Consider the following 216,129-nt stretch of genomic DNA (forward strand, 5'->3'; position numbering starts at 1 on the left):
TGTCTAATGAATGATGTGTTTTAAACCAGCCACACATCTTCCCACTTGTTCTGCCTTGACATGGTTTCACATGTTTTAAAACATTGTCAACCCTTTCCTAATAGACACAGGGACTGACAATATTGAATATGTTGGAGTTCTTCTGCTTCCTTAAAAGATGCTTGTGACAGTATAGTTCTTCTCTTTTAAACTTTGCTGCAACACTTTTGAGGTTTCTACTTGTGTTAATATTGCAGTCATGTCCCTACCGAGAAATTGTATTCACATACATTTCAATAGGCTGCAAATAATATTTTGGGCCCAATGTCAGTTGGTCCAGATCAGATCCTCTCCTTGATTAAGATAACTCACAACAGGCAGGAATCTTTTGGTTGCAATTGATAGGAGTTGCATGAGCTAATTTAGGCAAAGGGGGATTTTACTGTAAGGATTGGGGGTAACTTACATCTAAATTGTCTGAAAGAAGAGCAGGGGAGCAGCTGTGTCCCAAGGACAGCTGGAAACGGGGACAAGGCCACAGCTGGGACTCGGGCCCTCTGCCTCAGCCTCTCTGTGCATTCCCTTCATTCCCTTTTCCTGCAGATCAGATTTCTCCAGTGATGGGGTCCACAGCCTCGGGGCTCTGCCCGCCCCTATGGCGCTGCTCTGGGTGGAGGCCACCTCACACTCGCATCACATCATTTGGCGAGCAGAAGGCCCCTTTGTGAAAAGAAAAAGGCTCTCTTTTTCTGAGATGCAGTCCTCTAGCAGGGCCCACGTTTCGGTGGGCAGAAGCAGGTGAGATTTCAGCCTGATCTCTGCTCCTCGCCTGGGAGCCTTTGCCTGAGGACCCACCGAAGCCAGGGTCCCCACACGGCTCGAATTTCTCATAGCTTCTGTCCCTTTGTATGGGGTCTCATGCTTCCCTCGGTTCCCCATGAAATGCCCCCCACCTCCATTTGCCAAGTGCCCAGCAACTCAGGTCTTCACTTTCTCTTTCTCTTCCTAAGAAGGAGCCAACAGAGTGGCAGCCTGCTTTCCTCAACAAAGGGCTTACGTGAATTAAAAGGGATTATGCTTTGAAGGGGGAAATGAGCCTTTAATCACCCGGAGAAGGACACAGCAGCCCAAGCCAGAGGTGCCCTGAGCGCCATTTATGTCGGTCGCTGTCCCTCCACAGACGGAGGGCTCCGAGGGATCTCCTACTCGTGCGGCCCCCAAGCATGGGCTTTGTGAGACAGATCCAGCTCTTGCTCTGGAAGAACTGGACCCTGAGGAAAAGGCAAAAGGTAACAAGTGCAGTCTGCGATCTCAGAGTGAGGTGTGGAGAAAATCAGCAGGGTGGGGGTGGGGAAGGCAAGCTCTCTCACTGGGCTCCTTGCTATTTAGCTCTAAAGGAAAGGTTAGGTGGCTGCTCCGTGAACTGCTCCGACAAGTGTCCTTCGCAGGAAGACCTGTTTCTCTGTCCAGAGATGGACACTTTCCATTTGCAGCCCAGCACGGCCACAGTATATACTCTTCTTTCCCCCTCCTGCATGTGAACCTGTTGCCTGGCCCTCCCTTCCCCCCATCGCCTGGTTTTGAAACCCGCCAGTCCAGCCCACAAACCCTTGAGCATCCGAACGGTGCTGTGGGAAGATCCTAAGCCCCGAAGAACGAAGAACGGGTTCAAAGGAAAACAAAACTCTCAAAGAGCCTCCTAGACCAATAACACTGTGTTTCATTGATTCTGTGAGGTACACTGGCTTTCCACATTTTCACATTTCTGACATAGGTCTGCAGCTCGTATTCAGGTGACAGTTTAACTAGACATGTCTGTTTCTTTCTTTGTCCAAAAAAAACTACAATTGATGGTGTCTTAAATTCAGTGAGCTACAATAACTTATCAATCAGCAAGACGTTTGTTTAACTGAGTCCTTTCAGGGAGCAGAGATAATGGCTGGGCTGGACCAGGGATGTAAAAGCAAAAGGACACAGATTCTACCCTGGACTCATTTCTAGTCTGGCTGGGGAAACCTGAAGGGTTTTGAGACTAAGAGCAATAAATGTACCAAATACCCCCCGAGAAATTCCGGCAAGAGGCACAAGTGAGCAGAGGACCCCAAGAGGGTACATACAAATGCCAATGGTCTTCTAATTTTTTTCTGGAAAGGGGTGAAGAGTGAATATGTGACTATATGGAAACGTACAATTTGCTGCAGCCTTGCAGTCTTGCAAACACTAAATGACACCAAATGGCTAAAGATGCCGAAAGAAAAAAGGCGGGGAGAGAAGGAATGAGGGGTGAGTAGAGCTGAGATTAGACAGATAGGAGGCAGGCAAGGCTGGGAGATTTTTGGAAGGAGGACACGGAGGAAGATTGGCTGTGAGGATGAGGAGAATGGATTTGTTCAAAGCCTCGATTTGAGATGGGTTTATGCAGGCAGGAAAGGGTTTTCCTGGGCGTTGGAAAAAATGTTAGGGAAGAAGGGGGCCAAGGAGTGGAGCATCTGAAGGCCTGTGCTGGAGTGTCTCGGTCAGGGTTCAGTCAGAGAGAATCGGGAGAATAAAAAGGTGTTAGCTAAGTACAAGGCTAGTCACTGTGAAAGAGGACAAGGATCATGGAGGCAGCCATTGTAGGATGTGGCTTCCATCCCCAGAGTTGAGGGAACCAAGGGAAGAATATGGAACTCCTAGCACTTGGAAACACAGAGGAGATGTTGGTGGAAACATAACTCAGACCTGTGGGGGAGGGGCACAGTCAGGCTGCTGTTTGGGTCTCCCACCCAGACCCATGAAGAGGGACCCTGGCTACGTTTGGAGTGAAGGGACAATAGCTTAATAATTAGCCCAGAAAAGAGCAAATAGCAAAGGACATAATCAAACCATGTGCACAGATGGTTGGTCCTTTCTGCTGTGTGTCACTGGGACAGGACTTAGGGAGGCTACAGAGGGAAGCCAAGTCAGGACCCCCTCAGACATGGGAAACACTGCTGTCCTCAGGCTGCTTTCCTTGTCAAAGTTACTCTGATTTTCAAATTAGCGTTGAAGTTATTTGTCTCCCTCAGGAGCCAAGTGCGAACAGTCATCAGAGGCTCCATCCTTGCTTCCGAGAGCTTCCCTTCCTGAATGAAAATAGATAAAAGCTAAACAAGATTCACTATTAAGTTCATGTATTTATTAATGTGTCCCTTCAATCAACAAATACTTAATAATCACTAGACACTGTGCCAGGTCCTAGGTACCCAAGGGCAAACAAAACAAGCTTAGTCCTTGTCCGCATTGCGTTTAGAGTCTGTGAAATGCCAAGGAGAATCCAATCTGCAACTATTTCTTTCTCTCTTTCCCATAAGAAATTAAGATTCTCACTTAGTTCTACTCTCAATGTGCTCTTTGCAGCCCTCAAACAATATCCTTGGGGACTTTACCTGATGACATGATTCCATTTCTGTGGCAAGCATGTTGCTATCACAGAGAATGACCCTATTTTCAAAGACAGTGTTTAACTCAGAGGCCCTCACCGCCCCTGCTCCCTTTCCCTGGTGTTGGCCAATGTTCCCCGTTCAGGGACTCCGTCTTTCCCAGAGTGTGCTCCCAGGGGGAACACGTTGCCAGCCTCTCTATGGTGAGACAGGACTGCTCCAGCTGAGAACGCTGGCTAAGGGAAGCTCCCAGAACTAGACCTGGTCTAGGCTGACATTCATTTGATGCCATCCTGCTGGCTTGCAGTTTGAGATCTCTGTCTGGTGTGCCTCCGGCCAATTTGCCCACTGCCACTATATCCTGGGAATGACCAGGGTGTCTGAGAAAGATGGAAGCATCTTCCACAGCCCCCAGCAGTATGACAGCGGTCCGTGGCTCCTTCCCTAAGCTTTTGGTTCTTCTGGAAGGTTTTGCCTTAACAAAATGGTGACTCTCAAGAAAGTACAACACACCTAACCCGTAACTCAGCTCTTAGGTTTTTAACTTCTCAAACTTCCATGGTTTGGGGTATTCACTATTGTGAACAAGGGCAAAACAGATACCAAATTTCCCCATTCCTCTTCTCCCAGTCCCTGAGGGCGTAAGATGAAAATCTTTACATCTCTGCATTCCTCCTTCCTTTTTCTTTTCTTCCTCCATTAACACTTATTACTAAGTGTCTGGCACTGAACCATCACCTCAGGTCCATGAGAGAGCTCCTACTAGTGTCCCCGTGTGGACTGATGTGGTCAGTGAGGCTTCAGTGAAGGTTAGTGACCAATGGGCCCGGCAGACATGGCCATTACCCCCCACTGGGGTTGTGGAGACTACAAAGACGGGGTAACTGTCTAATCTATCATCCTAACCAGGGCCGTTTTGAAAGTAAAAGGAGGTACTAGGAACAATGGCACCAGGCCAAAACACATAACCTAACAACTGACCTGGCAAACTGGTCACCTCATACAGGAGACTGCTGAGTTAGACGTAGCCCCACTCTCAGGGAACTCGGAACCAGGTGGGAGCTTGGCAGTGGAGTAGAAGGAAGCACGGGGTGGAGGCCAAGATGAGCTCTGGGGGCTCAGAAGAGAAATGGGGTTTGGAGAGCATGAAAGACTGCCCAAGGAGTTCCACATAGGACGGGCTCTTCTAGTGACAGGAGCTCTCCCAACCGTGTCGGACAGATACCAACACGGTTGGGAGACACCCTGCCCGTATTTGCTGTGAGCCAGGCCCTGTGCCAGGGAGGGTTTATAAAGTTCGTTGGGTGTGCCTCCCTTCCCTGAAAGCTCCCAGTGTCGGGGCTCCCAGGTGTCATTCCCTTGTCCCAGCTTCAATGTTAGTGCAGGACGTTTGGGGAGGCCTGGGGACTCATGAGAGTAGGGGTCTATTATGTCCTGGAGAGCTGGTGCGGCTGCGGGCTCTGAGCTGGGGCCCAACATTAAGCGAGGGTGCAGGGAGGCTGGGCAGCCTGCTGCAAGCATGCCCAGGTCCTGGGTCTGCATTCATCCAGCCAAGAATCCTCACTGGGTTGTGGGTGCGGAAGGGAGAATTAAACAGCTCGCTTCAAGCCTCAGTTACCCACCTTTAAATTGGAAACAGATGAGGAGGGAAGGAAATCTAGCTGGCCGAGATTTAAAACAACAAGCACAACTCTACCCTTCCCAGCAACCCCTCCTCCCCCGTGTAGATGGAGTAGTAAAGATGGGGAGGGGAAGCCAAAAAAAAAAAAGAGAGAGAGAGAGAGAGAGAACAAGGAAATACCAGTTTGGGGGGAAAAAATTTCCATGGGCCCCTTCTGAGCCTTGGCTGGGTTTAATTAAAGTTACAGACATGTTTAAAGGGAAAGGGTGGGGGGAGTCAGAGCCACCCTGAAAACATGTTTTTAATTACGCTGTGGAATTTCTCCCTGGGGTATGCCTGCGCGCAGTTGAGCATCAAGGACAAGGATGCCGCTTCGGGGTGGGGCTGCAGAGCACGACTGGGGCGGGGGCCGCAGGGAGAGGTTGCTGTGAGGATCTGCCAGGCTGGAGAGTAACGGCCTGGCCCGTGGTCTTTGTGCAGGAGGGAGTGTGAAATGCAGCCCCTCCAAAACAAACCCTTGCAGGGTCAGAACAATAACACTGACCTCTCAACAAACGTTTGTCCAAGATTACCGAGACGACCTACCCCAGTGGGTCTCAGCCCCGGCTGCACGGCTGCACGTTGGAATTACCTGGAAAGTGTTAGAAACAAACAGAAAGCAACCTGTTGTCCCATGCCCAGAGAAACCCGGGTAATTGATGTGGGGCATGGCCTGAGCTCCCCCTGCCTGATTCCAGCCAGCAGCCGCCTGGGAGCTGCCTTCAGAGAAGGTGGTCAAGTGAGGAGCAGGCACTCGGGGCAGAAAACGGCAGCCCTAACTCAGAGATTCGGGGAAGGCGAACACCTGCAAGGTCCCACTCGTCCCGGGCCCGGGAACGAGAATTCTGATCTGGTCTGCCACTGAGGGGGGCTTCCAATCACAATGCCTTGCAAACACCAGATGCTTCAAAAATACAAGAACGAACGAGCGAGTAGAGGACAGTGTGTGTGACGAACATGGCGAAGGGGGTGGGGGTGCACCAGCTTGGGTTTGGGTGTTTTCTCCGTGGGCTCCTCCCCCGGTCCAACCCCGCACACAGGTGGAGCAGGGGACAGTGGGTGGTGAGTGTCTCGGGAAGCCCCCTGTTTCCAAACTGGCAAATGAGCAGTCTTGAATCCAGAAAGTGAGAAGGGGAGGAAAACTGAATGCAAGTGGGGGGCCGGCCTAAGACCTTGCCGGTCATTTTAATGATAACCCCCTCTTCTTCAGCCTGTACAGCGTGTCCATGACCTACAGCGTCCTCGCGGTCTTTGTGGGAAGTGTGGGTCAGGAATAAAGGGCTTGTGTTTACTGAACATTACCTTGTGCCAGATTCTGCTCTGGGAGGTGGTTCGGGTACCAGCCTCGTTTTACAGACGAGGTCCTGAGGCGTGGAGTGACTAGACAGGGCTACCCAAAGTCATACAGTTAATAGGGAGCAGAGCCGGATAAAACCCACAGGACTGACACAGTCAACTCTTAGGGGATACTGAAGGACAAAATAGTCTCATTTCACAGATAGGAAAACTGAGCCTGGGTGATGAAACAAGCCCTAAAGTGATTCTTAACCCAGATTTTCCCATTCCCAAACATCTGACATACCAGACTACTCCCAGACAGACATTGCTACATGGAAGGAAGCAGGCTGACTTGGGAGAAAGCCAAGGTTGCACACAATTGTCTTAAGGGGAAGAATCAGATGTGTGGAATCTGGACTGGTTGCCTCACTTCCTCTGTGAAGACAGCACGAACGACTTCCGGTTTCAGCGCTTGCTCCTATCCCTCACCCTGTGATCTTGCCAGACTTGCTCCCTGATCTTACTTGTGGACAGAAGGACCTGGGATGGAAGGCATGAGGCCAGTGTACAGAACTTGCCTCTGGGGGTGCGGTTTGTTAAATCAGTTGGTGACCTGAGCGTCACCTTCAGCTTTCCAAGGAGCCTCCTAGACCAGTCCTTCACAAAGGCTCACTCATGCCGTATTTATGGGGCACCTGCTGTGAAGCTGGCCCTGTGTCAGGGTGCTAGAATCACAGTAGTGACAGGGAGAGACATGGTTGCTGCCCTAAGGCAGCTCACAATCAGTGAGGGTTCCATTTTCAGGAAGGAGTGATGACCCTGATTTACGATGAGTGATAAGACAAGGGAAGTGCAGGGTGCTGTGGGAACAGCTGTGCTGGTCTGGTAAGGGTGAGAGAGTGTTAATAGTGAGATAGGGTCCCTGGGGAAGAGGCTCAGCCCCTCCTCCTCCTCTGATTTGCTGGCCCAGGGGGAACAGCCAGCATTCCAGTGGCTATCCAGGGTGCTTGGGGTCAGTCCCTGTAACACTGGATGGGATTGTCCCATACTGATGTTTCGCCATCTTACAGGAACATGTGTAGGGAGAGCCCTGAAAAGTGAGCGCCTTAAGGAAAATCTACCTCATGTATAATATATAATAATATTTTGGTGTGTTTCCTCTAACATATCTTCCCTAGACATATTTTGAAGAAAACATTGAGTAAAAAGTTACAACTGCTTAATCACCAGCTGCCCTAAACATTTTTTTGTTTTTTCTTCAATGCATTATCTCCCCTCCACCCCGCTGCCACTACTTTATGTTACAATTTGCAATAATTCTGTAGCCAGCAAACTCTACTAGTAGGAAAATAATAGGCATTTACTGAGTCCCTGCTATGGAGTCTACCACTTTGCTGAGCATTTATGTACATTTCTTTGAAAGAAATGACAAAGGGTTAAAGACTGCGCAAATGGCCCCTGGCTGGTCTAGGTATACTTAAGTCTCTCTCTTAGCCAGCGGCACAAGTTCTCCTTCAGATCTCAGGAGTTTCCTTCCTAGGGTTTCTGGAGTGGGGGTTGGGTAGAAGAACTATTTCATTCCCGTAATCACATCCCCTTCTCCCTGCCCTCCTGCACAATCCTCCCACACCTGCAACCCACGCCTTAGGAGCAACACCATGGAGTGTGGCCCCAACAACCGAGTGTTTCTTCCTTTGGAATCAAGGGTCCTTAAAACTCCTGAGTCGAACCTAATTTAAGTACTGGCTTTCAACCATAGGTCGTTATCAGCAGCTTCTGTCAGTACTGTAAAAACTGACCGCAGTATGCCCTGCTTTCTTCCTTTAAGCAACAAGAAATGGTGCAAGGAAAGATGTTGGTAAACTCTTATTGACTTTGCTACGGATCACAGTGTTCGGAGTCCTTGGCTCATTCATTCAGTGACCACGTATGCAAGGTCTAGTGGGAACTAGAAGAAGGCAGGGCAGTAAGGAAGGGCAGAAAGAGTACATGAGACAAGTGAGAGCTGGTGCCCTACAGAGCAGAAGCTTCTTTCAGGTGCACAGCAACATCGGAGGAGTACTGAAGAACACATCTCCATCCCTGACGAAAGTCCTTTGTCAAGGCAGTTTCCTGAAATAGAGTAGAACCCAGATGGACACAAAGTCTTGTGAGCCTAATGTATCAGGGTAGGGGTAGTAAAGGAAATGGGACAAGAGAAGGAAGGCTGGGGCGCTTGGGTGGCTCAGTCAGTTAAGTATCTGACTTGATTTTGGCTCAGATCATGATCTCGGGGTCATGCGATCAAGCCCTGTGTCAGGGCATGGAGCTCGCTTAAGATTCTCTTAGATTCTCTCTCTCCCTCTGTCTGTCCTCTCCCCCCTCCCCCTCCCACCCCCAGCACTCTCTCCCTCTTTCAGAAAGAAAGAAAGAAAGAATGAAAGAAAGAAAGGAAGAAAGAAAGAAAGAAAGAAAGAAAGAAAGAAAGGAAGAAAGAGAAAGAAAGAAAGAAAGAAAGAAAGAAAGAAAGAAAGAAAGAAAGAAAGAAAGAAAGAAAGAAAGAAAAGGAGAAAAGGAAGTCCTTTAGGAAATATACCACAACCAAGATCTATGGCACAGACACGTGCTGAGCTAAGTGTCCACTCTGGGTGTGTCTCCTGTAATTTCTTAGCATCACTGGTCTTTCTTTTTGTCTTGTTTTTCCAGATCCGCTTTGTGGTGGAACTTGCATGGCCTTTGTCTTTATTTCTGATCTTGATCTGGTTAAGGAACATCAACCCACTCTACAGCCAACATGAATGTAAGCATGAAGCGGGCAGAAGCAGGGAGCCCTGGCAAACCTTTCATTTAGAAAGGTCTTAGGGGTTTGGGGTGCCAGGATTGGATCTACTTATCTTCATTTCATGCCTCCAGTGCAGAAAACAGATTCATCGGCATGATACAAATGAACTTTTTAATCCTACATCTTTGCAAATACTTGTATGTGGTTACTGGAGAATTGTGAAATTAGTTTTTGTTTTTGTTGATTCTTTTTTTTTTTTTCTATACCTAAACTCTTACTTGTTTTAAACGGAGCATATTTTAAATGGGTTCCCTAGAATATTCTGGAGACCAATATAGGGAATTGATATATACAGTGCTAGACAAAAATGAGAAGGGGTAGTACACAGCCATGTGTAGTAACATATTATTTCTTGGATCCCAGAAGTATCCTGGGACCTGGGATGAGCCTGTGAATGCCTCTTTTAGTCTCTGCTCCTGGTTTCCAGTGAGGATGACATCTTCTCCCTCTAGGTAGCTGATGTGCAGACCTCAGAAACAATACGAAAATTCTCAGTGCCCTATTTTTACTCTTCTCCCTCTTGTTCATGAGTTTTAAGTCCCAAGTTCTGAATCAGTCTCCTGTCTATCAAACTTTTGCTTATTTACCTTGTTCCTCCTGCCCCCTCTTCTCCACAACCCATCATCCCCCCCACCCCCAATGCTAAAGGAGCCCATAACTTGCAACCTTCTTGTGTGCTTGGGGTATGTGCTCATAAAAACAGTTGTGGAAGGAGCAGGTGAACCTCACTTCCTAAAGCATCTGAGCAATGTTGTGGAGCCATCTTGAGCTAACATCCTTCCACCATACCCCCCTCTATTCCCCCTCTGTGCTGCCCTCCATGCCTCCATCAATTGTCCATCACCCCACTGCATGGGGAGCTTGAGAGGAGAGACCCTGTCTCTGGCACTGGGCACATGGCCTGGCATATATTAGATGCTCCTGCTTCTTAAATGTTGATGAATAAAAGAAAACCCCTGAGGGCTGGGCCCCTTCCTGCAGAGTCCCAGCAACTAGAAGCAGCATCCCGCATGGTTTCCATAAGTAACTCCTTGTCTTCATTTCCTGTCTTCAAGGCCATTTTCCCAACAAGGCGATGCCCTCAGCAGGAATGTTGCCGTGGCTCCAGGGGATATTCTGCAATGTGAACAATCCTTGTTTTCAAAGTCCCACCCCGGGAGAATCTCCTGGAACTGTGTCAAACTATAACAACTCCATGTAAGTATTGAGATGCCCCAAATCTTAGGATAGGGCTTGAGGGCATTGGTTCTAAACCTAGGGGTGGTTAAAGACCATTCCTAGAAGCTGATGAAAACCGATGGCCCCTCTTCTCCACAAAATGGAAACACACACACACACACACACACACACACACACACACACACAAAGCATTACATTGTGCATAAGATTCCTGGGTACTTGAGGACTCCAGGTTAATGATCTCTCCTCTGGGGTCTATTTTTAAGTCAAATCCCATAAGAAGAGAGTCTATCTTTGGAATTCCCTTTCACAGCAGGAGGTGAGAGGACATGATGTGAGCATGTCCTAGAGACAGAGGCTCAAGGATGTGCACAGGGTCATCCTTCACCCCCTGGGCTGATCTTGAGTTTACCTGAGGGACATCAACAAGGCTCGTTTGGGAGTGGGCTTCACTGTGCTTATATAAACACCAGGTCAGATGGAAACAAGACACTGGGTTACTCCAGTTTTGTTTTTGTTTTTGTTTTTTTTTTTTCCTTAAAGTAGCTCTGCATATAATTCCTCTGGGACAAACCTGCATTTGACTCAAGAAAAGGGACACTTGACAAGTCAGCCCCATGCTCAGAGGTAGCTTTCCCCACTGGGAGCAAACTATGATTGCTTTTACCCTATCATGGCAGAGTAGGGTAGTCCTGATAGAGACTTATGCCCTGTAAGCCTGTAATACGTATCTGTTTGCCAATCTTTGGAATATAAAAAGATGGAAGAGGGAGCATCTGTCTTCCTGAGACTGTCGGGAAGGTGACATTTTAGCTGGGAGTGCAGGGCTGCAAACACTTCCTGGAGGCTCTAACTTGCAATCTCTAACTTCAGCTTGAGTCCCCTCGAGGGGTTTGAGAAGGAACACTTCCCCATCCATAGAGATGGCGTGGGGTCGCCCAAAGGGATCAGGGAGCCTGAAAGACACCTCAGTGGGGGCTAGCTGGGGCTTTGGAAGGACTGGCACTAGTGGTGTCTAGAACCTGAGGGAGTTGGGGAAGGTCGGCTTCTGACTCCATCTGTACTCAGCATTAGAACCAGGAAATCCAGGTTTCACATTTCGCACCCTCATTATAGGGGAAATACTGGCTTATTCAAGGCTCTTTTGCCTGCAAGCACATTCCAACAAGCTGTAGCCCTAGAGGGAGATAGATGATATGGACACTAGATCTTCTTGCAAAGCCAGGGGAAGCCAGGCAGGCCTCAGGAGGAGTGAGACAGGAGCTGGATGGCCGCGGACCTGCTCTCTCCTCTCTGGGCCTGCAGGGTTCAGCCTCTGTCCCTTTGTCTGGACAACAGCTGTATTTACCTCTCTCCACGACCAATGTCCCAGCTTCTCAATGCCCATGCTGGCTCTGGTTGCCCAGTTTAGAGCACCTTGCCTTGGGCAACTGGAAGGACATCTTTCAATACCATTCAAATTCCTGGGAACAGAGACGATGGGTTCAACTTCATTTTCCTTGCCCGGTCAGCCATGGCAGAGGGCGTGTGAGTGTGTATGGGTGTGTGGGTGCCCACTTATAGGGAGGAACATGTGGATTAAGCATGACTGTTCATGCCTATGAATGGCTGGCATTCAAACTTCTCAGAGAAGTTTCAACCTCTGGGAAGAACCTCCAGTACCATCTTCGAATGTCATCCCGCTGAAGGCTTCTCTGGGCGGGAGAGACTTAGAGCATGGGGTTAGGAGGTGACTTGGCCCTGCTGAAGCTGGAAAACTGAACGAAATGCTCACCAGCCCTATTAGCCTGTTTGTACAATGAAGTTGAAAGAGCCTTTTCTCCTTTGGTCTTGGTGGTATTAAAAGGATACGTAATGTCATAGCTAGGGCAAGTATGTGGGGTCTCAAAAACCAGCAAGCAGTATTATTACTATTATGAAAATGACAATATCTTTGCTAATGAAGCTTTGTCTTTCTTACAGCTTGGCGAGGGTGTTTAGAGATTTTCAAGAACTCATCATGAAGGCACCAGAGAGGCAGAACCTTGGCCATGTTTGGAAGGAACTTCAAACCTTGTCTCAACTCATGGACACCCTCCGGACTCACCCCGAGAGAGTCGCGGGTATGCTGGGCTTGCGCCTTCTCATCCATCACTTGCCTCTCCCTTGCCTCACCTGTCAGAGAGACCAAAGGCACAGGAAAGAGAAGGAGATCTGGTGGGGAAAGATACTAGAGGTGGCAGGAAGGAAGGGCTCTAGAGGTGGCATGAAGCTCACCTTGGTGAGGACTCCTCTTTCTATCAGCTTAAGACTTAGGAAGTTGAGGAGGGCAGGAAAGTTCTTGTTCCAGGCAAGTCTAGACTCAGAAAGGAGAATGCTGGAGTGGTTGCACTCTGGGAAGGATGAGGCTAGGTTAATTCTGGAAGCAGGAGGAAAAGGGTAAAGGGAAAGTTGTGGGAGTATTTTCATGGAGCACTAGAGAGTGAGCTAACCAGGACTGCATGGAAGCAATGCCAAGTTAGGGGCCAGAGAGGTCAGAATGGGTATGTTTATCATGGTGTAAATATGCACGATCATTCCATTTCTTCCGGAGATATTCAGCCTCCCGGGCCCTGAGGCACAGCAGGTGTAGAGGAAGATGATACAGGGCTGGAGGTTTTAGAGAGATACTGAAGAAGGTCCAGGAGGCAAGGACTTGAGGGTGGTGACTGGAAAACAGGCATCGGGTCCAGGCTGCAAAAGGATGGATGGGGAAACCAGAAGTACTGAAATGGCCTGGGGAAGATCAGGGGACAAGGGAACAGAGGCCCCTGGGAGTTCCACAGTCCTGTTTAAGGACCAGTGTGCTGAGCAAGATGGGGGGCTTGATGACTGTGGTCAAAGAGTGAGCTCTGCAGATCCAGGATTTCAGAGGTAGGCAGGAGCAGGGAGAAGGAGCCCCTGGGTATGGCTGGGGTGGCTGAAGCAGGGCGGAAGTGAAGGTTGAGCTGATGAGAAGACCGAGGGACCAAGAAGCCAGGCTGTTGGGAAACTGTTTGTGTGGGCAGGTAGGGGAGATGGTTACCAGGGCAGGACTGTCACTTGGGCTCAGGAGCAGTGAGGGCTGGACGTGGCAGAGGCTTGGGCACGAGCTGGAAGCCTCCCCCCACTAACCCTCCACCATCCCCAGGAGGGCACATGAGCAACCGGGAGGGAGAAAGCCCCGCCAGAAATCTAGGGGTCTCTGCAGTCCTGCAGGGGAGACGTGACCACCAGTGGGGGAAGACTGTGAAGGCTTGCAGCTCAGAAGCAGTGAAGAGGTCCTGGGCAGGGGGGACTCTCGGGATGGGCAGCGGGGACTCTCAGGATGTCCTCAGAGGATGATGGGGATGAGCAAGAGGTCTACCAAAGGGACGGAGGGACTGGATAGAATGGTTCCTGTTCAGGGTTCTGAACAAGAGAAGTGGGAGAATGGTAGGAATCAGCCCTCCAGGGGTCCTCACCCACGCAGCTAGAGAGATGGATCGGAGCGGGTACCCATGCCGAGGGCTCCCAAAGCAGAGGTGGAAGGACAGAGAGAACATTGACCACACCTTGGGGAGGGTGGTGGAGGGATGTAGGGGGGGCTTCAAGAGAACAGAACAGTCGAGAGGGGCAATTATCCTTAGGAAAATATTATCCTCTTCCCATCTGACCACCTTTTCCATTCTCTCCCTATGGGAGCAATGAAGGACAGGAGTATGTTCAGAGAGCACGTTGAGATGACTTCATTACATTTTAATTCTCTCCAAAATAGTAACACCTGGACTTTAGGTAGTAATATTCTACAAACCAGATTATAAACATGACCTTCTTTGCTGCCCTGGATAAAAGAGTTTACTCAGCTCAAGCTGGAGGACCTTCTAAGGCGTGAGCACAAACAGAATTTTCGTAGTAAGAGAAACAGGGGAGAGGCAGCAACCAGAAAGCACTGTTTTCCAGGATTAAAGAAGCAGATGAGAATGTGGCCTGTCTAACCCCCGGAGTGATTGCCTACCTCATTCATCCTGTGGGATCTGGAATGAGGCAGACATTTCGTTTTGTTGTCTCATTGTCAGATGGAGTCCAGCTGGGAGGACATGTAAAGGAAATCATTTCAAACCACAATTTCTCTGTGGTCTTTACAGTGTGTATATGAGAACCAAAGTCACAGCTTCCCAACCTCAACACAGGACTAGTTTTGAATTGGCATACAGGTGGTTCCTTCTGCTGGCCTTCAGTCTGTGGGGGGAAGTTCTCTAAAGCAGAGCAGCTTCAGAGGTCTGGAGAGACAGGGTGGGAAAAGGTCAGCCAAGGCTCCCCAAAGGAATCTGGGGGCCGGAAACAAAGATTCCACAGCACCCCTGACCTTGGTGGCCATAAGAGGGGACAGAGGGCCATCCCCAAAGTCTCTGAAGGAATTCTAGGCCAGGCATCTAAGATTTCCCAAGTATCCACCATCAGGATGGCAGACTATTTCATGGTCCATCCCAGGGTCACTTGGGGACTTGCTCACTGTCAACACTGGAATCCTCAGCCCAAAGCCCAGTGGAGGGTAAAGCCTTGGAGAACGAGGTGGGCAGCTGTCATTGGTATGTGCTTTTGCCTGTCAGTTTCCAGTCACCTGGGAAAGTATGCCGATGGCTGACCCAGGTGGCCTTTTCTTTTCCTAGCAAACCTGTTGTACAGCATTCTCCCCAGGGGAGGATTAATGGTAAAACACCAGACGTGAAGCCCCCTCCCCTCTCAGCCCCAAGCAAGCACTGTGGTCTCTCAATCATCTTCAGACACCTTCTTCCCACGAGCCCCACACGTTCTCCTGGCTTCTCTCCCACCCCAACCCTCAGATCCCCTTGGCTCCGCGGGCCTCAGCGGCCCCCTCCCCCAACGTCTTCCCATGGAAGCAAACAAGAAGAACCACATTTTAAACAAAATTTATTTTTCTTTCTTCAGGCCCCCAGTTCACATTTCTCCCTCGGGAGTCTAGTGGAGCCTCTGTCTGGTATCAGCCACCTCTTACATCTTGGGCCCCACACTCTCACTACAGGGCGACCCCCACCCCTCTCTGTGGAACCACCACACTCCTGCCCCTTCCCCCCTAGGGCCACAGCAGCCCGGTCACCTGGGTGAGGGTGGGGGGAATGGCTTCCCTCCCCAGCAAGATATTCTTAGGCAAGGTCAGGCGAGTGAGTTAAAGAATAACGAATTGACAAACAGTCAAATGGGTTGCTGACTCTCAGGTCACAACCACAAGTATTTATTGGGTGCCCCCTGTCATTCCACAGGTGTTCGTCGAGGCCCTGGTTCCAGGTCAGGCTCTCATGCTGCGTGTCAGAGAGAGGTGTCCTCAAGGGCTTACCTCTGTCCGCCCAGCATTGCTAGTATGATGAGGGGTAAAATGAAGGCAGGGTCCTTAGCCCCCTCCTCTCCAGAGACTCGTGTGTGTTTGTGTGTGTGTGTGTGTGTGTGTGTGTGTGTGTGTGTCCAGGGTGCCACTGAGGCCAGTGTAGGACATGATGCTGACTATGAAGAAGTGATTGCGAGAAAGAAGAACGACCGAGCTGGGGTCCAGCGGAAGGAAGAAAGGGAGCTGGGTTTGGAAGATGACAAGACTTATGTTATCAGAAGAAGGGGAAGGCAAGAATAAAATAGAGCAGCCCCTTTCAGACCCCCTCCTGCTCCTGGGATCCCTCCTATATTCTGGTTTCCCAGAAGACTTTGGGCTTTTCCCGTGGGAGAGGTGGTAACACTGGCTGGTAGCACAACTCCCCAGAGTCTGTCGTGAAGTGGAGACTCAGGGCTTGTTGTCCCTGCCCTAGCTACATGGGCAGGTCCCTGGCTTGACCCACCCCCTTTGAGGAGGAAATGAGCAGCAACCTCTATCTGGACCAGGCCCTTCAGGGAAACACACAACCTGAAAACAAGGGAAGGCTGTCAAGCACTCAGGGGAGTAGGAAGGCCTCTTGGCTGCCTGGTGAGAGAGAGAATTTGGGGGAGAGAAGATGGGGTGCTGGGGTATTAGGAGCAGGAAGGAGCAGGAGCACTGGATAATTAGAGTTAGACAAAGGAGAACTAAGAGGTAAGTAGTCAGCCAGGCTCCTGGGGGAGTTGGGATGTACACATGGGCACTTTCATGAAACCCAGATGTTTTTCCTTAATGTTGAAATGATTTCCTAAGTATCTGGGCCTATAAGCATCTTTGCTGGCCAGCACCCCGTGAACTGTGGCAGTGGCCCACTTGAGGTGGAGTGTTGGCCCTGTAAGCAGGCAGCGGAGATGGGTATCCTGGGGGTGAAGCTCCTGGGAGGTGTCAAAATAGTAATACAATCAGAACAAGCATCTATGGAGGGGGCCCATGTTTTCAGGCCTGGGAGTTGGCCACTTCACAGTCCTTAGCCCAAGTCACCCTCATAATATCCCTGTGAGGTGTGCAAAGTACAGACACAAAGCATTCAATCACTTGCTGTGGGGTCACCTTAACAGCTAGGAGTCCTTTATGCCTCCTTATAAAAAATTTCTGCTTTTAGTATGTCCCGAGGAAAGCCAGGGAGAATGTGACTGGGACTGATCAAGGCACAAAATTATAAGTCCAGGCAATAGACCATCTCCTCTTTCCCTCCTAAAGCTTTTCTTGCCCCGAACAGGCCCCTTTCTCCTAGTCTATGTCAATACCCCAAGCTTAGAGTCTTAGCTGAGATGACAGAAATGCCAGGAAGAGCCCTTTACCCCACAACAATACAGTGTGGACACAGCATGTATGTCCTCTCATTCTACACTAGGCTTTTTCAACCTTAACACTAATGATATTTTGGACCAGATGGTTCTTTGTTTTGTAATGGGGAGGGAGTTATTCTGTCCATTGTGGATGTATTACCAGCATCCCTGGCCTCTACCCAGTAGCACCTCCCCAGTTGCAGCACCCAAAAATGTCTTCAGACATTGACAAATGTTCCCAAGGGAGACGAAATTACCCCACTGTACTTCCTCACCCCCATTTGGTTGAGAGTCGCTGTTCTAAACCAACTCTACAACACAGCTGATGACCCCTCCCCTGTCCTGAGCTAACTTCTTCCACTTTTTGTGCCTCCTCACTAAGTTTTGCCTGGCTGTGTCATCAGTAAATGCTGTGGCTGTGTTGGTGACAGCCTAGGGGCAAGAGTCCTGACCTCCAAGCTCCCATGGAACCCAAGAACAGAGCCTTCTGCTGAAAGCTGATTAGAAATGCTTCCAATATGTTCTACATGTTCTCCCCTTTTTTACTTATTCCCCATTTGACACGCTGTTCTTTCATTCATATACAGGAAGAGGGATACGAATTCGGGATGTCCTAAAAGATGAAGAAACACTGACACTATTTCTCACGAGAAACATTGGCCTGTCTGACTCAGTTGTCTACCTTCTGGTCAACTCCCAAGTTCGTCCAGAACAGGTAGGTGGATATCACTGATCCTTGGAGGGGAGGGGTGAGCCCTGAGCCTGAGAAAAAGCAGGGGAGACCTTGCTTTATTTTTCCTTCTTCCTTTCATGTTCAAGATCCATGATTTGTTCCAAATATTCAGAAAAATACCTGGGGGGGGGGTCACTTGAAATAACGAGCCTTCCTGGCATAGGATTATGAAGCAGCCCATCCTGGCAGCACTTCAAACAGCTTGGATTTGTATAACTGGAAAGAACCTCGGAGAACACGTGGCTCGGAATTCTCTTAGAACCGAGGAAACTGAGGTTTACTCACGTATTCATCAAATATTCAGGGACCTTCTAGGTACTAAAATACAGTGTGAACAACATAGGCAAACCCTTGACTCTGGGAGCTTACAGTCCTGCGGGAACAACAGGTGATCATCAAATAAGCAAAGATATGTACGGAGCATTTCCGGGTCAAGATAGGTGCTGAGAGGAAAATCTGGCAGGGCTGGGTGTTAGGGAGGGTCTAGGAGGCATGGGATGGGGGCAGACTGAAATGAGATGGTCAGGGAAGGCCTTCCTGCTGAGATGGTATCCTAGCCCACCTGCCTAAGCAGAAGGCAGCGGTGGGAAGCGCTGGGAGAGGAGAGTTTCAGGGTGAGAAATGGGCCGCGCGTGCGCAGTGTGTGAGTGCATGGAGCTGATCTTCCCCTGGCTACAGACCTCTGATTGCCTGCACGTTTTCTTCTCAGTGCCTGGCAAGCTCCTTCTTCTGTCCCCACTGCACTCTCTGACCCATGCCCCCCAAAATCTGCCTCATGCATTTCATAATCTCCTATATGTATCCAGAGTGTTTTTAAAAGCCCTAATACATGACTTTCCCCATCTGTGGAAGTTCTGGGCCTCAGAGGCTCCTGCCCAGCCTCCTGGGCATGCGGGTTTCTGGCGTGATGAACAAAGTGAGAATGCAAGATAAGCAGGGGCCCAATAGTGCAGACACCTCTCCCGCCTCTCCTGGCCAGGTCTGCACCTCCTCCAGACTCCAGAGGAGACTGAGACATAAACAGAGAATTTCAGGGCCTGTGTCAGTACTGAGATAAAAGTCTGCACACAGAGGAGGGAGGGGGTACCCCAGACGCCTGGGCAGGGCTGGCTCTGTCCAAAGGGGTTTTCAGGCTGGTCCCCTGCAGCGTGATGAAGAAACCCATACCTGCTTTTCTGGCTTCTTAGACTGTGAGGTTTTCCCTGAAACCACACGAGGGGAACTGAGGGTCAGCCCTGAGACAGTGTGTCAGAGCCTTTGAAGAGCAGGGCCTGCACTGCCCAGGCCCTTGAACTCAGACCTGGCTGCCCTGCTCCACTCTCCCTCCCACTCCCACCTGGGTGGGGGCAGGGCGGGGGATTGGTGGGCCAGCATCCACAGCTCATTCTCTGCTTTGCTTTCTCTTAGCTCATAAAACTCAAGTCCTGGAAATGCCTGTGATGACTTCCAGTTGGTAATAAAAGGGAGATGGAGATAAGGGCAGGAATTTAGGGGAAATTTCTTTCCAGCTCCTCACTGACAGGACATTTGGGTCTCTAGTTGCTGTGCTGTTGGCATCATAGCTGAGCCTTTCACGTGGGGGGAAGGGGCCAGTGTCACTGGCTGTGCTATTGTGTAGGGTTGCTCCCTCTGATTAGCTGGTGCTTCCCTGATTAGCAAATGTCAAAGCTTAAGAGGAAGCACAGAGCTCCTGCTGCTGGAAGAGGCTGGTCCTGTTGTCTCAGCTCCCTCGGGGCCCTATGCCTCCCTGCTTCTCAGCATGGTCGCCAGCTGCACCTGCCTCCCCATCTCTGTCTCAGGCCTCTATCCAGTTGTGCCACTCCTTATGAGCACCGTCCACCACCATTTTCCTCCACGATGGAGGGGGCTCACCTTTTTCAAGCCCGGCAGTTAGCCATTTCCATAGTGGCTTCCACTGTTAGCCACAGTAGCTGAGGAACTGAATTTTAAATTTTATTTAATGTTGATTAAACTTAAATAGCCATATGGGGCTTACAGCTCTCTGGTTAGTCTCAGCAAACATGGGATTTTGTTCTTCGTCAGGACTGCATGCCCCTCCGGGGTCCTCTCTGCCTGGTACCGGAGATCCCCTTCTCCCCATCTAGGAAATTGTTAGACGATGAGAGTGGAATAGTTGTTTGGCTCATCACTCACTCCACCCCCTAAGCCCAGCCTTGAAACTCCTGGACTTGCTTCAAGGCCCAGCTCAAGTGTTGCCTCCCTGGTGAAATCATTCATAAACCCTCCCTTCTTTGTTTTGCCCACTCCCACTTCCCTACTCAGCAAAGAGCTAATGGGTAGTGATGAAGCACAGCTCTGGGTTCAAATCTCAGCAAGGCCACACAGTTAACTGTGTGACCTTGAGCAAGTTAAACAACCACTCTGTGCCTCTGTGTCCTCATTTATAAAATGGCAACAGTAAAAGTGCCTATGATTGTTATGGGGGTCAAAAAAAATTAATATATGTAAAGCACAAAAACAGTGCCTGGCACACAGGAAACATTGGAAAAACACTGGCTGTTCTTAACACTCCCTCTTCTGTGCTCTGGTTTCACTATGTTCAATTTAGCACTTACCACTCTTAAATGCCTGCATGTCCAGCCAGACGGTAAGCAGCTTGGAAAGCAGAAAACTCACCTTCTTCTCTGTATCCCCTGTAACTGTTCTAGTCGTTGCAGAATGGGACTCAGTGAATAGGCATTGAATGAATGAGTCACTTTGGGAAAGAAGGAGCTGGGACCTTCATGATATTCCAGCTTTCCCACTAGCCTGCTGTGTAATTTCTCCTCCATCACTTTTCTCCCCTAGAATATTCGAGGTTTGGACAAAGTGAGCTCATTGATTCCCTCCACCTCAGAATGTTTTAGACGCCAAGATTAGGGTTGGGGCTGTGAAGCAATGTTTGGCCAAAACAGGAAAGCTCTATTGGAACGTGAGCTTGGTTACAGTCCCTGAGACTGATGGAGTCCACACCAACCCAGTGTCAGCCGTGACCTCATTTAGTGGGAGGTGGGGGTGGGGTCATCGGGGTCACCCTGAGAACTGTGTCATCGGAAGCCCTGGGGAGACTACAGAGGCCAGGGAAGGCCATGAACCTGTTCATGGTACTTGGGGGCTGGGAGTCCAAGACTCTAGGAGGCCAGTTACTATACTAGGTGGCCAAGGATCTCTGGCTAGGGTTGTGGCATCCTTGGTCTCTGAGGCCATCATGGGGACTGTGATTCAGTCCAAGAGTGATTGTCCACGAGCTCCACAGGAGCTAGAGGTTGTGCTAGCCAGCAGTTGGGTGTCACCCAATAAATACAGGATACCCACTTTGGTTGCATTTCAGATAAATGAATAATTTTTAGCATAAGTATGTCTAATTTGGACCCTATTTGGGACATACCTGTACTAAAAGCTGTTCATTGTTTATCTGAAATTTAAATTTAACTGGGTGTCCAGGATTTTTATTGGTTAAATCTGTTGAGAAAGTAGAATGGGGGCTGGTCATTTGCCATCACTCTAAATCCATTCTAGCCACTCCCTGTCCTTAGCCTCAGGGGGAAAGGTCCTGTTGGTACCTTAGCATTATGCTAAGAACAGAAGGTTCATATTTTAAGTGGCTCTCTGATGAAATGAGGCTAGGGAGTGTGTTAATTTGCTGTGACTGCTGTAAGAAACCACCACAAACTTAGTGGCTTAAAACAACACAAATGTATTCTCTATGGTTCTGGAGATCGGAAGTCTGAAAGTCCAGGTGTTGGCAGAGCTTCATTTCTTCCTGGGGGATCCAGAGGGAAATCCATTTCCAGTTTCCAGAGACTCTCCACGCTCTTTGGCTGGTGGCCTCCTTTCATCTTCAAGGCCCACAGTGGCCAATCAAGTCTTTCTCATGTCACATTACTTTGACAATTTTTCTTCTTACTTCCTCTTCCACCAGCTTTAAAACAAAACAAAAACCCCTTGTGATCACATTGGGCCCACCTAGATAATCCAAAATAACCTCTTCATCTTCAAGTTGACTGATTCGGACCCTCAATTTCATCTGCAATCCAAATTCCCCTTGCCCTCCAACATAATGCATTCATAGCATCTATGGGTTAGGATGTGGCCATCTTTGGGGTAGCTGGGATTCTCCTACCCAGGGAGGTTTCCAGTGTTGCTTCTCCTCCCTGCAGTTTGCTCATGGAGTCCCAGACCTGATGCTGAAGGACATCGCCTGCAGTGAGACTCTCCTGAGACGCTTCATAATCTTTAGCCAGCGCCATGGGGCACAGACAGTGCGTGACGCCATGTGCTCCCTCTCCCAGGGCACCCTGCAGTGGGTGGAAGACACTCTGTATGCCAACGTGGACTTCTTCAAGCTCTTCCGTGTGGTAAGGGAGGTATTTAGCTGCTTACCCCTTGGAAGGTAATTCTTGGGTGCAGGGCGATCTGGTGGCAGGTCATCGGGGACTCGTGAATTGACGGTCAGGAGGGCATGAGCCTGGTGTTCAAGACAGTTCTTGAGGAAGCTCCAGGCTCCAAAGACCCAAGGAATCTTTACCGATAATATTTTTAGAGCAGTGGCCCAGGCACCCAGGAGTCACTTTAGGTTCACCATTTGTTATGCAGTTGTGGCAGGTCTGAGGCCTTCCTAGTGCGGGGATAAATCCTCTCCACCGCCTCTAGCGGTGTGGAAAGGAGGAGGCCTGATTTGACTGCCTGTCCTACTATTTTCTAAGACAGTTGACCTTTGCTGGCCCCATCGCTCATCTATGTAACAAATACAATACTTTAGAGAATGGCAGGAAAAGAGACATGAAAAAAAAAAATAGATGCAGTCATTAAATAAATTTCAATACATTAGAGCTTCACACTCTGGGTCTGGTCTTGACCACAGAGGTTGCTGTTTCCGGGTAGAAAAGAATAACAGAAAATTTCATAGTTTCAAAAAGTTGGAATGCCCTCATCTAATTCAACCCTGTGTTCTAGAACTGCATCTTAGATACACTTCTTGGGACCTGATAATACTTCCTCTTTTGCTAGATGGGTGAGAGATTATTATAAAAAGGAGGTGAACAATAGCAGTTCTTAACGCTTCAGAGTGTATGAGCATCACAAGAGAAGCTGATAAAAGAGGCAAATTCCAAATTGCCATCTCTGGAGACCAATTCAGAAGGTCTGGGCTGGGCCCAGCATCTGCCCTGTTAACCTTAGGTGGTTCCAGTGGAGGTCATTGTAGGCCACGTTTTCAGAAACACTCAAAACTAAAATCCTTCAGAGAAAATGACATATGTAAAAATATACATATTGTTTCTATAATTATAAAATGTTTCTAGGATCCAATTGTTTTTTTCTTGTGCCATTTTAATTTCTGAAACTGTTATAGGGTATGTCAATCATGAGAACTTGGTTCAGGAATTTGTGTTTTGCCTTTTTATGGTTGCTCTCTCAAGTCCCAGAAAACCCACTCTCAGCTCATCTTAAAAAGAAAGTTGAAGGCTTTTAAAAACAACAACAAAACTAAAACAAGAGCCCTCAGTTTCTGGCAGAGTCCACACTTGATTCCTTTCAAAACGTGACTTGCCCTCGGAACATTCCTCCCCAACGTTCCCAGTTCATCAGGGTGGGTCTCCAGAATGGCAAGAGGAGTTAGTACTTACGTAAGCCATCACCCATGAGAGCCCAGGACCCCAGATGTAGGGAGAATAAAAAGGCCTGTGGTTCAAACATCTCTGTCCAAAATTCCAAAAGGAAGTCAATTTTATACGTACTGCTTGGTTTGTTTTCAGAATCATAAGCGTGAGTAAGGTAATAAAGGTCCCTTATGCTGGGCTGCTGAACAGCAGCAAAGCCAGGGACCAGTACCTGTGTTTGCAGAGGTGTTAATGTCCCTGGGTACCCAGGGTCATGCAATCACCTGGGCAATAGAAAAAAGGCAGGGTTACGCATCTCTTTTTGAAGTGCCTCAGCTGCTGGTGCCGGAAAATGTAGCCTTGGAGCATGGCCAGCCATACTGGGAAGACAGTTCTGGCTGTAGCAGGATCAAGGGAGACCTGGGCAAAACTTTCCATGAAGGGCTGGAACCAAGCTCAGATCACTGGCTTCAGAATGCTTATCACAGAAGAAAGACCAGAAAATCTTTCCTTCTACAAGTGCTAGAGTTCAGGAACCAGAGAACTTCGGCTGGTGGCCCTTACTGACCTGAGACACACCCCATGTGCTTGCTCACTGTTCATGAGTTCATGCCCTCAAACCTGAGCTGAGACTGAGGCTCCAACCATGACCCTACCACCTTCACTGAACTCTTAGCTTGAGAAAAGCAAAAAGGCCATGTCATGGCAGTTCGTGTTAGAAACACCCAACACCGATAACATTTGTGTGCTGGAGCAGTGGTTCCCAGCCTGGCTGCACACTGAACCACCTAAAGAGCTTTCAAAAACTACCAATGCCTGTCCCCAACCCCAGACATCTTGATTCCATGGGCCTTTAGTGTTTTGTAAAAGCTTCCCAGATCATTCTAATGTCCAGCCGGGTTGGATTCACTGACCTAGAACATAGGAGTTTGGTTCCCAGGTTGAGAATCACTGACCTAGAACATAGGAGGTTGATTTACAGTCTCAGTTTCCATATACCAAGCAAAATAATAATATCCCAAATGCCACCAAGACCTCAAAGCACTTTCATTTGATCACCCATGAGACCAAGGTGCTGTGGACCCATCCTCCCTGCCATTCTCTTAACAAAGAGTGTGTAGCCCCAGAGATAGCCTGGAGGGGAAAACCCAGCAGGACTACTGCTACCTACCCTCTTCTTGCTCCTGCTCGTCTCTGTGGGGAAAGACCAGACAAAGACAGGATACATGGAGCACAAGCAAAGAAGATGGCCACCCTTTCTGGTGCCCTTCAAATGTGCTTCTTCATTTGACAAGTTGACAGAGTGGCTAAACATTTTTTAAAAAAATTACTAATAAGGAAACCCAAAAGAAACTGCAGGCATGAAGACAGGATTTTGCTTTTATCACTCCTGTACCCATCTTATCCGCATTTTCAGAACAACCCTGAGGCACACAGAAAGGCTCACGGAAGATCCTCAGACCCTGGGAGAGGGACATTGAGAGGGACATCGGGGAAACAGCGGCAGCTCAGAGGCCAGGGGCGGGGGCCCCTCTGGACGAGACTGTTATTGCAGCTGGTTGGCGGGCAGCCACGCTTAGCTCCAGTACCGCGGAATGCGGTGTCTTCTGTTCTCCTGGACTGTTTCTCATATGCATGTATACCAGTGTGCAAATAAGGTTTTATTAAATGCCAGGGCAGTACTCATTAACAAAAAGGGGCAATGTCAGTAAGCTGGGGTGATGGCCCTGGGTCCCGCTGTGGAAGGAGCTGGGTCCCAGGTGGGTGGGAGTACAACCTCTAAACCTGGCCCTCAGAGCTGAGGGGATCCCAGAGGAGGGTTTGGCTGTTAGCACCACCTGGGGCCAGCTGTGTTTTCCCTCGGCCCCATGGAGATCAGAAGCCAGTGTTCTCATCCTCAAATAATCCCAGCACAGTCCCCTTGGCCTCACTCCACCCCACCCGTCCCCATACATACACTCACGCACACCCAGCGCACGTGCCTGCTGGGGCATGCGCACAGGCACGCAGCCGCGCACGCGCACTAGATGCGGGCGGGGGTGAGGGGGCAGGGGGTTTCTAGGTGGGCTGTCAGGTGCCTGGCTTTTTCTCTGAGGGGCTGTACGAACTCTTGGTCGGCGTGGCTGAGCTTGCCTTCACCTGTGGTTCCCTCGGACTTGACGCCCCCAGCTGGAAAACCCGCAGCGCAGCCCGGGGGCCCACGGTATCGGTATCATGTATCATGCCAGCCAACACTACCTGAAACATTTCACACCTCGTAAAAATGGTATGTCAGTTTCGGGTGAGGGGTTGGGATGTTTCCCATCTGATTTGGCCCAGGGCACGAAGGCCCCGCCCCCTCCCCCTCCTCCCTCTGTGGTCCTTCCTGTTTTCTCTCTGACTCTGGAGCACAGCTTTGAAATCTTGCTGAGAAGCAAATCTGTCCCTTCTGCTCTGAATGTTTATTTGTGGAAGTTCGGCAGGGGAACGGAGGCTGTGCCAAGACCTGCCACACTGCTGGGAAATCTGAGTTTCCCTCCCTTCCCCCTTCTCAGTGGATGTTGATAGAGGAAATTTGGCCTCACCGGCATTTTGGCCCCCGGTTTCCCCCCTTTACAATCGCTTCCAGTGTGGCATGATTCAGTTTTCTTTACTTGCCCTCAACCACTGTTCTGTCGCAGTTTTTACTTTTCGGACTTCATTTCATCTGTGTCTCTCTGACTGTAGGGTGGCTGAACATTGATTTGGGAGGGGCCACAGGACCCAGTCTTGGGGGCACTGACTACATGTGCCTTTCAATGTCCTGCTTTGTTCTTGGCTCTGCTCCCTAAATTGCTGAATTGTTGGGAATAAATGTGGGTGGACTGCTTGCTGCCCAGGGTGATCTGGCCATGGTTTCTCTTCTCTGGGATCTTTCATTGCAGTTTGTTAAATTCAACTTACCCATTTCAATTTTCGGATAATATTGCCATGTCATAATTCTCTGGAAAAGCCCCACATCTCCAGGAATTTATAATGAGGTCCCATTAATAGCTGAACCTCATGATCTCCTCTCCCTTCTGATTCTGAATCTTTGGGTTGTCAACTTTCTCCCACTTCTGTGTGAGGGTTTTGAGAGGGAAGAAGGAAAAGAGGGATACCCAGTGCCAGCAGTGTGAGGTGAGGGGTGGGGGTGGGGGCAGCAGGGCTGTTGAGTGGAAAATAAAATTAAGTCAGAAGATAGGTTTTTTGGGGCGCCTGGGTGGCTCAGTGGGTTGGGGCCTCTGCCTTTGGCTCAGGTCATGATCTCAGGGTCCTGGGATGGAGCCCCGAGTCAGGCTCTCTGCTCAGCAGGGGGCCTGCTTCCTCCTCTCTCTCTGCCTGCCTCTCTGCCTACTTGTGATCTCTGTCTGTCAAATAAGTAAAATCTTTAAAAAAAAAAAAGAAAAAGAAAGATAGGTTTTTTGTTTTTTTGAAAATTAGGAAGTCCACAACAAGTATATTTGATATAGAGCATTAGTATTTATTCTGCTTATATCTATGAAACTTTGTGTCTGTTTTAATCAAAATCTTCCCTGGGCGAATGAATTTCAGTAAAGAAAAAATAAAAAGGAAATAGGAAAGAGAAATATTAATATACATTAAATGGGCCTTAGACCTGTAGGCCTGATTGTCATTGGCCTGCTTTGATCTCTTCTGGGCTCCAGACACACAGGAGGCCACAGCTTATTTCATGATAGATTAGGTGTTGTTTTTATGAATTTAAAAAGAAAAAATATGGAGAAGCAAAATTAAAATGACTTCAGACAGGAAAAGACCCCTGTGAAGGCTGCTGTTTCAATAATGGTTCCTGGGTCCTGGCCTTTATTTAGCTGATAAAAGGTTGATAACCAATGTTTTGTGGATGGGGTTCTCTCCAGGGTGAACTGGTTTTGAGAAGGATTTGGTCTCTGATAGTTTGTAAGAACAGTACTTCTTCATCTTTTTATGAATTAGGATTACCTTTGAGAATCTGATAACAACTCTAAACCTTTTCTCTAAAGAAATATAAGTTTACACAAACATACAAAGTGTAGGGGCTCATGGAGCCTCTGAAGCCAGGCCCCAGTTAAGAACTTTTGTATTAAAATCTCTTTCCTGCCTACCATTAATATATACTCTTTCCTAAAGTCTCTCACTCAGGATAGCCACTGATTCTCCCTTAACTCCACTTATGAAGTAATCAGCTTCTCCCCATGAGCATGGAACCCAATGGTGAGAGGACCAGCTGGGCAGCCCGTTGGAGCATACAGAAATCTGGTGGTCAGGACACTGGGTTCTGGCTCTGTGTTGGCCTCTAACTTGCTGTCATTTAAGTGACCCTTGCTTACTTGCTTTACTTGCTATACTCCCCATCTGTAAAATCAAGTTAGCAAGATCTATGCTACCTGTCTCAGAAGATGATAGCAGAAATTCACATTAGAGAAGAGATGGAAAAGCACTTGGAAACAAAAAGCATTTTTGCTCTTACCAAAGCAAGAATGCAGCTGCTTTGCAGAGGCCCCATTGTTCCCTTGTCATTGCTACACTCCTGGAAATGTTCTTCTCAAACACTTAGGTGGGATGTTCTTCTTTCTCAGACCCCTCAGACTAGCATGAGTTCTGTCTCATGCATTGACCTTTTGGCTGCCCCTAGATTCCAAACTCTGTTCTGCTTTCATCAACCACAAATATCAGGACTGAAGTCACAGCAGAGAAAAAAAAAAGGCCTAGTTTCTTTTGAGCCAAAGAAAGTCCCATCACTTGTCTGTTCACATACTCCAGAGCCCACCCTCTCATCCAGATGCTCTGTCCCCTTCAGTCCTGGGAGACGACATGTCTCTGTGACCTCTCCTGGTAGAGACAGCTTGGCATTTCCCCCAATCCAAGTGATTTAGTCTGAATTCTCCATTCATGACGCATTTCCTGGTACTCAGGGTGTCCCCTCCTGGTTGCCCCCTCACCACTGAAGCCGGGCTTCCTCTCTTTTCATCTGATGCTTAACAACTGTCAGGTTGCAACAAACATACTTCAAATCCACATTCTCCCAGTTGCCTAGCAACAACTTCCCTCCTGGATAAATCTGGATTTCCTGTAGCAGCGGCCCAGGACTGAACACGGCAAGCCTGTACTGTCTGTCCACAGCATCGTCTAATTTTCAACTTGGTTTGGGTGCTTTTAAGACAGTAGTTCATCCTTCCATCAGCTCACAACGGCCATGTCATCCATGTACACACACTTTTAACCAAAGGCTACCCATTTATCCTTGTGTTAGGTACATCCTCAGCTTAGAAATAATACTGTTTTCTGGATGGTCTTCTTGAATCAGAGAAAGTAAAACACAAAAATTTCAACTCACAAAACATTCTTTTGTGTGCTGGCAGAATGGCATATGTTTGATTAATCTATTGGGTCTAGAGCATCATCAAATATTGCTCAAACAAGATTTTTTTTGTAGCTAACATGCTTTATTCTGCCCTAAGAAAAAAACATTACATAGTCCCATAGGACAGATATATTTCTTGTTCCTTGAGAACCCAAACGGAGATCTAGTATAGTTAGAATCTTCTTCATTGCCAGCTATGGCCTTCAGTCCGTTTCTTTGAGTATAGATCAAGGCCCAGGGACTCCCCTGCCCCCAAAGACCAACCATGGCTGATGGGAAATGATAGAGACACACCCTTCCCATGGCCTTATTTATATATCCAGTCTTTCTTCAGAGGCCTAATCAGACCTTTAAATTGGGTTGACAGGGCTCAGTCCAGTTGTGACATGGAAGGGTTACTTGTTATTCAGGAAATCAAGAGAATTTGTTGGCATAGGAAGCACTGGTGTGTGTGTGTGAGAGAGAGAGAGAGAGAGAGGTGATACTTGCCATTTTCGTCTATGACCTTTTTTCCAGAAATGTTTTTACATTTCCATTCAAATAAACTTAGAGTTTCTTCCGGTTCTTTTGGCAGGAACAATCCATGTGAATTTGAATAGATAATGGAGGAAGGAACTAAAGGAAGAGGAGAGCCCTGGGAAAGTTATTTTATAATTTATGGCAACATCTGTCAGATGGTTGGTGGCCAGATGTATATGGAGGGGTCCCTAGTCAGGCCAGGCACTGTTCTGAGATATAAGTGGTAACAGAGATGTGAATCCAAGACCCTCATCATTTACTATCTCCACCAGAAAAAGCCAGGAAAAGAATTGCAACTATGGTACCAAGCACATGGCTGTAGAGACATACCTCATGGGACCTAAAACCTCAATAGGCTCTGTCTTTTTCCTACTAGATTTTAGTTAAGTTACTCATTAATTAATATAACATACTTATTGAGCATCTACTTTGTACCATGCCCTGAAGACATAAAACAAAATAAAGCCCGTCTTTATGCTTACTGAGTTTACAATAGAGTGGAAAGACAGAAAATCATAGCAAACCAATACAAAAGTGATAAATGGATGCACTAAGAATTCTAGTAGGGGCCAGGAGGAGCACCTAACTCATGGGGAAGGCAGGCAAGAAGAGCATGGAGTGAGGGAAGGAAGGCTTTCTGGAGAAGCTGAGGTAGTTTTGGATGAGTTGACTCTGGCCTCTAGGGGTGGTGATGAGGATGAAGTGGAATGGGGTGAGTTGGCCGTTTTATTTATTTGGCTCTAAAGTAATGGGTGTAGTAGCTTTGCAGAGGCCTACAAGAATGTTTGAGACCTGAAAATTTAAAAAATTATGGCTCTGAAATACAAAGAAAATCTTTAAAACTGAAATCAATAAACATTACATTGAATGTTTTAGGAAGGTAACATTGTTCAACTTTATTGTTAAATTTAGTGTTCATAAAATTTGAAATTCAAAAAACTAGTTTATAGTTCAGGTTTTCCCACTTTGCAAACATTCCTAAGTATTTACAGTGATTACGGAGAAATCAGATCATTCATTAAATGAGTTACTCAAAGCCAAATAATTTCAAAAGCAAAATTAGAAGCCCTTAAAAATACATAGACATCTATCTATATTGATATGTAGATATAAGTACATATAGATATGACAGAGACACAGGTGCTTTTCAGTGTGTTGAATCTGATGCAGGACAGAGTTTTAAGACCAGCATGTGCCTAAAAGCTATGGAGGTAAAGGAAAGGAGATGGAGAGAAGATGCCCACTTAGTCAGAACACAGTCACAGATCATCTCCAGCTCAACACCATGTGAGGAAAACAGACAACAAACTCACAAAGAAAGGGAAGTAATTAAAAGCAATTGGAGCTGGTGACTAACTGATGTCCAATCTCTCTGGACACATGAATGTGACATGTCTTTATTTTCCATGCTCTGCGTTTCTAGCGCCTCTTAGGTCCCTTCCCATTATGTAGGACCTGGTGATTTTTTTCTCTGCACAGCTCTTAGGACTCCAGTCCTGATTCCAGCTTCCTCCAGTTTTTCAGATACCCCTTGGCTACCCTCTTTGCGGAAAGGGGGCTCATCCTGCCCCACACTCAGATCCAGAACCAGTTCCTAGGTCTCCAGGCTGGGGATTTTGCCAAGGGGATAGGGATGGGGAAGAATCAGTGATGACTTTCAGACTTTTAGCTTTGGTGACAGGGGAGAAGGTGATGCCGCAGCGGGAGAAGTGTGCACAGGACAGAAACTGGTTTGGGAAAGGTGACGTGATCAGTTTAGGATGAGCTGGACCAGGCAAAGGTCCAGCTGACACAGGGGGTTAGAGATAGATTTAGAAGTCACCAAAAAGGTAGCAGATTAAGTGATAAAGGAATTGAGACTATCCAGGCAGAGTATAAAGAGTGAGAGGAACAAGGCCATGGAGCCCCTCAGGAACCTCAGCGCTGAAGGAGAAGGTGGAGGCAGAAGAGCTCATGCGAAAAGCTGAGAAGGATCAGAGCAAACCAGACAAGAGCAGTGTCACCAAAATCAAGGGGTGGGAAGGACATAATCAAAAGTGTTGAGAGAAGCAGAGAGATCTGAAAAGACAAGCACCAAAAGTATCCATTAGACTTAAAAACTAGGAGGAAACTGGGAATTTCACTAGAATGCTAAAGTGTCTCCATGGAGCTGTGAGTGTGGAAGACGGGGATGTTGGTGAGAAATTGAAGTCACTGCACATGGACTGCTCTTCCAAGAAGTGTGGGAATAAAGGGTGGAGGAAGGCAGCTAGACTGCAGCTGCAGGGGAATAAGGCATCAGAAGTAATTCTTTATTTCACATGGGAGGATCTTGAACACATATATGTGATAATGGTGAAGGGAAAGCTGACGATACATCGGTGAGACTCTTGACGGTAAACTTCATAAAGGGAGGACTTTGTTTTCATCATTGCTATGCCCCCCAGCCACTGGCACACAGCGGACAGTCTTTACATATTTGTCAAGTGTTAATTATGTCATTTAGAAACTATAATTGGCTGCAACAGAATGCTGAAAAAGAATGGCTTTCCTATTCCTCCCAAAGCCAAGTCCTGTGGTGGGTCATTCAGGAGTGGTGTGGAGGCTCCACAGATTTTCTCAAGAACCCAGGCTCCTCTTCTTTTCCATCACTCGTCCCTAGCATGTGGTTGATATCTGGTGATCCTGAGATGTCTGCTCTACCTCCTCCAGCACATCAATGTTCCCGGCAGGCAGAGGGTCCTCCTTTAATAGGCCTTCTCCCAAATCCCCACTGTGTGACTTCTCCTGATATCTTATTAGTCAGGATTTTGTGATATTACCATCCCATGTACAACAGAGGCAGAGAAATGTCATTTTTCAGTCAGGCATTATTAGCAAAATTAGATAGACATACATATTAGGAAATGTAGAAGGAAGTCCAGCCTGATGGAAGAGAAGCAACAGAAAAGGTTAGAGGTGAAATCATGTATGTCCAGTGCTGGTACTGACCTTCTCTTCTGGAGGCAGTAGAGAGCCATGTAAGATCTTTGAGCAGGAGAGGTGACATGTTAGATTGGTCTGTTAGGTAACTCAGGCTACAGTGTGGGGAGTGCATTGGAACGGAGAAATCTAGAGACAAGGGACCAGCAAGAATGTTATTCTGATGAAAATGTTCTGGGAGAGAGGCAAGGAGAGCATGAGCAAAGGCAGTCCTAGTGAGGAAGAGAAAAAAGAGAGGAGAGAGTATTTATTTAGTATTCATTCATTCAGCTATTTATTTATTCTTACACGTAAAAAACCTCTTTTTTATTTTTAAATTTTTCTATTACAGATATAAGTATAAAAGAGAGAATAATGTAATGAACTCCCATGGATCCATCACACAGTCAGCTGTTTTCAACATTTGGCCATTATTGTTTAATATGCCCCTCACTTTTTTTCCCTAAAATCTTTTTTTTTTAAGATTTTATTTATTTATTTGACAGAAATCACAAGTAGGCAGAGAGGGAGACAGAGAGAGAGAGGAGGAGGAAACAGGCTCCCCACCGAGCAGAGGGCCCGACGTGGGGCCCGATCTCAGGACCCTGGGATCATGACCCGAGCCGAAGGCAGAGGCTCTAACCCACTGAGCCACCCAGGCGCCCCTCCCTAAAATCTTTTAAAGCAAATCACAGACAATATATTCTTTCACCCTTACATACTTTCTTATGTAAAACTTGCGTGTTTTAGCAAAACCACAATTCTGCCATCACACCCAACAAAATTAACAATAATTCCTTAATATTATCTAATACCCAGCCATGTTCACTTTCCTCTGATTGTTACAGCCGATTTGTTCAGATCAAAATAAAGTCCACACATGGCATTTTATTGCTGTATCTCTTAGATCTCCTTTCATCTCTACTAGATCTTATTGGAGTAGTCAGGAGGTGAATCACAGGAGTTGGTGATAACTTGCCACTGGCACACATTTCTACCTGCTGGCTTCCTCCCTACCTATGTTCTCAGCCCCACCCTCTCATGGAATTAAAGAAGGAATTAAAGTGCTTTGCCCAGCATTCCCTGAAACTATTTCCAAGGAGTTTGAAAAGAAATCCTGGGAAGACCAATGTCTAGGGCCAGTGTGAAGGTTAAGAAGAGAAGATGCTTCTCAATGGTGTAGTTGCAAGGGTGGTTTTGCTGCTACTTCCTCTGGCAAATTATTCTCCCATCTGCTTTGTGGCCCTCATAACAAAGCCTTTCGTTTTAACAGTTAGGAAATGAACCAGAAATGCTGACGTTCCGTGAAGTGTTCCTGTATTCATTCTTCAGTATCAGGGCCAGAGAGACTGCGAGAGCCCCTGCCCCTACAGCAGGGAGAAGGGAGGGCAGGACCACTGCTAGAAATGGGAGGCTGGACTGTTCAAAACCTAACTCCACCCGCTTCTCAGCTGGGCTGCAGCCTGGTAAGCCCACCCATCATTTAGGAGAACCACCCTGGCAAATAGAAAGCTGAGGCTTGTGGCTTGTGGGTTGTGGTCCACAATCCTTGAGTCAGAATTACACATCAATCTTGTGAAAAATGCAGAGCCCTTGCAGACATACTCAAGATGCACACTTGAGTTTGAAAACCACTATCTTAAAACTTAGAATTCTGCCCTAAAAGATGGAGGATCAGTGAGTCAATCAGTTTTGAAACTATCAAGAATGAAGTCATTCATTAAGGACTTGAACTTGGTTTCCAGAAAACAAGTTGTTCACATTGGGCTCAGGTTTGCAACCAGCAAACCTGTGGGCTTCCACGTTCCCTGTGTAGGTGGGAAGTGCTTGAATAGTTCTGTATTGTCTCAAGGGCCTGGGGTCAGCAGAACACTGCTGTCAACTGGATAATCTGCAAGAAACCTCTCTTCAAAGCTGCCAGAAGCAGCTTCAAAAGAAAGATGATATAACTAACCAAATCTTCCATATAAGAAAGTAGTGTTGAACAGAGGAAGAGCCACAACCTACCTGAAAAAGCCTCAGCGGAGCAAAGATGTGAACGGTGAGGAAGCCTGAGTATGTCTGCGGAGCCCAAGGTGCCAAGATGGGCACCTCACCACACAACACACAGCCTTCCTTTACAGTCCAGCAGCTGCGTTGGTTTCCTTCCTCCAGGAGGCTCGTTTGGTGTTGCTAAAGCAACAATCAGAATCACTTTGGCATATTTGATATCACTGTGAAATTATTTGTGATTGACTAGCTCAGCAGGGAGCTGAGCCTGGAATCAGACTTGGAATAAGAGCCTTTAATTTTCTCAATTAGATAAAACAGTCTGTTTTTGAAAGTAATCTAGCAGAAGAGATCCTGTGATCAGAAAAAAAAGGAGGTAATGTTTTTTCAAGCATAAAGGATATCAGATAGCTCCCATGTGTATATGTATAACTTAATACATGTATGTGTATACACACATGTACATTTTATATTTTTTCCCTATCAATTACAGCTTCCTACACTTTTAGACAGCAGTTCTCAAGGTATCAATCTGAGATCCTGGGGAAGAATATTTTCTGATATGTCGCCAAGAATTCAAGAGGTAAGTGGCCAAATGATACCAATGATAATGTAATATATAATGATAATATCTTTCCACCATTTTACCACACTTTCTATGTCAAACGATTTAATTGTACCTTGGACCTGTTCAAGGAGAAATACATTTGAACTTTCTGTCTAGCAGTTTCAAAGCACCTGTTCATACCCTGAATTATCTGTGCTCCTGGGTTGGAGGCAAAAGGAAAGGAACCATCCTTCTGATTTCACGCCTAGGAAGAAATGCCACCATGTCTTGTGTGGCAGAGTATGAGTGGACTTATACTGAATTGAGGTCTTTCCAGTATTGAAGTGGCCCATCCTATTATGCTCTTACAATCCACCTAAATCTATATTGCTAAGAGCAATAGCATTCACTTACAAGATGCTTACAGGCATCATTTTAAAGTGTCTTAAATATATTGACTCGACCCACCACACACACACACACACACATCCTGACATTTTTGTGTTGTTTTGTGAAGGATGTGCATGTTTCAGTTAACATCTGGTTGCACAAGCCTTTGCCTGTATAGAAATTGATTCTCCACTCGTAGATAAGAGGTGCTGGGGGCGTAATGATGAAGAGGCCGGTATGGCCACTTCCCTAGTGAAACATACAATCTAATGGGGAAGAGTAATGTGAAAGAAACAATTATCTTTAAGTGTGATGTGTATTATGAAAGGGAGACAAAAGGTGAAGCATAATTTTCCCCAAACATTCTCCCCTCCAAATCAGCTGATTTGGGCTTAGCCAATCTTGAAAATTGCGTTGTGGAATCTGTGTTCATAAAACTAAGTTCAGCCTGGGCAGAGTGTAAGTGCTGCTGTGCAGGGAAGTTAGAGAAGGGCCCATTGTACTGATGGCCACCTGCTCTAGTGGGAGTCTCTGTTTAACATTCTTTTCTTCATGAGCATTTAAGAAATTCTTATCAGTATAATAGAGTTGAAAATGATAGAGAATGTGAAAAAAGTCCCCAAAGCATATCAACACTCCTCTGTCTATGTGGGAGTTCCAAAATGTTTCTTGCCTGGCTAGATAGCAAGTGTAAGCGTTTGTGAACTAGGTTGTAGCAGATGGCTCCATTTATATTAACTGATACTAGACCATTTGACCCCAGAACAGCCCCTTCATCTCCAAGTGCTTTGCTTAAATGAACAACATAATAATGATAATAACCCCTTACAAGACTGTCATAAGACCTACTGTTGTCAAAGCAATTTGAGATTCCAAGTTTATTATTGAAGCCTAGACTGTGATTATAGGCATGACTCACAGTGTGGATCCTACACAGTACTCAAGAGTTTCAGAGGGCAAGTGTTGGCATGTGGACAAAGACAGGGATGACAGGTAAACATCACTTATTGAAGTAGGGGAACTGTTTTCAGTCTCACCTGACTGACTCCTAATGCTTTTTAAAATTCCCAAGTGCCTTTGAAAATTACTAATAAGTGTGTTTGAGGAATTAAAGTGGGACTGTTTTTATTTTGCATATTCCCCTAAAGGAAAGCCAGATGACATGTGGGTGCTGAGACCCTGGTGACTCTGGCAGTCCTCAACTTAGTTCTCAGCATTACAGATCTGCCTTCAAAGGATGAGTCCAGCAAGGGCCACGGGTACTCATATGGAGAGAAGACCACCAGCCTCTTCTTAGTCTGGTGCAGAATTTAAAGAGTTCTTTGCCTGAGTGGCTCAGATGCTTTTGGCTCAGGTCAAGATCCCAGGGTCCTGGGATCAAACCCTACCTTGGGGAGCCTGCTTCTCCCTCTCCTCCCTGGTGCTGCTATTCTCTTGCTATCTCTGTTTCTCTCTCTCCAATAAATAAATAAAATCTTTTTTAAAAAATTAAAATTAAAAAATAAAGCGTTCTTCCAAGAATGGAGACTTCATCTGTCCTGTATTTGCTTGGATCTTAACACACACAAACACACACTCACACACACAGAGGAACCACAAACCACACATTTCAAGGAAATGGAAGAACTCACATTTGGTAAAATTAAGCTAATAAAAAGATAATTCTCTAAATATAAGAAACTAAATTCTAAACGACTTGGCCAAAGAAATTTGCTGTGAACTTGCTTTTCTAGGGCAGAGCCATTCCTCCATCATTTCATTTCCCATTTTTTTCCCAGTATTCCCATCTTGATGGGGTAACAGAACCCAGGAACTGGCTTATAAAGAAATACTCCCTACATTTGTCCAAGGACACATTCCCAAGGAATTCAGATAAAGGGGACTACAAGGAAGATATTAAAATACGTTGGGATTCACTCTTTGATTTTATTTAAGGCTCATTCTAGGCTCATTTTAGGCCCTGAATAGATGGCAATAGGTTATTTCACAGCTGGATTAAGAACTACTGAGAATATGTGTGTTTTCTTTTAAATGTGGAAGTCAAATGCATATGTGGAGGTCTCCCCATACTTTGGAGCTCTGGCATCAGAGTGATGATGATTCTAGCTGCCTTAAAATAACCTGAAGTCTTTGCCTTGCTCTAGTTCATCCATCGACCAAGTGTTCAAGACTTGCTGTGGGTGGCCAGGTCTCTCATGCAGACTGGTGGTCCAGAGACCTTCACACAGCTGATGAGCATCCTGTCTGATCTCTTATGTGGCTACCCAGAGGGAGGAGGCTCTCGAGTGTTCTCCTTCAACTGGTATGAAGACAATAACTATAAGGCCTTCCTAGGGATTGACTCCACAAGGAAGGATCCTATCTATTCTTATGACAAAAGAACAAGTAAGTTTTCTGGGTCACATATATAAAACGGCATCTGTTGTGAGTGAAGCTGATGGTTTAACACTGATGGTTTAACACTTCCAGGGAAACCCAGTCCTGGAGTTAAATTGGTCTTGTTGAGGGACCTTGAGCAGAGAGGCTTCTGCTCCCAGAAAGTCCACTTCCCCTTGTAGGAAAGGGGCAGTGCTCATAAAGAATTCTGGATATGAGCCATGGAAAGAACTGAGACCCACTTGGAAAGGGAACAGAGGGGACATTTCTCACTGATCTGATTGAACTAGGGTTAAGTTCTAGAGGAAGGGAAGAAAGATAAATGAGGAGACAACCCAGAGTTGCAAGCAAAGCTCAGGTCAGAAGAACCCTGGCAAGTAAACACGGCTGTGGGATGTTTTTACAAACAGTGCAGTGAAAATCTCTGTGTTCTGTACTGAGTTACGTTCCAAATGGTAAGTCCTTGGCAAACCATCTTTCCTACCTTTTATTATTTGGGGAGGGAAGGCTTCTGTGGGGTAAAGGAAGGTGGGGTGGGAAAGAAATACAACTAGGTGAACTTTGAGTTAAAAATTAAAAAGAGGCAGCAAGGCATGCACCAAAAGTAGTTGGGCCCTAAGATAGCCCACATGACAAAGAAATTAAGCAGCTATGTGAAGGGAAATTATCGAGGCTGAAACTGAGATTCCAAGGGGAGGCCTTATTTGGCCTCTTGTCCCTTTCATGTGAGAATGGCATCCGCTCCTTGCAGTAATCCCAGGCAGGCTTCTTAGCCTCCTTCTAAAGCAGAATAAACCACAGGGCAAGCCCCGTTCTTTGTTTCTCTGATGAGGCCCTTATTGAGATGCACTGTGGCATTTTGTTACTTACTAATGATGAGCTTGTTATTGGTGGGTACAGCCTATTAATTCAGGTTATTTGTCAAATCCTCCAGCATAGAGTTGAATGAGACATGTGATTTAAACACACTAATGACTATGTTTAGCTCTGAGCAACAGGGGAGTTTCTGTAAAATCTGTCCCTTCTCTCCTGGCAGCTACCTTTTGTAATGCATTGATCCAGAGTCTGGAGTCAAACCCTCTCACCAAAATAGCCTGGAGGGCAGCAAAGCCTTTGTTGATGGGAAAAATCCTCTTTACTCCAGATTCTCCGGCAGCACGCAGAATACTGCAGAATGTAAGGTCCCAGCTGGTCTTGTCCTTTTTACCCTGGACCTCCCAGAAGAATGAGAGAGTGGGAGAGAGAGAGTGTGCTAGCGCATGCGCACGTGCGTGCTCCTGCTCACGGGCTCATAGGCTCCTGGTAGCAAGCCCTATGTTTGTGTTGTGCTTAATGGAGTCTTGGGTTCCTCCCCCATCCACATTCATCATTGGAATGCTTTGCGCCCCTGTCCCTGCCTCGGCCCTCCCTTCTCTACAAAACCTAAGATAAGGTTTTCTTCCCCAGCACCTGAATTTTATCCCTAATGGAAGGGCTCACAGTTCTCTGAAACTTGGCTATCCAGAAGAGACAAAGGCAGGAAGGGAGAAAGAGCATTTCCTTACAGGGTGTCCAAATCTGGTTTAAATGAGGCTCTGGGACAATGACGTCATCAGTATTACATGTGTCTCTGAGATATTAAGACACTAGATTCTGGCAGTGTGAAAGTTAGGAAACAGCAGATTGTTCTGGGAAATACCAGTAGACTAGAAAGTAAAGACACTCCTTGAAAAGACTTTCCCAAACACTGAGGGTTTGTGACAGGAGCAGGGAAGGCACAATCAAAACTGCTCTCTCACGTTTTTCCTCCTTGTTCTTGTCTCTATCTGTCTCTGTCTGGTTTTAGGCCAACTCAACTTTTGAAGAGCTGGAGCGCCTTGGGAAGTTGGTCAAAGCCTGGGAAGAAGTAGGCCCCCAGATCTGGTACTTCTTTGACAAGAGCACACAGATGACCATGATCAGAGTACGGATGGCAGGGGGAGGGGAGGAGAAGAGCCAAGAAAGTTCCATAAATTTCCTTTTCTCAGTAAAGGGTTGGTCTCCTGGAGTTGGATCAAAATTTAATAAGCAGGGGCCTAAGGCACTAGTTCTGGAGGCACCAAGTGGAGTCGCTGATTTTGGGTGGGAAATGTTCTTTGAATTCTGGGGGAAATGTAAAAACTGATCAATGGCTTCCTGCAGTTTCTTGCTTTTTTCAGTTCACTTGAGGGCCTCAGATTCAAAGGGACATCTCCCCAGGTGGCCAGCTCTGTAACTGCAGAAGTAGTTGAGTATGTCTGTCTGTTGTCATTTCCAGCTTTGCAAAGCCAGGAGATTAGAGTCCTATATAGCAGAGGTAATTAAAAGAGAAAAACCAAAAAACATTTAAAAAAAAAAAAAAGAAAAGAAAGCTTCCTATATTACCATTTTCCCTGTCCTTCTTCCCCAGCCCCAACATTTACATTTTCCTTCTAGAGAGAACTGTGTATTCAGGGGAAATGGGTTATAGATAGGCATGCCTTATCATGGAATAAAACCCACTCACTTTTTAGGGAGGCTTAACGTCTACCCCTTTTCATTAAAAGTTGGAAATGGCATGAAAACAAGACCAGAGATCCTGTGGTATTTCTAAATACTACAACTGTATTGCTTCCTCCCAAGGACACTCTGGAGAACCCAACAGTGAAAGGCTTTTTGAATAGTCAGCTTGGTGAGGAAGGTATCACTGTAGAAGCCATGCTGAACTTCCTGGATAGGGGTCCTCGAGAGAGCCAGGCCAGTGATGTGGCCAACCTCAACTGGAAGGATGTATTTAACATCACGGATCACACCCTGCGTCTGGCTAGCAGATACCTGGAGGTGAGGCATCTCCTTTTCCTCTGCTAATGAATCAAGAATTCTCACAGCTCCCAAACAAGGAGGATCCTGTTCCCTAATGGCTTATCCACATGTAAAACAGATCCCTTTCCACATCTCTGCAAACCCGCCCTCCATGGCTCCCGGACTCCTCCTGGGCTGGTCCCCCTCCCTTGTAGCCTGTGAAGTAGTTGTGTCTGTCCTCCACCCTCTCTTGTCTGCCATAGATTCCATCATCATTGGCCAGAAACCGCAAGTTCTCAGGTCCCACTGCTTGCTGGAAACTCTCACCCCCAGCTTTTATGGGCGTAGTATGCTCAGTGTAGCTCAAAATAGATTTGTGTTCTCCTCCTCATAGAACCTGTCTTCCTATGGCATTTCCTACCCTGATCTCTGTCCTTAGCCCTTATTCCAAATTATCAAGTCAGAGACTGTGGGGTCATCCTTAGTTACCTTTCTTCCTCCCCTTCCACACAGCAGCATTATTTATTGAGGATTTCTTTGTGTCAAGCACTGGGCTCTGCTTTCATACACAGTAGCTCATTTCATCCTTGCAAGAGCTCCATGAAGTGTGCGCTGTTATCTTTCTTGTTTTAACAGATGCAGAAGCTGAGGCTTAAAGAGGTTAAATAAGATCCCATTCCATAGCTGTTCTGTGTAGCAGAATACATCCAGATCTGGGTGTGCCTGAATTCAGAACCTGCCCTTCTGACCCCCCTACTGCCTCTTTCATGTCTGGTCACTGGGGACAGTTATACACCAGTTCCAACACATGATGGTTTTTCACATACCATCAAGAGATTCTTCAACAACAGCGTGGTGTCCTGCAGTTCGACTCAATGCTGATGCTACCTGGAGATTGCATCAGAACCCCTAGGTTAAGGGCTCAGTCCCATGACACTGGCACCCACCCCCTACTTCTGCTCACAGATTTAGCTGGCAGGTTCCCATGACCCCTTCTTGGATTCAATTAATTTGCTAGAGTGGCTCACAAGAGTCAGAAACATTTTACTCATTAGATCACTGGTTTATTATGAAACGATATAACTCAGGAATAGCCAAATGGGAGAGATACGTAGGGCAAGGGATGAGAAAAGGGTGTGGAGCCTCTGTGTCCTCTTTGGGAACACCGCTCTTCCCAAATCTCCACATGTTCACAAACCGGAAGTTCTCCAAACCGCATGCCTTTGAGTTTTCATGAAGACTTCATTACTTAGGCATGGTTGAGTAAATCATGGCCATTAGTAACTGAACTCAGCTTCCAGTCCACTCCCCACCTCTCCCCTCCAACCCTATAATCACACAGTTGGCTCCTCTAGCAACCTGTCCTCATCCTTAGGTGAGGTCCAAAAGTCACCTCATCAACATAACAAAACACACCTTAAGGTTGTTCATCACTTAGGAAATTAAAAGTGTTTTAGGAGCACCACCAGAAACAGAAAAAGACAAATACATATATCTTATTATAAATCATAATATTACACTGAGGTTTGTCTCTCTCCTAAATATGTCTCATCTCCACCTCTTGCTTTTAAGGCTCTCTGAGTTCTGGAAGCATTGTTGTCTCTCTGTCAGCCTGTTCCAGTGGCTTCCTCCCTGGGCTCCAGGGTCCAGGATCTGTTGGCTCAGGCATTTCTCCACACTGCCACCAGACCTACATTTCAAACACGGCAGAGTATCTGCAGTATCTGCAGTCATCACTCTCATGCTTAAAATCTCACCGAACCAGTCCCAAGGGATCACAAGTGCCTTCCACAGCCACTGTAGCCCACCTGCCCAGCCAGCGCTCACTCACACATCTGCTGCTCTGCTCTACTGGCCCTTTTGCCACCCTCAGGCATACCCTAACTGCTCATGATTTTGCTCTTTGCAAATGCTGCCAGTGATTAGAGCTTTTTTGCTTAAACAAAGAGAGTTTATTGGTTGATCTAACCTGGAAATTCAGGGGATCTAAGGACTAAATGCCACCATGAGACCCTTGTGCCCTTCTATCTCATGGTTGTGCTTGCTTCTGCCGGGCTTCGATCTCAGCCAGGCCCTCTCCATTTGGTGGTGTATCAGCTGTTCACAGCCCTCGGTAGTCAGCTTTACCCCCAGAAAATCTGCAGAAAGAAGGAGTGGCTTTCCCATAGCATAAGCTATACTCCTGGACAGTTTTCTGATTGGCCTGACTCTACCTATCTCTGAGTCTCTGTGGGGGGTCATGTACTATGATAGGGAGGTGTGGGTCATATGCCACCATGAAGTAAGGAAAGCCACGTTAGCTTAATCTGAATCTCCAGGACTGAGCAGGATTACTGTGAAGTGGGGGAGACTGTTTCCCCCAAAAGAAGAAACACAAGGCAGAAAATCCTGAAATGACTTTTCCTTCTCCATCTGTTGGGCTTCCATTCATTCGTTCTTTGAGACTCAGCTTTCACATGTCACTTCTGCTTCAACATAAGTTTAGCCATTCACTCTTCCAAGCATTCTCTACTACATGTGTCCCCATCCCTGACCATGTCACCACCACCCACCTGCTGCAGTTATAACATAAGCAGGGCTCTGTGAGAGGGTGTGGATGGGAGGGTATGTATTCTTTTACTCTTGCAGAATGGAGTTCAGTGGTTCTCACAGTGTTTTTGCTGGGTACGTCAGTAGTAAAGAACACCTCTTGTCTTTTGTTTGACTTGACATTTGCTTGGTGACATAAAGGTCTCATTTCTTGTAGGATGATTTTTTCCACGTAGCTTATGTTTCATGTAGTGCCAAGTACCCAAAAGGTACTTAATATATACTGCTTAGATGGATAAGAATTCAATTTCTAGAATCAGACTGCCTGGGTTCAAATCTCTGCTACTTGTTCCTCAGTTTCTGAATCTGTAAAATGGAGATATTAATAGTACCTAGCTAATAGATTTGATGTAAGAATTAACATCAATTAACAGTTAATTCTTGCAAAGTACTTGGAACAATGCTTGGAATATAGTAAGCTCTTTAATACTAACTTTTAACAAAATACAAACCAACCAAAAATACTGTTAGGAGGAGGACAGTGGCATTAGTGAAATCAGACCCAGCCACTGAGCTGTTCCTGGTGCCCCTCTAGGGATTATGAGCAGCTAATTATATCCTGCCTCAGCCACCAAGGCTTCCAAGGGCCTTGCAATCCCATTAACTGAGCTAAGTGCTCCTAAGTAAAGGCCATGGTGGCCACAGGTCAGTGGCCTCCCCCAGGGGTTCTGAAGAGGGGTTTTGATGGAGGCAGAAGCCCAGCAGATGATTATGATGAGGTTTCTGGTCTTCCTGCTCTTGCAGGGGTCAGAGGGAGGAAGAAAGCAAGGGGGTACTGAACTGAAAAGAGAATGTAGGAGGGGGAAGATAAGCCGCTGTTCAGGTAATATCTTTTGAATCAGAAATATAGATATTTGTGCACTGTCTACTGCTTTCTTCTGTTGATTCATTGGCTCCAGATATGCATTGGGAAGTTAGAGAGAAATCAAGGGAGAGGTAGAAAGGGTGCAGAAGTCCATACCACAAGAGCAGTGTTATTTCAAGGGCCATGAACTGGATCACATGCAGTGACCTTATTTTATCGCTCTCCAGTTTCTCAGAAGCATAGAGTGGGACTGAGGCAGGAGAAAGCAGGTGAGGGGTGGGCTGGGTTCATGGGTGAAGGGAAGGGACTTGTATCTGAGGCTTACGTGCCCTCTCATGCAACCCTCTTAACTGCCTGCCTATAGGTGCAATTGTTTTCATTTTACAGAATTAAAAATGGAGCCTTAAAGAAGTAGACTAACTTGCCCAACAGCACAGCAGATAAGTGGGGGATCCAGAATTAGAATCCAGACCTGTCTGGCTCTAATGAGGAAGTTCTTTCCTCCTGTAATATGAGGGGTACATTAGTAGAGGCTCAGTATGTATTGTTTGGATAAATTATAAAATGAGTTGGATGAAGACAACAATTATTTTGTAATACTCTGAATAACACACACTATTCTGACTGGGTCTTTTCTTCATGAAATAACTAGATTTAGAGTAGGAAGTCAAAAAGATTTTGGCTGATTTGGTCATTAATATATTTGCAGGCATTGAACCATCTACATCTGAATAAATACCAGTGATCCCTGGCCCCTAGAAGCTCATATTTTATTGGGAGAGTTAAGCATGTTATTAAATAATGCCATATTAATGGTCTCTCGGAAGACTACTAGAACAATAAGTCAATCAGATGGAATAGAAACAAACCACACAAACCCAATTTCAAGTGTCACACATCATCTAAGAACTGTCAGTTCTTCCTCCAAATTATCTCTGAAATCCCTGGTTCCTCTTCCTCTCCATGTATGACCTCTTTACAGAGTTTGTACCATCTCTCCTAGCTGGTCACTGGACCTCCATTCTCTGCTGCTACTGCTCAGCTCCCACATTGCCTCCAGCAGGATCTTTCTAAAACCCATCTCGCCATGACGTTCCTGTTTAAAGCTCCTTAATGACATCTGATTGCTGTAAAGGTGAAGTCACTCTCAGTCTAGCCCGAAGCTTCACAGGTCTTCCACATTGTGTGGGCTGGCATGCTGTGGGCCTCCAACCTGTGCAAGCAGACTCTTGGCCTCCTGCACCCCCTGGCTCCCTTCAGAGCTCGGCTCCTATATTTTAGGCCTCCCTCTACACACCATACTCCTCCATCCTAGCCCTTAATAACTGTTTGTTCATACACCTCCCCAATCCGCTAGACCCAAGCCACTTAAGGGCTAAAGCTCTGTCTTACTTATCTTTTGATTTCCCATTTTAGGTTGGTGGAGCAGCAGTGACATAAAGTAGACACCTATGCATGCCAAATTAAGACTGAAAATACATTTATGCTGGGTCTTAAGGACTGAACTTGCTAGCTAAGCATGGCAGAAAGACAATTTCAGACAGAAGGAGGAGCATAAGACCAGTGCAGAGGTGTGACTGTAACATTAGGGTAATAGGTGGTAGGTGGGGGTGGGGAGGAACATTAGGGTCCGGAGATGCGACTAGAAAGGTCAACTTTACCCTGCAGGCTATGGGGTGCCATCTCCAGCGCTTGCTTATGGGTTCTGTGATTTGGGGCGACAGTGCTGTTCCACTGCCTGAGAAGTGAGAACGACATCTTTTGCTACAGTCTGGGGAGTGCTCACCGCCAGGGCAGAACTGGCTATTTGCAACCGGAATGTGTTCTCATTCGTCAGTGTCTGACTCTGTTGATCATGAAAGATCTTTAATATAGTAACACCGACCTCCCAGGGTTGGTGGAATGATTAAACCAGAAAGCTTTGAGAGCTAGCGTCTTCTGCAGTTACCAGCCAGGTTATTGCGTCTTCCCTAGGACCCGATTAGATAGAAGCATTACCTGGTGGCTTTGCCCAGAGTACATCTTGGCATTCCAAGTTGACTTTTTGTTTCATTATTTATTTATTTTAGAAACAGACATATTTTAACAGCTGTGCATTTCCTGTCCCTTTGTTTTCAAGTTGTGGTGCATTTCCTCAGTCTTTGTGGTAGAAGGTTTCAGATGTCTGTTTCACAGTGCCTAGTGTGCTAGATAAAATTTATGGTAGTGCCTTTGGCCTCTGTCTCACCATCCCAACCAACTCAAACAGCCCAAAGCTATTTTATTTAGTGGCTTTTTCCATGTGGTTGGAAATGAATCTTGAGTGTTAGAGCCTAGATTTGCCAGGAAACTCATTCTGGGATGTTTGCCCACATCCACTGGCGTTTTTCAAAAGGAACCCCAGGTATCTACATTAACACCAGCAGGACCACTTCAGGCCTCCATGGGCATTCATCAGCTGCTTTGTTCTCAGCCTAAGTATGGAAATTAAAGATGTAAGAGGCACGATTATAGAGCCAACATCTCTAAGGGTGCAGCCCCTCCCTTATCCCTGGACTCTCTCCTGACACGTCCTGGGTGTATTAGTCAGAATATGTCAGCACAGGGTGCCATTCCCCTTCGATTATCAAGTTCAAACAAAAATGGAGATTCTTTTTTTCTTTGCCTCCACTGGGCAATGTTTCCCACTTAATATATAATTTAATTCATCTATTACTTAATGTATTTGAATTTAGAGTCTGGCAGGTCAGAGTTGAAGAAGGAAGCCTGCTGCTACTGCAGCTTCTCCTCCCAAGGTGGTGGTTGATTTATCCGTGTAAACAAATGACTGCATTCTCAAGAGGTCTTGAGCACAGCTGCCTGCCCCGGAGAGAGCGCGAACCTCTTCCGCTAGGATGAACTCTGCTTCCTGGGGAGTACCAGCAAAACAACGGACGAGGAAATGTAGGACTTGTGTGGACTTCAAATAGCAGTGGCCCTGCCACCAGTATTTAGCTACAGCAGTTGGGAAAAATGAGGGAAACAAGGAAACCTCTTTCTTTTCTGCCTTTTGCTAGCATAGGGCATTGCAGTGGTTCTCTTTCAGATTCTGAATCCAGTTGGAAAACTTGCTCAGAATTTGCCTCTGAGGCCATAAGACATTGTCTTTTTATTCACTGAAGATGTCCTTTGAATTTTTTCCCATTAGCAGTGCTATCTTTATTTTGTGCCCCCTAAATTAGCCTTCTTACCTACTTATATTATTCTTCCCTAACGTCCATGACCATATGGTTTCTCTCTGAATGGAACCAAACAGCTTTTATATAGACTCCATGACATCAGCCTTATTAGAACCTACTGTGTTTTCATTTGTAAGCTAATCAGACCAGACCAAATATGTCAAAATCCATGACCCTGGCTATGGGTTTAGTCATTCATCCTTGCCTCCCAGATACACTCATGCACATACTTACATAAATATATGTGCCTGTTAGCCAAGATTTTAACTTCAGAGACCAAAGCAGTTACCACTAGAGAATGAGGCCACTTTCTCTGAGGCAGGTGACCTCCCCATGAGAATGCAAGGGTATATTATGAGTCATACCTCAGATGATGACCCAGGAACTTCTGAGTTATCTCCAAAGCAGCTTCCATAATTGCTGTGCCTTTACTTCAGGGAGATCTTTTGAGGATGGCATTCTAGATGGTCTTCATAAGCCTCCTCTGGGTAGAGTTGTCTGACTTTCACTTAATGGCCAATCAGCAGCTAGTAAACACCAGTGGTTTAGGACTTACCCCATCCCTATCCCTATTGTCCAGGTGGGACATGAGACATTGACTTCAGTCTTTAGCATTGTTCTAACCAGTTGAGATGCTATAGATCAGCTTGGGATGGGTTGTGTTCCTAGCCATATTGTTTGAAGAAAATAACTGCCTTCCTCCCAAACAGCTGTCGCAAATGAAAGGTAACCTGGAAGGGGCTTAAAAGCCATTAGACTCTGTTGACTTTTAAGATATTTCGCAAAAACAGTAATAAAAATGGTATTTGTCAAGTTCTCATTATTTATGAGACAGTTTAATATCCTCTAGAGGAAGGTTGCCCTGTTATGTCTCCTCAGCGAGCTTGGAGTGATCACTGTAACCGGCCTCAAAAAGCGGTGGTGAGGGCTCAAGCGTATGTGAGCAGAGCCCTTGGGCCATGTTGGGTGCATAGTGAGCCTCCAGTAAGCACCAGCTTTTATTTTTACTGGGAGGCACTGGCTGGCCCTTCCCAGACATCGTCATGTGATTCTTAGAACACACCTATGGGGTAGGGTATATCTCAGTTCTGCAGATAGGGAAACAGACCATACAGTTAGAAAACGACAGAGTGGGGATGGCACTCAGGGCTGTCTGTCTCTTCAGCTCTACACCATACCACTTTCCAAGATGAGGAAAATAACCCAACTTTGAGAATTGGTCGAGTGTTTCTGGATAGAAATGAGTGTTTGAGAACCTTTTTAAGTTTTGTTTTTTCACAGAGTATCAGGGTACCAATCTAGGGGAATGCAGCAGGAAACATGACTATGAATCAGCGGCCTGATAAAACAGCCAGGATGGGGCCCACGTCATTGTGGGGCTCAACAATGTCATTGAAAACATCAGCTGCTTATTCCAGTATGGATTTCCCTTTAAGACATGAAAGGAGAGTTCAAAGAGAATAAGCTCGTTGGCTCAGAAAGCCACATTATTAAAATATATTTGTTTTTAATAGCCTTTTTGCTTCGGTGAGAATTATATTCTCATTAACATTATACCGAAAACTCACTTTTCACTAATTATTCCTAGTTTATCCTCTGAATCAGGGTGTACAGGGTTATGTTCGAAATATAGGAGGAAAACTGTATTTCTTACAGGGATCAAGACTTCTAAACTAAAATCAGTTCAATTCAGTAAACACTCACGGAGTCCTTTTCATGAGAAAATACTCTTCCAGAGACCACAATGAACAAGAATGGCCCCTGACTTCCAGGAACTACTGTCTCTAGAGCTATGATGACCAGCATAGTAACCAGTGGAATATGGCTTCCTCTTAGAGTAACATGTGGAAACAGCACCACCCTTCAGACTTGACATTTGAAGACGTGGATTCAGATTCTGCTCCTGACCTGTACCGACCTTGGGCAAAGCTGTTTCTCCCTCTGAAGCAAGACATTAGATCATAAAACCTCTCTGACTCCTGTCTAAATGCTCTGTGATGCTGTGAGTGAATTGGTAGAATACTCCTTGTGCGTGTCCTAACTCACCTCCGCTAAAAGAAACCACAAAGAAGAATTTCCATCTCCAAAATAACTTTTTCATTTTAGAAAGATAATTTCAAATTCACTTTAATTTAAATTCAAATTAAATACTAAAATTCTATATGTGCAGATCTAAACTTGCTAAACCGATTTATTCATTTATTTTAAGATTTTATTTTAAATAATCTCTACACCCAACACGGGGCTTGAACTCACAACCCCAAAATCAGGAGTCCCATGCTCCATCAACTGAGCCAGCCAGGTGTTCCCAAACTGATTCTTTTTTTAAAAATGAGATTCTCCTATTACTCATTTTTGTAGAATAACCTCTCCCTAGAGGAAACTTAAACATGTTCTTTTTCTTTCTTTCTTTTTTTTAATGTACTCTAGCAGTTTAGTTTTGATGTGTACCTGCCCAAGCAGGTTGCCAATTCTCTGTCCCCACAGTGTGCTGTTAAGTACTGACAAATCCTGGGAGCCAGGCCCTTGGTCTTCAACTGTGGTGAAAGTCTATATTCCCCGCCAAAAAAAAATAAATAAATAAACCCAAAACAAAACAAAAAAACCAAAACCATGAAATAGCAAACCCTATGTTATCCTGAGAAAGAAATAAACATGTATTAAGGACTTTCGGTGTCATGAGGTACTTAAGTCCTTTATCTCATTAAAGGACTAACCAGCTTTAGACTGGGGGAAGTCTGTTTGCAAAAGAAGAGCTGGGTAAAGAGAATTTCCTATTTTTCTTAGTTCTATGATATGTGACTACACTTACTGGCATTTTTTTAAGAAATTCCACTTCCATTTAGAATATCGATCTTCTTAGTATGGTGTCACTTAAGCCTTGGCCCTCTGTTATTTTCTCATTACCTGTGTTCCGCTTTCCCACATCAGCTAGAATGTTAACAGTTTCTTTTATTTTCTTTCTTCTTATCTAGAAGACTGAGAACATTACCTGGGACCTTCTCTCAGGATATGGAGCCTGAGGTGGGAGGGACAGTTTGGTTCCAGAGGCCGGAAGACCAAAGAGGGTGGGGTTTGCAGTCCTTTGTTGTTCAGACTCAGCTTCTCAGCACCGGGAGGCTTCTGGCTCACCCTCTGAGGCTGCCTGAGGGGGACTTAGCAGTGAGCGGGTGGGTGAAGGAATTGGGCTTGCTTGCTTCTTACCAGGTTGGCTCTGAACAGCTCCTTATGACTTGTCCACCTTCCTCACTTCTCTACTTCTCCCGGTATGAGTTGTGGGATCAAATGAACTAGGCTTTGACCCTAATCCACCACTTTGGGGAAGTGACTCAACCTCTTGGAGCCTAAGTTTCCTGGGCTGCAAAGGGAGGATAAATAATAACTGTGCTGTCCTACCCTACAGGACAGTTGGGAGCACGTGGAGGGTAGTGGAGCAGGCTGTACCCGTGCTTCTGATATAGAGAAGGGGGTGGGGAGAAGTCTGGGCCTCTGGCAACTGGGGAGGCAATCCAGGGCCAGCCACATGCTAGCTGTATGACCTCTGGCAGGTCTCCTATAGTTCAGTTTCCTCTTCAGTAAACTGAGGATTCCAGGTAACTCACAGGCTCTGCGTGAGATAATGTGTTCCTTTAAGCCTGTATTACAACAGTTTTCTAACCAAGCTTCCTGCTTCCCCTACTGCCCCCACCAGTGATTGTTTAGAAACACAATTGGATCTCACATGTCCTACCCTTGCTTAAAACCCTCCACTGGCTTCTTAGGGCCTTTTAGAATTTGCCTGGAAAGCTCCTGGTTTTAGCATGGAGAGCTTCATGTCCTAGGAAGCCCCTTGTTGATTGGTTACACTGCAAGTCCAGCAGGGCAACTGATGGGGTTGCCACCCACCTTCCTAGTGCTCACCTCTCACCACTCACCTCTGGTTACTTCTGCTTCTCCGCACAGCGCAAAGACCTAAGGAGCATTCAACACAGTGCTGATGCCCTGGCCCTGACTTTTGAGAGTCTGATTTCATTGTTTGGAGTGGGCCCTGAGAGTAGGTGTCTTTTTAAGGCTCCCCAGTGGTTCTAAGCACAACCAAGGACGGGAAACTCTGCTCTCTTCTTACAGGTCTCCAGAAACCCCATGTGTTGTTCTCTGGGCTGGAGCTGACCTTTCCCCTGCTCTCTTCCCTTGGCTAATTCCTTCTCATCCTCATCCTACTCATGAGTCCCTTCCATCAGGCAGCCCTCCCACACTCCTTCAGGTAGACTTAGCTACTGATGGCTCCCAGACTGGGCTTGCTTTCATCAGAGCCCCGTCATTTTGCATTATGATTGTTGGTTCCTCCACACCTCTCCCTCATTAGGTCTAGAGTTTCTTTCAGGAAGAGATTTTATCTTTCCTCCTTGTATCCCTGGAGCCAAGTAGGCTCTGGCACATTACAGGCCTTCAGTAAGTATTGGGTGAACAAATTAATCAAGACAAGGCTATCTGACCTCTTGTGAGTTACATTCTAAGAAAGAAACATTGACACAATAACCCTAGTGTATTATAGGAACAAGAGGTTAAGGAAAAACCAGATCCTAGGTAGTCTAATACTTTAACAAATCTATAGATTTATTGGACAACTCCCAATATTCTAATTAAAAGAAAATCTTTGTTTTGCTTTTCTGTAGATAATGATTTTTTTCTCTTCTAGTGGAGAGAAAGAAGACCTATTAGGAAATTCCTCACCCACCCACATTACCTGTCAGAACTGTAACTGGAAATGATTTCTCTGACTAAATCGTTTTGGTTCTCTGTTATGTTCTTTCTTCTTCCTTGCCCTTCTCTCAGCTGGCCATCATTGTGTGTTTGCAGAGAAGCAGGAAGGTTCACTGCTATGACTGCTTCTCTCTCTCTCCCTTTAAAACTCTATCGGCTTGCTTTCTGATCTTCAAAGCAGCCTGTATCCAGCGTGACCCCACTCCCTTGCCTCCCCATGCTGGGGAGTGAGAGCTGGGAGTCTTTTTGTCATTTTGAAGACTTGCATATTTGGACAGCCTCCAACAGCCCTCACTAAATCTGCAGGCGTGAGAGCAAGTTGGCGTTTATAAGCCCCCTTTACCCCCAAATCTAGACATAAGGACAGAGTGACACCAGACCTCACAGTTGAGCAAACAGTAAGTTTCTAGATCTCCTTGCATTTGACTCATCCCCCTAGGGCAGTAGCCCTTATCCCTTGCCCTTTTCCTGCAGTTGAGTCTTTGCTGTTGATGTTCTTCAATGCTCTCAACCTTTGTGATTATCCGTAGTGCTTGATCCTGGATAAGTTTGAAAGCTATGATGATGAAATTCAGCTCACTCAACGAGCCCTGTCTCTGCTAGAAGAAAACAGGTTCTGGGCTGGTGTCGTGTTCCCTGACATGTATCCCTGGACCAGTGCCCTACCGCCCCACGTGAAGTACAAGATCCGGATGGACATCGATGTGGTGGAGAAAACCAATAAGATCAAAGACAGGTGATATCTCAGGCAGTCTCAAAGACCCTTTGCATCCCAGGAATGTATGTGGCAAGGAGCAGAGGCTCCTCTGGGCTCAGGTCTCCTTTTCCTTGTAGGGAGAGGAAGGTTACTTGGAAAGGCACAGAAACACTTGGGTATCTGAGAACTAAGCTCACTAACCAGTTGGCACTGTTAGTTGGTGGAACCAGGAGAGCTCATTTACCTTGTCATCATGCTCTCAATTTAGCACTTGTCCCTGACTGGCCTTTGGGCAATTTGGAGATGGAAACCTCTAGGTATTGAATTATCTTCATGTAGATGTTCTGCAGATGAGGTTTCTCCAAAGTCACTGGGAAATTACATTTGGTACAGAGTGAAGGATTGAGATGGGACTCAGCCTAAAAATCAGTAAGATTAAGTTAAGAAGAGATAAGATATTTTATAAAGCTGACTGTAGAGTCCTTGAATTAAAGCCATTACAAGTAACAGTGGCCATTATTCATAACTGAGATTTAAATTGTGACTAGAAAATAGAATTGTTTTGGAACATTTTAGGGGAGAGGCTTCAAGAGTGAGTTTCGAGTCCCCTTGCGCTGTGAAGTGTCAGAAAGCTGCCATTCTAATTCACAACCATTGTCCCACCCTCTGGTTTCTTTATAGGTACTGGGATTCTGGTCCCAGAGCTGATCCTGTGGAAGATTTCCGATATATCTGGGGAGGGTTTGCCTATCTGCAGGACATGATTGAACGAGGAATCACAAGGAGTCAGGCCCAGGTTGAGGTTCCAGTTGGAATCTATCTCCAGCAGATGCCTTACCCCTGCTTCGTGGATGACTCGTGAGTCAGAGGCTTCCAATCTCCCTCCCAGACACACTAATCAGGTTGCTGGGGTGGGATGGGAGTACTCCCCAGGCTTCAGTCTCTTTGGAAAGAAACCCAGGGAGTGGAGCCAGCTTGAAGTGAATGGAGCTCTGAATGATGAGCGGCTTCTCCCAGGCCACAGGCAGAGCCAGATGGGCAAGGGAAGTGGCAGGGAGAAAGGAGTTGGTGTTATGGGTGGGAAAGGGAAGGTGAAAATAAAAGCAAGGGAAGTGAGGTTGGGAAAGGGGACAAAGGCTTTTTAAGATTCCACTACGTAGTATGTTTGGTATGTGGAAGAGTTCTGGTCAGAGTGTTTGCCCAATGATTGCCAAATCAGCAAATTAGGACTCTGCATTGCAAGTAGGTCTGGTTCCTAGGAGCCTCAGAATAATGCAGCTCATTCCCTAATTAACATTCCCATAGTGCATGCTTAATGAGAAGGTAGAGGAATGTGTTGGATGAGCTGGAACCCTCCCTTCCTGCCCACCCCCACCCCCAGGCTTATACATCTGTTGGCCAGTAGCAAGCTAAGCAAGTAGGCTACTATTTTCTCAAGGTGTTTTGGGGGGATGTTAGAGAGAAGGACAGAGAAGAGAGAATTAGGTGGGCTCATTTACCATGGTGGATGGGGGCGGGAATACACCCAGGATAGGAGCCCAGACCTACAAGTGGCTTAGGGTTCAACCTCTAGAAAAAAACTGGGAAGTTCACCATAGTGCATATTGTGTCAGTAGTGTTCAGGAAGGAGAGAAACACTCACAGCCTGAAGAAAGGAAAAGTTAAATTGCCACCTGACAAACAGTTAAGATAAAGCCCAGTATGTGCACAGGAAACCCTCCCTCCATACCCTAGTCCAATTGGTTCCCTTCCTCAAGTCTACCGAAGACTAAAGAGATAACAGCGGCTGTTCTGTAGTCAGTTTGGGTTTGGACGATAGATATGGGATGTGGAGCCAGGGGCAAAACCCAGTTCCACATTTAGGATCAGAATGGGAGTGTCTGGCAGGGTAGCGGGGTACACAATAAGGAGGCAGTGGGGAGTCTAGGCATTTAGACTGGGAGAGCCCTCTGGTGGCAGGTCCCAGAAGTGCAGGCCTTATGAATTTCTCGTTCTCTCCATAAAGCCATTTTGAGAACCCTCCTGCCCTGGAATCAGCCCTTCCTGTGACAACCAACAATTTTTACTACATAATAATCCCAAGGGCTTTACTAGCACATCAAGCACAGAAGAAATATGTGTAAAGTTCACAGTAAAGTAATTCCAGAATATCAAATCTATCCTGCTTGCTAGAATGAATACCCATGGAATTACTCTACTGGTACATGGCTGGTAGAGTTAGCTGCTATCGGATCATGATTGATTTATTGATGGGTTAGCTGTCTTCTGAAAGTGCCACACTGAATAGTTATTTTGTGACTCTTCCTGCATAACTTCAGTTTGATCCTCTGGGATAGATAGTGCTAAGGTGGCTGACGCCAGGGGGGGCCCACTGTTGCTTTTACCACCAACACCAGTTCCCTTTGTTTGTGATTCGCCTTCTTGGACTTCAATGTCAGTTGGCCTGTATCTGTTCTAGTCACAACTGTATCAGGTTTGCAGTTCTTTCCCGAGAGATCTTGCAAGAAGGTCTATATTGTGTAACATATAGAGTACAATTTTATTTTGCACATATAACCTGTAGAGCATTCATCTGGACGAACCAAAAAGCTACCGTCTTGCTCTAAGGAACAAGTAATCCTTCAGGGCAAAGTGCAGTGTATTGAAAGAGTCAAGCCCAGTGAATGCCCATGGGGATTTTCTGCCTTTCCCTCCGTCTGGGCTTTGTTCTCAACACATCCAATCAACCAACATTTACTCCACCTGTACCAGGTACAGGGCATTCAACGATTCTGCTTCTCTCCTCTTGCTTCAGTTTTATGATCATCCTGAACCGCTGTTTCCCTATCTTCATGGTGCTGGCCTGGATCTACTCTGTCTCTATGACTGTAAAGAGCATCGTCTTGGAGAAGGAGTTGAGACTGAAGGAGACCTTGAAAAATCAGGGTGTCTCCAATGCAGTGATTTGGTGTACCTGGTTCCTGGACAGCTTCTCTATCATGTCAATGAGCATCTTCCTTCTGACCATATTCATCATGGTAAGCCAGATGGAGAAGGCCCAGAAAATCTTGAATAATGTTGTACCTCCCACTTTTCCTCCTGTTAATGAACTCATGCCTGCATTAGTCATCTGGCCACCAAGGATAGCCTGACATGTAGCTAGCCAGCCATTTCAGCCAATCTGGCCACATGCAGCTGCCCAGTCATTTCAGCCAAGGTGGAAAATACTCAGAGTGTCCCCGTCTGCCAGGAACCCCGGTATCATGGCATGTTCCCCACTCCCACTTCCTGCCCAAGGAGCCGCAGTCCACGTAGATTATCTAGCCCTATTCTGTGGACTATCTGGAGAAGCTGCTGTTAGGAGAGCCCAATACAGCATGACTATATGTGCAAAGGGTTCTCTCTTTCCAGGCAGAAAAGAAATGAGTACAAAGAGTGTTTTCCTGGGATTACTGTCTCAACCAGCAGCTGAGGTTGGGATGTGAAGAGCCTTTTCATTGTATTAGGAGAGCAGAACTAGACTGTTTATTCATTACTATCATGGTCACACCATTCATGGCTTGACCAAAGATGTTCTGCTGTCTGAAAAGTGTCCAAAGCATTTTAAAGAATAGAACTTAGAGTCTGTCTTTTCTCAGAGGTAGGAATTCTTGTAGCTGCAGGCAGCACACAGTGGTCCATCATCTGCAAACCTGCAGCTCCCTCACAAGCTAGACTTGGAAATAAAACATTATTTCATAATATGTTCTTTCCCTCCATTTTTAGTTCCTCCTCTGTAGATGATCTTTTATACTTGTTAGATGACAAGTTCATAAATTTGGGTAGCTTTTAATATTTATTTGATGGGATTTGGTATAAACGTCAGACTTTAGGCTTTGCATGATCCTGTTATGATGTTATCAAGCTTGTTTCATTTTTCTACCATAATCATATTAAGTGCCCCTCTACACTGAGCAATATGTGTGCTGAACCATAGACTCTCACTAAGGGTGTGTCCCATCCCATGCTGGACCATACTAGGGCCAGGAATGTTCCATCACATATCCTGTCCATCCAGCAGATATTCAGTTAAACCAGATCCTACCCCATCTCTTTGCAGTAAGATGTACTAATTCGGAAGGGGTTTGTTTTCAGCCTTAGTCAAACCCTGTGCTAGAGCCCTATCAAAACCAATGCTGATAGAGAGATCATTCTGCTCAAGCAAACCAGCTTTAAATTTGTGGCTTTAAATTTGCAGGGTCCTTGAGATCCACAAAGGTGGGGCGAGAAGCTGCGTTCCTTGTGTTCTTCTAGGTCTCCTTTATTTCTTCCCATCCTTCAGTCTGCCCCTTTTCCCATTTCCAAGGTGTTTTGTGCCCTCCTAATGAAAGGAGTCAAAATGCTAAGTGTCTGACTTATGCAAAGTGCATAAACATGTATGATATCCTTCAGTGTCTGTTCAGTGACATTGAGATCTGCCTTCCTAAGAATGGGCATTAAGACTTCAAAGCTTTTAGGACGTGAGGTAAAGAATGTTCACCAATAGTTTCTTGCACAAAGGGGTTTCTCCTTGTGGGAACCAGAATATTGTTCCAGGGATGACGGAAACAGAGCTTTGCACACAAAATAGGATTCCTTAGAATGACGCTCCCATCTTTGCCTTGTCCTTCCTTCCCACCTCAACAATGCAGGAAAGAAGCTGGAAGCTAGGACAATGGGAAGGTTCCAGTTATTCAGGCTATTAGGAACAGAAAAGAAAAGTGGTCATTAGAGGAAGCCAAGGCCTGTGAGGCTATTGGGTCAGCCCAGTGATTTTCTTTCATCTCTGCCTGAAGTCATTGAGAGACTGTATGGGCCTAGAAGCTTGTGGGACTTTGTTTTGAGCTGGGATAAGAAACGGATTTTATTTTTCTGAGAATACCAACAACCATCTTAAAGTTCTTCCAACCACAGTCAGGTGTTCAGCTGAGGGCTTGCTTTTACTGGGCTGTGTGATTAAGTAAAAGGAGTGAGCTCTCCAGGGTGATGTGGAGAGCTCTTTGACACACAAAGTCAGGAGCTCTGAGTCCTAATTTTTATTTTCCTATAGAGTTCCTCAGAGTTTGGTTCTAGTTAAGCAGAGCCCTCTTCCACCCTCCTTTGTCATTTGTTTTATTCTATTTTTCAGTCTGTTCTGTTTGTGCCTGGCAGGCACAAGAGTGTGAATGAGGGAAAAAGAGTAGCAATGGCAGACAGGTGACACATTTGTTCCTCTCAGCTCTTACACACACATGGCAGATATTGCTCGTTGTCTCTCTTTTCTATCAAGAACCCGGTGCTTTAGGACACTACTAACAATTGATTAGAACCCATTCAAGAGATGAATCTATGTGTACCTTTATGTTCCCAAGAAAAGGAGAAGATGATCTATATGTATTTGGAGTTCTGCACAAAGGGTAAAATTCCTCATAGGAGGTCTGTGTAGTAAAGGAGGACCAAGAAGGCCTAATAAGTTTGAACATTTCAGAGTATCCTGTAATGGAAGTGGGCAGCAGCTCACTTAGTGAAAATTGCTAATTTGGCCATATTTTCTACATAGCCAAAGTGATTGACTCATGAGTTAATAATGTCCAAGATACTGAATATTGCCCCAGGCTCTATGTATTTGTATGATAGTGACAAAGGGGGAAGATTAATCTACTTCCAAGTGATATGGATTAACTGCTGATATTTTCACCATTGTGAGTGGTAAATCTCAGAATATAACTACACATGATTGAGTCAGCAGGCCAGGCCTTAAGCAAAATGTTACAGATTGTTAGGCGGTCTCCTACCTCCCTTTTGGTCCCTCATCTACTCAGTGTATCTTGGAGCTGTTGATGCTCTAAGATCTTCTTCCCCTTCCCCTAGCCCCTATAGGCTTAATTCTCCCTTCCCACCAAAGATTTGCTTACTTAATACATACTTAATACATAATGATTACTCATGCTGATAGGCAGCCTAATGTGTTGGCCTCCCAGGGAGACCGGTACTCAGAGGAGTAAAAGAATTCAACAGCATTGAGTCTCAACTGTGGAAATTTGGCACCCACGAGAGACAGTGGGAGAGATCATTCTGGAGTAGAGGACTTCTGAAGGCCCAGAATCACAGCACAGAGGTTGCCCCCTGGGAGGGATGGTGCCCTGGATACGGGTGGAAAGTACTGACTCAGATGGTCTCTTTGGTTTCAGCATGGAAGGATCCTGCATTACAGTGATCCATTCATCCTCTTCCTATTCCTTTTGGCTTTCTCCACGGCTACGATCATGCAGTGCTTCCTGCTCAGCACCTTCTTCTCCAGGGCCAGCCTGGCAGCAGCCTGCAGTGGTGTCATCTACTTCACCCTCTACCTGCCCCACATTCTCTGCTTCGCCTGGCAGGACCGGATGACGGCTGACCTCAAGATGGCTGTGGTGAGGGACCTCAGGCTTGCTCCTAATATGCAAAATGTTTTCACAAAGGTATCTGTAGTCATTGTGGAAAACTGGCCTGCCCTTTGTGGGGATCCACTTTGCCCTTTGGGCCCAAGGGACATAAGGTGTAAAAAGGCACAGGGGCAAAAGTTGGGGCTCTCTTCATCCTGAGCTACTCAGCAGTCCCTCCCTTCCAAACCTGCCTGATGAGTCTTCCCTGGGAAGCAATCAAAAACCAGTTTAACTCACCGGTCCTTTGTGTTCCCACAAGAGGGGAACAGCCTGGGACGTTTCAGTCACTTTTCTTTTTGCAGCATGTGAGAAGATGCAGAGGGAAGGGAGCGTGCCCCCAACTGTTTGGCGCAGAGAGATGTTTCCATTCATTAAAAGAGTTTGTTTCTCTCCATAAAAACCTGAATCCAGTAGTTTACAGGGGGTCTTTGTCACACTGTACCACTATATGCAGAAAGGAGTACAGAAATGAACCAGTTAGGAGCCAAGCCCTCCTGCCAGGAGAGGACTCTAGAAATTGACTTTTGATTGTTTGAGAGACAGACATCTTGGTTCACAATTTCCAAACTAACATCACTGTATTTTTCTCTAATCAGTTTCAAATAGGCCATTTCCACCCTCTTCATTAACCAGGCTTACCTGGCTTCTGGGTTCTCTAGGGTGCAGCTTTCCTTGTCCTCCAGAACTTCCCTCTACGGTTCTTTATGCAGTGGTGTCAAGAAAAGACTACCACCTGCTTCTTATTGGGAAAGATCTAAGATATAAGCTGCTCTAATAACCCAAACTGATTTGGCTACAGAGCTGCCAGGGCATCTGCCTTTTATTTCCCATGTTAAACAAGAAATCAATTGCTGCTATTTATAACACCAGTTTTCTAAAACGATCACAATGGGCTGGTAGCAAAAAATCCTTATGACTCAGCATATGGGCAGAACTGGACTAACTTAATATCCTGGGTAGATTATCAGTACTCTGAGGCCACAGCTAGCTTCACGGGAGTGTGGATCCACCAAGAAACTATAGTTCTGGCAGTGTGTGGACCGGGGCTGAGCTGAGACTTTTTAAAATGGTTTTTGTGAATATACAGCTGGGGAATCTCTTCCTTCTATAGACAGTTTGAACCCCACTCCGGGTCCTACAAAGTGCAGAGAGACCTCTGAGCAGAGGAAATGAGAATAGCCAATTGCTCTTTCTGCCATGCTGGTGACCACCTGTGGGGACTTGGCTGGGGACCCTCCTCTTCAAACTCCTTTTGCACACCACCTGTTTAGTTGACTTGTTCTCTCTACCAAAAACGTAAGGAAAAGATTGGTCTCAGTATGGAGAGGAGAAAAGATGACATCAGTGGAATCTGAGGTTCTTCTGGCCTCACTCTTAGACCTTAGGAGGTCAAAGGACCATCCCTTGCCTGGCACCCTAGGACACTAACGACTTTGTGGACCCTTCTAATGGGAGTCACACAAAATAACTCAAGTTATCTTCTTTGTTCTATCAAGAACTGTGTGATCTCAAGAAAGAGGTAGGAAGAAGGGGGAAATAGTAGGAAGGTAAACCTGAGCACCTTTGGTCCTTTGGTACGTTGTGCTTTTGTGGTGTTTATATTTCCCCTTACACGACTATACTCCATTGAACAGATGGGAGGTGGCTTCGTGAGTATTGTGTGAGGTCCCAGGGCACTTCCAGAATAGGCTTTCTTGTGGGAAAACTGCCTTATGCCCTCCCTGGTTTATCCTTATACCTGGACACAAGCTGGACCACTCTTTTGGCCCTCGTCCCTACCTTGTGGACAGCTGGGTGCTGTTGCATGGGGTGAAAGTCCAGCGCTCATCTAGTATGCCCTCTTTGCCTCACTGCAGAGCCTGCTGTCTCCTGTGGCATTTGGGTTTGGCACTGAGTACCTGGCTCGCTTTGAGGAGCAAGGCCTGGGGCTGCAGTGGAGCAATATTGAGAGAAGTCCCATGGAAGGGGATGAATTCAGTTTCCTGATGTCCATGAAGATGATGCTCCTCGATGCTGCTCTATATGGCCTGCTTGCCTGGTACCTTGACCAGGTGTTTCCAGGTAAGAGTCAACTCCCATAGGGTAAAGGTACTGATATTGGGTTCCTCAGATCCCCAACATTCCCCCACCTTTCATCTAGTTTAAATCTTATCCTTTCTAAGCTCTTTCAATTTGGGCCTTCAGAGCCAGCATTTGAAACTTAAGCTTAAGTCAAAAATCCATCAGTGAGTGCTGGTGTCTCTACTTTAGAAATAGGTCCAGAATCTGATCCCTTGTCACCACCTCCACCACTACCATCCCAGTCCAAGCCTCCTTCCGTAATCATTGCCTGCCAGTCTGTTCTCCACACTGTGTTCAGCGATCCTTTCCAAAGCTGGGTCAGATGATATCTGTCTTCTGTTCGCATCCCTGTGGTGGCTTTTCCTCTTGTTCAAAGGAAAACCCAGTGTCCCAGTCCTGCCCTATAAGATGCTTCATTATCAGCAGCCAATTAACTGTCTTCCTCATTTCATGTCGTTCCCTTCTCCCTCATGTTCTCTGCCCCGGCCACATCCACCTCCTCACTGACTATTCTTCAATACACTCAGTACATTTCCTCCTCAGGACATTTGTACCTGTTCTCATGGCCTGCAGCATGTTTCTGCATCCCCAATACCTGCAGGCTTACTTCCTCATTTTTGTTTGGGTCTAAGTTCAGATGTCACCATATCACTGGGATCTTTCCAGATTGCAAATATCTAAATAGCTACCCCTATATAAATCACAGTCCTTCAGTGCTTATGTCCCCTTTACCCAACTTTATGTTTGCGACATCACTATCTGACATGACATATCTTTACTTGTTTGCATGTTGACTCTCTATCCCATGAGAGCAGGCCCAGTCTGTTTTGTTTAATATTATAGGCTTGATGCCACAAGTAGTCCCTGACTTTTGGTGGACATTGAATAAATACCTGACTAATCTGCAGCATTGAAAAGCAACTCCTGAATCAAAGTTGGGTGTTCACACAGTTTCATATTTGCTTTGTAGAAATCAGATTTTCCTTTGGATTAGTATATCCTGGTAGCTAGAGAAATCCCACTTCCATTTGAGTGGGCTCCAAGTCAACCAACGGCCACCTTGTGCTGTGGCAGCCGTGGCCGGGAGCAGGCAGGGGAGGGTGAGGCTGGGTCCAGTCCCTGGGGAGGGATGAACTCACATCATCTTGAGGCAGCCTTTTTTGGGAGAAATATATAGGCAGCAACCCTGGAATAGGAGAAAGATTACTAGGCTGAGCCAGGAGGCCTGGGTTTGGATCTTAGCTGTGTGATTATATTAGTTTCCTAGGGCTGCCATGATAAAGCACCACAAACCGGGTAGCTTAAAACACCACTTTGGGGGGGGTGGAGGGCGTCCCACAGTTCTAGAGGCTAGAACGAGAATATCAAGGTGTTGGCAGGGCCATGCTTTCTCTGGAATCTGCAGGGGAAGGAGCCCTCCCTGCCTCTTTCAGCTTCTGGTGGTTTTTCAACAAGCTCTGTCTTCACCCGGTGTTCTCCCTGTGCATGTATGTTTGTCTGCACACAGCCATCTTTCTATAAGAACATCCAGTCAGAATGGATTAGGCTCCCACGTAATCTGGAGTGACTTAATCTCAACTAAGCACATTAGCAATAACTATTTCCAAACAAGGCCAAGGGTTAGGACTCTGGTGTCTTTTTTTTTCTGATACCAAATGTGTCATCCCCCGCCCCCCAACATCAGCTATTTCTCTAATGGCAACCAGGTGTCCAACAATCAATTCAGTTCTACCCCGTTCAGTAACCCCCCAGAATTAGCACAGACCCCACAGAAAGATTCAGCCCTACAAGACTGTTCCCACTTCAGGGGCCAGATGGAAATACAGTGCCCAGGCTACCCACGCTTTTGTCAGACTGACTACAAATTCAGGAGTTCTCATAGTCACCAGCCCCCTGATTTAGTAATTCACTAGAATGACTTGCAGAACTCAGGAAACTAGTCTACCTGCAGTTACAGTTTATAATAAAGAATACAGCTCAGGAGCAGCCAAATGGAAGAGATGCATAAAGGGAGGGGCAGGAGGGGTGGTGCCTGGAGCTTTCAAGTGCACTACCCTCCCAGGACCTCGATGTGCTCAGCAACCTGGAAGCTCCCTGAATCTCATTCCAGAGTTTTTATGACTCAATCTCCAGTCCCCTTCTCCTCCCTCAAGATGGAGCGTGAGGCTGAACGTTTTCATCCTCTTTTCCCAGGTCTGGTCTGGTGACCAGCCCCATCCTGAAGCTATCTAGGGACCCTCCCCTGAGTCACCTCATTAGCATTAACTCAGGTATGGTTGAGAAAGGGGCTCAGCTCCTTGTAAACAACAAAAGACATTCCTATCCAGGGAATCCCAAGGGTTTTATAAGCTGTGTGCTGGGAACTGGGGACAAGACCGTGTATTATTTTGCATTCTTCCATGGGCCTCAACATATCTTTTTGAGGATTTTGGGGTGCGGGGGACACAACCCTTAATGCTGATTTTGAGCAATACATTTGACCTTGCCCTCCATCAGCTTTTCTATCTTACTATGCCACTAGAAGGAGATATAATAAGTGAAAATTAGTTGGATTGAAAATGCAGTTTGTCTATAATTCAAGAGCTTTATTTTAGCCAAGCTAAAGCTTTAATTTGTCCAATGACTATTTACTGAGCAGAATCTGTATGTGAGGCTTAGCACTAGTTTTGGGGGAAAAGGGATGAAAAAGACAGACCCAAACCTGTCCTTGAAGGTCTGACAGTCTAGTGGCCATGGAACATGGGATAATATTAAATAAGCAAAGATAGTGTGTTCTCACAAAATTAACATTTTATAGGGAGCAAAGTCTGCTAAGAGAGCTAGACAAGAAATTTGGGAGTCTTTTCCTTGGGATGCAGTAGAATGGGGTGGTTGAGATCAGGGATATTAGAACGAGATTACCCATTCCAGTACCTCTCTCTGTTTAATTAGCTGTGACCTTGGGCAGATGATTCAATGTGCCTCTGTTTCCTTATCCACAAGAATACTACTACCTATCTCTTAGGGTTGTTTTGAGGATTAAATTTTTAACTCGTGAGAAGTGCTTACAATATAATGCCTGCCATGGAAAGAGCATCTAACAAATGTTACTGACAATCATCATCATTATTATTATCTGGTAATTGTTGAGAAAGGGCATGACTAAATTCTTTATTTTTTTTAATTTTTATTTTTTTAAATATTTTATTTATTTGACAGAGAGAGATCACAAGTAGGCAGAGAGGCAGGCAGAGAAAGAAGAGGGGGCAAGTAGGCTCCCTACTGAGCAGAGAGCCCGATGCGGGGCTCAATCCCAGGATCCCGGGATCATGACCCAAGCCGAAGGCAGCAGCCCAACCCACTGAGCCACCCAGGTGCCCCTAAATTCTTTAATAAAATGTTTTTTGGAAAGCTGTTGCACCCAAAAAAAGTGACTTTTAAATTAAAACATGTTGGAAGGAGTAGTCTTTGTGTCGTAGCCCATGGATAGCTATGTAATGCTTATGAACTATGGATATCTATAGCTATACTCTGAAGTTCAAATAGAAAAATTCTTGATTTTATAGAGCTGTAGTAGGACTACCAAAACTTTTTCCTTATTTCCCTGTCATTTCTAGGGGACTATGGAACCCCACTTCCTTGGTACTTCCTTCTACAAGAGTCCTATTGGCTTGGTGGTGAAGGTGAGTTATTCAAAATTTTTCAATTAAAAACAACATCCCCCTCCCAAAACCTTTAGTGTTTGAAACTAGCTCCTTTGGCTATGTCCTGGATATGTGTGGGCTGTAGAGAGGGCTCTTGATATCAAGTGTGTGGTTCCTGCCACTGTGTTACAGCATTATAGCCTCTGGGAACCCACCTTCTGTGAGTCACTAGGCCAGAGTGAATGGCTGAGCACTGATAAACCCTTGTCTCCCATACAGCTTGTGCCCAATGGATGAAATTGCCCTTGTGAAAGAAGGCCAAACCACTTTAGGGTGTAAATGACTTTTGCAACTCCTCAATTTAAAACAGAGATCCGCAGAATCACGAAGGAACCTTTGCACTGGTCTTCTTATGCCTCCTCTCCTGCTTTTTTATTCCTTTTCAAAATATAAATTAATTCATTCTCCTAAGGTGAAGGCCCATCCAGAGGCTGGGGCAGAGCTATGACCTTCAAGGCAAACACTCCTAGACTCTCCTAAAATTCATCTTACTTTGTGATTGGGGAAGAGGGCCAAGGGGCATTTGCCCAGAATCCTTCCTAGATAAAATTTACCTTTCCTATTAAACAGGACAGGAGGCCCAGGGAGAGCTCTAGAAGCTCTATAGACTCTATTGTGACGTATGAGCAAGCAAGAAATTCCTGACCTGAGAGCTGGGGACTTCCTTGGAGCTGGCAGTTTCTGGAAGCAAAGGAAATACTTTCCAATCTGTTTTTTCCTCACCTACCTACCCTTTACTTTGTATTTTTGGATCTGGGCCAGGATTTATCCTTTAAGCACTAAGATAGAGGTTTGTTTTCTCTAGGCGGTTAGCCTAGGGCCTTTAAAAGGCTTGGGCAGTTTGTTTTGCTTTGTTTTGTATTTATGGTTCAAACAAATAGCACTTTGACAGCTCAGTATTTTTCCATTATGTTGGTTTGTCTGTCTTGTCCATGAACTTTTAAAATTTCAACTATAATAAGGTTGTAATCCAATGGGGATTTTCAACAGGGGAATATGTTTTTGGAATATTTCTGATTTCAACGAATATCAGGACTTGTGGACATTTTCCCCCTTAAAATCTCAGCAGATAATCTGCCTCTCAAAAGAGAAATTCTTAAAGACAAAATGTGCTCTTTCACATATATTTTTGCCAACAGACTAGACTGAAATAAATTCCTAAATCTCTCTAAAACCAAAATAGAGGGGCACCTGGGTGGCTCAGTGGGTTAGGTGTCTGACTCTTAGTTTTTGGGGCTCAGGTCGTGATCTCAACGGTCCTGAAATGGAATGCTGCATCAGGCTCCACACTGAGCATGGAGCCTGCTTAAGATTCTCTCTCCCTCTCCCTCTGTCCCCCAGCCCTTCCCCCAACACTTGCATGCATATGTGCTCTCTCTTTCTAAAAAAATAAATAAAATCAGAAAACAACTGAGTTTCCTCACCTAACCCCGTCCTCTCACATACGAAGAAATGGAACCCAAGAGGATGAGTGTCTTGCCCATGTTCCTGCCGCTCATTTGGGACAAAAACCTGGAACTGGGAAACACATTTCCTGGCGAGGAACTCATCCCATGACTAAACTATGCAGAATATTTTCCCCTGCTATTTTGTTGCATGTCCGTGCAGTAGGAGAGCTAGTAAAGTGATCAAAGGCATTGTGGGCAGTAGAGTTGAAAATCCTTCAGGAGGCAGAAATAGAAGTGCTGGAGATGACAGGTCCCTGACCACGAGGCCCATTCCTTGCTGCTCCACCTTCAGCCTGCAGATCTACAGAGGGCAGCCAGGGGTGAGGGAGGCCCTGGTGGGCTGCCTCATTAAAAAACTCCCCCTGCCCACATCTGTGCTCTGGAGGCCAGAGCCTTTAGATGCGTGGTGACAGTGGTTTCCTCCAGCCCCTGCTTTCTTCTCTTGCTGGCTCCCTCCTCTGCTTCTCTTCCCCTTCCAGGATGTCCTGATGTTCTTTTCAACCAAATGCCAAGTTTATTAAAAAAGCAAACAAACAACAACAACAAAAAAAAAGACCTGTGTGTGTGTGTGTGTGTGTTTACACCACACTTGACAATTTATATAAGCCTATACCTCAACCAGGTTCAATTCTGGTGTTAGCCACAAAAGACTTGAGTGCCCATAAAAGTGCTCGGGCAAATTTTGTCTCAATCAGTAATTTAAGCTGGCCATCCATCATATCACCTTGAATGAGCTTTTCTCAAGGCTCACCATGACTTTGACATGTTTTTTATTGGATCAAGAAGTACTGTTGGTGAGGTAAAGAAAATTAACCCACTGCAAACTCAGTCCTGGTTTTGTGAATATTTTTTAAAATTGTGATTTCTGACATTGTGGGCCTTTGCTGGCATGTTAAGAGGATGAGGTGAAACACCTGTTATAAAACCCCATCTGGGCTCAGCAAAGCTTGACAAGCCAGCTAGCCAGGAGGCACTGGCAGCCATTTTCAGGACTTTACAGGCCAACAGGTCAGTGGGCGGCAGGACCAGGTTTGGGTCTGGTCCCCCGGAATGCTCACTTGGCCTTTTGAGGGAACTGTGCTTTCCAGCTGTGGTAAGAAACTCTGCCACCCGTCCCTTCTCCCCTCCTTTTCCTGCCTTTACTGATTGTTAGCTCTCACCAAGAGTAACAGTGGCTTCTGGTTGGTGCAGCGTGTTCAACCAGAGAAGAAAGGGCCCTGGAAAAGACGGAACCCATAACAGAGGAAATGGAGGATCCGGAACACCCAGAAGGAATAAATGGTAAAACAAACAAACAAACAAACAAACCCTCAGTAAAGAACACAGAGCAGAGGCAAGGAGTAGGTGCAGAGTACTGTAAAGGATGGAGCAATACACTTCATGACTGGGGTGCTGTGGACCCCAGGAAACTGACTCTGTTGACAGGAGTTAAACCTGATAGCTTCTCAAGAGCCGAGCCGCACGTGTGGGGAATGAATGGTCCAGCCAGACATTAACGCATATTTCCTGGAGAAAGCAAATCCCAAGTATGTGGTGTGTTTGTGCCCTTGTTAGGCAAGTCCCGAGTGAGTTGCACAAATGTGCTGACTTCCGAGGATTTAGCAAGAACAATAACTTGGGTCACTGGGACTTAAAGCGGATATGAGCTATAAGGAAAGACAAAAATAAATGCTTCTGTGCAGAGGAGGAAGGAGTCTAGGGGAGCTGACTACACTTCACTCGTAGTTTACAAATCTACAAATCCATTCATTCAAACCATCAAAAGCCTTTCCTGACTGTGGAAGTTACCTAATAATTCCTGAAGTGATGGATTAGGTCTGCAAGTGTTCCCTGGCTTTGCCTTCCTTACCTTCTCTCCTAGACCAGTTCTGTACTTCTCCCCATGTTCTTCCTTCCCTAAGCATGTGTACTTCTCTGTAAATGCTAAAATGCCCTTGCTGTCCTCTCCTCTGGACTTTGCCTACCACTGTGTGAGAGGGCCCAGCCTCCAGGCCTCTGGGCCAACCTGGTGCCATTTCACAAAGCTGAATTCAGTGACCTCTGGCTCCTTGGAGAGCTAGTCTGCAGTCAGTAGGACCTCTGGGATGGCCCTCCTCCCAGAGTGGAATTCCAAGGCCAAAATCAGAGGGCTGGTCCCATCTTAGTTACAGAAAAGACCAGAAGGCACACATAGGAGAAGGATGTTGTTTTGCAAGGGAGTCAGTGTTACAGAGCTACAATGTTAACAAAGTAAGTGGTACTGTACAGGGTATACTCAAGCAGAGGGGGACTGGAAGTTGGGAGAAGTAGACAGCACGGTCATGAGGGTCTGCACTAGAAAGGCATGGATGAGTAGGAGGTTTGGAGTTTGAGGGACAGTGATGAGAAAGAGTGGACCATCCTACTCAGTAACTGAGAAACTCTCAAGTTCTAAGGAGCAGGAAGTTCCCTTTAGACAAAATTAACACAAAAGCTTGAGCCAAGGTGACCAGGAGAAGAACAGTTATAGGAATGGACATGGGAGAGTCTGAGGGAAAGTTGTTTTGGGAGGAAGATAAGGAGCCTGAGCTGCTACCAGAAGCCCATGAGGATATACCCTACAGACTATTGGAAATGACAGCCTGGGCTGAAGATTGAGCTTCGGGCTAACTCTCTGTATATACGATGAGTGCACTCTGGGTTCAAATTCCAGCTGTGCCATTCATGAGCTGTGTGACCTTGATTGGATATTTGATGTCTCTGTGCCTTAGGTTTCCCCATCTATAAAGGTGGGCATAATAACATCTATCCTCATAGAGCTGCTATAAGGGTTAAATGAGGTAATCCATATGAAGCACGTAAACAATGCCTGGCACATAGTAACTGTTCAATAAATGTTAGGTACTGTTATTACCATGATTATTTTGTAGTCATCCTTACAAAGGTCCCACCTAAAGTCATGGGGCCAAAAGACAGTGGTCTGAAGATCGAGCCTTGAGCGATGTGTACATTAAAGCATTATATTTACATCATGTTCATTTTTTTCCTCCAAGATTCCTTCTTTGAACGTGAACTTCCAGGCTTGGTTCCTGGGGTATGTGTGAAAAATCTGGTGAAGATTTTTGATACCTACAGCAGACCAGCTGTGGACCGTCTTAACATTACCTTCTATGAGAACCAGATCACAGCGTTCTTAGGTCACAATGGAGCAGGAAAGACCACCACCTTGTGAGTTTTTGGGCAAAGAGCCTGGATTGCTCTTCTGTCCTATCATTTTCTGGCTCTGTTCTGCCTCATTAGCTGCAGACTACTCTTTTCCATCAAGTGTTAGTGACAAAAATGTACTATGTATTTGTGTCTGAAGAATGTGTAAAGCACACTGCAGTATTCAGAGCTCATTCATGTATATTGTTTTATTTGATCCTCACAAGAAGTGGCAGAGGGAGTTGAAGTGAGTTTACTGCCCCCCTTTGTGTGCTGGGAAAATGGACATCTAGAGAGTTGAACTGACTTTCTGGGGTCATCGACTTGAGGGCAAGAGGCAGGTTTTTTCAGCTAACTGATCTCTCACACTGTAAGCCTGTCCACGCATCCCACCCTCTCCAGAGTTACCACCATCAGTGATGGTGCTAAAGTCATGGCCATCACCATCACATGCCCTTGGTCCATAGAGGACTACTTATTTTCAAAGAGGATTCTTTGCCTACCTGTTTTGGAGAAAGTAAAAAGGGTGTGCTCGCTAGAGGGGCCTGTGAGGTAACCATCGGGCAACTGAAGATAAAGTTCAGGGAAGGTGCAAGCTCTGCGCAGAAAGATCTGGAAGGTCCCCTAGCTTTTTAAGGGACCAGAGCGCCATCTGCTGAGAAGGAGAACATGGCTAGTGAAGGTGTCCTAAGGAGCGTCAGAGGCAGCCCTCTCAAGGGGCAGGGAAATCCTGTGTTACACGGTCTTCAAGTCCTATGACCTCTTCCAGAGCGCCAGGAAGGAACAGCAGTATACACCCTACGTTGGAATGTTCTCTGAGGGAGGTTCAATGTGAATGGAATGTGGGGCTGGTGCCATTACATTTGGTTCTGTTTCCCTCTAGCGGTTGACCAACAGAGATTTTAGCTTCTAAGTACAAGTTCAGGTAACCTGAGATTGTATCTGAACTCGGGGAGGGAGCTGGCTGGGCCAGGCAGCACTAAATCCAACTGACTGCTCACCTTGTTGACTGATACGGTCAGAAGCTCCAGAGCACCACCCAAGACCTCGGGGCTCCTCACGGCGAACACAGTACTGCATCAACTGCTCAAATGCCACTTCTCCTGGGGCTTGAAACACACTGTTCAGTAAGAACAGTCATAATACTTTCGAGTTTTACTTTGTGCTGGCACGGTTCTAAGTGCTTTACAAGTATAAACTCATTTAATCCTCACAACAAACCCATGAGGTGTGGGCACCATTATTTCCCATTTTACAAAAAAAAAAGGCCAAAGTGGATATGGAGCTTTTTGTTTTGAATCCAGAAATGATATTGTTGGTGGTAATTCCTCTGCCTGCCTTCAATCACATCATCAACAAATACGTATTGAAGGACTGAGCTGTCATTAAGACCCTCCCCTATGCTTCGTAATCATGATACCAGGCATTGTACTGACCTATGCTCTGCACACCTTCCATTGAGCCCTACAGCACCAGGCTGTGATTACTGAGCCAGACAGGGTTGTTCTGTAGGGAATGTTGGGCTGCTGGGAACCCTGAAGACCCATCAGGGCCTGCCTGGGGCCCTAGGAATTAAATAGAAGCAGAGAGGGCAGAAGTGGACATCTGCAGTAGGAGCTGAATATACACACTGCTTCTAAGGCCTGTCTGGGAAATTGTTGGTCCCCACAGCTGATCGTGGTTTGGGTTCAACTGAGAGTCAAGGCAGAAGGCACTGTGAGAGTCCTCAGCAACTCTGGAGTCTGGGGTTGCTAAAGGTCATCTTTTCTGCCACTGACTCCTGCATTTGGCAGGTCAATCCTGACGGGTCTGTTGCCACCAACATCAGGGACAGTGCTCATTGGGGGAAAGGACATTGAAACCAGCCTGGATGAAGTCCGACAGAGTCTTGGCATGTGTCCGCAGCACAACATCCTGTTCCACCAGTAAGTAGAACAGGAACAGAGACCCTCTCCATTCCTTATTCCCACCCTGCCCCCCCTCCAACACACATGTTCTCTAGGCCTGAGCTCCTCAAGGATGCCAATATGGGGGCCAGGAGGCAGTATTCTTGTTTGCTTTCCCCCTGTCCAAGGTCCTTAGTCCTGCTTGCTATGAGAAGTGTCCTTCAGAAAGTCAGACTATGCCTCTGGCACTGGGAGTGGAGGTCTACCCCCTCAGAAGAGTAATGCCCCCCACTCTCTGACAGATGCCCCTCACTCACCCTGAAATACTCCTTCTCAGGGTCCAGGAGAGGAGACCGTTGTTCCTTTTTCTCTCTTAAGCCAGGCACTAAAAACTGACTTTTCAGGAGGCTTTTCAGTTGCTTTTTCCCCAAACCTTTGTTTATTATTTAAAAGGTGATATATGGGGCACCTGGGTGGCTTTGTCAGTTAAACATCTGCCTTTGGCTCCAGTCATGATCCTGGAGTCCTAGAATTGAGCCCTGCATCAGGCTCCCTGCTCAGCAGGAGGCCTCTGCTCCCTCTCCCACTCCCCCTGTTTGTGTTCCCTCTCTCACTATCTCTGTCTCTGTCAAATAAATGAATAGAAATCTTTAAAAAAAAAATAGGAAAGAAAGAAAAGAAAAGAAAGGAAGGGAGGAAATACAGATTAAAAGAAGAAAATAGAAGTCACCTGTCATTTCACCATCCAGAGATAATCATGGTTCACACCTTGGTATATGATTTTTCAGAACTTTCTCCTATGCATGTATACATATATTATTTAACATTATAAAGGAGAGTAAAGCTCTGCATACAATTTTGTAATCAGCCATTCTTAATGCAATTTGTTTTTTTCACTCAAGATATCATGAATATTTTCATGTTATTATATATTCTTCAATAAAATAATTCTTATGTTTATATACTACACCATTGTATAAATGTACTGTCCTCTCTTATTAGATATTTAACAGGATCTGGGTTTTGTTTTGTATTGTTATTATTTTTTTAAATATTTTATTTATTTATTTGACAGAGAGAGAGAGATCACAAGTAGGCAGAGAGGCAGGCAGAGAGAGGGAGAAGCAGGCTCCCCGCCGAGCAGAGAGCCCAATGCGGGGCTCGATCCCAGGACCCTAAGATCATGACCTGAGCTGCAGGCAGAGGCTTTAACCCACTGAGCCACCCAGGTGCCCTTTGTTTTGTATTATTAACAACACCACAATGAACATCTTCACTGCTAAAACTTTGTGCTCATCCTTAATTATTCCTATAAGATGAATCATTAGAGGTGGAACTGCTGAACCCATTGCCTCTCTCATTGCCCTGTCCCCTAGCCTCACAGTGGCTGAACACATCCTGTTCTATGCCCAGCTGAAAGGGAAGTCTTGGGAGGAGGCCCAGCTGGAGATGGAAGCCATGCTGGAGGACACAGGCCTCCACCACAAGAGGAACGAAGAAGCGCAGGATCTCTCAGGTGCTTGGTATTGGAAAAAGAGAGGGCTACGGATGGCAAATCCATTGTCTTCCAGGACACCGACAGAAGCGGAAGCTTCTAAGAAACCTCCTAAGAGCGGGAGCACGTCTCTAAAGTTACTCTGTGCACCTTAAAGGAACCCACCTCTGGATCATTTCCCTCATGGAACCCCCCTATCTTGTAGCAGCCTAGGCTATATTTGTTCTGATGTTCGTGGGTTTGAACTAAAATGTGAGACTAGCCTTTAAATGATCTTATCTGTTCCTGCACTTTTGCATTTCTTGCCTTCTCTGCATTTAAAGAGGCCTGCACACCACTAGGTTTTGAACACTGTATAAACATTTAAGGAGGCAGCATCAAGCTGCTGCCGGATATAAGGCCCGGTCCCCCTTATGCCACCAGCCCTGGGCCTTTCTCCTCCCGTCCTCCACAGCCCTTGTGACGCTGTTGCCTTGTGCCAAACTCTAGGTGGCATGCAGAGGAAGCTATCTGTTGCCATTGCCTTTGTGGGAGGTGCCAAGGTTGTCATTCTGGATGAGCCCACCTCTGGAGTGGACCCCTACTCGCGACGCTCAATTTGGGACCTGCTCTTGAAGTATCGCTCAGGTAATGGCCACTGCTCGGTGCCCTGAGCTCTCATGGTGCCTTTGTCTGTGACCCTGGCTCTCACCATGGTGCTTTGCACCTGAGCATACTTAACAGCCATGACTACACTCTGACGGGGTGCGACCAGTGACCTGAGTGAGCCAGAGTCCCAGTGGAAGCCTCCTGAAATGTTTACACCAATAGAGACAGGAAGTCACTGATGGAGCAGCCTACTTCCCCAAATATTCTAAAAGGTTCTCTCAACCTGCAGCCCCTCTGTCTGGAGCAAGGTATGCAGCTCTAGGTGAAACTCCTCTTTGACTAAAAAATGCAAGTCACATGTAGACATCCCAGGAAACTCCATGGCTGTCAGAAGGTCACTCAGGACCAGGTGTGAGAATGGCATGCACATGTCCAGTGCTCCAGTGGACTACAGCAGATAGCAGTGTCTCAGAGTGGGCCACGCTTCCTTCTCTCCCAGCACCTTCTAACCGGAGGGGGCAGGTCCAGAAACATGGCAGGCAGAGCTCAGAGGGCCTGTGGACATGATGGCATGGCTCAATCCCACGGTCAGTTTGCCATCCTGACATCCTCATTACTGTTTTCTTCTAAGGACATCTCCCATTGGTTTCAAAGTATGTGTGTGTTCTTTGCAAAGACTATAAGTGCAGTGCATAATGATCCAGAGAGTATATACATATGGCACTCAATAGATGCTGACTGTAATAAATATGTCCCCTACACAGTGATTTATTGGAAGCAGGTCCAAAGTCCGAAGAGGTACTGTGACTGTGCTTGACAGCATGCAGGATGCTAGAAAATGTTAGCTGTTGTCATTATTATTCTAGTATTCTGGACTTTGCGGCAGAATACTCTTTTTTATTGATCCACTTCGAGTTTTCATGCCCATGTCACAGAGAGACTGTTCTACATCCTTTCCCCTCCAGCCCTGCCCGGGCCTGTCTGGTGATCCCTCAACCTCTGCCTTTGCAGGCAGAACCATCATCATGTCCACTCACCACATGGACGAGGCTGACCTCCTCGGGGACCGCATCGCCATCATTTCCCAGGGAAGGCTCTACTGCTCGGGCACCCCGCTCTTCCTGAAGAACTGCTTTGGCACGGGCTTCTACTTAACCCTGGTGCGCAAGATGAAAAACATCCAGAGCCAAAGAACAGGCTATGAGGTATGTGTGTGCCCAGGGCAAGAGCCTGTGTTGGGTCAGGAGAAATGCACGGTGTGGTGATGCCATCCCTGGCATCTCCACCCCAGTCGGGCTCTAGCGGCCAGGATCAACCTCCTTGTTCTTGAAACTCTTGGCAGATTTTGAGAAATGGTTATTCCGAACCCTCTTACAGAGATGCTTTACGCCACATGAAACAAGCTGAGATTATGGTACTCTAGAACGCAGCACACTCATGTGGCATGCAGCCACAGAAATGTCTCAGGCTGCAAGGTGGCACGCTGGGAATCCAAGAGTGGCTATTGAAGCTTCCTATGTTTCATTCCAAAGCTTATGTTCCCTAACTAAACCCAAAGTCTGCTGGGAAATGAAAGCCAAGGAAAGGCGTTCTTGGGAACTATATAACCTGAAAATGATAGAGCCAGACAATACCCATTAGCAGAGACCCCTCAGCATTGTCAGGAGACCAGGTTTGGGTCTGGGTAGCTGCAAGGTGGAGGACTGTGTCATCACAGGCAAATTCCTTAACTGCTTGTCAGTGTTGGTTTCTTTGCACACAGTAAAGGAAACTGATCAGTTCTGCTTCTGCTTGTCAGGGACATGGAGACGAAAAGTGAGAAAAAGCATTATTAATGCCCTCTGGCCTCCTGGAGACCAGGCATTCTCCTGTTAGAGTGGTCAGGCTGGTTACTTTGTAGCATGACCTAGGCCTCTGGCTGCCATAGTATAAGGGTCAGGCTGCCTCCAGGTTTTCCTGTCCTGTGTAGACTTCCACAGGCCAGTGTGCATCCACGGGGTCAGAGGAGCAGAATGTCTTGCATAGGCCGCCTACAGCTGTCGTAAGATAATGACAAGCCAGGGGTGCCTTTCAGGTGCTGTTACTCTCTGTGCCTGACTCATACACTCACCAGGATAAAATCAAATAGCCACACCCTCAGAGTGCTCGCCTGAAGTAATATATTAAAATATGAGGGAGAGGGGCAAAACCTGTTGACCACTTTTGGCAGCAAGAAACAAACGAGGTGCGGTGAGGAAGGCATTTGGCCTCAGGGAGATGCTGTTGTTCAAGTGACTGACGCCTGTCTGTTGTAGGGGAACTGCAGCTGTGCGTCTGAGGGTTTCTCAAGCAGGTGTCCAGCCCACATAGATGAGATAACTCCGGAACAAGTCTTGGACGGTAGGTCCTGGGGCAGGCTGTGTCTTGGTTCTTGTTTGGCGATCATCTCTTGATATGGTTGGGTGTGTCCTGTTGTCAAACATAATGGGAGAAAAGAGAACACTCTGTGTATTTCTCAAGCCCATGGTCCTGAAGTTGCTCATCTTTCCCTTTGACCTTCTCTTCCATTCCCAAAGAGACTTTAAAGCCCTGGGCCTAAGGGCCTCCTCCCTTAATTGATGAATCAAGTCTTTGTTCACTGCTCGTCGGTGGCCCATGTTAAGCCTCCCTTCCTGTGTCCTTCTGCCCTGGTTCCAAGCAGCATTACTTAAGTATGGGGAGAAGGGCTACTGTAGGTCCCAGATGAGGCCCTCGGGTGAAGCCATGGTGACAGACGGCTCTCAGAGTAAACTTTTCCAGAGAGTCGGACTGCATAGAGTAGATGCCAAGTCACGCATCCTTGTTACACTCCTGACTTTCCCCTCAGTATCCCAACTTCCTAACAGTTCTCTCTTGAGTAAGGGTGCATTAAACCTCGTCAGGGGCACCTCCAGGAGATGCCGAAGAGGATCTCGCTGGAAGCACTCATCCCACAGGATCTGAGTTCAGGGACCTAGCGTGCTTGCCGACAACTCTTGCTGTCTTCCATGAAGGCCCACTTCCATCCAACCTCTGGGGTGTCTTTGCAAATGGAAGACCACACACCCCATATCCCTAAAAAGGAGCAAAATGAGACCCGTGTACTGACCCAGGTTGATAATGGGATGGTGGAGGAACTATCTGCTTAGCAAATAAAATACAGAGTTCTCTATTTAGCACAATTTTTTTTTTCTAAATCTGGAGAATTTACTAACTGAAGTCTGGTGAAAGAGAAAAACTAAACATTATTTATATACCATGCTTGAAATTTGAGGGAAAATGCCCAGGTCTGCATCATGTTCACGCTCTTACCCACTCTTTGCATGGACAGAACCTGTGGCACCCAGGAACACATCCTTTCAGGGTGACAGCTCTGCGTCTTTTCCCTAGTCTGCCTTGCTGTGGGTCTTTCCCTGCTCGCTGAAATTCCCTCCCAGGACGAATCTTGCTCAAGACATGGATAGTTTTTAAAAACCAATACAGTAATGTACCAAAATCAAGTTGGAAACAGGGCCTGCTGGCTAGAGTAATTTTTTAAAATATTCCTTTATTTCTAAACAAATGTCTATTTATTTATTTATTTATTTTACTGTAAGAGGGATGCTGTGAACCATAGGAAGGAACACAGTAAGTCATTATGCCCCAAATAAGAGAAAGAAGATCATTCTCCCCAGTTAGTTCCTCGCAAGGCTTTTCCCTCTCACACAACGGTCCACCACACACACATGTAGACCTCCCTGCCAGGCACTACAAGCCTACTGCCCTCCAGGACTCCCTCTGGAAGGCTGACACACATGACTAAGACACAATTCCTGGGAATCCACAGCTTCAGCTGGATTTCCTTCCTCAGAGAACAATGCGCATGACCCCTGGAGAGCTGTTTAGGGCAAAGCTGCTTCCTCACACAAGGAGCCCTCCAGCGCCTGTGTGAAGTCATCCCAGAGCTAAAGACAATTGAGTCCTCTTTGTAAATCTGACATAAAACACGGCTTCCAGCCCAGTTAGACAGAAGGACATGGATTGAAAGCCATGAAATCCCTCCACATGGGTCATTTTTAAAACAAAGAAAACAAGGAACCCACCAGGTGGCCTTAATTGAGAGGACTGCTTGGCAGAAATGCACGAGACCTGGGTTCTGAGTCCCTAGAATCCCTCTCCCTTTGACCTGCTTCTCAAGATAATAGGGAACTGTCTCTTCACATACAAGCTTTAAAATTTTTTAATTAGATTTTTAATTTCAAAGTAATACATGCTTGTGCATAAAATTCAATTCTAACTGTATGAGTGTGTCAGGTAAATACTTGTTACTGGACATTTCCCACACCCCACATTGTACACCCCACACTCCATCCCCCCCACCCCAGTCTGACGCCACAGCTTCCTGCTCCCCTTCATCGTTTCCTGGATCGGGGTGTTAAGGTTGGTTAATTTGTTAGTTGGAACAGGCAGGTGCAGTCTCAAGGGAAACAGCTTATTCCTTTGAAGAATTAGACCACCAAGCACTGGTGTGTGATTTAGGAAGGCGAGTTCTTCTCCGGCTTGGGCACCAGTCCCAGGTATGCACCTCGGGCAAGTCACCTATAGCTTGGGCCAGACAAGGAAAATGAAAGGAACTTTGACTTAACCTTCCAGCCTGTGTTAAATGAAAATGAGCAACAATAATGATAAGAACTTTCTTACTAGAGATGATGTTCATGATTAGGGTAGCAGCTAATATTCACCTAGGCACCAAACATGTTATTCTAAGTGCTGTGTGGGTATTAACTCATCCAGTCCTCATAAATAATAAATAAGAGTGAAGTGAGTGGGTGCCACTATTTTCCCCTTTGAACAGATTAAAAAAAAAAAAACTGCTTGATGTTACATAGTTTGCAAGGGACAGAACATTTGATTGCACAAAGGAGAAAACTAGCAGAGGAGCATTGCATGACCTCCCCAAGTTTCCCTGACTGGTTAGTGGGGAGTGCTGTGGCTTCCCTTTCCCTCTCCCTCTCAGTGCCCTTCACAGGGCCAGTTAAGCCAAAACAGATGGGAGGCAGCATTAGTCCTCCGCAGGAGTCACTACTGAGGGATGAAATGCCCTTTCCTCAAGTGGGAAGTGGAAGAAAGTAGGGGATGTGAGCAAGCTCACAGTATCCCAGGTTCAGTTTGGGAAGACAGAGTTGATGTCAGTCTCTCTCTCTCTCTCTCTCTCTCTCCCTCTCTCTTTTTTTTTTTTTTTTTTGTCCTAGGAGATGTGAATGAGCTGATGGATATGATACAACACCATGTTCCAGAGGCAAAGCTGGTGGAATGCATTGGTCAAGAACTTATCTTCCTTCTTCCAAATAAGAATTTCAAGCAGAGAGCATATGCCAGCCTTTTCAGAGAGCTAGAGGACACACTAGCCGACCTGGGACTCAGCAGTTTTGGAATTTCTGACACTCCCCTGGAAGAGGTAAGCCAGAGATCCCAGCTGGTTTCCATCAAGTAGCAGAAAAGAAGCTTATTTGCAGAAGTTGAATACTAGGGGGATGTTTCATAAGGGCCAAAAGCTGTAATTCCCAACCCAGGTACAGCAGCTAGTTTCATTTTTGGCTCACTCCCTCATGCCTCTGTCCATATAGAAACAGATTTCACGTGGCTGAGGTCCCTGTGTGCATACACTTTTATATTGCCAGAAGACTGTGTTCTTAGATAAATCACAACATATTTTCCTTCCATTAGGAAGTAGTACCCAACAAAACTGAGCTATGGTTAGATTTTTTTCTGAGAATGGAATGCCTAAACCAAATGTTCTCTTTTTCCTTTTTTGACAGATTTTTCTGAAGGTCACAGAGGATTCTGATTCAGGACTTCTGTTTGCCGGTATGGTTCCAGAGTGTGTTCCCTCACCGTACTCCCCAAGCTCTGTATTGAAAATCGAAGGAAAATTTTATGAAACAACAAAGCAGGAAATTCTCCTCCATTGTATTTATCTGACCCCCCAATATCACACATTTTGCATTCTTAGTTCCTTTAAATGACAGAGGAATGACAAGTGGAATTAGATCTGGGTGGAAAGACTCTAGATGAATCAGGATTCTTAAGGAGGTAAGGCTGGGACCTTCACCACCCTGAAGCTTCTCATCCCACTTTCGGGTCTCCTATACCTGACACCTTGCCGTCCTCATCTTCTCCTCTTATCTCCACCAGGCCTCTGATCCACTCATGTCTGCATGAGTGACAGCCCACAGAGTCCCTAGAGATAATGGTGACAGTGAATACAACCCAGATGCCAGCTGGAATCTTCTGGCCTCTTTGAGAAAGAGATAAAGTTATTCTGAACCTTCATTTAGTGCCCTATGGAAACTTGCCACTGTGGAAGTCATAATTTCTGTGGATTTGGGGGTCTCTCTTCTACACGTATGGGCCTGGGCACCAACTAGCCCCTCCTGTGATTTCTACCAAAACCCCAGAGGCACACAAAGCGTTCATGAATGAGTTTACTATGAAGCATAGGGTATAGGGAGAGGGACATACAGGCGGGATAACCTGCCATGACACAGGCCATTTCTGATAGAATAAAAGGCATCCACCCAAACTGATAAAATCCTCTGTCTGGCTCCTCTCTCTCCATTCTGTTTTCCTCTCTCCTGTTCATGGGCAAAGCTGCATGCCATTCTCCTTTGATGCCTTGGGCTCCTGCTACTGGTTACCTTTTTCTACCCAGTATAGTAACATCATAGTATTTTCCTGTGCAAAGACAGTTTCCTCCCTGTGAAGTTTCCGATGCCAACTCTTAAGATATATGGTTTTCATCTTGCTTCGTAAGTGGTCCCAGATGTCTGTTTAGCAGCTATGCGTAGAACTACCAGTGGTCAAATACACCAGCCCAAATGTGCTGCCTGGCCCAGATGAGTCGTGTGGTAGCCAGAAGAAGCAGGAATCCTGACAGAGTAGGGAGGGAAGGGCAGTCTGACGGAGAGGGCAGGGGCAACTCACCATGGGACCCAGGTGTTCTTTCCAGCTTTAAAGACACAGAAATGGAATTTTCCCAGGTCACCCAAAGACGAAGGCTTACATTAACCAAGACCAGGATGAAAATATACAAATTTATATCAGAAGCTGTGATGTTTTCAAGAGTTGGGGCTTTCATCAGCCCAAAATACTCCTTAATAGTTACGTCTTCTCAGGTGAAGAAATTGGACATCAGAAGATTGGTCAGCCTGGGCATAGAGTAGGGTGCTCCAAAGAAACATGCAGGGATCGAGGTTAAGAGTGTAGCCTCTAGAGTAAGGGAGATCTTCATAATTGGTTCCACAATTTGCTAACTGAGTAGCTTTGGGTAAATGCTTAGCCTATTTGTACCTCAGATTCCTCATCTGCAAAATGGGGCAAATAATAGTACCCAACTTTTAGGATTATTCAATTGAACCAGTTAATATGTGCCAAGTTTCAACACAGTATGTGATTTCTGATTAAGATTAAGCAACATCCTAATTCACAAATCATCTTTTACCTCAAACTTTTTAGCCCTTTATACTTCATAGAGCATGTAACAGCCACTGTTTTGATTGTCACTATAATTGCATGAGGCTCTTAAGACAGGGGTTAGCCCCATCTGGGGGAAACTGAGCTCACACAGATTGGATGACTTGCCTTGAAGTCAAACAGGCTTCTGAGTCTTACTCCCTGGCTTTAGCTCTCAAACTAGGACCAAGTCCACACTCTCTCTGCCTCCCATTTTTCAGATGGCTAAATGCATGTTTTAATTGGCTCAGTTTTAGAGGATGACACTTTCTGATCTTATCTCCAAAGTCTGAAGGAACTTGTAGCTATCCATTGGGGTACCAAGTTTCAAGGTACCAAAAGGCTCAGTGTGGCCTCTAAAGGTGTGGCTCACAGCCACTGACCACTAGAGGGCAGCAGGAAGCCAGGAACAAACAGGGTTCTGACTGCCCTCCACTGGCACCCTCAGCTCTTGCCTCCACAGTGGTCTCCAGTCTGGACGGGCCATCAGAGAGCAAAGCTCATGGGATCCTACCAGAAGAAGGGCCAACCACAGCACACAACACGTCTGAGCTCATGGGGCACCTTAGTGACTCTGTCAGTTAAGCACCCAACTCTTGGTTTCAGCTGGGGTGATGATCTCACTGTAGTGTGATCTAGAGCCCTGCATTGGGCTGCCTACTTAGCAGGGAGTCTGCTTCTTCTCTCCCTCTCCTTCTTTCCCTCTTCTGCTCGCACTCTCTTACTCTCTCTTTAAAATAAATCCATCTTGGGGCACCTGGTGGTTCAGTTGGTTAAGCTACTGCCTTCAGCCCAGGTCATGATCCTGGAGTCCCAGGATCGAGTTCTGAGTCGGCCTCCCTGCTCAGCAGGGAGGCTGCTTCTCCCTCTGACCCTACCCCCTCTCATGTTCTCTCTCTCTCATGCTCTCTCTCTGTCCAATAAATAAATAAAATCTTACCCCAAAAATAAAATAAATCTTTAAAAAAAAAAAATCTGACCCCAGATTAGGGAAAGGAGGCAGGAGCACTGGGGCTCTGGCACTAGGTCGTGAGTGAGCCTGCAGAAGCCAGGTCGCTGCATTGCAGCTGTCCATGAGTGTTAAGTGGAAGGATGACTGGGCTGGCCCAACTCCCTTTGCAGCTGCCCTTGTGTTGGGGGACTTTAGGACAGGTTAAAAAGCAGCTAGAGACCAACCAGCGGTCCTCTCGGCTCTCCCTTTATGTCCAAAAACACTTTCTACAAAATTAACATTAATCAGTGATGATGAACTAAAGCTTCAACATAACTAATGACTTTCAGTGAGTAGTTCTTAAAGCATATTTACATATTAGCTCATTTAATCCTCATAACAATCCTGTGAAATGTTTTCATTTTCATTTTACAGAGGAGAAACCTTGGATTCAGACAGTCCAATTTATACATCTAGTAAGAGTCAGGATTCAAACCCAGGTGACCTAACTCTTAGCCTTTCCACCACTTCTCAGTGGCCTCTAAGAATTTAGAAAAAAAAAATTAATTCTGACTTTTACTTAAGTCCACAGGTTACACATGAATATGTTTTGCTGTTTAAAAATTCAAATCATACAAAAAAGGCTAAAATCACCCTCCTCCTTCATCCCCACCCCTTATCCAACTCTCCCCCTGCAGTGGTAACTTCTATTAATAGTTGGTGGGTGTTCCATGAGAGCTTTGCTTTTACATCTGTATGTGTATATATGTGTATAACATATAATTTGTTTTTGTGATATACGTGCTCTCTAACACAAATGTGATCTTATTACACATATTGTTCTATAACATTGATTTTTTTTTTTTTACTTAGCTATATGTTTTAGACCTCTCTGTCAATGCATTTATATGCTCTTCTCTTTAGCTACTGTAGAGAATTTTTAAAGGATTTCAGGTAATTCTGTCTATAGATGATTTACTAAAAAATAGAATCGTCATTTTATTTTTATTTATTTATTTTCTTTTTAGTAGGCTCCACACCCAATGTGGGGCTTAAACTCATGACCCCTGAATTTAAGAGTCATATGCTCTGCTGACTGAGCCAGCTAGGTGCCCCCCAAAATAGAATGTTTGAAAGCATATTAACAGACCTGGCCTGATACTTTGTTGCTAATTTAAATGAAAGGGAAAACCAGAGCAGTAAGAAAATAAAGAGCACATGAAAGCCATACCCTGCAAGTATTTTTCTAAATTTATTACTTCAATCTTCCAAATCAGGTGGCACTCGACAGAAAAGAGAAAACGTCAGCCTCCAGCACCCCTGGCTGGGTCCTGGAGATAAGGCCAAACAGATTCCCCAGGGCTCGGATGGCTGCTCTGCAGAGCCAGCTCCTCCCCGGGGGGGCCAGCCCTCCTCGGAGCCTGAGCGCCGCAGCCGGCTCAACACAGGGGGGCCCCTGCTCCTCCAACACGTGCAGGCATTACTGATCAAGCGGTTCCACCACACTGTGCGCAGCCACAAGGACTTCCTGGCCCAGGTATTACTGTCGGTCCTTGCCTGCGCTTGGCTGCTGGTGGCCAAAGTCTGCCTGCCCTCTCCTGGCCTTTCCCTCCTCTCCTGGGCTTTCTCCTGTTGGAGCTTCAAACAGGGATGGGCACTCTCTTTAGGTCTTGGTGGCTTTGCTTGCTCCTTGCCACCTTGATTTCCATTCTTAGTAACATAAAGATTCTTCATGTTCGACCTGTTTAGCAGAGAAAATAATAGTGAATATGTTAAGACTGTTTTCATTTTTACAGTGAAGGGTAAAATCATATTTGCATTCATTTTTGCTATGACCCTACATGATCCTACATATCAACGTCATTGGCCTCTTTTTTCTTTTTACTCTCTTCTTAAATTAACTTCTTAATTTTAATTCCAGTATTATTAACCCACAGTGTTATATCAGTTTCAGGTGTACAATACGGGGAGTGATTCAGCAATTCTGTATGTTACTCAGTGCTCATCATGACCAGCACACTCCTCAGTCTCCATCACCTATTTCACTCCCCACTTTGGTAACCATCATTTTGTTCTTATAGTTAAGAGTCTGTTTCTTGGTTGGTCTCTCTCTCTTTCTTCCCTTTGCTCATTTGTTTTGTTTCTTAAATTCCACATATGAGTGAAATCACATGGTATTTGTCTTTTGCTTATTTCACTTAGCATTATACTCTTTAGCTCCATCCAAGTCATTGCAAATGGCAAGATTTCATTCTTTTTTGTGACTGAGTAATATTCTATTATATATGTCTCATGTCTTCCTTATCCATTCATCTACCCTTGGACACTTGGGCAACTTCCATAGTTTGGATATTGTAAATAATACTGCACTAAATACAGGGGGACATGCGTCCCTTTGAATTAGTGTTTTTGTATTTTGGGGGTAAGTATACAGTACTGCAATTACTAGATCATAGGATAGTTCTATTTTTAATTTTTTGAGGAATCTCCGGACTGTTTTCCACAGACACTGCACCAGTTTGCATCCTCAAGGATTCCTTTTCCTCTACATCCTTGCCAACACTTGTTTCTTGTGTTTTTGATTGTAGCCATCTGATAGGTATGAGGTGATATCTCACTGGGGTTTTGATTTGCATTTCTCTGATGATGAGTGCTGTTGAGTATCTTTTCATGTGTCTGTTGGCCATCTGGATGTCTTCTTTGGAGAAATGTCTGTCTTGTCTTCGGCCCATTTTTAAATTGGATTATTTGTTTTTGGGGTGTTGAGTTGTATCAGTTCTTTATATATTTTGAATTCTAACCCTCTATCAGTTATGTCACTTGCAAATATCTTCTCCTACTCTGTAGGTTACCTTTTAGTTTTGTTGATTACTTCCTTTGCTGTGTAGAAGCTTTTTATTCTGATGTAATTTCAATAGTTCTTTATTTTTGTTTTTATCTCCCTTGCCTCAGGAGACATAACTAGAAAAATGTTGCTATGGCCAATGTCAGAGAAATTACTTCCTGTGCTCTCTTCTGGGATTTTTATGGTGTCAGGTCCCACATTTAGGTGTCTTATCCATTTTGAGTTATATCTGTGTATAGTGTAAAAAAGTGGTCCAGTGTCATTCTTTTGTATGTAGCAGTATAGTTTTCCTAGCACCATTTTTTGAAGAGTTGTCTTTTTCCCGTGGCTTATTCTTTCCTCTTTTGTCAAAGATTAATTGAGGGTTTATTTCTGGGCTCTCTATTGTGGTCTAATGATCTATGTTTCTGTTTTTTGTGACAGTACCATACTGTTTTGATTACTACAGTATTGTAATACAACTTAAAGTCTGGAATTGTGATGCCTCCAGTTTTGTTTTTCTTTTTCAAAATTGCTTTGGCTATTCAGGGTCTTTTGTGGTTCCATACAAATTTTGTATTGTTTATTCTAGCTCTGTGAAAAATGCTGTTGGTATTTTGATAGGGATTGCATTCAACCTATAGATTGTTTTTGGCACTCTTTTTTTTTTAATATTTTTTAATTTTTTTAAATATTTTTTTATTCGGATGCAGAAACCAACAGACCAACGGACACAGTTCACTTCTGGCTGAACATTGATTGGCTACCTCAATGCTCAGTGTTGGCCGACTTCATTCATTCTTCAGTGGCCACCAGAACAGTCTGTTTTCTTCTATACATCTTGCCTTTGCATGTCTTCCCTTATAACATTCCCCAGAAGACTGACCTTCTGCAAGATAAATGCTTAGAAGAATGAGAGTGTGTGTGTTGGGGGGTGTCTTTAGCATACCACAGCTCACATTGCCATGTTTATTTTCCGACAGATTGTCCTCCCAGCCACTTTTGTGTTTTTGGCTCTGATGCTTTCCCTCATCATCCCTCCCTTTGGTGAATATCCGGCTTTGATCCTTCACCCCTGGATGTATGGGCAGCAGTACACGTTCTTTAGGTGTGTAGACTCACCCTAAAGGTTATATCATTCACCCCATGGGTTGTGGGGCTCCCAAGTCAGCCTGTTTGGAGGGACCTTCCCCTTTCCACGGCAACCAATGTGGTAGGGGGCCTGGACTGCTCTCCAAAAGGAAATTAATGTACCTGTCACTTGGGAAAGGTGACCCCAAGTGGACAACGGGGACTGCCAGGTGTAAGGAAAGAGAAAGTAAAGGTTCGGTGAGTAGCTTGAACTCCATCTTTTTGAGGTGCAGACATGATACGCCAGCAGATTGCCGGGCCTGTGGGAGCAGCACCCTCCCTTCCCAGCACCCTACAGCCACCCCTAGGCAGCGTTCTGTGGCTTGCATTCATGCCCAGCATGGAGCAGCCGTTCCGTGCACGCCTGTCAAGTTGCATGTTAGCTGTTTTGTCCCTTTGCCCCAGTCATGCATCTGTCAAGTAAGCCCCTCTCACTCTGTCTAGTTTGGACCAGCCAGGCAGTGAGCAGCTGGCAGCACTTGCAGACGTCCTCCTGAACAAGCCGGGCTTTGGCAACCGCTGCCTGAAGGAAGAGTGGCTTCCGTAAGTCCCTGCGCAGCCCTGTCCTCCCATCAGCGACTGCCCCAGGGGACCCCTGAGGGTGGGGTCCCAGGCTGGCAGGTCAGGAGAGGTCCCATCTCTATCCTGCTCTCTGTTACCCAGGTGTTTCCTCATCCCTGACCTTCACCCGCCTCTCCTTCAACACCCAGTGCAAGGGTGTCTCCACCTCTTAGGAATCCCCTGCATCACTGGGCAGCTCTGTATTTCTAGAATTCCCAATATAGAAAGTTCCGTACTAAGTTGACATATGCTTCCCACAATGTATTTGAAAGGAATCTAAACAGGGAAAGGAGGGAGATGGGGGATGTGCTATTGTTTAATTGGACCTAGAATGGCATTAATTACATAACTTTCAATTGCTGTAAGTACAGAGAAGAGAGTTACAGAGGGCAATTGAAATCCAAGAATCCTAAAATTTCAGTATGATTTTAACGGCTTCTCTCATTCAGTAGTTTTCAGAGCTGTAGGTAAGGACCCAAACAGACGCAGCTCCAACTCCTCTTTTATTTGTTCTGTTTCTCAGCAGCTAGAGGTATCAGGAGGAAGAAGGGAGATAAAACAGTCCACAAAGTAGATAGTTATTGCCCAGCCCCACGCCTAGTCAATCAACAAAATTCTGGTCTTGAGTTTTTTTGAGCAGAAACTAACTTCCAAGAATAGAAGAAGAAAATATGTGGGTCTGCGGAGATAGAGGAAAGGCTAAGGAGAAGGTTGGGCACTATTTCTCATTTTTAGGGATTTTTATCAACTGGAGCTACTTGTGAAATATTTTCTTGCCTTCCATGAGGGAGTACCCCTGTGTCAATTCAACCCCCTGGAAGACTCCTTCTGTGTCCCCGAACATCACCCACCTGTTCCAGAAGCAGAAATGGACGCCAGAGGACCCCTCGCCCTCCTGCATGTGCAGCACCAGAGAGAAGCTCACCATGCTCCCTGAGTGCCCCGAGGGCGCAGGGGGGCTCCCACCCCCTCAGGTACCTCGACCCTCCATGGGAAGCCAGTGGCCCCGAGTCTGCCTATGACAGCAGGGATTGGGGGAAATGTACTGTGCCTCCTGAGTTTCTAGCTGACTAACGTTTCAAACTGAGAGCTGAGGGAGGGCCCAGAGGAGTCCTTGGGTTCTCTCAGAGGGACATGCTTAAAGGCACTGTCTCAACTAGTTGCTCCATTTTCCACCAGGCACTTCCTCTTCAGTCTAATAAAAAATAATAAAAAACTTTAAACATTAAAAAATATATTAGTCAGGAAGCCTGGGTGGCTCAGTAGGTTAAGCATCTATCTTTGGCTCAGGTCATGATCCCAGGGTCCTAGGATCAAGTCTTGCATTGAGCTCCCTGCTCAGAGAGGAACCTGCTTCTCCCTTTGCCAGCCACTCCCCCTGCTTGTGTTCTCTCTCTCTCTGACAAATAAATAAAATCTATTTTTTAAAAAAAGCATTAAAAAAAGAAAAAATATATGCAAGTCATGTGTGCTTGTTACAGAAAAATTAGAAAATATGGTTAAGTCCGAAGAAAAGAATTCATCCTATAATTGGAAATAACCAATAACATTTGCTTTCTATCTATAGAGGATTATATTCAAAACATTGTTTTGAAACCTGCTGTTTTCAACTTAGAAACATACCATGAACATATGTTCATGTTAATAAATATATACACATCATCACTTTTAATCTCTGCATACTGTCCCACTGCTTCATTCAATTTGTTTAACCTCTCATCTAACATGTGAGTTTTCAGTATTTTCCATTTTAAACAATGTAGTGTCCCTTCAAATGCATATGTATTTGCACACTTGTTAACAACCTAATTAAAACATTTGCCACATGCTGTGTAACCAACATGCATACACATGCTTGCATGCATACATGTGCGTGTGCACACACACACAAACATAGCCAGCTACCTACATTTTTCTCAGAGCAGCATCCTCTTTTGGGAGTTCTTTTTTTTTAAGATTTTTTTTATTAATTTGAGAAAGAGAGGGAGGGAAAGAGAGATCACGAGCAGGCAGAGAGAGAGGGAGAAGCAGAGTCCCCACTAAACAGGGACCCCAATGTGGGGCTCAATCCCAGGATGCTGGGATCATGACCTTAGCCGAAGGCAGCCATTTAACTGACTGAGCCACCCAGACACCCTCTTTTGGGAGTTCTGAACTCCTTGATGTACCACCCCAGTGAGCCTCTCCAGGGGCATCAGAGACAGTGAAAGGGGTCAGAGAAGTCTTCCTCTGTCTTCAGTTGCTAACAAGCCTCCAGCTGACTGGCATGGAACTGGGCCTTGTGTGGCCCTCTCTAATGATCTGCCAGTGAATGAACGATTCCGTGATAATCAGCGTGTCCCAGTGGGATGAGCACCAGCATTGGTGTCAGAGAGCCCCAGGCTAGTTACATGGCCTCTCTGAGCCTTCATTTCCTCATTTATAAGTTAAAGATAACTACTTATTTCATGGTGTTATTATGAGAAATCAATGAAATAATGTGGGTAAAGGAACTATATTATTTAGAAGTAGATTCAGCTCAACTGCAGACAACCTCAAACTGACCGAAGACAACCTCAAACTGACCGTGGATAAAATAAGACACAGTTTGTATCCCTCTCAAGTGAAAGTTTATGCAGGCAGTCTGTCATATTGTGTTTTGTTGCTTTTCCCTGGTAAACATGCCTTAGCCTCATTGGCCAATCTGGCAGAATCTACTTTCCTGGTAGCGGAATAGAGGAATAGAAGACGAAGAGAGTGCAAAGTGTACAGATGCTCTATATTTTAAGGAAGATTTCCAGAAGCTACCACATTGCGCTTTCTCTTATACAGGATTAGCCAGAACTAAACATCAAGGAAGACTGGAAACTCTGTAGTCTTTACTCTGGGAGGCCTTGAACCCAATTAAAAAAAAAAGTCTGTTACTATGGTGTACCCAGAAGGGCAGAGCACATAGTGGGGGACAACTAAATTTTGCCATAGCATCAGTCACATCTACTGGCCTATAAGTGATTCTGTGTTTGTAAGGCAGATGTGCTAACCACTACACAGTGGTGATTCTGTGTTTGTGAGCATCCTCCTATCTTTCTCTTTTTTTATTTGCTAAAAGCATATACCTTTATATTTCTCAAGCAATATGTTTTCCCTTTGAATCACAACTCAGCCACTGCAGCATCACAGAGACCTCAGAAGAGGGAATCAGGGAGCTTCTTCCAATTCTCTGTACCCCAAGAGGAAGCTTTGCTTCTTCTGGGATGACTGAGGGAACCTGCAGCTGCTTCTGTTCAGATACATCAGGCAGTGGGACACAGCACAAGAGTCCTTGGCTGGGAACACAGGGGAGGAAGGCGAAGCAGAGCTATGTGGAAATTCGTTTCCTCAGTGGATCCTACCTTCAAGACTTCCTGCCTAGCTTAGGAACTTTCCTTTTCAATAATTAGTCCTTGGTTCCTGGTGGGAAAATTGAACAGATCTCCATAGCCAGAGTCCTAGAAAAAAGCAATCCAGTCCTGTGATTTTTTTTTTTAATCACTCCTGCATTTCCTCACTATCACTGATGCTTCTCTTGGGAGCAAAGTTGAAGCTCAGGCATCAGCTCAGGAGGTGCTGTGTGTATTTGTGTGTCTTTTACACACACACATACATGCATGCTCATAGTTAGACCCACTCACCCCACTCACTCAAACACACTCTCCAGTTCAGCCTGGAATAAAGCCAAAGCGTATGGGCTTCCCTCAGAGCTAGTATATTGTACACATCAGGAAAATGGTGGTGGTGATGCAGTCTTCCCTAGCGTTCCTTCCTGTCCTAACAGTCTTTGAATGGTGGCAGGTCCTGATGTGGAACTGCTCCATTCCTGACTTCTAGAATACACAGAGATCAAGTTGTAGGAGTCTTTTATTTGGTAGAATTTTTAGAAAATAATTTATCACACGTTACCAGACACCAGCAACTTGCCCAGCCTAGTTTCTACCAGGGTATCGTGGCAGGTCCCCTAGGTGCCATTCTTAGCTTAAGAAGCAGGTGATAGAGTGAAAAGAGCAGGGCTAGGGAGACAGACCAATGTAGGTTCAAATCCTAGCTCAACCCCCTATAACTTCTGTGACCTGGTGCAAGTTAGCTGAGCTCTCTGGACCTCGGTTTCTCCAACTGTAAATTAAAGCAACAGTTCTTCCCTAAGAGTATAATGATTAAGGGAGACAATGAATATAGAGCATTTAACAAAGTGCCTGACACACAGCAAGCATTCAGTAGATGCTAGTTCTCCTAGCATTGGAGGAACCAAGTGAAGAAAGTAAATTGAAGAGAAGTAAAATGGGAAAGGGGTGGGGGAGGCAGAAAGTGTATAAGAACAAAAAGAATGGTATGTGATGTATGTGTGATGTGTTTTTAATTTCACCAGAAATACCCTTAGCTACTCTGAGTTGTGCCCTTGACACCCCAGGTTCTTGATTGACCAGAACTGCACCAACATGATGTAGACCCAAATTTGAAGTAATACTGCCACCTGGTGGCCGAACTCATGCTCTTTTGGAATCTTCCAAAGGTGAAACCAGCTTCCAGTTCTAGATCTGTTTTGAAGGCAATCTGTAAATTGTAAGGGACTGCCTGAATTCTTTCATCTGTGTCACAAATTTATTGTTTCACCTACATTCCAGGTACATTCCAGGTACTGGAAAGTCCCTGCTCTCTTAGAATTGATATCACACAGAGAGGTAACAGATTAAAAACAAGGAAGCAGATGAATTGGAAGGAGAATGTGAGATAGAGATGCAGATGAGAAGATATTGCAGCAGTAGGTTATGATAGAGAGTTACTAGAACTATAAAATACTTCCCTGAGGAGTAAAATGTAGGCCGATAACTTGAATGATGATGAACTATCCGTGCGAAGTTGTCCGGGCAGAGCAATGCAGGCAGAGGGCACGGCCAAGTGCAGAACTCCCTCAGGAATGAGGGATGTACCGTGGAGAAGCACAGAGAACAGGTGGAGATGGTGAAAAGTAAGGAAAGCAGTGGCCAAGGGGTTAAAGATCAGGGCAGGTCCAGACTGTGACTGTGTCAGCCTTGATGATGATCCTCAGAGGAACCTAGGGTTTATTGGAATGGGGAAACCAAGGACTGGGGTATTCTGATCTACATTTTTAAAGCTCATTCTGGCTGCAGGGTGGAAAATGGATTTTAGAGGGCCAGGGCGGAATAAGGGAGACCAGTCTGAAAGTTTCTGTCGACGTCCAGGTGAGGTCTGAGTGGAGGCTTGGACTAAGGTGGTATTCTGGAACTGGAGCAGTGGGGATGGGATAGAGATTTACTTTGGAGTTGCAACTATCCTCTCTTGTCAATGGATTGGAGAAAAGAGAGGGATCCAAGATGGCTCCCACATCTTTAATGTGGGACCTAGGGATATGCCCGTGCTTTATTTAGTGTCTTCCCAGCAGCTGAGTCCATAAATAATTTTTAGAGAACAAGCCACAGATTCCAAGGTGACTAACATAGATGTCTCATTGCCTCAGAGAATACAGCGCAGCACTGAAGTTCTACAAGACCTTACAAACAGGAACATCTCTGACTTCTTGGTAAAAACATATCCTTCTCTTATACGAAGCAGGTAAGAAGAGATTGTTTCATAATTTACAAGCTGGCTCCCTGTAGAAAGTACTAACTAGAGACAGAAGATAATTTATTCTCACAGCTTATTGGCAATCAGGGCAGTGAAATTTTATTTTTCCTTATTTACCCGAAAAAGCAATTGAGACATACATAAGTAAAAACACAACTTAAGATTAGTTTTGTTGTCATTTTTCGTTTTATTTAGGCCAAGTAGTTTTAAGTTTAACCCATGCACCATTAAAAATAAAATAAGAAAGCCCACAATGTACCCAGTAATGCAGCCTCATGTTTTAACTAGTCAGAATGAGAGACAACATTTTGAGGGGAGAGTAAAGGAGAAAAAAGAGAGAAAAGGAGAGAAGCAAGGGAGAAAGGAACAAATCAGACCAACATAGAAAAAAAGCAGTGTGGGATGGCAGCCTGTGAGGAAGGCCACAGGTCGGCCGAGTTTGGGTCACCTTGTGACGCTCTAGCTGTAAACTCTCCTCTAGGTCCCTGCCCTTCAGCGTGCCCCTGAGTCCTTCTGTGAGCACCCCCTTTTGTCAGCTCTGCAGCTGCTCCTTTCTGGCCCCAACGGGGGATAGGCAGTGTCAGCAGCCACTGTCAGAGCTTGACAAGAGCATGCTCTAGAAAGGGAGACTTGGGGAACCCTGATTCAGTCCCCGTGTGCTCTGGGGCCTCATAATAAAACACATACTGTCTAGTTGTCATAGTCCTTTCAGTTGCTTCCTCTGCCAGGCCCTGAACAAAGGATAAGCCGACTCGGTTAACTAGAACACGCTGCCAGTGGGGAGAGCCGCTGCTGAGAAGACAGTGCCAAGCCAGCACTAGCAAAATGAAAAAACACCATCCAAGCACAAGAATAAGAGCAGTGTGCATAATATTTATTCAATAATGCAATAAAACCACAACCATCCCAAGCTTTGCTCTCAGCAGTAAATTTGCAATATGGAATTCTGTGCTTGATGACAGTGCTCATTGACAGGGCCTGAACTGTGAGGTCTAGAATTGGCATCTGCTCATTACTCGTCATTTTACCCCTGACTGGCTGGAAGCCAGTCTCTTAACTTTGGGCTTGGACTAAGTCAGCACTTCTCCCCAGTGTGCAGGTGATTAATATTAGAGTCTTGTTTGTATAGGGTGGAAGATGGGAGGGCTGCAGCCTTCTCTCCACACTGATATAGTGGTGGCCCCATTTTCTGGGTCCAGATGGTCTGACAAATGACCTGACCACAGGACCACCCAGAAAGCCCAGAATGCAGGATATGACTTGGAGCACAGTCCTTCCTCTGCATGTGCACTTGGGCTCTGCCTCTGGGCCTGGAAGCTTCCCCCTTGTTTGGATACCAGGAAATGCAAAACTGCCCCTGCTAGACTGAGCGGCCCCAGTGAGTGTTTGGAAAGAAAGTTAACACTACTGCTTTCCTTAGGGGACTCATTGTATAATTTGTTTTGGCTTTTAGCTTGAAGAGCAAATTCTGGGTCAACGAACAGAGGTAAGAAACTACTTTTGTAAGAAATTAAAATCCCAGATTGATCCATTTAAAATAACTGCACATTAAAAAAACCACACCTGGAGCCACATGGGCTGTTCAATACGTACTCAGGAGATCACAAGTCATGTCCTGAAGGCTATGTGGCTAAGCAGTAGATCTCCTTGGAGAATATATAGGGGAGGTGGTGTTCCCTTAAGGGGTGTTCCAGAGCATTCCCACTCAGAGGGATTTCTAAAACCTCACAAGGGTAACAGTGGAGAACTGCAGGGACAGGACCTGTAACCTAAGCCCTGCCACTCTGTGGCCCATCCCTCCTGAGCCTCAGGGAGTTTAGCCCAGCCCCAGACTCACCCCATTCCTGGGGCATTCTCGAATCTCAAGTGGTTTCAGAGGCTTGGAGGAATATTCTAAGAGTGAGCTGGCCTCCCATAGACCCTCAGCAATAGTGCCTCTAGAATGAATGCAGAGCTGATATTAACTTGATTTCCTGGGTGGATTTTAAACCATGAAATGGAAATCCAGCCTTTAGAATTGCTCCCTAGAGGGAAATGTGGGGCCTCAGTTGAAGCAAAAATGGGGGGTGGGGCAGTTTGAGTCCCTGAGAAATAAAGTTCCCCTCCTCTGCCTTGCCTAAGCAGCAGATTAATTTTGTTCTGTCAAGGAGTTTGGCTTTTATCCTGCCACTGCAGGGCTTTACACCCAAGAGTGACAGGCCCAGATTGGTGTTTGAGAATGATCACTTCAGACTGCTAAGCAGTGTGAAAGATGGGTGAGAGCAGGAGAGATCCAACACTAGGACCCCAGTTCAGGTTCTAACAGCGGAGTTAGGGCAGGGGATCTGCAAAGCACAGGAGTGGCACCAAAAAGGAATCCTTAGTTGGGGTGTAGGTAGAGTCAGGGAAGACCTCAGAAAGAAGATGACATATGACAGATGAGCCCGAGTAGGCCAGGTGCTCAAAAAAGGGCAAGGCACTCCTGGAAGCTAGGAGCCTCACATTGGCAGAGATGCCAAGGCAGCCTGGACCAGCAGGGGCTCTGGAAGTGATCTGACATGGCTGGCTTATGCTGCTCGAGGGAAGGCGTGAGAGGGGCAACATTGGAGAGGGGGGCAGAGACCAAACTCAGTAAAGATTGGGACTTATCCTGGAGGCAACCAGAAGGCGTTGATAGTTGGTTTGTAAAGTGGAGCCATGTTGCTGACTAGTCCGGACAATTCCCCCCAAAGTACACACTGCCCTGCAGAACCCGGGAGAGCTATCGACAGGTATGAAGCACCACAAGCATGGTTTGTGGCCCCGACTTGAGGACTTCTTGTTCCCTTGTCAGGTACGGAGGAATTTCCATTGGAGGAAAGCTCCCAGTTCTTCCCATCACTGGGGAAGCCCTTGTTGAATTTTTAAGCCACCTTGGCCAGATGATGAATGTGAGCGGGGTATGTAAACAGCCTGGAGATTTGGGTAGAACTTCTGATGTGCTGGTTATCATGAAACAAATAATCATGAGTGTTAAGTGGAGAAAAAAACCCTTGTGCTGTTTTCTAGGGCCCTATCACCAGAGAGGCCTCTAAGGAAATGCCTGCTTTCCTTAAACATCTAGAAACTGAAGACAATATTAAGGTACTGGTCCTGCAATCTGCCCTAGAGCTAAAAATTCACGTGAGCTAGTTATTTTAGTTTTATTTCTCCAGCTTAATTACATTCCATCCCTCCTCCCGTTGAAATCTAGCCTGGAATGTCTGCCAGCTGCCAAAACCTTCCTCCTCCTCCTCACATTCTTTCTCCTGCAGCTCATTTTTTCTTTAAACAGCTGTAGCACAGCCTAACAAAGCCCATCTCTGCTCTGTAGGTGTGGTTTAACAACAAAGGCTGGCATGCCCTGGTGAGCTTTCTCAATGTGGCCCACAACGCCATCTTACGGACCAGCCTGCACAAGGACAAGAACCCCGAGGAGTATGGCATCACCGTCATCAGCCAGCCCCTGAACTTGACCAAGGAACAGCTCTCAGAGATCACAGTGTAAGCTGCCGTGGCCCCCAGCCTCCCAGCTCGCCCGTAGCCCTCTCCCCTCTTGGGACACCCCAAGAGGATTCTCACTAACGTGAGCTGCTGGGCTGGATGGCAAAGTTGTTAAATCAGGCACACACGAACATGAGACTTCCAAGTGCCTCGTGTACCAAACGGCTTGGCCATTTTTTCTCTTCATATTTATTTGGAAAGTAAGCAGAGATTTGGTTCTCTTCCCTTTTGGCTCTTGATACCAAGTTGCTCCTGGAGCTTACACAAATATTCTCCTTACCAGTTTGCAAAGTGACTGCCGGGAACTAGGAAAGTGGAGCCAATCTTTCATCTCCCGGAGTAATCATCTTAGATTCCAGGAATTTCCCCTCAGCTGGCCAGGCTTTCAAGATGTCAACAGATCCTTGCCTTCCTCAAGCTTAGGCTCTCACTGCATAGCTTCAGGCAGTGAAAGATACCAGTCCCAGGCAATCTGTAGTATGTGTGCGCCATTCGAAGACTATGTTTAGTGGGGAGGGCTTCGTGAGTGCAAACTTCTGGGAGACTGTGAGGGTCCTCATGTTCCTATCCCAATGTATTCAGTGCCCTCAACACTTGCCCCGAATGTGCCAAGTGTCATTGGCTAAAACTTGGGCCCTGGTCTCCTGGGGCCTTCCTTTGGTCACCCTCTGAGCCCCTCAACTGAGGAAGAATAGTCTGTCCTATGCCAGTTCTCACTCAGCCAAAGTTTCTGCATCTGCAGCCCAGCATCTTGAATCTGAAATAAGAAATAAGTCTTCTGTGGTTATAAAAACAGTATATAAAAGAGTATATGATTGTTAAATAAAGTGTATAGAACAGAGTTTTTAAGGGGCACCTGGGTGGCTCAGTGGGTTAAAGCCTCTGCTTTCAGCTCAGGTCATGATCCCAGGGTCCTGGGATCGAGCCCCGCATCGGGCTCTCTGCTCTGCAGAGAGCCTGCTTCCTCCTCTCTCTCCCTGCCTGCCTCTCTTGCCTACTTGTAATCTGTCTGTCAAATACATAAATAAATAAAATCTTTAAAAAAAAAAAAAAAGAACAGAGTTTTTAAAAACTTATTTTCTACAACCCCCCACACGGAGTTTAGGGTCTTGCCTCTAAACATTTTGTGTGTTTCCTTCCGGTTATTTATTCTCTCCTTCCTGCGTGTATGGATTATGCCCTTTGTAGTTTCAGCAGGGCTGTGCCTGACACACGCGGTGCCTCATGGGAATTAGTAGGAAGTGCTCTGCTCTCTGTGCAGGCACTGTCCCGGGACAGCGCCCCGCTCCTATGGGATGTGCAGGTGGGACTCAGCCACACCTGCCGCCTTAGCAACACACTTTCTCAGAGATCCAGGAAAGAGTGAAGAGACCCAAGCTCCTATATGACTGGCCTGTTCTCTTTTCACTTAAATTTACATTATGAATATTTCCCCATGTTGTAATATGTTTCTTGAAAGTATGATTGAACAGGATTTCGCAGACCATATTGTTGTCTAAACAGAAAATCCAGGACTTATCTATAGACAAATTACGAGAAGTAAAAAGAACATTGTAGTATATGAGATTAATATAAGAATCCATTTCTGTATACCAAAAATAATTAGAAAAGGTAACAAAATTTGTTTAGATTATTATATTAACATGAAAAATGTTTGATATTAACATTAATATTAGTATTCAGTAGTATCATGGAATAGGAAACCCACAGATATCCACGAAACCTTGACCCAGTTTGACTAGCACAACTGAGTGAAACAACAAGCTTCCAAGGGATTCCAGAGGCAATTACCTGGAGTTGGGTGAGGCTAACGGAGCCTAAGCCTAACTTCGTCCTTCTCCAGCTTCTGCTCCTCCTTCACCTCTCTCTTACCGTGTCTCTCATCCTCCTGCAGGCTGACCACTTCGGTGGATGCCGTGGTTGCCATCTGTGTGATTTTTGCCATGTCCTTCGTCCCAGCCAGCTTTGTCCTTTATTTGATCCAGGAGAGGGTAAACAAAGCCAAGCACCTCCAGTTTGTCAGCGGAGTGAGCCCCACCACCTACTGGCTGACCAATTTCCTCTGGGACATTGTAAGTGTCAGGTCATTGCTTCCATGGGCCCACGGTGGGCAGGTATTTGTCTGGTCTAACTGAGGGGACCTAGTAGGGTGGGCTGTTGCCAGGTGCTGTGATGAGGGCCTTGTGTGTTCACTGTTTCTTAGAAAGGCACAGAATTAGGAGTTCCAAGCCAGGAAAGGATGTGGGGCCCAACTTAACAGCTACTGAGTTGGGGCTTTGCTTGCCCTGCCCCAAGGGGCCTTCTGACCCACTGAATAATTAGTGAGCTGCAGAAATGAGGCTGCCTTTCCTGGGAATAATCTGGGGCTGAAGAGGTAGTATCAAGAGCTCCTTCATCCTACATTCTCTTCTTACATCCTGATCCACCCCTTAAGAGGGAAGGATGGAACTTCTCCTGAGGTAGAGTCACTGAATAAATATCGGACATCAGTTAAATCTAAATTTCAGATAAAACAATGATTTTAATATAAGTATATCCCACCTGCTAAATACTGTATGCATACATACTTTTAATAAAAAACAAACCAGTTGTTTATCTGAAATTCAAATATAAATGAGCAATCCTACATTTTTATTGGCTAAATCTGGCAACCCTACCCAGTGGCCTTACTTTGCTTTCCCAAAGTAACCAGACCTCCACCAAATCAGATTAGCCACCACTTTAGGGACTACAAAGAAAAAATTATTTATCAAGTCAATAGCAGACTGCCACCTCTCTCACAACCAGGATTATTGGGGACAGGAAGGAGTTAGGATGAGTTATCTTATGACAGACCACAGGGTCAAAATAAATTGGCAGCAAAGCCTTAATTACAATGTAGCAGGGGTCATTATGACATCAACTCCAGTGTTTTCTGGGCACTGTGGCTAACAAGATCCTTTGTTTTATCCCAGCATTCTAAGATTAACGTGAGTCTCCATTTCATGTTATGTTAAGAGATATCATGATGGAAACCAACACAAACAACTTTTTCACAGTGGTTTTGAATAATGATGACAAATACTAGGGTTTATAAACACACAGTTTCTTTGATCTTAGCTTCCTAACCACAGTCATCACTGAATAATACAAAACCAGAAACCGTCAGTAGCGACTAAATTCATTCTTCTCTATCCTATCTACCTGAAAAAACACAAACACATGGGGAGGAGTCAGAATCCTCAGTCCTCACTTTGGATAAGAATTTTAAGCATGAAAGTTCTGGGTTTTGCATTCTACTTTTTTTTTTTTTTAAATAAAGATGAGGATTTTAGAATTTGTACTTTGGGCAGACCCGTGCATGTGCCTAGCTACAAAGATCTCTGAGCCTGAGCAGAAACGTGCTTAGAAGTCTAGAGTGGGTGTCTGGGTGGGAGGTAATGCTAGCCACTGTGGCTGCCCACCTCTCCCTATCTGTCTTAATGTCTTTAGGACTGAATTGTGTAGGAAGGAAAGAAAAGGGATAAAGTGATAAAAGGCCTCATGAAGTTCAACTATTTGTTCAATAGTTCAAATAGTTCGACTATTTGCACTTCATGAGGCCAAGGACTAAATATTTTGAGGTTTTCTGTATTCAAGAGACATGCTTAGAAAGTAGAATCAGTAGGACTTCATGACCAATTAGAAAGAGAAAAGAGAAATCAGGTGGATTTTTAGAACTCATTCTCTCGAAGATAGAGACTGAAGCTTCCCTGCACTGGGAGGAGGGAGTGGGGAGTAGTAGGAGGACTAGGGACAACCTAATGTGTGTTGGCTGACCAAGAACTGTTTAGACAAATACAGTCAGAATCCCAGACCATTATAAGTGCTGGAGGTGCCTGCCCCCGCCCCCATTTTATGGAACAGGAGACAGAGGTCCTGAGAAGTTAAGTGTCTCGTTCTCCTCTTCTCTCTTCGAGATGAATTACGCTGTGAGCGCTGCTCTGGTGGTGGGAATCTTCATTGGGTTTCAGAAGAAAGCCTACACTTCTCCAGAAAATCTCCCTGCCCTTGTTGCCCTGCTCATGCTGTATGGGTGAGTTGTTTGGGTCATTAGTTAATGCCACTCAAAGGGAAGCCAAGAGAGGGGCGTGCTCTTCTGACAGGAAACCAGGGTTTTTGGCAGCCAGGTTAGCACCCTCCACAAGGTGCGCTGCTACCGACCAGGAATCTATTGCGGACTCCATGCACAGAGCTGCTCCTGAGGCTCGAATGAATCTTCTTCCACTCCAGCTGGGGCCTGACCAGGGTCTGGGAGTCCCTCATTCTCCCATCCCTCACCCGTCTCTGATTCTCATTCATCCATAGCCAACCTGTCCATCTCAGTGTCTCCTTCTGGACTGGCCAAGAGTTATTTGCACACAGAAGACTGCAGCTGAAAGGCTGCCCCTGACCCAGGGCCAGAGGATGACACAGGGATTAAATCCCATAGAATCATAGAGCAGGACATGCAACTTTATACCCTGGCCTACTCTCCACTGTGTATGTACCCATGGACAAGTAATTATCCCATCTGGGCCTCAGTTTCCTCATCTGTAAAATGGAAATAATGACACCTGGTCCTTCCTGCGAGGGCCAGTGAAGTCTTGCCAGAGCAGTGGTCTCTGTTCATCTCTCTTAGAAATAAAGAGTTCAGGAGCCAGGACTGTCAGTTGTAAAGATGAGCCTCCTGGGATCTCAGCTTGGCTTTGGTGATCCCAACTGGAGTGGGAAGCATTCTGGGTAGACACAGCCCCTCTGCCTGGTAAAAGGCATGTTCACAGCCACCATGTCACTTGCTCCTCACCAAACCCCAGTGAGGTAGCCAGGGAAGAAATCACTGGCTCCCTTCAAAGATGAGGAATGAAGACCAAGGGATGGCGCTGCTTTCTGGTTGTCCTGGGACTCTCGCCAGGGCAGGCATGTCCCCTTGTGTGGGAGAATGCATTATGTCTAGTGGTACAGAGACTGCAACTCTGTCACACTGCTTTGTGTCATTTCCCCTCACAGATGGGCAGTCATTCCCATGATGTACCCAGCGTCCTTCCTGTTTGATATCCCCAGCACAGCCTACGTGGCCTTGTCTTGTGCTAATCTGTTTATCGGCATCAACAGCAGTGCCATCACCTTCATCTTGGAATTATTTGAGAATAACCAGGTGAGCATGACTTCTATGGCTTCCTTGTTGGATGACGAAAATATTAGAGAGAGTGTCTGATGGTCAAGCGGAGCCAGAGGCAAATACTGTGGCTGGACACCCTTAGTGCATACGTGAATGTGTCTCCCTCCTTTCCTCCCTCTCTCCATCCTTCCTCTTGCTGCTTGCCTCCTTCCCTTCATTTTCCCTCTTCTTCCTCCCTCCCTCCCTCCCTCCCCCCATTCCTTCCTTCCTTCCTTGTTTTCAGTAAGCTCATTTAACTCTATTTGTGTGCTCTGAGCCTCATGGTTTTCTGAGCTTGTTTTGCAAGCTATAAATGACCTTTTGTGATCCCAAGCTTTTAGATTTTCTTACTCCTTCAGAGTTTCCTTGGTGACTTCGGGTGTTAGGTTTTTCTACACACACACATTCACACATAGATGTGTGAGTGCATTGACGTGATTTCAAAGGAATGAAAAGGCCTACAAGGAAGTCTCCTTCCTACCCGTCTCCCAGTCACCCGCTTCGCTTCTCCAGAGATGACCTTTCGTTTCTGTTTCTTAGGTGTTCTGGCAACAAATAACAAATGCATAAATTCTTTCTCCCACTTTCCTCTACATATAGTAATGGAGTAACACTTACTATTCTATATGAAACTTAATTCTGAGGATAGGGTTAGAAATGTATGGTGCTGAGTGAATCACTTTTCTGAGCTATGAAGTACAGTTGTCCTGTGCATGCTTCCCAGACGTCTCCTGGCCCAGAAAGAGCTGGTCAGGCTAACCCCTAAAACAATGGCAGCAGCTCCGGGGCTGTGCGCCCCACCCCCACAGCCAGCTGTGTCTGAGCCTGGCTATGGCCAGCCCAGCCTGGAGCACTCTCAAGCCCCAGCAGGCCTGCCAGTGGCCTCTCTAGCCTGTTCCTCCCTCATTAGGTCTTTGAGTTCAGAGGGTGCACACCAGCCAGCACATCAACGCTGCTGTCCTGTGACCCCTGTCCCCACTCCTGCCTCTGGGCCCTGCTGGGAGGACCTAAGGCAATCTCCACTCACCGTCAGCCCCACGGCCTCCTGAGTGATGCTTCCCCAGACCTTGTCAGACTTCCTGCAACAAAACCCCATTTGTCCCATGACTTGTAAAAAAATGTACTATGTCACAGTCAGACCCCAGAAGAGAGATGGATGGGAAAGAACACAGTCTCTTCTGATGACAGAGCCTCCTGGCAGACTGAAAATGCTCCTCTTCAGAACTGTTTGTCACAGGCTCACAGCCCACTGTGTCTTAAGAGATTGTGTTGCTTCAGAAAAATTAAAGAGTAAGCTCAAAGCAACTCAAAACACTCTCCCTGCTGAGGGCTACACTCATCTAGCTGACATTTCCAGAGCACACCCCCTTCCCCCGCAGAAAAGCTGCTTACTTTCTTGTAAGTCCTCAGAGAGGCAGATGCTACAGAGATTCCCCTATCCCTCAGGAGGCTCCCAGGTCCCAGAGCTGCTGTCCCCACCGAATCAAGAGGCATCAACTAGGTGAATACCACGTAACAATGGTGCAGGCGTAAACCCGTGTGAGCTGCTTATCCTACCCTGCAGGAACTCCCAGGCCAGTCTAGAAATGACCTGTGCCCCAAGCTAGGACCCGATATGAACCACAGTACCTGACATTCCGTAAGACAGCATGTGATAGAACAGCAAGGGAAGGAGACAGATAAAACACTGCAGATCAGAATGAGCTAAAGTGCTAGGCTACAGGGCTCAGGAGAATCTGGGCAGAGGAAATTCCGTTGGGCCTGGCCTGGAAGAAGAAGGATTTTATTAGCCCATTTAATAAATAATGAGGTGCCTACTATGAGCTAATCATTGAGTAAGGAGGACCCAGCCCCTATCCTCCAAAATAATTAGGACCCAGTCCCTATCCTTCAGAGACCAAAGACTAGCAGGGACAGCGGGCAAGTAAGAAGTACTTAACCCTGTGACAGTGTTATAAATACTAACAGAGAGAAGCAGGTATTTTACATAGAAACCTGAAAAGGCTTTTGAGAGAAGAGATTATTTGAGCTAGCTTTTTTTTTTAAAAAAGATTCTATTTATTTATTTATTTATTTGGGAGAGGGAGAGAGAATCTCAAGCAGACGCCACGCTATGCGTATAGCCTGAAGTAGGGCTCAATCTCACGACCCTGACTTCATGACCTAAGCCAAAACCAGGGGCTGGATATTTAATGGACTGAGCTACCCAGGCATTGCTCCAGCTAGCTTTCCAAAGTTCTGGGATCTGCCAGAGAACAGATGGAGAGAGAGCATTCTTTCCTAATAGCAGTCGTTAATAGAAGCTAGGGACACAAAGGCCTAGAGGCAAAAAAGCACTGTGCTGGGAGGAGGATGGGGGGCCATGGAGAGGGGAGCAAGAGAGGTCATGTGAGCAAAGGTGTGGGGGCCAGAAGGAAGCCAGTTGTGCTGTAGTGGCGGGGGGTGGGTGCAGATTAATGGGCAGCCTCTGCCTTCTTAGGGGACGCTCTGGCCAACACTGCTGGGCTAAAGTAGCAACCACCATCTGACCACCTGAAAACAAGTTCCCCCAACTCAACACACACACCAGAGAGTCCCCGTCCCGTTTTTCTACTGGCAACAGTCACAGACACCTAGCTGTCCTGTGGGAGCTGAGAAGCAGAGCCGGAAGACACACAGGGCCCCTTTCCCCTCTAGCACAAGCAGGGCTAAGAGCAGATGCATGAGCCTCAGAAGCTCGTTGCAGCTCACAGCTGCACCATAGGAGGAAGAGCCTGGGCTGCACTCCCAGCAGCTGCTGCCTCTCCCAGGAACAAATGCCTTGGAGGGCTCATGTATAAGGGAGTCTGCCGTGACAGCTCCCCAGGCAGGTTGCCTGCCTAGTGGCCTCTCCTGTGAGTATTCCAGAACCTCCATATCGGCGTGACAGATCCCTCCTGCGGCCAGTCTGGCTGCTAGGCCCCCTCCATCTGCAGGCCTTACCCTGGTCCTGCCCAAAGAGGGCCTCCAGGCCCCACCCTGCTCAGGAGGGGCAGGTGGGGTCAGTCCCCACAACTGACTGCCCTGTTTTTCTGTGTTTCAGACACTGCTCAGATTCAATGCCGTGCTGAGGAAGCTGCTCATTATCTTTCCCCACTTCTGCCTGGGCCGGGGCCTCATTGACCTGGCGCTGAGCCAGGCCGTGACGGATGTCTACGCCCGGTTTGGTGGGTGGCCTTCGAGGCCCCAGATCCTCTGCGCAGGGGCGGGCTGCCGGGGGAGTTCCTATGCCAGACCTGCAGCCTGGGCTAGAGCAGGGGGACACCTGGTAGGTCTGGGAGTATACTTCTGCCCCCAAGGGATCAATTGCCTCTGTCTCTGTGGCTGAGGAGCCACAGGAGAGGTCAGGAGCAGGCTCCAACTCTTCTCTGCTCTGACTAGAGCAACTGAGCTGGGGCCTGGGTCCAGCTCTCGCTTACTCCTTTGCATCAGGCCTGGTCCAGCTGGGCCAAATGGTGTGACCACGTCTCTGGGGGCAGCTGGGGCAGCTGAGTGGACTTCATTCCTGTCCGCAGGTGAGGAGCACTCCACAAACCCATTCCAGTGGGACCTGATTGGGAAGAACCTGGTTGCCATGGCTGCAGAAGGAGTGGTGTACTTCCTCCTGACTCTCCTCATCCAGCACCACTTCTTCCTCACCAGATGGTATGTTCAGGCCGCTGCCCTAAGGCTGCCGAGGGCAGCACCTTGCATCTGTCCAGGGACTTGGCTTCACATCCACGCAGTCCTCTCTTTCCTCACCAGCCCCTCTCCACAATGGTTCTTTACACCCTTAAAGGCTGGCTTGTTCTGAATAACACAAGGACGGAGACATTAAAATAGGCACTTTGGGATTTGAAAAAATCTAAGCTTGCAAGTATTTAAAATACAGTTGTGTTTTTTTATATTTTATTTATTTATTTGACAGAGATCACAAGTAGGCAGAGAGGCAGGCAGAGAGAGAAGAGGAAGCAGGCTCCCCTCAGAGCAGAGAGCCCGATGTGGGGCTCAAGATCCCAGGACCCCGGGATCATGACCCGAGATGAAGGCAGAGGCTTTAACCCACTGAGCCACCCAGGCGCCCCTAAAATACAGTTTTTATTTTCATTCACTAATATTTAAAACCTCTCACCTCATTAACAGATACTCCTTTTAAGTTGGATAATAGTCTTACAAATGATAATAATTAAGGGAGATCCAAAGTACTGGGAAGTAGATTTATGCATGCACAAGAAAATAGACAAGGTGGGCCCCTTTGCTAATTAGAGATGTGAGAGTGGGGACAGGGAGTAACATAGGATGATAACCAGGGCGACTGAAGCCAGGAGCAGTGTGATGAGCAGGTGTAGGGTTTGTGCCCCTCTGGGTGGGAGCAGGGGGGGCGGTGACTGCCAACCGTGACCCAGCCCAGCTGTGCCATTTTTTCCTGGCTTCTTGACCCAGGCCTTGCCTCCTTCTGACATGGGCACTCAGGTTTCCAGAAGGCTGTCCCTCTGCCATCCAGGCTGACCTTCACTAGGGCTTAGCCCAGGGCCCCCAACTGCAAATCACTGGGCCCTTGGAATGTGTGCTTTTCCAGACAGTGTTTTGCTTCTTATCCTTTCATCATCTCAGGCTGAGTCTGGCTACTTAAAAATAAAGATACAGAGGACTTGGTTTAGGTTTTAATCCATAGGGAATTGAGTTACTAGAAACAGATGTAGCTGTGAGGATTGAACAAGATAATGGGTATCAATACACTTGGAATAAAATGACGTGACCGGGAAGTGGTGCTATTATGGAGGACGGTGGGGGCGGGTGTGATGTCCGTGGAACCCTCAGCTCCCACAGGCCTCCTTCTACAGCTTTGGCCACTTCTTAGACCTTGGGATAGAAGGGAAGAGGCAGACTTGTTTACCAAAACAGACTAAGTAGCTTCAAACTCTGGTGTCAAAAAATTGAGCACGTCTTGCCACGTTAGGCCTGAAATAACACCAGAGAAGTATTCCACGATCTCTGGCTTCAGGAAGCCCACAGTCACGCTCATGCTGAGAGGCAACCAGGCAAAGAGAAGGGCAGAAGAAAGGGGGTTTTTGGTAGAGGACATGCTAACATGGGGGGAGTTCACAGAAGGGGAAAGGTGAGGGGGTGAGAGAGGAGCCTGGAGAGGTAGGCAGAGCCAAGTCCTGAAATGCGCATTACCTTGGTGAGGATTTCAAGTTTAAGTCTGAAGGCAGCAGGGAGCTGTTGTAGTGTTTTAATCAGGCAGGTGAATGATCCGCCCAGTCTAGAAGGAGAGAGACCAGACAGAAGGCCATGTTGGCACCCAAGCAAGAGTCAATGGTGGCCTGGACAGGAGAGGGGTCATTGGGGGGTGGAGAAGAATAGGTTGATTGGATAAATGATAGACAAGACAAGATTTAGAGATGAATTAGAAGTGGCCAGTGAGATTGTAGGCCAAAGTGGTCAGGTAAGGTTTCAGAGAAGACGCTGTATTTTTAAGGTTGGGGAGGCTTCTGTTTGGCAGAGCAGGAGGAAGAGGACGCTGAGGCCCTGGAAATGCCTGTAGAGGCTGGGAGTCAGGGAAGACTAGTAGGTACTAGGGATCAAGTCTTGATCAAATGGTTGGGAGAGGAGTTAGTTCAAGAGATAAGTGGGAGACGGGTGATGTTTACTGAGTGCTTACCATAGATGAAGTGTTTTAAAAATGGTAAAAGTTGCCAGATTTTGAGTTCTGACTCCAGGCCACAAGCTGTGCCAAGTTCATCTCCATAGTCCTGTGAGGTAGACACTCTTTTCCCCTCCCTACCATATGGTTGAAGGAGGTGAGGTTTAGAGAGGTTCAGTGACACACCCAGGGTCACACATGGGGAGACCAGGACTGGAAAGCATGGGCACTGCACACCAACCCTTTCCTCTCCCCTTCCATCCTCTAGGGTTGCCGAGCCTGCGAAGGAACCCATCACAGATGAAGATGACGATGTGGCTGAAGAAAGACAGAGAATCATTAGTGGGGGAAATAAAACTGATATCTTAAGGCTAAATGAACTAACCAAGGTAAGGGAGTAGGTGCAGACGAGTTAATCTGGAGGTGCCAGTTGGATCCATAGATGGCACAACATGGTAATTTGCCTTTTGCAGAATAAGCAATATGCCTACGCAAGCAATTCATTTTCCTAATTTTATGTGAGGTTGTCATTGCTATGTTATAGCTTGCCTTCCAAGAACACCTAACTCCAGTGCGTTCACCCCAGTATTCATCTCGGGCTCTGGCACAGTGCCTCAGTGGGAGCCCCTACACCTGAGCCTCACTCACCCTTCCCTCTTACGTCTCTGCATGGTGGGTCAGCTTCGAGGTTTCCCAGGGCTCACAACGCCTCTCTGAACACCCGTGCCAATATGTAACCTCCTTGTGCCGGTAGTTCTCCCCTAAACCACCCTTTGTGCTCTCTTCCCTTCCCGCTCAAACCCTCTCTCGGTTCTCAGTCCAGTTTCTCTGCATCTTGCAGATATATTCAGGCACGTCCAGCCCAGCAGTGGACAGGCTGTGTGTCGGCGTACGCCCCGGAGAGGTGGGTACCCTGCAGACTCCTGTGTGTGCTGCTTCTCCCCGCTGTGGCAGGGATCTCACAAAGAGATCAGGTGCAGCCACAGAGGTTGTTTTAAATTTTCTAGCAGCCACATGAAAAAAGTAAAATTTTAAAAAACAGGTGAAATTAACCTTGATGATTTATTTTACCTAATATATCTGAAATATTGTTGCATCAATATGTAATTTATATAAAACATTATTGATGCAACATTTTACATTCCTTTTTTGTTATTGCTTTAAGTTTCCAAAATGCAGGGTGTTTTATACATATAGCACATGTCAGTTCAGACCAGATGCTTTTCAAGTGCTCAGCGGTCACTGTAAGGAAGGAAAATCCTCTTTCCTCTACCCTCCTGGGTTCTCTGCTTGGAGCTCTGCAAATTGGACTGATAAAAGACAGATTAAGAAGAAAAAAACAAACAGCCATTTATTAGGGAATGATCAGAGATAAATGACAGGAGAGGTAGTTAGAACTTGGGCTTATATACCACCTTGGCAAAGGAATGATACATTTTTAGGGAAGTGACAAGACAAAGGGAAAGGACCTTAAGTCAGTGGGGTTGGTGAATTATAGAAAAGGCAAATATGGGGGAAACCAATAGTAGATAAAGGCTAGTGAGTAGTTTGTTATGTACATTCCTCTGGTGCTATCTCCAGGCTAAGGCTCGGAAGCTGTCTCTGGCAATTAACTTTTATTCTTCCTGTTAGGGCAAGAGAGGACACCTTGTAAACTTATGTCCTGCTTTTAGGCACAGGGGAGGGCAGAGAACTTTTATTTTTCTTTTAAGATTTTATTTATTTATTAGAAAGAGAGCACAAGCAGGGGAAACAGGAGAGGGAGAAGCAGACTCCCCATCAAGTAGGGAGCCCAGCACGGGCCTCGATCACAGGAGCCTGGAATCATGACCTGAGCTGAAGACAGACACTTAACCGAGTGAGCCACCCAGGTGCCCCCAGAGAGCTTTTCTTGTATCTGCTGCTTCTTAATTCCCTTTAGCTCAAAATCATCCTGAGGCTAAAGTGGCATATCTTGAGGTGAAAAATTCTGCTAGCCTGTACCACACATGGCTAGTGGCCTCCATCATGGCAGCCCAGGTTGAAAGTGTTTCCCATCTACCCACACACTTGCCCTAGGGCCTGACAGTCCCCACTCCCTGGACTGCTTGGGCTCTAGGATGAGGCCAGTTTATATGTTCTCCTATAGTGCTTCGGTCTTCTGGGAGTGAACGGAGCTGGCAAAACAACCACATTCAAGATGCTTACTGGAGACACCACAGTGACCTCTGGTGACGCCACTATAGCAGGCAAGAGGTGAGTGTCCTGCTCTTCCTGTCTCGGGGTGTCTCTCATAGGTCCTGGGCCATATTCCTGTCCCAGCATAAGGGGGGTGAGCATCAGACCCTGTACTAAGGATGATCCTTTAGAGCTTGGAAGATCTGTGCAGAGGAGTAGGCCTCCCAGTGAGCATGGTCCAAAATGTACCAGATATAGACTTTCTGGGAAATTGTATTGAATTGTGATTGTTAAGACATGCCCCTGTAAACATGGATTCTTGGAAACTTCTTGGAAGCACTATGTCAGGGGTTCTTAGTCTTTTTGAGGTTATAGACTCCTTTAAATGTCTGGTGAACATTTATGCTTTCTTCATAAATATATAGACCATTATTGGGGCACCTGGCTGGCTCATTTAGTAGGGCATGTGACTCTTGATCTTGGGGTTGTGGGTTCAAGCACAACATTGGGTGTAGAGATTACATAAAAAAAGAAAAAGTCTTAAAAATACACACACACACATGCACACACCGTTATCCCCCATTTTTTCCCTCCATACATTTTCTACATTTTTGCAAAAAGTTCACTTTTTTTCCCAGGTTAAGAACCCCTGTGGGGAAGTACCCTTTCTCTGGATCGAGTTTCTAGATGCGGGCTGGTTTAAGAACCTTCAGGTGCTTTAGTCTGATTGGGCTGTTTCCGCACCAATGCTTGGCTTCACCAGGCCAAGGAGCATTTATAAAGGGAAAACTGGCATGTGTCCTTGGATTCTGGAGGGTGCCTGCTGCTCTCCGGAACAAGGTGTGAGTAAACAGACTGGTCCTCTATGGCAAAGGATCCAGAACATGAGGCTACACTGTTTGCCACTTTCCAGGCTGCTCGCTGAACAGCAGAGCTCACAGGCATCAGATGTGCCTGGAGGAACACTCTGCCTCCATTTATAAGTGGAGTTAGGCAGTGTTGACTTCTGCTCAGCATGTGCCTGACAGGGGCCTCCTTCCCTCACCTGGGACTCATGCTCAGCAACATGGCTGAAGGCCCACTGTACATGGCTCAGACAGGATGACTTGGTTCCTCAGCCTTCCCCAGCCATCCCTATTGGGTCTAGAGCAAAGGAACCAGCAGGGGTAAAGCCAGGCCATGGCTGAGTCGGTCTCATCTGTAGATCTAGCTTAGCCTACAACCAAGCAAGTAACCTGACAGGGGTAACAAAAGGAGTCTTGGGGGACCAAGCGATAGCAAGCAGGAGGATATAATGGGATTTACCTTAAGACATCAGATGACAGTCCAAGTAAGACACAGCCTGATGCCTAGAAGATGGAAGCTAAATGAGGTGAAAACTGGAACACAGCTATAAGTTTAAGATGCAGGATTGGGTTCCTCTGGTAGGACAAGCTCCCATGAATTTGGAAAAATACTCTCCTTGCTTCCCCGGATGGCTTTAACTGGTCCAACCATACCTGAAGTACTTTGTATTACAGTGCGGGGGCTGCGTGGTGTCTCTCTGTCCCATCCTGTTGTGCCCATCTTTTATTCATAGATCCTAAGCTACAAGGGAAGCAGGGGAGCAGGGAGAGATCAGACCAGATTTGACAGTTTATTTTTTCATCAAGGCAATGTATTTTCTAGTCAGGGAGAACATTATCAGTCAAGGGGAGTTAATAGAACTCAATTCACTTCCTCTCCGCTCCCTGCCAGTCTCTTGCTCTGGGTACGAATCTGACTGGTTCCCCTTTCATTTACTGTATCTCTGCCAAAACCCCAGATGGAGAAGTTTACTTCATTAAGGGAGCATGCATCTTCTCTGGTTATGTCCCAGATGTCTGAAAGGGATCAGAAATCGCTGGTCATTTTCTTTTCTTTTTCTTTTAAAGATTTATTTACTTTTAGAGAGAGTGTATGTGTACACTGAACTGGGAGAGGGACAGAGGGCAAGGGAGAGAGAGAATCTCAAACAGACTCCCCGCTGAGCAAGGAGCCCAATGAAGGCCTTGATCCCCAAATCCATGAAATCATGAACTGAGCCAAAACCACAAGTCAAACGCTTAATGGACTGAGCCTCCCAGGCACCCCTCACTGATCATTTTCTTAAGCTTGATCTTCCCTTCTTTTTTAAATCCACATATGAGGTTATCCTAGAAAGAGAAACTTGGAGAGATCTATTGGATTCAATGCTCGGAATTCCAGAAGTTCATCAGTTTCTAACCAAAGGGCCCCTGCTTTGAATTATAAATGTTGTGCACATTTGTGAAGCAAAGCAGAAGAGAAGAGGTAGCTTGTGTATCCCATTGGCAGAAGCTCTCCAGCCCCGGTTCTGTTGTCACCACCCCCCCCCCCCATCTGTTTGAAGAAAACTTGCTAATTCCTTTTTCTTCTTGCAGTATTTTAACCAATATATCTGACGTCCATCAAAATATGGGCTACTGTCCTCAGTTTGATGCAATCGATGACCTGCTTACAGGGCGAGAACATCTTTACCTTTATGCCCGGCTTCGAGGTGTACCAGCAGATGAAATTGAGAGGGTAAAAAATGGTTTCTTGTAGCCACTCAGGAGTTTGGTAATTCCTAAGCCTGTTTCCTGAGAGTGAATTTATTTGGGGATGGGAAAGCTGAAACATGCTGTCCATTCAACACATGCTTTTTGAGTGTCTACTGTATGCCAAATACTGTTATATTTGGGTGGATAGCAGTAAACAAAACAAGAAAATCCCTGTCTTCCTATCTAACAAAACAATGTATGCATTTACCCTTGGATTCAGCAATCCCACTTCTGGGAATTTACCCCAAAGATACACCCTCCCACAGTGCAAAATACACATACATGCACAGCTTCTTCATCACATTTGTAGTCACAGAACATTGGGAATTACCTAAATATTCAGGCATAGGAGATTGGTTGAATCATTTATGCTCCATATACATAAGAAAGTCATACGCAGCTGTTAAACACACACACACACACACACACACACACACACACACACACACAGAAAATCTCTGTGAACTGATAGGGAGTTATTTCCTAGAGTTATTGTTAAGTAAAAAAAGCAAAGGGCTAAAGAACACATGCTGAATTTTACTTTTCTCCCCCACTATTTTCTACTGAAGTATAGTTGACATACAATGTGACATTAGCCGGAAGGGTAAAACATGATTTGACAACTCCATGCATTATGCTATGCCCTCCAGAGTGTAGCTCCCATCTGACACCATGCAATGCTATTGTAACACTATTGCAATGACAAATTCCACGGCTGGGACAGTATAGGTATAAAATGAGCCTGAAACATCTTATTATGCCAGAAAGTAAAGTGCTTTAAAAAAGAAAAAAAAGAGGTATGTCAGAGCTACACAGGACCCATCTTAAAGGGGCTTCCAATAGCCAAACGGGGTACAGTTAGAACATCAAAACAATAAACACCATGATAAATTATAAGACATTGGGGGAAACAGAGGAATTCATAACTCCATACTGTTAAATAGATAAATAAGAGAAAATGGATGGTTCTTACCTACACACAGATGCTGAGAGCCAACTGATTAGGGTGGAAGAAATTCTAGAGTTGAAAAATCATTTTGTAGTGATCATAGTAAAGATTGGATTGCACAAGCATCATCCATGGTTGCTAAATCTAGAGGAAGCTTTTTATGAGAAGCAAGATACTTGTAGAGCTTGAAAGTATCTCCCACAGATTGCTTGTTGGTTGTGAGGGAGTAGCATCATAATTTCACAATGAAGAAATTAGACAACACCTTAATTGGGTGATCAGAATTAACATTCCTTATGAGGGGCACTTGGACATGTCCTGACCCTAGAGGTGATACCATGAGAAGGACGCAACACAGGATATTCTGATTGAGAACATACAACCTGAATCTCATCATGAGAAAACATCAGACAAACTCCAAAGGAACATTCTATTAAAAAATATATATATATTGGGGCCATACTCTTCAAAGTTATCGGAGTCACAAAAGACAAAGGAAGACTATGGAAATGTTCCTGATCACGGGAGCTAAGCAGACACGGTGGCTGAGTAATGGACACTAGACTGCATCCTGTACTGGATAGAAAATAATGTCACGAAGGCCACCATTGGGCCAGTTGGCAAAACCAGACTATGAAGGGCAGATCAGAGGACAGTATCAGAACAATGTTAAATTTAGGGACACTAATAACTGCACTGCAGTTATGTGAGAGTATTTCTCTTCTCAGGAAGTGACACTAAAATATTTAGGAATAAAGGGTTATGATATATAACTTACCTTGAATGGCTCTGAAAAAATCGTATGTGTGTGTATGTATGTACACGTGCACACACACATGCATAAGAGGGAGAGAGAAAAAGAGAGTAAAGTGTTTGTGAATATTTGTGTATCATTCTTATTTTTAAACATTCCTGTAAGCTGAAAACTATTCCAGGTAAGAAGTTAAAAGTGAAGCTTACATTCTAGTGGGAAGGGCAGGTAATAGGTAAGTAAGTAAAATATACAGTACATTTGCAAATGAAAAGTCGGTAGGGGAAAAATAACGTAGGGAAGATTTTTAGATAGGGTGGCACAGGCCAGCATCACAGAGGAAGCAACCTCTGAATGAAGACCTAAAGGAACTGACAGAGGGAGTCATGGGGATGGTTAGGGGAAGAACATTTCAGGCAGAGATACAGTAAGTACAGAAGGCAGAAGCCTGGTAGGCTTGTCTCCAAAGACTTCTCTAGTTTTCTTTCTGTGAGCACGCGATCTCTCGATCTCTCTCTCTCTCTCTCTCTTTCTCTCTCTCACACACACACACACACACACACACACACACACGGTCTTCTTTGCCATAATTTCCATTGATTTTTTTCAAAGCACTTTTATAAAATGTCATTATTCTGTTTATTTCGATTGTGTGTCATCCCCCACTCCCATCTGTGAGTACGACAGCAAGGCTATGTTCAACATTATTCCAGGGCCTAGTGCAGTGCCTGACTCATAGCAGTGGCTCTATAAGTACATATTAGATGCATGAGACTTCAAGTGTGACCCTGTTGAAGGGTGGAAGCAATGGGTCTGAGACCCACCAACAGACCCTGGGACTCTTCTACCCTCACCCGTAGTCTGGGACACTGGGTGAGAAGCACTATCTTGCTCTTTGTAAGGCTGAAGGTCATTTCTCTGGGGGCTGTACCAAGCCACACCATGATGTAAGGCACAGTATGGAAAGAAGATGTCTGGCCCCTGAAGCCCATGAACCCCCTGAGCCAGTAGGTGCCCGTATGTCAGCCTAGCTGTGTCTGTCATCCTAAAGGTGTGAGATCTGGGAGCCTAAGACTTCGAATTGGTGGATGTTCGCTTGTTTGTCTTTTCACAATGGGTTTTCTTCCTCTTCCCTAGGTGGCAAACTGGAGTATTCAGAGCCTGGGCTTATCTTTCTATGCAGACTGCCTGGTCGGCACCTACAGTGGAGGCAACAAGCGGAAACTTTCCACAGCCATCGCACTGATGGGCTGCCCGCCTCTGGTGCTGCTGGTGAGGGTCACCAGGACTTGTGGGGATAGATAGTCCCAAAGGCTTGAACCAAGAGCTGCACCTCGTGATTAGGCCAGCAGATTTAGAAAATACAGTGATCTGTTTTCATCTAGACTGTTTCCTGTACTGCTTGTTTTGAGCACATCAAGCCAGTGTTTGGTTCACAACTCTTGGGGAAAACAGGAGTCATAACATATTCTCACTCTGAGCCCCTGGGAGGCTTGTGGGCCCACAGGCTCATAGCAGGGAAGTTCAGCCCCTCTGGTCAGAAATTACTACTGCTGGAGGACGTCTGTTCTGGATGCAGAGTGGGCAAGAACACTGGCGTGGATCAAAGGCTCGTGTGATTCTCACTGGAGCTGCACCACACCCAAGGCCCTTGTGCCTGTGCAGTTAGGGGTTTATGAGGACATGGGCTGCAGGGCTGGGAGGTGACTCATACAAGTCACCTGGGCTATGTCTCTGCCTCCTTGCAAGTGTATGTATAAGGTTGTTGGTTTTTTAATTTTTGATTTTGGATATGCATAATGTCTCTTTACTCTCCTGGTTGATCCCCTGCTTTCCCTACCCGAAGCCTGGGTTCCCCAAATCTTGCCCACTTGGGGAGGCACTTTGTATATTGTCTGCCAGAGAGCAGAACTGCTTAGAGGGGGGCAGCCAAGGAGGGTACAATAACTAGGAGAGGCAGGCTCCAAGCCTAGCTCCCTCCCCTCTCTGCCTCCCCACAGGATGAACCCACCACGGGCATGGACCCCCAGGCACGCCGCATGTTGTGGAACACCATTGTGAGCATCATCAGAGAAGGGAGAGCTGTGGTCCTCACATCCCACAGGCAAGAGATTCCCAGGGGCTGGGGCAGAACAGGTGGGCAGATTGGAAGGCTCCCCCTCCTCCACCCCTGCTTACTTCCTCTCTCCTGCCCCACAGCATGGAAGAATGTGAGGCTCTGTGTACCCGACTGGCCATCATGGTAAAGGGCACCTTTCAGTGTCTGGGCACCATTCAGCACCTCAAGTGCAAGTAAGGATATATGCTGGGGGTCATCTTTGTTACCTTCTTTGGTGATAGAGGGGGTCAGCAAGGCCCTGTGCTCTCTACTGACACTTGAGAGGGTCCTGCTACCCTTATCATGTGGGCAGAAGCATGTGGTCTGGGCCTTGTTCCACAATAGCAGACAGAAAAAGCTGCTGTGTTGAAAGAAACTTCTCTAGGTTGGGCTAATTGCCTGCGGTTAAGGACTCCCTGAGACTCCAGATGGGGTTCTGATTGGGCCTGGGATGAGGAAGGGTCACTACCACAGCCTCATTATCCCACCACTTATCCCAACAGATCCAGCATCTATGGCCTATTTAATAAGAACCCATGACCAAGGGTACCTGGGTGGCTCAGTGGGTTAAAGCCTCTGCCTTCGGCTCAGGTCATGATCCCAGGGTCCTGGCTTGAGCCCCGCATCAGGCTCTCTGCTCGGTAGGGAGTCTGCTTCTCCCTCTCTTTCTCTTCCTGCCTCTCTGCCTACTTGTGATCTCTCTCTCTGTGTCAAATAAATAAATAAAATCTTAAAAAAAAAAGAATCCATGACCAAAATAGGGATCATTAGGAGACCAAATAGCCTGAGAATCAGTTTTCCTTTAAGACATGTTTATGCTTTTGAGTTTGAGAACTGACCATGAAGTATATGCCAACCAACAATGCCAGTGTTCTTCAGTAGGATTACTCTGTCCCCATAAATTGTAAACTGTCATAAACAATGCATTATTTATAATAGTTTATGTCCCAAAACCACAATTAATCAGCTAAAATAAGATTATGATAATAATTCCATGCTCCCTTGCATTCCAATACACTTGATAAACTAGGAAGGGTGGATTTGTAGTTATTACTCAGTTATTTAACAAACTCTTTTTAAGAACCCAGAATATAGGGGCGCCTGGGTGGCTCAGTGGGTTAAAGCCTCTGCCTTCGGCTCAGGTCATGGTCCCAGGGTCCTGGGATCGAGCCCCGCATTGGGCTCTCTGCTCAGCAGGGAGCCTGCTTCCTCCTCTCTCTCTGCCTGCCTCTCTGCCTACTTGTGATCTCTGTCTGACTTGTGATCTCTGTCTGTGAAATAAATAAATAAAATCTTTAAAAAAAAAAAAAAAGAACCCAGAATATAAAAGTCGCTGTGCTAGTTGGTAAAAAGAACAGTACAAAAACTTCCTTACCCAGGCCAAGATGCTTAGTCTGGTACCCATAGAACTGTTGCACAAGACACATCATCCTTCATATGCATCAGGCCAGATGAGTGATCGAGAGGAAGGTCTAGTAGGTTAGCAGCATTTGGGTGACGCTGCACAAATATCTAGGGGGACTGACATCCACCTCAGCATACAAGATCGCCAGACCCATGGCAGAGCTTCCTGGGTCCAATGGCAGGAGACATGGATGGATTCTCCACTGTTTTCCCTCTCATCAGTATCCTCATGGTAGAGCAGGTGACAGGGGAATATCTCCCATGTGGAGGAGCAGTCAGTTTTCCAGAGCTGCGAGGAAAGATATTTTATTGTAGAGGGGAACAACCCTTGGTCACAGAGAGAGCACTGAAGTAAATTATAACTGACACAGAACGGGGAGGAGTTGAATGTCCTGACCCTAGCAGCTCCCACTTGTTCTGGAAGTTTCCGCAGGGAAGTGCTGCCTCTCAAGTCTTTGTGCCCTCCTGGGGATCTCTTTGAAGAAGGAGGCAGCCTTTCCATTACCGAGTAAACACTAGTTCCAGAGGCCTTTGTGGGCAGGTTGTGATCTCCACAAGGGGCTAAATCCACCTTTGACTTCAGCAGGTAAATGGGAGGGAAAGGAGCAGGGAGCATCCATGTCTACAGGAGTTGGACCCAGGAAGCTGTGACACAGGTCTGGTGACTCACTTCACCACACAGACATTTTGACCTCTACAGACTAATACCAGACTGTTTTTTCCGGGAACCATCACGGGTTTTTTCCTCCTAGTTTTAAACATGCACACAGGTTCTATAGTATGGGCCTTTCATCCTCAATATTTTTGATGAATCTATTCCTTATTTTGGAATTGCCTTAGACCCAGCTACTAACAGGCCTGTGCCGGGCCACCCTGCATGTCACCTAGGTTTGGAGATGGCTACATTGTCACGATGAAGATCAGATCCCCAAAGGAAGACTTGCTTCCGGACCTGAATCCAGTGGAACAGTTTTTCCAGGGGAACTTCCCAGGCAGTGTGCAGCGGGAGCGCCACTACAACATGCTCCAGTTCCAGGTCCCCTCCTCCTCCCTGGCCCGCATCTTCCGGCTGCTTATCTCCCACAAGGACAGCCTGCTCATCGAGGAGTACTCCGTCACGCAGACCACGCTGGACCAGGCAGGTTGCCCGCCGGCCCCGTGTGCGGGAGGGGGCTGCACACAGACTGGGCTGGAAGCCACATGAGTGCTGGCGCCACACACCTTATTTTTCATGCTCTGGTGCCTCCATCCATTAGGGTAAAGCTTGGTAGATCCAAAATTGTTTTCCAATGACATTTTAGTCATCAGCAAATTTCATTGACTTTACATCATCCTTCCCCACTATACTATGGTCTTATTTCATTCTTCCTGGTTGGTGGCAGTGGCTCTTTTTTTTTCCTTTTCAAATCAATGTTATCGATGCTTAATTTTCATACAATCAAATGCACCCATTCATTTCAGTTCAGGGATTTTTGAAAAGCCTGCACACCATGAATCAGGGTATTTAATGTGATCACTTTTTTTCTTATTATGGCAAAGTATATATAACATAAATAACTACTCTTAAGTATACAATTCAGTGGCATTGAGTATAGTCACATATATGAAATGGATCACCACCATCCATCTCCAGAAATTTTTATCTTCCCAACTGAAACTGTATATCCATTAGACAAGAATTCCCCATTAACCACCTCCCCCAGGCACTGGTAACTACTGTCCTACTTTCTATTGACCACTCCACAAACCTTATGTAAGTGGAATCGTATAGTATTTGTCCTTTTGTGTCTAGCTTATTTCCCTTAACATAATGTCCTCCAGTTCATTGACATTGTAGCATGTGTCAGAATATTCTTGTAAAGGCTGAATCATATTCCACTATATGTATATGCCATGTTTGTTTATCCATTCACCCATCTGGACATTTGAGTTGTTTCTGGGGGTTACTGTTGTGCCATTTGGTTTGTTTTGAATAAACATCCTTAAGGCAGCTTAATAAAGCAGTGGAAATAGGCAAGTCTCCATATGCCCTTTGAGGAGCTGGCTCACCAGTACCTTCTTGCCAGCAGATGAAGGCTGGAGCAGGAGTCATAGCCATACCACACATTGAATAAAGAACAGAAAAGAGGGGAGATCGGACTCCTGCTTCTGTTTTTGCTTTTTTGTTTTCAGTTTCTTTAGAGATTTAGGAGGATGCTGCTAGCTGAGAATCTACCTGGAGTCCTTTGAATCTTCCCATGGGAATTCCTTTGGCTCAGTGCAGAATTCTAAGAAACGAGCCTATCCTGGGCATGGGTGGCTAGGCTTTGTGGGTGGGCCACCCTCCCCTCCTGCAGGACACAGCTGCTCTAGCAGGGCCATACATTAACTGTAGAAGACAGACAGAAATTGGTGAGTGGATGGGTCAAGGATACCATTTTTCTGGGAACATCTACCTACTCTTGCTCTCCTACTCTTGTCTCCAGGTATTTGTGAATTTTGCTAAACAGCAGACTGAAATTCATGACCTCCCTTTGCACCCTCGAGCCGCTGGAGCCAGCCGACAAGCCAAGGTACTCCTGCTCCTCTTTCACAGTCCACTGTCTGAGGCGGATCCTCAGCTCAGGGACTGGTACGCTGGGTCTGAGGGACCCCAAGGTCCAGATATGCCTCCCACAGAGAGTCCTCCCACCCATACCACATCCCCACCACATTCCTGCTGCTCCCCACCAATTCTGTGCTGAGGGACTGTTCAGTCAGTGGTTTTGGAGGTTCCTTTTATAACCAAGAAGCCATCTAGGTGGTGTGGGAGAGCATTTTTGAGACCTTTCCCACATGCTTTTCCTATAGTGAAAACACTTGGGTTTTAGAAATATGAAGTAGGGGGGCCCCTGGGTGGCTCAGTGGGTAAAGCCTCTGCCTTTGGCTCAGGTCGTGATCCCAGGGTCCTGGGATCGAGCCCTGCATCAGGCTCTCTGCTCAGTGGGAAGCCTTCTTCCTCCACTCTCTCTCTCTCTGCCTGCCTCTCTGCCTACTTGTGATCGCTGTCTGTCGAATAAATAAATAAAATCTTTTTAAAAAAGAGATTTAGAAATATGAAGCAGGGAAAGTAGGAGAGAGTATTACAATGTTTGGGTTGTTAGGATACTTGACATTTATGTTTTTGGTCATATATTTGAGTTTAAAGGAAGGAAATTAACTGGCACTTCATTTCAATGGTGGACATATTTGGTTAGAGAAAAGATTATTGTCTGTTTTAGGAAGAGGTCTTGTTGTTCTGTATAAAAATATCAAGGGGTGCCTGGCTGACTCAGTTGGTGGAGCATTCTATTCTTGATCGTGGGGTTGTGAGTTCAAGCCCCACACTGGGTATAGAGATTACTTTAAAAATTAAATAATTTTTAAAAATCTCAAGGTGGTGAAGGAAGAAGCAATAGGAAATGTGTATCCTGGCCTGTGATAACTCTTGGGATAGGTGCTTCCAGGATCCGTCCCTGGCACTGTGCTCCATGTAAGGAGCATGTCTACCCCACCCCAGTTCCCCAGACAGAGAGCACTAAAGAAAGCACTGGAGGAAGCACTGTCCGAGCGCCTTGGCTTATACCAGGGAATTTTTTAAAAAATTTGTAAGTAGGCTTCAGGACCAATGTGGGCTTGAATTCATGACCCTGAGATTGAGGGTCACATGCTCTACTGACTGAACCAGCCAGGTGCCGAAGCTTGGGATTTTAAAGGGACAGATTAATTCAGCTGTTCTGTCCAAAATTGCCTAGAGAATAAAATCAAAGCATTTCTCCAATAAGCATTAATGTACAAAATCTTACTTTCTAGCAAATTCTCATTCCTCCCACCAGTTTCTTTTTTTTTCTCAGTTTCAATGTTTCACTCCATTTTATTTTTTAAATAAGTTTGAGACCTGTTACGTATTTGACTTATATTTTTTATCCAACGAAAGAACTAAACACTTACGGGCTTTTTGCACACTTCTTAAAATTGTATAACCTTATTTCTGAACTTACTCCCTAAGAAGTTTTAAGTGATCTCTTATCTACACTTGATATTATTAAATCACCCAATTTCACATTAAACCAAAGAATTCATAGGACAAATTTTCAGTTTCAACACGTATAGGTATACGTGCCATATGGTGATTTGTTCCAGAATAAAGTTATAATAAAGGACTCTACTCCTAGATTCTAGATTACATCAGTGATATATAATAATATATGCTCTATTTATACTCAGGGTAGATACTTACATTCTTCTAGTAAGTGTGGAAAAGTTTAAAATAATCTATTTGGAATAATGGAATTCAAATTCTATTTTTGAAGCATAAAGACAACACTGGAACTTTGCCCAAAAGAGGTAGATGATAATGATTGTAAGTAGAATTTATGAAACGTAGATACAGTAAACATCCTGAAGCTATCTACCTCTGAAAAACATGATGGACAGACTTTTGGCCAGTGCTAATTTGTCTTACTATATCGATTCAGGTTTTATTAAAACTCTGTTGTCTCTTCAAGGGTGAACCTAAGTGTTATATAGAATAGTGAAGCCTTATTCAGGATACTATTTACTCATGAATCACCACGTACTAGCTGCACTGCTTTGACAATGCAGAACCTAAAGTATCTTTTCCAAATAGCTTAGCAAAAGGTATCTTTCTTTATATATAGCAGTGAGACTTGTTTTGTATAATTGCTCCTTAGTATAATCACATTTGAAAACTTAAATGTACTCTACTATTTTAGATACGTTCCTTTATAGCTGAACCTCCCACCAGTTTCTTAATTGCAAAAAAACCCACAAATCTTACCACTGGTTGAAACACTCCTTTTCAAGGCCATGCTTGCAATGAATTTTCCCCCTTCCTCTTGACTAGTAGAGATCTAAAAGCTACTTGGCAAGGTTAACCTTGCATCCCATCTCCCTAGAGGACCCAGAAATGCCTAAGCAAAGGCACCTGTCCAGAGAATGATAGTTCTGTTAAGATTTTCTAGGCACTCTTCCTCGTTTACAAATCTGATACTTAGTGTTTACACCTCTAGAAAATTATTCTTTGAAAGCCATTTGCAGTTATGAGCCTCTTTTATAACTCACTGGGTAGCAAAAGTGTTTCCTAGAACTAACAATGGTCTCCCCACCCAAACCTGGTATATTCTCAGAGGGCTAACACCAAGTCATCTCTGGTCCAGGTAAGGGGCATTGATGGCCTGTGATCTGCAGCATTTAATTCCAAACTTTTCCCCCTTATTGGATGTGACCATTTTTCTATGTTGTTTGTCACATTTTAGTATAAAAATATTACAATAGAAAACCTACTGCAACACCTTTATTAAATTGGTATATTTTTACAATAAATTTGTGATTCAAACCCTAACTCTGACTTAATGACATACTACCTCTACAAAGGTTAGAGAGAATTCTCTTGTATAATGTTGTATGTAAATAAATGTCATAAAACAAATAGTAATTACAGTCTTGTTTACGTTAAACCACTTTAAAATAATTTCCCCTAATGTCTCTTACAAACAAGAAAAAGGTTGTTTCTCTCAGTAATTTATAGAAAACATTCACAGCCTGCCTCCAAATACATGTGACAGTGCAGCTACAGGAAGTTCAGCCTCTGGTGGCTTTCCAGCCCCACTCGTGAGTGAGGGCTACCACTGGCATTTCATTATCTAGAGAGCAGTGTGTCTGGTTAGCAAGAATGCTTTGAATTCTTGAGGGACTCAGTACTGGAAAATATCCTTTGGGATGAAGTTTGTGGAATGTCACAGTCTTTTATGGAAACGAATGAGGGTCAAGGTTTCAATAGATAAGTAGGTGACAGATGATCAGTCAACTTAGAAACATCCTAAATGGGCTTATAAATTAGTGACCATCATGTGTGTTTTCCAGAAGCAGGAACAACTCAGATAAGTTTCTGACCCTTAGCCTTTTTTTGACTGCAATTTCATTATTTTTTAAGATTTTATTTATTTATTTGAAAGAAAGAGAGAGAGACAGAGTGAGAGAGCAGGTCAGAGGGAGAAGCAGACTCCCCATTGGGGCTGGGAACCTGATGTGGGACTCGATCCCAGGACTCCAGGATCATGACCTGAGCCAAAGGCAGTCGCTTAACCAACTGAGCCACCCAGGCGCCCCTGCAATTTTATTTTTTAATTAAAGTGTCATTAACATGCTGTATTATATTAGTTTCAAGTATACAACATAAATTATTGTAAAAATGTAGTGATTTGGCAATTACATGCATTACCAAATGCTCACCATAGTCACCATACAACATTGTTACAATATTACTGACTATATTCCTTGTGTTATACTTCTCATCCCTATGATTTATTTATTTTACAACTGGAAGTTTGTATGTCTTTATCTTCTTTACCCATTTCATCCATCCTCCCACCCCTCCCCCTCTGGCAACCACCAAGTTATTCTCTGAATTTATGAGTCTGTTTCTGGCTTGTTTATATGTTTTGATTTTTAGATTCCACATATAAATGAAATCACATGGTATTTGTCTTTTTGTCTGACTTACTTCACTTAGCATAATACCTTCTGTGTCCATCCACATTGTCTTGAATGGCAGAATTTCATTCTTTTATGACTGAATAATATTGCATTATATATATGTGTCACATATTTTTTTCTTAATTTTTTTATTTGGGTATAGTTGACACACAATATTACATTAGTTTTAGGTGTACAATATAATGATTCAGCTTCCCTATACTTTATGCTATGCTCACCACAGTACACCATGTCTTTATCCATTCATCTATCAGTGGACACTTGGGTTGCTTCCATATCTCAGCTATTGTAAATAATGCTGCAAAAAAAATAGAATGTATGTATCCCTTTGAATTAGTGTTTTTGTTTTCTTTGGGTAAATACCCAGAAGTAGAATTACTGGATCAAATGGTATTCCTGTTTTCTACAGTGTTTTCCAGAGTGGTTGCACCAATTTCTATTCCCCTAGAACAGTGCACGAGGGTTCCATTTTCCCCACATCCTCACCAACACTTATTGTTTCTTGTCTTTTTGATACTATCCATTTTGACTAGTATGAGGTGATATCTCATCATGGGTTCAGTTTGCATTTCCCTCATGATTAGTGATGTTGAGCATTTTTCATGTTTCTGCTAGCCATTTCTTTGGAAAAATATCTATTCAGGTACTCTGCAAATTTTTAATTTATTTTAATCCATTATTATTATTATTATTAAGTAGGCTCCATGCCCATTGTGGAGCCCAATGTGATGCTTAAATTCACAACACTGAGATCAAGACCTCAACTGAGACCAAGGGTTGGAGTTTAACTGACTGAGCCACCCAGGCACCCCCCCAGCCTGTTTTTGAATTGGATTTTTTGTTTTTTTGGTGTTGAGCCTGATCCTTATTAATTGTTAAAGAGTTTCCATGTATAATTTATAGCCTTATCAATTCATTTCTGAAGTACCTGCAGTCTTGCCTGGGATCTTTGCCCCACCTCAAAGTATGTTCTTTGCCCTTAACACTAGATTAATCATCTTCTCAAGAGCTTGTGTGATTTTTAAGCTAGATAATTGATAAACCACATTTTGTCTAGATGTAGGCAGACCTACATTTAACCCCCCTTGCTGACACTCCTCCCATCCCCCACAACTGGTATAGGAATTCAGCCTGTACCTTCTAACTGGAGACCTAGTCTCTCTAGTTAGAAAGGTGTCCCCTTCTTCAGGAGCTGGATATAATGCTTGAGTTTTGATCTGGAGCCTGCTGTCCTAAACCCTAGCTCCAATTTCTTCCACCCTTCCATGCCCCCATCAGATTTTCATGCTTCCCAGGAGCCACCTCTTTGGAAACTACACAAAGGAAATTGTGTACTTCATGAATGACCTAAATTATGACTTCTTGGCTTATAAGACAGGAAGAGCATGGTAACATTTTTAGGCTAAAAAACAAACCAAAAGATACCATGACAGCCTTTGGGAACTGCACGGAGAGCATAGAGTCCCTCGAAGAGGCAAACATGTGCACACAGATGGCATGAGCTTTTATAATGTCTACACCTAAGAGGTCATCTGGTCCAAACTTTTTGCAGACAAGGAAACAAGCATAGCCCGTAACCTTGGTGATCTGACAGAATCCCAGGATGCTCCACTGAGCTTCCTTCAGCAATTGACAGCTGTTTAACTTTGAAAATTTAAAAGCTGATATGCCATCTCTTCACAAAACCAAGATGACAAGAGTCCATCTGATCTCCTTCCACAGGTCTGATCTCCATACTACTCATTCGCTATAGCTGGAGAGAAACTCTGGGCAGCTGGAAAGGCAGGAGCCTTTGCTATATGGTCATCTGATTGTACCAGCTCAGCCGCAGAAACAAACCCAAGCAGGCCATACCGCAAACTCTGAAGGGGACTCTTTCCAAGAGGAACCACAGCTGACCTCCTCACCTGAAACACCCAATGAGGAAACTGACCCAGCCAAATGAATGCAAAACCCTTCTTATCCGGCCCATCCTACTAGTAGCTCTGACTCCATATGACACTCACTTGCAGTGGATCTGCTGTCCTGTGTGTGTGTGTGTGTGTGTGTGTGTGTGTGTGTGTGTTTTATTTTTAAGGAGAAAATAAAGTACAAATGTACTTATCACAGACCATTTGAATCCCCTCATCTCCCTGGTGTGCCCCATCTGGTATTTAGACATCCTTTGTGTGGGTGTAGCTTCCTGTCATGGTGTGAGCTTCTGTGAGCGCTGCTGCCACAGAAGTGCTAGTCATGGCAAGGTTCTGCAATGCTGGGGTGGATGGGAATGGACTGGTCTTGATGTTCCATGTCAAGTCTGCTTTGTAGTGTTTGAAGAAAACACCCAACTGGCAATGCACGTAAACATTATCCATTGTCAAAGGGTATTAGCCAAATCTAGGTTTCATGGCTATTTGCCCAGCTTATTTGAGTGCCTATCTCATAGGTATAATTAGGACAGGAGACAAAGAGGCAAGGACAAGTGAGAGTGTATGCTTGGTTGGATATGAGATCCAACTTGTCTCTGTAACTGTTTACAGATGTCATATAATACTGTGCCATTTCCACGGTGCTGACGTGTGCATCTTCTGCAGGGGTGTCAGGGAGTAGTGGCTCATGGGATATCTAATTATTTGCAGAAAAGCTCACAAAGAATCAGAACATAATCATTTTAAACCAAACCATTTTGGGGGCACCTGTGTGAGGAAGGGGGGCATAAGCACTAGTTCGTGGTGGGCTGTGGTGGTTTTAGGAAGGCTTCTAGGACTGGGAAGAGTCAGGTATGGGGAAAATCCCACACTGCCTCGGTAAGGGAAGCTCACTTTAGCTGTCTGTCTCTACCACACCTGAGCTCTCCATTGGCAATGTCTGTGTCATTTTTTACATTTTCCCCAGCTCCTGACACACAAGAAACACTCAACAATTACTTTCCAAACTGAACACTATAAAAACCCAGCAAAGAAAAGTATACAGAAAAGAAGTAGGTCCAGGAAAATGATACCTCAAAAAGCTAAAGACAACAGCAAAGGGCAGGTAGAGCAACAGGGATGCCATGCTTTTTTAAAAAATTCCAATCACAAAACACAAGCAGGAAAAAAAATCAAGGAGGATGAGGCATGTCCACACTTCATTTGGGTTTGAGGAGAATTCATGTTGGCAGTGTGGCTCAAATCTCCTGAGAACGTGTTATTCTATTGAAAGGTCTCCCAGTCTGGTTGAATAAGGGAGATTTACCAAGAAGAAGAGGAGAAAATGGAGAGTCAGTTCAGAAAACAAGACCACTCAGGAGATATTCCAGGAATATGACTTGTCAGATCTTCTCAGGTTCCAATTCTTTGGGGAGCTCAAGACTTTGGAATAGTGGGAATCTAAAAAGAATCTCTTTCACTCTGAGTAAAAGACTCATGGAAAGCTTCATTTGTGCCTGCTATGATGACTCTCCTAAAGAGACAGTAAGGGGAAAGTGGGGCCGACCACAAGCTTTGGATTTGAAAGATTCTTTGTGACACCCTGGATACTTGCCCAGAGACCAGTAAAGACAGAGTTCTATCCCAGCAGGGCTGCAAAGCTTAAAGAGAAAAGAAGAAGATGTTCCCTAGAAATATGACAGTGTCACATGGGTGGGACAGCTGTTTCAGGCACCAGAAAGACTTAGCCCACAGGCCCCAAGCTATGTGGGACTTTGTTTCCTCAATGTGGTAATTCAGTGCCTCAGCATATCCTGAGATTAATAGTTTATGACCCCTGATGTTCACAGGACAGAATTACAACATTTTGTCCAAGGTGGTTGTCAAGTTGGGGAAAGCTTAGGTATGAGAAGTTTCAGATTCACAGAACTACAGGTTTGTAGAACTACAGAATACCTCCGTGCACAAAAACTAAGCCCTATCTAATTGTTCTGTTTTGTACTGTTTTATTGGAAAAGGAAACCAAGTCCAAAAGATTAAATTACTTGGCTGGCTCTGCAGCTTTCCCCATAGGCCCCACTCTGGTCCTTCTCCAGTTAGTTCACTCCCATGTCTAATGAGACAAAGTCTGCTTATAGGGCCTGTGTGGACCTCTTTCCTGGGTCATAGGCAGTCCTTGACCATGTGGGCTCATGTCTATACATTGCACATGAGGCCTCTTAGGAAAGCAAGAAAGAGAGGTGACCCATGGGGCAGCTGGCTCTGTGGCAGCATAGCCCAATGGGGAGCTCCATGGAAACCAACAAGTCAGAATTTGAATCTACATCCTCATGAAGGTCACTATTTAGTAGTTTGTTAGCTTCACTGATACTCTTAAAGAACTGAGATATATACGGCATGAGGTCTCCTAAAATGTCCTCTCCTCGGAGCCTTTCCCAAAGCTCACCATGACACACACTCAGCTTTCTGGGCTGGTGCCTGATATTAGGGTTCCCATGTATATGTCTTGTGGGGCTTTGCCTAAACTCTTGATCTTGTACATTTGTAACTTTCGTAAGGGATCACAGCTTACTGTCACCAAATCCCATAGTCTTGGGTCATGGTGAGTTTCAGGAAGCACGTTTCATCTTCAAAGCCCAGCACAGAAAGCACCTGGTCAGACAGCATTTGGAGCACCCAGCTGAGTAGTGGTGCTCTGTTTTCCACCAGAGCCTGGCATTCTCTTTGGTCTTAAATGATACTGGCTGCTGCCAGAGAAGCAAAGGGGTAACAGAGAAGAGAAACGGGAAAGTGGGGGCAGAAGAGGAACAGAAAAAATTTACTGGTCCTTTTTCTGGGAATTAAGTTGCAGAGAAGACACAGCCTCCATGGTGTTAACATTCTCAAGCAGGGATCAGCACACTTGCTGTAAAGATAGTCAACTTTTTCCACTTTACAGGTCATACAGTCTTATACAAGTTGAAACCCTCAGCTTGGCCATTGTGGCACAGAAGCTACCCTAGACAGGACCTAACAGAATGGCTGAGGCTGTTTTGGCCACAGGCCATACTGTCCCACCCATTCCAGTGAGTAAGCAGAGTTAGGGTTAGAGGGATGGCAAAAGCAGCTCGGGACACCTATTAGGGACCCCAACCCCCTGTCGCCTTTCCCCCACAAACTGAGCAAAGATAATTCTTAGGATGGAGAATGGGGATGATTTTTGAGCTCAGAAACTATCATCTTAGATCTCCAGTCTTGACTGATGCTCCAAAAAACAAGATAATCCTTATCGCTAACAACAGACAGCAGCCAGCCTACAGGAAGGTGTCGCTGCGTTTGGCTTCTCACCTGCTTCACATCCACTGCATCTCACACAATAAGATATCAATTCCTGCCTAAAAGTATCTAAGGGCCCAGCTCCAAATATCCATGTTCGTCTCCTCAGCTGATGAAGAAGCTCTACAGGAACAAAATCGCATGGTCAACTGATTGATGACTTTTTAAATTTGAGCTCTCAGGCAAAAATGTCAGGGAAGAGCCAGGAAATCTGCACATATTTTTAGTTCCCTCTTTGGAGCAAGTTTCCCCTTCTTGGAGTACCCCATGCTATTTACCACTATAAAGCTAAAAGCCTTGAGAACCACAGAATGCTAAGCAATTATAAGGTAACTTTATACTTGTTTAAAATTTTAATTATCATCACTTGCTGAGATTCTGACTTGATGTGTTTTCCTCTACTATAAACATGACTTTTCTCCCCATCCTGAGGCTCAAAATCTCAGAGTCACCCTCCTCCTCCTCCTCCTTCACACTCTGCATTTGGCCAGGTGCCAAGATGCAACATCCAACATCACTAGGTCATTCCCGGTTGTCCCTCTTATTTTGCTTTTATCACTGCCCCTTCTCCACTACCTTTACTACCTTTCACCTGGGTGATGTTCCAGCTTCTAACTGGGCTGGACTGTCTTCTCTCCCACCCATTGATTCTGTACTCTGCTTCCTAAAATTGAGCTCTTGAATTGTTCAGGAATCATTACTGAGCAGCTATTTTGAAACAGGCACTGTGCTAATTACTGGGAAACAAGGACAAAGCTTCAGCACCCCTCTGGTTGGGAAGTTGTCCCAGAAATAGATTAGTTCAATGCAGTAGGGAGAGAGTGCCATAGACTGAATGTTTATGTCCCCTCAAACTTCATGGGATGAAATCTAACCCCCAATGAGATAGTATTTGGAGGTGTTGGGGCCTTTGGAAGGTGATTAGATAATGAAGGTAGAACCCTCATGAATGGGATTAGTGCCCTTATAAAAGAGACCCTGGAGAGCCCCCCCTGCCCCTCCTGCTATGTATGGTTCCAGGAAAAAGACAGCAGTCTGTGAACCAGGAAGCAGGCCTTCACCAGACACCAGATCTGCCAGCACCTTGATCTTGGACTTCTAGCCTCCAAACTGTGAGAAATAAATCTCTGCTGTTGATAAGCTACCCTAGTCTATGGTAAGCGATGGGAGCAGTCTGAATAGACTGAGACAGAGGGAAGAGAGAAAGAGAGAGAGGATATGAATGAATGACTTATAGGAGCCCATTCAGTCCTGACAGGCAGAAAGTAGAAAGGAATAGGGAAATCTTCCCAAAAGGATCACTCACCTACTCAAGTTTTCAGTGATTTTCATACCCCTCAGAGTACAGTTCAAAACCTTCACCTTGGCATTAATAGCCTTTCATTTGTCCCCAGTTTACCCTTTCAGCTTTATTTCTTGTCAGTCCCCATTATATATGTATAATCCAGCCAAACCAAATCCCTCCATTTTCCTTCATTTTCCTATCTCCTTTTGTTTAATCATTCTCTTCCCTCCTAGTATCTAGATATAAGGAACTCCTAGGATTCAATAAGACAAACAGCCCAAAAGAAGAATGAATAAGGGATATAAATAGGCACATCACAGAAGAGGAAACTCAAATTGTCACAAAACATATGAAAAGATGCTTAATCTCATTAGGAATCAAGGAAATAGAAACCCACAAAACAGGATACTACTCCACACCTATCAGGCTGGCAAAAATTAGGAAGTCAAATAATATTGCTTTAAGTCGGCTAGGGCTGCTGTAATGTAGTACCATACACTGGGTAGCTTATGACCAACAGAAACATATTTCTCACGGTTCCAGAGACAAAGTCAGGGTGCCAACCCGATCGGGCTCCAGAGAGAGCAGCCTTCTGAGTTACAGATTGCCGACTCTTTGTTGTATCTTCACAGGCAAAAAGAGCTTTCTAGCCTCCTCTTACAAGGGCACTCATCTCATTCATAAGGGCTCCACCTTCATGCATAATTACCTCCCCAAAGGCCCCCATCTCCTAATACCATCCCACTGGAGATTAGATTTCAGTGTATGAATGTTAGGGGAACACAAACATTCAGTCCATAAAAAAATATCAAATCCGGCAAAGTCCGGGTTATGGGAAAACTCTTGCAGGCCACCCTGTGTCCAGAGATTGGCTGGGAGGACATACAGGATTCACCATATAGTTGTAGTCATGGCTAAGGTTTATTACGGCAATGTAGTTTCCATTGTCTTTTTCCATAATGACAGGGTCATGGCATGCGGGGTTGCCCAGGGAGGGACTGCATTCCTCAAGACTTATAATAAGGTGTGGTCTTGTCACGGAGTTCACTCTGGCAGAACGAAGCGGAAGGGATCGTGTGCACCATTGGAATGGGAATGCCCCTCCATGCTCTCTTCCCCGATCTGCTCTCTGGGCTTGGTCTTGTGCCAACCCAGCTTCAACAATGGAAACACTCTCAAGGACTCGGGGCGATAGAGCTACAAACCAGAAGGACTCTGGGTTCCTGAGTGTGTGTATGTGTAGCAGGGAGCGTTGGGCAGGGGCATAGATGCCCAGCAATGCAGGACACATTCCCCACAAAGTATGAGGTGGCCCAAATTAGTTCATGTCTTGGTTATAGTGGCCTAGCTTGGTTGACTTAAGTAATGTGATAGAAATATCATTTTTGACTCACCCGACAGCCAAAAATGAGTCCTTCTAGACTCCAGCCAAGAAACCAGTGCTGTAACAGGCCCCCAGGCCCTGTGCATTGGCAGCAAGAGGCCCTGGATCAACCACAAAGGAGTTTGCTTAGAGAAGAAGTAAACTGTGCTCTCCATCCCAGGCGGGGAAGCACGCTCTCCCTCCAAAGAAACTCAAGCAGCTGCTTGGGTTTGCTCTCCACAGATCAAGCCAGGAAACCCCAGCTCAGAAGCATAGACGTCCTCAGGAGAACCCAGAACCCTTCCTGCAAGCCTGGGGTGGGGGGCCACAAGCTCAGCAGCCAGCTCCACACTAACCATTTGAAACTTTTTCTCTAGGAGACACAGTAAGCAAGATCACTGGACCCAAAAACCAGCTGGGCTGTGTCAGATGGACCAGGGAGAGAGGTTGTTTATCAAGCAGGATCCAAATTCCATAGGATTATCTTGTTCCCAACAAGGCTACAGACAGCTCCCAAGGCATGTGAGCCCCAAATCCAACTAGCTACTCACCAGGTAACATCTAGGGATCAAGGATCAGTTGTTACATAACACACACACACACACACACACACACACACACACACACCACTTTTCTTTGACAACAGACCTTGGCTTTTATAACCACATTCCACTTGAATTTGCACAGGAGTGTTTTTTATTTTTAATAACTACAAATAATGAATGTCTATTTTTGATGTTCTGTTAAAAAAAAAAAAAACAGGCCTGCGATCTGAAGGTGCTCAGGCAGAGGGAAACTAGAGTATCTGACCCTGGACCTTGCAGAAAGGAATGTGGAATTTGCCCAAAGATGCAGCTGTGAAGATATTTTCAATGGTTAGCATTTTCAACAATTTTTCAGCCTGTCCCTAAGAAACAGGTTGGACTCTGCATTAGAGCCAATAAAAGAGAAAATTTAAGGAACTTGCCCAAGGCCAGAGAGAGACTCAATCTCAGAGCCAGAACTGGGCTCAAGTCTTGATGGCCCCCATCCCGTCTTCAGCCCACACTCACACCTTCTGCCCTTTTAATTAAAAAGAAGAGCAGAGAAACAGATGGGTATCAAGCAAAGGCCAAGATTGCATGCGGATGCTTGTCAGGCCCTCTGTTCAAAAGGCATAGTATTTCTATAATTATCCAAAATTGCTGGAAGGAAGGAAAGAAGGGAGAAAGGAAGGGGATAGGCTGAGGTGCTTAAAACACTTATGAGAAGCGGGGTTTGGAAATCGAGACAGCAGACTAGGTGGAGACAGGATTTGAAAGAGTGGTGTAACTGTGAGCAGAGAGACCAGGTGGCCGAGGTCATGTACCTAGCGGGGCAGGGAGCATCAGGCCCAGGACGAAGCCAGCGCACACTGGGACAGTAGTGTCTCACGACACTCCCCAACAGCATGGTTCCACGGCAAATCTGATGAACAAACCCTGTTTTATTCAACTTTGTGATGAAGTGAAAAGCATGGCCGATACTGGCCCAACTAGAAACGAAAAGACAAAAAGATTTAAGCGAACTCAAGAAGCGTAAGCCCAAAACAAGACCTTCGTTGTCAAACTGCATCACAGAAGCCTGCCATGCTGTCCCCAGAGCTCCTGGAGGGTAGTGCTAGCCCTACATTTTCCAGACTCCTCACAGTTCTTCGCCCAGTTTTTGTCTGGCTCCTGACTCTTCATGATGGTGATGTTCATGGTCCCTTCCACAGTTGCCACCTTCAGGACTTAGTGACCTTTCTTGTTCTTAGGAGTGCCAACCCTTGGTTTGCCTGCCAATGCTGACCCAGACCTCTGTCTTCTTTCTCCTTGATAGTCCTAGGGTAGGACCTCTATCTTAGTTTTAGCCTCTGGGTTCCCAACTCCCAGCTATAGCCTACCCTCCACCGCTGCAGCACCCTACCAGTCCGACCCTAGACCTGTAACATGGTTTTGCCCAGTTAGGACAGGACCACAGTGGACTTGTGATTGTACCTCCATTTGTAATTTGTTGTATATATTATGCCTAACAATCTCTACTAAAGTGCATATGGTTAGTCTTACTGCCTTAGCTTCTTCTGCATCAATCCCCTCATTGTCCTTAAGAGAATTTAAACAAGTACTATGGTTCTTAAACTTTAGTGTACATAAGAAGCTGTGGGGGAGGGAGGTCTGGGTGACTCAGTCGGTTGGGCGTCTGCCTTGGGCTCAGGTCATGATCCTGGGGTCCTAGCATCAAGCCCCGTGTTGGGTTCCCTGCTCAGTAGGGAGTCTGCTTCTCCCTCTCCCTCTGCTCCTTCACTTGTGCCCCCCATTCTCTCTCTCTCTCTCTCTCTCTCAAATAAATAAATAAATAAATAAAATATTTTGTAAAAGAAAGAATCTGTGGGGGAGTTTGTTTTAAGTGTGGTTTAACTGTGGTTCCCAAACAATGCATGCAGAAATTCAGATTCAGCACGTCAGGGAGTGGACCCAGGAATCTGCATTTTAATAATCACTGCCTGTGCTGGGTGAGTTTGTTGAAGAGGATGATTGGGCAACACTTTTCTAAATACAGTGGTAGGAGATGTAGAGCCATGGAGGGGTGGCGTGATCAGATTTGTTTCAGAGAAGTCACTCTGGCAGAAAGTACCCCGTCCGTGCTCACTCAGCAAAGCCCCCTAATCCTTTGGTAATCCTCCAGTAACCTCCTGCTGCCCATGGGTTGTACAGCTCAGAGTTGGCTCTGAAAGTACTGACAAGAGAGGCCACTGGGAGGGTCATGCCTGAGTACTCCTGGACTGTTTTCCTTGTGACATCTGTAGTCCCAAACCCAGGCAACAAGGAGTGCTGGCTGTGAAAACAGGAAAGTCTTGGGACCCCAGCCCAGGTCCACTGATGGGCTTCCCCTGGGTTCTGGAGAATACAGGTTCTGCTGGGGCCTGGCACCTGGAGTAGATCCATGTCTAGTTTACTTAGGGCTCCAGGAGCTCTGGACAGGACAGAACCTGTGCTCATTTGGTTCACAAAGACCCAGGGGGAATTTGGGTACAGGCCAGGTCAGCTATTTACCTAAAATGCCAATTATATCATTTCAGAGAATGGAACCCACCCTGATTCCTGTAGCCTCATTTCCTGCAGCCAGTGGTGATGAATGCACTGATAAATATTTTGTGGTGGCTACAACAATGGCATTCCGACCAAGAGCCTTCCCGCTCATTCCTTGGAACTGTCTAATTGATGGAGTTGGATTTCTGCACAAGTTGCCTTCTCATTATCTGGTGATTCTGAGCCTGGTAGGAAACCCAAGCTGACTGATGCTGGCTGACAGCATGGAGGCCTAGGTAATATTCCCATTACCTCGGAGCTTGCCGTCCCCATGCACCCCAGGATGAACCTTCAGAGCCCAGCACCACTCCCATCTTCCCTGCCTCTCCCATAGCAAAGCAGCATCTCCCCCCAAGCTACACAATATTGTCGTCAGTAACATTTACTTATTCCATAGTTATTCCATAGTTATTCCATAGTTACCACCTCAGAGGGCAAGAACCATACGTCTCAGGCTTCTTTTTTCTGACTCCCTGCACCAAGCGCAGCCACTCAGAAGGGCAGATCTGAAACAACCACAAGGCCTCTGTCTGGCCCATCTTCAGCCCTTGAGCCAACGTCCTAACAGCTCAGCTCTGCAGTGACCCAGACACCAGCCTCTAGACCAAGACATCTGTTTCCTGAACACTCCTAGGTTTGGGGGGGGGGGGTTGGGGGGGTTTTTTTTGGCTTACGCTTAACTGGATTGCCCTATCACTGGCTGAATCTTGACTGGCATTTGCTGAGACTAAAAGCCTCATTGACATTGGTGGAACACCATTGAAGATCTAGAGAAGAAAACAGAAAAATAATCATGTTCAGTTGCCTTAAGCAGGCAGTAGGAGCTACAGGTCACGGGGTGCCTGGGTGGCTCAGTGGGTTAAAGCCTCTGCCTTCTGCTCAGGTTGTGGTCCCAGGGTCCTGGGATCGAGTCCCGCACTAGGCTCTCTGCTCATCAGGGAGCCTGCTTCCTCCTCTCTCTGCCTGCTGCTCTGCCTACTTGTGATCTCTGTCTGTCAAATAAATAAATTAATTAAATAAATAAATAAATAAATAAATAAAAATAAAGGAGCTATAGGTCCCTAACTAAAATATTCTGGCTTTCTGTGTCAACTTGTCTGTCAGTTTCTAGGACATAAACATTTAAACATCATTTGTGTGTGACCTAATGACACCTGTGAGTGTATAGTCAATACCTAAAAAATCTAAGGAACATCAACCTGATATTGTCAATCAAAAGGTAAGTTTCACTATAGGCATCAAAAATATTTATCATTAACAATGAGTCTGTAGAGAGTCAAGTGTTTATAACCAACTTACAATACCATGATTAAAGCTTGAAGAGATGGCTATCAAAGACACTATTCTGCTCTAAAGAACTAAATGAATAATGGGTCATTGCAGGTCATTAATGTGAGGAGCTGAGTAGTTGGCTTTAGTGAGACCTGGTCAAGTGTCCTATGTCTTGGTATAGAGACCAAGAGGTCAGAACAATCCAGTGATGATGGTCTCTCTGCTGTCTATGATGCCTGGGGACAGGGGTTTGTGACTTACCCAGATGGTGGGCACTGTCACCACCCACTGTGATGTGGAATAAAGACACCTGAAGGAGTGCCTGGGTGGCTCAGTGGGTTAAGCCTCTGCCTTCGGCTCAGGTCATGATCTCAGGGTCCTGGGATCGAGCCCTGCATTGGGCTTTCTGCTCAGCGGGGAGCCTGCTTCCCCGCCCCCAACTCTTTGCCTACTTATGATCTGTCAAATAAATAAATAAAATCTTAAAAAAAAAAGAAGAAGACACCTGAAGCCTCGAGAGAACTTTAAGATTTAGGATTCAGAAATTAGTTTAATTAAAATAAACCTTGAAGTAGTTCTTCAGAATGCAGTCTTCAAATGCAGTCTTTTATAGCTATTTTGTCAAAAATAAGGACATATGTGTCAGATACTTTCACACACACAAAATTCATTCCATGTCATTTAATTGTAGGTATTATTATCCCAACTTCTATTAAGAGGATTGGCCTGAGGCTCAGAGAGACTCGAGATCATATAACTGGTAAGTAGCAGAGTTGGGATTCACCCAGATCTGTCTGCCACAATTTCCATATTCTTTCCGCTGTACTTCCTATCACACCACACCTGTGATACCTAGGTTTCCTCCTTTATCAAGAAGACATAGTTGCTTCTTGATCTTCTGGTCAAGAGTTTCCAGCTGGTGTAAAACAAAATTATGAAAAAAACCCTCTACATATTGGTCATATGTGTCCTACTGGCCTAGTATGTCCCTAGCATGTTTATACCAGTGCCATTAAGAGCAAAACTAAAGGTCACAGGGCCCCGCTGCAACACCTCTATCCTTCCCAAGTGCCGTCAGCTCAGGGACACTACTCAGAAGCACACGACAAGCTTTCAGACACCCGATGACAAAAGTGAGTTTCAGGAGAGCGCTGGTTGCTCGTGCCACACGAACAGCTGCTCTGCCTTTCATCTAACAGCCATATAAAAGGCTTTATGAGCACCTGGCTGCTTCCTCTTAGAGACTGTATATCAGACAGGTTGGGCTGAGCCCTTCCCATTTCAAACTGTCCTATCTGCTTATAAACTCCAATTGCCTCAAACTGCAATAATTGTACGGCAAAGGCTGTCACCCCATGGTGGACAGAAAAGGCTGAAGAGACAGAATAAGAATGACAGGAACACTAATGTTTCTCAAGTTCCCATTACGAGCCAGAAGCTTTCAAAATAATCCTGGGAAGTAGTTCTTCTAACCCTGCATTTTAGGTGAGGCCACCCAAACTCCGGGAGATAGAATTATCTACCAAGCTCCTAGAGCTAATGAGAGGCAGGGCTAAGATTTAAACATAAGTCTGTCTCTCTTAACACCCATAGGTTTAGAAGGATGTGTTCAGGACTGCGTTTTGTTGGGTGTGGGGGCAAGCGGAAGAATCACTATAGACCATGAAGACTGTGTTTCAGAGGGGGCCAGGACTTTCCTGCCCACAATGTCTAGCCCTACCTTGGTGGGGTAGGCGTGAGTTCTGAGGAGCTCTGAGACCCTAAGATCCTTGATGCCTCCTGGTTAACCTCATCAATGGGGGTACCTTATTCTATTTCTTTCTTTCTTTCTTTCTTTTTTTTTAAGAGTGAGAGAGGACAAGAGAGAGAGTTGAGGGAGGGGGAGAGGGAAAGAGAGAATCTTAAGCAGACTCCACATCCAGAGTGGAGACCAACGCGGGGCTCGGTCTCATGACTCTGAGATCATGACCTGAGCTGAAATCAAGAGCTGGACATTTAACCAACTGAGCTACCCGGGCACCCCTATGTTATTCTATTCCATTTAATGGTTGTCTCTTTAATGGTTTTGTAGTTACCTTATTTCATTTCATTTAACATAATTTACTCTTCTTCACATAGTGATGAAGGTATTCTTATTCATAACATACTTCTTTCTGACCATAGCTAAATTTATGCTGATGAGGTGACTAGTGGTGGGGCCCTAACTCAGGATGCGGGAGGCTAGTCATCAGAGGGAGGAGAGATTCGATCTGGGGTGGGGAGAGAGGCTGAAAATTGAGTTTAATCACTAATTGCCATGATTTCATCAACCATGCTTATACAGTGAAACTCCATATAAAAACTCTAAACAACAGAGTTTGGGGAGCTTCTACTTGTTAAACATAATCACATGCTGGGAGCATGGTGTGCCCCTATTCCACCAGGACAAAAACTCCTACACTGGAAACCTTTCTGGACCTCATCCTAGGTACATCTTCATCTGGTCCAGTTATATTCTTTACAATAAACTGTGATCATAAATACAAGTTCCTGAGTTATGTGTGTTGTTCTAGCAAATTATCAAACCTGAGGGGGTGGGAGGATCATGGGAATTCCCAGTTTTGTAGTCACCTGGGCAGAAAAGCCAGTAGCCTGGAGACCCCACTTACACTTGGCATCTAAACTGGGGCAGTCTTATTGAGATTTTAATCTGTTCGGTCAGCACTAACTTCCAACAGTTAGTGTCGAAATTGAGTTGGACTGTTGGACACCCAGTTGGTATTGGATAATTAGTTGTTGGTGGAAAATGACACACTTATGTTCCTAGAAAAATGCCTGGCACATACTAGGCACTCAACAAAAATTTGCTGAATAAATGAATGAAGGGATGTCATCTCCCCTACTTAGAACTGCCATTAAAAAGTAAATAAAGAAAGAAGGAACTGCCATTAAAGTTCTCTTTTGGCCATCATCTTCTTGGGCATCTGTACTTCCTTCCTAATGGCAACAAGTTCCAGGTACAGAGAGGTACCATCATTGATGAAGTTAGCCAAGAGTCATTGAGGACCTTACGATTTCAGAGCAGCTCAGAAATCATACTTACTCGCCCACCCCGCGAGGGGAGCTGGACACTGTGAGCAGAAGAGTCCTGGCCCCCTCTGAAATGCAGACCTCATGGTCTACAGTGAATCTTCAGCTTGCCCCCACATGCAACAACATGAACACATCCAAATTTCTGAAGCCTGGACTAACATCACACAGAAAATACTGACTCTAAAGATACAAAGTTTGAGAGTCATTCTCAGCAGGAAGCAGATGGAACCACAAGCTGGCCAAGAGCACACTCTTCAATGTTTTCATCAAACAAGCTTCTCCCACACAGGGCATCCAAGAGCCAGCTGAGTCTCTTGGTCTATCTCTTTTTATCTTTTAGCTTCTACACCCAACTCTTAGGGAATTTGAAAGATTTTGTTTGTTTGTTTGTTTGTTTGTTTGTTTTAGAGAGAGAGCACGAGAGGAGGGGAGAAGCAGAGCAGGGGAGGGAGAGAGAATCTGAAGCAGACTCCATTCTGAGCATGGAGTCCAATGCAGGGCTCAATCTCACAACTGTGAGAACATGACCTGAGCAGAAACCAGGAGCTGGAGGCTTAAATGACCGAGCCACCCAGGTGGCCGTGGGGAATTTTAAAGAAATTCCGCTTGCCACACAACATTCACAAGAACAATTTCCAGATAGGTGAAAGTGTTTAATTTAAATATACAACTCCTACATTATTATAAAAGAATAGTATTGAATCTTGCAGTGGAAGAATCCTTAACACAGAGGTAATAAAGGAAAACTAGGTAGATTAGACTAAATTTTGAAACTTCTTAAGGAGAAAGGATAAGACTAACGATGTTAAAGATAAGTTAATACAAATATTTTCAATGTAGATCAATAGTGATAATATGTAACGGCTAATAATATACAATGCTGATAATATGTAAAGAATTGCTGCAAGTTAATATAAACGCTTTGAAGACAAAGGATAAGAAAGAAGAGACTTTTCTTTATGAGGGTGGGCAGGGGCAGAAAAAAAGGTAAGGAACAATTAAAAAGAAGAGCATCTTCCCTTTCTTTTGATGCCCAGACTGAGTTTGAGGACCTTACTGGAAGCCTTAGCAGCAGAAATTAATGGGACCATTCAGGAGAGATGTTGAGACTCGGGATTGAAGTAAAGCAGCCTTGGAGTCCCCAGTGACAAAGGGTGGTTGGCACATTGTGAGCAGCTGGCCTCTTCACCTGATCTGCTTGAAACTTGGTGTCCCAACTCTGCCAACAAAGGATTGGAAATTTTGGAGACATGCAACCCATGGCATGGACTTTGGTGTTTGGCTTCTGTGAACTTCTTGAAGCTTTTGTGAGCAGTGGATACAGAAGAAACACAGTAGAGAGGACAGAGAAGTTGCTGTGTGGAGGGACAACTGACTGGTTTATGGACCCAGGTGAGGCACCCTTTTGGAGACTTCCAGAAGGAATGGAGGACAGTTTAAGGAGCCAGAGAGCCTGTTTTTGCATGGGATCTTGCAATAGAAAATGTCTGGGTGTTCATAGATATATCTATAGATATATCCACTATCTGGAAGGATAATGGCTTTCTTAGGGAAATGGGATTGTAAGAGGAGGCAGAAAATCCCACCTTCTATTGTATACACTTCTGGGATGTTTAATTTTTTTGTAAGGAACATACATTACTTTTGTCATAGTAACATACAAGACGACAGCCCCATTTAGAAAAACAAACAAACAAAAAATGCACTGGATATTTGCATCTGGCCTTCAAAGATTGAATGTGTGCTGGTGACAGACAGCACGAGCCCACGATCACATCGTCGAGTGTGTGTTGCAACCTGTGGCAGGGAACACAGCACAGAGCAGCAAGATGCTCTTGAGCTTCCGTAGCCCCAGGGTCTGGAACTGAACCATGTCCAAGGGCAAGAGCTGGTTTGGCAGCCAGTGTGGAGTGCCAGGGTTAGTTATTATCCCTGGCGTAGAGGCCTGAACTTGTTCTGCTTCCAGAGTTTAAAAAAATACAAAAAACCTTCTTTTGTGGGCAGTCCCCATAGGGTCCAAAGGGTTTCTCTCACACACACACTTAGGCTGCAAGCAAGAGACAGAACCCAGATCTCACGTGCTGCTGCTCTCGTGAGGATGTCTGATCAAGATTTACCAGGCATGGGCCCTGACTCCCTCTCCAGCCCCTCTCTCTTCTCTTCCAGCTCTTGCTCCAGGCAGTAAACTAGCTGCTGTCCCCAAACTGTCACCTCTTTAACCTGGAGCCCCTTACCTGCCCTTTCACTCCTTCCATTTCCTGCTGCACTATTACCCCCTTGCAGGAGTCCGGGGCGGGGCGGGGAGGGGTGACCACTGAGTGCAATCCCATCAGCTGTGCTTCTGGAACGCCCTGGGTCATCCCGGGAAATACCACCAGTCTGCAGAATGGTTGCCTGATGACATGCCCATGGCTCCCACCGGACCAGTAGCAAGGTCCTGGCAAGGGGGATAGTCTCACCACAGTAACCTCCAGGTCTGGGCATCAGGCTCTGTAAACATTTGCTAAATGAGTAACCTGCTGGCCTGGCCTGATCCTTCAGACATCTTCCAGTCAGGCGCCACTGTGCTCTCACCGGCTCACCTGCAAGCTCCTCGGAGTTCCCCAGGGAGAGATGGTGGCAAGACTCCAACAGGTGACCACACTCACTGACGGATCTCGCCCTGGAAGAGAAACCTCAACGCCAAAAGAGAGTGGCAATTTACCGGGAACAAAGAGGAGTTACAGGGCCTAGCAGGGCAGAGAAGAGCATAGCAAGGGACTGGAGTTGGGATTCTGTCTTCACCCCGCAGCACTGTGACTCTGGGCAAATGCCTCCACCTTTCTGACCTGTCCCCCTGGGCCTGTGAAGTAAAGGCCTGGGCCAGGTGCTGGCTAAAATTCCTGGGAGGAAGGTAGGAGAGAAGCTGGCTGATCCCGAAAGCACATCAGTTGGGCTCTTCAGCCCCAGATACAGCCCAGCTCAAATCCTCCTCCCTAAAACCAACCCTACAGTTGACATTTACAGTCTGGGCCACTGGGCAAAAATCAGACCAAGGCCCCTGTGGTTGCTGCTTTTTTACAAACAGACTGGCACCTTTCTTTTAAAAAGAAGGACACATGCCTCCTTGCACCCCAGTCCCCACAGTACAAGTTGTGCTCAGACTTTATTTCCACCAAAACCAGGCATTAACCAGCCCCACAGTGCTGGGCTGCGTCAGCAGCCTGAGCCTCCCTCCCAGAGACACACACCTCTGGAGGCAAATTCAGGCCACCTTTCCAAGGCACTGGGGTTGGGAGTTTGCTGACCACATTATAAAGAAGAGGGGAGCACATCTATTCCCACTGATTTCACCAAGCTGGGCGGTGGGGAGGGAGGAGAGCATATGCTGATGTTTTTCCTCTATCCTACCAAATGCACTGCTTTGGCATTGATCAGATGTGAGTTCAAGTCCTGATTCTGCCACTCTCTACTTACTTAACTTTGGACCAGTTACCAGCCTCTCTGCATCTGTTTTGCATCTGTGGATTAGGAGTGTAATGCCCACCTGGAAGGCCCACCTGGATGGGCTGTTGCAAGCATTAAATGAAATGCCTGTCAAATATCCAGCACGGGGCCTGCCCAGCCCACACTAAGTGCTTAGCTAAAGCTAGCAGCCTGGAAATGTCTGGCACGGAGCAATGGGGCTTATGTCTCTAGAAGAATTGCCCCATGAATCATGGTCAGGACCAAATCCTGATCCCATGGCCCAGAATTCAGGTCCTGTCCTGCCATCCCCCCATCCCCACCCCCCTGCCCCCTAGTTGCAGCTACTTGTGATTATACAACCGAGCTCAGAATTATGACAATGAAAACCCCCCTGCAGAGACAGGCTTGCTGCTGACCACCGTAGCAGGCCCCCAAGCCCAGGAGCACCCACCGCTCAGATCCGCCAGGCAGCACAGCCCTGAGATCAGGCTGCCGCATTTCAGGTTACTGACTTGGAGCCTGTGGTGCCTCTGCCCCAATGAGCTTTTGCTTACTCACAGCGGAACCTTCAGAATAGTTACTTTTTAATCTCATGAAAAGTCCCTGCAGCCTGCTTTGTAGGGGAGTGGTGAGTACCAGGAAGTTAAGAACACCTCCTGGATGCGTGATGATGACTGTCCCTTGGACAGAGAGGTGAGTCCTCAGGCGTCTCAGCCAGCGCTGGGCCAATAAACTTTTTTGTTTTGTTTGGGTTGGTCTCAGTTTCTTATATTTAAATAAAACCAAAGGTTCAAGATAGGGGCGGGTAATAGGGCGAATAAAGACTAACGCCCCACAGGTCGGCGAGGGTCCTCAGCCAAACTCTCCTTGGCTTGGTTAATAAATAACAGTGATTTAGCTGCTCTAGCACATTCTATTCTGCAGTTCAGAAGGGATCCTCCTCATTACAAAGGACATAGACATTGGATTAGTCGCTTCAGTCCCTATCGAACATCCCCGTGTCTGTGTCTACTCTGTGTGGTAGGTGACAAGACCACCTCTGACCCCGAAGTCACTTCTGGGATACCTCCAGGACCAGAAAGGATCCAGAGGCCAAGAGAAGCTTCTGGGGCCCAGCTGAACCAAGTTGGTCCATGAGGGCATGGTGTATGGCTGGCCGCATACCAACCACTTTCCATAGATCTCCCCAGTTAATCCTCATATCGCCATACTGCAGAACTGTTGTTAGTAGGAAGGCTCAGAGAGGTTAAGTGGCCTGCTCCAGAAACTGGCAGAAATCACCTCAAACCTCTCAGTCTGATGTGGGAGAGTAGCCTACAACACTGCCTTCACCATTTTACTAAAAATTGGAAACGATGGAGTCTTTCCAAAAATTAGGAACTTAGTGAGCAGTGGAGTTATTTGGGAAGGTTTGGAAAAGGGTGAGGACTTGGAGGGCCCCAGGGGAAGGGGAAGAGGCAAGCATCCCCGTGCTGGGAAGGAGCCCTACATGTGCAAGAGGCAGGGGTAAGACCAAGCACAGACTTTCCTACAGCAAAGTTGAATCTAATCTATAAATTAAAGGCTGCCTGAATGTGTGTGAATGAGAGCTGTCAAAACACCTGTTAACAGCTGGTATAAATGCCTCGCCCCAGCACTGGGGATGAGGGAGCCGTCAAGCAAGCATGCGTCTTCCCAAGCGGTTCTCCTCAGCTGACCTCTGCCGACATTCCTTTCCCTCCGTAAACCTCATGCACTGCGAAGCGGGGCAGCTCATGATAGCTTCCTCCACAGAAGCTCTTTAGACTCAAAATCCTTTTTTTAAAAAGTTCCACTTTCTTGGCTCTTTGGACATCCCACCGTTCGGACAGTTCTGCCAGTTTAATTTCTTTCACTCCTTGGCACCAAGAGAAAGTTTTGGTTTTGTTTTTAATAGACTTCTGCAAATCAAACTCTTCATATTTCTCTTAAATTGAGGTCCCCTGGGTGACGAGTTCGAGATTCAGAACAAGACATGGTCCAGGTTGTCCTGACACAACCAGAGAGGACTGTCACTATGTGACTGCACCCCCAGCTCCCTGTTGGGGGATGTTGAGCCCACTCAGTCAGCCCCTCACCTCCCACATAGCATGAGTCTCTCCCTCCTCCACAGGCCCTCAGCCCCAGGTCTGTGCCTCTCCCGAAGTCTCTGTCTCACATCTCTCTGTGACCAGACCACCATGCAGGGAGTTTCTGGAGGTGAGTGTCATGCTTCATCCACTCTTCCAACAAGTATGCTTTATTGTCTTCCAGTGCAAGGAAATTGCTGGGCCCTGGAACACAGCCGTGAGCAAGACTGCCCTGGTATTGGAAAGGCATCTTACTTAAGAGTGTAGACTCTGGAGCTAGACTGCCTGGATCAGAACCTCGGCTCCCCACATGCCAACAAAGTGACCCTGGGAAAGTCACTTAACCCCTGCATCTCTTAGTTTCCTTATGTATACAGTGGTGATGACAACAGTACCTACCTCAGAGCAATGAGAGAGGTAAGTGAATTCATATTTACGTGGATTCATGTGTAAGTGAATTCACTGTGGGTGACTGAGTGGCTCAGTCGTTTACACGTCTGCCTTTGGCTCAGGTCATGATCCCCAGGTCCTGGGATCAAGCCCTGTGTTAGGCTCCCTGCTCAGCAGGGGAGTCTGTTCTCCTTCTCCTCCTGCCTGTTCCCTGGCTTCTGAGCTCTCTCCTGCTCTTTCACTCTAATAAATGAGTAAAATCTTTTTTTAAAAAGTTTAAAAGATGGGGTGCCTGGGTGGCTCAGTGGGTCAAGTCTCTGCCTTTGGCTCAGGTCATGATCTCAGGGTCCTGGGATCGAGCCCCGCATCAGGCTTTCTGCTCAGCGGGGAGCCTGCTTTCCCCCCTCTCTCTGTGCCTGCCTCTCTGCCTACTTGTGATCTCTGTCAAATAAATAAATAAAATCTTTTAAGAAAAATTTAAAAGACGTAAGTGAATTCCCTGTGTTCCCAGTGTGTCCCATGTAAAAGTTTACTACAGAATGTAGTCCTAATGAAACAAACCGATACAATAAAATGGAAGCGCTCTCTACAGCAAGGGTCAGTACAAGATATTTTAGGAGGCCACAGAGGCATTGCAGAACCCAGACAGAAGAGCTTCCCAAAAGATGTCTCACTTTAAGCAGAGACTGAAAGAATCAGATGACCAGCCAGAGTGAGCTGAACGGATGTGAGGACCGGGAGAAGAGTGCTCCAGAGTGAGGGAACAGCATGGGTGAAGGCACAGAGGCAAAAGTACATGGCAAGTTTGCTTCATTTAAAGAAATAAACCGTAAGTCAGTCACCAAATGACCATGTCACACAATTTGTAACGTGCCTTAACCATCAATGTACCAGCAACAAAGAATTCAGACTCAGATGACGAAGAGCAAATCTGAACTGAATTTATCTTTGACGGTTACACTAATGAGGTCAGCACGGCTCATGAGGTTCTCTTCATTTTCAGTAGGAAACAGACATTTATGGACCTCACAATTCTGGGTTAACTGGATCATTTCTTGGCAGATTTCTGATCATAGCAGAGTCTTGATTTTTACTCCCCGCCTCTGTCCCAAGCCCAGCACCTTGAACGTGGTTGTTACACAACAAATGCCTTTTTCTCTTTTATACCCAAATGCGCTGAATTTTACTTTGTATCTTAATTGTTTTTTTTAAACAAATGCTTTTTTAGACAGCAAATGTTACGCTGAATTTTGCGAATACCCAATGCTTCTCTTCCTACTCCAGTAGCACAGGCAAGTTTGAGCCCGTCCCTGATCTCTTGGAGCTGCAGGCTAATCTCCAAGATGACCTCACTGCAGAGCTGTGATTTATAATCAGCTAACAAATCTCAGTGTGAACCGGGAGCGAAGGTTAGAAAGACAATAAAAATACAAACAAGCCATGATCATACAAGTCAAGTCAGTTCAGAGAACCAGGTGGACTTATAATTAGATTTTCATTTTGAAGAAACTATAGGAGGAAAATCTTCCCAGGAGGCAAGAATCCTCAGAAGGCCAGCAAAGCCTTTTACTTTTTTTTTTTTTTTAAGATCTTAAAAATGTATTTATCTATTCATTAGAGAGAAAAGGAGAGAGAGAGAGCAGGGGGAGGGAGAGAGAATCTCAAGCAGACTCTTCACTGAGTGAGAAGGAGCCTGTCGCAGGGCTCAGTATCATGATCCTGAGATTATGACCTGAGCTGAAATCAAGAGTCAGATGCTTAACCAACTAAGCCTCCCAGACAACCCTTCTTTTTTTTTTTTAAGATTTATTTATTTATTTATTTGAGGGCAGTAGGGACATAGAGAGAAGGAGGATCTTCAAGGAAACTCTCTGCTAGGCACTGAGCCCAACATGAGACTTGATCCCAGGACCCTGAGATCATGACCTGAGCCGAAATCAAGAGCCAGCTGCTTAATAGATTGCCTCACCCAGGCGCCCCTAGGAAAGCCTTTTTCTTATTAACAAATAAGGATTTATAGTTCCTGAGATAATAAACAAAGGAAAAGGATTTCAAACGCCATCTAAGCCACAGATTTTCAAACAGGTTTTGCCTGAAGGAAACCTTTGTTCAAACTGGATATTATCAAGATGTGTAAACAAATAAAACACATCAAGACAGGGCTGCTCTGGTGAAAGGCAGGATCCAGGTCCCAATTCTAGCTGTGGCCCCCCTACCCCTGAGCACTTCTAAAACCACTCAAGGTAGTCTAACCCACTGCCCCCTGTCATTTTTCAGAAAAAAAGCCTGAGGCTGAGAAGAAAATATTTGACTCCCTCTAGGCCACACAGCCAGTTGCTAGCAGAGCCAAGGTAAGTTGGAGTAGGTCTACTGCTCCAAATACAGTGACCCTTCCATGACACCCTTAAGATGGGAGGGGAAATCAGCTTACTAATATGGAGAGGTGGGCTGATGGGAAGCAGAGCAGGACGAGGCTTGCCTGTCAAAAACACAGAGGGATGGGCAAAGGCATGCAGTAGCTACTAGCTGTTTGGGAGTCCCAAGATGCCTACTTAAATGAGAAGTCATCGTATCCCATCTTTCTGCAGGATCACCAGCTCCCGATGACTTACTTGCATGTTCAAGTGCACAAACATTAGCCAAGCACCATCTGTTAGGTGCTGGGCAGCATGCTGGGTACCACAATCCTAAAACAAGTAAGCCAACCACCATCCCAGAGCTCCAGGTTTAATACAGAAAACAGACTGGAAACTCCAACTACAGTGATCAGGAGACTGCAGTCTCGGACTTGCAGGATAGCTATACAGATAGAGGGAGGGACAAACAGATGAGTTCACTAGGAGAAGCAGATGGCCCAGAAGACAAGATACCTGTGCAGGGTTTCCAAGGATGAGTTTGTCACCAGGCAGACAAGAGAAGAGAGCCTTCTCTTTCAGAGAGTACAGAAACTGGATTGACTGATTGATTGATTGATTGATTTTATTTAACAGAGAGAGAGAGAGCACAAGCAGGGGGAGTGGCAGGCAGAGGGAGAGGAAGAAGCAGACTTCCTGCTGAGCAAGGAGCCAGATGCAGGGCTTTATCCCAGGACGTTAGGATCATGACCTGAGCCAAGGGCAGATGCTCAACTGGCTGAGCCACCCAGGCCTCCCTAGAAACAGGATTTAAACAGAGAAAAAAGATGCCTATTTGCAGTTTAGAAAGATTACCAAGGTGGCACTGTGAAGATCCACAGCACAAGAAGGCTTCTGCACAGGTTCAATGGAGGGGGCCAAAAGCAGGGATGGAAAAGAGTGGTGGTTTTCACAAAGAAAATCAGCAGGGGTGGGGGGGAGCCATAAAGGAGGACTGGAGGGCTCCCCTGGCTCCCATGGTTCCTGGAGAAACTTCTAGAAGGTGGTGCACCAAGTGAGATACAGAACAGTTTAGGAGGGAAAACAGGGAGCCAGCTTTAGCTGCCAAGAGTTGGAGGTGCCTGTGGATCTTTCAAGGGAAGGTGTCCAGCAAGGAGAGGGGTATAGGAATGGCCTGATGGGGCACACAACACAGGGCTCTAACTTCTAAAGGACAGACCACTTGCCTGTTCCCACTTGTGTGGACAGAGCTTGTTTAGGTCCCCTCTCCAAGGGTCTTTAATAACTAGAATTTACTGAAATTGTGTGTTGGGTGTTTTCTTTTCCCCTAAGCTATCTAGCAGAATCCAAACCCTATCAACTTTTACCACAAGTTAGCTAGAGAATGCAGCCACACCCCAGAGAAACCGCATCTTCTGTTACATGGCAATTAGCAAGCACATTTATTTGAAGCAATAATAAAAACACAACACTGGAAGGTGTTGTCCAATTCGCTTTGTCCCATTCTTTTATGGAATGAAATTATCACCATGATGCAAGCCAGAAAAGTAAGATATAAAGAAGGTAAATATATAGTTGCCTAAACCAGGAAATCCTATAATTACTCTGAATTGAATTAAGAACACCATCAGTCATTCAGTCGTGTCCTCGCCAGTAACCTACTGCATTCAAATGGTCTGAAACGCCAGAGGATAGGAGAGATTAGGATAGAAGCAGTGTAAGAAATAGCTCATCAGCTCCAGAAGCTAGTAATTGATTGGCAAATACAAAAATGAGAATTTAAGGGCATACGTGACAAAGGTTCATAGAAATTAAATGTCACAGAAGTCCAGAGGTAGGAATTGGGTAATTTGGAGGGGTTTTGGGAACTTATTTTTAAGTCATGTCTATACACCATGTGGGGCTTGAATTTATAACCCCAAGATTAAGAGTCCCATGCTCCGCTGAGTCAGCGAGCCAGGTGCCCCTCTGGAAACAGAAAGTTTAACCAGAATTATGAGGAACCATTCTGTGGAGAAGAGGTGCCACAGAAAGTTAGTATGGAAGGAAGAGCTGGGTTCAACCGGCAAATAAAGGGGAGGGCAGCTAGGGTGGAAGGGAGAACAGTCTGGGTGTTGCAGGACATGGAGAAGAGAAAGTCCAGTTGCAACAGAAGATTCCCACAGGGGAGTGACCTGGGACAGGACTGGAGGGGTTCTGAGGGCCTTAACCCTTTTGGATGTTATCATGGAGGTCATGGGCAATTCCAGAGCCAGCTCTGAACAGAAAAGGGCACGGAACATCTGAGGGGGATGCTAACCAATCCTGCCTGTGGGGAAGAAAAGAGTGGGAGCATGGGCAGAGTGGCACAGAATAGAGGTGAGGGGAGCTTCACAAAGAAGAGGCCTATGAGATGGTTGGAGGTGGGGCTTTTTTGGATGTTGAGATAGGAGAGGAAAGTCGGGAGGCCGGAAATGTGGCCCATAGAGTCCAGCCACCTTAGGTGTAGGGTGCACCTAGGAGTCAAAGGTTCTAGGTCCATAGAGTTCAGATGTTGCCCAACAGCAGTGAGACTCCCCAGAAGTGGGTGGCCAGAAGATTTACTGGGTCTGAAGGGGTGTGTGAGCAGTCCTGGTAATGGGGATCCCACTGTTGCCCCAGCGGTGGTCTGGCAGTTCACCTCAGTAGGGAGGAAGGTGGTAAGAATGGCCAAGACAGACCGGGGGGGCACCTGGGTAGCTCGCTGGGAAGGAAGGGGACCCTTGATCTCAGAGTGGTGAGTTTGAGCCCCACCTTGGGTGTAGTTAAATTAATTAAATTAAACTAATTAAATAAATGAATTAATAAGCTTTTTAAAAAAGGGAAAAAGACAGACCAGGGAAAGCTACTGAGGTTGGGCAGAAGGAGTAGAAAGAGCTGGACACAAGGTAGTGCTTGCCTAGATCAGAGTGTGGACACCGGGAGGAATGGGAAGGAGGGTCATGGGGGACATCTGAGGGCCTGACCTGAAAGTCTGAATGTGTTGAGGGAGAAGGTTTGGAGGTTTTGAACACCCTTGCAGACCTCCTGTTTCTGTGAACTATGAAGAATTCCAGAGTAATATAATGTTTCTATCTATGTCACCCAGCCTTTCCAAGGACAGTTGGCCCTTGAGTAACAGGTTTGAACTGTGGGGTCCATTTATGTGTGTTTTTTTTTTTCAGTAAATACAGTATAGTACTGTAAATGTATTTTCTCTTATGATATTCTTAATACCATTCTTTTCTCTAGCTCACCATATTGTAAGAATATAGTATATCATGCATATAACATGCAAAATATGTGTTAACCAACTCCTTGCGTTATCAGTTAGGCTTCTGGTCAACAGTAGGCCATTATTAGTTCAGTTTGGGGGAAGCCAAAGGTTGTGTATGGATTTTCAACTTTGTGCGGGGTCAGCACCCCAACTCGTGTGGTGTTCCAAGGTCAACTGTATAAGGATCCACCCCCTAGCTATTTTAAAAATCCTTCCTAAAAAAAATGTTTGAAAGCTACTCTGAGTGCAGTAAGAATTTCTAAGATCATTCCTAAATTGTGAGACATCTTCTTTATAGGAAAAGTAAGTAAAACATGGTGCAGCTTGAATTATTATATGGTGAACTCCTGAGTAACCTTCCCCAGATCAGAAAGTAAAATTTCCACAGCATTCCAGAAGCCAGTCGTGTGCATGTCTCAATTCACAACCCTGCCCTCACTCTCCAAAGTGGCCACTGTCCTGAATATTGTAACAACTGCTTCTTTTCTTTACTTTCTAATTTTAATACCTATGTATGTAGGTATTCCTCAAATGGTATAGCATAGTTTTACCAATATAAGTGAACTCATACTACAAGATTAAAATAAATGAAATAAAATAAAGTAATATGAGAGTGTGCCATTGGATGGAAGACAGACAAATAGAAGAGAAATGAAAGACTAGAAACAAACCCAAGTATGTATATGAATTAGACGTACCTATTTCATATCCTGTATCCAAAAAAACCCCAAATGAATCAAGATTGAGTGTAGAAACTGGGGCAGTGAAAGTACTAGCAGAAAATAGGAGATATTTATGTTACCTTGTGGTACAAAGGCCTTTCTAAGCATAACACCAAAGGCTGAAGTCGTAAAGGAAAAGAATGTCAGATTTGTTTATAAAGAAAAAAAAGCTTCCATAAATCAATAAACACAGTAGCCAAACTAGAAAGAAATGCCAAATGGGAGATTATATGTGACATAAGACTAACAAAGCAATTATGTCCTTAGTTCTTACAAATCAATAAGAAAATAAAACATCACAGTAGAAAAGTGGCCAGGGCACTCTATCTCTCAGTTAGCTATTGCCACCAAAATCAATAATAAACAGGCCCAGAATTCACTGGCAAGAAACAACATTTATGCTTGCTTCTGTTGTGTTGATCACTCAAGTTGTTTGGGCATTGGCTTCAGTTGGGCTTGTCACAGGCTGCAGGTTGGCTCCAGGTGTGTTCCACGTGTTTCTCATCCTTTTGGCCAGGAAGCTGGCCACGGCATGTTCTTCTCACAGTGATGGCAGAAGACCAACAGAGCACTCCCCACCACCCCACATTTTAGACCTTTAGTCCCGTATCTTCCACCAACATTGTATGAGCAAGTCACATAGCAAAGTCTAACTTTAGTGGGGTGTGTAAACAGACTCCGCCGCTCGAGGGAGGGAGAGCAATCAGTATGTAATGAGTAATCCAAACCATGCCTGGTACCGCAGACTGAATGCTGTGCCTCCCCCAGAGATCCGAGATCCGAGATCCGTATGCATCCTAATCCCAAGGTGATGGTATTAGGAGGTAGGGCTTTGGAATGTGATTAGGTCATGTGGGGCAAGTTCCCATGAATAAGATACATCAATGTACTTACAAAAGAGATCCCAGAGAGCTCCCGCATTCCTTTTGTCCCCTGAGGACTTTAAGAAGAGGGCATCTGTGAACCAAGAAGCAGATCCTCACCAGACACTGAAATGCTCGGACTTCCAGCTTCCAGAACTGTGAAAAACAAATTTCTGTTGTTTGTAAGCCCCCCAGCCTATGGTAATTTCTTATAGCAACCTGAATGGCCTGAATAGACTACAGGTGTAAATAAGGGACATTAACAGGATACAGAATTATGTTAAAAAAAAAAAAAAGCAAGAAATTAGAACCATTTTGAAATTGGAGATAATGAAAGAAATTATACTAACCATGTTGTCAAGAATATATAGTAAATTTTATGTTGTTTATGTATTACCACAAAAAACCCAAAAACAAAACGAAGAGTTAAGTGTGCAAAGGCTTGGCTACAAAGGTAATCATCAATATAATCACAATAAAGGTCTTAACAACATGAGATTTTTTAAGTCAATTGTGCCTTCTCCATAAAATGGAATCTATTCCATCACTAAAAATATATAGATGAATGTTAACATAAAAATACTTGCAATACAGTAAATACAAATAGATTACATAACAGTTCAAAAGTTTTGTGATAAGACTTTTGTTTTAAAAATAAATATATTCCAAAAATAAGCATATACATTATATATATAACATATATGTATATAATATATGGGCCCCAAAAAAAGTCTAGACGAGATATATCTTAGTACAATGGTGATTTCCAGAGGGTGCGATATGAATTTTATTCTCTTTATTTATATATTTTAATTTTTCTATAATAAATAGGCATTTTGTCATAAGAAAAATGATGGTTTATAAATGTTAATGATGCTTAAAAGTAGGTTTTCAAGAAAGATTTATTTACTTATCTGAGAAAGAGAGAGGATGTGGGGCAGAGGGAGAGGGAGAGAGAGTCCCAAACGGACTCTGAGCTGAGCATGAAGCCAGACACAGGGCTCCACTTAGGGTTCGATTTCATGACACTGAGATCACTACCAGAGATGAAATCAAGAGTCAGCCTATTAATCAACTGCACTACCCAAGTGTCCTGTTAAAAGTACTTTTAAAAACATAGGGAAATGTCTTCAATGATATTAAGGGTTTGTTTTTTTTTTTAATAAAGGAAGACAGTTGTTGACAGTATGAATGGTAGTCATGTAAAAAACTGTATTTAAAAAATCAAAGTAGAGGGCACCTGGGTGGCTCAGTCGTTAAGCATCTGCCTTCGGCTCAGGTCATGATCCCAGGATCCTGGGATCGAGCCCCGAATCTGGCTCCCTGCTCAGCGGGAAGCCTGCTTCTCCCTCTCTCACTCCCCCAGCTTTTGTTCCTTCTCTCGCTGTGTCTCTCTCTATATATATCAAATAAATAAATAAAATCTTTAAAATTTTTTTTCAAAAAAATCAAAGTAGGTACGTTTGAGTACTATGATTTTTCTTATTTCTACTTTTTTGCATAGCCCAAATGTTCTGCAATGAAATTACATTCTTTTTGTAATTTAAAAAAAATTTAAAGAAAAACACTGGCAAAATAATTAGGATTCCTTAACAAATTGAATTGTCTCTGTGGTCAGTTGTCAAAATACATATAGAAGACCAATGTTTCTTGGGGCGCCTGGGTGGCTCAGTGGGTTAAACCTCTGCCTTCCACTCAGGTCGTGATCCCGGGGTCCTAGGATCGAGCCCTGCATCGGGCTCTCTGCTCAGCAGGGAGCCTGCTTCCTGCCCCCCTCTCTGCCTGCCTCTCTGCCTACTTGTGATCTCTCTCTCTGTCAAATAAATAAAATCTTTTAAAAAGAAGAAGAAGACCAATGTTTCTCAAATTACAGGGGCCCTAGGAGACACCTACAAGACTATGACAATCAAAACAGTATAATGTGGATATGAATAGCTCAACCCAGTATCTTCCAATAAGGACCAATTTCTCATTATATCTTTAAATACTATAATACTGTTCCTTTTTTTTTAATCTCTGAATTTCAGCCCTTGTGATATTAAACCTTTGCTTTCTCAGTTGCCAGTTATTCAGAGACGTCCCTCTTTTTGGGGAGTGGGCCAGTCCTCAGGAAATAACATCATCCAACCAGTTCCTTTACCTCAGAAATGAGATTCTGACGCACCTGCCCAAGCTCCCTCTGCTGCTCCCTGCTGGAGCCCCTACCGTTGCCCCTGCTCCAGATTCCACAGCAGCTCTGGGGGTTCCCCAACGCCTTCAGTTTTTCAATGGTAATTCTTCATTTAATGTAATATCTTATTCTGACTTAGGTCTGCATTCACCATGGGATGGGGTCGCCGTCAAGGACAGGTCAGACAGAATCTAGGCTACCACACTGAGCTGTGCACTGGCAGCTGAGACTGGAGCCTCACATCCACAGGTCCCCAAACTTACATCCGGCAATTAAATGAGAGCCCAAAGACGGCCCAACACTCCTAGTAGATTTTTTTTTTCTTCTTCCTATTTATTTATTTATTTATTTTTATTAATTTTATTTTTTACATATATTTTAAAGATTTTTATATGTTTATTTGAGATAGAGTGAGAGAATACAAGCCGGGGGAGAGGCAGAGGGAGAGGGAGAAGCAGGTTCCCCATGAGCAGGGAGCCTGATGTAGGACTCCATCCCAGGATCCTGGGATCACAACTCAAGCCAAAGGCAGATGCTTAACCGACTGAGCCACCCAGGTGACCCATTATCAGATTTTAAGTACAGCTTGTACGGTATTAGTAAGTATTAGTATTAGTAAGTTTTGAATACATTTGAGTATATTAGTTAATACTAATACTAGTAGTATTAGTATTAGTAAGTATTAGTAAGTTTTGAATACATTTGAAGGTAATTTCTTTCATCCTCTAGTATTTCCTTGGGGATCCTGGATGACTCTTTGAGGAAGGCAGCCAGCATACCATAGATCATATGAAGTAATATAGAGAAACAACTAAAACTAGAAACCAGTAAGTGTAGTTTCCTTTCCAGAAAATTTTAGAATCCTTGTCCTAATAGTCTTGTATTTTCTCAGGAAAATATGCAATAAATATTTATATCCCTACTATAGTTACCATTTATTAAGCTATATATGCCATACATTTTGCTAAGAATTTTACAAATATTATCTCGTTTACACAACAACTGTATGAATTGAGTGCTAGTGTTAGCCCAATTTTCTGGAAGAGAGAATAAAAAACTTACCCAAACCTATGCTGCTGCCCAGTGTTGGAGCCAGGGTTTGAACTAAGATTATCTAATGCAATGTTCTTACTCTCTTAACAATTCTACTAGAATGTTCCTCTGGCTAGCCATCATCTGTCATTCACCTACCTATGAATATAATCCTCAAAATGCACATCAGAATTATGAGTTTTTCCCTACTTTTAATCTTTTAATCTTCCTGAACTTTGCTGTCATATTTTTATACAAAAAAAATTTAAATATTTGTGTGTCATAGAGGTGTCTGGTTGGCTCAGTTGGTTAAGCGTCTTTAGTGCAGGTCATGATCCCAGGGTCCTGGGAATGAGCCCCACGTGGGGCTCCCTGCTCAGTGGGGAGCCTGTTTCTTCCTCTCCCTCTGCCCCTCTCCCTGCTTGTGCTCTCTCACTCTATGTCCAATAAATAAATAAAATCTTGGAAAAAAATATTTGTGACATACTTAATGAATGCTCTTTCGAGTACACAGTTGCAAACTAAAGTTATCACTTTGCCCAAATGTGTAAACTTTTATATCAATGGACACTTAAAAATTATGGGATGATGTTTAGCAGAGATGAGAAAAAAATTATTTTACATTTTCAATGTAGTAATACATTCAAATGTGATTATAAGAACAGAAATGATATCAGCCAGGGGTCAAGCACAGGAACAGAAACCACGCTATTTTAAGTGGAGGATATTTCATACAGGGAGTTAGGTGCTTACAAAGCTGAAGGTTGGACGAACAAGCTCTGGACTGGGTCTCTAGGAATAACGATGCTGCTAAAAGAAGTGTCCTTCCAGGAGAGCTCATCCTGTGTCGGACTAAAAAGGGTGAGCCATCGGGAGATTGTCATTTAATTACTCTTTCTTCAATCCAGGGGTAAGTGGCCGGAACTGCCTCCTGACATCTGTAAAGCTGGGGATAGGACATCAGAGCATAGCTGGCGCAAAACTCAATAGCTGAAGATACAGAAAGATGCTCCCCTACACACTTCTACCTTTGAAATCTAAAACAAGCACATGGAATTGATGTAACCTCATCTTTACCTAGAAGGAGTACTGCAAGGGATGCTGAGAATTACAGGGTTTAGCCTCCAGGCTCTGTTGTAGAGGAAGGCGCCCTAGAAGGAGTTTGGGGATTGAGTGCCAATCGAAGCTTTCTACCACACGGCACATAATGAAACAACATAGCCTGGAGTTCCTACAGCAGTGAGGCAGACCACAGTCTGTGTCTCACGGGCAAACCACCACCTCGGTAACTGATAGAGCAGCCTACAGCCCTTCATGGAATGTTGTCTAACACACCCCATTGGAATTGCTACAGAAACAGGTACCAGAAAAAAGAGAAAAGAAACCGGGCTTGTGAATTTTTTTTAAACATGTCTAACTTGCCCCTTGCTAAAAGCCTGTTTGTCTCCAGGGGTTACGTACTGGCAACAGACATGTGCTAGTTGCCTTGATGAAACATGTTTTAAGGCCAAAACAATTGACGAGAATTAGTGATGTACTCTGTGTGTCAACAGAGACCGGAAAATAATTCAGTGTAATAACACGAGAAAAATGCTTATGATACAATATTAATTTTAAAGGCATGCAAAATCACAGAGTATGATCACAATATATCATAAAACAATGAAATCCTACCAGCAATCAAAGAATAATGAGATATACTTACCCATCAGTGTAACAAAAATTGAAAAGACAGATAATATCTAATGTTGGTGATTATGGGAAGAAATAGGTAGTCTTATGCAATTTAGATTTGAATATAAATTGGTTCAGCAGTAGCTACTGAATGTGCACACCTTTGAAGACAGTAGTATGTAACAGGTAGTTATCAGAGAAAAATGTTCCTCCATGTACAAATAGGCAAGTACTAAGAATGTGTATGGCCACAATGGGTGTTCTAGCAAGAGCCTGAAAGCAACCTATTTGGCCATCAAATGCAGAGAATAAATACAATATAGATATTCATATAATGAAGTATTAAGTTGTTTTTAATATGGATGAGATAGACATCTTTATACTATATTTTCTGTTATAGAGAATATAATAATGTATTATTAAATTTAAAATCAATTGCATAAAATATTAAACTAAATCTGATCATTTAAATCCATTTTACCTTATTAAGAATAAGATGCTTCAGGTCATCCCTTAATAAGGTAAAATGAACTTTAGTTCTCACATTTTGTTTATTCTTGTATAAAGTGCAAACAGACTGTGAGTAAAAATGTGACACTTCCTATAAGAATTCATCCATGAGACCATTTTTGCTGTTTGCTTTAAATTTAAACATTTACACCTCATGAGCTCCTACTGGGCTTCCAACAGTTCATTATGATTTTTTAAAAATGTTCAGTGACCAAATATATTGTGGAAACTACGGTGCAGTGTATTATAAGCCAGTTGAGGAGAGTGGTTCTCAAAGGGAGACAGGGACAATAATATCAGATCCTGGAAAGGTCAAAGAGAATGAAAAAAGAGCAGTGGATGTTAGTGATTTTTATATTTACTAACAATTTCTGAAAAATTTTAAAGCACATAAAACCAAAATCACACTATTCTTAAAGATGGAAATGTCAGCAATATTACTCCTCCTCTATAGAAAAGATTCCTTCAAAGTAACTGTATACAATAAAGTTCCTTGGATTTTTCTTTTTTGTTTTTGTCACCAAATAAATTTAGAAGATTATGTTTCCCTTTCTCAAAACTATGGTTCTATAATAAGGGTATCAATAACTATAATATATAGTTTTTTTTAAAGCTGTGCAGGCATAAAAAGCATATAAATCATGCACACACACATTCAAAAATTAAAATCACCTCAATAAACACACTTTCTGTGTCAAAAGTAAATTGTAGCATGCAAGAGTAAGGAGATTGAAGATAAAGGATCTAGGTTTTGATTGGGGCCCCAACACTTACTAATAGTGAGATTTTCAGTAAGTTATTTATCTGAGCTGCTTTGTAGAGTAAATGAGTTTATATAATGTAAACTTTAAAAACTGTTGTGATTTCATGTCATGAATTTGTCAATGTTGTGAGAAGTCGACTGTAAGGGAGAAAGAGTGGAAGCATTACTTGGGGCGCCTGGGTGGCTCAGTGGGTTAAAGCCTCTGCCTTCGGCTCGGGTCATGGTCCCCACATCGGGCTCTCTGCTCAGTGGGGAGTCTGCTTCCTTTCCTCTCTCTGCCTGCCTCTCTGCCTACTTGTGTTCTCTGTCAAATAAATAAATAAAAATCTTTAAAAAAATAAAAAATAAAAAAAAAAGAGTGGAAGCATTACTAATAGGAGGTCTCACTTACTGAACCTTTACCATGAGCCAAATACCCTACCAAGGGCTTTTAGTAAGCTGATTCATCACTTCTACTCAGTGTGGTACATACTATATCAGGGGGAACCATGGCACCTGGCTATAGGTCAAAATGGTCAATTATCAGCAATTTCATATGGTTTAAACTATCATCTGGCCCAGATTCGAGAAAGTGAAACAGAGAGACTAAGTGACTTAAGTTAAAATAGCCAGTACCTGGTAAAGACAGTTTTGCAAGCCACACAGCTTTATGTCCGTGATGGATAGGCTGTATACATTCCCAGAAAGAAATCGGGTCTAATAGTTTAGGAGGAACAACCTCTAAGTTTTAATCAAGAATTATTTCCGGGGCACCTCCGTGGCTCATTGGGTTAAAGCCTCCGCCTTTGGCTTGGGTCATGATCCCAGGGTCCTGGCATGGAGACCCGCATCAGGCTCTCTGCTCAGCAGGGAGCCTGCTTCTCCCTCTCTCTGTGCCTGCCTCTCTGCCTACTTGTGATCTCTGTCTGTCAAATAAATAAATAAATAAATATCTTTAAAAAAAAAAAATTATTTCCATGGGGGGAAAAAAGAATTATTTCCGTGGTATTAGAGAATATACAAGGAGTCAAAAAATGATGCCACAGGAAATTCAACATAAGGATCAAATGTTTATATTAATTAAAATACCCCATGCTTGTTCCTGCTTCTGGCATTACCCTTCTCTTCAAAGAATTCTTACCTTCATTCAGCCAACAAATATTTACTCAAAATCAGGCTCAGTCTCTAACCACCTACTAGAAGGAGCTTCTTTTCCACTTCAGCCTGAATTCTTACCAACTGGAATTTATCCTGTAATAGAGTTTTACCTTTTAGTAGATCTGATTTCTTTTAACAAAGGTAAAAGTTTCTTGGGGAAAGCTCAATAAATGTTCAGTTTGAGAGTCTACCAAGTCTACCATACATAGGAGGAAAGAATCACAACCATGTCTAAGGGAATGGCTGGTAAAATCCCTGATCTCACCAGATGCAGTGTTCTCTTTAATCTGAACTCATCTGGAAACTGCCCTAAGATACTCTTTCATATGCTTAGGCCTTATCTTTGGAACTGGAGTTTTAGCTTCACAAAGGCAAAGATTAAGTCTTACTCGTGGACTTCACACCCTGTCCAGCAAATAGTATGTCATTAGACCTGTAATGAATGAACATGAAGAAAAACGCGCAGCTCCCGGGGGAAGACCGTGAGAAAGAAAATGAACTAAGAGGGTAAACAAGCAATGAAGCGGCACTTTGCCTTAACACCCGCTTTTGAGAACAAACACCAGCTAATATTTCAAAGCCTTGGTAGGGAATTTCGCTGTCCTTTTAAAGAGGTGTGGAAGAAAATCACCAGCACGAGCGCCCATTGGCTGGGAGGCGAGACCGCGAGCGCCGCTGGCGAAGCTAGGCGAGGGGGCACCGGCCGGCGCGCAGTCTTCTGACCGGCAGGGGGAGCCCTGCCGAGCGCCGCGTCCCGCGCCGCCCCGCCCCGCGCGCCCCGCGCGCCCGGCGCTCACTCCGCCGCGCGCCCGCCGCCCGGCGCCACGCCCGCCACAGGCCAAGGGCCAGTCACCCGCGGGCGGGCGTGGGTCCCGCTGCTCTCTCGGCGCCCCGCCCCGCCCGGCCTCGCCGTGGGACGGGTAACGGTTACCAAGCACTTTCTCAGGCGCGATTTCTGCTTAGTCATTGTCTTCCAGGAAACGGTCCCTTCAGTTGGGAGTCAACTCTCCGGCGGCGGTCGCAGTAGCAGCAGCAGCCGCCGCGGCCAGCGCGTCCTTCCCGGGCCGCCGCTCCGCCACCGTCCGGCCTCCCTCGGTCCCGAGCGCAGGCCGAGGTCCCGCCGCGTGGGGCGGCCAGCCTCGCGCTAGGTTCTCCGGCCTCGGGCACCGCGTCCTGCGGGGCGGCCTCCTTCCTCGCCTGCGGCCCCATCGCCGCCTGGCTCGCCTCCGTCGGCCGCTGCCATGGGCACCGACAGCCGCGCGGCCGGGGCGCTGCTGGCGCGGGCCCGCACCCTGCACCTGCAAACGGGGAACCTGCTCAACTGGGGTCGCCTGCGGAAGAAGTGCCCGTCCACGCACAGCGAGGAGGTGAGAGACGAGGGGCTCCCGGGGCAGGCCGCGGGCCGGGCGGCTCTCAGAGGGAAGCAGCGCCCGGCGGGGAAGGCGGGCGGGCGGGCTCGGGGCGCCGTGTGAGGCGCGCTCCTGGGCTCCGCCGGCGCGGGGAGGCTGGGGCCGCCGGGGTTGCGACGTCGCCTCCAAACCTGTAGCGGGGGGCGCGTGCCTTAAAACGCTTGGCAGGTGCAAATTCATCCCGAGGGACGCGTCCGTCCGTGCTCCCGGCCGACTGCCGAACTCGCCAATATACTGGACCCCTCTTCGTTGCGAGGACCAGCAACTCCCTCCCAGCCTCTCATACCCCCTTCCCCTCACACCGCGACAGGTGAAGACGTAGGTTTCAGAGATTCGCTTTTCTAGGATTCAGGTGAAGGTAGTAGTAATAATCCACTTAGCTCTGAGGCTGTTGGCAGTAGTCACTCTGTTGCTATGAGATACAGGACTCACATTCCACTTTGGAATAAGGTATGCATTTTTCTTGCTGCAATTTAATCTGCCTCACTGTATTTGCCTGAAGACTCATCGCTAGTTTAAGGTGGCAGAGACTAATCTGGAATTCTATATGTGCTACATATTCGGGCCGCAGCGCCTCGTTCCTGAGTGGAGAGTCAGAGTGCCCAGTGAATTGCGGATACATACCGCTGGTATGGGACGGTGTTGGTACTGAAAAATAACAGTGAATAAAAGGAAACCTTTAGTTTAGGAACTGTGTGACTTTGGGAAAGTTACCTTCTCTGAGTCTGTTTACATAACTTCGAAGTTGGATAATGGTACAGTCTTCATCAACTCACTGTGAGGATTAAAAGAGGTCATCTAGGACAACGCTCACCTTGGAAACATTTATCCCCCTTTTTACCAAGATTTTATCTGTTTATTTGGTAAAGCACACGTAGGCAGAGCAGCAAGCAGAGGGAGAAGGAGAAGCAGGTTCCCCGCTGAGCAGAGAGCTCCACGGTAGGGCTGGATCTCAGGACTCCAGAATCATGACCCTAGCTGAAGGCAGACACTTAACCAACTGAGCCACCCAGCGCCCCTTTTTATCAAGATTTTAAACAAATCTTGATTAAAAGAAAAATGTCCCATGCCATATTATAGTATCAGCTGTATTCCTAGGCAGTTTGGGCTCTTTTATATAAGATGTTGGTGATATACTATGCAGCAGCCCATGGCATCCCTCTGAGTATGCTCTGGGCCTGTGAGCACCCATCAGATGAGAACTCTTGGTTGTAACTTTAATAAGAACCAAACTCTGTACCATTATTCTGTGACCAAGTTCCATCCATCTCAGTCTGTACACCTTTTTTGTTTAAACCGCCCCTACTTTGACTATTTCTCCCCCAAATAAATATTTCTATATTTAGTTCTGTTCTTTTAATTTCCTCCCAGAGATCCTGGTTCAATATACCATTTTCCATATATATATTGACAATATTGGGTGAAATTTTTGCTCTCTTGTTTCACTATAGCACGCTTTAAAGTAGTGGCCTTTGAAATGTTTTGTTTCGCAAACCCAGTAAGAAATTTTTGTTTTGTTTCGCAAACCCAGTAAGAAATTTTACCTTACAATCTAGTTCATAGTCCATAAGGACAGAAAGTAGGATGAGTGGTTGCCTTGGGCTGGAGTAAGAAGGGGTGGGTAGTGTTTGCTAGTGGGCACGTGGACATGTTCTAAAATTGGATAGTGGTGATGGCTGCACAGCTCTGTAAAACTCTTCACAAACCCTTTAAAAAGCATGGAATCGTGCACTTAAAATAAGTGAATTTTGTGTGTAAATTATACTTCAATAAATCTGCTAAATCTATCTCAAAGGTTTTATGGATATATTAACCTTTAGTATATACTGTGTATTCTGACTTTTTTAATCCTATTTTAATTTTTAAAAATTCTATTAATGCAGTGAGTCACACTCCACCGTTTGAAAAACATTGTTCGAAGGACTAAACCTAGTTTGGTTTTTTGGGGGGGAGGTGCTACATAAGAGGGACAAAATCAGCTAGAAAACATTTGAGGAAAACTTGAAGATAGGGCAGCATATTGTAGGAAAAAAGACAGTTTAGTGAGGAGAGACATTTTTTTTCCATGTAAAACAAAACTTTATAACAGACAGAGCTCCAGATTGGGATATGCTACTTGAAACAGTTCAGCCTTGTGGAATAAAGAAACTGAATAAATCACTCATTAAGAAAATCTAAACATTGAGTAGAGAGTTAGATTAGGTTTCCTAAAAGGTCTCTCCTAGTTCTAATGTGTATTTTTTTAAATTCCATTATCTTTATTTAAAGATTTTTTTTCCATTTATTTTTTATTTGACAGAGATCATAAGTAGGCAGAGAGGCTGGCAGAGAGAGAAGAAGGGAAGCAGACTCCCTGCAGAGCAGAGAGCCCGGATTTTTTTTTTTTCACTAGAACTTTATGAGATCAAATCTTGTTTTTTAAATGAGCCATTATAGAACTGTTTTGCTCAGTTCTTTAAGAGTATTTGGGCAGGTGAATCATAAAGTATATTTAAAATTCTTACAAGGTTCCAGATCTAATGATATACTACATTATGATGATACTTACTTCAGTGATCCTATGCATATTTGATAAAAATGAAGAGAACAAAATACAAAGTTAATGATATGTCAATATAGATAATAAAAGATTAGAAATAATTATGTTTGTGATACAGCCAATGAATTTCTCATCGTAACATCGTTTTGTGATTTGTCCTGACATTTTGCGGAATCCAAGATTAATTAATGAAATGGTTTCAAGAAGGGACTGAATACTCTGAAAATGTACTTACCTTCCTGAATTGAGCTTTTTATCAGGAAAGGCTTAAGGATGCAAGTAAGCCGTCCTTCCAGAGGAAAATTCTTAAAATTCTCCCATGATTTGAGCCAAATTATTCCTGATAGAATTGTTAACTTCTAGTCCTGCTGCCCAAACTTTTACCATTTTTGAAAAGAATATTGACTTGTAATTCTGTTGGAATAATTATCAACTAATTTTTATTTAGTATCTTAAATTTGATTATAAATACATTTCCCATGAAGATAGAGACGTTGTAGATTGAATTCATGTGGATTATTATGGATGGAACATACCGTTTTTGTTGTGGCTTATGAAGTGTAATGTAGATGACTCTGAGCTCTCAAACTGATAAACCACTTCTCCCTTGTAATTATCTGTACTAAGATAAAAGCAGTAGAGTGCTGTGTCAGTTTTTATCATCAGAAATCATAGATCAGTGAGTTCAGAAGTTTAGTCCTTGTTATTGCTACTAGGAAAGTGCTTTTGCAGTTACTCATTTATTTTTTTCATTGATTGACCACAATGCAAAGCACTGTGTCCTTGATGTTCATAAGGTAGTGATTTCAAATTGCTAGTGTTGCCCATTAGCGGTCATAAATCAGTTTGGTGAGCCATAGAACAGCATGGTGTTTTTTTTTTCTAATTAATAGAATAGAAGCCATCAGAGTGCCTCACGTGTAATGAACATAGTGTTCTGTAAATTTTTTGTTCTGTTATATGTATTTAGGCCCTTACTCTCTATATGAGTGTATGTAGGTCTTAACTTTGGTGCTCTATCAGACAAGTCTGAAATACACTGTCATAAGAAATGAAAGATGCATGAACAATTTAATGGATTTACAACATACTATAATGTTAGTGTAAATACGTTTGTTTGTACAATAAAACACTGAAGACCAGTTGGAGGTATATGTGTTAGGAAATGATACATGGGCTGACATTATGCAAGTTGACTTATGTAAGGTAGGACTGTGGTGGTTGTCAGACGTTACATGTTGATTTCTTGGGATGCTTGTTAAAATGCAGGTTCTACTGCCCTTAGAGTAATTCAGCAGTCTAGGATGGGGCTCAGGAACTGGAATTTTTAATGAACACGTCAGGTGAATAATGGAGTTCTTCTGGCCACACTTAGAGTCATTTATTTGTCTTTAAGGATTCTCTCATAGTGGTTAGTATTAATTTTAGTCAAGCTCCCTGAGCTTGAATTCATGTTCCTCTATTTATAAACCTTATTCTTGAAAAAATTTGTTTCTTTGTGAATGCTTTTATGTCTCAAAGCCTTACTTAAACTTTCATTGGTACAAAGAACTTTAAAAATAGATTACTGTTTTACTTCAACATTTGAAGGTTAAGATGAAAACAGATATAAACTTGTCTTTGTTGAAGAAAATGTAAACCTTATAGAATTAAAATTTTGGTTTTTATGGTTTTTCCTATTCACATCTTTTTCAACTAATTTATCAAATTAGTATATTCTTGCTGTAGAAGTACAGCAGAGTGTATAGAGTTTGATTAATGGTTTCAAAATGCATTTCTTTTACAGCTCCGAGATTGTATCCAAAAGACCTTGAATGAGTGGAGTTCCCAAATCAGCCCTGATTTGGTCAGGGTAAGTAAAATGTGAATCAAGAAATTATGTAGGTCAAAAGGAAAGTGCAGTAAGCAGGAAATTAATTTCCCCAATTTTGACGGGGAAGTCAAATAGGCAATTAGCACAAAATTCCCTGTGGCTGATTTACCTGAGATAGCTGTCTGACCCAGTATGCTTAAGCATAAAACAAAATCCAGGGTGTGTCACCAACTCTGCAACTAGACTAGATGCCAGGATTCTCTGTGCTTAATTCCCATCACACTTTCTTCACTGTGTTCCAGTTTATATTTGGTCTAATAAAGAAATGACTATTTAACAGTTTTGGTTGTTAAATTGCTTTGGTAGAGTATCATAATAATATAGTGACTAGAAATAATTTTTTAATGTCAGTTTTGAGGGAAACACTGGGTACTTCATTAAGTGTTAATAAATGACTTACCATAAATGTTAATATACAGACCACCTGTCTGCAAACAATTCTTTGGAATCCAGCTGAGCCAAAGGCTCATAACAAATTACGTCGACTACTTTAAAACTATGGATGAGGACATGTGTTGGAAAGAGTTGTTGCCGTGAGCATTCTGCAAGTGTAAACTCTATACCAGCTAGGCAGATGTTGATTAATGTCTTCTATCAGTCTCTGTTTCTCTGAAATGACCATTTGCCTCTATTTATGCATGACTGACAAACACTTACTAAGCCTTTGATATGTGCCAGGCATTGTAATGTGCCGAAGAATTATGGGAAAGGCCTCACTGTTTACTTTTTTTCAATCTTGTAAATGTGAGTTAATATAGCTCTGATTTATATGTACTAACATCTTACCATTTTCCTCATAAATTATTAATTATAATGCATTAGAATTGTCTTTACTTTTTTTATTGCACTCAGAAAAAAAGTCTTGGTTTAAAATGTTTGTGATTAATATAGAAAGCTTTTAACATGTCATTATGCAGAGTGGGTAAATATTATTTTTCATTGCTTTCATATTTTAAGTAAAATTATATACTGTGTTAGTAGTTCTAACTCCTCACATGCTGCCCCCACCACCACCATTTGTTTGGGTTTTTTTGATCATGCATTCCTTTGAGCACCTGATCAAAATGAGATCCTCTTCCCCAGAAAATGGACACACACAGAGCATTTTACCTTTGTTTCAGGGCTTTACAAACGTTATGAAGCCCATCCAGACATCAGGTAAAGAACCCTGTTATCTTATGGGTTCCCTGTTTCTAAAGGGCATTATGGACAATAGAAAACATATAGCTAATTAAAAACATTAATTTTATATTTATTGTAAACATTGTTTATTATAGGAATTTCCAGATGTCTTGGAATGTACTGTATCTCATGCAGTAGAAAAGATAAATCCTGATGAAAGAGAAGAAATGAAAGTTTCTGGTAAATCCAGCCTTTACAACTTATTTTGTTATACAGTGGAAATGATAGTGAGGTTTTATCAGGCAGGGAGGAAAAGCCTTTCTTTGCTTCTGGTAAGGAGTGACTCAGTCACTAAGTGTGAGAAATATAAAGATTCTTTTTTTTAAACACTTTATTTATTTATTTGAGATAGAGAGCAAGTGAGCGAGAGAGGGGGAGAGCGTGCGTGCGAGCGCGCACAAGTGGGGAGGAGTGGGAGAAGCAGACTCTGCTGAACAGGGAGCCTGACATGGGGCTTAATCCCAGGACTCTGGGGTCATGACCTGAGCTGAAGGTAGACACTTAACCAACTGAGCCACCGAGGCGCCCCTATTTATTCTTTTTTAAACATAATGGAAACTCCCAAGAGAAAGTTATAGGAGGTCAGTTTTGGCTCCTTAAGTGGAGTCAGAAGAGGACCTCACCTTCCTGTTCTTCATCATGGTCTCATTAATTTATATGTCAGACTTCAGGAAAATTAAGGTGGAGGAAATGGAAAGAATAAAGGGAAGGCTTAAGAGCAGTGTCTGTTCAAAGCAAGCATAGGCCCTCCCTTCCTGGTGGACACTGCTGAGCAATGGCTGAAGTTGCCTGGAAGTATAGACCAAAGTCTGGGCAACAAGTCGCATGAAGAGAAATAAAATCCATGTTACACCCATTCAACAAATGTATCGAGTAACTATTTATGAAAGACCGTGCTAAGCTCAAGGAATAAAAAAATGAAGAGATGAGCTGTTCTTGCCCTCAGCTTACAGTCAGCATAGAATAGTCATTAAAAGCTTGAACTTAACTAGATTGAAATTCTTCAGTATGCAGATTACTGACTGGTATAATCTTGGGCTAACAAGTTATTCGACCTCTCTGAGCCTCATTTTCTCATCTGTAAAATTGGGATGCGTCTGTGTCACAGGATTCTTTGTAAATTAGATAAAATTTTTAAAAATGCACTTAGCACAGTGCTTAGCAAAAAGTTAACTTACTACCATTTGTAGTTTTGTGTTGGTTGTTATTTTTGATTAGCGTGGACATGTAAGATGAGATAGGGCATTGTTTTTTTGACTCCATAATTACCATTTATTGAGTCTTGTTTTATACCAGGCACCATACTTAGTGCATTTTGGTTACATCTCTTCGCATGATTCTCAAAACAATTCTACAAGGTATAATTATCCCCATTGCACAAGAGATGTTAAATAACTTGAAAGTTGTCATATAACCAGTTAAGTGGTTGAACCGGGAATCCATCCAGGTATGCCTGACTCCAAAACCCATTTCTTTCTATTAATTTCACATTGCTATTTGTGTTGGAAAGGAATTAAAAGCAACCTCTTCTCTGTGGTTGATTGCAGTTCCTCATGGTTTAGATCCATCTTGAAGCTCTTAGGGGTTGTTCTCAGTTCCTAGAAGGCTTGAAATTTTTAATATATCAAAATTCTCCCCATATGAAGAGCTTTCCTTTCTCTACCAAGAATGCCTCTCATTTCGGAAAAAGGAGACCATTTCAAATGGCACAAATTCATGGCAAGAAGGATAGTGGAAGGGAGGGTTTCATGGAGTATAATTATTGGAGCTGTGGGTGGATTAAAGTGGTGAAGACTGGGACGCGTGGGTGGCTCAGTGAGTTGGAGCTCTGCCTTTGGCTCGGGTCGTGGTCCCGGGGTCCTGGGATCGAGCCGCGCGTGGGGCTCTCTGCTCATCGGGGAGCCTGCTTCCTCCTCTCTCTCTCTCTCTCTGCCTGCCTCTCTGCCTACTTGTGATCTCTCTCTGTCAAGTAAATGGATGAAATCTTTAAAAAAAAAAAGTTATTTTAAAGTGGTGAAGATTGACTCTCACCCTGGTTGGTAGGGGAGTGGTGATGACTTTTAAATAGAGAAATCCAGTGAGGAAAACAATGCTTTAAGAAGATTATCTAGCAGTAGAAAGGAAAGGACAAATAAATGTACAAGATAAATTTGTTATGTTTGTTGAATACATATTTACATTTAATACAATTTACGTATAGATATTTCATTAGCCCCCTTTTCTCTCCATTCCCTTTTCTGATTTTCTCTACTACTACTACTCTACCTATTTGTCTACTGAGTAAATTTAGATTTTGAACAGTGAATTTACATAAAGCAAATCTATGTAAATAAATTCGAGTTTGAATCAAGTTAAAGCCTCGATTTTAATAGAAAACTACTCTGCTTTCCTCGTAACCAAAGAAATGCCAATTAATGCAGTCCCGGATAAGTATATATTATACATACTAAATTAGCAAAAACTATATATTTGATAGTGTCGTACGTTATTAGGAGAGCTTTTTTTTTTTTAAGATTTTATTTATTTATTTGACAGACAGAGATCACAAGTAGGCAGAGAGGCAGGCAGAGAGAGAGGAAGGGAAGCAGGCTCCCTGCTGAGCAGAGAGCCTGATGCGGGGCTCCATCCCAGGACCCTGGGATCATGACCTGAGCCGAAAGCAGAGGCTCTAACCCACTGAGCCACCCAGGCGCCGCAGGAGAGCAATTCTTAAGTTTTAGTTAAGTTTAGTTGGCTAGTTAAAGTTAAGTTTTTAGTTAAGTTTTAGTTGGCTAGTAAACTGGTACAAATCATTTATATAAAAGTAGGAATAAGTAAAATAGAACAAAATTCAGGGCACCTGGGTGGCTCAGTCAAACATCTGATTTCGGCTCAGGTCCTGATCTCAGAGTCCTAGGATTGGGCCCACATCCTGCCATGCTCAGTGGGGAATCTGCCTCTCCCTCTCCCTCTGCCCCTCCTCCAGGTCATGCTCTCTCTCTCTCTCTCAAATAAATAAATAAAATCTTTAAAAAAAAAAAAAAAAGTCCACAAAGAAGAGCATACCTTTTGACTCGTACACATTTCTGACAGTTTGTCCCTGGGAAATGCTTCAGCAGAAAGTTGAACAAAGTTACGAGATATTTATTTTAGCATTGTATGTGATAACAAAAAACTGGAACTAATATAAATGTTCAAAAAGTAGGAAATCATTTGAATTCTACCCTATCAAAATTACAGAATAATGTTTAACCATTAAAAATGAGTATGTAAAATTATTCATTAAAAATAGAGTAAACAAAAATCTAAACAGTGACTGCATTCAGTGATGAGACTATTGGCAATTTTTTTTAGTCTATCTTTCTACTTTTGGGTTTTTCTCATTTCTGTTTTTTCCCCATTTTTTAAAATTTAAATTCAGTTAATTAACATATAATGTATTGCTAGTTTCGGAGGTAGAGTTCAATTGATTCATCAGTCTTATCTAAGACCCAGGGCTCCTTACATCACTTGCCCTTCCTAAGGCCCATTGCCCAGTTACCACATTCCCCAATGCCCCTCCACTCAGTTTTTCTCATTTCTAGAGTGAATATATATTACTACTATGATTTAAAAAAAAAAAAGTCAAGAGAACTAAAAACTTCATAAAGTTGTAAAAAATACTACATAAAGGTAAACTAAATAGAAGTAGAATAAATGTTATACACTGCCCCATATGACCAAAAGCTAGAAGCTAATACCTAAAAATTAAAATGACTGTATTAGGAAGGTTGGATTGTGAGGTTTTCTTTTTGTTTTTCTTAACATTACAAGCAATTTTAGCATAGCCTTTTATTAATTTTAGTTTATTGGAGAATGTATATAATATGTTCCATTTCAAATAATATTTAATTCATAAAAATGTACATTTTGAGTAATTTGTATATTTGTGTGACCTGCCTTCTAATAAATGGAAAATTAGTATTTGCTTTTTTGTTTTGACAAATGGATATTTTTTGGCAATTGGCATGTAATTTAAAAATCACAATGGAAAGGTACTTTCATGTCTTAAAATGAAAATCATAAAATTATGTGACTAGGAAAGAAAAGATAATTCATTCAGGATTCTCTGTCAACTTAGTATTGTGGGCAGTGTTGATACTGTCTAGTAAAATGTTACCAAAATGTAATCAGTTTTGGCTTTTTTTGTTACCCAGCAAAACTCTTCATCGTAGGATCAAACTCTTCATCATCAACGAGAAATGCAGTTGACATGGGTAAGCAAAAACTTTGTTAAACTTTTTACCTCCATAACTTTATTTTTTTTTATAGATTTTATTTATTTGACAGAGAGGGAGACAGCAGGAAAGGGAGCACAAGCAGGGGGAATGGGAGAGGGAGAAGCGGGCTCCCCGCTAAGCAGAGAGCCTGATGCAGGTCGATTCCAGAACCCTGGGATCATGACCTGAGCCAAAGGCAGATGTTTAACCGACTGAGCCACCCAGGCACCCAACCTTCATAAGTTTAATTTAGTGTAGGTGTATTAGTTATATCTTGTGTTCAGGACCAGGTGAAAAAGAAGATGAGCTCATTCCAGTTTTACTTTTTAAAGTTCTAGCCCAATTTCTTAAGGCTTCTGTCAGATCATATGGACTTATGTAGGTTCATATTTTGATATATTTGAGGAACGTAAAAGATGTAACGTAATTGTTAACTATATGTTTGGAGATGAAGTTCTCCTTAACCATATTTCTTAGCCCTTATAGTACTAGATAAAACCCCATGACCTACCATCGCCACAGTAACAAAGCAAGCATTCTCATCTTTGTTTACTTGGTTAGATTATTGTGATACTACAATTCAACGTTTTTTCTTTTAAAATATTCTTCCAGTATTATAGGTGTTAAACACTTAAAATAATTAGCTCTTTACTATAACTGTGGAGTGAACCATAATCATTTAAAATAAACCCTTTAAGTTATTTTCACAGAAAGTAAATTATCTACCTCTATAAATATAGATTAGGACCATAAATTTAGTTTTTCAGAGTCTCGAAGCTATTGTTTGCCATGACTATCAGTTACAGAATATGAGGTCAGAATTCTTGTGATCATTCATACAAGATACTGGTAGAACTGGAGAAGAAAATTTGAAGATAAAGAAGTTACCAAAAAATTCTTGGGGCCTAGGAAACAAGGAGACTGTTCCCCTTAGAAGGACTGTCAGAACTGTGAGTCCCTAGGAAGGAAGCAGGTCAAAGAAACTGATCAGTCTGCCACACAGACCAAGTAGATGAACAGGGACTTGTAATTTTTTAAGGGATGGCAGTGTTCTAAATGGTAGGTAAATTATGAAACTGAATGAAATAATCCAAGTAAGAAAACTAGTGAACTTTACAGACAAAATTTAGTGGGATACATGAGGGACATTAGAAATACTCATTTTCATTATGTAGCAAATATTTATCCTGTTTTCCTTCACATCAGCCTGTTCAGTTCTTGGAGTCGCACAGCTGGATTCTGTGATCATTGCTTCACCTCCTATTGAAGATGGAGTTAATCTCTCCTTGGAGCATTTGCAGCCTTACTGGGAAGAATTAGAAAACTTGGTTCAGAGCAAAAAGATTGTTGCAATAGGTACCTCCGATCTAGACAAAACTCAGTTGGAACAGCTGTATCAGTGGGCACAGGTAAAGCACAGATAGATCACAAGTGCTCTGGGAGGGGCCTGTCCTTTAGTCTTTGCTTCACACTGTTCACTATTGTGCTGGACACTCACGGGGGGCTATTCTAAATGCAGTTTGGCAAGCTTTATCTAAAGCACTGGCCTTTTTCATCTCAAATGTATATTTAATTGACCTTAGTATTAATCTCATTTAAAAGGAGTGAAAAAAACACTAGAAAATGTGTGCTGAAGTGTTTATAGCCAAAGTGAATTCAGGCTATTTCCTTTAGTTTTACTTTTGTGATAAAAATACTATATTTTTCTTTAGATATGATTAGGTCTTGGTTCTGATTTCTTAGGTGAGGGAATATCACATGGAACAAATATTTTGCTCTTATTTAAAAGTATAAAATACTTTTGGTTCATAGAACTCAATAAGGACTAGGTGTCACAAATTAATCACTACTACCCTCTGGCCTCTAATAATGTACAATATTATTTAGGGAAGGTGCTTACCAGTATTTTACCTTTACTCTTTGTATTTTTCTTTATTCCTTTTGCTTGATCCCCAGCCTTCTCTTTGCAGAGCTTTCAGTTTCTTATAGACAGGAAGACCTTAGAGAAAGTATTGTCCCTTCTCCCTTTAATTTAGTGAGAGCCAGAATATGGCTAAGATTCTACTAGAGAGACTTGGGTGATCTGGAATGTATCTGTAAATTAACTAGAGCAGCTATTAGAAATTATCTAATTCTTCTTCAAAATGCGCCTGATTTATAACCGTATTTTATACTTTAATGCTAAATGTTCTTATCATTTCTATTTGATCCTTTACCTTTAAGACCTGTTCCCTCATTAGCTGGAATCATCACTTAGAACCATGTTTGTTTCTGAGGCAAGTGTATTAGATTGAAGGAAAAGAGTTTCTAAGGGTATAGCACTATATTGGCCTTCCCCCTGCCCAGAGCTTTCCTTTCCCTGTTACCACTAACATGAGTTTAAAAAGCATACATCAATAAGTATATTCATATAACAATGTTTTATAAATTTTAAGCACTATAAAATGGAGTCTTTCATATTTTCTAAAATTGTGTTCTTTCATTGCTTTCCACTTTTTGTAGTACTTAATTTAGTGCAGTGTCATGATTCTTTTTGCTTCTAGGTAAAACCAAATAGTAACCAAGTTAATCTTGCCTCCTGCTGTGTGATGCCACCTGACTTGACTGCATTTGCTAAACAATTTGACATACAGCTATTGACTCATAATGATCCAAAAGGTAATACTGAGATTTTCATTTGTTGATTGGTCATGAGCTTTTATCTTACAAGAAGCTACTTGTTAAAATGTAATTTTTAATTTTGTACAATGATAAATGTTACCTAGAACTTGTCTTCATAGTTAGTCCAAAATATATATACATTTAGTTTCAGAAAACTTTAGTCTATCAATGAGAAAAAAAATAGAAGAGATCATTTTCTGAACATCCAGTCTGTTGAAGTTTATAAATACTATGATACACAAAAAAGGCCTTTTAAGATATTCTAAATAGTATCATATAAAATCTTGTGTAGCACAGCAAAAATTGTACCAAACAGCCACTTAGTTAAAGAGGGCAAATATTTGGAAAGAGAGGCAGATAAAATTTAATTTGAAATTAAAGCATCTTAGGATAGGTAATTGATTAGGTATTTTATTAGTCATTACTCTCAAGACATGTATGTTTGGTACCAGTCAGAAACACTATTTGATTAATGAGAATGGCTTATCCGCCTTCTATAGCGTGTTTTATCAACATTTTACAGGATAAGTAGGAAAGCTAGGAAGAGAATGTTTTACATTTTATATTTATTTATTTAGCAGTCTGCCCCATTCTCATTTTTTCGCTGTTTTGTAGGAAGAGGAAGAGTTTTAATAGTTTTTGCCCCTCAAATGTTAGGCATCATGCTAAATACCTTAGAGGGATAACCTGTAATCCTCACAACAGCTGAAACTAGGCATTTTACTGTTGAGGAAGTAAGAGCCTCAGAATTTAAGAAACTAGCCAAGGTCACCCAGCTGGCATGGGGCAAAGTTTAAACTTGCACTTGGTTCTGGCTGAATTGGGACCTTTCCCCCTATATTGTACTATTTTTTTGATTTGAGACATTAGCATTGTAGTATTTCAGTCTGAAAACCTTACTTTCTTATTAGTTTCCATTTAATTGATACCAGAATAGGAGATAATGACTTTTGCCTCTCCCTTCATTAATTATTTTCATAAGTAATTTGAAAACAAAGTCAGCTTAGTGAAAATTTAACAAAGAATTTCTATACCTATTTATTCTGAAACATAAACCATTTAATTTCCAACTTTCTATATGTTGGCAGATACTATATCATTTATCTGTTTACTTTTGGAGGGGCCTGGGGGAGGCTCTTCCAGTAGTAATTATTATCAACAGCTGATGGATGAGTCTGCATCCCCTTCTAGCTCCACTTGAAAAAAACCCTTTCCTTTTTCTAGTAGGAAAGGAAATAGGAAAAGACTAAGGTGTCTGGTATTTTATTTCATTGGTATCTAGATATTGGCTTGAGGGTATGTGCTAATGCATTGTTGTTATTGCAAAATATATTGCATATACATATCAGAAGAGAGGTTTAATCCTTTTTGGTATATTTTTGCTTTAATGCCATAAATTGACATTTGAATGTCTTCCTAATTTTAATCCTAAACCCTTTGATTAGAATTTATAAGGTGATCCTGCTTATACCATTAATGAATCCGTGAAGCAATTCTTTTTCTTAAAAGTTTTATGGTGTTTACTGATTCTAAAGAGCTCACATAGTTAATTTAAAAGTATGTAGTTAAGTTGATGAATAGCATAGCTCTTATGTGTCACATTTTTAAGCAATCAATTTGTAAAACTTTTAACTCTACTTGTCATCTAAAATAGAGTTATGTGTATAAGTCCCCTTTAAAGCCCATTGGCTATGCTAAAATTACCCTATTCTTCAGAAAGTGCTTATTTTCCATTACTCTTTGTCCTAGAAGTTGTGGTAAGAGTTTAACTACAGTAAGGGTGAAATTGTGAAGTAGGTGATCCTGACTCAGAACCTACCCCTTTTTATTTGTTTTACCCTCCCCTCATTCCCATTAAATCTGATCTGCCTTATGGCTTATTCCCTCCAGGTCCTGTTCTCTGTCAGGTAGACTGATAAATTCATGTTCATGTTACTTTTCCAAAGAGTTACTTGCCTTTCACTTATGAAAGCTGCCATTTACTGGCTGCATGACCTTGGGCAAGTTATCTAACCTCTCTGCCTCAGTTGCCCCCTGGAAAAGGAGAGAATATTATCTAGTAGGGTTAATATGCAGATTAAAGGAGCTAATACATGTAAAATACTCAGAAAAGTACCTGGCACGTGATAATAGCTAACATTTACTGACAGCTTACTATTGATGTTACTCAAATATCACAGCAGTTCTTTTGAGACCGGCAGGTCCTTTAGCACTCCCAAACCATACTGTATAGATAGATGGTCACTTAGTTTCTGTCTGGGTTGTGGGTTCTGACCTGGTAGAATCTTTCCATATTACTTGATTGATTTAACAGACATTGGGTACCTACAATGTTTCATTATTCAAAGTACTAGGGCTATAATGACCAAAACAGATAAATTCCAACCCTCATGCAATTTATATTTTGATGGGAAGGGATGGACAATAAGGTAAATATTAAATGTGAGAAATGGTGGTATGTGCTATGGAGAAAAATTGGCTGAGGGAGAAAAAGAGTGCCCAGCTTAGGGGTTGTTTTATATAGGGCAGATCAGGCCTCTCTGCTAAGGAGACATTAATCAGACCTGCAGGAAGGGTGAAAGCCCTGTGAGAATCTGGAAGAAGAGTGTTCAGTGAAGCGGGAGCAGCTGATTCAAAGACCCCAAAGTGTGAGTGTGCTTGAGGATTTCAGGGTACAGGAATGAGGCCAGTGTGGCTGAAGAAGAGGCACTGAGCAGGGGGGTAGTACATTGGAGCAGGAGTCAAGGGCTTGGACATCAATGTGGAATTAGAAAATAATTATTTCATCAAAGCGATGCAAATAAAAAGATAACCATTGCCAAAGAGTTTTTAAATGATTGCTGGTACTCGTGAGGATATGGTAAGATGGGGACTCTAACATTATCAACTACTAGTAGAAGTATCTTTTTGGAAAGCAATTGGCAATATACTGTCTATCGAGCCTTCAAAATGTACTTGTACTTTGATTTTGTCGTTCCATAGCCAGGCATGCATTTTAAAGATGTTCAGCATAGCGTTTTATTAGCAAAATACTATGAAAAACCTAAATTTTCTCATCAACAATGAGGAAATGTATAAATTATGATATCTATATAATGTAGTGTCTGGATAATTATTAAAAATGATGCTTCCACAGAATATTTAATTACATGGGAAGATTTATAATAAAAGTTGAAAAGATAAGTAAATTAGGTTGTAACTACAGCATGACTTTCAGTTTTTGAGATATGGAAAGGTACAGAAAGAATGTTGGAAGGATATACATGGCAATGGAAGTAATCTGTCTCTGGTTCATAGGATTATGGGTACTGTTCCTTTTTCTCCTATGTATGTACTCTTCTGTATTTTAACTGGATCTACATTAGAATTGCCTGAAAGTCTTTAAAAAAAAAAAAAAAAAGCAGGCTCCACTCACCAGAGGTTGTGAATCAAATAGGCCGGGGTATAAGTGTAGGGACTTTCTGAAGAACTGCCTGGATCTTCTTGATATTCCGGTTTAGATTCATAGCACACATGAAGGAAAAGCATATTTTATATTTTATTTTGAATTGTTTCTTTGGTTGTATTTAAATGCTTACCTATGTGGTAAAGTGCTGTTATTTTCCAACTTAACACTTTGGGTTTTTACTTGTTTGTTTTAAGAACTGCTTTCTGAAGCCAGTTTCCAAGAAGCTCTTCAGGAAAGCATCCCTGACATCCAGGCGCAGGAGTGGGTGCCCCTGTGGCTACTGCGGTACTCTGTCATTGTTAAAAGCAGAGGAATTATCAAATCCAAAGGCTACATTTTACAAGCTAAAAGAAGGGGTTCTTAACTAAGACTTAGGATCATAACCTACTGACTTGTATTTCCTTGAATATAAGATAAAATTGAGATGTATAAAAATCAGTTACTGCTTGTAAATGGTGTCATGGAGGCTGATATTCTTCAGTTATGTTTGACAACGTGTTATCTGTCAAGTTTTGAATACTTTTCTTGCCTCCATATCAGTTTACTCATGTGTTTTCATTAAACTATTATTTTCTAATTGAAATTGCCTATAAAGAAAATACTTGCAATATATTTTTCCTTTATTTTTATGACTAATAGAAATCAAGAAAAATTGTTGTTAGATATATTTTGGGCTTAGGTATCAGGGTAATGTATATACATATTTTTTATTTCCAAAAATTAATTAATGGCTTCTTATTCTATAGTGTAACTAAGCAATTTAATTACAATTATAAAAACTGAAATACTGGAAGATATTTTTTCTGTTATTGATAAGAGGATTATATCCCAGAGTAACTGGAGTGGCTTGGATCTACTAGTAGGGTAGGTAAAATTCATTTCTTCAATACATGAATGAAAACTTAAACTTAACTGTCCTAGCTGTAGTTTACCTATAATGATTTAATCTTCTATTGTTGTGCCATATTTTCCTTGCTATTATTTCCAAGACAAACCAAAGTAAATCTGAAAAAGACTAGAAGCTTTTAAATTATTATTTGGGGGTTTTATAAAAGCAACTGTTATCATCTCCAGATTCTTTTTAATACTTGATCCATGCTTTATATTTTGCTATTCATTCAAGAATATTCTTTTTAAAAAAAAAAGAATATTCAATAAGTATTGAGTGTTTATCATGTGCTGGGCACTGTGGGCTCTGGGGAGAAGGGGGGTCACAGAGAGTCAGAATCAGTTGAGTAAAATATGTAACATTTGCTCCTCACTAATAACTGACTCAGAGGGACCAACAGCCAGAAAAGAGTGAAAAAAATCTTTAATTCAAGGGAATTCAAGGGCAACATTGTCTATTTAGACAACTTTTTTTGAGACATGGTCTTAACTATATTTAAAAGCAAAATGATATAATCAAAACTTTAGAATTAGGAGAGGTTATAGATTGGTTATTATAATTCTTCATTAGTTTAAGAACCAGAAAATAGCAAATAAATAAGGTGTGGCCTTTGATAACAGACTACAGGTCTCCCTAGTTCTGTAAATTTGTATCTGTAACCCAAATAGTTAGAAAAGTTCTTCAAACACCTCTTGTATGTCAATCAGTACTTTTAAACCATGTGTCTTAATACATGGTTTATTAAAAAAAAAAAAAAAAAAACTACCATAGGGCACCTGGTGGCTCAGTCAGTTTAGCATCTTCCTTCCACTCAGGCCATGATCCCGGGGTCCTGAGAGTGAACCCTTCATCAGGCTCCCTACTCCGCAGCGAGTCTGCTTCTCCCTCTGCCCCTACCCCCTGCTTATGCTCTCTCACTCTCTCTCATGAATAAATAAAATCTTTAAAAAATAAACTAATATGTAAAACTAATTTTGCCCAAGTTTTTTCAACTTAAAAGAAAAGTGTTCCATATTCAAAATAAATACGCTAGGGGCACCTGGATGGTGCAGTTGGTTAAGTGTTGGAGTCTTGGTTTGGCTCAGGTCATGATCTCAGGGTCATGAGATCAAGCCCCACATAGGGCTCTGACTCTCAGTGCCAGAATCTGCTTGGGATTCTCCCTTTCCCTCTCCCTCTGCCCCAGTGCATGTGGGTGTGCGTGTGGCGGGTGGAGGGCTCTCTCTCTCTCTCTCTCAAATAAATAGATCTTTTAAAAAAAAAAAAAAAAGGTAAATACACCAGACTTTTCTATCCTAAATAAGGTTTTGTAGTTTATTGTTTGGATAATTTGATCATTAAAATTATAACATGAATTCAGCTGACTTACTTGCTTTCATTTAGACTTAGACCTTCCTAAAGCCTTATATAGCCTTTATATTAATTGTATGTAATGTTATTGAATGTATATAGTTAACTTTTTTATTTGGAAATGTACAACATTTTTTCAAACAACCTAAGTGTTTAAACAAATGCTCATTTTAATTTAAGCCTAAACAGTGAATTGGTCAAGATATTTTAAGAGGGAACTTTATATCACATTTATTCCTTTTTAAAACCCTAGACTTATAAAAATGGATTGTTTGAAGGGTTATTTTGAAAATGAAAAAAAAAAAACCAACTTATGTTACTAATTGATCCATATCTCTCTTCTCTTGACAAAGAAACAAGATTATATATTCATTTTGTGAAGGGGATCATGTATGTATGGAATTTTAAAATGAGTTTTTTGTATGTTTCATTTCTGTACCTTTAATTTCTGTTATTGAATAGCCATTTTTTAAAAAAAGATTTTTCAAGACTTGACAAATTTCCAAGCTGGTGTTCACATCTTTTTTTTTTTTTTTTTTTTTTTTGTAAACTATCAGAATATAGTGAATGCTTTTCAAATATTTAAGGACTTAATGTTTAAAAAGCCATAAAATAAAGAACAGTAATACTACCAAGTAATCGCTTAAAGCTGAAAGCTAAGTTATCAATAGTGTATATATAACAGATATGTCTTCTGGGGAGAGTTGTATCCAATGACTCAAGGTAGAAAGAATTTATATAATTGGGTTTTTTTCCAGTAAACATGAAAAGAAGCTACAGTCTATTACATTTCCAAAATACACTGGAGCCTTACATTAACACAACGTACTGTAACTTAGAATTTGTTCTGTAATGAGTCTATCTTATATTCTCATCCAAGAAACTGTAGTCACCAGAAGGACCAAGATGTCTTATAAAATATGTTCACATGGTGTAAATTTTGCAGACTACGTTGTGCCAGTATGCTAGAAGAGTATCCGTTTAGAGATAGCCAGTGCTAAATTGGATCACAAATAACTAATAATTTTTCTGTTCTCAAAGAAGATCTTTTAAACAGCTATGTGTGGAATGGGAAATAAAGTTACTCTATTTTGAATGAATGGTCAGACTTCTCCCTACCAGAGTCAACTAGTAACTCAGTTTTCAGTAATAAAAGGTTTAAGATTCATTTAATTACATCTCATTTTTGAACAAATTTTCTTCCAACTTTTCCACCGGAGCATTTTCGGTATTGGGGGAGTGAAATGATCAACAGTTCATCTCTCTGCCAATTGTACATTTAGAGAAATTTGAAGTTGTTTTAATGAGAATTTCAGCCATTTGTTTTCATAATCAAATATACCAACTTATGATTCTGAACATATTTTTTTAAAGGTAACTTCCTAGTATACCAGAACTTGTACCTGTCATTTCCCCATAAAGTTGTTGATGGGATATGTCATATTTTTGAAAACTGTGTAACATAACTTTCGTTAATATTTTTTATAGTTTTCAGAATTAGAAGTACACTTAGGACAGGAAAATGTTTTCATTAGATAATTCTACTTTTATGTGTCTATAATGGTGTATTATAAATTACAGGCAAAATATAAAGCATTAATAAATATTTATAATAGTCTTTAATTTCACCGATATTTTGAGTATTATGAATTACTTAATTAAAATAAAGTGTATTGTATATTGTTTGAGTTGTTTGAATAGTTAAAAGCATCCTGGAGTATTATATTGATTTTAACCTATCTGAACTCAAATTGAGTATGATTTGAAAATAAATTATGAATAATTTTTAAATATCCAAGCCATAAAGCTATTCATGCATTCATTCATTCAAAGATTTATCAAAAGCTTACTATATGCCAGCAACTGTGTAAGATATTGGCAGACAGACACAAATAATAAAGAACCTCTGTCTTCAAGGAGCAAAAGGTATATGTGGTGGGGGGAGAGAGATCTGTACATGAACAAGAGCACTACTGCTCTATCATCTGTTAATGATCAAAGTGGGGAAAAGGGATTGGGGGCATATAGAAGGAAGTGGGGCTAGGGATATCTACTGCTAGGAAGCTCCCCTTGAAAAGATTAGCCTTAGGGTAGGATGAGACAATGAGTGGATATTCTGACAGAGACCTTTGCTTGCCTTGTTTGTAAATAGGCTTTTACTGAATATGAACAATTTATATGTAAACTTTAGAAATTCAGTGAAAACACTTTCTTAAAGAGCTTGCCCTATGGATAGAAAAGTACCGCTTCTGTTGAGACAAGAGTGATTAAGGTTGGAAACATAATATTTTACCTTAAACAAAAAAAAGAGAGGCTAAAACTTATCCAAATCCCCCAAATAGAATATGGCTGTTATAGTCTCACTACCAGAAAAGCAAAACAAAACTTTAATATGTATCTCTCAACAGTGAATAAATGTATAAAATGTCATACAAGATTTTTATGTGTCTGTTGGTCCATTATTTGGAAAGGTTCACGTTTTACAATATGCATCACTTTGACTCAGTTCTGTTTTTCTTGTTTCTTTCCTCACTGTTGATTGTTGCATCCTACTCCATTTAAGTTTGCTTTTTTCTTAAGTGTGTCATAGTAATTCTTTCACTGAAGGTCTTTGGCACAGTAAGCTTTCTAGGTCCTGTTTGCCTGAAAATGTCTTCATTTTGTTCTCAATCTTAAATGATTATTTGATACTGTGGAATTCTAAGTTTCCAAATACTTTGCCTGAGCAATTTGAAGGTAATATTCTATTGATTTCCAGCATATATACTCTTCCTGATGAAACTCTCGATTTCCTTCCCTAGACGGAAATGTCTTTTTTCTTTTTAGTTGAAAATTTCATCTTTGATGTGTATGAGATTAGAACAAAGCAGGAAAATTAAAACCGGCTGTAAAGCTTTTTTTTTTTTTAAGATTTTATTTATTTATTTGACACAGAGAGACAGCGAGAGAAGGAACACAAGCAGGGGGAGTGGGAGAGGGAGAGGCAGGCTTCCTGCCAAGCAGCGAACCAGATGCAGGCCTCCATCCCAGGACTCTGGGCTCATGACCTGAGCCAAAGGCAGACCCTTAACGACTGAACCACCCAGGCGTCCCATGCAAAGCTTTTTGATAAAAAACCATAAAAAGAAAACACTGATAACTGGATTTAATAAAAATTTAAATATTCTGGCCCTCAAAAGACACTTAAGAAAGTGAAAATATGAGGCGCCTGGGTGGCTCAGTCAGTTGAGTGGCTGGCTTCGGCTCCGGTCATGATCCCGGGGTCCTGGGATCAAGCCCTGCATGGGCTCCCTGCTCAATGGGGAGCCTGTGCATCCCTCTCCCTCTGCCTGCCACTCTGCCTACCTGTGTTTTCTCTCTACACATCTGTCAAATAAATAAAATCTTTTTTTAAAAAAAAAGTCCGGGGCGCCTGGGTGGCTCAGCGGGTTGGGCCTCTGCCTTCGGCTCGGGTCGTGGTCCCGGGGTCCTGGGATCGAGCCCCGCGTCGGGTTCTCTGCACCGCGGGGAGCCTGCTTTCCCCCTTCTCTCTCTGTCTGCCTCTCCGCCTGCTTGTGATCTCTCTGTCAAAAAAAAAAAAAGTCCTTCCTTTAAAAAAATAAAGTGAAAATATAAGCCACAGATTGGTTAAAAAAATACCAATACATATTTCTGATGAAAAATAAGGCATAATCAATTTTTTTAAATTGCACTTCAAAGGACACTGTCAAGAAAGTGAAGAGACACCCCCACAGAATAAGAGAAAATATTTGTAAATTGTGTCTATAATAGTCTTGTATTCAGATTGCATAAAGAACTCATAACTTCTTAATAGGACAACCCAATAAAAAAGCAGGCAAAAGATTAGAACAGATTTTTCTCCAACGAAAACATATGAATAGCCAATGAAACATTAAAAGTGTTTAACACCATTATCAGGGAAATGCAATTTAAAACCACAAGGAAACCACTAGAATACAAAATAGCTATAATTTTAAAGACTGACAGCAAGTGTTGACAAGGATGTGGAGCAAGCAGGACTCTCATATTGCTGGTGGGGATGTAAAATGGTATGGAAAATATCTTAGCATTTCTTAAAAAATTCAATGTTCACTTACCATATGACCAAGCAGTTATTCTCCTAGGTATTTACTCAAGAGAAATAAAAATACATGTCCAAAAAGGACACATATAAATGTATACAGCATCTTTATTCATAATAGCTGAACACGAACCCATCCAAATGCTATTAACAGTCGAATGGATAAATGAACTGTATTATAATCATACAATGGATAATAAGCAATAAAAATTATATATAGTAACAGATGAATCTCAGACACATGCTGAGTGAAAGAAGTTAGACATGAAAGAACAGACAAAATTATTTGATAATGACATTTATTGCTGTTTCTGGGTACCTTACGGTGTCATGAAAGGTTGCAGTCAAAGTGTCTGCTGGGACTACAGTCTCACCTATAAGCTTGACTGAGGTGGGTCTACTTCCAAGCTCACTCATAGAGTTGTTGGCTGGACTGAATTCCTTGTTGGCTATAGGCCAAGAGGCCTCCCTCATTTTCTTTTTTTTTTTTTTTTTTTTTTTTTTTTTTTTTAAAGATTTTATTTATTTATTTGACAGAGAGAGAGATCACAAGTAGGCAGGGAGTCAGGCAGAGAGAGAGGAGGAAGCAGGCTCTCCGCAGAGCAGAGAGCCCGATGCGGGGCTCGATCCCAGGACCCTGGGATCATGACCTGAGCCGAAGGCAGAGGCTTTAACCCACTGAGCCACCCAGGCGCCCCCTCCCTCATTTTCTTGACACATGGCCTTCCATAGGACGGCTCATAACATGAGACTAGCTTCCCACAGAATGAGCAGGTGAGAGGGTGCAAGATGGAAGTCAGCTTTTTTGGCAACCTAATCATGAAAGAGATACCGATCGCTTTTGACATTCTTTATCACCTGGTCAAGCCCCCACTCTAGGGTTTGAAACTGGTAGATGGGATCACTGGGGACCATCTTACATGCCAAACTTTAATGTTTTACATGTAATAATGCAGAATAACTAAAAGTTTTATTTTTAGAAGGTTCATGAACTAAAACTCTCATCCTTTGGTTAATGCTTGAAATTTCAGGGAGAGTCAACCCTTCAGTTTAAGGGTTTAATTAGTAAAATATTGACTATCAAGGGAGAGTTTCCCTTTGGGCCTGAGTGATAACTGCTGTATTTTCATACTATATTTACCTAAAATTGGGTATTTGTCCTAAATCCACATTGGGTAAGGAGGGTGGCAAAAAGATAGAAACGGAAACAGGGCAGACCTGGTAAGCCCACATAAAACAAAAACAGAACTCATTGCAGTTTTGCCTATTATCAGCCAACCTGTTGATACTAGACCAGTTCAGTCTTCTCAGATTTTGAATATGTACTGACATTTTAATATTTGTATTTTGTTTCTTAATCTTGTTAGATTGTAATGTTTGGGAGTTTTTGTTTAAAGTGGCCGTGCTTGGAAGTGAATATTACACATTGATTTTCTAATATTCTCCAATTTTCTATATCCACTCCTGTGATCTTAATTTCATTTCCACGCATTTGCTGATATTGAGGTTGTTGTAGAGTTAATGAGTTAATGCATATAACTCCAGTAGTTTCACTTTCCTTCCTCTACACCAGTTCTACCTTCTCGTGAAATCTAGCCTGTTTTATTTTCTTCCTCTTACATAGTCTCATTGCTACATGGCTATACTAAAATTCCTTCTTTGAGGTGCCTGACTGGCTCAGTCAGTTAAGTGTCTGCCTTTGGCTCAGATCATGATCTGAGAGTCCTGGGATTGAGTTCCACGTTAGGCTCCCTGCTCAGCAGGGAGCCTTTCTCCCTCTCCCTCTGCCTCTCCTTGCTACTCATGCTCTCTCTCTCTCTTGCTCTCTCTCAAATATATAACCTTTAGGGAAAAAATTCCTTCTTTTTGTTCCTTACCACATTCCCCACAAGGGTCAATCTAAACCTTTTCCATCCCTCTAAGCAGATGAAACTTCTATCTACGGAAAAGATTGAGGTTATCCATCCAAAAGCCCTTCTTTTCTTCCCCCACTTTACTTTCCTTGCATTCACACTCTCTACTTCATATATTAACATTTCCCTCCTGCCTCAAAGGAGCATTCTTCTGTGGCTAACTCCATCTCTATTTTTTTATTCCATTCTTCAGTTAAATTTGGCTCATCTGCAATAACAGAAAATCCCCCAAATAACGGGGACTTTAAAAACACGGGTGTGTTTTTAATCACTAAATTCTACACCTGAAACTAATATTATACTGTATGTTAACTAACTGGAATTTAAATAAAAACTTGGAGAGGGGAAAGACAGGTGTTGAAGGTGAAACAGATCCAGAAGTGGGTTGTTGAGGTTAGGGCAGCTCCATCAGTTCTCAGGGACTCATGTTTTCTTTCTCACTGCTCTGCCATCCTTAAAAGTGTGGCCCTTCTCTTCACTGCACAAACTTGCTGCTTGTAACCTGAGAATACAGCTTTCCAGGGAAAAAAATGAAGTTAAAGAAAGTAGGGAGGGGCGCCAGAGTGGCTCCGTGGGTTAAGCCTCTGCCTTCAGCTCATGTCAGATCTCCAGGTACTGGGATCGAGTCCTGCATCCAGCTCTCTGCTCGGCAGGGAGCCTGCTTCCTCTCTCTCTCTGCCTGCCTCTCTGCCTACTTGTGATCTCTGTCAAATAAATAAATCTTTAAAAAAAAAAAAAAGTAGGGAGGACCTCCTCTTTTCCTGTGTCCCTAAAGAGCTACACAACAATTTATACTAATTGGCCAAAATTTAGTCAGCCCCATTTGGCTCCAAGGGAAACTATGCAAGGACCTATTTAGTTCGATGGCCATGTGCCCAATGAAAAATCCGTTTCGTGACGATAAGAAAAAAAAAATGGTTTTCTGTTATATATATTTGGTGAAGAACTCATCCTTTCTCACCTCCAACAATATCCCTTTCCATTCCCCTAAAATATATTCTAATTCGCCATACTTCATCCTAAAAGAATACCAAACATCTTCTCTTGATTCTGGTCATTCTCTTCACTGCAAAAAGAACAACAAAAATTTATCGCTCTCCTTTAAAATTTAACATTTCTTTTCCGCTTATTTCTGATCCGTAACCATCTCACCTTTAAATTAGATAGCTTCCTAGTCTCTGAGTTTCTGTAACGTTTAACAAATACATCTTTACCCAAACCTAGCCTTTCGAGTTTATTAACAAAAAATAATATTTAATTTCACGAATAAGACAAGAATACGTCGTTACAAAAAAAGTGTTATAAATAATATTATAAATAATAATATAAATAATGCAAACGCCTCCTTCAGTCACACCCACGACTACATTAAGACCAAACATATGAGAGAATGCTTAAAGTTGGAAAGAAGATGCTATTTTCCAATTGGTTTTTGTGAAACTAGGACGAGGGCCCTCCATCACTGCGCGTCCGCAGCCCCCACGACCCGTGGATCTGACTTTCCACCGCCCTGGAGTGAAGGCTAGAAACCGTGCCCTTGGGAATGCTAAAGGCCGGAGGCCGGTACGAGATTCTCGTTAGTTCCGGGATCCTCGCTGAAAATGCAAGCGAGACGCTTCTTTGACGCATTTCCGGGGCGCCGGAACAGAGGCAGGTCGGGGTGGCCGCGAGTCTGGAGGATGGTGGTGACCAGGTCCGGAAGGCCTCAGGCCACGGTCCAAGCCACGTTGGCTGAAAACTCCCAGCAGAAGGTAGGAGATCGCAGGGCGCCCTCATTTCTGCCGCTGCTTCTTCACAGAGCGGCGCTTAGGGTGGTAGGGCGGCGGGAAGGGCCCGAGCTTGTCGCGCGCGCTGCCGTGTCAGACCCAGTGCTAACCCCGTAGCTTCCTCTTCGGTCCTCGCTATGGTCATTTAAGACAGTCCTTAGCCTGAGGGCGCCTGGGGGACTCAGTGGGTTAAAGCCTCTGCCTTCGGCTCGGGTCATGATCGCGGGGTCCTGGGATCGAGACCCTCATCGGGCTCTCTGCTCGGCGGGGAGCCTGCTCCCCCCACCCGCCTCTCTGCCTACTGCTGTCAAATAAATAAAATCTAAAAAAAAAAAAGGTAGTCCTTAACCTGGAATAGAGAGGTCAGGTAACTTGCTTTGAGTAGTTCTCCTTTGTAATGGCAGGTGCACAGCTGAGGCCTTCTAACCTGTTAAAACCGTACGAAGGAGGTTTAATTTCGGCTACCAAGTGTGAATCTAATTATAATTAGCAGGATTGGAGAGAAGGTTACCGTTGTCACGTGGGGAGCTGGTAGTGGCCCCACAGCACTTTATTCTGGAGTGAGGAAGGCTGCAGTGACGCCTCCTGGTGGCTATCAATGGCTATAGCCGTCCGTTGGCTCTGATTCTGCGACAGAGGGAATAGAACGTTAATTCATTTATGTATGTAAAGGTAAGGGCGGCGACTGATTCCGTTGGTGTGTGTGTTCCTAAACACATCTGTGCTCAGAGTTAATACTTCCTTTCTTCTCTCTTCCCTTGACTGCATATCAGAATGTAGGTCCACCTAGCGTATTTGGTATGTGATATTTCCATGCAGAAAATTTTCTTTTCAATTAGTTGTTTTGCTCCCTAAAATTATATCTACATCTTGGACGTGGCTAGTGAGGCAGGGTCCTGCAAATGCACAGTCAGATCCAGTATGTTTTTTGTTTTTATTGTTAAAAATCATGGGTACTGGGTGGTTGTGAGGCAGGGCCTTGCAAATGTAGTGTTAGATCCAGTATTTAGTGTTTAAGTTTTGTTTTTTTCCTTTTAAATGGGTACTGGTGAGTTTTTTAGTACCCTCTTAAAATGTGTTCATGAGAGGAGTGCCTTAGTTTCAGTCCTACCTAAATCACAGTATATTTATTCTGGCTTACAGAATTCTGCTAAAAGAATTCACGCACATCCAAAAAGCAGAAAGGAATGTCTACCTGTTGACCCAACTACTACTGAATCACAAACCACTAGGAAACAAAATCCAGTCTCTAGAACTCCTAAAACCAGAGAGAGAAAGAGTGGAACTACAGTCTCATTATCTGAAATGAACAAACCATCGGTTGATGGAGAGACCTCTGAAGCAGAGTCCAATTGTTCTTCTGTGTATGAGTGCCAGGATCCCATTTTAAGAGTAACTAGGAGGCGGCAGATCTTAGTTGCTTGTACCCCAGTGTCCAGTGTTCGAAAAAGGCTTAAAATAACTCCAGTAAATCAGTCTCGTATTGAAGAAGACGATGGTGACTCTGAAGCTGAATCACATGTTTCAGGTATTTCTAGAATTGTGTCGCCTGCAATAACTACAAATACCAGACGAAGTAAGGCTAAATCTGTAAGAGACCCAAGCCAAGAATTATATGAAGAAGCTATTTCTGATGCTGAGTCATCATACTCAGACATTTCTTCATTTTCTGGAGTTGCAACTATGAGAACGAGAAGTATGCAGAAGAAATTAGACACACAAACTGAGGAGAAAGGTACTGATATTGTACCAGAAAATGAAAAGCCTGTGCCTATGAATTCAGAGGATTCAGATACCAGAAAAACACCTTGTTTACCAGTAAGATCTCTTTCTCAGATAAATAAGCCAAATTTCTGTAAAAATGAAATGTGTAAAGACTTCGATGATGATTCCTTCCTCAGAAATTCAGAAAAAAAACGAACAGTGCAAAAACGCCAATGTTTTAATATAAGAGAGAAGGAAAAGGCCAATGTTGCACCTCTCAAAGAAATTACAAAGCAGAATTGTAAGAATTTAGATGAAGAAGCCAAAGGAACAGGAGATGAGGAAAAAGAAGCAAGTAAGAAAAATTCTCAGTTGGAGAGCCTTTCTGAACCTCAGGACACTGGCATTCAGCTGTTAGTTTCTCAAAGGCATTCAACCCCCCAAAATAATAAGACCATGTCAGAGCCCTCAAATCTGAACTGTGAGGCTATAATGAAATCATTAGCTCAAACATTTGCAGTGGTAGAAGTGGACAGATGGAATGAAGAGAGAAAGAGCACCATAAAAACAAGTGACTTGACAGAATTTGGTGATGGTGGTAGTGATGAAGAAGAGTGCACCGTTACAGGTATCAGCGAAGATAGGAATGAAGGAAGGGACATAGATTCTGAGTGTGAAAACAGACTATTCAAGTCTGAGCTCCACACGTCGCTGGACAAAGATGATTCTGTTTTATTAGTTCTCAGCAGTGATGAAAGCCAGCAGTCTGAAAATAGTGAGAATGAAGAGGACACTGTGTGTTTTGTCGAAAATAATGGTCAAAAGGAGTCTTTAAACGGAGAATCAGAAAATATGTCATGTGACCATGCATTGTTTGTAATTGACACAACTCCTGGATTGAGTACTGATAAACATTTTTACTTGGATGAGGGAGACAAGGCAAGTGAAGTTGCCACTGAGGAAAAAAAAGAGGAGGAAGAGGATGAAAAAAGTGAAGAACCATCAGACCATGACACAAACAAAGATAGTGAGTTTAGTGATGAAGACGACTTACTAAATAGTACAAAGTCTAAACTGTAAGTTTTACCTTTATTTTTAAAAGTAAGTTTTTGACACATATTTCAAGTGGCTGATTACCATAAAAATATAAAATATTAGAGAAAATGGAAATTGGGGCACCTGGGTGGCTCCATGGGTTAAGCCTCTGCCTTCAGCTCAGGTCATGATCTCAGGGTCCTGGGATCAAGCCCTGTATAGGGCTCTCTGCTCAGCAGGGAGCCTGCTTTCTCCTCTTTCTCTCTGCCTGCCCCTCTGCCTACTTGTGATCTCTCTCTGTCAAATAAATAAAATCTTAAAAAAAAAAAAAGAAAAAGAAAACATGGAAATTGAGAAAACTACTGCCTCAGGTTCTTTATGGAAGAACTCTTTTATCCAACATATCCCTAGTGTGTGGGTGCCTTTGTTAGTCATACTTCTCCCACCGGTGATCTATTCAAAATCATCTGTTAAGATTTTCCTGCATTGGGACGCCTGGGTGGCTCAGTTGGTTAAGCAGCTGCCTTCGGCTCAGGTCATGATCCCAGCGTCCTGGGATCGAGTCCCACATCGGGCTCCTTGCTCGGCAGGGAGCCTGCTTCTCCCTCTGCCTGCCACTCTGTCTGCTTGTGCTCACTCTCGCTCCTCTCTCTCTCTCTCTCTGACAAATAAATAAATAAATAAATCTTTAAAAAAAAAAAAATTTAAAAAAAAAAAATAAAAAAAAAAAAAAAAGATTTTCCTGCATGATTGTTAAGGGCAACATAAAAGTTAGGGAAAGGAACTTTTATCTTTTCTCTATGCTAATTGTAGAGTTGAAAAATAGGGAAAAGGTAGAGAAAAATAATCACCTATAATCCTGTCTAGCACCCATTAAAAAATACTGACTTTGGGACTATTTCTTTAGTTTCTTTTTTTCTGTTTTCAATTTGTTTTTCTTAGGCACAGGGCTCTGGTGGCCCTGTTATCTATTGGAAATACATCCTTGGCAAGAGTCTATATACATTAACAGATGAGCAGTTTTCACTTTAAGCCAATGAAATAAATCTCTGAGGCCAGCCTCAAGCATACTTACTTTTTAAAAGGCACACTGTTCCCCAGGATAATTCTAATGTATCTTTAGGGTTGAGAATCACTGCTAAACCACTGCAGTAGAATGATTTCACTTTCCGGTAGAGACTGATCAAAGCTTTCAACTGCTCAGTTTAAATGAATAATTAGGGAAGAAAGTAACTATATTTGCTTATAAAAAGGACCTTCCAGTAATATAAAAGCAGAAATTCTTACTATATAAATATAACAGGAGCCCAGACCCAACTGGTTTGGTAGATATGGGGTATGACTTCTGTATTTTTTAAAATCTCCAGTGAGAAATACAGATGTTCACTGCTGTTTAAAACTCACTGATTTAGAAGCACTACCAAATACCCTTACTCATCCAGAAAAACATTCTAAGCTTGGATAACCGGGAAGTTCAGAACCTGTCTTTCTTACTGGTTTTAGAGATAGAGGTTATGTATGTTTGTTGACTCACCGCCTGTATATGAAGTTGAGCTGAATTGCCAGATGTATCTCCTCTTCTCTGCAATTCTTTTTTTTATGAAGTCTACTGACATATTATATAGTCTTAATCCTCTTTAAGTTAATCTGAGGAATAAATTTTGATGTGTTCCCAAAAAAACTTACTCATTATTTATCCTGGAATTTTCTTCTAAATGATTTTATTAGATTTAAAACATGTGTTTCAGGTTTTCAGAAACTCCATTGTAAAAATAAGATTTCCTTTTTTTTTTTTTGTCATTAGCAGTAAAAGGGTAGAAGAAAAAGGTGATTTTTAAAAAGAACAGTCTCACTTGATTCCATTTTGATGTGATTACTTGATCTTTAAGTGATCATTCTCTTTCAGTCTGAAGTTGACAAGCAGCAGCATAGATCCTGGTATGAGTATCAAGCAGTTGGGTGGTTTGTATATTAATTTCAATGCGGACAAACTACAGTCGAAGAAGAGAACCCTAACACAGATCAAGGAGAAAAAGAAAAATGAGGTAAGTTACATAGAGTGTCCTGTTGGTTTTCATAGAACTAACCAATCACTTCTGGACATGATTAGTTCTTGGTAAGAGACTAATTTTCCTGCAGTGAAACCATGTTAGCCTGCTGTACTCCTCTTTTCCCCTCAAAATCCTAGCTATAAAAGATAGCACTTGAGGGGCGCCTGGGTGGCTCAGTGGGTTAAAGCCTCTGCTTTCGGCTCAGGTCATGATCCCAGAATCCTGGGATCGAGCCCCGCATCGGGCTCTCTGCTCAGCAGGGAGCCTGCTTCCCCCTCTCTCTGCCTGCCTCTCTACTTGTGATCTCTGTCTGTCAAATAAATAAAAAAAATCTTTAAAAAAAAAAAAAAAAAGAAAAAAAAAAAGATAGCACTTGAAAAATAATTAATACAGGGTCAGCATTCCTCTTGCACCTACCAGTTATCCTAGGGGATGTGTTTTCTTCTCTTTTCTTGCTGCATTTTTAGTTCATAACAGTTCTGGATGCTGTTGAGAATCTGAAAACTGTGGGTGCTACTTCCCCCCACCAGGAAAAATATACATGTGCACATATGCATAAAATTGTACATATAATTTCAGAAGGGAATTACAGGGTAGGTAACCTCATCCAAACCCTCAGCTTAAGTCACATGGCATGACTTCTCCAAATCTGTATTCTCTAGCCTTACTGTCCCTCCAGGTCTTCAAATCCTCTTGTGCCTGTTGACTGTTTATTCAGATGTGCTCAGCCACGTGACCTCCCTAATTGCCCTCGTTCACTTCCCTGCCTGAACCAGCTACTTATTTAGTATTCTCAGGGCTGGTTAACGATGCCAAACTCTTTTCCTTTTGCAGTCCATCACTGACCTACCTTTCCGGTAGAGGCTGATCAAAGCTGAACCAAGCAGATGCTGCTGCTTACATACTCTGCTTAGTTCCCTCCTTTTCACCCCACTGTCACTGGCTAGTGCAGGGCTTTATTTCTCATCTAGAATTCTGCGGTAGCCTCCTTACTCTTTTCTCCAAGCCATCCTCTATACTTTTGATAGATTTCTATTTTTAAAAACAAAAAAGGTACCTGGCTGGCTCAGTCCGAAGAGCATGCGACTCTTGATCTCTAGGTTGTGAGTTAGAGCCCCAGGTTGGGGGTAGATGCTACTTCAAAATGAAACGAAACCCAAACCTGACTATGATATTCTCCTGTTTAAGTCCCTCAGAACGTTCAAGGTGCTTCTGTTCCTTCAGCTCTGTCCTCTCCACCACCTTCTCTGCACACTTGTGATTATTTCTCTTAAGATTCCAAAATATATCACTTCAGGTTTGACAGGTACTGTTAAATTGCCTTGCATTCAAGTAATGTTAAGTCCTACCACAGTTAATGCTCTTTTTCTTTACATTGCGACCAGCACTGGGTATTATATTTTTGTGTGTTGTTACTGGTGCCTCGTGGCTGTTTTCATTTGCTGTTGATCATCTTTTTGTATATTTATTAGCTACATGTAAGTGTTCTGTGGAAGATGCCTATACTTTGGGGGGTTCTTTTTCATTTTTAAGTGATGCATTTTTGGAAACTTACAGAAAATAATCACAAGTGTGCAGAGATGATGTTTACAGTGTTCAACAGATAAAGGTTTGGAGACTTAAATGTTAGACTTATTTGGAGACTTAAATGTTAGATGAAAAATGTTAGTGCATAACAGCTATTAAAAAGAATGAAGTTGATCTGTGTATGAATTGATATTGAAAGAAAATCTAAGACTGTTGAATTGCAAAAAGCAGATTTATCTGGATAAATGTATAAGTTTAATCAAATCTGTTACATTGTACACATTAGTAATAGTCTTCTCAGATCAGAAGCTGTTTTACCAACATCAGAAGAACTTATTAAAGACTAGTTAGGGTTGTTTGTTTGTTTTCAGAGATTTCAAGAGCCATTATGGTATTTGTTCCTGTTGACTTTATTTTCCAGTTGTTTGGCTGGTTGTAAGCCAATAAATACAGGTTAGACACATTAATGTAAATCTGATACATGCTGATTCAGTTTAGAAAAAGAAATGTAAGATGAATGAAGTTTCCTAAAATAATCCTTCAGTTTGCCTTCTAAAGCATTTTTATTATGATATAATTTACAAACTTAAGGACAAAAACAACTTTGCAGTGGTATGGTTGTGCATAAAGAGGGTTAATATATTTGGAGTAGTCTTCAGTGTGGGAGATATTTCTCTTATAAGACAAAAAATGTTGGAAAAAATTATATTCTGATATTATTTTAAAACCACTTTAATATTTTTACAGCTTTTGCAGAAAGCCATTATTACTCCTGATTTTGAAAAAAACTACTGTGTCCCACCATACAGTGAATCAAAGCATCAACTTCAGAAGAAACGCAGAGTAAGTATAGTGACCCTCATTATTTAGATTATTGAGGTGCATTTGACTGTATACATTCAGCGTATACAACATTGTTGTGTAATTTAAAAATATGTTTTTTCAGGGCACCTGATTAGCTCATTTGGTAAAGCGTGTGACTCTTGATCTCAGGGTTTTGAGTTCTAGCCCCACATTGGGTATAGAGATTACTTTAAAAAATAAAATTTTTTAAAAATAAAGTCTTAAAAAAATACATATTTGTAAAGAAAGATATCACAGATTTAAGGGCCCAGAAAATGAAGTTCCATAAGCACTTTTTTTTTTTAAGATTTTATTTATTTATTTTAGAGATGGAGTGAGCAAGAGAGGGAACACAAACAGTGGGACTGGGAGAGGGAGAAGCAGGCTTCCTGCAGAGCAGGAAACCTGATGTGGGGCCTGAGCCGAAGGCAGATGTTTAACCAACTGAGCGACCCAGGTGCCCCCATAACACGTTTTATATAGATTTTCATAAAGTGCACCAAGTGGTGCACATAGAGGACAGCTTCCCCACCCCCCTTCTTAAAAACAAGTGACAGCAAGCATATAAGGTCCTTGTCCACACTTGGCTTATAGTACTCTTCACCAAGAGCTAAGAGCTCTGTTGCAGGCCTTTGTAGGGAGCTTAATGTAGCCACCTAAAAACCTGGATGTCTGTAGTCTGCCCAGTGAGAGGGTAGGAAACTTTTTTTTGTAAAAGTTGGGGGTTGGTTCCGTCTGCCATTTCAACTAATAAGTGTAAAGAAGTTATCAAGAGAGTTTGAGGGAAATTTGAAGGTGGTTCCCCAGTAATGTATCATCACTAATATGGAGCATGCTGGCACATGATTGACACTCCATAATGTTGTATGAATGAATTAAAAATAAGTAAATAACTTGCTAGGAGTTTCCCGAAAAATAGAACTTTTTTTTTAAATCTTAGAAATAATACAGATTTCTGGACTTGTTGGAGTGACTTTGAGTCACCTTGGTGACTGAATAAAGTTATTAATATTTACATATAAGCTCCAGAAGTGAAAATGTTTTTATACATTATCTTTTGAGTAGGCTATATTGCCCAATAAAAATTGAAGCTGTATATTGTTCTCCCAGGAAGTCAGCAGTCTTTTGTAGTTTCTTTTTTTAAGATTTTATTTATTTTACTTGAGAGGGATGGAGCACAAGCTGGGGGAGCTTAACTGGCTGAGCCACCCAGGCGCCCCTGCAAGTCACTAAGTAACTTACCCCTGCAGGTTACTAAGATTAAAAAAAAAATTTTTAAGGAGCCCTCATTTATAAAACTGATAATACTATGCCTAATTTACCAAAGAAAACACTGTGCTGTAATTTCTTTTATGAAAGCGAATCCAGGGGCACCTGGGTGGCTCAGTGGGTTAAAGCCTCTGCCTTCGGCTTGGGTCATGATCCCAGGGTCCTGGGATCAAGCCCCACATCGGGATCTCTGCTCAGCGGGGAGTCTGCTTCCCCTTCTCTCTCTCTGCCTGCCTCTCTGCCTACTTGTGATCTCTGTCTAATAAATAAATAAAATCTTTTTTTAAAAAAAAAGAAAAGAAAAAGGTGAATCTGGGGACTAATATATTCTGTTAAGTAACCTCATTTGTTTTTAATTCATGAAGTTTTTTGTATATATAATTTTGAAGGGAATGAGGTATAGTTTATACATTGCTTATTAACGTTAGAATTCTCTGTTTAATTATTTTTGAAATCTGAATTTCAGAAAGAACGACAGAAAACAGCAGGTGATGGCTGGTTTGGTATGAAAGCTCCAGAATTGACAGATGAATTAAAAAATGATCTCAAAGCACTGAAGATGAGAGCTAGCATGGACCCAAAAAGATTTTATAAGAAAAATGATAGGGATGGCTTCCCCAAGTACTTCCAGGTATGAATAAACAATAATGGCAGTGATATTCTGTAGATTTTAGTTTGGAAAGCACTGTAGTGTTCTTTTTGTTTACTCTTAACATAGGTGAATATTTATAGTGCACATCTGCTTGGGCTGTATAATAATGAGCAAAACCCAATTCAGAGAACCTTTTGGCCACCAGCTTGTAATGGCCTTCCATATAGAGAGAAGGTGTTGCAGATGTTAACTAAGTTTCCAGGTCATACCTCTAAAAGTTTTGGAACCTTTGAGTTGGGTAAACCATATATGAATAATATTCGCCTAACAGCAAGGATCCTTACATGATGGAAGAGGAAATAGGGAATCATTTGCACCATACTCTTCTCCTGATAGGGGGGCATCCCCAGGCAAATGCTGAAAATAAGTTAAAAGTTGGTTTCCAAAGTGTTTCCAGATGAAAAATCCAGTTGATTCCCCCTCTTGTGGCTGTCAGGTTCATTCTGTTCCTTCTCACTTACTTAATTACTCTAATAGTCATTCACCTCCAGGTCTCCTCTCCTTCTAGTCCATCCTCCACATTGTAGCCAGTTACCTGTTGTTTTTTTTAAAAGGCAGTCTGTTCATGATACACCTCTGCTCACTGATATCACAGGTAACATTCAATGATACCTTCAGTGATTCTTTATGACCCATAAGATAGAGTCTGTATGGTCTGCACTCAGACCAGCTACCCAGCTTTTCTGTCACATTGCCCTCTTAAGCTCCAACACACTTGGAGGGAACCTTGACCTCCCTTAGGTAGAGTTGGTCACTTTTTTTTTTTTTTTTTTAGGGCATCTATAGTGTTCTGCTCAGCATAATAATTATTTTATGCTTTAATCTTTTAGTTACGTGTCTGTGGATTTTTCTTAAGACTGTGGGCTTCTTGCTGGCAGGGACCAGATATTCTTTGTCTTTATTTCCCAAACACTTAGCACTGTACTTGGCACATGGTGGACCTGGCACATGGTGGACACCAAACGTATGAACAAATGCAGAGTGGGTCCTAAGAAAGTTCTAAGAAAGAAAGTTCTCACCTAGGGGATCAAATAGGTGTGGAGTCGAGTTTATATATCAATTTTATTAAATTGGGAGACTAAAAAAAGAATTGATATTCTCTGTCCCACTTTTCTAGTTACACTATTCATCAAGAATTTACTGTCCTGCCTAGCACTGAATTATATAAGAGGATTTTTGACTTTACTATAAATTCTAATGAAATGTCATTGTAGGAGCCAGTGCCAGTTAAAGAGGTGACTTATTTTTGCTTTAAAAAATGGCAAAACTAACTTTATATTGGTATCATTTAAGTTGGGTTTTTCATTCTTTGCTATAAATATACTTTGTTAGAGCTACCCTGAAATATGAAAGCAACTTAGCATTCAAGTATTGCATGACTCATTTCTATCAATTGCTCATAGATTGGAACCATTGTTGACAATCCAGCTGACTTCTACCATTCACGAATTCCCAAAAAACAAAGGAAGAGAACTATTGTGGAAGAATTGCTGGCTGATTCTGAGTTCAGAAGGTAACGGAATTTATGTCTTACTTTGTATTATGTATGTTTTCCTTTAGAATATACATAAACTTTAAATCTTCAGGTAATTTTTAAATGGCTTTAGCACAGTGTCTTAACAGCACTATTTACATTTTGGATGGGATAATTCTTTATTAGGGAGAACTGTCCTCTATCCACTAGGTGCCAGTAGCACCCCATTCCCAATTTGTGACAAAAATGACTGCCGAGGGGCGCCTGGGTGGGTCAGTCAGTTAAGCGCCTGCCTTTGGTTCACGTCATGATCTCAGGGTCCTGGGATTGAGCCCCGCATCAGGTTCTCTGCTCAGCAGGGAGTCTGCTTCTCCCTCTGCCTGCTGCTCGGCCTGCTTGTGCTCTGTCTCTCTGTCAAATAAATAAATTAAATCTTTTATAAAAAAGTGACTGCTGACATTTCTAGATGTCCCCTGAGGGGCATAAGCATTCTCAGTTTAGAACCACTGCTTTAGATGGAAGCTTGAAAACATTTGACTGACTAGAGGAGAATGAGCCTGCAAAGGAGACTAGGAAAGAGTGGCTAAGAGGCTATTAAGAAAACCAGGATGGCTAGTATCACAGAAGTCAAGGAAGGAGAATGTTTTGAGCAGATACAAATAAACTAGAGGGAGTGATTAACAGGAATAAATGCTGCTGAGAGATCAAACTGGGTGATGGGCATTAAGGAGGGCAGGTGACGTAATGAGTACTGGGTATTACATACAACTGACGAATCACTGAGCTTTACCTCTGAAACTAGTTATACATACTATGTTAATTAATTGAATTTAAATAAAATTAAACTTAAAAAAAGAAAACTAAAACTTCTTTGGATATACATGGAGGTCAAAACATTCTTGCCGGGAGTTTTAAGGGAGCGATGAGGAGGAAACCAGACTAGAGAGGAATGGAGAGTTAGTTGAAAATGAAGAAATGGAGACAATTCTTTGAAGTTTGAGAAGAGGGAGAGGGGCAAGGATAGTAGTGGGCGTGGAGTTAGAGGATTTTTTTTTTTAAGATGGGAGCATTTGGGAATATGTTTAAATGTCCTTGAAGCAGCTATGTATATATTATGGGAGATTTAAAAGCATACTTCATATAGAAACCCTTGTGGAACTTCGAGATTAGTTTAATAGCAAAAGTGAAAAGATTATCAAGGGTTTTAAAAACTTTGTCAGCATGGAAAACAAATTTAACACAAATGTTATGTAAGCTATATATAATTAGTATGGGTAATGGTAAAAATTTTAGAAATAAGCAGTCTTCTTTCCTTACTTATTACTCTCTCCCTGGAAATCTCATCCCCTACAGGGCTTTAGTTATAATCTGTATACTCTTGGCTTCCAAATGCAGTATGTCTCCTGAGTCTAGACCCACATAGCCAGCTGCTGCACCCTTCCAGTACAAGCTAGTCCTTTCCCAGTGCTCTGTATCTCATGACTAAACAGTATCACTAACTACCCATTAGCAAGTCCTTGACACCTCCTCCTTCAGTCCACATTCATTCTGTCAGTCTCTCCTATTTTCCTGTCTCAAGCCTGTTTTTTTCCTCCATCCCCACACAGGCATGGTGCAAGCTGAGTAAGTCTTTGTTTACTAAGTGTTAACCGTATGTTCTTTTTTTGTTGTTTTTGTTTTTAAAGATTTTGTTTATTCATTTGACAGACAGAGATCACAAGTAGGCAGAGAGGCAGGCAGAGAGGAAGGAAAGTGGGCTCCCTGCTGAGCAGAGAGCCCGATGTGGGGCTCGATCCCAGGACCCTGAGATCATGACCTGAGCCAAAGGCAGAGGCTTTAACCCACTGAGCCACCCAGGCGCCCCTTAACCGTGTGTTCTGGTTAAAAATTGACCTGTATTCTGTAATCTTGAGGATAGTAGTCTCAGAAATCACAGCAGTGCTGATAGTGCTTTCACTAAAAAATAATAATGTGAAGAAGTTGGGGGTGTAAACTAGAAATTTTGTAGAATGAAACTCCTAAAATTGCGAATTAGAGGCAGTGTTCTTAGTTCATTATTCCATACTTCAGTCACTGAATGTCATTTTCACAATGTTTGCATTATGTGTGTGCTGCCTGCTTTATTTTAAAAATAAACTATATTGCCTACTGTAAATGGGTTTGTTGGCTTACAATTTTTGTAATGTGCATGAAGATAAATACATTGCTTAAAGTGAATATTGTCTGTCACCTAAATTTATGTATCACACTATGTGAAACACTCTACTAGCCCATCTCCTTGGTATGTTTTAATTCCTTCTACAACATTCTCTTTAAGAGGTTTCTGGCCTCTGGACACTTTGGGATAGGGAAATTCAGTAAACATACTAATGTGTCCTGTGTTCATTAGTAGGAATGCCTTGGAACAGAAGAAGTAAGTGTAATATACAGGAGAAAATGCGATTTTCTGTGTTGTATGTGGTTTTTGGTTTTGTTTGTTGAGGTATAGTTGACTTACAGTGTTTCATTAGTTCTGGGTATGCAATGTGATTCGACAATTCTCTACATTATAAAATGCTCACTACTACAACCGTAGTCACCATCTGTCACCATACAGTGTTGTTGTAATATTATTGACGGTGTTGTCTATGCTGTGCTTTCCGTCTCCATGACTTATTTAAATTCTGGAAGTTTGTACCTCTTTATTCCCTTCATCTGTTTCACCCAGCCCCCACCTCTGGCAACCACCAGTTTATTCTTGGTCTCTCTCTTTGAGGAACCTCCATACTGTTTTGGCACAACCATTGTGGTTGTGCCAAATTATATTCCCACCAACAAAAGCATAAGGGTTCCTTTTTCTCCACATCCTAACACTTGTTACTACTTTTGATACTAAGTATTCTATTTAAGAATCTGTTTTTTGTTTGTTCATCTGCTTTTTTAGATTCCATTTATAAGTGAAATCATATTGTCTTTCTCTGTGTGACTTACTTAATATTCTCTAGGTCCATCCATGTTGCCCTGAATAGCAAGATTTCATTCTTTTATATGGCTCAGTAATATTCCAGTGTGTGTGTGTGTGTGTGTGTGTGTGTGTGTGTCTGTATATGTCTGTCTCAGATCATCTTTATTCATTCATCTATCGATGGGACACTTGGGTTGTTTCTAAATCTTGGCTATTGTAAATAATGCTGGAGTGCATGTATCTTTTTGAGTTAGTGTTTTTGTTTTATTTGGGTAAATACCAGGTAGTGGAATTACTAAGTCTTATGGTATTTTTGTTACTGATTTTTTGAGGAACCTCCATACTGTTTTCAACAGTGGGTACACCAGTTTACATTCCTACAAAGAGTACATGAAAGTTGCCAACTTTTCTCCAAATCCTTGCCAACATTTGTTACTACTTGTATTTTTGATACCAGCCATTCTGACTGGTATGATGTGATGTTGCACTGTAATTTTGATTTGCATTTGCCTTGTGATTAGTGATGTGGAACATCTTTTCATGTGTGTGTTGCCCTTTTCTGTATGTCTCTGGCGAAATATTCAGGCCCTCCGACTATTTTTTAATCAGATTTTTGGTTTTTGGTTTTTTGTGTTTTTTTTTTTTTTTTGATGTGAGTTGTGTAAGTTACTTAATATATTTTGGATAGTAACTCCTTATCAGATTATCATTTGCACATAAATTTTCTCCATTCAGTGGGTTGCCTTTTTGTTTTATTGGTTTCCTTTGCTCTGCAAAAACTTTTTTGCAAGTAGTGTAGTCCCACTTGTTTATTTTTACTTTTTTTCCCTTGCCTGGAGAGACATACCTATCAATATTTTGCTAAGACTTACGTCCCAAGAGATTGGTGCCTATGTTTTCTTTTAGGAGTTTTACTCTTTTAGGTCTCACATTTAGGTCTTTAATCCATTTTGATTTTTGCATATGGTGTAAGAAAGTGGTCCAGTTTTCATTCCTTTGCATGTAGCTATCCTGTTTTCCCAACACCATTTATTAAAAAGACTATTTTTCTCCATTGTATATTCTTGCCTCCTTTGTCATAGATTAATTGGCCATATAAGTGTGTGTTTCTTTCTGGGCTCTCTTCTGTTCCACTTATATGTTTTTATACCAGTACCTTACTGTTTTGATTACTTTGTAGTATATCTTGAAATCTGGGATTTTGATACCTCCAGCTTTGTTATTCTTTCTTAAGATTGCTTTGGCTATTTGAGGTCTTATGGTTTTGTATAAATTTTAGGATTATTTGTTCTAGCTCTACAAAAAATGGTACTGTGAAATTTTTTAGGAATTGCGTGGGATCTCTATATTGCATTGGGTACTATGGACATTTTAAGAGTATTAATTCTTCCAATCCATGAGCATGATATCTTTCCGTTTGTATGTGTTGTCTTCAATTTTTTTCATCAGTGTCTTACAGCTATCAGAGTATACAGGTCTTTCAGTCTCCTTGGTTAAATTTATTCCTAGGTATTTTATTTTTTTGTGGTACAGTTGTAAATGGATTGTTTTCTTAACTTCTCTGCTACTTTGTTATTAGTGTATAGAAACACAGCATTTCTGTATATTAATTTTGTATCCTGCAGCTTAACTGAATTCATTTATTCTGGTAGTTTTTGGCAGGGTCTTCCGGCTTTTCTCTATGTAGTGTCATGTCATCTATAAATAGTGACAGTTTTACTTCTTCCTTCCCGATTTGGATGCCTTTTATTTTTCTTATTTAATTGCTGCATCTAGGACTTCTGGTACTGTATTAAGTAAAAGCAGTGAGAATGGACATCCTCATTTTATTCCTGATCTTAGAAGGAAAGCTATCGGTTTTTCACCATTATGATGTTAGTTGTTTATTTTTCGTGTGTGGCCTTTACTGTGTTGAGGTATGTTTCCTCTAAACCCACTTTGTTGAGAGTTTTTAAATCATGAATGGATATTGTACTTTGACTTTTCTTTAAAGGGGGCGGCACAGAGGGAGAGAAAGAAAGAATCCTAATAAGCAGGCTTCATGCCCAGCAGGGAGCCCAACACAGGGCTTGATCTCACTACCCTATGATCATGACCTGAGCCAGAGAGTCCAATGCTTAACCAACTGAGCCACCCAGGCACCCCAACAAATGTTTTTTGATTTGTGGGGGTTTTTTTTGAGATGATCATAGGGTTTTATTCTTTTTCTTGTCAGTGTACATTGATTTGCAAATATTGTACTGCTCTTGCATGTGTAGATTAAATCCCACTTGATCATGGTAAATTATGTTTTCAATGTATTGTTGGTTTGCTGATGTTCTTTTTTTTTTTTTTTAAAGATTTTATTTATTTATTTGACAGACAGAGATCACAAGTAGGCAGAATGACCGGCAGAGAGAGAGAGAGAGAAGGAAGCATGCTCCCCGCTGAGCAGAGAGCTTGATGTGGGGCTTGATCCCAGGACCCTGGGATCATGACCTGAGCGGAAGGCAGAGGCTTTAACCCACTGAGGCACCTAGGTGCCCCATGTTTGCTGGTATTTTATTGAGGATTTTTGCGCCTGTGTTCATCAGGTATATTGACTTGTAGGTTTTTTTGCAGTGTCTTTGGCTTCAGTATTAGAGAAATGCTGGCCTCATAAATGAATTTGGAAGTTTTCCTTCATTTTATATTGTTTTGGAATAGTTTGAAAAGAATAGGAATTAACTCCTCTTTTAAATGTTTGGTGGAATTCAGCTATGAATCCATCTGGTCTTGAATTTTGTTGGGAGTCTTTTGATTACTGATTCAGTTTTGTTAATAGTAATAGATCTCAAATTTTCTATTTCTTCCTGATTTAGTTTTAGAAGATTGTCCATTTCTAGCAACCCATTTTTTTTCTAGGTTGTCCCAATTTGTTGGCATATACTTTTTCATAGTATTCTCTTGTAAATCTTTGTATTCCTGTGGCATCTTTTAATTCTTCATTTCTGATTTTGTGTTCTCTTATTTCTTGATGAGTCTGGCTTTTTATTTTTTTTATTTTTTTGAGTTTTTGTTGTTGATGTTTTAGATTTTTATTTATTTGTCAGAGAGAGAGAGCACAAGCAGGCAGCGTGGCAGGCAGAGGCAGAAAGAGAAGCAGGCTCCGCGTTAAGCGAGGAGCCTAATGTGGAACTCGATCCTGGTATCCTGGGATCATGACCTGAGCTGAAGGCAGCGGCTTAACTGACTGAGCCACCCAGGCATCCCTGGCTTTTTTGTTTTTTAGTCTCTATTTTATTTCTGCCTTAATCTCACTTTTTCCATCCTTCTACCAACTTTGGGCTTTGTTCTTTTCTAGTTCCTTTGGTGTAAAGCTAGATTGTTTGAAGTTTTTCTTGTTTATTGCGGTAGGCCTGTATCACTCTAAACTTCCTCATCCATTTTTGCTACATCCCAGAATTGACCATTTTCATTTTCATTTGTCTTCATGTATTTTTTTTGCTTTCCTTTTTGATTTCTTCATTGACCCTTTGGTTGTTTAGTAGTATGTTGTTTAGCTTCCATTTATTTATGGTTTTTTCCTTATAATTTATTTTGTTTCATATCATTCTTTAGAAAAAATGCTTGGTATAATTTCAGTCTTCTTAAATTTATTGAGACTTGTTTTGTGGGCTAGCATGTGGTCTGTCCTGGAGAATGTTCCATGTGCACTTGAAAAAAATGTGTATGTATTCTGTTGTTTTTGAACGGAACATTCTCTATGTATCTGTTAAGTCCATCTCATCCAATGTGTCATCAAAAGCCATTGTTTCCTGGTTGATTTTCTGTTTGGATGACCCATCTATTGATGTAAATGGAGTGTTAAAGTGCCCTACTGTTGTATTACTGTCTGCTTCTCCCTTCATGTCTGTTAATTTTTGCTTTTTTTAGGGGCTTCTATGTTGGATGCATAGAAATTTACAGTTGTTATATCCTCATTTGAACTCTTTATTATATAATGCCATTCTCTGTTTCTTGCTACAGTCTTTGTTTAAAGTCTGTTGCCTGATGAAAGTATTGCTAACTGGCTTTTTTCCCCACTGCATTTGCATGGAATATCTCCTTCACTTTCAGTTTATATGTGTCTTTAAGCTTGAAGCGAACCTCTTGTAGGCACCATATAGATGAGTCTTGTTTTTGATTCAGTCAGTCTCCTGTGTCTTTTGATTGGAGCATTTAGTCTCTTTACATTTAAAATAATTGCTGATAGGTCTGTAGTTACTGCCATTTTAATAGTTTTCTGGTTGTTTTTGTAGTTTTTCTCCATCCTTCTCTTGCTCTCTTCCCTTGGGGTTGATGGCTTTCTTTAGTATTATGTTCGGATTACTCTTTATTTTTTATGTAACTGTTATGGTTTTTGATTTGTGGTCACCATTGGATTCATATGTAACATCCAGTGTGACAGCAGTCTGTTACTTTGTTGTCACTTAAGTTCGAACACATATGATTTGTTTTTTTTTTTTTCATTTTCAGTGTAATCTTAGGTTTGTTAGAATGTGTAAATTGTGCTGGCTTCTTGTAGGATTGAGTGAGCTGTTAAATTGTAAAAGGCTTAAATAGCTTGTTTTAAAGAGAGTATCAGCTAATCCTGACCTTTAGTAATAACAGATTTCTATAACACAGTGAAAGTGGTCAGAACAGTTTTATAAAGTTAAAGAATTCTTAATTTTTCTGAATCAAACTACCGATGAGCCCTTCTTTTGAACATCTGTGGACTACATTTATCAATATTTACCATAATGGCAGTTAAAATTAAGAAACTTCAAAAATATTTGTTGATTCCTTTTAAAATAGCCCATTACACATTGACATTTTCATGAACAAAACAAAAATGAGTTAGTGCAAATCTCTCTAATATCTAGCTTAAAGATAGTTAGAGCCTTATACCTGCTTCTGCATCAGTCTGTTTTTACATTTTTGTCTTACAAAAGTCTTTAAAGCATTTGATGTCATCTGGTAACTGGATATGGTACATGGTCCTCTAGTGGTTGAAAGTTTTCAAAAGCCCCCCCTTATAGTTACCATTTTTTTTCCTCACTAAACTACAGGCTCTGTGAGGGTGGGGACTATGGTTGTCTGGTTTACTGCTTAGTCCCCTAACTCCAAATATGGCTCCACATGGTGGAATTTAGTACAAATATGCTAAGATAGTGAAAATGCAAATAATTTTTTGAGATTTAGATGTTACACCACTTCATCACCACCCCTATTACATTAACTTCTGTTGTCATACTTTAGAACCTAAAAGTCTGGTTTTTCTTTTTAGATACAACCGAAGGAAGTACTCAGAGATCATGGCTGAAAAAGCAGCGAATGCAGCAGGAAAGAAATTTCGAAAGAAGAAGAAATTTCGCAATTAAGATTCACCAATCAAGCCATAGTATTTTATATCTCCCTTTATTTACTCAAGATGTTTTGAAAATTAACAAAATCACACAAATTAATATAGACTGGCCCTGTTTGAAAAAAAATTGACTTGAGGGAGAATTGACACATATCCCTTGGGGTAAAAACAGGTGTGTCTACGAAAGACCCACCCATGCTTAGACCTTTTGAGGGAGAAAAAGGAAAACCTCAACCGTTTTAAGATGAATACCATTTTTGTAAAGTTTCAACACTTGGTTATTTAAAGAAAATTGAATTAAAAACATTTAGAAAGTATAAAGTTTGTTAACATATACAGAAAGCTTTAGAATTACATGGTCAAATCTAAACAATACTGTAGCACATGCGCGCATTTTGTGTGCCTGTGTGTTTTTGTGTGTAGGGGGAGACGGTATATCAGAAATGCTGTGTGTGTGTGTGTGTGTGTGTGTGTGTAGGTGTAGGTGTAGGTAGAAAGGAGATGGTATACCAGAAATGCCTTTTTCTAAGTTCAGGTCCAGAAAATTGGTGAACCTGGGATACAGACACCTGCTTGTTGTAAGCATAAAAGTTGTAGTTGAAGCCAAAGTATTCTTGGAGCAAATGTGTGTTAGTATATGACACAAGAAATGAAGCTATATAAAAAGGACTTAAGGTAAAGAAGACTTCCTAGAAAGTTTGGGTTAAGGGTGGACAAAGCAAGAGAACGGTTATCTTTAGCAGTTGAAATAGGAAAGATTAATTTTATTCAGTGTGAGTGTTGTGTTCCAGGTGAATTAGTCATAAATAAGATAATTTTAACTTGGCCTGAAATAATTTTAAAGTGGCTCAGTTTATTTCATCTCCAATAGCAGTACACATCCTGATTGATCTATTTGTGGTACCTAAGGAGTATTGGCAATTTCTCATAACGCATCTTAGTAGGTTCTTCCTTTAATATCATTGTATATGGAACCTCCATTTTCCCAGCAAACTGCTTGGGATTTCAGTAAATATAAAATTTCACATTTTGTATTTATTTTTGGGGATCATAACCAGCCTAGTAATAGAACTGACTGTGACATTCATAGGTGAAGTTAGGTAAATATCTATACCTGTTCTCTTTTACAGAAAAACTTTTATTCCAAGAATATTAAGTTTTGCCTTCTACTGGGTAAAATAAGGACCAGCTATGAAAGAATTAAATACCAAAACAAGAAGTAACAGTTAGTTTACCCTTTACACATTCTTCCAGAAGGAGTCATTGTTCTCAGAACACTGCTTCGACTCATGCTACTCTGCCATAAGAACACTCAAAATTGTTTAATCATTTGGTATGATCTCTGACACAGAAAGTTTGAGGACTTTACCCAGTTTTTCTCAGGATCAAGGTGTGGATCAACTTCTTACCTACCATATGATTTTGGGGATGGTTTCTGACTCATGAATGCTACTGTAGGTTAAATTATTTGGTACCTGAAAACTGCAGCCATGACATATTTCTGATGTTACAGTTCATATTACAAGTAAAACAACATTAGTGACTTACAATCTTTGCCACACAAAAAGCAGCATTAGTGCTTTCTGGATTAGAAGGCAGTGCTAAGGAAAGAGAACTGAGCCTAAGCACTAAGTCCAGCTCTATCCTTAAGCCACCTTAGGTGTGTGTGTTTTGAGTATTTACTTTTAGTTATATTTTAACATGCTCTCTTTTGTCTCCAGATTCATTTTTAATTTTATTTCATTATATTCATTTTTGTAAGCCACTTAAATAACTTGGAACAAGATAGAGTTTTTAACAATTACAAAGTACTTAGTGAAATAAGCTGAAATAATTTAACTAAAAATCATTTAAAGTCACCTCTACTAATGTTTATTTTAAGGAACTGAAACTGGTAATACAGCACCTTCATCTCAAATGTGATCTTCAGAAATTTTAAGTCTTCAGAACTAAAGGGTATCAAAGTATAATTACAGGTAAAGGTCAGAAGGAGGTCTTCGTGTTCCCATTCTTCTATAAATATCTGGATATTTGAATAATGGATGTATTTTCCTTGGTTTTTTAAGCAAAGCAGTTCTGATGAGAAGCAGGTTTTAGTGACTTTGGCTTGTGTCACTAAAGGTTACTCACTGGAACTTATCTAAGGCTTTCTGACTATGAGAAGGTACCCTGACTCCTCAACTGAGAAGCATTACAAAGCATACAGAGTGCTGACATGGTAGAGTGTGCGGACAGAAGAAGGGCCTTCAAAATACCCTAAGAGCGCGAAAGATTTCTGAAACACCCCATCTTGCTGCACAGTGCCTTTAAGACCACTTACTAGAAATTCCTATAACACAACTAGTTTGTTAAGTGAGGAAATGAGGGAGAGGAAAAGGAGGGTGGAAGAAATCAGATGGAGCCAGGGTGAAATCAGTAAAATGATTCTGTGAAACTGAGTATAACAGTTGGTAAAGGTGGGCTCTGAGCTTCCTAGTATCCAACACAAAAATCAGTTCTGTGTTCACCATTGATAGAAGATAAAACCTAACTGCTTTAGAGAAGCCCCATTATTCCTTATTATTAAGACCTGAGAAACTTCTCATGGATCCCCATAACAAGGATGTCTGTTGAGAGGCCTTACTAGGCTGCCCAGAGTTCAATACAATCTTTTAAATAATTTTTTTTTTTTTTAGATTTTATTTGACAGATCACAAGGAGGCAGAGGGCAGGGGAAGCAGGCTCCCCACTGAGCAGAGAGCCTGATGCGGGGCTCGATCCCCGGACCTTGAGATCATGACCTGAGCCGAAGGCAGAGGCTTCACCCACTGAGCCACCCAGGCACCCCTGGAGCTCAATATAACTTTAAGTAACTGGGATAAACTTAGGGGATCCCACTCTTAGTAAGTTACAAGAAAACATCTAATGACAAAAATGTTAATAATCATTTCTGAGGTATGTACATTTTCAGTTCAATCTCTGTCACTGACAACTATTGTTCAGTGATTACCAGAACATTTTATTGAAAGTTTTCAGTAAGATCTTTCAGAAAATCAGTAAGGGTTGAAACAAAAATGCTTTCTAATAAGCATCTGGCCAATTGAGATGTAAAATGCAGGTCTTCTTAGGATTACACAAGCTAAAAGTGAGGAAGAAGTGTTTCTAATTTTAAAAGTGAAGTAGTAACGCTTCCAATTATTAACAATTCCAAGAAGCAGGGTTAGTAGCGTGACCTGTAATTAAATGTAATAGCCGATCAGTGTTTTATCAAAGAAATGAAACCTCTGTATGAACTTAAATGTGAAGTTAGGTAACAGTGTCTCAAGAGGTCCTGAAGTGGAAAAAAGTTCTCAGTAAATCTTAACATGAATGGTGAGGAAGGCAAAATTATTTTAGGTAGAGGTGATGGGTGGTGGACAGTAGATGTTTCAGTTATTAGTGCATAACAAGTTATCCCCAAAACTCTGACTCAAAAGCACCACCATGTTCTTACATATCCTGATCGGCGGGCCAGGGCTTGACTGGGTGGCTTGTACTCTACGGGGTATCATATGAGGTCACTCGGTGATTCCGCTACTAGGGGAATCAATCTAGAAGGTTCAAGACACTTACCTAACATACTTAGTACCTTGTAATGTTCTTTTAAAAATAGGGGGACATGTGAAATTTTTCCTCAGAATAGCACAGAATTGCTATAAAACCAAAGACCCACATACTTTGTGTGGCAATGTAGGCTCTGGCCTGGTTAAGTGGACCGAATGCATAGTCATTTAGGAAAATTCTACTTTTCACCCACCTCCTTCCTTGTCCTGAAGGAGAAGGAGTTGCTAACAAGATTGAAGTGAGCCCAAGGTACTGGGCTCTGTTTTTACAAATGAAGAGAGTTGCTGTATTGACAGGTCAGAAAACATGTGCTGTCACTTCCTGTTAGGGTGCAGGCCTGTCATCCTCTTTTCCAAAGAAGGTGGGAAGGTGGACTTGGGGCTTTCCTGAGCCACACTTTTTCTACTAAAGGTAAGGGATGATGAGGACATAAGTTGTTCATCACAACTTAGGTGAGAAGTCATGCAGACGGGGATCTCTTCCAGCTATGAGCGGAGTGGTGCTTTCTTCCTCTGGACTCTTAATAGTTACAACCAGAACTGCAAAAGAGGGACTGGTAAGGCTCAGGCACCAAATCCTGACTTCAAACTCCATGTAACATACTGAAATTCTGAGGTCTTGTTCCTTAGGTGTTTTCCAGATCTTTTTTAAAACGACAGGAAATAAATATGTGCTTATAGTCATCTGTGTGAAAAGAAATGTATGCAGCTTTGTTTAGTCTCTCACTCCTTCCTACACCTACCCAAGCCCCATAACTCAGGGAAGTTCAGAAGAGTAACATATTAAAGTAGAAGTACAGACAAGACACATTGTAGTTAACTAGACTTTTTCTATATCTTAAAGTCTGTGTATTATCAGTAAGACTTATTTTTTCCTTAAATGTATATGCGCACATATGTACACACATACATGCAAAAACAGCAGTGAGATGATGAGTATGTCATAGCTTACTTCTGGAATGTGAAGTTCATTAAAACCTTGGCTATTTTATCTACAATCTGCCCTTCCAGCCAAATCTGCCACTTCTCCCCACTTCAGCTTCACAACAGGGTCATCTCAGCTGCCTCAATGTGGAGGAGACCAGCTATCAAAGTGACATGAAAGAGTACTAAACAACTGGGCCAGTGCCTTCCCCATGCTTTCGTGATTGCAATTGCTGCCCTTTTTACATATTTTACCTTTAGAGAGATTCTTGGTCTTTCCTATAGTGAAATCACTCCTGATTCAATGAAAAACATGTCCATCAAGATGACCCTATAGTTCCTCAGTCTCAAATTCAATGTCATCAATTCCAATTACCCTCATTTCCACTCCACTTCAGCCAATTGCTATCATTGCCTTAGACTTGTTACTTGAAACTTCAAAGGTCAAGCTTCTGAACTCCCAGGGTACCCCAATCTGTTAGCCTTCCCTTTTATTTTTTTTTTAAGATTTGATTTATTCCACAGAGATAAAGAGAATGAGTGGGAGAAGGGGCAAGGGAAGAAGCAGACCCCCTGCTGAGCAGGGGGCCTGGGCGGGGAAGGGGGGTGGTATCTGGATCCCAGCACCCTGGGATCAAGACCTGAGCCAAAGGCAGATGCTTAACCAACTAAGCCACCCAGGTGCCCAGCCTTCTTCCTTCTAATCCAGCCTTGGCTGCACTTTGGAATTACCTGGGGTGGCTTCAATAATATGGATGCCTGGGCCCCACCCCCAGAGATTGTGATGTCCTGATCTCAAGCATTGCACCTGCTCTTACTCTCCTAATCCTCCACCCATCAGGATACATTTTCCTCCTAACCAGTCTGGACCCAATCAGACATCTAAAAAAATTCTTTGTATCCCATGGTCTCTCTATTCTCTACTTTTTTCTGTTACTGTCACCTGCCAGGCCCAGCCAGGGAAACACCCACTATTTCTTAAATGTCCAGATTACTGAGATTTGGGAAACTACCATAAGCTACAGACTCTTTGGCTGGGCTTTCACTGCTGCTCCACAGTTCTTTTATTCAATTCTGATTACTTTCCACCAAATTCATTCAGTCTGAAAGCCAGCCAGTCACCACAAAATTGAGTCTTACAAACTATTTAAGCATCAGGGTACACCAGTGAAGAAGATGTAGCCCCTGAACCCACATTCACTTACCAACTAGCTTCCCAGTAAGGCACTGACCCAAGACAGGATGACAGGAGAGGGGACAAGTCAGGGTATTTCTGTCCTGCTTTAGATTGGGTTGGGGCTCTGCCATTTCCCAGTCTCCACCAGGCAGCCCTCTGCCACTGAATGGCCCAAGCTTCTGGGTTCTGGTAACACCATCTCCTCCCAATGACCCTGTGGCACTAAGGGTGACTGAGGTTTCCTACTTTTCCAATCTCTGGGTTGCCACACTTTTAGCACTTCCATCACCATCTATAAAGAATCCCCTTTATTAAATTCTTTAGAGCAATGCATTTTTCTGCCTGGACCCAACTGATACATGTCAGCCAAACCAAACTAGTTGATATGGAGTTTTCAGTCAGTGAGCATACACTGAGTTCTAGGTACGCCAGCCACTCTGCCAGATACAGTGAGTTTTTCACCTTTTATATCTGTTCATATGGTTAACCCCACCTAAAATATCCCTTGCTTCTTTCCCACCTAACAAAACACATGACCTTTCAAACTTACAAGAAGCCAGTATTCTGAGCATCTACTCTATGCAAGGCACGCTGCTGGGGGTATGTCCCAGGCATCACAGAATTGATAGTCAACATTTCTTCATAAAATGTTTTATCAGATTTTCTCTACAGATGTGTACACTCTTGAAATTCCCATTTGAGTGCTTTTTTTTTAAATTGTATTTAACAAACACCTATGTAGCACTTACTACTAGGCACTGTTCTAAGAACTTACAAATATAGCGGGTATTTTTTATATAGCGGGTTTTTATGTAACTGTTTATGCATGTATGTATCTATGAAACATACATATATAACAATTCAGGTAACCTTAGGTAAACCTATGAAGTAGGTGCTACTATTATCCTCATTTTATAAGTGAAGAACAAGGCACAGAGAGTAACCTGCCTAAGGTCACAGAGCTAGTAAGAATAACTCACACTTTTATTTTAACCTTGCATTATGGCTATCTGCATACCTGTTTCCATATCACCAGCAAAAACTGCTGAACTTTTCCCCCTTTCTTTGCCAGTTACAGATGTGATTTTTACCTGGGAATGTGGCTACCTGGAAAAAAAAAAAAAAAAGCTATGATTCTCACCTTTCCATGGGATGTAAATGAAAGCAGTATGTCCAACTTCTGGGAAGTGTCCCTCAGAGAAGGGTGAGCTTGAAGTGGGGCTCTGTCCCTTTCTCTTCTTCCCACTAACTAGTATGTTGACCTGATGGGAGGGGAGGAGCAGTCTTCTGGTACATCAGGGGGAAAAAAGCTTCATTTTAAGGTGAAAGAATAAAAAGGAGCCTAGATCTCATCTCTCATGATCAAGAGGTTGCCAAAGTCTGAACTTTCACATGAGGAAGAAATCTCCATCTGGTCAAATCCATTGTTATTTTGAATACCCTGCTACTCACACCAAAGCCAATCCTAATTAGTGGGATAATCGATCCATAGCTCCCTGCCCCACACACTAGGGTGAACTCTTGAAAATGCACTCTGTCTCTCTCATCTTTGTAATTCTTTCCAATGTGGTTCTTTGAACAAAGCTAATACTCAAAAGTATATATCCAATTGAGGATGAATGAGATTATTAAATATTTTTAAAATACTGATGGATGTAGAAAGCCCCGGATCAGGTGGAAACTGGGATGTAATCACTCCTGGCCTTTGGTCCTTTGAGTCTGTTTGGACCACAGGCAGCAATATGGGAGTGTCTCCCTGCCTTGGGGCAACTCCCTCTCTGTCAATACCTTCCTGAATCCTGGGATTGTGAGGCCGAGCTGTAAAAGAGCCCAAAGAAAACAGATCTTCACAACTAACACCTTCAATTGTCCCTTCATCTTCATGCTTTTATCCCTGCCCTCTTCCTACCTGCCTCCAAAGAGTAGATGTTTTCCCATCATTCCTCGGCTAATCTTTTCACCTTACTCCCATAACATTTTTGCATCTTAATTTTCTCATCTCTAAAATGGGGATAATTATTATTTATAGGACTTGGGGAATAATTAAATGGCAAGGGCTAACTAAACTTGTTGGCGTCTAGAAAAACGTTACAGGTTTCCCTTTTCCTCTTGACTCTTTCTCTAGAGGCAACTTGCTTGGTCAGGTAGAATACTTTCTTCTTGTTCTCTTCCTACCTCTCCTGCTGCCTTTTCCTGGACTTTGAAAAACCCATTCTTTGCCTATCCTTCAAATGTCTGTGCTCTGGGTTTCTCCAGACCACCTCCCTAGTTCTAGCCTCCATCATTTTCTTACCTGGACAACTCCACCCGCCCTGAATTGATCTCCCAGCTTCCAGTCCTGTGCTCCTCCCACCGGACATCCACACTATAGCCTGAGCGGGGCTGGGAGGCACACATCTAAGCTCACTGCTGCCTCCTCAAAAGCGACTCACAGTCCTTAACATGTACAAGAACTTCAGGACATGCTACATGCTAAAACCACTATAAAGAGAGATTTTAACGAGGGGAGCTTCTAACGAGGGGAGCTCCCAAATGTATATTTATGGCTGAGATCCAGCATATAGTGAAATGTAAGGAGTCAATAAATGTTGAATGCAATTCAGAAAAACTTCAGTGGGTAAGCGGTATCAGAGCTGCCAATGTGAAAGTGATCTAGGAACAATTTTTTTTCCCCTTCATGATTAGTATTGGGTTTTGTTTTCGTTGGTTTTTTTTTAAACTTGACATTTTTATTACAAGGATAAGATTGGCTTATTATGAAAAAAATTCAAACATTAAAATGAGATATGAAGTAAAAAAAAGCCTTCCCTCCCTTATTATCACTGCTCCTCCTGGTCCAGCACTGTTAACTGTATACACTTTCAGAAAGTTCTTATGCACACACAATCATAGTAAGGCACTTGTTATTACTATTATTATTTGCATTATTTAACACAAGTACAATCACATTAAACACACTTATTTTCATATCAGCTTTTTTCATATAATCTGGGATATTTTTCCATAGTGGTATATATACATCCTCCTCAATTTTAAAAGGTCTCCATTGTATTCAATTATACCACTCTACTGTACTTTTGTCAGACAGTTCATTATTTTAAAAATTTTTAATTGAACTGTAGTTGGCATTTATTAGTTTCAAGTGTACAACACAGTGATCGACAATTCTGTATGTTACACAATGCTCACCATAAGTGTAGTCATCATCTGTCACCATACAAAGTTATTATAATATTGATTATATGCTCCTATTCTGTACTTTTCATCCCCATGAAAATTTTATCCCCATGACTTATTTTAAGATTTTTATTTGTCAGAGAGAGAACACAAGCAGGAGGAACAGCAAGCAGAGAGAGAGAAGCAGGCCGGCTGAACAAGGAGCCTGATGTGGGACTCGATTCCAGGACCCTGGAATCATGAACTGAGCTGAAGACAGCCGTTTAACCGACTGAGCCACGCAGGTGTCCCCTGCGACTTATTTTAAAACCGAAGTTTGTACCTCTTAATCCCCTTTACCTATTTCTCCCATACTTCTACTCCCAGCAACCACCAAGTTTGTTCTCTGTATTTATGAGTTTGTTTACAAACAGTTCAGTATTGATAGACATCTAGGTTATTTCTAGTTTGGGCCATTCTAAATAATGCTGCATTTATGGTAGATAAATAAATGTCAATTTTTCTAAATACACAAAAATGCAAAATATTAGAATTTACACATCACAACCAAGTAGGATCCACTTCAGAAATGCAAGAAGGGTTAAATATTAGAAAAATCTGTTAATATATTGCATAGTATTAACAGATCAAAGGAAAAAACCTCCATAGATTACTGACAACTAGGGATGGTTTCTTAATGTGATAAAGTGTGTGTGTGTGTGTGTGTGTGTGTGTGTGTGTGTGTGTATGCATGTATGTGTGTGCAGGAACACCCCAAAAGCTAGCATCATGCTTAATGGAGAAGCATTCCTATAATGGTCAGATACAGGACAGCTCAGTCTACTATCACCATCATCACAGAAATTAACATTTTTTGGAGATAATACCAGATGCTATTATAAGAGAAATAATAATGTGGCATAAGAATTAGAAAAAAAGGGGCGCCTGGGTGGCTCAGTGGGTTAAGCCGCTGCCTTCGGCTCCGGTCATGATCTCAGGGTCCTGGGATCGAGTCCCGCATTGGGCTCTCTGCTCAGCAGGGAGCCTGCTTCCCTCTCTCTCTCTCTCTGCCTGCCTCTCTGCCTACTTGTGATCTCTCTCTGTCAAATAAATAAATAAAATCTTAAAAAAAAAAAGAATTAGAAAAAAAAATTATAATCAATTGTGAGTCATATATGTCCAGAAAACACAACAGTCAACTGGAAAAACTACTTTTCCTTTTAAAAACTTGAGATATAATTCACATACCATAAAATTCAGTCCTTTAAAAATATACAGGACACTGGGATTTTGTATATGCAGAGTTATGCAATTATCACCGCTTATTCCAGAACCTTTCTGTCACTCCCCAAAAATCCCATTAAATACACAGTCACTTCACATTCCCCTTAGCCCCAGCACTTGGCAACAATTAACTTCTGTCTCAATAGATTTGCCTATTTAGGATATTTTATATAAATGGAATCATATAATATGTGGTCTTTTACAACTGGATTTTTTTACTTGGCATAGTTTTCAAGGTTTATCCATGTTGCAACATGAATCAGTATTTCATTCCTTTTTTATTGCTGAATAATAATATTCCATTGTATGGATGTACCACATTTTGTTTATCCACTCATCAGCTGATGCATGTTTGGGTTGTTTTTACTTTCTGTTTATTAAGAATAATGCTACTATGAACAATCATGTACAGATTTTTGTGTTAACATATGTTTTCACTTCTCTTGGGTATATACCTAGGCATGAAACTGCTGGGTTATATAGTAACTCTGTATAAACTTTTGACTAATTGCCAACTATATTCCAAAGAGACTGTACCATTTTACATCCCTACTGGCAATGTATGAGGGTTCTAACTTCACATCCATGCCAACACTTGTTATTGTCTTTTTTTTTTTTTTAAGATTTTATTTATTTGAGAGAGAGAGGGAGTGCACACACAAGCGTTGGGGCAGAGGAGAAACAGATTCCCTGGATGATTGGGGAGCCCAATGTGGGGGTCAATCCCAGGACCCTGAGGTCATGACCAGACACTTAATTGACAGACACTTAATCTGTCTTTCTAATTACAGCCATCCTGGTGGATGTGAAGTGGTATCCCATGGTTTGGGATTTTATTTATTTATTTATTTATTTATTTAAAAGATTTTATTTATTTATTTGACAGAGATCACAAGTAGGCAGAGAGGCAGGCAGAGAGAGAGGAAGGGAAGCAGGCTCCCCCTTGAGCAGAAAGCCTAATGTGGGGCTCGATCCTAGGACCTTGAGATCATGACCTGAGCCGAAGGCAGAGGCTTAACCCACCGAGCCACCTAGGCGCCCCTGAAAAATCATTTTAAATAGTAAAATAGTTCAATTAAGATGGCTGGATAAAAATTTATTTTTTAAAATATCAAAAGCCTTCTTATATACAAGCAATAATCACTTAGAACATATAATGGAAGGGGCGCTTAGATGGCTCAGTCAATTAAGACTCTGCCTGCAGCTCAGATCATGATCCCAGGGTCCTGGGATTGAGCGCTGCATTGGGCTCCTTGCTCAGCAGGGAGCCTGCTTCTTCCCCTACCTGCCACTCCCCCTGCTTGTGCTTGTTCTCTCTCTCTCTGGCAAATAAATAAATAAAATCTTTATTTAAAAAAAAATATATATATATATATGTAATGGAAGAAAAGATCTCAACAAAAAAGAAACTATCTAGAAATAAAGTTAACAAATAAATCAAGATATATATATATAGACAGAAAACTTTAACATACTTCTGAAGAGCACAGAAGGACTGAACAAATGGAAAAGTATATGTGTTCTTCCCCCACCCCTGCTTCTCTTAAATAGGAAGATTCAACAGAGTTAGTTCAATTCTCCATATATTAATCTATAAAATAACATGACTCCAACAAAGTATCTCCTAAGATTAGAACCAGATTAGCTGTAACTAAGGCTCATGTGAAAAGACAATATAGAATTATGGTTTTACCCAAAGGCCCAGACATTTTGGCAAGCTGCTTATTAGTTGTGTATTCCTGGACAAGTTCTTAACCTGCCTCAAATGCCCCTTCCGTGAAAGGGGATAATACCAACGTGGTAGGGTCGTCAGGAGGATG

The 216,129-nt window shown here is 43.4% G+C and overlaps 3 protein-coding genes across 4 annotated transcripts; all 3 read left to right on the forward strand.

Moving 5' to 3' along the window:
* Positions 1 to 1,202: 1,202 nt before the first annotated feature.
* ABCA4 (ATP binding cassette subfamily A member 4) lies at positions 1,203 to 124,398 on the forward strand (the record flags this gene model as incomplete). The annotated part of the gene is made up of 50 exons (XM_080802522.1): positions 1,203 to 1,268; positions 9,004 to 9,097; positions 10,195 to 10,336; positions 12,281 to 12,420; positions 17,596 to 17,723; positions 21,902 to 22,099; positions 34,645 to 34,734; positions 37,233 to 37,473; positions 38,501 to 38,640; positions 39,290 to 39,406; positions 40,084 to 40,281; positions 52,107 to 52,312; positions 52,955 to 53,131; positions 55,068 to 55,290; positions 58,441 to 58,662; positions 60,531 to 60,735; positions 64,332 to 64,397; positions 67,058 to 67,147; positions 68,878 to 69,052; positions 70,822 to 70,953; positions 72,291 to 72,430; positions 72,899 to 73,036; positions 74,009 to 74,202; positions 75,292 to 75,376; positions 78,226 to 78,431; positions 78,793 to 78,841; positions 82,694 to 82,953; positions 85,224 to 85,348; positions 85,816 to 85,914; positions 86,720 to 86,906; positions 91,424 to 91,518; positions 92,984 to 93,016; positions 94,343 to 94,448; positions 94,558 to 94,632; positions 94,862 to 95,031; positions 96,926 to 97,103; positions 98,970 to 99,085; positions 100,039 to 100,186; positions 103,251 to 103,374; positions 103,723 to 103,852; positions 106,102 to 106,222; positions 106,675 to 106,737; positions 107,962 to 108,068; positions 110,411 to 110,552; positions 113,407 to 113,541; positions 114,270 to 114,373; positions 114,469 to 114,561; positions 116,660 to 116,909; positions 118,237 to 118,323; positions 124,010 to 124,398. The coding sequence occupies 50 exons, from the start codon at positions 1,203 to 1,205 to the stop codon at positions 124,013 to 124,015; spliced, it is 6,816 nt and encodes a 2,271-aa protein (XP_080658648.1). The 3' UTR covers positions 124,016 to 124,398.
* Positions 124,399 to 158,825: 34,427 nt separating this feature from the next.
* GCLM (glutamate-cysteine ligase modifier subunit) lies at positions 158,826 to 177,605 on the forward strand. Its single transcript, XM_080802954.1, has 7 exons — positions 158,826 to 159,359; positions 163,727 to 163,792; positions 165,091 to 165,175; positions 169,171 to 169,230; positions 170,440 to 170,642; positions 171,777 to 171,891; positions 175,537 to 177,605. Exons 1-7 carry the CDS (start codon positions 159,234 to 159,236, stop codon positions 175,704 to 175,706), a joined length of 825 nt encoding a protein of 274 aa, XP_080659080.1. The 5' UTR covers positions 158,826 to 159,233; the 3' UTR covers positions 175,707 to 177,605.
* Positions 176,118 to 206,221, forward strand: DNTTIP2 (deoxynucleotidyltransferase terminal interacting protein 2). Of its 2 annotated transcripts, none has more exons than XM_080802953.1 (7): positions 176,118 to 176,206; positions 186,485 to 188,121; positions 189,987 to 190,125; positions 192,406 to 192,501; positions 194,237 to 194,401; positions 195,826 to 195,935; positions 204,110 to 206,221. In XM_080802953.1, exons 2-7 carry the CDS (start codon positions 186,647 to 186,649, stop codon positions 204,201 to 204,203), a joined length of 2,079 nt encoding a protein of 692 aa, XP_080659079.1. In that variant the 5' UTR covers positions 176,118 to 176,206; positions 186,485 to 186,646; the 3' UTR covers positions 204,204 to 206,221. The 2 variants fall into 2 exon arrangements, with proteins under 2 accessions (XP_080659079.1, XP_080659078.1); XM_080802952.1 differs by lacking the exon at positions 176,118 to 176,206 and adding an exon at positions 185,148 to 185,326.
* The last annotated feature ends 9,908 nt before the right edge of the window (positions 206,222 to 216,129 follow it).

The sequence above is a fragment of the Martes martes genome, assembly GCF_963455335.1.
Source record: "Martes martes genome assembly, chromosome: 4".
In the NCBI taxonomy this organism is placed as follows: domain Eukaryota; kingdom Metazoa; phylum Chordata; class Mammalia; order Carnivora; family Mustelidae; genus Martes; species Martes martes.

Coding starts and splice junctions, on each gene's coding strand:
- GCLM (XM_080802954.1), top strand. CDS start 159,234: ATGGGCACCGACAGCCGCGCGGCCGGGGCGCTGCTGGCGCGGGCCCGC. Junction 159,360..163,726: donor CGTCCACGCACAGCGAGGAG/GTGAGAGACGAG, acceptor TTTCTTTTACAG/CTCCGAGATTGTATCCAAAA. Junction 170,643..171,776: donor AGCTGTATCAGTGGGCACAG/GTAAAGCACAGA, acceptor TTTTGCTTCTAG/GTAAAACCAAATAGTAACCA.
- DNTTIP2 (XM_080802952.1), top strand. CDS start 185,177: ATGCAAGCGAGACGCTTCTTTGACGCATTTCCGGGGCGCCGGAACAGA. Junction 190,126..192,405: donor AGGAGAAAAAGAAAAATGAG/GTAAGTTACATA, acceptor ATATTTTTACAG/CTTTTGCAGAAAGCCATTAT. Junction 194,402..195,825: donor GCTTCCCCAAGTACTTCCAG/GTATGAATAAAC, acceptor AATTGCTCATAG/ATTGGAACCATTGTTGACAA.